The sequence below is a fragment of the Phacochoerus africanus genome, chromosome 3 (genome assembly GCF_016906955.1).
Source record: "Phacochoerus africanus isolate WHEZ1 chromosome 3, ROS_Pafr_v1, whole genome shotgun sequence".
NCBI lineage: Eukaryota > Metazoa > Chordata > Mammalia > Artiodactyla > Suidae > Phacochoerus > Phacochoerus africanus.
The window spans coordinates 52,035,724-52,277,090 of NC_062546.1; the positions used below are offsets into that span (position 1 = coordinate 52,035,724).

General features: G+C 44.7%; 3 protein-coding genes across 11 annotated transcripts; 1 reads left to right on the top strand and 2 right to left on the bottom strand.

Annotated features, from left to right (window-relative positions):
* Positions 1-76,429: 76,429 nt before the first annotated feature.
* On the bottom strand, positions 76,430-93,086 carry SMIM19 (small integral membrane protein 19). Of its 2 annotated transcripts, none has more exons than XM_047771782.1 (4): positions 92,861-93,086; positions 85,893-86,030; positions 82,973-83,097; positions 76,430-77,583 (listed from the first exon to the last, which is right to left on the bottom strand). In XM_047771782.1, the coding sequence occupies exons 2-4, from the start codon at positions 86,024-86,026 to the stop codon at positions 77,519-77,521; spliced, it is 324 nt and encodes a 107-aa protein (XP_047627738.1). In that variant the 5' UTR covers positions 86,027-86,030; positions 92,861-93,086; the 3' UTR covers positions 76,430-77,518. The 2 variants fall into 2 exon arrangements, with proteins under 2 accessions (XP_047627738.1, XP_047627737.1); XM_047771781.1 differs by lacking the exon at positions 92,861-93,086 and adding an exon at positions 92,517-92,656.
* SLC20A2 (solute carrier family 20 member 2) lies at positions 92,542-209,998 on the top strand. 7 transcript variants are annotated; one of them, XM_047771774.1, is made up of 13 exons: positions 92,542-92,680; positions 97,147-97,291; positions 98,438-98,537; positions 157,755-158,309; positions 167,254-167,394; positions 168,953-169,038; positions 173,935-174,031; positions 188,994-189,110; positions 195,251-195,454; positions 196,957-197,527; positions 201,917-202,102; positions 203,022-203,106; positions 208,594-209,998. In XM_047771774.1, the coding sequence occupies exons 4-13, from the start codon at positions 158,021-158,023 to the stop codon at positions 208,756-208,758; spliced, it is 1,941 nt and encodes a 646-aa protein (XP_047627730.1). In that variant the 5' UTR covers positions 92,542-92,680; positions 97,147-97,291; positions 98,438-98,537; positions 157,755-158,020; the 3' UTR covers positions 208,759-209,998. The 7 variants fall into 7 exon arrangements, with proteins under 7 accessions (XP_047627730.1, XP_047627734.1, XP_047627732.1 ...); XM_047771776.1 differs by having other exon boundaries at positions 92,650-92,756; XM_047771775.1 differs by lacking the exon at positions 92,542-92,680 and having other exon boundaries at positions 96,240-97,291; positions 98,438-98,626.
* A 10,074-nt stretch (positions 209,999-220,072) lies between these two features.
* Positions 220,073-235,125, bottom strand: VDAC3 (voltage dependent anion channel 3). Of its 2 annotated transcripts, XM_047771783.1 has the most exons (10): positions 235,003-235,125; positions 232,407-232,475; positions 231,523-231,572; positions 230,258-230,260; positions 227,579-227,731; positions 226,542-226,594; positions 224,412-224,639; positions 223,260-223,410; positions 221,526-221,583; positions 220,073-220,594 (listed from the first exon to the last, which is right to left on the bottom strand). In XM_047771783.1, exons 2-10 carry the CDS (start codon positions 232,471-232,473, stop codon positions 220,503-220,505), a joined length of 855 nt encoding a protein of 284 aa, XP_047627739.1. In that variant the 5' UTR covers positions 232,474-232,475; positions 235,003-235,125; the 3' UTR covers positions 220,073-220,502. The 2 variants fall into 2 exon arrangements, with proteins under 2 accessions (XP_047627739.1, XP_047627740.1); XM_047771784.1 differs by lacking the exon at positions 230,258-230,260.
* Between the last annotated feature and the right edge of the window lie 6,242 nt (positions 235,126-241,367).

Genomic DNA, 241,367 nt, shown 5'->3' on the forward strand with positions numbered 1-241,367 from the left:
TGATGGAGACTAGGGTTTGATGGTCATTCTCCAGATTGTTTTCTTTCTTACTCTCTCTCTCTCTTTCTTTCCTTCTTTCATGGCTGCACCTGAGGCATATGGAAGTTTCCAGGCCCGAATCAGAGCTGCAGCTGCTGGCATACACCACAGCCACAGCAATGTGGGATCCAAGCCATGTCTTTGACCTACACCACAGCTCATGGCAACACCGGATCCCTGACGCATTGAGTAAGACCACAATGGGATGCAGGATTGAACCCTCATGGATACTGGTCGGATTTGTTTCTGCGGCACCACAATGGAAAATCCCAGATTGTATGTTATAAGAAGCGTTTCAGAAAACATATCAGGGTTTGTCGCTGGTTGTGTTTTCTTGCTTTTCTATGATACAGACCTGAGAATGGTTCTCTGGGGGCCAAAGGACTCCTGGAACACATTTGTTGTGGAGTTAAGAGCACAGGGAAGTGACTCAGAGGATGTTGGGACCCCAGAAAACACACAATAAAAGGTGGAGGAGCCAAGAGAGCCAAAATCACATTCATCATGAGGCAAGGGACGGGCTGAGAGGGACTCATTCCAGGACTATAATTTAGTAAGAGTTTTCTGGAATTCCAGGGCTAGGGAGATTAAGTAGTTATGCCCTGGTGGCAAGTTCATGGGAAAGAGCCAGGGGGGAAATTAACTTGTATTTGACATGAAACACATACTCTGTGGGGATTCATCAGAGTAAATTATACACAGTGGGGGCATTTAAGAGCACTTCCCTTTTCTCCCTTAATGAATATGTACTGTTGGATCACACTGGATGGCCCTCCCGGTTTTTAGAAAACAATCAGCAATTCCTGATGTCTGTAATCTAATGTTTAGCCGTCTCTACTTATGATTAAATGAAGGGCGAATACACATTACCATGATCCCTAGGAATTGCATAATATGTCCCACCAATACTTGGTTCCCTGGTCCCCAGGACAATGCGGGATCCCAGCCAGGCGGGCGGGCGATGCCGTGGGAGCGCCAGGCTGGGAAGCAGACGCAACCATGGGGCAGCCGGGAGTGATGGGAGCTGCCCAGCTGCCCAGTGGGAAGGGAAGCACCCAGAAGCCTGGGAAGGTGTGGGGATGCTGGGCGGGGAGGCACAGGTAGGATCACTCTGCCGGACAGCATTGGACAGTGGTTCCCCCAGGGGAAGCTGGGGACCCATGGCTGCTCATGGGGGAACCTCAGGCTGGAGGCAGTGAAGGCGGCAGCCTGACTTTGGCTTCTTCCTGAGCTCACCTTGGCTTTTCATCTAGCTGTTCAAGCAGTAACGATGCAGAAAACATTAACGTGAGGGGCTCCATTCGCATGGTTAAAAGAACCTGGCTGGAGTTCCCGTAATGGCTTGGCGGTTAACCAACCCAACAAGCATCCATGAGATCTGGGTTTGATCCTTGGCCTTGCTCAGTGGGTCAAGGATCCGGCGTTGCGGTGAGCTGTGGTGTTGGTGGCAGACATGGCTCGGATTTGGCGTTGCTGTGGCTGTAGCTTAGGCTGATGGCTTCAGCTCTGATTCAACCCCTAGCCTGGGAACCTCCATATGCCTCCGTTGTGGCCCTAAAAAGACAAAAGACAAAAAAATAAAAAAAGAACCAGGCAGTTCCAAGAGGTCTTTTTTTTTTTTGTCTTTTGTCTTTTTGTTGTTGTTGTTGTTGTTGCTATTTCTTGGGCCGCTCCTGCGGCATATGGAGGTTCCCAGGCTAGGGGTCCAATCGGAGCTGTAGCCACCGGCCTACGCCAGAGCCACAGCAACGCGGGATCCGAGCCGCGTCTGCAACCTACACCACAGCTCACGGCAACGCCGGATCGTTAACCCACTGAGCAAGGGCAGGGACCGAACCCGCAACCTCATGGTTCCTAGTCGGATTCGTTAACCACTGCGCCACGATGGGAACTCCCCAAGAGGTCTTTTTAATATGGGGGGACAGGGAGAACTGCCATATACTCCATTTGCCCTCATAGCAAACCTGGGGAGCGAGAGAGCAGGTGTGATTATCCACATTTTAGAAAAAGGGACTGGAGAGATAAAGTCACTTACTGAAGGTCAGAGACAAAGTAGGGATCAGGACCCAGGTGTCCTGACTCTTAGTCAAGGAGTCATTCCATCCAGACTTAGAATCAGAAGCATCTTGGAGTTCCCCTTGTGGCTCAATGGTAGTGAACTTGACTATTATCCACGAGAACTCCAGTTCAATCTCTGGCCCCGCTCAGTGGGTTAAGGATCTGGCGTTGCCGTGACCTGTGCTGTAGGTCTCAGATGCAGCTTAGAGCTGGCATTGCTGTGGCTGTGGTGTAGGCTGGCAGCTGCAGCTCTGATTTGATTCCCTGGCCTGGGAACGTCCATATGCAGTGGATGTGTCCCTAAAGAAAAAAAAAAAGAAAAGGAATTAGAAGCATCTTTATTAGATGTGATATAATGAAGACTTGAAAGCAGGGATCTGACATTAATTGCTACCTTCTTGACTAGGCTTTGATAAACCAATATTCACAAGTGACCACCTAATACAAGCAATTATAGAAGTCCTTTTTCTTTTTTTTTTTTTTTTTTTTTTGCCATTTCTTGGGCCGCTCCCACGGCATATGGAGATTCCCAGGCTAGGGGTCTAATCGGAGCTGTAGCTGCCAGCCTAACCGCCAGAGCCACAGCAACGCGGGATCCGAGCCGCGTCTGCAACCTACACCACAGCTCACAACAACGCTGGATCCTTAACCCACTGAGCAAGGGCAGGGACCGAACCCGAAACCTCATGGTTCCTAGTCGGATTCGTTAACCACTGCACCACGATGGGAACTCCTTCTTTTTCTTTTTTTAAGGCTGCATCCACATCATATGGAAGTTCCCAGGCTAGGGGTCAATTCAGAGCTGTAGCTGCTGGCCTACACCACAGCCGTAGCAATGCCAAATCCGAGCCATGTCTGCGAACTACACTACAGCTCACAGCAACACCGGATCCTTAACCCACTGAGTGAGGCTGGGGATCGAACCCATATCCATGGATACCAATCGGGTTAACCTGCTTAGCCGCAATGGGAACTCCTAGAAGAAAAGTCATTTTAATATCTATATCTTAGCTAGTTTGGTCCTGAACCTCTAGCCAGGAAATGGAAAGTGGGTAAGGTCCTCAAAATGTTATACATTCAGCTGATGCAAGAGTATTTGACAGCAATAGGTGTGGCCAGTATCATCCCAAACCTGATAGCATCATAGGTTGTAGCCCTGAAAACCCGCAGTTGTTATAGTCCTGAGTCTTAACCCAAGCAGGCATGATCTTAGGAAGGTGAGAGTGGGATGGAAACGCAGAACAAAGGAGGGAGGTACCACAAACCCTTTTCCCATCACTCTGCCATCTTCTCTTCATGTTCACGTACACTATTGGCTTTGGCTTCTGCTAGAAGTTTGGAAAAGAGGTAAAAAGCCCAGCTACCTCCCCTGGGACTGGGAGAGAGGTCCTGGCCAATATCCTGCGTAAAGTTCCCACCCAAGCCAGGTACAAAGGAAAGGCGCCTTCCAAGTTTTGTTCATCCAAACATCCTTCCCTTTTTGCAACACTTTCTCTTCCTACCACCTTTGAAACTCCTAATAGCAGAGTCACTACAATATACTAGTGTTGCAAGAAGAAAGGGCATAGTCAGAGAAAAGGAATCATTGAGAATAAACTGGAGGAGTCCTCATTGTGGCTCAGCGGGTTAAGAGACCAACACAGTGTCTGTGAGGATGCAGGTTCAATCCCAGGCCCCAATTAGTGGGTTAAGGATCTGGTGTTATTGCAAGCTGCAGTGTAGCTTGGACACGCAGCTCAGACCTGGCGTTGCTGTGGCTATGGCGTAGGCCGGCAGCTGTAGCTCCAATTCAGCCCCTAGCCTGGAAACTTCCATATGCCATGGGTGTGGCCATAAAAAGAAAAAAAAGAGAGAGAGAGAAAATAAACTGGGTAGGGACAGAGTCTCCTCATTAGCAGTAGTTGGGTATTATAATCAGCTAATTATCTCCTTGGAAGGTAGAGATCAATCAAACAAAAATTTTTTAATTTATTTTTATTTTTTGCTTTTTAGGGCCACACGCATGGCATATGGAAGTTTCCAGGCTAGGGGCTGAATTGGAGCTACAGCTGCCGGCCTATGCCTTAGCCACAGCAACACCAGATCTGAGCTGCATCTGCAACCTCCCATACACCACAGTTCACTGAGCAAGGCCAGGGATTGCACTTGCATCCTCAGAGATACTAGTCGGATTCATTTCTGCAGTGCTGCAATGGGAACTCCCAATCAAAAATTTTTAATGAATTTCTGCTGCAGATTCAGTGGCTGGGAGCACTGAGGGGCCACAGGAACTCCTGGAAGAGCCTGCAGTTCAATTAGGCGTGTGGCTATGTTACAAGTTCCTTCAGTGGACAGCCCCAAACCACAAACAGCTAAGCTCCAGGCTGTGCAACAGAAACCACAAGAACTACAGAATTAAAGAGAATGGGATCAAAGAGGGCTTCCCAGTATCTTGGGACATCTTCATGGAAATGTTCCCAAGATGAAGGGGAAGAGTGGCCACTACTGTATTACATCCTCCACTAGACTGGGGAGGGCAGGACTCATGTGACAATGGACAATTCACTGGGAGTAGGTGCAGTACTGTATGTTTGTCCAGAATCAGCCTTGCCTGAGTCCACCTAATTTAGCTAGGACTGGAAGGTAGCCATCTGGACAAATTTGCCTGGTGAATCCTGAACAGGTAAATACTGTAACCTTTTTGACTTAAACACACACACACACACACACACACACACACACACACACACACACACAACTTCAAACTCCTTGGTGACCTCACCTTGTCTGCTTGCATATCTGTTTTGTATAGAAGATGGAATCACTGTACCTGAGTCATGGGCCTATTAAGATGCAAAGGTGAAGGGTTAAAGCTCTAGTGGGGTTGGGTTTTTTGTTTGTTGGTTTGGTTTTTTTTTTTTTTTTCATATATAATGATCTTTATTTTTTTTCATTATAGCTGGTTTACAGTGTTCTGTCAATTTTCTACTGTACAGCATGGTGACCCAGTTACACATACACGTATACATTCTTTTTTCTCACATTATCATGCTCCATCATAAGTGACAGACATAGTTCCCAGTGCTACAGAACAGGATCTCATTGCTAATCCATTCCAAAGGCAAGTCTGCATCTATTAATCCCAAGCTCCCAATTCATCCCACTCCCTCCCCCTCCCCCTTGGCAATTATGAGTCTATTTTCCAAGTCCATGATTTTTTTTCCTGTGGAAAGGTTCATTTGTGCCATATATTAGATTCCAGATGTAAATGACATCATGAGGTATTTGTCTTTCTCTTTCTGACTTACTTCACTCAGTATGAGAGTCTCTAGTTCCATCCATATTGCTGCAAATGGTATTATTTTGTTCTTTTTGGTCTGGCATTTTTTGGCTGTGCCACAGCATGCGGAAGTTCCTGAGCCAGGGATCACACCTTGAGTGGGTTTTTTTTCACCTTGGCACTGATGCTGGGGCCAGGTCATTCTTTGCTGTGGTCTGTCCGGTGCATAATGGGATGTTCCATGGCATCCCTGGCTTCTGTCCACCCCATGCTAGTAACACCTGCCCTCCATCCCTGAGTCAGAACAATCCAACATGTCTCCTGGAGTTCCCTGATGGCGCAGTGTGTTCAAGATGTGGCATTGTCACAGCAGTGGCTGCTAAGGTTCAGGTTGGATCCATGGTCCAGGAACTTCCAAGCACTGTCGGCTTGCCCTCCCCCCCCGCCACCACCAAAAAGTGTCTCCAGCATTGCCAACCATCTCTCCTACTCCAGGGAAGGGGACACTATATGAGGGTGTCACTGTAGGGTGTCCACAGTGAGTTACTGTCCCCTTTTCATCATTCTTCACTTTTTAAAAAAAATATTTTTAGGACCACACCCACAGCATATGGACGTTCCCAGGCTAGGGGTTGATTCGGAGGCACAGCTGCTGGCCTACGCCACAGCCACAGCAACGCATGATCCGAGCTGTGTCTGTGAGCTACACACCACACCGCTTTTTAATCCCGGGGCAATCCATTTTGTCTCAGCTGATGGTATTTCTTCAAATCTGCAGGGAATTTGGGGTTGATCTGAGCCTGGGCTCTCCTTTCCAGACTGAAGCCCAGAGAGAGCTTAATTCATAGGGTGGTTCACCTGTATTAGAGCCCCAGTCCGCATGTCCCATAGGACCTTCATTACACTGCCTGCCATTCAGATCTTTGGCCGATAGCCCTGGTGTCCAGCCCTTCCCAGGCCGCTGTTTACCACGTTGCAGGAAGTGGAGCTTGGAACCCACCTTCCCTCAAGGGTGTGTTGGGGCTGGTGGGTCCTACTGTGGATTTTGTTCTGGAAATAGTTCCTCGAGGGCTGGTACACTCAGATCATCTATTCATTCCTCAGGCAGACATTCTTGAAGCACTTCTGTGGAATATGGAGGATTCGGAGTCTCTGCCTCTCCTGGAGCTCACAGGTAAGGGACAGCGAGTAAGACACAAGGCTTGTTACAAAACAAGAAATGACAGAGCAGGAGTTCCTGCTGTGGCTCAGTGGGTTAAGAACCCAACTAGCATCCATGAGGATACAGGTCCCACTCCTGGCCTCGATCAGTGGGGTTAAGGATCTGGCTTTGGCACAAGCTGCAGCATAGGACTCAGGCTCGGCTGGGATCTGGCATTGCTGTTGCTGCGGTGTAGGCCGGTGGCTGCAGCTCCAATTTGACCTTTAGACTAGGAACTTCCATATGCCACAGGTGTGGCCCTAAAAAGACCAAAAAAAAAAAAAGGAAAAGAAAAAAAAAGAAAAAGAAAAAAAAAAGAAAGAAATGACAGAGCACACGGTGTGTGCTGAGCCGTGCAGGGGGCCACACCCAACCCCACAGGAAAGGCAAGGACTTCTTCCAGGAAGAGCACACCCCCGGAAGGAAGTCAGAGAGGATGATGGGAAGTGAGGCTGGACAAGAGCATTTCAGGCAGAGGGAAGCCTGTGGAAGCCCTGGGCTTGAAGATCATGTGCTCTGGCCTTGGTGGGACATGAACGTTGAGGTGGACAGGTAGGAAGCAGACTGAGCAGGCTTGACTGCTGTCCTGGAGACCCTGGATTTACTCCTGTAGCAATGAGGGGGCAGAGTACAGGAGAACAAGTTCAGGACAGGGATCTGCAGCAGCGTGGGGAGAGGGGACAAAACAGCCAGCCAGGAACAGAGAAGAGGGGAGAATCAAGAAATAGACGTGATGGGAGTTCCCTGGTGGCCTAGCGGTTAAGTGTCCTGCGTTGACCTTGCGTGGCTTTGGTTGCTGCCATGGCTGGCGATCGATCTTTGGCTGGGGAACTTCCACATGCTGGGGGCATGGCCAAAAAAAAAAAAAAAAGAAGTAGACATGAGAATGTCAGCAAGGGGTAAGAATGAGACTCCGGTGTCTAGGATGCCCTCCCAAGGAGTCTGCAGACACAGGAGCAGCAGGGGTGGGGCTGAGAGCTCTGAGTGTCCTGAGCCATCCAAATATGGGGTGGGGGAGAAGGTCCAGGTTGGAGAATCAGGCTGGAAAAGACAAGCCGGGAACGGGTGGAGGGTGGTCACATTGGTGGGACTGGGTGACATCCCTGGGGGAGTATGGGTCTGAAGAAGGGGTGCAGTGGGGCAGCCCATGACGGAACCAGCACCTCTCTCTGGAAACCAACTTCCTGGCCAGTCCAGCCATCCTCCTGAAAGTCACCTCCAGACTTTCAACCCCCAGCTGGACCAGCCCAGGCTGGTTTCCTCTTACAAACTTTCTCTGTTGCCCACACAGCTTACAGATTTTGATTTCCCACCACCAGACTCTGGCAGAGGCACCAGAGTGCTGGTGGGCAGGCTGGCCCGGGACCCAGGATCTTTCTAATGAACTGTGAACCTAACATTTGTGGAAAGCATTGTGCAACTCCTAGGGTTTGTGGTCACATGGGTTCATCCACAGCTTAATCGTAAGTGTAGACCTGTAAGAACTAGATTATAGCTTTCAGCCCTTGTTGCTTTTTGATTGAAAACCAAAGGATGGTTCCCTTTGCCACGAATTTGCAGTTCTGTTTATTTGCAGTAGGGCGATGAGGTTTCCTTGGAATAGCCCTCTCTGCATGTAATTTCCTCTGATGAATACCTATGGTGTCTGTGTCTCACATGAAACATGACTTGATGATTCCCCCCTGGCTGTTTCCCATGAACTTGACCCTCTTGGTACGATGGAGACCATAGTCCTTGCTGGAACCCTCCTCGAATTCTTCTCAGCTCCTCAGCATTTCAGTCCTTTTGGCAGGAACCACATCATTCAGGCATTCAGTGCTTTAACCCTGGAATCAGAATTTTTCCCTTGGGGGAAAATGAGGGTCGAAACAATGAGCATTTCCTAAAACTTTTGCGTTTTGTTTCATACTCCTATTTTCTTTCTTCTTCTTCTTTTTTTGTCTTTTTGCCTTTTCTAGGGCCACTTCTACGGCATCTGGAGGTTCCCAGGCTAGGGGTCGAATCGGAGCTGTAGCCACCCGCCTACGCCAGAGCCACAGCAACGCCAGATCCGAGCCGCATCTGCAACCTACACCACAGCTCACGGCAACGCCAGATCCCCAACCCACTAAGCAAGGCCAGGGATCGAACCTGCAACCTCATGGTTCCTAGTCAGATTTTTTAACCACTGCACCACAACGGGAACTCCTCATACTCCTATTTTCAAAGTGCTTTACTGTATACTAACTTTTGCTTCTTTCCTTAAGCTTTATGTTTTCTCTTTTTACAGAAGAAAAATTAAAGGGAAGGGCTGGGGGCGGGACTTAGAGCCTAGAAGGTGCCTTGTGGGGTCGGGGTGCGGGAAGGGGGGGGGGGACAGGAGGAGGTGTGGCCCCAGGTCTTGTCCCCTGACCCTGCCCAGACTCAGGTGGTTCTCATTAGAGGAAGACTTTGTCACTGAAGTATGAGAACAAAGAGATTTTTGTCCTGTTTAAGAATGAGATGCCCTGGGAGTCCTCTGGCAGCTCAGCAGGTTAAGAACTGCTGTGGTGCAATTTCCCGATCTCTGGCCTGGGAATTTCCACATGCCTTGGGCACAGCCAAAGAAATCCCAAACAAAGCAAACAAACAAACAAACAAAAGAGTGAGGGAGTTCCCGTTGTGGCTCAGTGGAAATGAATCCAGCAAGTATCCATGAGGATGCAGGTTTGATCCCTGGCCTTGCTTAGTGGGTCGGGGATCTGGCATTGCCATGAGTGGTGGTGTAGGCTGGCAGCTGCAGCTCTGATTTGGCCCCTAGCCTGAAAAATTCCATGTGCTGCAGGGTGTGGCCCTAAAATGACCAAAAAAAAAAAAAAAAAGAATGAGATGCTCTGCTGCTCCTCTGTGACTGCTGGACTGTTATCCCTGTGATGTGGCAGGTGTACTGGCTGGTGTTTCTCAAAGGTCAGGTTAGTAGGGCTCTGGAAACCCAGGTCTCTATATTGGGAAATCCTCATCAATTTCTTATAGGAAAACATAACCCTGTGAGGATTTCAGGGTTCTAAACCATACAATTCATAGCATGAGGCAGGGTCTAGGCAAGGAGTCTGAGGTTTGAATCTTTTTTTTTTTTCATGTTTGGCAGCCCTTGGGCATATGGAGCTCCCAGGCCAAGGATCAGATCTGAGCAGCAGTCTCAACCTAAGACTCAACTGCAGCAACTCAGGATCCTTAACCCACCATACTGGGCAGGAGGGGATAGAACCTGAGTCCCAGCTCTCCCAAGATCCTGCCAATCCCATTGTGCCACAGAGGGAGCTCCTTAAGTTCGAATCTTGAACCTCTGCTAATTAGCCTGGTAACATCCCAGTAAGTCATTTCTGCTTTCTGGGCCTCAATCTTCCAATCTATGTAAAGGGTTGAAGGAAATCAATGCTTCTCACACTGTGGGGGTAAAGATGTATTCTTGGGAGCTCCAAGTTCTTTCTGAGAATTTCTTTCTTTCTTTCCAAACTTTAAATTTTTTTTTTTTGTCCTTTTAGGGCCACACCCATGGCATATGGAGGTTCCCAGGCTAGGGGTCAAAACGGAGCTACAGCTGCTGGCCTACACCACAGCCACAGCAATGCCAGAGCCGAGCCACATCTGCGAGCTACACCAAAGCTCACGGCAAGGCCGGATCCTTAACCCACTGAGCAAGGCCAGGGATGGAACCTGCAACCTCATGGTTCCTAGTTGGATTGTTTCCACTGCGCCACGACGGGAACTCCGGTTTTTTGTTGTTGTTGTTTTCTTTCTTTCTTTCTTTCTTTTTACTTTTATTTGTAGGGAGTGTTTTGTTTTTGTTTCATTTTGTTTGTCTTTTTGTCTTTTTTTTAGGGCCAAGTCTATGGCATATGGAGGTTCCCAGGTTAGGGGTCTAATCAGAGCTGTAGCCACGCCCTACACCACAGCCACAGCAACTTGGGATTCAAGCCTCATCTGTGACCTATATCACAGCTCACGGCAACACCAGATCCTTAACCCACTGAGTGAGGCCAGGGATCAAACCTGCAACCTCATGTTCCTAGTCTGATTTGTTTCTGCTACACCACTATGGGAACTCTTAAAAATTTTTTTAATTTTAATTTTATGGTTTTTGGCTGAAATCACTGCATGGAGAAATTCCTGGGCCAAGGATCTAACCCCTGCTACAGCAACGACCAGGGCCACCTGCAGTTAAAATGCTGGGTCCTTCACCCACTTGGCCACAAGGGAACTCCTAATTTTTTTTTCTTGTTTTAAGGCCATACCTGCAGCATATGGAAGTTCCCAGGCTAGGGGTCTAATTAGAGCTGCAGCTGCTGGCCTACGCCACAGCCACAGCAACACTGGATTTGAGCTGCATCTGTGACCTACACCACAGCTTGCAGATCCTTAACCCCCTGAGCAAGGCCGGGGATCAAACTGAATCCTCAGGGACACTATGTCAGGTTCTTAACCCACTGAACCACAAAAGGAACTCCTAATTTTCATTTTTTATTGAAGTACATTTTTTATTGAAGTACATTTTTTATTGATTTACAATGTTGTGTTAGTTTCAGGTGTACAGCAAAGTGATTCATTTATATGTATACATCTATCCATTCTTTTTCAGATTCTTTTCCTATATAGGTTATGACAGAATATTGAGTCGAGTTCCCTGTGCTATACACAGGTCCTTGCTGATTATTTTATATATACACTATATCTATTTTATATATAGTCGTGTGTACATATTATCCCCAAATTTTTAACTAAAAAAAAAAATCAAGCCTACAGAAAATCCAGAAGAATAAGACAAGACCATGCACACCCCCTTCACTTCAACTCACTAATTCTTAGCCTGTGATCTTCTATTGATTTTTCATGCTGATGAAAACTCTTGTATGGAGTTCCTGCTGTGGCACAACGGGATCAGCAGGAGCCCTGGGATGGGGGTTCGTTTCCTGGCCTGGCACAGTGAGTTAGGGATCTGGCATTTGCCACAGCTGCGGCTTAGGTAGCAACTGTGGCTCCGATTCCTGGCCCGGGAGCTCCATACGCCACAGAGTGACGAAAATGACCTCCCCCCTCAAAAAAAACTGTAACTTTTATCTGCATGCCTCCCCTCTCCCCCTCTAACCAAGGGCTGCAGCTCAGCTCCTAGCCTGGGTGTTGGTCCGTGTTTATCTTCCCATTGGCATCAGGGAGGACCACTCTCATTTCTGGGGGTACCCAGAACAGAACTGAAGAGGTGTTAACTATATGCACATCGAATGAAGGCCAGATGATACTGTGGGGCCCCTATAAATGAAGGTGGTTCAGTCATTTAAACTGAAAGGAGTGGGCATGTCCAACGAGAAAACCCCCCCAAAGGACGTCATTAGCATATTCAGATCACCAATAGCAATGTCGTTTGAGCACAAACAACACAGCAATGTCGTTTGAGCACAAACACCATTTGGCAAATTAATGTTATTAAATTGTATTGGTTTGCTGGAATTCCCATCATGGCTCAGTGGTTAACGAATCTGACTAGGAACCATGAGGTTTTGGGTTCGATCCGTGGCCTTACTCAGCAGGTTAAGGATCCGGTGTTGCTGTGAGATGAGTTGTAGGGTTGCAGATTCACCGCATTGCTGTGGCTCTGGCAAAGCCTGGCAGTTTCAGCTCCGGCTCAACGCCTAGCCTGGGAACCTCCATATGCCATGGATTCGGCTCTAGAAAAAGACAAAATAAATAAATAAATAAATAAATAAATAAATAAATAAATAAATAAATAATATTGGTTTGGAAGTGATATTTTTATTAAATCGGCTCAAGAGCTATGAGCATAAGGAATTTATATCTATAATGATGTTGATGCAGACTTGAGTAACACTACCATAAAAATAAAACTGGGGGGAGTTCCGTCGTGGCTCAGTGGTTAGCGAATCCGACCAGGAACCATGAGGTTGTGGGTTCGATCCCTGGCCTTGCTCAGTGGGTTAAGGATCCAGCGTTGCTGTGAGCTCTGGTGTAGGCCGGTGGCTACAGCTCCGATTGGACCCCTAGCCTGGGAACCTCCATATGCCGCAGGAGTGGCCCAAGAAATGGCAGAAAGACAAAAAATAAATAAATAAAAAATAAAATAAAAATGAAACTGGGGGCACCCAAGAATATGTTGCTGGGGCATATATTCATTGTAAACAATGAGTTGGAACATGCAAGTTCAGGAGACATGCCTCAGGGGTACCCTGGGGAGAGGAGAGGGAAGGGGAATAAGGCAGTTGAAAAAAGTGGGTTCCTTTACTCCATTTGGGTATACTAGAATTCTGTGTAAGATTTGGTTTGGAAAAAAGGAATTTGGATACCATAGATCTGGATTCTTTCTTTCTTTCCTTTTCTTTCTTTTTAGGGCTACACCTACGGCATATGGGAATTCCCAGGCTAGGGATTGAATCTGAGTTTCACCTGCCGGCCTACACCACAGCTACAGCAATGATGGATCTGAACCGTGTGTGCAACCTACACTATAGCTCACGGCAACGTTGGATCCTTATCCTACTGAGCAAGGCCAGGGATCAAACCTGCAACCTCATGGACACTAGTCACATTCATTACCGCTGAGCCACGACAGGAGTCCTAGATTATTTCTAAGAATCCTTTCAGCTTTAGCAACCAAAACCCATTTATTTTCACTGACAATGGAAAGCATTGGTAGCTTTGGACCTTCTCCCGTGCGCTGTCTTTTTTTTTTTTTGTCTTTTTGCTATTTCTTTGGCCGCTCTTGCGGCATATGGAGATTCCCAGGCTAGGGGTCTAATTGGAGCTGTAGCCACCGGCCTACACCAGAGCCACAGCAACACGGGATCCAAGCCGCGTCTGCAACCTACACCACAGCTCACGGCAACGCCAGATCGTTAACCCACTGAGCAAGGGCAGGGACCGAACCCACAACCTTATGGTTCCTAGTCGGATTCGTTAACCACTGCGCCACGACGGGAACTCCCGGTGCACTGTCTTTAGTGTGTGTTATATGAAGTTTTGTGGGTATACATGTGTGTTATTCAGAGTTCTCCAGAGAAACAGAACCAAAATGGATGTGGATATATACACAAGAGAGAGAGAGAGAGAGAGAGATTTATTTTGAGGCATTAGCCCACATGATTCTGAAGGTACATTGCAAAATTTGCAGGTCAGGCCAGCAGGTGGAAACATAGAAGAGCTGATGTTATGTTTCAGGTCAGATGACTGTTTGCTTGCAGAATTCCCTCCTGCCCAGGGGAAGCCAGGCTTTGTTCTATTATGGCCTTCAACTGATTGCATGAGGCCCACCCAAACTATGGAGGAAAATCTACTTTATTTTTTTTCTTTTTACAGCTGTACCTGTGGCACATGGAAGTTCCTGGGCCAGGGTCGAATCAGAGCTGCAGCTGCAGGCCTACACCACAGCCACAGCAATGTGGGAATCCAAACCACAGCTGCAATCCATACTGCACCTTATGGAAATGCTGGATTCTTAAACCAGTGAGTGAGGCCAGGGATCAAACCTGCATCCTCATAGAGACTACATCAGGTTCTTAACCCACTAAGCTACTACAGGGACTCCTGGAAAATCTACTTTATTCAAAGTCCACAGTTTTAAATTTTTTGTGTGTAGGATTTTTAAAAATTTATCAAAGTGGAGTTCCCGTTGTGGTGCAGCAGAAACGAATCCAACTAGAACCCACGAGGTTTTGGGTTTGAAACCTGGCCTCCCTCAGTGGGTTAAGGATCTGGTGTTGCCATGAGCTGTGGTGTAGGTTGCAGACACAGCTTGGATCCCGAGTTGCTGTGGCTCTGGCGCAGGCTGGCAGCTACAGCTCCAATTCAACCCCTCGCCTGGGAATCTCATATGCCTCGGGCATGACCCTAAAAAGACCAAAAAATAAAAAAAATTATCCAAGTATAGTTAATACTACATTGTTTCTGGTGTACTAAATGTCAATATCATTCAAAACACCTTCACAGAGGAGTTCCCATCAATGCAGCTAGTATCCATGAGGACGCAGGATTGATTCTTGGCCTTGCTCAATGGGTTAAAGATCTGGCGTTGCCGTTGCTGTGAGCTGTGGTGCAGTTCACAGACAAGGCTCAGATCCCGCATTGTATTGCTGTGGCTGTGGAGTGGATCAGCAGCTGCAGCTCTCATGGGATCCCTAGACTGGGAACTTCCATATGCTTCTGGTGTGGCTCTAAAAAGATCAAAAAAAAAAAAAAAATCCAAAATAATGATCAATGCCAAATACCTGGCATAGCGAAACTGGCACATAAGATTAACCATCACAGCACACATCGGCTAGTTTCACTTAGAAATAAATTATAATGGAGAAGAGTCTCTTCTCAACAATGTCAAGATACTTCCAAGTTCTTAGATACAGGCCAGGTTGAATGTACAATTTTTTTTTTTGTCTTTTTGCCTTTGTCTAGGGCCACTCCCGCAGTACATGGAGGTTCCCAGGCTAGGCATCTAATCGGAGCTGTAGCCACCAGCCTACGCCAGAGCCACAGAAATGCAGGATCCGAGCCGCGTCTGCAACCTACACCAGAGCTCACGGCAACACGGGATCCTTAACCCACTGAGCAAGGCCAGGGGTCGAACCCACAACCTCAGTATTTCTAGTCGGATTCGTTAACCACTGAGCCATGACGGGAACTCCAGGTTGAATGTACAATTAACCCTTGAATAAGATGGGTGTGAACACTTGTGGGTCCACATACACATGGATTTTGTTCACTAAGTGTGTACTTCAGTACTACACAATCCACAGCTGGTTAAATCTGTGGATGTGGAGACTTTGGTACAGAAGTTTGACTATAAAGTTACATGTAAATGTGAAGTTACATTTTCAACTATGCATTGGAGGGGTACCTCGAAACTTGCATTGTTCAAGGACCAACTGTACATAAAGGAAGAAGAGCAATGTTCATTAGGAAATGCTCCCAGATGACAGGACCTGGATCTGTTTTGTTTATTTTGGCATCCTAGAGTCTAAGCCAGTGCCTGGCTTGTGCAACTTGTGTTCTATCTGCATCCGCCTACTGGCAAAATTAGAACATATATAAGACTTTTTTGGTAGCTTGTACCAAGCTGGGTGGGGTAAGCTTCAACAAAGTAACATCCTATGAGTTGGGAAGGTGGGACTAATTACCTGGTTTTATTCTTTTTTTTTTTTTGTTCTTCCGCTTTCTTTCCCCCCCTGCACCCATGGCAGATGGAAGTTCCCAAACTAGGGATTGAATCTGAACTGCAGCTGCCAGCCTACACCACAGCCACTGCAACACCAGATCTGAGCTGCATCTGTGACCTACACCACAGCTCATGGCAACACCAGATCCTTAACCCACTGAAAGAGATCAGGTATCGAAACTGCATCCTCATGGCTACTGGTTGGGTTCGTTTCTGCTGAGCCACAACGAGAGCTCCCATTGTAGCCATTTTTAAGTGTACAGTTTGATGGTATAAAATGTTCATCTTGTTCAATCATTACCACCATCCATCCCAGAAATCTTCATCTTGTAAATCTGAATCTACCTATTAAACAGTAAGTCCCCATCTCCCCTCCCTGCAGCTCCTGGCAACCACAATTATGCTTTCTGTATTTATGATTTTGGCTACTTGAAGGCCCTTATGTAAATGGAATGATACAGTATTTGTCTTTTTTTTTTTCGGTAACTGAATTATTTCATTTAGCTTAATGTCAAGACTCATCCATGTTTTAGCATATAACAAGTTTTCCCCCTTTTTTTTCTTTTTTCTTTTTTTTCTTTTTCTTTTGCTTTTCAGGGCCCCACCTGTGGCATATGGAAGTTCCCAGGGTAGGGGTCCAATTGGAGCTGCACCACAGCCACAGCAACTCGGGATCCAGTCAGTGTCTGTGACCTACACCACAGTTCATGGCAATGCCAGATCCTTAATCCACTGAGCGAGGCCAAGGATCAAATCCACATGCTCATGGATACTAGTTGGGTTCGTTACTGCTAAGCCACAAGGAGAACTCCCAGAATTTCCCTTCTTTTTGAGGCTGAATGATGTTCCATTGTAAAAATATAGCACATTTTGGCTATCCATCCATCAGGTGATGGACACTGGGTTGCTCCTATGCTTTAGCAATTAAGAATAATGCCGGGGGGAGTTCCCGTTGTGGCGCAGTGGTTAACGAATCCAACTAGGAACCATGAGGTTTCGGGTTCGATGCCTGGCCTTGCTCAGTGGGTTAAGGATCCGGCGTTGCCGTGAGCTGTGGTGTAGGTTGCAGATGCGGCTCGGATCCCGAGTTCCTGTGGCTCTGGCGTAATCTACAGCTCTGATTAGACCCCTAGCCTGGGAACCTCCATATGCCGTGGGAGCGGCTCCAGAAAAGGCAAAAAAGAAAAAGAAAAAAAAAAAGAAAGAATAATGCTGGTATAAACATGGGTATAAGAAAAGAAATGCATGGACTTGGAGAACAGACTTGTGGTTGCCGAGGGGGAGGGGGAGGGAATGGGGTGGTTGGGGAATCTGGGGTTAATAGATGCAAACTATTGCATTTGGAGTGGATAAGGAATGCAATCCTGCTGTATAGCACTGGGAACTATATCTAGTCACTTATGACGGAACATGATGGAGGATGATGTGAGAAAAAGAACGTATATACATATGTGTGACTGTACGGTAGAAAATTGACAGAACACTGTAAACCAACTATAATGGAAAAAATAAAAATCATTTAAAAAATAAAAAAAAATAAACATGGGTGTACAAATATCTCTTCAAGACCCTACTTTCAATCCTTTCGGGCACGTACCTAGAAGTGGAAATGTTGGGTCATATGGTAATTCTATTTTTAATTTTTTGAGTAATCTCCATACTGTTTTCCATAATGGCTGCACTATTTTCCATTCTTACCAACAGGGTACAAGGGTGCCAATTCCCCACATCTTTGCCAACACCTCTTGTTTGCCATTTTTTAAATAGTAGCCATCCTAATGGGTTGGAGGTGGTATCTCATTATAGTTTTAATTTGCATTTCCCTAATAATTAGTGATTTTGAGCACCTTTTCATGTTTTTATTGGCCATTCATATATCTTCTTTGAAGATACTCAAGTGTTTCACCCCCCCCTCCCTTTTTTTTTTTTTTTTTTGGCCATTTTAGGGCTGTGCCCTAAAAGATTAGGGGTTAGGTTAAAAGGTTAGGGGTTTGGGGGCGTTTGTTTTTTGTCTTTTTAGGTCTGTGCCCTAAAAGGTGGAAGGTTAGGGGTTGAATCGGAACTATAGCTGCCGGCCTATGCCACAGCCACAGCAACACAGGATCCCAGCCACATCTGCACCCTACACTACAGGTCACAGCAACGCCAGATCCTTAACCCACTGAATGAGTCCAGGGATTGAACCTGCAACCTCACGGATCCTAGTTGGGTTTATTACCCTGAGACACAACACGAATGCCCCCATTTTTGAATTGTGTTGTTTTTGTTGTTGAGTTTTAGGTGTTCTCTATATTCTGGATATTAATCCTTTACCAAATGTATGATTTGCAAGTATTTTCTTCTATTCTGTGTGTTGCCTTTTTACTCTATTGATAGTGTCTTTGTATGCACAATATTGTTTCGTTTTCATGAAGTCCAATTTGTCTACTTTTTTTTTCTTTTGTTACTTGTGCTTTTGGTGTCATATCCAAGAAATCACGGCCAAATCCAATATTGCGAAGATTTTTTCTTATGTTTTCTTCCAAGAATTTTTTTTTTTGTCTTTTTTGCTATTTCTAGGGCCGCTCCCGCGGCATATGGAGGTTCCCAGGCTAGGGGTCGAATCAGAGCTGTAGCCACAGGCCTACGCCAGAGCCACAGCAGCTCGGGATCCGAGCCGCGTCTGCAACCTACACCACAGCTCACGGCGACGCCGGATCGTTAACCCACTGAGCAAGGGCAGGGACCGAACCCACAACCTCATGGTTCCTAGTCGGATTCGTTAACCACTGCGCCACGACGGCAACTCCTCTTCCAAGAATTTTTGAATTTTTATTGTCTTAAGACTTGCGTTTAGGTCCTTGATCCATCTTGAGTTAATTTTTGTATACGGTGTTAGATTATAATTCAGTTTCATTCTTTTGCATGTAGATACCCAGTTTTCCCAGCACCATTTGTTGAAAATACTACTCTTTCTCCACTGAATTATCTTGGCACCCTTGTCAAATGTGAATGCTATTGTTGTTGGGTGGAGTGTTCTGTATATGCCTGTTAGACCCAGCTGTTTTATTATCTTGTCGAAGAGATCTATTTTCTTACCTTCTGTAAGGTTGCTCTATCCATCATGGTGAGTGAGGTGTTGATGTTTCCAACTATTATTTCAGATCTCTATTTCTCCCTTCAAATTCTATCTGGTTTTTTTTGTTTTGTTTTGTTTTGTTTTGTTTTTTAAATTTTTTTAAATTTTTTTTTTGTCTTTTTGCTATTTCTTTGGGCCACTCCCGCGGCATATGGAGGTTCCCAGGCTAGGGATCTAATTGGAGCTGTAGCCGCTGGCCTATGCCAGAGCCACAGCAATGCGGGATCCAAGCCGCGTCTGCAACCTACACCACAGCTCACAGCAACACCAGATCCTTAACCCACTGAGTAAGGCCAGGGACCGAACCCGCCACCTCATGGTTCCTAGTCGGATTAGTTAACTACTGCGCCATGACGGGAACTCCAAATTCTATCTGTTTTTGCTTCATATATTTTGATAGTCTTCCATTAGACGTACAGATATTTGTAATTGTTATATCTTCTTTTATTTATTTGTTGAGGCTTTTATTAATACATAACATCCTTTTGTTGTCTTTTGTAAACGTTTATAATTTAATGTCTATTTTGCTTGATGTTAGTATAGCTACTCTTGCTCTCCTTCAGTTACATTTGCATGGAATGTTTTTTTCCTATCCTTTCCCTTTCATCTTGTTTGTGTCTTTGGGTTTCACATGAGTCTCTTATAGACAGCAGATAGTTGGGCCAGGTGTTTTTATCCATTCTGCCAATCTCTGTCGTTGACTGGACAGTTTAATCCATTAACATTTGAAATGATTCTTGATAAGAAAAGATGTATCTTGGTCATTGTGCTATTTGTTTTCTACATGCCCTACAGACATTTTGTCCCTCATTTCCTGCAGTACTATCTTCTTTTGTCTGTCTGTCTGTCTGTCTGTCTGTCTGTCTGTATGTATGTATTTTGTCTTTTGGGGGCCTCACCTGTGGCATATGGAAGTTCCCAGGCTAGGGATTGAATCAAAGTTACAGCTGCCCACCTATGCCACAGCCACAGCAACACAAGATCCAAGCTGCAACTGCAACCTACACCACAGCACATGGCAATGCCGGATACTTAACCCACTGAGCAAGGCCAGGGATGGAACCCTTGGGTTTGTTAACCAGTGAGCCATGACGGGAACTCTTTATTTATTTTTTGCTTTTTATTTTTTGGCCGTGCCCATAGCTTGTGGAAGTTCCCAGCCCAGGGATTGAACCTGCACCACAGCAGAGACTAAACTGCTGCAGTGACAAGGCCAGATCCTTAACCCACTGAGCCACCAGGGAACTCCCATCTTCTTTCTGTGTTTAGTTCATTTTTTGTAATGAAATATTTAAATTCTTTCTTAACTGCCTCTGTGGATGTTCTATAACTCTTTTCTTTGCAGTTACCATGGGGATTACGTTTAACATTCTGAAGTTATAACATTCTGAATTTGAATTTATCACCGCTAAATTGCAATAACATAGAATAACTCTGCTCCTCTGCAGCTCCGTCCCCACCCCTTTTGATTATTGCTATGAAAAAAATCATATCTTTATACACTGTATGCTGAAAAACATAAACTAATAGTTCTTTTACATGTATTACTGTCCTAAATTATGCAAGATTTGGAGTTAGAAGCCAAAGTAATGCTAGCTATTACATTAATAACTGTTGTTTTCTTTAAATGTATCAGTCTCTTAAATCATGCAGAAAACACAAAATGCAGTTACAAGTCATTACTTCCGTAATACTAGCTCTTATGTTTGCCCATGAATTTGCCTTTATTGAGATCTTTATTTCTCCATATGCTTCAAATTACTGTCCAGGGTACTTTAATTTCATCTCACAGCACTCCCTTAAGTATTTCTTGTAGAGCTGGTCTAGTGGTCATGAACTCTTTCAGCTTTTGTTTTTGTGGGAATATCTTGATTTCTCCTTCACTCTAAATAGTTTTACCAGATATGGGATTTTTGGTTAGTAGTTTTTTTTTTTCTTTGAGCACTTTGCATATATCCGCCCACTGTCTTCTGGCCTCCACAGTTTCTGATGGCAAATCCACCAGTAATCTTATTGAGGATCACGTGTACGTGATGATTTGCTTCTCTTACTGCTTTCAATGTTTTCTTTGTCTTTTGAAATTTTGATTATGTCTCCACATGTTTATCTTATTTGGAGTTCGTTGAGCTTCTTAGATGTTTATATTCATGTCTTTTATCACATTTTGGAAGGTTTCAGCCATTATTTCTTTGAATATTCCCTCCGTCCCTTTCTGTATCTCTCTGTTTATTCTGAGACTTCCATGATATGTATATTTGGCTTCTTGATGGTATAATGGCACACAAGTCCCTTAGGCTCTATTCACTTTTCTTCAATCTTTTTCCTTCTATTCCCCAACCTTGATAATTTCCATCATGCTATCTTCAAGTTCACTGATTCTGTCTTCTGCCTGTCAGCTCTGCCTTTGGGTCCCTCTAGTGAATTTTTAATTTCAGTTATCATATTTTTCAGCTCCAGAATTAGGTTTTGTTTGTTTGTTTGTTTTTGGATTTCTTATCTCTTTATTGATGTCTTCATTTTATTCACTTTTCTTTTTCTTTTTCTTTTTGCCAGAACCACAGCATGTATAAATTCCAGGGCCAGGGATCAAACCCATGCCACAGTTGGAACTTCTGCCATGCTGCAGCAATGGCATATCCTTAACCCACTGTGCCACATGGGAACTTCCAGGAAAATTCTTTTTTTTTTTTTTTGTTATTGTGGTTTTATTTTATTTTGCTTTTGACCCAGGCCATTGCAGTGACAAATGCTGGATCTTTAACACACTGAGCCATGGGGAACTTCTCTTTGAACATCTTTAAGACAGTTGTTTTAAAATCTTTGTCTAGTATATCTGCCTTTAGTCCTTTTAAGGGACGGTTTCTATTAATTTTTTTTCCTTTGTTTTTGACTGGACTGTACTTTCCTGTATGTGTGCCTTGTGATTTTTGTGTTGAACACTAGACAGTTTAATCTAATAATGTGGTAACTATGAAAATCAGATTCTTCCCCCTTCCCCAGGATGTGCTGGGTTTTATTGTTGTTGTTTTTTCACTGTTGTAGTAGATTGTCTCTGTGCCAAGGATTAGCCTGTAGTGTAAAGTTTTCTCACTTCTTTTCTGAGTCTTTCTAATCTGGGAACACATAATCTCCTTCTAATTTTCTCTGTATATTCGGTTCTTTTTGAATGTCCAAGTCTTTAAGTTCTGGTTCCTAATAAAGAAAAAGCAAAAAATGATGGAGTGAAGAAAGGGCTCTGGCCCTTTAAATAGTCTGGCCTTCACTTCAAGCAGAAGCGGAAGGGACTTGCAACAGTAAGGGGAAATGCAATAGCAACGGCTGCCACAACTTTGTGGGTACCTCTGGTCAGCTTTCAGAGCACAGATCCCCATTATCTGGGGAACAGGGTCCTTTTAGTCCACCCTAGCTCCCACAAGCTGTGTTCAAGCTGCACTGCCTCCTGCCATGTGTCTGGGGTGGGGGTATCTAACTGCTGCTGAGCTAAGGGCTAAAACTGACTAACACTGACCACAATTTGCTCCTAAGAATTCCATCAGAAGTTGCAAGCCTTCAACAGACTCCAGAGTTCCAAAATATTTGTATTGGACAGATTCTGCCTTTGCAATTGCTGTTTAGGTGGAGAGACAGTTTCCTGGTGCTTCCTTCTCTGCTGTTTTCCCAGAACCACCCACCCCAACCTTCCCACCCCCACTCTACTCAAAGTTGAGTTTTGGTGGAAGTCAAACTTTCAACAGAATTTGGCCAGATTCTTGAGACTGAAAATAAAAAAAGCATTGTTGTGCATGAATTTGCACCCTACGGTCTAATGAACTACATGGATTCTCCTGTGCACATTCAGGTATATTTACACATGAGATAAAAAGAGGCTGCCATGAAGCTCTGCTACAACCCTGCAGGCCTCCTCACTGAGAAAATGCTGAGAGCCTTAATAGGTAAACAAAGAGCCCTGGTTCCAATCTGACCTGATTCTCAGCTTCTGGTCCTGTCCATCTGCTGCTAATGTGATTCCTTACCATCTGTCCTGGGAATGGCTTTTCCCCCTTTGCAGGACTCTGCTCCTTCCTGGAGGTCTGCAGCGGAGGAGGGACTATTACCCGCTCCTTTTGGATGATGGACTAACATGCTGAGTAGAATGCAGTGTGAAGATTGTGCCCTCCTGTAACTGATCAGAAGCCTTCCCAGAGTGGATTCCCCACTCATATCCTCCACCTGCCTTTTAATCTATAGAAAAACTTTAGTCGAAGAATCAATTGAATCAGAGAAGTGAGAAAATACAGAGAAAGAGGAAAAGTCAAGCAAGACAGAACAATAATAGTTTAGCCATTCAACAAAGCCAAGGATCTTGAGTTAATTCTTCTTGGAGGACTATGTATACTATTCTGAGCCATGTCCTTGGAGCTGTTTTGCAGGTGTTGAAGCCCCCACTGGGTGAAAGAAGTCAACTGTGCGCTGCCCACAAGCACATAGACCCCACATGGGCTGGAACCAGAAGGTTGATGATGCTGACTCCCAATGACGTCATCACCCACCAATCAGGAAAACATCCATGAGCTGATCACACCCTGCTCCTCAAACACTATAAGACTCATTACCTCACTACCCCCTCCGGGTGGGGGGGGGGCATGTCCTTGAGGCCTGATATGTTCCCCTCTTTGCCTGGCAATTATTTTTTTTATTTTTTATTTTTTGTCTTTTGTTGTTGTTGTTGTTGTTGTTACTATTTCTTGGGCCGCTCCCGCGGCATATGGAGGTTCCCAGGCTAGGGGTTGAATCGGAGCTGTAGCCACCAGCCTACGCCAGAGCCACAGCAACGCGGGATCCAAGCCGCGTCTGCGACCTACACCACAGCTCACGGCAACGCCGGATCGTTAACCCACTGAGCAAGGGCAGGGACCGAACCCGCAACCTCGTGGTTCCCAGTCGGATTCGTTAACCACTGTGCCACAACGGGAACTCCTGCCTGGCAATTAAAGCTACTTTTTCTGTTTCCTCCAACTCTGTCTCTGCATTTCTATTTGGCACCAGTGTTCAGAGACAGCTGAGATTCTGGCAAGACTCCCTTCACGCCTCTCACATACTTACTGATAGGTTCCCTGGAGGATGGTGACAGACCCCCCTCCTCTCCACAGTGTGGCTGTTCACCTTGGAGACCTGCTATGGACATGGGTATGGTCAGGCACAAGATTTACCCCTTTTCTAAAATGTGGATGCTCAAGTTGGGCAGCAAGAAACAACAGCCTGGGGAAAACAACTGCCTGCATAGATTAACCCCCTACAAGGATTAACTGCCTTCTGGCACGGGACTTGACCCCCTACCCCTCCCTTGACCTTCCCCTCCTCCTTCTCCATTGTTCCTGCCACAAGTTTCCGCCAAAACTCCAGCCACAGATTCCTGCAATGGATCATTTATAAGGCTAGCATCTCCTCACAGTCGGTGCTGGCACCATCTTGAGCTCAGTCCATCTACTATGGAGGCCTTAAAAAGTGTCTCTTGCTTTACCAATTTGGCCTTGCCCATCCTTCCTCAGCAAACCTAATACTTACCTTTGACCTGGTGGGAGTTCAACACACTACAGTCTCACTCTCTGGTTAAATGAGTTTTTTTTGGTGTCTTTTTAGGGCCGCACCCACGGCATATGGAGGTTCCCAGGCTAAGGGTCTAATCGGAGCTGTAGTTGTCAGCCTACGTCAACTACACCAAATCTGAGCCTTGTCTGCGAGCTGCACCACAGCTCACAGCAACGCCAGATCCTCAACCCACTTAGCAAGGCCAGGGATCGAACCCACAACCTCATGGTTCCTAGTCTGATTCCTTTCCACTGCACCACGACAGTTAAATGTTTTTATTCTGCCCCCTCACTGATCCTGTACATAGAGTGTGTGCCCTCCAGCGTCACCTGCTGATAAACACAGGCCCACGTGCAAGTCATTCCCTGTAAAGCACCCATCTCAAAGCGCCTGTGTAAACAACTGCTCTACACAAGTGAAGATTTTTTTTCCCTCAGAAAAGAAAAACGTCTCCTTAAAAGAAATGTGAGAAGTACATAAAAAGAGGGGAAAGGTGTCACTATTAATTTCACCACTGTTAACAGCTGAAATACTGTATTAAGTTTAAAGATTCAGAAAAATATGGAATAATTCTATCACTCCCTAAAATCTCACATGTTACCATTTTGTCATAAAAGGTCTACAGAGACCTTTACTTTTGTAAAATAAATAGAAGAGTACAAAGAAAGCTGAGGTGGCTTTTCTTCCTTCTTGGGTCCTGTTCCCTGCCCTCCCCAGAGGGGGTGGGGAATGGGTTGGGATGGGTGGAGGAATTCGGGACTAGGTAAAGCACACGAGTCCTGCACAGCCCCCGAGGAAGCCAAGCTTTGGGCAGCGTGTTGGCTCCAAGGGGAGTCACCTTGACCCTGGACTCAGCGTGTCTGTCCTGAAGGCCAGCAAAGTGTGGAGTTCCATTTCCCACTTAACATTGCTTAAGCTCCTTTCCCAGGGCTTGGGATAAAAGCCACATGGGGAACAAAAGGGAGATTTGGGTTGGAGCTCGGACCACCAGGGAGCTCCCCGCTGGCTCTGTTCCCGGTACAAGGGCATCAGAGACTCACGCCAGGTCTCTGTGGGGTGGTTGCCATGGACATGAATAGGCCCACATCAGAATTCTGGGGGCAGATACGATTTTAAACGGAAAATGCCCCTCTGAACTGAGCGTGAGCACCTCGGCTTGAGCGTTCACACAGCTTTCCCGACCCTTGGCCCACCCGGAAGTTGTCTTCCCTGACCCTTGACCCACCCGGAAGTCCCCCCCCCCCCGCCGCCGCCCTCCTAAGCATCACCTCCTGGCTTCGCTTCCTGGTGGAAGGCACACCTGGGAGCCTGGTCTCTCCCTGGAAAAGGCAAAGGGGGCGGCATTGCCTGAAAACGTGGTGGTGTCTGCTGCGCTGTCCTAAGAGGAAAGACACTGTGGGGGACCCTGAGGCCACTGCATTCTTTTTCTGGGCAGTCCCATCTAGCTCCAATTTGGGACGCTTCCGCTTACGAAACCAGGCACAACTCCGATGGGGGTGTTTCCAGCGCTTGGCCTTTGCTGAGCGTGGCGGTAAGTGGTTCAGCAGCGCATTTGCCAACAGCCTGTTGTTTTGAGAAACTCAAGTTCATTTTAGCTGGCAGCCGGTGTGTTATTGTCCCGTGGGGAGGGTGTCAAAAGGCCGCACTTCTTATTATGGAATTATCCTCTAAATTTAAACCAATTTAGTGAAAAAAGACACCTGAATGATCAAACTCTCAAAAGCTTAAGAAACCACGTTTTATTCTGGGCCACGTGACTCACCCACCCAGGCTTATGACAGGTATAAAAGTCACAGTATCTATGGCGCTGCCATTGAATTCCTTTGCATTTTGGTCTTTTCAAGTGAGAAACTGAAATGTCTAATGTATTATTATTAAAATACATCTTTTGGAGTTTCCTTTGTGGTGCAGCGGAAATGAATCCTGCTGGTATCCACGAGGATGCGTGTTCGATCCCTGGCCTTGCTCAGTGGATTGGGGATCCAGCGTTGCTGTGAGCTGTGGTGTGGGTCACAGATGTGGCTCAAACCTGGCGTTGCTGTGGCTGTGGTGTAGACTGGCAGCTGTAGCTCTGATTTGACCCCTAGCCTGAGAACTTCCATATGTCTCAGGTGTGGCCTTTAAAAAGGGCAAAAAATAATAATAAAATAAAATACATCTTTTTCGTGGATGATTGCTTATATGACAGTAATTTATTTGTAATTACTTTAGACAGCACTTTACCGTTTTGAAATTACATACACATACTCTCAACTGCTTGTTTTGATTTTTGGCTTCTGCTGCCTGCTTGTAAAAAAACTGGACTCTGTGGCAGCCCCTAGTTTAACCGCCAGTGTCCTGTTCTTTGTGGACCTGCTTTTGGAGCTGATCTTCTTTTCAGAAAGACGAGAGCTTTCTTTCACAGCTCTGGAACACAGTGTCTGGGGGTGGGTGATTGAACCACGTGAAATTGCTGTTTTTGTAAGTCAGTAATATTGGGTTACTGGTAACTTCATGTAGTACAACCTTATATTTTGATCTAAGCAAAATTTACCAGCCTAAATTTGTGCCATTCACTGAAAGTTCACCTTGTCTGAATCCTTCTTTGGTGGGTTTTGAGAAAGTGAAACCTGTTCCAAATGCTTTAAAAGTATTAGCTCCTTGGAGTTCCTGCTGTGGCACAGTGGGTTAAGAATCCAGTTGTTGCAGCTTGGCTTACTGTGGAGGTGTGGGTTAGATACCTAGCCCAGTGCAGTGGGTTAAAGGATCCAGAATTGCCACATCTGTGGAGTAGGTTGCAGCTGTAGCCCGGATTCATTCCCTGGCTTGGTAACTTCCGTATGCTGTGGGTGTGGCCATAGTTTATTTTATTTTGATTTTTATTTATTTTTATTTTAAATGATTTTTTTTTTGTCTTTTTGCCATTTCTTGGGCCACTCCTGCGGCATATGGAGGTTCCCGGGCTAGGGGTCAAATCGGAGCTGTAGCTGCCAGCCTATGCCAGAGCCACAGCAATGCAGGATCCGAGCGCGTCTGCGACCTACACCACAGCTCACGGCAACGCCGGAACCTTGACCCACTGAGCAAGGGCAGGGATCGAACCTGCAACCTCATGGTTCCTAGTCGGATTTGTTAACCACTGCGCCACGACGGGAACTCCATTTTAAATGATTTTTATTTTTTCCATTATAACTGGTTTACAGTATTCTGTCAATTTTCTACTGTACAGCAAGGTGATGCAGTCACACATACACATATACATTCTTTTTCTCACATTATCATGCTCCATCATAAGTGACTAGATATAGTTCCCAGTGCTATACAGCAGGATCTCCTTAGCTATCCATTCCAAAGGCAAGAGTTTACATTTATCAACCCCAAATTCCCAGTCTATCCCCCCTCCCCCCACCCCCTTGGCTACCACAAGTCTGTTCTCCAAGTCCATGATTTTCTTTTCTGTGGAATGGTTCATTTGTGCAGCCATAATTTAAAAGGAAAAAAAAGATGAGCTCCTTTAAGACTCACCATAAACTCCTGACATGGAGTACTCTCATTAGCCACCTGTCACAGGGGAGGAAACTGAGGCCCAGCACCATCTATCATGGTCTCACTAGCTAGGGTGTGGCCAGCTTTGGGCCTGGGCAGTCCGGATCTAAAGCCTGGGCCTTTGATTCTGCTATAGGGCCTTCTTACCCAAGGAAACCAGAGAATGAAGAGCCAATGGGAGTGTGCAGGGTCAAGGAAAAATGTCTTGCATGCATCTCCAGAGGGGTTTGGAATTTTCAGCTGAAACTAAAGGTAAACCTCACTAACATGGCTTAAACCATAGGAAATATATTAGTTGCCTAATAACTCTGGAGACTGGGCAGCAGCAGGGTTAGTTTATAGGACAATATCATCATAGGCCAAATTGCCTCTGTCTTTTTTTTTTTTTTTTGTCCTTTTAGGGCCTTACCTGAGGCACATGGAGGTTCCCAGGCTAAGGGTCTAATCGGAGCTGTAGCCGCCGGTCTATGCCAGAGCCACAGCAACACGGGATCCGAGCTGCATCTGCAGCCTACACCACAGCTCACGACAACGCCGGATCCTTGACCCACTGAGCAAGGCCAGGGATCGGACCCGCAACCTCATGGATCCTAGTTGGATTTGTTTCCACTCACCATGATGGGAACTCCATAAACAGTATTGTTTTCTAGTTTGGGGGGGGGTGGTTTGTTGGGTTTTTTTTTTTTGCTTTTTAGGGCCACACCCTCAGCACATGGAGGTTTCCAGGCTAAGGGTCCAATTGGAACTACAGCTGCCAGCCTACACCACAGCCACAGCAACGTGGGATCCGAGCCACATCTGTGACCTACAACACAGTTCACGTCAACGCCAGATCCTTAACCCACTGAGCAAGGCCAGGGATCGAACCCACAACCTAATGGTTCCTAGTTGGATTCATTTCCACTGCTCCACAACCTGCCTCTGTCTTTATGCTCTGCCATCTTCCACACACTGGCTTGTTCACTAGGCTGATTCTCCTGTGGGCCCCAAATGGCTGCAGGGGTTCCAGACTCTGAGTATCAGCAACAACTTCCAGGTAGAAAGAGGGAACCCACCCTGTCTTGTGTCCCATTTTAAGACTGAGGAGGAGTTCTGGTTGTGGCTTGGCGGGTTAAGGAGCCAGTGTTGTTTCTGTGAGGATGGGGGTTCAATCCTGCAGCAAAGTTTGCAGGTGCAGCTCAGATCCGCTGTTGCCATGGCTTTGGTGTAGGCCTCAGCTGCGGCTCCAATCAATTTGAACCCTAGCTGGAGAACTTCCATATGCCTTGGGTGTGGCCATAGCATGGAAAAAAAAAAAAAAAAAGGCTGAGGAAATCCTTCCCAGGGTCCTCAGTAGACTTCTGACATCTCATGGTCTCACAACCATGCTTAAACCAATAATTCAGCAAAGAGAATGACAGCACCATGATTGGGTTAGAGAAAATTAAGGTTTCCCTTTGGGGCTGGAGGGGGCCCTAAGCTGCTCTAAAGTCAAGGTCACGTGGAGAAGGGGGAAACAAAGCAGGGGGTCTTGTTAGAGGGAGGAAGTGGGGATTGGCTCCACAGGTATGTTCAGAATTGGGCTGTAGAAAATTGGGCCAAAAGATTGGAATTGGCCTGAGCTGGAGCCAGAATGAGAACCAGTGTGAATAAGTGAGGAGAGCTTAGGCAAGTCCAACAGCCTTGAGTAATCATGACTAATTTTATTGGATTGGTCGATATGTGATATGTAGGGTGCAGAGGAATATATTAGCACAGTGATTATCAAATCTTTGGTATATATTATTCATTTTTAAAAAAATCATTACATAGTAATACAAATGACATTTCTTTTTCATTTTCTTTTCTTTTTCTTTTTATGGCCCCACCTGCAGCCTATGGAAGTTCCCAGGCTAGGGGTTGAATCGGAGCTGTAGCCACTGGCCTACGCCAGAGCCACAGCAACGCGGGATCCGAACCGTGTCTGTGACCTAAACCACAGTTCATGGCAACACCAAATCCTTAACCCATTGAACTGAGGCCAGGGATCAAACGTGAAACCTCATGGTTACTGGTTAGATTCATTTCCACTGAGCCATGATGGGAACTCCCAAATTCTTTGATTCTATGTCAAAACTTGACCTGTGATAGTATTTAAAGGTTACTGGCAATGTGGGAGCAGTAACCATAATAATGAACCTTTCATACTCTGTTATATTAAAATCCACTGGTCTTTTTGACATTTTGAATGGATATTTTATTCATGAATATTTTTATAACATCACACATTTTTTCATTTGTAAAATATCAGTTATCAAATTATGCAGATATTCTAAGTGTTGACGTATTTCAAACAATACAAAAGAGTTCATTAGTGTCATCACCTATCCTATAAGGAAAGTAATGGGAAGCTGTCAAACTCATGGTGGTGAATTCAAATGTTACAGTACCCTAATTTTCCCCTGAAAGTTCTCTTATCATTGACAAGAAAGGAAAAAAAAGGCAGTTGTTTTCCTTGAAATGAAGGGTTTACTCTGTTTGTTTCTAACACAATGTCAGCCAAATACCCAAGCCTGAAAAATCGTGATTTGTCTATCTGTTTTCTTTCCAAAAAATGATGTTGCATGACAAAAAAGTTCCTGTCGTGGTGCAGCGGTAACAAACCTGACTAGTATCCATGAGGACTTGGGTTCCATCCCTGGCCTTGCTCACTGGGTTGAGGATCCAGCATTGCCGTGGGTTGTGGTGTAGGTTGCAGATGTGGCTCAGGTCCTGTGTTGCTGTGGCTATGGTGTAGGCTGGCAGCTGCAGCTACAGTTCAACCCCTAGCCCAGGAACTTCTATGTGCTGCAGGTTTGGCCATAAGAAGACAAATAAATAAAGTTGATAAACTTCTTGTTACGTTAACTAAGAAAATAGAGAGGATGCAAATTACAAATGGCAGAAATGGCAAGGAGGACATTATTAAAGATCTCATGGACATTAAAAAAAAGGAATAATGAGAAGATATTATGAACAACTCTATGCTCACAGATTTGATAACCTAGATGAAATGGACCAGTTCCTCAAAAGACACATCTGCTAGGACTCACAAGAAGAAATAGACTATCTGATAGGCCTATATCTATTAAGGACATCAAATCAATAATTAATGATCTTCCAAAACAGAAAGCACCAGGCACAGAGGGGTACACTGGTGAATTCTACCAAACAGTTAAGGAAGAAATTACACTAACTGCTTACAATCTCTTTCAGAGGACAGAAGCAGAGGAAATACTTCCTAACTTATTCTATGAGGCTAGAATTACCCTAATACCAAAACCATCGCATCAAATAGGCTAAAAACAAAAACAAAAAAAAAACACAAGGTGTATTAATACATGCAAGAAAACATTTAACAAAATCAGTTACCCACTCATGATTAAAAATTCTCAGTAAACTAGGAACAGAGGAGCACTTCTATAGGCTGAGAGTATAGCCCTGAAAAGACAAAACGAAAACAAAAGTAGCTTGTTTAGCTCACAACTGAAACAGTCCACAACCCAAATGCTCCCAGATTTATCAGGGAGAATTTTTTTTTTTTCTTTTGTCTTTTTGCCATTTCTTGGGCTGCTTCCGCGGGCGTATGGAGGTTCCCAGGCTAGGGGTTGAATCGGAGCTGCAGCCGCTGGCCTAGGCCAGAGCCACAGCAACGCGAGATCCCAGCTGCGTCTGCGACCTACACCACAGCTCATGGCAACACCGGATTCTTAACCCACTGAGCAAGGCCAGGGATCGAACCCGCAACCTCATGGTTCCTAGTTGGATTCATTAACCACTGCGCCACGATGGGAACTCCAGGGAGAATTTTTAACACAATGTGTATTCAAGGAGTTGAGATCTAATGAAATTAACAACCTTTCCGGGTTTATCAAGGACTTTCCTAAGTGAAACTGGTTGTTGCTTTTTTTTTTAAACTGCCCAGTGAGGAATACAGAGACAGTACAATTTAATGCCACTGCCTCAATTCATGCTAAGGTGCCAGCAATTTTCCTCACCTTGGCTTTTGTATCACCGGTGCAAATGTCAACAGACTTGTTCCAGGATAAGCCATAAGCCTCAGGAAAGTTATTCAACACCTTGTGTTTCTTGCCGGGCAACATGTTTGTTGTCAGAAAAAGTTATTCAGCTCTTGGTGTTCATTACCAGGTGTTCCCCTGCAAAGATCTTCGGTGTTTCATCATTCAGGGCTGATGATGGATCAAAACATGCAATATAGCCAAGCCAACCACATCTGTGGATTGTCCCATTGGTAAAGCAAATACGTGATTTCTACAGATGAGATTAACTCATTTATCACTCTAGTCCAGACTTTAATGCAACAAGTTAACGTGCCTTTGGAAAGTGGCACTGCCGTGATTTCCTGACTTCATTCAGCATCGTCAACTGTGAAGGTTTTTTAAGACTTTCAACAACCGTGTGCACTTCTTCAGCCAACATAGTAAGATAACTTCCTCTGTAAGCTGTTTGGGAGGTCTTTCTCATTTCTGAAGGAATTCCATAAGAAATAACTTTTAGCTTTTAGAAGGCTCATCACACTTACATTTAAAATATTTAGTTCCTTCTGTAAATGCTGAGTGTCTAGTCTCCAAGAGGTACTACAACATAATTGCCATCATAATCCCCTTTCTTTTATTTATTTATTTATTTATTTTTTTTGTCTTTTGTCTTTTTTGTTGTTGTTGTTGTCGCTATTTCTTGGGCCGCTCCCGCGGCATATGGAGGTTCCCAGGCTAGGGGTTGAATCGGAGCTGTAGCCACTGGCCTACGCCAGAGCCACAGCAACGTGGGATCCGAGCCGCGTCTGCGACCTACACCACAGCTCACGGCAACGCCGGATCGTTAACCCACTGAGCAAGGGCAGGGACCGAACCCGCCACCTCATGGTTCCTAGTCGGATTCGTTAACCACTGCGCCACGACGGGAACTCCATAATCCCCTTTCTTTTAATTACTAGACTTTATTTTTTACAGCAATTTTAGGTCTTTTAGGTCCACAGCAAGCTTGAACAGAAATTACAGACAATTTCCATATACCCCATGTGCAGATATACTCAGCCTCCCCAACTAGCTATCTCTGGAACTAGAGTGGTTCATTTGTTACAGTTGATGAAACTATATGTCATTATCACCCAAAGTCCATAGGGTTTACTCTCGGTGCTGTATGTTGTATGGGTTTTTTTGTTGTTGTTGTTGTTTGGCTTTTTTTTAAGGCCACACGTGTGGCATACGGAAGTTCCCAGGCTAGGGGTTGAATCAGAGCTGCAGCTGCCGGCCGTAGCCACAGCAACGCCAGATCTGAGCCTTATCTGCAGCCTACACCACAGCTCATGGCAATGCCTGATCCTTAATCGAGGCCAGGGATCAGACTCACATCCTCATGGATACTAGTCAGGTTTGTTACCACTGAGCCACAAAGGGAACTGTTGTATGGATTTTGATAAAAGCAAGTGTCATGTATCCACCATTGTAACATCATTCAGAATAGTTTCACTGCCCTAAAAATCCTCTATGCTCTACTAATTCATTCCTTGACAACCCCCCGCAACCTCACTCCTGGCAACTACTCATCTTTCCCCTGCCTCCATAATTTTGTCTTTTCCAGACTGTCATATAGTTGGAATCATACAGTAGGTAGCCTTTTCAGATTGGCTTCTTTCATTTTGGAATATGCATTTAAGTTTCCTGCATGTCTTTGCATGGCTCAACGGCTTATTTCTTTTTAACACTGAACAGTACTCCATTGTCTGGATGTACCACAGTTTATTTATCCACTCATCTATTGAAGGACAACTTGGTTGCTTCTGCATTTCAGCACTTAATGGATAAAGCTGCTGTAAACAACCATCTGAAGGTTTTCATGTGGGTAGGTCTTCACTTCATGAGGGTAAATACCAAGGAGTGCCACTGTTGGCTTATATAGTAAGGATATGTTTACCTTTGTAAGAAACAACCAAACTGTCTTCCAAAGTGGCCATACCATTTTGCATTCCCACCAGCCATGGACAAGACTCAACATCTTTGCCAGCATTTCATTTCTTTTGGATTCTGGCCACTATAACAGGTTTGTAGTAGTATCTCATTTTTGGGGGGATCCTTTTTAGGGTCACACCTGAGGCATATGGAAGTTCCCAGATGAGGCATTGGATCTGAGCTCTAGCTGCTGGCGTACACCACAACCACAGCAACTCCAGATCTGAGCTGCATCTTTGACCTACACCACATCTTACAGCAACGCCAAATCTTTAACCCACTGAGTGAGGCCAGGAACCAAACCCAAGTCCTCATGGATACTATTCGGGATCTTTTCTGCTGAGCCACGACTGGAACTCCAGTACCTCCTTGTTTTAATTTGCAATTCCCTAATAACATATGATTTTGAACATCTTTTTTTGTATGCTTACTTGCTATCTGTATATCTCCTTTTTCTTTTTTTTAAGGGCTGCACCATGCCATATGGAGGATCCCAGGCTAAGGGTCCAATTGGTCCACTGGCCTATGCCACAGCCACAGCAATGCCAGATCTGAGCTTCATCTGTGACCTACACCACAGGTTCCTTAACCCACTGATTGAGGCCAGGGATCAAACCCACCTCCTCATGGATACTAGTTGGTTTTGTTTCTGCTGAGCCACAATGGGAACTCCTGTATATCTCCTTTAGTGAGGTGTCTGCTGAGGTCTTTTGCCCGTTTTTAAACTGGGTTGTTTGTTTTCTTATGGTTGAGTTTTAAGAGTTCGTTGTATATTTCAGAGAACTGTCCTTTATAAGATGTGTCTTTTGCAAATACTTTCTCTCAGTTTGTGGCTTGTCTTCTCGTTGTCTTAATAATGTTTTTCACAGGACAGAAGTTTTTAACTGTAATGAAGTACAGCTTATCAAGTATTCTTTCATAAATCATGTCTTTGATGTTGTCTCTAAAAAGTCATCGTCATACCCAAGATCATATTAGGTTTTCTCTTATGGTATCATCTAGGAGTTTTATAGTTTTGTATTATATATTTAGGGCTATGCTCCACTTGGGTTTAATTTTTGTGGCAGTTGTGAAGTGTCTGTATCTAGATTCATTTATTTGTATGTGAATGTCCAATTGCTCCAACACTATTTGTGGAAGAGACTATATTTGCTTCATTGTAATGCCTCTGCTCCTTTGTCAAAGATCGGTTGACTATATTTTTGTGAGTCTGCTTCTATGCTGTTTGTTCTATGCCATTGATTTATGTGCTTATTCTTTTACCAATATCACACTGTCTTGATTACTGTAGCTTCAGAGTAAATCTTGAAATAATGTAGTGTCAGTCTGACTTTATTCTTCGATACTGAGTTGGCTCTTCTAGGTCTTTTGTCTCTTCATATAAACTTTAAAATCACTTTTCAATATCCACAAAATAACTTGCTGGAACATTAATTGGGGATGTATTGTATCTGTATATCAAATTAGGAAGAACTGATATCTTGACAACATTGAGTTTTCCTATCCATGAACGTAAGAATGTCTCTGTCGTTTTAGTTCATCTTTGATATCTTTCATCAGAGTTTGGTAGTTTTCCTCAAATAGATCTTGTATATATTTTGTTAGAGATTTCTTTTTTGAAATGGTAATTTGTTTTTAATTTCAACTTCCACTTATTCATTGCTGATTTGTAGGAAAGCAATTGGCTTTTGTATAGTAAATCTTTATCCTGATAATATGCTATAATAACTTACTAGTTCAAGATTTTTTGATTGATTCTTTCATATTGTTTATATAGATGATAATGTCATCTATAAACAAAGACAGTTTAATTTCTTCCTTCCCATCTGTACACCATTTATTTCCTTTTCTTGTCTTATTGCTTAGCTAGGATTTCCAGTATGATATTAAGAAGCTGTGATAAGAGGGAATATCTTTTGCTTTGTTCCTGATCTTAGTAGTAAAACTTTGAGTTTATCACCATTAAGTGTGATGTTAGCTGTAGGTTCTTTGTATATATTCTTTTTTTTTGTCTTTTTTTACCTTTTCTAGGACCGCTTCCTGCGGTATATGGAGATTCCTAGGCTAGGGGTCTCCACCGGCCTACACCACAGCCACAGCAACACGGGATCCAAGTTGTGTCTGTGACCTACACCACAGCTCATGGCAACGCTGGATCCTTAACCCACTGAGCAAGGCCAGGGATTGAACACGCAACCTTATGGTTCCTAGTTGGATTCGTTAACCACTGCCCCACGATGGGAACTCCCCTTTGTATATATTCTTTATCAAGCCAAGGCAATTCTCTATTCCTAGTTGACTGAGAGTTTTTAATCATGAATGGATAACCAATTTTGTTAAATGTTTTCTTGCATGTATTAATATGATCCTGTGATTTTTTTTTTTTTTTAGCCTACTTGATGTGATGGTTTTGGTATTAGGGTAATTCTAGCCTCATAGAATAAGTTAGGAAGTATTTCCTCTGCTTCTGTCCTCTGAAAGAGATTGTAAGCAGTTAGTGTAATTAACTGTTTGGTAGAATTCACCAGCGTACCCCTCTGTGCCTAGTGCTTTCTGTTTTGGAAGATCATTAATTATTGATTTGATGTCCTTAATAGATATAGGCCTATCAGATAGTCTGTTTCTTCTTGTGAATCTTAGCAAATGTGTCTTTTGAGGAGTTGGTCCATTTCATCTAGGTTATCAAATCTGTGAGCATAGAGTTGTTCATAATATCCTTTTATTATTCCTTTTTTCTTTTTTATGTCCATTAGATCTTTCATAATGTCCTCCTTGGAGTTCCTATCATGGCACAGTGGAAATGAACCCGACTAGGAACCATGAGGTTTCAGGTTTGATCCCTGGCCTCATTCAGTGGGTTAAGGATCTGGCATTGCGGTGAGCTGTGGTGTAGGTTGAAGACACAGCTCGGATCTGGTGTTGCTGTGGCTCTGGTGTAGGCCAGCAGCTGTAGTTCCAATTAGACCGCTAGCCTGGGAACCTCCATATGCCACTGGTGCAGTCCTAAAAAGACAAAAAAAAAAGTCCTCCTTGTCATTTCTGCCATTTGTGATTTGCATCCTCTCTTTTTTCTTAGTTCACTTGACAAGAAGTTTATCAACTTTATTTATTTGTCTTTTTATGGCCAAACCTGCAGCATATAGAAGTTCCTGGGCTAGGGGTTGAATTGTAGCTGCAGCTGCCAGCCTATGCCACAGTCATAACATCAGATCCAAGCCATGTCTGTGACCTACACCACAGCTCATGGCAATGCTGGACCCTTTACCCACTGAGCGGGCTAGGAATTGAATCCACATCGTCATGGATGCTAGTCAGGTTCATTACCACTGAGCCACAATAGGAACTCTGACTTCATTGATCTTTCCAAAGAACCAGATTTAATTGACATTCTCTATTGATTTCCTGTTTTCAATTTCATTGATTTGTGCTCTAATTTTTATTATTTCTTTTCTTCTTCTTACCTTGGGTTTAATTTGCTCTTCTTTTTCTAGTTTCCTAACAGAAACTTAAATGACTGATTTTAGATCTTTCTTCTTTTTTTCTTTTTTTTCTTTTTTAGGGCCACACCCATGGCATATGGAGGTTCCCAGGCTAGGGGTCGAATCAGAGCTACAGCTGCTGGCCTATGCCACAGCCACAGCAATGCAAGATCTGAGCTGTGTCTATGACCTACACCACAGCTCACAGCAACACTGGACCCTCAACCCACTGAGTATGGCCAGGGATCGAACCTGCAACCTCATGGTTACTAGTCGGATTGGGTACCACTGAGCCACAATGGGAACCACTCTTCTTTTCTAATATATGCATTCAATACTATAAATTTACTTCTTTTTTTTTATTTTGTCTTTTGTCTTTTTTGTTGTTGCTGTTGTTGTTGTTGTTGCTATTTCTTGGGCCGCTCCCGCGGCATATGGAGGTTCCCAGGCTAGGGGTCCAATCGGAGCTGTAGCCACCGGCCTACGCCAGAGCCACAGCAACTCGGGAGCCGAGCCGCGTCTGCAACCTACACCACAGCTCACGGCAACGCCGGATCGTTAACCCACTGAGCAAGGGCAGGGACTGAACCCGCAACCTCATGGTTCCTAGTCGGATTCGTTAACCACTGCGCCACGACGGGAACTCCTAAATTTACTTCTAAGCACTGCTTTCCCACTATTTCTTAAATTTTTAATGTTTTATTTTCATTTAGTTCAAAAATTTGAAATTTCTCTTGAAATTTCTTCTTGACCCATGTGTTATTTTGAAATTTGTGGTTTAGGGAGTTTCCATCATGGCACAGTGGAAACAAATCCAACTAGGAACCATGAGGTTTCCAGGCTAGGGGTCAAATCAGAGCTAGACCTGCTGGCCTATGCCATAGCCACTGAATTGCTAGATCTGAGCCATGTCTGTGATCTACACCACAGCTCATGGCAATGCCGGACCCTTAACCCACTGAGCGAGGCCAGGGATTGAACCCACACCTGCTGAGCCACAACAGGAATGTTTAATTCATCACTTTTTCTTTCTTGCTTGCTTTTTTTACATTTTTTTGGCCACCCCACTGGCCTTTGGACCTGCATCCCAATGCTCCTAAGATGCCACCAATTCCATTGCACCACTGTCAGAACTCCCTTAAATATCACTTTTTAACTTCAGTTTCTTCACCTTGGTCTTCTTTGTCTATACAATGAAAGCTTTAGACTAGATGTCTGATCTCAAAAACCCCTTGCTGTTCTGACCATTTCTGATGCAATAATATGCTGCAAGAAGAGTGAGTTGTATCAGCTCCCAAGAGGACGTGAAAATATGGCCTTAGCCTTTTCTATAGATGTACTAACATCCACACCCTTGAGGCCCTTGGAACAGATCACAGCCCTGCTTGCCTGCATCTGGAGTGCTTGGTTTGGAGACTTGATGAGATCAAGCTCCAGTTTTAACCAAAAAATGTCTGCACTTTTTGGCCTGCAGGAAAAAAAAAAAAAAAAGCATAAACAAAAACCTTGATTTGACTAAAATACCAGCAGAGAGGGACACAATCTGTGACCTTGCTAAGGAATTCTGAGACTAAGAGTGGCTAAGGGAGAAATTTGCAAGAACACTGCAGTACTAACTTACTGTTCGCAAGGCTGCCGAGGAAATTTATCAAGGGAAAAAAAAAGCAATGACAGGCCTGCAACACTTCAGGTGGGTCCTGCCTAAGAGCCCAACAGAGGAAAAAAAAATGTATAAATTATAGGCAGTTGCAAAGTATAGTGGAAGAAAAGACAGACATTTCAACAATAATCACAAAAACATAAAATAGCTAGAAATAAACTTACTAATAAATGTGCAGCCTTTACAAAAAAAAATTTTAAAGAAAAAATTTAAATTTACTTTTGAACACAAAAACTGATCAAGAGGAGAGTGTACTATTCTTAGTTGGGAAGACTCAATGTAAAGATATCAAGTCTCCCTAAGCCTATCTATAAATTTAACCTAAGTTCAATAAACTTTTTATTTGTTTATTTTTTACTTTTTAAATTTTTTTGCTTTTTAGGGTTCACCCATGGCATATGGAATTTTCCAGGCTACAGGTCGAATTGGAGTTGTAGCTGCCAGCCTAGGCCACAGCCACGGCAACTCAAGATCTGAGCCTTTTCTTTAAACTACACCACAGCTCACAGCAATCCCAGATCCTTAACCCACTGAGCGAGGCCAGGGATTGAACCCACATCCTAATGGATATTAGTCAAATTAATTTCCACTGAGCCACAATGGGAACTCCCCAATTAAACTTTTTTTTTTGTCTTTTTTGCTATTTCTTGGGCTGCTCATGCAGCATATGGAGGTCCCCAGGCTAGGGGTCGAATCGGAGCTGTAGCCACTGGCCTACACCAGAGCCACAGCAACGCTGGATCCAAGCCGAGTCTACAACCTACACCACAGCTCACGGCAACGCTGGATCGTCAACCCACTGAGCAAGGGCAGGGATTGAACCCGCAACCTCATGGTTCCTAGTCGGATTCGTTAACCACTGCGCCACCACGGGAACTCCCCCAATTAAACTTTTTAAATGAGTGTTAAAATTTGAGAAGTTGAGGAGGTCCCGTTGTGGCGCAGTGGAAACCAATCTGACTAGTATCCACGAGGATGCGGGTTCAATCCCTGGCCTTGCTCAGTGTGTCTGGGCTCCAGCATTGCCATGTGCTGTGGTGTAGGTTACAGACATAGCTTGGATCTGGCACTGCTGTGGCTATGGCATAGGCCAACAGCTCTAGCTCTGATTTGACCCCTAGCTGGAAACTTCTGTATGCCACACCTGTGGCCCTAAAAAGACAAACAAACAAAAAACAAATATAGCTCCTTAGCCTGGGAACTTCCAGATGCCTTAGGTGCAGCCCTAAAAAACAAACAAAAAAATTGCCAATTGACAAGTTGAGCCTAAACTTTGTATGAAAAGACAGAAGTTCTCTAATGGCTCAGTGGGTTAAGGATCCAGTGTTGTCACTGCTGTGGCTCGGGCCTATCGATGGCCCAGGTTCTATCCATGACCTGGGAACTTCTGCATGCCTAAAGCACAGCCAAAACAAAACAAAAGAGAAAGAAAAAGACATTTATGATTTTATCTATATGTGGAATCTGTGAAGCAAAACAAATGAACAAGCAAAATAGAGATAGCATTAGATACAGAGAAGAAACAGGTGGTTGCTAAGAAGAGGAGGGTGAAGGAGGAAAGAAACAGGTGAGGGAGATTAAGAGGCACACACTTCAGTTACAAAATAAAAGAGGAGTTCCCATTGTGGCTCATCTGTAACAAACCCAACTAGTATCCATGAGGATGTGGGTTCGGTCCCTGGCCCCACTCAGTGGGTTAAGGATCCGCTGTTGCCGTGAGCTGAGGTGTAGCTCGCGGACATGACTCATATCTGGTGTTGCTGTGGCTGTGATGTCGACTGACAGCTACAGCTCCGATTTGACCCCTAGCTGGGGAACTTTAGGGTGCAGCCCTAAAAAGACAAAAAGAAAACAACAACAACAAAAAACAAAATAACGGAGTCAAGGGTATGAAATGTACAACATGGGGGAATATAGTCAATAATTATGTAATATCTTTGTATGGTGACAGATGGTAACCAGACTTGGGATCCCTTTGAAATGTATAGAAATACCCAATCATGACGTTGTATGCCAGGAACGACATGGTACTGTAGGTCAATTATACTTCAGAAAACAAACTCATAGAAAAGGGGATCAGACTTCTGGGTACCAAAGGCAGGGGTAAGGGGAGAGGGAATTGGATGAGAACTGTCCAAAGGTGCAGACTCCCACTTAGAAGATAAATAAGTACCAGGGTGTAATGTGCAGCATGACTAATATAATTAGCACTGTTGTTTGTTGTCTATGAAAGTTGTGGAGAGAGTAAATCCCAAGAGTTCTCATCAGAAGGAAAATAATTTTTTTCTTTTGTATCTATATGAGATGATGGATGTTCATTAAACTTGTGTGGTAATCATTGCAGGATATACATGAGTCAAACAGTTATACTGCACACCTTAAACTTATCCAGTGTGCGCCTCATTTATATCCCAATAAAACTGGAAGAAAACAATAAATAAGATTTACCACTAAGGAGTTCCAGTTGTGGTTCTCTGTGGTGTTTATAAATTTTGGAGATTAATCCCTTGTCAGTCAATTCATTTACAAATATTTTCTCCATTCTGTGGGTTGTCTTTTTGTTTTGTTAAGGGTTTCCTTTGCTGTGCAGAAACTTTTAAGTTTAATTAGGTCCCATTTGTTTATTTTTGCTTTTATTTTCATTACTCTAAGAGGGATCTGAGAAGATGTTGCTGTGGTTTATGTCAGAAAGTGTTTGGCCTATGTTTTCCTCTAAGAGTTTTATAGTGTCTGGTCTTATATCTAGGTCTTTAATCCATTTTGAGTTTATTTTTGTGTATGGTGTTAGAGAGTGTTCTAATTTCATTCTTTTCCATGCGGCTGTCCAGTTTTTCCAGTACCACTTATTGAACAGGCTTTCTTTTCTCCGTTGTATATTCTTGCCTCCTTTGTCATAGTTGGATAGCAGGATTTATTCTAAGTTTAGAGCATGTACAGCCCTCTGTACCACTCCAAGGAGGTCACCAACAAATAAGCAACAAGTCCTGTGAGCCTCAAAAGCAACTTATGGTCCTGCTCTCACCTTCTGAGATAAAAACCAGCAGCTACATCTTCACTTCTGTCTTCAAATCTCATGTGACAAAAATATCCCCCATGGTCCACCCTCACAGGAAATGTATGTGACAGCAGACTGTGAAACCCCTGGTTCAGCCTAATCAAGGTGACACATTTCAAAACCATCACCACTGAATGACCTATGGTCAGAGTTTCCTATCCCAGCATTGTTAAAGCAAAATACTGTAAATAACCTTTGTAGCTGTCACCAAGTGTCTGGTTAAACAAGTTATTGTCATCTGTAAATTAAAATACTGTGCAATCATTAAAAAGAGTGAAAAAGCTCTTGATTTACATGACACAATCTCTAAAATATTGTGTCAGTTGAAAAAGGGAGTTGAAACCAGAGGCTTATTTATTTTATGAAATTTGCTGGGCTAGGGATTGAATCCAAGCCGCAGCTGTGACCTATACCTCAGCTGCAGCAATGCTGGATTTTTAACCCACTGCTCCAGGCACGAGAGAGAACCCAGACCTCCCCAGTGGCCCAAGGCACTACAGTTGGATTCTTTTTTTCTTTTTTTTTTGGTTTTCAGGGCTGCGCTGCAGCATATGGAAGTTCCCAGGCTAGGGGCCACATTGGAGCTACAGCTGCAGGCCTACACCACAGCCACAGCAATGTGGGATCCCAGTCATGTCTGTGACCTACACCACAACTCACTGGCAACATTGGATCCTTAACCCACTAAGCAAGGCCAGGGATTGAACCTGCATCCTCATGGATACTAGTAGGGTTCATAACCCACTGTGCCACAGCAGGAACTCCCAGAGGCTTTTTTTTTTTTTTTTTTTTTTGCCTAAAGAAAATAGGAGCTCCCACTGTGGCTTAGTGGGTTAAAGATCTGACCTTTTCACTGCAGTGGCACAGGTTTGATCCCTGGCCCAGGAACTTTATATGCCCCAGGTGTGGACAAAATAAATAAATAAAATTTTAAAAAAATGAACAAATGGAAACAATCAAAAGGGTGTGTGTAAAAGTTCCCATCGTGTCTCATTGGGTTAAGAACCTGACATAGTATCTATGAGGACGCAGGTTCGATCCCTTGCCTTGCTCAGTGGGTTAAGGGTCCAGCGTTACTGCAAGCTGTGGCACATGTCACAGGTGGAGCTTGGACCCCACATTGCTGTGGCTGTGGCTGTGGCTTAGGCCTGCATCTGCTGCTCCAATTCCACCCCTCACCCGGGAAGTTCCATATGCTGCAGGTATGGCCATAAAAAGCAAAAATAAATAAATAGAATTTTAAAAAATAAACAAATAGAAATGATCAAAAGGGTGTGTGTGTATAATATTCCGTATGTAACTGGCACAGTGTTAAGTATTATCAGAACCACACAGATAACTCCAACCTGGAGCAGGTCCTGCCCTGAAGGACCTAAGAGTTCTGGGTTTTATTTTTTATTTTTATTTTTTTTTGTCTTTTGTCTTTTTTTGTTGTTGTTGTTGTTGTTGCTATTTCTTGGGCCGCTCCCGCGGCATATGGAGGTTCCCAGGCTAGGGGTCGAATCGGAGCTGTAGCCACCGGCCTACGCCAGAGCCACAGCAACGCGGGATCCGAGCCGCGTCTGCAACCTACACCACAGCTCACGGCAACGCCGGATCGTTAACCCACTGAGCAAGGGCAGGGACTGAACCCGCAACCTCATGGTTCCTAGTCGGATTCGTTAACCACTGCGCCACGACGGGAACTCCTCTCCTGGGTTTTAAATGTCAATGTCCTGCCAGGTTCTGGAGACCACTTCCTTTCTCACTCCTGGGTAGTCCCATCCACTCTCATAGATTTAACAATCTACATGCTAATTGACCCAAACACATCTCTAACCTTGGGGTCTCTCCTCAGCTTCTAGTTCATTTTGACAAGAGTGGTTCCCACAAATACTACAAACACTCCCCAAATCAAATCAGTCCTCTTTCCCACTCCCAAAGATAGCCCCTGAAGCCCCAAACCTGATCTTCCTCCCAAATTTCCTATCTTAAGGGGTTCATCATTCTGTGCTTTACTTTTTATTTTTGGCTATGCCTTCAGCATGTGAAAATTCCTGGGCCAGGGATGGAACATGCAGCACAGCAGTGACCCGAGCCACAGCAGTGACAAGGCCAGATCCTAACCCACTGAGCCACCAGGGAACTCCCTCATTCTGTGCTGCAGTGTTATTAAAACAGAAGAGTTAATTTCGACAAGTCCGTTGTTTTCTGCTTTTGCTTGAATGCTAAGAAAGTCTTTTTCTGGAGTTCCCGTCGTTGCTCAGTGGTTAATGAATCCGACTAGGAACCATGAGGTGGCGGGTTCGATCCCTGCCCTTGCTCAGTGGGTTAACGATCTGGCATTGCCGTGAGCTGTGGTGTAGGTTGCAGATGCTGCTTGGATCCCGCATTGCTGTAGCTCTGGCATAGGCCGGTGGCTACAGCTCCGATTTGACCCCTAGCCTGGGAACCTCCATATGCTGCAGGAGCGGCCCGAGAAAATAGCAAAAATCCAAAAAAAAAAGAAAGCCTTTTTCTGTTTCTAAATCACATAAAAATGTGTCTGGGTTTTCTTCTATTTCTTTTATGCTTTAATTACATATTTTATCTTAAATTTATTTTGGTATGAGGTAGGGATCTAACATCCAATACCATTTACTAAAAAAAAAATCGTCCTTACTCTTTATTTGCTTGAATAAGTTTTCAGCTGATCCTCTGGATTTTCCAGAGAGTTAATGTAACTAGTGAAAATTTTACTCTCCAACATTTATGCCACTTGTATTAGTCAGAACTTTTTGGTCCCCCTACAATGGAAATCCAACTTAAAGTGTCGGGGTTTTGGTTTGTTTGTTTGTTCGTTTGTTTGTTTTTGCTTTTTAGGGCTGCACCCATGGCATACGGAAGTTCCCAGGCTAGGGGTCAAATTGGAGCTACAGCTGCTGGCCACAGCCACAGCAATGCTAGATCAGAGCTGAGTCTGTGACCTACACCACAGCTCACAGCAACTCTGGATACTTAACCCACTGAGCGAGGCCGGGGATCAAATGCACATCCTCATGGATACTAGTCGGATTTGTTTCAGCTGCACCACAATGGGAACTCCCAAACTTACAGTGTCTTAAGCAAGAAATGGAAGTGTCAGAACAGATGGAAGTTGCTGCTGTCATGGCTGAGTTGGGGGGATACGTATGCTGTCTTAATTTATCTCTCTGGCCTTGGGCTCTGCCTCTGTGTGGTTCTCATCCTCAGATAGATGTGCTAAAAGAGAGGTGAAGTGTTCAGTCAATCCCAGGCCCTCACTTAATAGACTGTTCTTGTGCTGGTGACATAACTCCACAGAGTCTCAATAGGCTGCCTGACAATGTTATTTTCTAGTCACTTGACTTGCCAAAATCCAGTACAGAGGCTAGCATCTTGTCATGCTGGGGCAGGCAGCTCAATGAATAACTTTGTCAGTTGGCTCAACAGTTGGAGTTGGACCACAGCTTCTTGTCTCATTTTTTCGGGTTTTTTTTTTTTTTTTTTTTCTGGCTGCACCCATAGCATGCAGAAGTTCCCGGACCAGGGATCGAACCCTTGCCACAGCAGCGATCCAGATCACAGCAGTTACAACATGGATCCTTAATGCACTGAGCCACCTAGGAACTCCCTTGTCTTCTTGTTTTTATTTTTTTAATTTTTATTTTTTTTATTATAGGTGATTTACAGTGTTCTGTCAATTTCTACTATACAGTAAAGGGATCCAATCATGCATGTATATACATTCTTTTTCTCACATTATCTTCCATCATGTTCTATCATAAGTGACTAGATACAGTTTGTGTGCTAGACATCAGGTTGTTGTTGTGTTTTTTTGACCAAAAGAGTGGTTTCAGCTCTGCTTCCCTCTAAAACGTCTTAGCCTTAGGTTATGGAGAGGGAAAACAGACTAGGGAGGTTTCCATGGCAACTGCATCCACTGATGCTGCATCTCAAGCCTGTCATCCAGATTGGTTTGCTAAGGGGGGCTGCTACACTGGAATAGCAGCCTGCCTGGAGGGAAACACCCAGCTCGGCTCAAGAGTTTGGGTTTCCTCCTAGTTCAGGGTCCTCCCAAACACCCCGCTGCAATGGCCAGGCTCCAGCTCATAGGGCTTAACCCACAGCAGTAGAGGTGAGAGCAAAGTACAGAACACAGTTGTTACAGTTTGGTGTGATTATTAGACTGGATTTCAGCATTTTCAAATATTTGGCTTGGTTTGTTTTGTTTCCAGCCAAGCAACTTCGGTCTGGAATTTGTCACTTTGTTGGTACATTTCACTCAAGGCGCTGAGCCTGAGGCTGAGGCCCAAGGGCCTCCTTCGCTGACTGTGGTAGGTGACCAGCTTCTGCCTGGGGTGCAGCGACTCTGCTAAAGTCTTTTTTTTTTCCGCCTTTTCTAGGGCCACTTCCAGTTGCATACGGAGGTTCCCAGGCTAGGGGTCTAATCGGTCGGATCTACTACACCAGAGCCACAGCAGCACGAGATCCCAGCTGCGTCTGCGACCTACACCACAGCTCATGGCAATGCCAGATCCTTAACCCACTGAGCAAAGCCAGGGATCGAATCCTAAACCTCATGTTTCCTAGTCAGATTCGTTAACCACTGTGCCATGATGGGAATTCCCTAAAGTCTTTTGTATTTCCTTTTTCTTTTTCTTTTTTTTTTTTTTTTTTTTAAGGTCAGATTCAGCATATGGAAGTCCCCAGGCTAGAGGTCAAATTGGAGCTATAGCTGCCAGCCTAACACCACAGCCATTGCAACTCCAGATCTTAGCAACTCAGGATCTGAGCCTTGTCTGCAACCTACACCATAGCTCACAGCAACTCCAGATCCTTAACCCACTGAGCGAGGCCAGGTGTCAAACCCACATCCTCATGAATCCTAGTCGGGTTTTTTAACTGCTGAGCCACCAAGGGAACTCAAGCCTTTTGTAGCTGCTTCTCCTCAAAATCTCTGCAGGCTTAGCTCTCTGCCCCTTCTCCACCCTTCTCCCCCCATACTCCTAGTTAAAGGGTTCCCACCCTCACTGCCTCAAGGGGTATCCAAGTCACATATGGTTCTATGGTTCTTGTGGGGAGGGAGTGAGGATATATTCTAGAAATTGTCATACTGGAGCCAGAGGGTGGCAGAGCACACCTGTGGCAGGGGCCAGGCATCTCTCCCCCTTATGGTCATAGGTGAGGGTGCCTATGGCAGAGGCAGATTTCCACTGGTGTGGACTGATGTGGATGCTGGGCACTCGACTGGCACTGACTCTGGGTGCAGGTGATTTGAATTTCCTTTTTCTCTTTTTCAGCCAACCCATGGCATATGGACGTTCCCAAGCCAAGGATCAAATCTGAGCTGCAGCTGTTCTAACAGAACAAAGAGGAGTTCTCATTGTGGCTCAGCGATAACAAACCTGACTAGTGTCCATGAGGACACGGCTCGATCCCTGGCCTTCTCAGTGGATTAAGGATTCAGTGTTTCCATGAACTGTAGTGTAGTTCGCAGACACGGCCTAGATCCCAAGTTGCTGTGGCTGTGGTGTAGGCTGGTCACCACAGCTCCAATTCGACCCTTAGCCTGGGAACCTCCATATGCCCCAGGTGCACCCTAAAAAGAAAAAAAACTTGTTTGGCTCAACCTGGGTCGTGTTCATTCAGCTGTTGGAGAGGCAGGACAGGTGTGGAATGGGAGTGGAAAGCAAGGTCACATAATTACAAAAACCCACCCTGGGCAGAAAGATGATAATTCTCAAAGAAAGGGGTTCGTTTGGCCAGATAGGGCCAGAAGAGTCTCCTAATGTACTCACAGAAGCCAATCATCTATTAATCAGAAATTAAAACTCCATTTAATTTTAAAAAGCCAAAATTATGTTAGGCCATGTTCTGTTGTCACAATAATTTAAGCAATTGAAAGTTTTACTTAAAAATAGTCAAGAATCATTTAACACACTCCAATTATGGAATAAGGCCAAACTGTATATAAGAAAATTCATTATTTGAAATGACTTCAGCTTCATTATTTTTTAAATTTAATTTTATCAGAGTATAGTTGACTTAAAATGTATATTAGTCTCAGGTGTATAAAAAAGGGAATCAGTCATACATATAAATGTATCCGTTCTTTTTTCCCGTATAGGTTATTACAAACTATTGAGTGGATTTTCCTGTGCTATACAGTAGTTCTCGTTATGACTTCATTATTAATCAGGTAAAGTTAAATAAATCAGGAGTTCCTGTCGTGGCGCAGTGGTTAATGAATCCGACTAGGAACCATGAGGTTGCAGGTTCAGTCCCTGCCCTTGCTCAGTGGGTTAACGATCTGGCGTTGCCATGAGCTGTGGTGTGGGTTGCAGACGCGGCTCGGATCCCGCGTTGCTGTGGCTCTGGCTTAGGCCTGTGGCTACAGCTCTGATTCTACCCCTAGCCTGGAAACCTACATATGCCACTGGAGCGGCCCTAGAAATAGCAAAAAAGACCAAAAAAAAAAAAAAAAAAGTTAAGCAAATCAGAATTCTCAAGCATTTAGTAAAGAAATATATATATATTTTTTAAAAACCCATGTTTTTAGAGGGAGTTGCTGTTGTGGTGCCTCGGAAGTGAATCTGACTAGTATCCATGAGGATGGGGGTTCAATCCCTGGCCTCACTCAGTGGGTTGGGGATCCAGCATTGCTGTGGTATAGGTCAAAGACTGCACTCGGATCCTCCGTTGCTGTGGGTGTAGCTGTGGCCAGCAGCTGTAGCTCCAATTCATCCCTAGCCTGGGAACCTCCATATGCTGCAGGTATGGCCCTAAAAAGCAAAAACCAAAACCAAACAAACACAAAAAAATCATGTTTTTAGTCTAAGGGAAGCATAAGGAAAAAATTTGTAAAGATAAGAGCTAAAATAGATGAATTTTAAAAGGAAAAAGTCATAAAATTAAATCAATCCAAAAGCTGTTTCTCTGAAAACAATACAAAACAATAAAAGACACACCTCTAGCAAGTACAATTAAGAAAAATAAATCTATTAACACTGAATATTGAAATGAAACAAACTTAGATGCAAAAGATATAACAAATATGAGAAGGCCTTCTACAAATTAATATTGATATATTTGAAAAACCAGAGAAAATAAATGATTTTTACATAAATGACAAAAAATTAATGCAAAAAGAAGTAGCAAAACTGAAAAGAACCGTAAACTTGGAAGAGCTGAAATTGTCATTGGAAAAAAATGCCTCCAGTGAATATGGTTCGTATTCCAGTTCGACAGTTGTTGGGTGGCTCTTTTTTTTTTTTTTTTTTTAATGGTTGCAACATATGGAAGCGTCCAGTGCAGTTTGCCTTGTGTTTGGAAAATGTCTTTCTTATGCTTTGTTCCGTGAGTTTCTAATTACCCTTTCATTGTTATAAGAAGAAACAGATGTGTTAATATGTCTTCTTGACCAGATCCCTACTCTTCCATGTTCTTTTTTTCTTGCTTTTTTTAGGGTTGTACCCTCGACATATAGAATTTCCCAGGCTAGAGGTCAAATTGGAGCTACAGCTCCCAGGCTACACCACAGCCACAGCAAAGTGGGAGTTGAGCTGTGTCTATGACCTACATCTCAGCTCACAGCAATGCTGGATCCTCAACCCACTGAGCGAGGACAGGAATCAAACCTACATCCTCATGGATGCTAGTTGGATTCGTTTCTCCTGCGCCACAATGGGAACTCCTCTTCCAGGTTCTTATTCTTGTTAGCCATTGCTTGGTAAAGAGTCCATTTTTCTTTTTGAAACTTTGGGGGTTTTTTTTAGACTGAGGTTTTCTCATACAGCTTTTTGTTTTTCCTGGAGTTTCTGGTTACTTTCTTGGAGCCAATGCGTTTGTTATATCTTTAATTTTTTTCTGAGTGACTCATCCTACTCGGTCTAAATAAATGGTTGTAGGGAGGGGGAGGGAGTGGGATGGACTGAGAGTTTGGGGTTAGTAGATGCAAACTATTGCATTTAGAGTGAAGAAGCAAAGAGGTCCTGTACAGCACAGGGAACTATATCCAATCACTTGTGATGGAACATGAAGATAATATGGGAAAAAGAATATATATGTATGTGTATGTATGTATAACTGGAGCACATTGCTATACAGCAGAAATTGACAGAACATTGTAAATCAACTATAATAAAAAAATTGTATAAATAAATAAATAAATAGTTGTACCCTTTTTCTCCCCAGAACCTCCCCTCCAGGACCCCCATTATCTGATCTGGACCTGGTCGATTTTTGGGCCTGATACATAGCAACCATCAGTACTCCCCTGGCTCACAGCCCCTGTATCTTAGACCCTACTCTTCACTTGACCAGAAAACCTTCCCTGGTGTTTCCAGTAAAGGAGTGAGTGGGAAGTAAATTTTCTGCAGACTTGCCCCTCTGAATAAATTCTATCACTCTGGTGGACTGTCTTATAGATTTCTTCCTTCCTGTTTTGCTCTCTGGAGCCTTTTTTAGAATTAAAAAAAAAAAAAAAAAAACTCTGGAGGTCTTAAATTTCACAGAGAGATTTCTGTTATGGCTCTTTTTTCACTTATCTTTTTGGTTGTCTCTTTCCCTAGAGCTTCTGAAACTTATTTTTTGGATAAACTCACTCTTTCTGCTTTCTTCATTATCAGTTTCTGAGAAACCAACTAGTTATATGTCTGGCCTCCCAGATTAAACCTCTATGACTCTTATTTGGGAGTTGAGTTTTCTGTACATCTGTCATTTTGGTTTATTTTTTAAGAGATTTCTGTCTTCCTACCCTTCTGTTGAATTTGTAATTTCAGCAAAGTTTTTCTTTTTTGTATGGCCACACCTGCAATATATGGAAATTCCTGGGCCAGCGGTTGAATAGGAGCTACAGCTGCAGTCTACACCACAGCTATGGCAAGACCAGATCTGAGCCGAATCTGTGAACTGTGCCAAAGCTTGTGGGCAATGCCAGATCCTTAACCCACTGAACGAGGCCAGGGTCAAATTCCCATCCTCATAGAGACATTGGGTCTTTAACCTGCTGAACCACAATGGGGACATCGAACTTTTTTTTATTTCCAAGAGCTCTAATTTTATGTTTTTTTTTTTTTTTCACAGCACTCCTTCCTTGTTTCCTATGTTTTAACTCATATCTCTATGGTAGTACCAATTATTTAAAGTGTTATCTTCTGTTTGATTAATGAGTTCTATCTCTTCTAGGGTTAGTTTTTCCCTGTGTTTACTTGTTCTTTCTCTCCCACTTTGCAGGTTTGACTCAAATGTCTGATGAGCTTTGAGCATCTGCTTAATTTGGAAATGAAGAAATCCAAGATTCACTGGGAGTACTGGGTACTGAGGTGACAATTTTCTTTTCTTTTCTTCTTTTTTGCCATTTCTTGGGCCACTCCCGCAACATATGGAGGTTCCCAGGCTAGGGGTCTAATCAGAGCTGTAGCCAACAGCCTATGCCAGAGCCACAGCAAGGTGGGATCCAAGCCGCGTCTGTGACCTACACCACTGCTCACAGCAATGCCAGATCCTCAACCCACTGAGCAAGGCCAGGGATTGAACCTGCAACCTCATGGTTCCTAGTCAGATTTGTTAGCCACCGAGCCACTATGGGAACTCCTGAGGTGACAATTTTCTTCTGGATACACATTGCCTTAGGTGAGGCAGACATACACAATAGAGGCCATCGCTCTGCAGGGAGCCCAGAAGAGGAGGGTTTTACTTGGATCGGTGATGCTGCTCCAGCTACTTTAGTTCTCTTTGGAGAGTACTTTTAAGGTCTTTAGAAAAAAAAAATTTTTTTTTCTGTGTTTGGGGGTTAAACACCTGGTTTTAAGGTGCCATGTATAGAAAAGTAGAGGAGAATTATGGGGGAGGAGTGATTTTCATATCTAGGTTTCTAACTACCCCTGGGTTCAGCCTCACTTCACGCCCCCTGTGGGATCTGAAGGCTCTTCAGGCCCCTCTGAGGTTCACTCTCACCCCAAAGCCTGCAGTGCAGTCCCAACCTATATTCTAGTTTCCAGAGCATCTGCTTCATCACTGAGCCTGCTACACAGTTTTTGTTTTTCAGAACTTTCTTAAACTCCCTACTTTGTTGATGACACCCCTTCCTAGTCTCTTTATTGTTCAAGGTTTTTGTTATTTATTTATTTATTTATTTGGCCATGCCTGCAGCATGGGGAAATTCTTGGGCCAGGTATTGAACCTGTGCCACAGCGGCAACCTGAGCCACTGAGTGACAACACTGGATCCTTAACCCACTGTGCCACCAGGGAACTTCTATTGTTAAAGTTTTACAGACATTATTACCATTTTTTTTTCTTTTTAGGGCCACACATGTGGCATACGGGCATATGGAAGTTCCCAGGCCAGGGGTTGGAATCAGAGCTGCAGGTGCCAGCCTTTGCCATAGCCACAGTCAGGCCAGATCCTTGAACCACTAAGCAAGGCCAGGGATTGAACCTGCATCCTCATGGATACTAGTCAGGTTCTTAAACCACTGAGCCACAGCGGGAACTCCTAAGGATATTATTTATTAGGATTTTAATGCAGATCTTATACATTTATGCACTCAATCTGCCACCTGACACTGACATTCTTCCATTTCCTTCAGTAAGCAAGAAATAATTCCATTGCTGCTTCCCCGGAAGAAATGGGAAGAATGTTCTGAGTTGCAGGCAGTTTCAATGGTAAGAATGAATGGATGGTGGAAATTCATGGGAGATGAGACTGTTTCTCTTCTCCTGGTTCCCATGTGGCCCCTTAAGAGATCAGATCAGGGAGAACCATTGCCTTTCCCGCAGCTGCTTTACACATACTGGGTTTCTTTTCTCCCCCACCAATGTAGACCTGATCTTGTCACTAATATTTTCCTTAATGAATGCTTTTTATGTGCCATGTATAAGACACACATCATTTTATTTAATCCTAGCCACCCTATAAGTTATTATCTATTTATTTATTTTGCTTTTTAGGGCTGCACCTGTGGCATATGGAAGTTCCCAGACTAGGGGTCGAATCAGATCTACAGCTGCTGGCCTACACCACAGCCAGGGCAATGCAGGATCCGAGCCATGTCTGCCACCTACACCATAGCTCACAGCAATGCCAGATCCTTAACCACTGAGTGAGGCCGGGAATCAAACCCACATCCTCATGGATCCTAGCCAGATTCATTACCAGTGAGACAGGATGGGAACTCAGTGAGGTTAAGTATTATATCCAGGTTCACACAGCTAATAAGTAGACATAGAATTTCAACCACTACTGTTTCCATGCCCTCCCACTTTCCACTGTGTATAAGAATTCATATTAAGGAGTTCCCATTGTGCTCTGTGGGTTACAAACCCAACTAGCATCCATAATGATGCGTGTTTGATCTCTAGCCTCAATCAGTGGATTAAGGATCTGGCAATGCTGTGGCTGTGGTGTAGGCCGGCAGCTGTAGCCCTGATTTGACCCCTAGCCTGGGAACTTCCATATGCTGCAGGTGCAGCCATAAAAAAGAAAAAAAAAAAAAAGAATTTATACTAATGAGTAAGAATTCATCTCCTCATCCCTCCCCCACCCCCTCCCCACTCCCACAGTCTGAGGCATTGTGGTATAGTAGGAAATGTACTGACTAGGAGCTAGAAAAGTTGGATTTGGTGATGTTACCTTGGGTCAATTGCTAGACTTTCCTGGCCCTTACTTTCCTCATCCATATAGGAAAGTATAATAAAATCAGCTCTGTCTTCACCACAGGATGCAGGAGTGTCACACAAGAACGTATGTAAAAAGGCTCTGTGGGAGAGTTCCCATCGTGGCACAGTGGAAACGGGTCTGACTAGGAATCATGAGGTTGTGGGTTTGATCCTTGGCCTCGCTTAGTGAGTTAAGGATCCAGCGTTGCTGTGAGCTGTAGTGTGGGTCGCAGACGTGGCTTGGATCCCACGTTGCTGTGGCTGTGGTGTAGGTTGGCAGTTGTAGCTCCGATTAGACCCCTAGCCTGGGAACCTCCATACGCTCTCAGTGCGGCCCTAAAAGGCAAAAAAAAAAAAAAAAAAAAAGGGTCCTTAGATAATCAGAGCAACAGCTCACACCTGTACAGTCCTTTGTAATTTGGCAAGTGTGATAACATTGTGAAACAGTCGCTGTTTTCCAAATGAAAACGGTGACCAAGAGTAAACCAACTATAATGGAAAAGACAAAAATCATTTAAAAAATTAATTAATTAATTAAAAATTTAAAAAAGAGTAATTAGGGATCATACAGCATATCCTGGGCAGAACTGAAACCTTGCTTTTATTACTCCGAATTCTATTCTTTTCCCATACTGTAATGCTGCCACCTTATTTGCGAGAAGCTTCTTTAATTATTGAGCATATGAATTTCTTCACAGAATTTACTCATTGAAAATCCTGGTCTTTTCTAAGAGTTCTCTTATGTCACAGTGGGTTAAGGATCCAGCATTGTTGCTATAGCGGCTTGGGTTGCTGCTGTGGCATAGGTTCAATTCCGGGCCTGGAAATTTCTTTATGCCATGGGTGCAGGCAAAAAAAATTTTTTTAATTAAAATAAATAAAATTCTAGTCTTTCTATTCATGATTTTATTTGTATACCACTTAGCTCAGCTATTGCATTAAGTAGATAGTGATAAATAAATGATGTAAATTATTTATTACTCGTTTATTACTTTTTTTTTTTTGGTCTTTTTTAGAGCTGCACCCGTGGCATATGGAAGTTCCCAAGATAGGGATCAAATTGGAGTTGCAGCTGCCAGCCTACCCCACAGCCTACCCCCACCCCCGGGATCTGAGCCACATCTGTGACCTACACCACAGCTCACCGCAACGACAGAGCCTTAACTCCCTCATTTATTACTTTTGTTCCTTTTTTTTTTTTTTTTTTTTTTTTTGCCACAATGTGCAGTGCCTTGATGTGGGATCTCAGTTCTCAGACCAAGAATCAAACCTGGACCACAGCAGTGAAAGCACTGAGTCCTAATCACTAGACCGCTGAGTGGATGGACCAGTAGTCGGATGATATTTTCAACAGAATAAGGAACCAGCCTGCATCCTAAGTATCCATGGAATGTTTTTCAAAAACATTCCACGGAGTTCCTGCTGTGGCCCGGTGGGTAAAGAATCCAGCTTCAGCAGCTCCAGTCACTGTGGAGGAGTGGGTTTGATCCCCAGCCCTGCACAGTGGGCTAAAGGATCTGGCATTGCCACAGCTGCAGCCATAGGTGACAGGTGCAGCTCGATTTCAGTCCCTGGCCCAGAAACTTCCATGTGCCGTGGGAGTGGCCACTAAAAAAAATTAATTAATTAAAAAAAAATTTCAGCAAGTAGCATAATGTTTACATGCTCTCTGGCTTTAGAATACATCACTGCCTGGTTAACGAATCCGACTAGGAACCATGAGGTTGTGGGTTCGGTCCCTGCCCTTGCTCAGTGGGTTAACGATCCGGCGTTGCCGTGAGCTGTGGTGTAGGTTGCAGACGCGGCTCGGATCCCGAGTTGCTGTGGCTCTGGTGTAGGCCGGTGGCTACAGCTCCGATTCAACCCCTAGCCTGGGAACCTCCATATGCTGCGGGAGCGGCCCAAGAAATAGCAACAACAACAACAACAACAACAAAAAAGACAAAAAGAGACAAAAAAAGAATACATCACTGCCGAACAGGCATAAATCCTCCAAACTGATCTCTGTGCGGTCCTGTTTGAGGAGACCACACAAATCTTCTATCCATAGGGCCCATTTGTCTAGATTGTGTCCTAGCCACAATACAAACTTTCTTGCAGATTCCAAGGAAACAAGTCAGCAAGCTCAGGGCACATGGCACAAAAGGAAAGACAGCAGACTGGGGCTGAGAAAAAGCAGGGAGAGAGGCAGAGGGAGAAAGCAAAGTCAGAAAATTGGAAGCAGGAGTTCCTGTCATGGCTCAGTGGTTAACGAATCCGACTAGGAACCATGAGGTTGTGGGTTTGATCCCTGGCCTTGCTCAGTGGGTTAAGGATCCGGCGTTGCCGTGAGCTGTGGTGTAGGTTGCAGACATAGCTCAGATGTGGATCAAATGTGGCTCGGATCCCACATTGCTGTGGCTCTGGCGTAGCCCGGCCACTACAGCTCCAATTGGACTCTTAGCCCAGGAACCTCCATATGCCAAGGGTGCAGCCCTAGAAAATGCAAAGAGACAAAAAAAAAAAGCAGAAGCAAAGAGCAAAAAGGACATTCTGTATTCCCAGCCTTGGCATCACCCTCAGATGGGTAGATGCACAGGAAAGAGAAAAGGGTGCCAATTAATATTCGTGTTGCAGAAGACAGAATCAAGAGTTTCTATGAAGAGAGGTAGTTAACTCTCTGCACACAGAGCGGAGAAGCTAACCAGCTTTTCTTGTCTGCTGGTCGGACTAGTGAGCGCCATGACCTCTATAGGTCCCATCACTGCAGAGAATTTGCCGGTGGCCAGGCCTAACTTTTCCACCTGCCCCCAGGAGCCTAGGCTGCCTCACCCACCTGCTGAGGCCACAGTGACATCAGCGACCAGCTGGACCACTTAGATCATTTCCCAAGAAGAATTAGGTTCAGTGTAGAAGTTGACAATTCCACTGCTCTCTATATGCAACAGATCCTGCATTCATCTAAATTAAGAATCAGAAGTGTTCCCAAAAAATCAGAGCATGTGGTGCAGCAGCCTGAGGATCTGGCATAGTCTCTGCAGTGGCTCGGGTCGCTGCTGAGGCATGGGTTTGATCTCCAGCCTGGAGCAGTGGTTTAGGGATCCAGCCTTGCCACATCTGTGACATAGGTCACAGCTGTGGCTGGGATTCAATCCTTGGCCTGGGAACTTCTATATACCTCATATGTGGCCAAAAAAATTTTTTTAATTAGAATCTGGAAATTGGTTGATTGAGGGGAGTATAACCTCGTCGTAGAAACCACACACACACAAAAAAGAAAACTTATTTTGGAGAAATCATCCGCAGTCCCATAAATTCAGAGAAGTTACATTCTTTAAAGAGTAATTTATGGGATTTCCCTGGTGGCTTAGTGGGTTAAGGTTCCTGGGTTGTCACTGCTGTGGCACAGATTCAGTCTCTGGCCTGGGAACTTCTGCATGCCTCAGGGAAAAAAAAAAAAAAAAAAAAGAGTAATTTATGTATAACTAGGCTCTAAATTTTCATGAGAGTCATATAAAAAGTAACTGTCAAACCACCAAGGACTGCCAAGAACTCACCCTCCAGACAGGATCACAGGATAATAACTCTGTTCTTAAATCTCTATGTACCCTTTTTTTTTTAAGTAAAGCTTTTAATTTAGACTACAGAATTCTAAACAGTAGTTTGTATGATAAAAAAAATCATAAACAAGCTGTGACATGGGAAAAGAGAAAGCTGTGTGTGTTGAAGAGGACTTGCTCAATTCCAGATTCACGCCTGATCTTTAGTAAATGTACTCTGTCTTCATGTAGTAGTAGTGGTTTGTGTCTGCATACTATTTTTTTTTTTTTTTTTGGCTTTTTAGGGCCGCACCCATTGCATATGGAAGTTCCCAGGCCAGGGTTGGAATCGGAGCTACAGCTGCTGGCCTACACCACAGCAACAGCAATGTGGGATCCAAGCCACATCTTGGACCTACACCTCAGCTCACAGCAACGCTGGATCCTTAACCCACTGAGTGGGGCCAGGGATCGAACCTGCATCCTCATGGGTACTAGTCAGGTTCGTTACTGCTGAACCACAACAGGAAGTCCCTCTGCATACTGTTTGCATTCTGCTTTACTCACTGTATGTCATTTTTTGTATATATGCCCCTAAACTAATTTTCCAAGCTGCCATTTCCCCCAGTCTTTTTTTTTTTTTTGGCCATACCTGTGGCATGCGGAAGTTCCCAGGCCAAGGATTAAAACCATGCCACAGCAGTGACCCAAGCCACAGCAGTGACAACACCAGGTCCTTAACCCACTGTGCCACCAGGGCACTCCTCCCCCACCCCACTCCATTTTGAATTCCACACTCATCAGTTTTGTTCTAGCCATGTCACTGACCTGCTTAGTAGATTGTCTTGGTTCTCCGTTGTCCTTAGAATCAAAACCAAACTCACAGAGCACCTTTGGAGTTGGCCTCTACACTTCGGCCCCTTCCACTGCTCTGGATGCAGGGTATAAATGCAGACCTGATAAGCACTGCAGGAGTTCTCTCTGGGATAGATATCCAGCTTAGTACTCCCATAGCCCTTCCCCACACTTGGCACTTTGCAGCTTGCTGATTTTGCTGGTCTAACTGGTATAAAATACTTATGGGTGAGTCATGCTTGCCTTTGCTTTGTGCCTCTCGTCACTGCTTGCTCACAAACTGTACCATCTTCTCTTGGAGCACCCGTCATTTTCTTCCTGATTTGCATTAGATCCTTGTCAGGTTTAGATATGGCAAAAACCTTCTCTGGGCCTGTCCATACTTCATCCACAGTCTGGATGCGACTAGTATAGAGAATAAATAGAGAATAGTATAGAGAATAAATCCCTAATTTATTTATTTATTTATTTATTTTTTGGCTGCCTCGAGGCATATGGAGTTCCCGGGCTAGGGATCCGATCTGAGCCTCAGTTGTGACCTAAGCTGATGCTGCAACAACACTGGGTCCTTAACCGACTGTGCTGGGCTGGAGATCTAACCTGCATCACAGTGCTCCAGAGATGCCATCAATCCCATTGCACCACAGCAGGAACTCTGAGATATTCCCAATTTTGATGAAAGTAAATGAACACATTTCTTGCCTGAATGTATTTGTGAGCCTCTTCAAGATCATTATAATCTCCTCTATGAAATTAGTCACCATCTCCTCTAGGATCTTGAAAGACTTTATTCTCTCTTCTTTTATTTTATTCTCTTTAAAGAATTGCTTTAGATGTTCTGTCTTGTTTCCTGAAGTCTGACCTCTTTGAGGTAAGAACCGGCCGTGATTCATCTCTGAATCCCCAGTGCACTCTGACTCATGGTAGGTCCGTGTTGGTGGAATGAATAAGTGACCTATGTCGTTATCTCTGTGGAATTCCAGTAAGTCATTTCCTCTCAAGCCTACAGTGCCTTAGTAGTGAGCCTTGCACTCCCATGGTTTCTCTTTTCTTTTCCTTCTTTCTTTTTTTTTTTAGAGTTTGTTTTTGTTTTTCGTGTTCTTTTAAAGTATGGTTGATTTATATGCTGTGCCAATTTCTGCTGCACAGTGAAGCAACTCAGTCATACATATATATACATTCTTTTTTCAATATTATTTTCCGTCATGGTCTATCCCAGGAGATTGGCTATAGCTGAGAAATTTCTGCTCCCATGCTCTCTTTTGCCCACAGTTATTTGGAACTGGAGCTCAGACGGAATGAATCTTTTAGTATCAGATGCTGGCCTGGAGAGATGTTGAAGGAGGGAGCCCTTCAGGGGGCACAGGTGCTGCTTCCTGGAGAGGGGGGCATGGTCTGAAGAGAGGAGAGGCCAGAGTCCTGGGGCCAGGGGAGAGAGAGCAGGTTTTCTTGGTTCTTGCCAGGTGTTCTGCTTCTGATTCCTCATGAAGCTTTGGCCATGGTCTTCATTCCTTTACCTAGAGAAAGCTCCAGTAACTGTCCCAAAGATACCTATTCACATGGGTTTTTTACATTTTTTTGAACTGAAGTATAGTTGACGTACAATGTTGTGTTAATGTCTGCTGTACAGCAAAGTGACTCAGTTACACACACATATACTGCCCTCTGCTCTGCAGTAGGACCTTGTATTTTATCCATTCTATACATAATAGTTGGCCTCTACTAACTTCCAATCTATCACTCCTCCACTCGCAGCCCCTCCCCCTTGGTAACCACGGGTCTGTTCTCTATGTCTGTGAGTCTGTTTCTGTTCTGCAGATAGGTTCATTTGTGCCATATATTAGATTCCACATATAAGTGATATCACATGGTATTTGCCTTTCTCTGTCTGACTTACTTCTCTCTAGGTCTGTGTTGCTGCAAATGAAATAATTAATTTTTTATGGCCGAGTATTATTCCACTGTATTTATCTATGTTTATATCTATCTATCTGTCTATACCACATCTTCTTTATCCATCCATCAGTGGACGTTTAGGTTGTTTCCATGTCTTAGCTATGGTGGATAGTGCTCAAATGAACATAGGGTTGCGTGTATCTTTTCAATTACAGTTTTGTCCAGATGTGTGCCCAGGTGTAGATTACTGGATCACATGGTAATTCTTTTTTTTTTTTTTTGTCTTTTTGCCTTTTCTAGGGCCACTCCCACGGCATATGGAGGTTCCCAGGCTAGGGGTCCAGTCAGAGCTGTAGCCACTGGCCTACGCCAGAGCCACAGCAATGCAGGATCTGAGCTGCATCTGCAACCTACACCACAGCTCAGGCAACACCTGATCCTTAACCCACTGAGCAAGGGCAAGGATCCAACCCACAACCTCATTGTTCCTAGTCGGATTTGTTAACCACTGCGCCACGACGGGAACTCCTCACATGGTGATTCTATATTCAGTTTTCTGAGGAACTTCCATTGTGTTTTCCATAGTGGGTGTACCAATTTACATTCCCACCAACAATATTCACATGTTTTCTACAGAAAAACAGAATAATTGCAACTTTCATATTTTTCACTAGATAATAGTAACTTGTTCAATATTTTTATTATTATTATTTTATTATTTTAATAACCATACAAGAGTGGACTCACATACAACTTGTCATCCACTCTCTTTTTTTTTGTCTTTTTCTAGGGCCGCACCTGCGGCATATGGAGGTTCCTAGGCTAGGGGTTGAATCAGAGCTGTAGCTGCCAGCCACAGCAACGTGGGATCCGAGCCACGTCTGCAACCTACACCACAGCTCATGGCACCACCGGATACTTAACCCACTGAGCGAGGCCAGGGATCGAACCCACAGCCTCATGGTTCCTAGTTGGATTCATTAACCACTGCACCACGACGGGAACTCCCACTCTGTCTTTTTAACTGTCTGTACTTTTTGTTCTTTAAGTGGGCACCAGAGCACTTCCTGCGTGAGGCCTCATTACAACTTGATTCATCTTTCTGCAATAACAACACTGATTATGTAAACTCCATTACTGTCTAAGATAACATTAACTCACTTTATAATACTTGGCATCCAAATTTTTTTTTGCATGAAAGAGGAAAACTCAAATAGCAATATGATGTGTTGGTGAAAGGACCCAACAAAAAGTTAGAAATCAAGGTCACTTATTTATTTATTTTCTTTTTCTGTTTTTTGTCTTTTTACAGCTGAACCCAAGGCATATGGAGGTTCCCAGGCTAGGGGTTGAATTGGAGCTGTAGCCGCTGGCCTACGCCAGAGCCACAGCCACAGCAACGCCAGATCCTTAACCCACTGAGCGAGGCTAGGGATCGAACCTGTGTCCCCATGGATGCTAGTGAGATTCCTTTCCACTGAGCCATGATGGGAGCGCCTCAAGATCACTTATTTATTTCTGTGTTAACTCTTTTGGGTTTTTTTGTTTGTTTTTATTTTTAGGTCCACACTGGTGACATATGGAAGTTTCCAGGCTGAGGGTCGAATTGGAGCTACAGCTGCCAGCCTACACCACAGCCACAGCCATGCTAGAACCCCCATCCACTGAGTGAGGCCAGGGATTGAACCTACATCCTCATGGATGCTAGTCTGATTCGTTTCCACTGAGACACAACAGGAACTCCTATTGTATGCGTTTTTAAAACATAATAACACCTCAATAAATCAGTCTTCTAGGATTTCACCTTTGTATTAGTTTGTACAGGAACTGGGTTGAGTGAATTTTTTTATTTAAAAAATAAATAATAAACCAGACACCAAAAGCCACACATAACAAATATATAACTTAATTAGTAAGGTAGATACAGCCTGGTAATTACCATTCAGGTCAAGAAATAGAGCTCTGCCTCCCTGCCATGTGACTGTAACAATCACCACTCCCTTCAGGTTACTTTTTTTTTTTTTTGGTCTTTTTGCCTTTTCTAGGGCCACTCTCTGGGCATATGGAGGTTCCCAGGCTAGGGGTCCAATCAGAGCTGCAGCTGCTGGCCTACATCACAGCCACAGCAACGCCAGATCCTTAACCCACTGAGCAAGGCCAGGGATCGAACCCACAACCTCATGGTTCCTAGTCGGATTTGTTAACCACTGCGCCACGATGGGAACTCCCAGGTTACTTTTTGATTATACAAATTACCAAAGGAATAAGTAAGCAATAGACAAATAATTTTGCAAAGAGAATGTATACACATATCAGATTAATTTTTAGCACTTAAAATAATTTTAAAATCCTACTTACAGTAAAAAATTTATCATACCATTGGAATAATCATTACTCTATATAGTTTATTGTGTGCTCTCTCTATATATAGGTAGATAATGGACATGCACATAGTTTCAATGTATTATCCTAGACAGATGGACACATATATATTTTTATTTAGGGAGAAATGGATTTTTTTTCTTTTTAGGGCCTCACCTGCAGCATATGGAAATTCCCAGGCTAGGGGGTGAATTGGAGCTACCTTTGCCAGCCTACGCTACAGTCACTGCAAGGCAGGATCCGAGCCACATCTGTAACCTACACTGCAGCTCATGGTAACATCAGATCCTTAACCCACTAATCGAGGTGTTCTCATGGATACTAGTCAGGTTCATTACCTCTGCACCACAACGGCAACTCCATATTTTTTAAATTGAAATATAGTTGATTTACAATGTGTTAATTTCTGCTGTACAGCAAAAATGTTTCCGCTATACGTACATACACATTCTTTTTTAAAAAAAATTTTATGGCCACACCCATGGAATATGGAAGTTCCTGGGCCGGGGATTGAATCCAAGCTGCAGCTGCAGTAATGCCAGATCATTTAAACCACTGTGCCAGGCCGGGGATTGAACCCTCACCTCTGCAGCAACCTGAACCACTGAAGTTAGTCTTAACCCACTGAAGCACGGTGTGAGTGTCTACATTCTTTTTTATATTCCTTTTCATTATGATTTGTGACAGGATATTGAATATAGTGCTAAACAGTAGGACCAAGAAGTTGATCCATTTTATATATAATATAGTTTGCATGACATATTTTTTTGTCTTTTTTTTTTGCCTTTTCTAGAGCCACTTCTGCAGCATATGGAGGTTCCCAGGCTAGGGGTCTAATTGGAGCTGTAGCTACCGGCCTATGCTAGAACCACAGCAACTCGGGATCCGAGCCGTGTCTGTGACCCACACCACAGCTCACGGCAACGCCAGATCCTTAACCCACTAAGCAAGGCCAGGGATTGAACCCACAACTTCATGGTTCCTAGTCAGATTCTTTAACCAATAAGCCACTACAGGAACTCCTAGTTTGCATGACATGTTTTTAAATACCTTATCCTCACTACATCCCTTCAAGGTGTTAATTTAACAAACAAGAAAGCCAAAGACCAAAGATAAATAAATTTGCTTAAGGGATAAATCTAGAATTGAAATCAAGCCCATGTAATGCCCCTTTCCAGCATATCCTGCTGTGGTCATTCTAAGTGGTTCTTGTTTGCTCATTAAATCAGGTTTGCCATCATCCATATACTTAGTTCTGTTACTATATGCTATTGAAAGTAATAAACTTCATTATTATAAAATTATATCATACAGGAGTTCCCACTGTGGATCAGAGAATAAGAATCCAACATAGTGTCCGTGAGGGTATGGGTTCAATTCCTAACCTCACTCAGTGGTTAAGGATCCTGTGTTGCCACAAGCTGTGGTGTAGGTTCCAGATACGGCTTGGATCCAAGTGTTGCTGTGGCTGTGGTGTAGGCTGGCAGCTGCAGCTCCGATTTAGCCCCTAGCCTGGGAAGCCCTATATGCCACAGATGTGACTCTAAAAAGAAAAAATAAATAAATACAATTATATCATACAAATATTTTACTCCTGAGAATGGTCTTTTTTTTTTTTTCCTTGATTCATCAGCCTAGCAATACATCATTTTTTTTTAGCATAAAATATATATAGGCTGGCTCAGAGCAAGTAAACAACAACTCTCATAGAATACACATTTGTCTGCTACAACACTGAGCGGTAAACATTGGGAATTCCATTTAACCCTGAAAACTGTTCTTTGAGGTGGGAATTATTATCTCCATTTTACAGATGAAGGCACAGAATGCTGCTGGGGAGTTCCCATTGTGGCTCAGTGGTAACAAACCCGACTAGTATCCATGAGAACGCAGGTTCAATCCCTGGCTTCACTCAGTGGGTTAAGGATCTGGCGTTGCCACGAGCTGTGATGGAGGTCGCTGACACGGCTCAGATCCTCCGGCTGTGGTATAGGCTGGAAGCTGCACTCTGATTCACCCTCTAGCCTGGGAACTTCCATATGACACAGGTTCTTCCCTAAAAAGAAAAAAGAAAGAAAGGTAAAGAAAAAGAAAGAAAAAGAGCTGGAATGGAAATCAGGTCCTTCTGGGCCCACAGCTCACACATGCATGCCCGCCAGACACACCCATGACTTTGTGCCCACTGGGTCACTGATGGCACCTGCACGGCAGAGGCTTATTTCTTTTAACTTGAATTTTTTATTTTTTTGGGTGTCCCCGTGGCATGCAGAAGTTCCCAGGCTGGTGATCAGACCTGTCCACAGCCGTGACCCGAGCCACAGCAGTGACAATGCTGGGTCCTTAACCTGCTGCAGCCACATTAATTTGAAATATTCTTGAATAACTGAACTGAAACTGTAGCAGAAAGAGATAGAAGAAAGAAGCAGGAGTTCCCATCCTGGCTCAGTGGAAACAAATCTGACTAGTATCCATGAGCACGCAGGTTGACACCTGGCCTTGCTCAGTGGGTTAAGGATCCAGAGTTGCTGTGAGCTGTGGTGTAGGTCACAGACTCAGCTCTGATCTAGCGTTGCTGTGGCTGTGGCCAGCAGCTGTAGCTCCAATTTGACCCCTAGCCTGGGAACTTCCATATGCCATGGGTGCAGCCCTGAAAAAGAGAGAGAGAAGGAAGGAAGGAAGGAAGGAAAGAAAAAGAAACCAAGCAGATGAACAAACACCATGTCCTACATATGTTCCTAAAGCCACATCTCTTGGCTTTCCCTTCTTGATTTATGACAAATATGTCAGGATAAGTGCTTTGGATGAAAGGTAAGACTTCATCTAATTGTCAGTAGAAAGCCCTGGCAGCTTCAGTTTCCATGCCTTACGCAAAGGATACATAGGAGAAGAGACAGGGGAATCTTCCTGTCATACTTATTAATTATTGTGGGCGTTTTAAAAAAATATCAAAGAGTGTTATGACAGAGTGGCAAAGAAAGAAACTTTTTCTAACGTAAACTGGAGTTATTTTGACTTTATGCAGCAATTTATGTAAACCTGCCTGTCACTGGAAAAGGCCTTGTCTTCTTTTGTTTTCAAAGTCATAACTTAAATGACAAACAAATATGTTAAGTGGCTTTTGTGAACTGGCTACAATCTTTGCGTGCCCAGACTTGTCTGGTACAAAGTGTACAAAACAGACGTGTGATTTATAAACTATGGGGTAATCAAATGAATACAAAGGGAAAAAAAAAAAGAATCCTCTCTATTTGAGTGTTTTGAGTGTTTGGGAGTGATGCTTAAAAATACTACCAGGAAAACTTGCTGCTATTTGCTTGAGTTTTCTTTGATCTCAAAGGGACCTGAATAAGGCTGATAAACTCAGCATGCTAATTTATTCCCCAGCAATCATATCTGCCTTATTTTCTACTGGAAGCAATCCTTGAACCTCTAAACCGTTCTGTTTCTATTATGAGAATCATAGAAGCACAGAGGGACAAGGATCTCAAGAGATAACATTCTGTTTTTGTTATGTTTTGTTATGTTATGTTTTGTTTTGTTTTGTTTTGTTTTTACAGCTGCACCTGCCACATTTGAAAGTTCCCAGGCTAGGGGTCACTTCGGAGCCACAGATGCAGGCCTATGCCACAGCCAGGGCAACACCAAATTCAAAAGCTTTGGGGAGTTCCCGTCGTGACACAGTGGTTAACGAATCCAACTAGGAACCATGAGGTTGCGGGTTCGGTCCCTGCCCTTGCTCAGTGGGTTAACGATCCGGCGTTGCCGTGAGCTGTGGTGTAGGTTGCAGACGCGGCTCGGATCCCGCGTTGCTGTGGCTCTGGCGTAGGCCGGTGGCTACAGCTCCGATTCAACCCCTAGCCTGGGAAACTCCATATGCCGCGGGAGCGGCCCAAGAAATAGCAACAACAACAAAAACAACAACAACAACAAAAAAGACAAAAGACAAAAAAAAAAAAAGAAGCTTTGGCAATGTCGGATCCTTACCCCGTTAAGCAAGGCCGGAAATCAAACCCACATCCTCACAGACACCAGGTTGAGTTCTTAACCTGCTGAGCCACAATGGGAACTTCTATTTTTAACTTCTTAGGAAAAAGACAACCCAGATCCTTTTGATTGGCCCAAAATCCCAAGTTATCATAGAGTTCAAAAGGAGAGAGATTGGACCATGAAGTGACTTCTCTCCATTCAGAATTGTTTCAGACTAAATTTACTCTCAAACAGCTTGAAAAAGCAAACATCAAGCTTCAGTCAAAGCTGTCAGCTGGTAGAACAGTAAAAGTATCTGTCATATGTTGGTTAATACATTCAGCTCAAATTTCTCCACAACTATAATTAAGGACTAACATTTCTAAAAATTTTATAACCCTTTTGAAACATACTTGATTTACTAGGGTCTTTTTTTTTTAATTAACAAAGAAAGCATATATTTTACAAGTATTAAGTTAGCAGAGCTATGAGTTGTTATTAATTCCATTTCACCATGGCAACAGGCCACAGGCTCTTAAGACATCTAAGAAGTAGCCAAAAACCACCCAGAACTTTAAGTAGAGTTAGAATGCAACTAAAAAAGCAAATTTTGAGTAAGGAACCACTTTTCCAGCTGCTTTGATTCATCTATAATTTGTAGATAAATGAAAATCTGTCCTTGGAACTGGTGTTTCTAAAACCCAATCTCCAGTCCTTGCAGAAAACGTTATGGGTCTTGAAGATGAAAAGAAAAAACTAACTCTGGTGATCAAAAGTCTCAAGGAAGAAAGGGAGCAAACTCCTTTCCTAAAAGATTTGCTGAGAAAAGCCTTAACAGCTCAAAACGGGTGCCTCAAGTTTGTCTGCAATTAGCCAGGCCAGTGTCCCCTCTGATGTTCTGCAATGTTGACATATTTCCTCAGTCTTAGTTGGTTTCCAATCAACAATGCTTTGGGAGTTCCCGTTGTGGCTCAGCAGGTTATGAACCCGACCAATATCCATGAGGATGCAGGTTTGATCCCTGGCCTCGCCCAGTGGATTAAGAATCCGGTATTGCCATGAGCTTGTGGTGTAGTCACAGACTCAGCTCAGATCTGGTGTTGCTGTGGCTGTGGTGTAGGCTGGCAGCTATAGCTCCGATTAGACCCCTAGCCTGGCAACCTCCATACACCGTGGGTGTGGCCCTAAAAAGCAAAAAAAAAAAAAAAAAAGGAATTAGAAATTATGGAAGATGAGACAAGTATTTTCAAAATGTGATGCTCTGGTAATTTGCTAAATCTGAGTATAACAACAACAAAGAAGTTAACTTGTGAAAACAATCACTTCATGACTACTCTCAAAAAATGGAATTAGTCCATTCAAGATTCTGTGAAACCAACCAGCAAATTTGGCCCCTTCTCAGTCCCAGTCCATCTTCCTGCCCTTTGGAATTCAAGTAGCTTTGCATTTGCTGGCCTTTTACTAGTTGTAAGTTTAAGAAATTGCAGGAGTTCCCGTCGTGGCGCAGTGGTTAACGAATCCGACCATGAGGTTGCAGGTTCGATCCCTGGCCTTGCTCAGTGGGTTAAGGTTCCGGCGTTGCCGTGAGCTGCGGTGTAGGTCGCAGACGCGGCCCGGATCCTGCGTTGCTGTGGCTCTGGCGTAGGCTGGCAGCTACAGCTCCGATCAGACCCCTAGCCTGGGAACCTCCATATGCCGCAGGAACAGCCCAAGAAATGGCAAAAAGACAAAAAAAAAAAAAAGAGAAATTGCAGATTGGGGTTCTCTTGTAGCTCAGCGAGTTAAGGATCAAATGTTGTCACCGCTGTGGCATGGGTTGCTGCTGTGGTGTGTGTCTGACTCCTGGCCCAGAACTTCTGCATGCTTGCAGATATGGCCAAAAAGAAAAAAAAAATTGCAAACCAATTCAAATACTGGCATAGCAAAACTAATTTGGAAAGGTAAAGGTGTAGCAATACACACAAGAAAGGTTAACATTTTTGGATTGTTTGTTTTTGTTGATTTTCCATGTAATCATTTTTGTTGGTATGATGAACTGAGATTTCATTACCATTTTTTTGAAGAATAATTATATATATGTTTAAAATTGTTACACCTTCAAAATATATAGTGTACTGTGCTCTGGAATATTTGGGGAAAATAAATCCATCCTCCTTTTTTTCTTTGGCTTTTTCAGAGGGTATTAATATGATATAGCTCATGACAAGGACTGAGGTCTCCTGCCACCAGCATGTAGGAAGCAGTTCCTCCAGCCTTCAGCTGAAGGCAGCCCCACCTGACTGCAACCTCAAGGCAGACCCTGATATTCCATTAGAATGGATAAGCAATGGGATCCTATTATACAGCACAGGGAGCTATAACCAATCACTTGTGATAAATAGTATGAGAAAATGAATGTATATATGTACGACTGGGTTACTGGCTGCACAGCAGAAATCGACACGACATTGTAAATCAACTAGACTTGAATAAAAAAAAATTAAAAATAAAAGACAGACCCCAAGCCATGCAGCTCTGAAATTCTTCTACCGTGAGAAAATAAATGTTGGTTGTTTTAAGCCACTAAAAAAATAAATAAAATAAAATATGATATGTTGTTGGGGTTTAACCACTTTCACCAAGTATACTGGACATCCATCAAGAGCTGCAAGAATGGTAGAAAACCTGCTACTCTGTTGCACTGGTGGAAGAAAAAGGAAAACTAGGAGTTCTTGCTGTGACACACTAAGTTAAGAGCCTAACTGCAGCAGCTTGGGTGGCTGCAGAGGTGCCAGTTTGACCCCCCAGCCCAGCCCAGTGGGTTAAAGGATCCAGCATTGCTGCAGCTGGGGCTCAAAGTCAGTCCCTGGCTGAGAACTTCCGTATGCTGCACGTGGCCATAAAATTTAAAAAAAAAAATTGAAAACAGTTTCATTCCATAGGCTTGGCTGCTTTCTGGACTATGATGACACTGGATTCAACCTTATTTAATTAAGTGAATATAAGGTTTTTCTTCATCCACTGTAGTGAATAAAGAAAAAACCTGACAACCAATGAGAGGTTTGTCAGAAATTGCCTTTTTATATACCTGCCTTCATACCTCTCCTTGTTGCCCCTGGAAACATATCTTTCCATTTAATCCAAGCATTTCTCAGTTGTGCCAAAGTTCAGGATCAGAAGAATCAGTCCCATCATTCATTTTTAAGATGGTAACCAAAGGCTCATCTGTCTTCACACCTCGCAGAGATGAAGCAGAGTTGATTGTGCCCTGTTCTAACAAATACAAAACTGTAGAATTGTTCTCTTTATTTGGGAGTTCCTGCAATGACTAATGCATTTACTCATTTTGCTAGGGAAGAGGTGACATTCTGACTGCTAGTGTTGGAACTAAGATGATAGAGAGGGCAGAATTGGACTTTGGCAGCTAAATGAATAGGTGGCATTTAGTTAATTGCTTACATGGTATGGTTTCAGAGGCCGTAGGAGCTCTCTCATTGCCAAAAATTAAACTTCTGGGTAATGCCAGAAAACTACATATCATTCCAAATGAAGGCTCTTGTTTGTTAAAATGCAGGCCAAATACCCTATAAGAAGTAACACCTTGTTATCAGTCATTGATACTTTTGTGGAGCATGTTTTAAATTCTTTCTGGAAAGTAGATTTTGATAGCAAACAGAAGGATATCGGATACTATGGAAAGAAGTCAAGAAGAAAGAAGCACAATATTGTCCAAGTTATCTTCAGAAACACTGCCTCTTTTTCAATTTTGCCAATGATTGGTATGATACAAAAAAATAGAATCTGGTTGACTAAGAAATTGATTTACAAATACTTTTTCCATAACTTAAAAAATTTCAAGATTATAGAAAAGTTATATAGTACAAAAACTTCTATATACTCTTTACCCCATGTGAGTAAAACCCCCTACTTGCTCTCTCATTGTCTTTCCCCAGCTGGTCACTCATTATGCCTAGAATTTGCTTAAATTTGAGTTTCCATCTGCCATCATTGTTCTTTTTTTCCAAAGAACTTCCTTTAGTATTTTTCTTTTCTTTTCTTTTCTCTTTATTTCTTTCTTTCTCTCCTTTCTTCTTTCTTTCTTCCTTCCTTCCTTCCTTCCTTCCTTCCTTCCTTTCTTTCTTCCTTTCTTTCTTTTCTTCTTTCTTTCTCTCTCTTTTTTGGTCACACCCATGGCATATGGATGTTCCTGGGCCAAGGATCAAATCTAAGTCAGAGCTGCAACCTATGCTACAACTTCAGTAGTGCCAGGTCCTTAACCCACTGTGCCAGTCCAGGGATTGAACCAGAGCCTCCACAGACAAGCCTGATCATTAACCTACTGTGCCACAGTGGGAAGTCCTCTAGTGTTTTTGGTACATTGGATATACTGCTGATAAAGCCTTTCAATTATCATTTACCTGAAAATATTTCATTTATCTAAACATATTTGTAATAGCTACTTTAAGATCCTTGCTGCTAATTCGACATCTGGATCATCTTGGAGTCAGTTTATAGTGACTGTTTTTTCTCTTGACTGTGGACCATTTTTGTCCCATTTCTTGACTGTGGATTTCATTTTCCTGTTCTTCTTCTTATAATTTTTGAGTATATGTTGGACATTGTGGATAATATGGTGTAGAAGTCCTAGATTCTGTTATCTTTCTCTGAAAAGTGTTGGTTTCTTATTCTAGCAGGCAATTAATTGAGGAGGACTTAAATTGTATCTCCAATGGCAGGCAACAGTTGAAAACTCTGCTTTGTTGTTTTAGCTTTTGAGTTGTTTTCATTTTCTTTTTTTTTCCTACCAAGTTCCTTAGAGTCTGTCATATAGATTTGTAATTCAGGGATCAGTCAAGGACTTGGCAGAATTTATATGTAGAATTTGGGATTCCCCCTTCTTGGGTTCACTTCTTTCTGTGATGTTCCTCCTCACGTTTCAGGCTAGAATGTCTGAATTCTGTCCTGTTCCTCAAGCCAATCTCACTATAGCTTTCTGCTTGAATTCTAGCTATTCTCAAATGCTGGACTAAGAAATACTTTCAGGCTAAAAAACCCATGTAATCACAAATCTCTACCAGCATTGTTCCTTCTTTCAAGGGTCATCTTCCTGGTTTGTCTGTTTATGCATTCCTTCAAATAGTTGTTTTTAGCATTTGTCCTGAACTCATTCTCTGTAAGAGAATGAGTTTACACAATTATTCTTCCATTACCAGAGGCAGAAGCTACACTACAAACACTTTTTTTAAATATAAAAAATAGGAGTTCCCGATGTGGTGCAGTGGTTAACAAATTCGACTAGGAACCATGAGGTTGCAGGTTCAGTCCCTGTCCTTGCTCAGTGGGTTAAGGATCCAGCATTGCCGTGAGCTGTGGTGTAGGTTGCAGATGTGGCTCGGATCACACGTGGCTGTGGCGTAGGCCAGTGGCTACAGCTCTGATTCGACCCCTAGCCTGGGAACCTCCATATGCCATGGGAGCGGCCCTAAAAAAGGCAAAAAGACCAAAAAATATATATATATATATAATAAACATCCACTTTAGGCATTTTTGCCAGTAAATTAATTAACTCAACAACTATCAACCAAGCATTTACTTTGGGCTAGTTGCTGTTTTAATACTGGGTGCTAAAAAGCATTTCAGATGTAAGATTTATATTTGCTTATAGTCAACTTGAATGGGCCTTGTTTTTATTTTTATTTTTATTTTTTTTTGTCTTTTTGCTATTTCTTTGGGCCGCTCCCGCGGCATATGGAGGTTCCCAGGCTAGGGGTCCAATCGGAGCTGTAGCCACCGGCCTACGCCAGAGCCATAGCAACGCGGGATCCGAGCCGCGTCTGCAACCTACACCACAGCTCATGGCAACGCCGGATCGTTAACCCACTGAGCAAGGGCAGGGACCGAACCCGCAACCTCATGGTTCCTAGTCTGATTCGTTAACTACTGCGCCATGACGGGAACTCCGGCCTTGTTTTTTAAACCTCATGGCATATGAGGTTTTTTAAACCTCAAAATGAAATGTTATTCTTCTAGTCCCTTCCCCCAAAATGAATATAATAAACATACATTTGCTTATGTCATAAATACACTTATGTAGTACATTTTTTTTTTTCAGATTTCTGAGGCCAAAGGTACTTACAGTTGAGTTTAACAACATCAACACTGACTGCAGCTGAAAATCCCCAACTTTCTCCAGCTAGGTTGAAATTTGTCAAAATAATTTTTCATAGAAATCCCAAAATGGAACCATTCTTTCATAACCATGAGATGTCTGTAGTTTCTTGATTTGGAAAAGAAGAAAGAAACTTTGAAACTGGAAACACCAAAAATAAGAGAAGTGGGAGTTCCTGTCATGGCTTAGCAGTAACAAAGCTGACTAGTATCCATGAGGATGCAGGTTCCATCCCTGGCCTTGCTCAGTGGGTTAGGGATCCAGCATTGCCATGAGCTGTGGTGTAGGTTGCAGACATGGCTGAGATCTGGTGTTGCTGTGGCATAGGCCGGGCAGCTGCAGCTCTGATTTGATCCCTAGCCAGGGAAATTCCATATGCTATGAGTGAGGCCCTGTAAAGACTAAATAAATAAGTAAATAAATAAAAGAGGTGAACGGCACAGTGGTCTTTCAGTATTAAATTCAGGGTTGAAAGGCTACCTACCAGTAACTCCAGAGAGTCATTGGTCTCCCTATGACTTACCATCTTCCTTCCTAGAGGATGGAATATTTCTTTCTTTCTTTATTTTTTTTTTGCCTTTTCTAGGGCCACTCCCGAGGCATATGGAGGTTCTCAGGCTAGGGGTCGAATTGGAGCTGTAGCTACCAGCCTACACCACAGCCACAGCAACGTGTGATCCGAGCCACATCTGCGACCTACACCACAGCTCACGGCAACGCCGGATCCTTAACCCACTGAGCAAGGCCAGAGATTGAACCCGCAACCTCATGGTTCCTAGTCAGATCCGTTAACCACTGTGCCATGACAGGAACTCTGAGGATGGAATATTTCATATCAGCATAAAAAGCCTTTGTACTCTACCTAAATAAAACAAAGGTAGAGAATACATCAGCACAGAATTCAGTGTTAAGGCCACTCATTTATTTGGGGGGTGAGAGGCCCAGGGCAGAAGAAAGACCCCCCTGCTGCTGGAAGTTTCCATGTAGAGCTCGCTTCCTTAGTTCTTGGTTTCCTTCCTTATCTACACTCTTAAATCCTTGTTTAAGACCTATCTTGCCAATGCAGATGGGTAAGAGGTAGAAAAGGAACAAAAAGCCAGGTGGGAAATTCTTGCATTATAGTTTTGTGTGAGTTTGGCTCTGGCTTTATCAGGGAGTTAAGTGAGAGACAGATGAAGGCTAACCTCCAGTCCCTCTTCGGTTTTGCATATTTGCATACAGGTTGGAGATAAGCCAAGTGTCCTGTTTTATAACGGCTGCATCTGTGGCATATGGAAGTTCCCGGGCTAGGGGTCAAATCAGAGCTGCAGCTTCTGGCCTACACCACAGCCACGGCAACACCAGATCCTAGCCACATCTGTGACTTATACCGCAGGTAATGGAACGCCAGATCCTTAACCACTGAGCATGGCTAGGGATCAAACCCGTATCCTCTTGGGTACTAGTTGGATTCATTACCACCGAGCCACAATGGGAACTCCAACTTTTATTACCATTTATCATTTATTATTTTATTTTATTTATTATTATCATTTTATCATTTATTATCATTTTATTGAGTACCATTTTTACTCAATTCCTATGTGTATTTCCAACATTACAGCAATTTAAAAAAATTTTTTTATTGATGATTTTAATTTTTTTCCATTATAGCTGGTTTACAGTGTTCTGTCAATTTTCTACTGTACAGCAAGGTGACCCAGTCACACAAACATATACACATTCTTTTTTCTCACATTATCATGCTCCATCAGAGTGATTCTATTTAGTTCCCAGTGCTACACAGCAAGGTCTCATTGCTTATCCACTCCAAAGGCAATAGTTTGCATCTATTAATCCCAAATTCCCAGTCCATCCCACTCCTACAGCAATTTTACAATAAACTCTGCATTTCATTTTCTGATGAATCCCATCAAGAACTCCACCTGGAACAGTGTAAGGTCGAGAGCAATCACCTGTGCCCCTCGGAGCAGCAGGCTTGGCCCCAGCTGAGCGCCCGGGAGGCTGCCCCCACAGTGCTTACCACCGAGCATCATAGGAAGAAATGAGGAAAAGGAGAACACAAGTGTCAGTGGCCAGTTTATTAGTCATGTCGTTTTGCTTCCAAAGAAAACAGTTCCATGGAACCTCTTGGGGGCCTGGGGGGCAGAAGCAAGATAAGCAGCTGGTGTCGCTTTGAAGTGTGGCTGCAGGGCATCCCTGCTCTCCCAGTTCAGCTGTTGAAGCAAAGGGGAAACTTCAAAGGTGGACTCGCTGTGGATCCTGCTGGTGGGGGGTGTGAATACCATCAATGGGCTTTAGAAAAAAAAAAAAAAGAGGAGGAATCTTCATCTCTCACTTGCCAGGGTTGGATGCCCAGCACGCCATCTACTGTGTTTTATCATGACAGTCTCTGTCTAGTGGATGCAAATAAAAAACCACTGAAGCCAATTTTGTTGTGATTTATATTTATTTATGTCGATTTTTTGGGGGAGTCTTTTTTTGGTCCTTTTTTAGGGCCACACCCGTGGCATATGGAGGTTCCCAGGCTAGGGGTCTAATCGGAGCTGTTGCTGCCAGCCTACACCACAGCCACAGCAAAGCCAGATCCAAGCCACGTATGCGACCTACACCACAGGTCCCTGCAACCTCATGCTTCCTAGTTGGATTGTTTCCGCTGTGCCACGACGGGAACTCCAGCGTCAACTGTTTCTAACAAATCATCTGATGGCCGGTTTTCATCATTTGGACTGATAGTGCCACATGTCAGTGATGGCAGGTAGACCTCTCTGGACCCGTTACATAGCGGTTCCCTAAGAGCAAAGCAAAGTTTAAGAAGATTGTCCCCTTGCTGCTCCCCTACCCCGAGACCACATTTATAACGCTACAATCCTTCAGTCTGTTTTTTCATTCTGTGTGTAGGTGGTGTGTTCAAACTCATCTGGAAGTTAAGAAAGAATTACTCCATTTGGCCAATAATTCACCTTGTACAATATGTTTTTTTTTTTTTTGGTCTCTTGAGGTTTTTTGGTCATGCCCATGGCACGTGGAAGTTCCTGGGCCAGGGATCCAACCCATGCCACAGCAGACCCCAGGCCACAGCAGTGACAAATACCAGATCCTCAACCTACTGTACCAGAAGAGAATTCCTATATTTTTGAAAGATAAATTTTAAAAGTAAATGCAATTTTCCTGAAATGATTTTATTTGGTCTAAACCTTTTCATTTAAAATTTATACTCTTGGAGTTCCCTGGTGGCCTAGTGGTTAAGCATTGGGTGTTGTCACTGCTGTGACATGGGTCACTGCTGTGGTTGGGGTTTGATCCCTGACCTGGGAACTTCTGCATGCCACAAAACAGTTCTACATTCTTTACTTCATGATTATAAAGGAAAAGGTGATAATGCTTGAAATATTAACTATAATTCTGTTTTTTTTTTTCCTTTCTCTTTTTAGGGCCACCCCCTCAGCATATGGAAGTCCCCAGGCTAGGGGCTGAATTGGAGCTGCAGCTGCCGGCCTATGCCACAAGCCATGGCAACACCAGATCTGAGCCGCAAATGCAACCTATGCCACAGCTTGCAGCAACCCTGGATACTCAACCCACAGAGAGAGGCCAGAGATGGAACCTGCATTCTCACGGATACTAGTCTGGTTCATAACCTGCTGAGTCACAACAGGAACTCCTAATTCTTAATATTAAGCATAGTTTTGATTAAAAAACAAATTCTTTTTTTTCTTGGTCACCCTGAAGCATATGGAGTTACCAGGCCAGGGATCAGATCCAAGCCACAGTAGCGAATTAAGCTGCAGCTGTGGCGATGCTGGATCTCGTCTGGGGATCGAACCCATATCCCAGCACTCTTAAGCCACTACTGATCCTGCTGAACTACAGCGGGAACGCCCCAAAATGAATTCTTGGACAGTTACATGGACAGGTAAACTTTCCTGCCACCATTTCCAACCAGCTTTTATTTAGAGAAATATGAAAAATCAGGCAAAAACATTTCATTGTACAGTACCAAAGGATATAAGACAGGACAGTCTTCAGGGAAGCTTGTTATGCTGAAAAAGCATCAGAAATCAGACAGTCATATTAAACATTGATGGTCTGATGACTAAAAAGCAAGTTGCTATGGCCAATCAGAGGTGCCCATGTCTTCAGCAGCATGGACCCAATATGGGCGAGAGAAGACTTTTCTGGTGGAAGAAAGTCCTGGGAATACTATGTAGGGGAGCAAATTCCAGTCTCAGAAAGCTTCCATGATTGTGGGTGGGTGTGCTTCATGAATTTGCCATGTAGAAAAGCCAGTTCACTGTGCTATGAAGGAGCAAAGATGAATTCAACTAGATAGAGGGGTAACAACAGCCATCAGAACACACATTAATTAGTCTGATATCCATTTTACATTTATCCCAGAACTCAATTTAAGAGGAAGTTATTCCAGTAACGTGATTTTTCTTTTTATTATTTTTTAGTTTAGTTTAGTTTTTTTTTTTTTTTTTTTTTTTTTTGACTACATCCACGGCATGTGGGATTTCCCGGGCCAGGGATTGAACCTTTGCCCCAGCAGTGACCTGAGCTGCTGCAGTGATAACACTGGATCCTTAACTCGCTGGGCCATATGGGAACTCCAAGATTTTTATTTTTTAATTTGGCAAAAAAAGTTCAAATCGAGGTGGCCTCAGCTCTAGACTCTGGCTTACAAGGATGTGTTTTTATTTCTGATTGTATCCTGAAGAAACGAAACGTCTTCCCATGGTGAAATCACCATCGATCCTTGTTAGGCACAGGCAGAATCTCTGCATTCAGGTCTTTTGAGGCCTTTTAAATTTATGTAACAAATGATTTGGAGATGCAATTTAAGAAAGCAAAACAAAATACACAAAAAGAAAATTAGGAAAAAGTCACAAGTATGATGATTTTTTTGGAGACAATTTTTTTTTTTTTAAAAGAGGCATTGATGATTTAGTAGAATGAGGAGACCATACGCTTGAACAATGATCACTTCTGTTGCTCATTTTCTGAGATTTCATTCCAGCGACAGCTGTACACTGTCAGCTTGGTTCTGTGGCTGCTGATAATCATACTTTCTTGCTGTTAAAAAACAAACAGAACAAAAAAAAACAAGAAAAAAGGAGATACAATTAATAAAATAACAAAATGATTACTAGCTCACATCATTCAGTCAAATCAGGATTCTCAGTAAAGAATTAACTCAAACAATTTTTTTCATTAGAGGAAATTTATTACATTTTACGGTACTCTAATCTCTCAGCACTGCTGATATCCAATTTCAGATGTTTATTTTTTTATTTTTATTTTATTTTTTTGTCTTTTTGCCATTTCTTGGGCCGCTGCCACGGCATATGGAAGTTCCCAGGCTAGGGGTCTAATCGGAGCTGTAGTCTCCGGCCTACTCCAGAGCCACAGCAACGTGGGATCCAAGCCGCATCTGCAACCTACACCACAGCTCATGGCAACGCCGGATCGTCAACCCACTGAGCAAGGGCAGGGACCGAACCCGCAACCTCATGGTTCCTAGTCGGATTCGTTAACCACTGCGCCACGACGGGAACTCCCTCAGATGTTTATTATTATTGTTTTGTACATCAGGATTATTCAGAGCATGAAAATATAGGGTGAACACTACTCAAATGAACATTTTGTAATTTTCTTCTTTTTAAAAAATTTATTAGAGTTGATTTACAATGTTGTGTCAATTTCTGCTGTACATCTCTCTCTCTCTCTCTTTTTTTTTTTGGTCTTTTTGTCTTTTTAGGACAGCACTTGTGGCATATGGACGTTCCCAGGCTAGGGGTCCAATCGGAGCTATAACCACTGGCCTACGCCACAGCCACAGCAACATGGGATCTGAGCCTTGTCTGTGACCTACACCACATCTCATGGCAATGCCGGGTCCTTAACCCACTGAGCAAGGCCAGGGATTGAACACGCGTCCTCATGGATGCTAGTTGGGTTTGCTAACTGCTGAGCCACGATGGGAACTCCTATACAGCTTTGAAAAAAAAAGTTTTTAATTAAAGTATAGTTGATTTGCAATGCTGATTTTCTTCTTTTCTCATATTTCCATCTCAAGATAAGTTACTAATGCTTTTGTCCACATCATAAGGAATTTGACTATATTTTAACTTATAAGCGGAAGAGACTTATTGAATGTTGTTAATATGAACTAGAAGAAAAAGCAGATATGCAATCCTGTATTCTTTTTGTGCTTCTGAGAAATGGTTATTGAAGGTCTTAACCTGAAACTAGAGAGAGTGCAGGGCTGAAATCTTCGTGAATGTCATTCATTGTCTGTACCTTTAAAACTTTCAGTCTCTAACCCCATCAAAAAGTGGGCAGAAGATCTAAACAGACAATTCTCCAAAGAAGACGTATGGATGGCAAAAAAACACATGAAAAGATGTTCAACATCACTAATATTAGAGAAATGCAAATAAAAACTACTATGAGGTACCACCTTACACCAGCCGTAATGGCCATCATCAAAATGTCTACAAACAATAAATGCTGGAGAGGGTGTGGAGAAAAAGGAACCCTATTACACTGTTGGTGGGATTGTAAATTGGTGCAATAACTGTGGAAAACAGTATGGAGATTCCTCAGAAAACTAAAAATAATTACCATTTGATCCAGCAATCCCACTTCAGAGAAAACCATGATGTGAAAAAATACATGTACTCCAATGTTCACTGCAGCACTATATACAATAGCCAAGACATGGAAACAACCTAAATGTCCATTGACAGAGGAGTGGAAAATGAACATGTGGTACATATATACAATGAAATACTACTCAGCCATAAAAAGGGAAGAAATAATGGCATTTGCAGCAACATGGATGGATCTAGACATGATCATGCCAAGTGAGTCAGACAGTGAGACACCAACATCATATGCTATCACTTATATGAGGGATCTAAAAATAGGATATGATAAACTTCTATGAAGAAGAGACACTGACTCATAGACTTTGAAAAACTTACAGTTTCCAAAGGAGACCAGTTGGGGGGTGAGGGGGGATGGGCTGGGGGTTTAGGATGGAAATGCTATAAAATTGGGTTGTGATGATCATTGTACAACTGTAAGTGTAATAAAATTCACTGAGTTAAAAGAATAAAAATTTCAGTCTCTACATTAAGTTTTTACCAGCCAACGAAGAGATACTTTTTGTTTATATACTCAGGGTGGATCCAGATTTTTGTGGCCTAAAGTGTGTACAATTTTTGGGAGTCCTCTTTAAAGAAAAGAATTGTGTTTGCTATTTCCTCTTGAACCTCTCCAGGCTAAATCAGGACTTGATTTGTCACCAACAGTAAGAATGATCCAATGTGATCGGATTCTTTCAATGGGAAAATACTCACTACTTCTAAGAATAATGGCTTCCAAAGATGTCCACGTCTTCATCCCCCTAATCTATGACTATGACACCTTATGGGGCAAAAGGGACTTCAAAAAACAGAAAAACTAACACACCCTTAAACACAGAAATTCTGACATATTTTATGCCATTCCTATCAACAACAAAAAAAAGAACTATACACTGAATTCATGATGGTATAGCCTATACCATTGAACATATTTTTTGAGAGGAGCTAACTTCTTTGACAAGGCGTCAACGAAAACCTAATCCTTTACTATAATTTTCCATATAGATCTTCTGGCTTCCTGCTTTTTTTTTTTAATACTTAAATCAAGTTTTCCTTAAGGATTTTTTTTTGTGTGGTAAAATATAAAAGCACAAAAGTTGCCATTTTGACTATTTTTAACTGGACTGTTCAGGGGCGTTAACTACATTCACATTAAATTGATGCTGAAAAATCTTTAGAGGTTCTACTTCTATTAAAAATATATAAAAATATACATAAATACCTATATATAAATATAATACATATTAATATATAATATATGAACAATATATATTAACATATTATATTAACATATAGATAGATAGATTTGTGTATGTACATGAGTTCCCACTGTGGTGCAGTGAGTTAAGGACCTCACATTGGTCGCAGCTGCAACTTGGATTAGATCCTTGGCCAGGGAACTTCTGTATGCATGCCATGGGTGTGGCCAAAAAAGAAAAACTATGCATATATGTTTTTTCTACTTTGCAGCCTGAAATTCTATTCCACTTGAGAGATACACCAGTAATATTCCTGCTGATCATTCTTTCTTTCTTCTTCTTCTTCTTCTTTTTTTTTTTTTTGTCTTTTTGCCTTTTCTAGGGCTGCTTCTGCAGCATATGGAGATTCCCAGGCTAGGGGTCTAATCAGAGCTGTTGCTGCTGGCCTACACCAGAGCCACAGCAATGCAGGATCCGAGCTGTATCTGTGACCTACACCACAGCTCACGGCAATGCCGGATCCTTAACCCACTGAGCAAGGGCAGGGATCGAACCTGCAACCTCATGGTTCCTAGTCGGATTCGTTAACCACTGCACCATGATGGGAACTCCTTTCTTGCTTCTTTTTATGCACATGCACATACACATTTAAGTTTTTACCACAGACATCTTTCTTTTAAAAATGTCCAGTCTTGGAGTTCCCGTCGTGGTGCAGTGGTTAATGAATCCGACTAGGAACCATGAGGTTGCGGGTTCGATCCCTGCCCTTGCTCAGTGGGTTAACGATCCGACATTGCCATGAGCTGTGGTGTAGGTCGCAGATGCGGCTCGGATCCTGCGTTGCTGTGGCTCTGGCGTAGGCTGGCAGCTACAGCTCCGATTAGACCCCTAGCCTGGGAACCTCCATAAGCCGCGAGAGCGGCCCACGAGATAGCAAAAAGACAAAAAAAAAAAAAAAAAAAAGTCCAGTCTTTTTTCCATGAGTCCCCGAGTATTCTCATCAAGGTAATGAATGTTAATAATCTGAGGTGTACCTTCCCAAGCCTTCCTCCATAACTGCATAACTCTATAGCAGATTTTTATTGCACATAGATAGGGATGTTCTGGTCATTTGATTTGAAAGGAGTGGCATCCTAGCATATATATGATTACATCTTGCTATTTCTCCCTTAATGATACACTGTAGAAACCACACCTCATTTTTTTTTCCTTTTAGGGCCACACCCGTGGCATATGGAAGTTCCTTTGCTAGGGGTCAAAGTGGAGCTACCGCTGCCAGCCTGTATCACAGCTACAGCAATGCAGGATCCGAGCCACATCTGTGATGTACACCGCAGCTCACAGCAACACCGGATCCTTAACCCACCAAGCGGGGCCAGAGATTGAACCTGCGTCCTGATGGATACTAGTCAGGTTTGTCCTGCTGAGCCATGATGGGAACTCCCACACCTCATTTTTTTAAGTGGTGGTATCAAAGGCTGTGGCTTAGATGTATAATTCATTCTGGCTCCCCACCCTTTAACCTTTGCTTCTTCTCCACCACCCACACATCACAGTGTTCGATACTATAGTACACACTAATCCCAGGCCATGACCTCTGGCCTTGCACACTGAGGCCACATTCCTGGAAGCTGCTCCTATAATGCTTTGGAGCAACAATTTAATTTTAACGGAAGTGACTACAAACTCCATAACACACAATCATTTAATTGTAACAGAAGTGACCGCAAATCCCACAAACACAAACTTCAAACCCAACTGAAAGTGACTTCAATATCCCCTCAGCCAGATCCCCAAAATGCTCTCAGCCACCTCAGCGCCACTATGCACAAGGGAAGCGCAAAAGATGGAAACTGGAAGAAGACCAGATTGCAGTCTCATCAGTTGTTAAAATACCTAATTTTTGTAAAATTTACAAAAACATTGACCACATGAACACATTGCTAGAGCTCATCTTGGGGCCCTGGAAGGACCCAGCCTGAGTGAAGGGTCCCAAAACACTAACTTCATGCAACCTGGGTTTGCTGATACTATGTTGAGCATCTGGAAAAGGCACTATGTTTTCATTTTGGCTATTTTTTTCTTTTAATTAAAACATTTCTTGTATTGAGGTCTAGTTGATTTACAATGTTGTGTTAGTTTCAGCTGCACAGTAAAGTGATTCAGTTATATGTACACGCTCTTTTTCATATTCTTTTCCACTATGGTTTATTATGGGATATTGAATATATTGAATAGTCCCCATGCCAATCAGCTGTTTCTGATAACCTCTGCCAACGCGATTCAATTCCAAATGTCTATTTTTTTTCTTTAAAAATTTTTATTCTTTTTATGGACACACCTGTGGCATATAGAGGTTCCCAGGTCAGGGGGCAAATGAGAGCTGCAGCTATGGCCTACCATGCCACAGCCACAGCAACACCAGATCCAAGACGCATCTGCAACCTATGCCGCGGGTTGCAGATCCTTAACCCACTGAGTGAGGCCAAGGGTTGAACCTGCATCCTTACAGAGACAATGTGGGGTCTTTAACCTGCTGAGCCCCAACAGGAACTCCCCAAAAGTCGATCTTAAATATGCTTACGTATGTAGTTAAGCACAGAGTATACTTACAAATGGAATACATTTCCAGTTGCTGTCTTAGACGAATTTTACTTATTGTGTCATAAAAGTTGGGCTCTGACAAAGTTTCTGCTGTAGGCGGCACACTGAATATCCTCATAATTTTTCTTTTATTCCTAAAACACAAAAGTAATGCAGAAGAGATTTACAGCCATATCTATAGGACAATAATATTCTTGTGATCATAGTAATCTGAAGTGGTATTAAAAGGATGTAGGTGGCAATGAGTCCATCTTCTAGTTTGTTCCTCTGAGATGCCTCCTTGGCTCAAGGGTTCTTTCACTAAAAGTATGAAGCACTACGTGCACAGCCACAGGGTTAGAAGAAGGAAAGGAAGGAGCAGAACACACCCACTTCATACAACAAAGTGATGGCCGCGCCTCGATCCCTGCAAAGGAGTCATATTGTCTGGAAAAATGCACAAACAAAATAAGATGATTTTTTTCTCTCCCTCTCATGTCATGCAAATAAAGCCAAATTACTGGGTTAGAGAAGAAAAGGAATGTGAACAGATTTTAATTTTGGAAAACAATGAATAAACATATTTCTTTCTTTCCTTTTCTTTTTTTTGCTTTTTAGGGCTACACCCATGGCATATGGAAGTTCCCAGGCTATGGGTCAAATCAGAGCTATAGCTGCTGGCCTATGCCACAGCCACAGCAACACCAGATCCCTGACCCACTGAGCGAGGCCAGGGATCAAACCTGCATCCTCATGGATACCAGCTGGATTTCTTTCCACTGTGCACAATGGGAACTTTCAAATATATTTCTTTTTAAATTTTTTGTAAGATTTTTATTTTTTCTATGATAGTTGATTTACAATGTTCTGTAAATTTCTGCTGTACAGCAAAGTGACCCGGTCTCACACACACACACACATTCTTTTTTTCACATTATCTTCTATCACGTCCCATCACAAGTGGCTAGATATAGTTCCCTGTGCTATACAGCAGGATCTCATAGCTTATCCACTTCAAATGCAATAGTTTGCATCTACTAACCCCAAACTCCTAGTCTATCCCACTTCTTCCCCCCAAATGTATTTCTTAAATAGAGTAGCATGGCCTTAGTGGGGCCATCTAGTTAAAATTAATTAATGCATCTCTGCTTTTATTTTTAAAATTTTTTTTAGAAAGTATAGTTGATTTACAATACTGTGGGTCAATTTCTGCTGTACAGCAAAGTTACTCAGTTATACACATATAGCCAAGGAGACTGGATATAGTTCCCTGTGGTATACAACAGGACTTCGTGGTCCATCCATTCTATTTGCTTTTTTTTTTTTTTTTGGCTGCCCCACGGCATATGGAATTTCTGGGCCAGGGATCATATCCAAGCTGCAGTTGTGACCCAGGCTGCAGCTGTGGCCACGGTGGACCCTTTAACCCACTGTGCAGGGCCAGGGATTGAACCTGCATGCTGGCACTGCAAAGATACTGCCGATCCCATTGTGCCACAGGGAGCTCTCCTGTCTCTCCATTCTAAATATAATAGTTTACATCTACTAACCCCAAACTCAGTCCATCCCACTCCCTCTGCCTTCCCCCTTGGCAACCACAAGTCTGTTCTCTATGTCCATGAGTCTGTTTCTGTTCTGGGGTGGGGAGGAGGCAGTGGCTATTTTTAGGAGAACATTGTTACCTGCCAGTGTCCCTTCGCCCCATGATTTCTAGAGGCTTCTCTCACCCACCCCCAGAGAGTACAGGCGTTCAGTGGGCCAGCTGTTCAGGGGTCATGAGGGCTAGCCTGAGTGTCTGATGGCAAGTGTGGGCTCTGAGCTGTTCCCCAGGCCAAGCATCAATTACTCTTGGATGACTAATTATTCTGAACTATCTAATGCCTTTGACCTTGGAAGAGGACGCCATGAAGCACGTGGCTAAGAGCAGAAGCAACTCCGTCCAACAATTACAGTTTTTCCTCTTCAAAGCACCCCCGCCTCCCTGCCCCGACCTTTTCCACTGTACTTAAAGGAAAGGAGCCAGGGAGTGCAGAAAAGAACAGTTAAGTTGTGCTAGAGCAGCTGGAATTGTAGCAGGAAATATTTACTGAGGGTTCACTCTCTGTGGCCCATCAGGGAAAGGTTAAATGAAAGTCCTTGTTCTCGGGGGACTGAGTTTTCATGGGATGGCCAGACATGTAATAGGACCACACTAAAATTATTTAATAAGTGCTATGACATAGTCACGCCCAAGAAACAGAAGGGGCTGCTTGAAACATGCAAAGACAGAATGGCTGAACACATAGGCATTAGAGTTTCTGCATTTCAGGGATGTGGGCCAAGATATGTGCTCATCCAAGGGTGGCAGTAAACCCAGGCTGCGTGATAAAATGAGCTCTATTAGAAATGATAGAATGGGGGTACAGAGCAGCTGGTCCGGGTGCTGGGAGCAGCACTAAAAGCCCCTCTCTTAGAGCAACTGGCTTTTTCAAAGCCAAATCCTGGTGACTAGTATTTGAGGGCAGACCCAAATGGATAGAGCTTTCAGATCCAGAACAAAAATGCTAATGAAAAAATTTTTGGCAGTTAATTTAGATAAAACAAACCAACCAATCTGCAAATCTTTGAGACGCCCAGTTTCTTCCTTTCTTTCCCTCTCCCTGCCTTTCTTCCTCCCTTTCTTTTTTTGGGGGGCTTTTTAGGGCTGCACCCATGGCACATGGAGGTTCCCAGGCTATGGGTCAAATCAGAGCTGCAGCTGCCAGCTTACACCATAGCCACAGCAACACAGGCTCTGAGCCCTGTCTGTGACCTATACTATAGCTTATGGCAACACCAGATCCTTAACCCACTGAGTAAGGCCAGGGATTGAACCCACGTCCTCATGGATCCAGTTGGGTTCATTACCACTGAGTCATGACGGGAACTCCCCAGCTTCTTCTTATCTATCCTGAGATGTTAGAGCATTTACCTCTTGGCATACATGAAGAGCCCAAAGCTGACAAGGATCACGACCAGGTAAACGTTGGTGGCTTCATTCCAGGCCTCGTGAACACTGTAATCCATGGAACCATCGTCACCCATTACTCCGTAACCTGCAGGCATGGGGCTGTAAGGCAGCAAAGATGGCAGGGCTTCTTTCAGTTAGTGATAGTTTGATGTCTGGACAAGGCTGGTGAACATGGAACCTGCTGGTCAGCTCTAGTTGCTGCCTGTTTCTGAATGGCCCAGGAGCCAAGAAGGTTTTTACGTTTCTAAATGGATACATTTTCTTTTCTTCTTTTCCTTTTATGGCTGCTTTTTCTGCTGCAACTGTGGCATATGGAGGTTCCCAGACTAGGGACTGAATCAGAGCTGCAGCTGTGACCTACACCACAGACACAGAAACATTGGATCCGAGCCAGATCTGCAGACTACCTTGCAGCTCGAGGCAATGGTGGATGCTTAACCCACCGAGTGAGGCCAGGGATCAAACCTGTATCCTCATGGATACTAGTTGGGTCCTTAACCTGCCGAGCCACATTTTATCCTGTTTTGCTTGTTTTTTTTTTTGATCGCATCCAAGGGATGGAAGTTCCTGGGCCAGAGACTGAACCCAAACCACAGCAGTGACCTGTTGAGCCACCTTGGAACTCCTAAATGGATACATTTTAAACAGTAATAAGTAGTAGGGAATATCTTACATTTTTGCCTCATAGTCCTCAAAGCCTAAAATATTGACAATCTGGCCTGTGAAGAAAAAAATTGGCCAAACTTGGTCCAAATCACTAAGACAAGTTACACGTTTCCCCTTTTTTTCAACTTTGAAGCATCATAGCTCCTACATAAAAGTTAAAAGTCAGGGAGTTCCCATCGTGGGTCAGCAGATATAACCTGACTAGTATCCATGAGGATGTAGGTTTGATCCCTGGCCCTACTCAGTGGATTAAGGATGCAGCATTGCCATGAGCTGTGGTGTAGGTCATCGACTTGGCTCATATCTGGTGATATGGTGGCTATGGCATAGGCCAGCAGCTATAGCTCCGACTCAACCCCTCACCTAGGAACTTCCATATGCCACGGGTGTGGCCCCTAAAAAGCCCCCCCCCAAAAAAGTTAAAAGTCGGTATTAAAAAAAAATCATATTTCTAGGAGTTCCCGTCGTGGTGCAGTGGTTAACGAATCCGACTAGGAACCATGAGGTTGCGGGTTCGGTCCCTGCCCTTGCTCAGTGGGTTAACGATCCGGCGTTGCCGTGAGCTGTGGTGTAGGTTGCAGACGAGGCTCGGATCCTGCGTTGCTGTGGCTCTGGCGTAGGCCAGTGGCTACAGCTCCGATTCGACCCCTAGCCTGGGAACCTCCATATGCCACGGAAACGGCCCAAAGAAATAGCAAAAAGACAAAAAAAAAAATCATATTTCTAAAAGGATATGAGTTGAAATGTCAATGCACAGTTTCCAAACTGTAATAATCACTCAGATGAAAGCAACTGAATATTTAGAACACAGGCCCAGGAGTTCTCACTATGGCTCAGCAGTAATGAACCCAACTAGTATCCATGAGTATGTGGGTTCCATCCCTGGCCTCATTCAGTGGGTTAAGGATCCGGCATAGCCGTGAGCTGTGGGGTAGGTTGTAGATGTGGGTCGGATCTGGTGTTGCTGTGGTATAGGCTGGCAGTTGCAGCGCCGATTCAACCCCTAGCCCGGGAACTTCCATATGCTGTGGGTGCAGCCCTTAAAAGAAAAATACAAACAACAACAACAACAACAAAACCCCCCAAATACAGGCCCAAACAACTGCTGCGATGCTTGGAGAACAGGACAGTGTTGGACCCAGGATAGTAGCCTAGGTGAGATGCAACAGTCATGACCAGGCTCTTCCATAGACCCCAATGCATCTGGAAAACCAAAACTGTCTGGAGCTTTATCTAGCTTGGGCCTCCTGGCCAAATGTAGTTGAAAGAAACTATGGGATAAAAAGTTACTTTTTGCTATTTACACAGCTGGGACTTCTATTCAAGGAAATGCCTTCTTTAGACATTCCCACAGAAAATAAGAGCCAGTAACAGCCAGGATATCAAATAGCAAGGGAAAGAGCTACAGTTTCTTACTTTGCAGTTGGGAAGTTAATTGAATTTTTCCTTAAAGAGAAAGTTCCTCCCCTGTGTTAAATCTAAACTAGCTAGGTCTAAGTAAAGTGACATAATCTGTGAAAGAAACTCAGAGTGTTGTTTTAGACATTTTATCAAAAGGAGAAAAACTGGAGTTCCCATTGTGGCTCAGTGGTTAATGAATCTGACTAGGAACCATGTGGTTGCGTGTTCGATCCCTGCCCTTCCTCAGTGGGTTAAGGATCCGGCGTTGCCGTGAGCTGTGGTGTAGGTTGCAGACTTGGCTCGGATCCCGAATTGCTGTGGCTGTGGTGTAGGCAGGTGGCTACAGCTCCAATTTGACCTCTAGCCTGGGAACCTCCATATGCTGCAGGAGTGGCCCTAGAAGAAGGCAAAAAGACAAAAAAAAAAAGGAGAAAAACTGGACAAATGATAGGTACTATAGTTTCTAATTAGACAGTCATTTTCTAATACCAAGAAAATGAGTAGCTGGAATGTCCAAGAAATTGTTTTGCAATTTTTTTTCTAGACATCCTACAACAATAAAGGCATTGCAGAAATTCCTCCACTGAAATATCTTGCAATCTGTCCTGTGAGCTTCCAAAATGTTCTTTAATGTAGATTTGCCTCAGTTAAGTTAATAAGTGTATACTAAGTGCAGATTCTGTTTTTTTTCTTAACAGTTTGCCTCTGCATAAAATGAATGAAACAGACTGTATTCATTTACAATAAAGTGAGTATCATGAATGGTCATTTAATTTAAATTCTAGACACTGAGGGCAAGAGTAATTTCCCTGAAACATCTATTGGTGTCTGATGAATACAAATATTGGTCTTATAAAAATTAGCCAGAGAATAATAAAAAGGGAACTTATTTTAAATGACCAAAATTAATAGATGCAAGATCTAAATATAATGTAATTATTAAACCATACCCAATTTCTAGGTATTAAAGGCTGGTTATGGGATTTTTTTTTAATTCAAGTATAGTTGATTTACAATGTGTCAATTTCTGCTACAGCAAAGTCACTCAGTCATACATATACATATATTCATTTTCTTTTTTTGGGGTCTTTTTAGGGCTGCAGCTGTGGCACATGGAGGTTCCCACCAGGCTAAGGGTCATATTGGAGCTGTAGCCGCCAGCCTACACCACAGCCACAGCAAGGCCAGATCTGAGCTGGGTCTGGGACCTACACCACAGCTCACAGCAATGTTGGATCCCTAACCCACTGAGTGAGGCCAGGGATGGAACCTACATCCTCATGGTTACTAGTCATCCTGCTGAGTCACAATGGGAACTCCCCCCTTTATACACACACACACACACACACACACACACACACACACACACACACACACACACACACAGACATACTTTTTCTTTCTCATATTATCTTCCATCTTGTTCTATCCCAAGAGGATTTGTTTTCTTTTTTAAGAGATTGGAAGGCACGGGGCGGGGCGGGGAGGGGGGTGGAATTTGGCATTATTCACAATTTCAATTCTTATTCCTTAAAACCGAACTCTAAAGTTTCAGAGTTTCTCTGAATATAACATTAGGATTTGTAGTAAGTAATCATTCTACTTTAGAAATGGAAACTTCTGGAACATCAGAGACTACAATTGTCTTCATAATTTATGGAAACTGAGATTTTGGTGTCTTTGATGATTTTCCCCCAGATTTTCATTGGTGCCAATATAAAATAACAACAACTGTGTTTTTGGCAATAAGAGATGATGTGAGATGTCTGATTTGAGATGCTGAAGGAGGATCTTACATCACAACAATGATGTGAGAGTGGCAGGCCTTGGGATTGGGAATTATTAACAAATTGGAGAAGGAAACAGGTAGCATTGAGGTAGGAGACAGCTGTACCCCGGGCTGAGTGGCTATGGCCAGTCTCTTGATGACACTGCAAGACAAGACACCTACAGGAGCATCAGGACCTGGCCAAGAGACAAAGTGACCACAATTTCATCCCCACCAACTCTGGTTGAGAGGGACTTTCCAGCCCCATACCTACACAAAGAAGGTCCTCAATCTAGGGAGGGGGCCTAAGGAGAGATGGGTCTCCAGCCCACAATATATCCTGCCAACCTCCCAGAAACCTTCATGCTGGAATCCATCTTGGCTAAAAGATGTGCATAAGTCAGACCAAATATGGGCCCAAACAAGACAGTTGGCTAGAGACAACCCCTGACCCCTGACCAGCCAGAGTACTCTTCCTGCCTCCTCCCAATAAAACCAATCTGAGTCACCTTAATTGTGAGCAGCTCATTCTGCAAGCTTGCCCGTGTGTTCTTTCACACATACTCTGCTTTTAATAAACTCTACACCTGCTTCACAATCTTGGTCTCTTTGCGGAATTCCTTTCCCAAGGAAGGCAAGGACCGAGGTCCTCTCACTGCTGAACTCAGCATGGCCACTGGCACATTTTGCAGGTGGCTTCTTATCTGACACACTATGAAAATGTTTCCTACCTATTTTCTAACCCTGACAGCATCTGAGCCTGGTTAACTTTTTGCTTCGATTTTCACAAAGTTCTGGCCACATGCCACTCAATAAAGTGTGTATTCCTACAGAACTTGTCTTTCTCCTGCTACAAATACACCACTCTTGATATTTAGAAAAGGATTCTGAAATACTGCTGACCAAGAATGGTGAAATTTTAATGTGAATTATACAACTTGATTGGTATGCAACACCACTCCTGCTCCAAAGTTCTGGGGACACTCACTTGAGTTACTTTTAGTAGTATAGCTGTGAAAGATTTGCACTGAGGGTAGGCCTTTCCTGCCCTCCATCATGACCAATGGCAGCACTCTGTAAGGCTGTCAGGAATAAGCAATGGTCTTGTTCAAAGTTATAATCCAGATCATGGCTCCCATGTGGCCTGACCTATGACTGGTCCCCTTCCACCTTGCCACCATATAACCAAGGACACATACACACACCTGCTGAGCGGTCTGCAGACCATGAGTGCCTTTGTCTGGAGTCTAAAGCAAAATGCCTAAGGGCATCACTCTGGTTCATTCCTGGCAAGTTAACTAATGTTTCAGCAAAATCACCATGTGCTTAGGATTGTCATTCAGGGCTTTCCTGAGAAAATTGAACTTTTTTGGACATACCTTTCCTGTAAAGTCATCCTTGAACTCTTTCAGTAAGGAGATACTAGGATGCTGAACGTAAGTATCCAGAGATAAAGTTGACAAGTATGACAACTAGGGCTTGATTTCATTTGACAAACTTTTAGGTAGAGAACAAGAACTCTTCTTGGGCTCAAGTGACTGTTTCATAAGGTGTTTTTGTTTTTGTTTTTTTTTGTCTTTTTGCTATTTCTTGGGCCGACTCCGGCGGCATATGGCTAGGGGTCGAATCGGAGCTGTAGCCACTGGCCTACAGCCAGGGCCACAGCAACTCGGGATCCGAGCCGCGTCTGCGACCTACACCACAGCTCACGGCAACGCCGGACCCTTAAACCACTGAGCAAGGGCAGGGACCGAACCCGCAACCTCATGGTTCCTAGTCGGATTCGTTAACCACTGCGCCACGACGGGAACTCCGTATCATAAGTTTTAAAACAGTTTCCTGATTTGCAGTTCCTGATACCATGTCTATTTAGGTGGTTCAATTTTGAGGATCACTTGTCAGCAGTTATCTCAAAGCTTTGCTATCTTGAAACAAATTCAGATTAGAATCACTTATAGAGCTCCAAGAGTGTCTTTCAACACAGCCCAACTCCTAAGTGTGATTTTCTTGCAGTCCTCTGAATCCCTAAAGTTTTGATTTCCTCAAACGGAAATGTATAAGCTCACAGGGCTTCCACTAAGACGAAGGAAATTAACATTTGAGGGTGCCTGTGCTGGCAGCGCCCGCATTCACTGAATTTTCACAACCCCCCTGCTGGGAGGCACTAACGTTCCATTTGGCCGAAGACCGGGGATGGTGGTGGTGGTTTTGCAACTTGCCCAAAGCCGTCGAGGCCAGGGCATGGAGGGGAGTGTAGTCACATACTTAACCCCCAAACGTGAACGCTTCAGGCCCCACCCAGACCCGTGACACCCCCAGGTCCTGGAAAGAAGTGTGGTGAAGCAGGCACCTCGAAATCCATCCCCCACCCCCGTGTAAGCGGCCAGGGCAGCAGCGGCCTGGGCGCCGGCGCCCGCAGGCTGCACGGTGCGATCCTAAAGCGCGTCGGCTAAACCCAGCCGTCCCCAGCCAGCCAGGGCCTCGCGCTGGGGAGACCGCGACTTCCACCTCGCCATCCGCGTTTCCGGAACTCGGAGCCTCCCTACTCCCTCTCGCCTGAGAGGCTCAGCGGGGCGCAGCGGCTGAGAGGCCGGGACGCAGGGCGGGCAGTGGGCCGGGCACCGGGCTGGGGGCGCCTGCCCCTCCCCTTCTCCCCTTCCCCCACAAGCCGGGGCGGGGCGCACGGCGGGGGCGGGGCCGTACGGGGGCGGGGCCGGGCGGCCGCAGGCGCGGGGCGCGGGTCCACTCACGCTGCTCGCTCCGCAGGCGGCGCGAGGCTGGGCTTCTCTGCTCGGGGCTCCTTTCCCCGCAGTTGCGGCCGGACGCGCGGAGCCGGTTACCGAACGGACCCGGACGACCTCTGCTTCGTCATTTCCTGCCGGCCCGTTGGCTTCCGGATGGAACAAGGAGCCAGGTCTTTCCCCCCCGCCCCCCTCTCAGGGTTTGAACCGGAGAAGCGCAGCGACGGCCCCGGTGCCGCCTCCGGGCGCGTGAGTGGAGCCCGGTTCCTTTCCCTCCCCCGTGGCGCGGCGCCGGCCCCGCCCCCGGCCCCTCCCCGCCACCCGGACCCGTAGCTACTCGGGCCTCCTGCTACCTCGGGGCTCCAGGGCGGTGGGTCTGGCCGCCGGCTGGAGGTCCACGTGGGTCCGGCCGCGGCGCGTCCGAGCGGGCCGGGAGAGGGGCCGGGTCCTCCGGGAGCGCAAGCAGCTTCCCGTCCCGCCTCGGCGCTCCTGGGCGCCTCTACCCGCGCGGGAGAACGAGTGTGCCTTGGCCCACGGTCGAGATTTAGCTGGAAACGGAAAGATTTTCTCTTTTCGTAATGAGGGCAGAGGGTTACTTTTAGTATTTACTTAGGAAAGCACGTGCTCTCCACACTTTTGCTGCACTTTTCTTGTCATAATAAATGATGCGTGCTGAGAGTATTGAAGTGTTTTAAAAACTGGATGTGCCCAGGATGCTGTAGTATTATTGTTAAAGTGACTTTGGGGTATTTAAGATTTGTGTGTGTGTAAAGAGTTGAAAAATTCTAGCTCGAGACAGGTAAAGAATTTATGTAGGATTTCAGCATCAGCATTGAAATAATCAGATTTCAGCGGTTGGCGTAGCCTTGCAAATAAATGGCCACTTGTTCACGTGCTCGAGGTCTTAACTATTCATTTTGAGCGTGTTCTCTAGGATCAGCTGACTGCTGATTATAATTCATACTAGACCTTGTAGAGGTTGTATCCTTAATTGACAAGCAGAGATTAGAGCTAAGATTTAACACTCTACCCTTAGCAAGTTTTCTCTGCTTCTTTGTGGATCATTCTGTTAAAATTAAACTCACCTCTTCTGTAGAGGAAGAGCATTCCTTGGTATATAACAAAAGCTTTATTTTTAGTAGTAACATATTAGCTTATATATAGTATGTATATATAATCATATATGTAGTTTTGTAACTATTTAATACAACTCCAAAGTTGGAAAATTAGAATCAATAATAATTGGGTAATGTTGAGTACCGACTGTTTGCCAGGCCTGTGCCAAAGGGTCTACATACTTTCTTTCATTTAATCTTCCAGATAACTTTTTGCATAAACATGGGTTGTTCAGAAATATTTGAGTACACGAGTTTGATTTGAATGTGTCCAAGTGTGGAATATTAATTACTTCTGTTTCTGTTTTTTTTTTTTTGTAAAATAAGGATGTTGGCAGTATATAATGACTGAGAGAGTAAATGAATGTGTTTTTCAAGTTGGAAGAGGGCTTTCCAATTACATGGAACGGCAGTCAGTCCCTTCATTAGGGTATTCAGTAGTTTCCAAAGCCCTGTGTCATGTCTCTTTGTCCAAGTTGCCATTACGTATCATTGTCACGCAATGAACAGGCCAGGCTTAGGACACTGGATAAAGGTAAATGTTGGGAAAGCCTTAATGTCCCCTTCTGAAAGACCCCCTCTTTCCATATTTAGTTTCTAAGTGACATTCTTAATAAGAGTTAACAAATGACAGTCAAGCAGGAAGAGTAATTTTCTAGTACCAAACCAAGGAAATAAAAAACAGTGAATTGGCTATTACTTCTTAACATACCCGTGAATGTTAAGAATCTTGGGTAATCCATGCTGTAGGAGTTCTACCTGATTTTTCAGTTTGCCTTGAAATGTCTTCAACATATTCCAATCCAGTATTTTGTGCATTAACAAGTTAAGTTTTTGGAGTTCCCCCCCATGACGGAGTGGGTTAAAAATCTGATTGCAGTGGCTCAGGTCACTGTAGAGCCCTGGGTTTGATCCTCGGCAGTGAGTTAGGCTGTTGGTGCAGCTGTGGCGTAGGTGGCAGCTGGGGCTTGGATGTGGTCCCTGGCCCAGGAATTTCCACATGGCATGGGGGTGGCCAAAAGAAAAGAAAGGAAAAGAAAAAGTTAATTTTTTGACTGGATTTAATTGAGTAGTTTTGACGTACTTAATCCAGAATTTTTATTTTGACTGTATTTCCAGAGATACAGTTTAATGATGTATGGAGGAATAACAGTGATGAGAATGATGGTGGGATCCAGCAGTTGCATCTTGTGAGAGCAGAAATAGCTGAGAGAACGAGCAGAGGATGAGGGAGGGAGGTGCTTGGAAATGTGTCGTATTTGCGGTTGGAGCGTATTTTCAGATAGTGGTCCATCACTGGAGGAAGAGGATTGAGAATGCTCTGCCAGTTAGTATTTTATGAGAACCTTCTTTGACCTGAAGGCATTTTCTCTGGGGAGGGGATGAGTGATTTGTCATCAGTGGAAGGATGTAGGAAGAAAAAGCTGCATGCATGTCTTTTCCGTGGAGTTACTATTTCCACCCATCGTGACTGATTCTTGCCACCACATGCATGTTCAGGCACATTCCTAGTAGAGATTTGATATTTGTGGGCAGCCACTAGTAGGAGAAGGAAAGAAGAGAAAGGGATGGCAAATGACAAAGCACAGAGCTTTCACTGGGGCACAGTTTAGCGGCTGCGCTTCCACAGCCTCTATTATGAAAACCATTCTGATAATACCGACTGTGTCTATAACTCTCTTTTATGTATCTGGAAATATGGAGAATCAACCTTTGAATATGCCTCAAGGAACAATGGAACACACTTAAAATACAGCCTATGACAAGTTTGTCACTTCTCATGACAGCCATTTCTGTACATTTGTCACTTTTGGAGGCCGGGGTGACAGAATGCCAGCCTTGGCTCGTGTGTACGAGGCATTTAAACCATGTCATGTCTCACCAGGTTGGAGAACAGGCCCTTCTTCCTTCCTCCCTTCAGAACTCGGCTCTCAAGTGGGTGCCCTTTTCAGCTCCTGGGATGCAGGGGCCTTTTCTGGGTCCTTCCTGGCCATCTGCCCGGAGGCGGGGACAGTGTCTGCATCGCAGGTGTGCAGGAAATACTTGTGCAATGAAGAGATAGGCTGGAATCCTCTCTGTTCTCACCTCCAGTAGAAATCCCACTCACCTTTAGGGGCAGGGCAGCCTCGCCTTCTCCAGAGTCTCAGCTCACAATGCACCCTTTGAGTGTCAGCTGTTTCTGCCACACACTTTGGCACTTAATCTCTTGCAGCTTTATATTGTTGCCTGAGTGTTCCCCGTGTTTTGTTTCCCCACCCCAAATATAGACTGCTCGGAGGCAGGGAAGATTCCTTCGTGCTGGCCTGTGTTTGAGAACTTCCTTGGTCATCCAGTATACTAACATACACAGAGTAGGCTTATTTTTACCTGTTGAGTGAATATTAGCTACTGTGGGAGAGCATCAGGAATGTTCACAATGTGGTCCCCATCCTCGAGTAGGTAGCATTTTAGTTGGGCAGCCATGGTGTACCCACGGGGAACAGTATGAGAATTTGGAGTTAAGTAAAGCAAATACTAATAGCTAACGTTTGTGTTGTGCCTAAAATCTGCCTGACACTGTCCCCAGTGCCTTTACAACGTTAGTTTATTTGAACCTCCTGACAACCCTTTGACACAGATGCAGTTATAATCCTGTTTTACACATGAGGAGACAGAGGCACAGTGAGGTCATGAAGTCACCTGCCCATGACCACAAGGCGAGTAGCAAGGAGGGAGACGGGATGTGAACCCAGGCAGCCTGGCACTTGAGTCAGAGTGGGTCCCCTGGTTCGGGGGGCGGTTACCTTGTCCGAGATGGGAGAGAGATCTAAAGGTTGCCCCAACTTTTCTTTTTCAAATATCAAAGTCGTGTACACCATGGCAGTGACTGAGCTGCAGCAACTGTACTGGATTCTTCAGGTGGAAGAGGTTGATTATGACACGGTGGTGGGAACACTGGATTTTGAAATGACTGAGGGCAAGAGGGAAGCAGCTGAGTTGGGAACCTCACAGCTGAGTGGGGAGTAGGACTCTGGGTATTGAATTCTAGGACAGTGATTCACCAGGACATAGGGCAAGGATCGTTCAAGTTCTAACTCAGTGCCAAGTAACTCCTCCTGCACTATTAAACAATGTTGAATGACACTCCTTAACCACTTTTCCATTTTAAACACTTTTAAACCCGGAGTGGGTGTAATTTACCAGGACGGGAGCAGTATGGAAGGCTTCCTGTGCCTGGCAGCCCTCATGTGGAATCTTGACCCACTTTTTCAGCCTGTCTTGGACAATAAGAACACTCTTGGGGCCGGGAGACCTCTTCAAACCAAGTCATATTTCTCAGTGGGGAAAGAAAAAAAACCAAAACAACGTAAAATGGTGCTGTTGACTGGGTGACACACCTGAGGTGAAGTCACTTTGAGTTGGACGAGGGCCTCCAGACATAATCCAGCCAGATGAAGACAGATGGCCTTCCCTGAAAGCCCAGTTTTGTGTCCCTTTTGGTTGGGAGCTGACAGTGTTCTTTGGGGGGTGTTGGGCCTCAACAGAATCCGCTGAATCCAAATGACTCGGCAGATAGGGAAGCACACACATCAGCACAGCCACTGTCCAGGAACCGGAGGAGGACGTGCCCTCGAGTGACGTGTGGGCCACTGCCCTGGTCAGCAGCCAGGGAGGGCCCTCATTCTGCAGGTATGGTGTTCTGAGTCGCCAGTGGTTTCTGCTGGGTAGGCGGTCGTGAAGTTTGGGGGCCGTTTTACAATTCCAGTAAGGCCACGTGTGCTGCTGTCCTTTTCACATCAGCTCACATTCGGGGATGGCCCGTCAGCAAAGCAAAACTTATACCTGTGACTGTTGTCCCACAGTTGTGTTCTATTTAAATATCCTAGGATAAAATTTGGAAAACTTGGGCTAAAATAATCAACATTGAAGTGATTGATCCAATTGGCATGTTAACTTAATTTCAGCATCTTCTCTGAACGAGGGGTTTTGAGGGAAAGAGAAGCTGATACCGTGATTCATTTGTTTTTAAAGCCTATTAAGCTAGGATAATATAGTGACCTCTCTGCTGCCCCATTTTATGACTATTAGGGTTGTAGAGCTGGATTCTGGACATGACCTATTGTAATGGTTAAGTACAAGTAAGCATCAGAATGACCCAGGGTTTATTGTAAAGTAACAGTAACAGGGTACCTGAATTGAATCCCAGAGATTCAGGTTCTTTAGAGCTGGGCCTGGGCTGGGCATCTGTATTTTAAACCATCCTTGAGTGATCCTGGTACCCACCTCCTCCTGAAGGAAGAACCAGCCCTAGTAGTCTATAGATAAGAACATCTGGGCAAGGTCGAATGACTTGCCTCCAGCCGCTTCAGTGCTATCTGAGATTTTATCACCAGATAGTATCTCGCTTCAGAATTTTATGGCTGGAAGAAATTTTCCAGAGCATCAGTTCCGTAGCTCCCTTTATAGTTGTCTATAAACCATGGCTTGTTCGTACCATTTCCAAGGAAGATATGAATGCAGAGAAGTAGTGTTTTCTCACAGCCTGTCTTCTGCCCCGGCCGTGGTAAAGCTGAAAATGTCAGTCACTAGAATTTCCTTATAGTTTTTAACTGATAAGTTTTGTTAATTTCAGGAACAATCAGTCATGCCCTTTTTTAAAATATAGTTTAAGCTGAAGTGAAAGATTAAAATTTTTATCTGAGTTACTTGTTTTTCAATCTTAGGTAAAGTGTAACTGCGTGAGAATTTTCAGTACTTTATCAGAGTTTTTTTGTTTTTAAAATTAGGTTGATTTTTTTTAACTTTTTTTTTTTTTTTTTTTTTTTTTCTTTCAAGGCATCTTACCTTGGGAACAGCACAGTTTGGCTTCCATGTCATCTTTGAGTTTGAGAGAACCATAGTTTCAGCGTGTCCTCAGTAGAGACCAAAGAACCAGGTTTGTTCCTTCAAGAAGTGTCCCCATGCCAGAAAGAGCAGAAGTAAATAATAATGTCTTGTGAATGGACTGCGTGGCAAAGTGACTCGGTACGATATTCGTGGAAAAGTAGTTAAAATCATACACATAAAACACACACACAAACAAAGTAACACCGAGGAGGAGTTCCTGTTGTGGCTCAGCAGGTTACGGACCCAACTAGTATCCAAGAGGTTGTGGGTTTGATCCCTGGCCTCGCTCAGTGGGTTAAGGATCCGGTGTTGCTGTAGGCTCAGATCCTGCATTGCTGTGGCTGTGGTGTAGGCCAGCAGCTGCAGCTCCGATTCAACCCCTAGCCCGGGAATTTTCATGTGCTGTGGGTATGGCCCTAAAAAGCAAAGAGAAAACAACACTGAAGAAAAGGCAGATTTCGAGAAGCAACCTGATGCCGTTTAAGATTTTTGAGCAGCCAAAAGAAGATAGTTCTGCAAGTATTAATGAGAAGATTCAAGTGTGTTTCTTCACATTGTTCTCACATGATCTTTGTTAACCCATTTCACTGAAGAGTTACTAAAGGCATGGGTTGTTGAGGAATTGGCTGCTTCTCAGGGATGCGCTGCTGCATGTTCAGACTTTGTGACTTTAGGTCCATCTTCCTTTATCTTCCTCCTGGCCTCCGTATGTGCTTGCTTTTTTCTTGCACAGTTTTTGGACAAGAAAGTTGATCCATATTTTTTTCAGCTTAAAAGTAAGAATTACACAGAATTCCTACTGTGGTGCAGTGGGTTAGTATTCTGGCTTTCTCTGTGGTGTTGCTGGTTCAATCTCCAGCCCAGCACGGTGGGTTAAGGATGTGGCTCGGATTTGATCCCTGGCCTGCGAAATTCTGTCTGCTGCAGGTTTAGCCAAAAAAGAAAAAAAAGAAAAGAAAAGGAAAGAGACATTTGGTCTGGTAGCTCTTCCATCCTTGGTTATTTTCTAAGATCATGAGTAGAATAAATTCGCTGCTTTTCTTCAGAGTGGCTCTACTTTGTTGTTTTAATGTTCTGGTTCAGTGTTTTGTTTTCCTCTCCCGTTTCTAGATGGAAGTGAAGAAGGATCCCAATGTTCTGTTTTCAGTGGGAGCCAGCTTATAGGAAATTTACAACATCTTGTCCCTGTCCTTGTTTTAACCTTATTTCAAGCCTCCATCAAACTTCTCTGTAGCGTTATTGATGAAAATGTTACCTTCTTATCGGCGCTCTCTTTTTTAGGGAGGTATTGAGAAGCAGGGATTCCTCCAAATACTGACGAGCTCACAGAGAGAGCGCTTTTCTGATGAACAAGTGAAGCAGTTGGTTGTGAAGGTCCTGAACACGCGGGCCGTCTGAGAGTTAGTTTGCAGCTTAGAGCTGAGATCGTTTACTGGCATAAGGAAATTTTTCCATCACAGAATTTTCATTTTGTTTCTGCTCTTATTTTTGCTACTAAGTCAGTGGACCTCATCAATAATTTTTCTCCTCTGTAACTTGTGGAAACCACTGTTCTTATTAATCCAGTTTTCCCCAACAGAGAGAAACAGAAACCAGAGAACAGATTTGAAAATTGAATAAAGTGAAATTTCAGAAACCATTTGTCTTTCGTTAATATTTCTTTCCCAGGGGCTTCTTTAACTTCACCCTTTCTTTCTGCCTTTCCTCCCTAGCTGTTTGTCACCTGGTCTCACTTTTATATTTTTTTTCTCATCTATCCAGAATTTCTTGTTCGGTGTCTTTGCATTTTTACCTACTTCCTGCCTTTTCTCTGACTCAGCCTCCTGTGGAAAATGCTTTCTGTTCTCTTTACCCTCTGTTTCCTTGGGCGTGCCTCCTTCCTCACCAGCACCTCCTGTCTTTCTCCTGTTACCTCTTGTAACTCAGCTCCATCCACCCTGCCTTCCATCGGTAGGGTCCCCTCTGAAACCTGCCTCTGTCTGCGTCTGTCTCTGGAGCTCACTCACATGGATCTATTTCATCTGATTCCCTCTCAGCTCGGTGTTTATGATGTTTTCTTCCTCTGCCTTTTCGTCATCGTGCCTTTGCTCCCTCAACTCTATTTCTGTTTTCCTTATCCCTAGGTGGTTGGTATTACTAGATGGATTTGTGGTCAGTAGTTGCATAGAGCACAGGTCCTTTCCGTGTATTTCCTGGGTAGCCAGGATGAATCAATTATTATTAACTTTTCTTGGAACGTTGAGCTTCCTGTGCCTTCTGCTTCTAAGAATTAGATTGGTATTCTACACAACTAATCTTACTTTAAAGAGAGGACAGTCATAGGATGCTGTCATTTTTAACTCATTAGCCAAGAAGTCATGCCATTTGAATCACTGCCTCATCTTGAAAGGTTAAAGCAGACATCCAAAGCAGGTTTGGGGGGTAGAGGTGAGTGGAGGATAGGAAGAGAAAGGTAAATACCAGAAAAAGATACAGTCAATTTCTAGAACCGGAAAGAAAACTGAAACCACAAACCGCATACTCTAAGATTTATTAGGCACAAGGTCCCCTAAAAGAATAAAAAGCATCACTAATGCTGTTAACTAATCTTCGTACTAGGTTGTCTGTATTTTTCTATTTTCCTTTTAGTTCTAAGGCTTTAACAAAACATACTTGATCTTATAGATACTCATTTTATTTTGAGAGGCTTGATGTCTCCTGAGATATTAACCTATGTCATTTTGTAGCTGTACTGTAACATTCTAAAAAATGTCATTCATAACTGATCCTGTTAGTTTCTTGTGTAGGAAAGCATATAAATCATGTGGCGTCATATAATGATAAGGTAGCTTTTTGGCACAATTTTATGTTGTGCTGTTGATGATGTGCATTGTCATATTTTTCATTCATGAGAGCGTGGTATAGTTCTGTAATTTTGTTTTCTAGAATGTGTATGAATACTGGAGGTGGACCAGTGTGAGTACAAAGGCAGCTTTATTCAACGTAAAACAGAGAAGCCCTGTATATCACATAATGTAGTGTCTAAACATGACTTTTAGAATGGTCCTGCAAACTGAGGCTGATCTCAATGAATCTTCTTTCCGCCTGAGCCTGCCCTGACTATAGTGGTGGCTGTTGGGTGTCTTGAAGCTGGTGGAACAGCTAAGGGTTTGATGATGGGTCTGTAATGTTCACCACCTGTGAGTGCTTGGTCAGATCAGAACCACTTTTGGTTGAGTCCTAAAGAGAAAAGGCATACAGATGTGCTAAGTACAGGCTGGTGTTCTGGGATTACAGAGGTGAGCACGGTGTGGGCCATTCCCTCTGAAAGCTCATCATTAAGTAGGGAGCATTGATAGGTGAGCAGTCTTGCAGTGCAGTGGGCAAATGCAAAAATGTCCATAGGTAGCAGCTATTATAGGGACAGATTAATCAGGAGAGAAGCAAAAGTATGGGTCAAAAACCTCTTACAGTCAGATACACTATGTAGATTTTGTGTGTGTGTGTGTGTGTGTTGTGATTATGAATTGTCTCTCCCTTTTTACCTGTGTGAACTGGACAGGTTGCTTAAACCACTCAGATTCAGTGTCTTCACCTTGAAATGGTGATAATTACCTATTAAGTTTACACAATTAACTGAGGGAATGTTTTATGAGGAGCCAGTATGGTCTCTTATCCGATTATTGTCTAAAATCTGGAGAACAAAACACTCAGTAAAGAACATGGCAGACGAATATAATACTCTTGTTACATAGATAATGTTGCTTCTTAAAAGGTGTGGAATTCCTATTTTAGTTAATTAATTAATTAATTAACTTGTCTATTTAGGGCTACGCCTGTGGCATATGGAGGTTCCCAGGGTAGGGGTCAAATCGGAACTGTGGCCACCCCAACCTATGCCACAGCCACAGCAACTCAGGATCTGAGCTGTGTCTGCCACCTATACCCACAGGTCACGGCAATATCAGATCCTTAACCCACTGAGCGAAGCCAGGGCTCGAACCTGCATCCGCATGGATACTAGTCAGATTCATTTCTGTTGAGCCACAATGGGAACTTCAGGATTTCCATTTTAAATTTGCTTTTATAGCTTTTAGGAAAACGTGCCTCACTAAAAACCTTAGTCAATCCTCTTTTTTTTCTTCTTTTTATTTTAAAGTTTTTATACAATTTTTAAAGGTTGCTTTCCATTTACAGTTACTACAAACTATTGGCTACATTGCCGTGTCATACAGTGCAGTGCATCCTTGAGCCCTTCTCATGCCCAATCCCCCCTCCTTTTTTTAAACCCCCCAAAATTTCATTTTGCCTGATCTACTTGCCAGATATAATTCTCAGTGACAGTTATTTCTTGCCATAAATCGCATCTGTTCTCAGATTTAAAATTTGTGACCATTAAGCATATTTGGCAAAAATGTGCCACAGGCTTTTAAAGTGTTTGGCTGGAATGACAGCATCATTGGGCTAGGTCTCTGTAGTGCCTGCTTTCAGGAAAGCTGGAGTAAGAGTGATTGGATACAGAATGCTCTGGGGTGTGTTATAAAATCCGTCTTTGTGTAGTCGTAATCCCAACACAGGGTTATCTATACCAACCTGAATTCAGTTCCTAGATTATACCTATGCTTTTGTGCCTTTAAAAGGTGTTTAAATTAACTTCCTTTAACAGTACTAAACAGTCTGTATTTTCTAGTGTAGTAGAAAAAATTGTCATGGTGATTTAATATTATTTTGTTTATGGTTGACTAAGTTCTTCCTAAATTAGCAAGTCCTTGAAATAGGGGCCTATGTCTATACCATGTAAAAACTTTTCACTTGAAACCAATGATTCTTCTGATTTGGGTTGTTGAACCTTGTTATATAAAGTGCACTAATTTATACCATGATTAGACCTGTCTCTTCTGTTCTGTTGTAATTTTCTATGTTACAAGGATTGTATTGCGGGTAATTTTAAAACATCGGCATTGAGATAGAACTACTAGCCCAGAATTTTGAATGTCTTGTCTGAAGCATCTTTAGTAGGACTTATATTTTAATTCTTATATTTGATTCTCATTAACAGTCAAGGGATTTAAAGCAGCTTGGTTTGTGTTTTATGGCTAGTATTAGTTTGTATTGACCTGACATTCACAGGTAGGGAAACTCTATTTCTGTAGAAAGGGAGACTTGGTGCATTAATATTACAAAGCTTAGTTTAAGCTGGCTGTGAAATTTAGAAAAGTGGCATTTGTGGAGTTCCTGTTGTGGCACAGTGGAAATGAATCCCGCTGGTGTCCATGAGGATATAGTTTCGATCCCTGGCTTCGCTCAGTCAGTCAGGGAGCTGGCGTTGCCAGGAGCTGTGATGTAGGTCGCACACGTGGCTTGTGTTGCTCTGGCTATGGTGTAAGCTGGCAGCTGTAGTTCTGGGAACTTCTAGATGCCGTGGGTGCGGCCCTAACAAGAAAAAAAAAATAAGTGGCTCTCACTTGTATTCTCTGGAGGGTTCTCAGCGGTAGTCCTGTGGCATGTTGCTAGCAGGTTTAATTGCCATCATGAATATCTAGTTAGCACAGGGATTTGGGACATCGCTGGCTGCAGATGGTGTAGAATGAGGGGAGGCGCAGGTTTTGTCTTTCTCTGTTCCCTGTTATATCCTTTGAGAAATGATATTTATTTCAATAGTGTTTTATTTTTTCTTTAGATTTTTGTTTGTTATCATTATTGATATGAACAACAGTTACTGTTTTGGAGCTTCAGTAGGGCCAGGCTTTTGGCATACATTTTGAACTCTTGGCTACTACTCAGGTAATTTTCTAATAAAAATTGATGATATGAAATATATCTTATGTAATGTATATTTATATATAGTGTACAATATGTGTTCATACATATATATTTTTTGGCTTTTTAGGGCCGCACCCACGGCAGATGGAGGTTCCCAGGCTAGGGGTCCAGTCGGAGCTGTAGCTGCCGGCCTACACCACAGCCACAGCAACGCAGGATCTGAGCCGAATCTGTGACCTATGCCACAGCTCACAGCAACGCCAGATCCTTAACCCACTGAGCAAGGCCAGGGATTGAACCCATGTCCTCATGGATGCTAGTCAGGTTCGCTAACCTCTGAGCCAAGATGGGAATGCCTGTGTTTATATTAATAAAGAAATAAGCGGAGTTCCCGTCGTGGCACAGTGGTCAACGAATCCGACTAGGAACCATGAGGTTGCAGGTTCGGTCCTGCCCTTGCTCAGTGGGTTAAGGATCTAGTGTTGCCGTGAGCTGTGGTGTAGGTTGCAGACGCGGCTCAGATCCCGCGTTGCTGTGGCTCTGGCGTAGGCTGGAGACTACAGCTCCGATTCAACCCCTAGCCTGGGAACCTCCATATGCCACGGGAGCAGCCCAAAGAAATAGCAAAAAGACAAAAAAAAAAAGAAAGAAAGAAATAAGCAAGTCAGTGTTAGGGCAGTTCTGCAGACCTGCAGGTTTTTTGTGAGGGTTACATTTTCCTCACTACAAAAATGAGGGCACCGATGGAGGTTATTGAGCTGCCCAAGGTCACACAGACAGTAAAGAGTGAAAGCAGGATTGTATTCCAGGTCTGCTTCATTCGCATGCTTTCCATCACTTTTCTATACTGCCTTTTAAAATATTTCCCCTCGAAAAAGTAAAGTTTAGCTGTTTTATAAATGCACATTATTTTGAGCTAAGGTATACTCTATTAATCCTATGCTGTACACTGAATTCCCCCCCACCAATAAAATAACTGTGTTTTTCACTGTAGAAATAGGTCCAGTGTTAAAAGTAAGCAATGCATAGTGGAAAAACAAAACCAAATAATAGAGAAAAGTATAAAGGAGGTGGTGAAAATTGCTAATACTTCTACCAGTCAAAGGTTAGCATTTTGACGTATGGTTGCTCTTCCAGACTTTTTGGTGTATAAATACACGTGTGTACGTGTGTTTGCATGTGTGTATTTTTCTAAGGCTGCATTTGAAGCATGTGTAAGTTCCCAGGCCAAGGGTCGAATTGGAGCTGCAGCTGAGGCCTATGCCACAGTCATAGCAACGTAGGACACTTAGCCAGCTGAGCCAGGCCACGGATCCAACCCACATCCTCACAGAGACTATGTCGGGTTCTTAACTCACTGAACCACAACAGGAACTCCACATAAAATATATTTTAAAAGCAAATGTAGATTCATAACATGCATGGTATTTAATAACTGCTCTTTCATTTATTACATATTGAGTATCATGTCACAGCCTTGTAAGTTTATATCTTCATTTAAATTTTTCTTTTTCAATTTTTAAAAATAATCTTTTCATTGTAGGAGTTCCCTCATGGCCTAGCAGTTAAGGACCCAGCATTGCCTTTGCTGTGGTTCAGGTCACTGTGGTGGCCCCGGTTAACCTGGGCATAGCCAAGCAAAAAAAATTACAACCTTGGAGTTCCTGTTGTGACTCAGCAGAAATGAATTTGACTAGTATCCATGAGGATTCAGGTTCCATCCCTGGCCTTGCTCAGTGGGTTAAGGATGTGGTGATGCTGTAAGCTGTGGCGTAGGTTGGATCTGGCATTGCTGTGGCTGTGGCATAGGCCGATGGCTATTGCTCCTATTTGACCCCTGGCCTGGGAACCTCCGTATGCCGCAGGTGTGGCCCTAAAAAGCACACAAAAAATTACAATCTTTTTATTTTAGAACAGTTTTGGATTTATAGAAAAATTATAAAACTAGTACCAAGAGTTCCTCGTTTCCCCTGTCGTTGTTGTCCCCGTTCCTTGTTCCCTTGTGTCCCCACGTTACGTGTGGTGTGTTTGTCACAACTGATGAGCTAGTATGAACACATTAACTGAAGTCCACACTATGTCAGATTTCCTTAGACTTAACCTCCTGTCTTTTTCTGTTCCAGGATCCTGTATAGGATTCAGCAGTTTAGTCCTCAGGTCTCCTTAGGCTCCTCTTGCCTGTGACAGTTTCTTAGGCTTCCCTTGGTATTTTATGACTTTGGCAATTTTGAGGCATATTGGTCAGAAATTGCAGAGCACCCCTCCATTGGGACTTGTCTGACATTTTTCCCCTGGTTAGCAGGGGTTTGGGGAGGTGGGGGGAGACCCCCAGAGCCAAGTGCCATTTCCATCCCATCCTCTCAAGGGAGCCCCCTGCCCGTCTGGCTCTCCTGACCTTCACCTTGTTCTCCTGACTGAGGAGCTGCTTGTCAGGTTTCCCTCCTGGCATCTTCCTCTCCCTCTGTCCTCTTTCCCTTCTGTGCTCTTGAAAGTGGGTGGCCCCACGTGAGGAATGGGGGGCCTGCTCCATCCCCTTGAGGGCGGGGCATACTGTCTACTCACACACTTGGACTTTTTCCTCACAGATTTGTCTATTCTCCCCATTTATTCTTTTATCCAATCACTTATTTCTATCAATGTAGACTAGTGGATATTTATACTTGTGTTGCAGTCCAATACAGCACAACTTAATTGCTCTCCTTGATCCAGCCTTGGCCCTTGGGGGAGCGTTCACTTGGTTCCTGTGTCCTTTTTTTTTTCTTTTTTTTTTTTTCGTCTTTTTGCCTTTTCTAGGGCTGCTCCCGCGGCATATGGCGGTTTCCAGGCTAGGGGTCTAATCGGAGCTGCAGCTGCCGGCCTGCGCCAGAGCCACAGCAACATGGGATCCGAGTCGCATCTGTGACCTACACCACAGCTCACGGCAACGCCGGATCCTTGACCCACTGAGCGAGGCCAGGGATGGAACCCGCAACCTCATGATTCCTAGTCGGATTCGTTAACCACTGCGCCTCGACGGGAACTCTGGTTCCTGTGTCCTTTTGCTCTACCCTGGTATTGTGGGTTAATATCTTCATTTTTTTCACATAGGTGCTTGGTATTCCATTGTAAGAATAAACCATAATACATTGAATCCTCCCCCCTTTTTTTTGTCTTTGTCTTTTCTAGGGCCGCTCCCGTGGCACATGGAGGTTCCCAGGCTAGGGGTCTAATCAGAGCTGTAGCTGCCGGCCTGCGCCACTGCCACAGCAACGTGGGATCCGAGCTGAGTCTGCGACCTACATCACAGCTCACGGCAACACCAGATCCTGAACCCACTGAGCAAGGCCAGGGATCCGACTAGGAACCCAAAACCTCATGGTTCCTAGTTGGATTTGTTAACCACTGAGCCATGACGGGAACTCCTGGATCCCTTTTCGTTGGTGATTTAAGTAATCAGTTTTCTCACTGTTATAAACAATGCTGTGATGTGCGGTCTTCAAGACTTCCTTCATGAAAATATTGTTTGATAATTTGGGAAAAACTGGCTGTTTTAAAGGGACTACTCGGAGAGCCCCCTGTGGCGCAACTGGATCGGTGGTGTCTTGGGAGCACTGAGATGCAGGTTTGATCCCCGGGCCAGCACAGCAGGTTAAGGATCTGGCATTGTTGTAGCTGCAGCTTAGGTGGCAACTGCAGCTCAGATCTGACCCCTGGCCCGGGGATGCCATATGCTTCAGGGTGGCAAAAAAAAGAAAAATAAATAAATAAAGGGACCACTCATTTTACATTTTATGTGATCCGTGGCTCTTTCTTGAGAACACCTTAAGCAGATTTCTGAGGCCTGAGCATTTTCACCTGACCTAGGGAAACAGTACTGTGTTTATCACTGTAGTTGCTTCCCTTCATTTTGCTTCTTTTCCTGTGATAAGAGCTGGTGGTACGAGGTGACACCACTGGTCCCAAAAGCTGCTTGGAGGGTTAATCTCCATGTCCCTGTCACCCTAGTTTTATCTGTCAACTTGTGGCCAGTCTTGTTTAAAACGCCTACCCACTCCCCACCACCATATTATATCCATTGAATTTACCTCTGTTTTTTGACATGCCTCTAAAATGTACAGTGATTTAGGTAGTTCCATGGTGGCCCAGCGGGTTAAGGATCCAGCATTGTCACTGTAGTGGCATAGGTTTGATCCCTGGCCTGGGAACTTCCTTGTGGCACTGGTGCAGCCAAAAAAAAAAACACCAAACAATGATCTAAATTGGAGATGAAGTGATGAGGACAGAAAGTTTCCTTTTGCTTTTTCTAAGCCAGACCGAAACCAGCCTTAACTGCGTGATTGTATTTGAAACTATTTTATTGTAAATACTCAGTTGCTGTCCTCTGTTCATTATATGCAGATTCCTATTTTATTCAAACCTCATTCAGACTATCCTGCCTAGCAGTCAACAGGATTGCAGGTTTTCCTTTTCATGAACAGGCCTTGTTAAAGTCCATCAGCTTTATTCTCCTCCCATCTCGAGTGCCCTATTTGTGTTATTTCTGCATTGCGGCTCACTATTATCTCCCTATTTCCATTCGGTTCTATTTTCATTCGTTTCTGAGAAAAAGTTTAAAGATAAAAAGTAACCACAGTTTCAACTACATCTCTGGTCAAGTGCATTCAGTTATCTGAGGCTAATGTGTATTGTGGATTTTCAATTCTTGGAAGACAGCCTATTCAGTCAGTGTGCTGTGAATGTGGATATTTTTAAGATTTGCATCTGTAGCATTTCACTTGCTCTACCTATTTTAATCAACTTTTCATTTTATTTTTTTATTACTCAATGAGTTTTATTACATTCATAGTTGTACAGCGATCATTACAACCCAGTTTTATGGCATTACCACCTCAACCTGGGCATCCCCCACCAACGTGTTCCATTTGGAAACCATAAGTTTTTCCAAGTCTGTGAGTCAGTATCTGTTCTGCAAAGAAGTTCATTGTGTCCTATTTTATTTTATTTTTTTAGCTTTTTTTTGGGTGTTTTTTTAGGGCTGAACATTCGGCATATGGAAGTTCCCAGGCTAGAGGTCGAATGGGAGCTATAGCAGCCAGCCTACACCACAGCCACAGCAACTTGGGATCTGAGCCGCATCTGTGACCTACATCACAGCTTGTGGCAATTCTGTATCCTTAATCCACTGAGCGAGGCCAGGGATTGAACCTGTGTCCTCCTGGATGCTAAGTCGGTTTCATTACCTCAGAGCTGCAGTGGGAACACCTTTTTGATACAATAATAATACTTTTTTTTTTTTTTTAAGATCCTTTGCACTGATACGGTCTTTTCTTAACTTTGACATCATTGTTCCTTTTGTGGCTCAGTGGATTTAGGCCAAAGCATAGTGTCTATGAAGATGCAAGTTTGATCCCTGGCCTTGCTCAGTGGTTTAAGGATGATTGGGTGTTGCCGAAAACTGCAGCCTAGGTTGCACATGCAGCTCAGATTCAGCATGCCATGGCTGTGGTGTAGGCCTCAGCTGCAGCTCCAATTCGATCCCTGGCCTGGGAACATATGCCGCAAGCTCAGCCCTAAAAAGAAAAAAAAAAAAAACAGAACAAAAGCACTGTGACATCATTGTTCTGTTTTCCAGCTGGATAACCCTGATTGATTGTCTTATCGTCTCTTTCAGTTTCCTTATCTGAAAAGTGAGGCTATTTAGCAGCAGCCTCCTCCCTGGATTGAGTGTTGAGTTGAATGGGGTTGGCTGTGGTGCCTGGTGCATGATAAATGCTCCGTAGATTTTACCCCAGCCATTTCTTCCTCTCCAGCCATCTGGTAGCTTTCCCTTCACTTATTTATACCTTCGCTTAGATTAGGAAAAACGGTTTTATCATAAATAAGTGACCACCTTCCCATGTTCCTCAAACTTGATTTAAACTTTTTGTTTTGAAACAGCTACAGAGTCTCAGAAGCTGTGAAAATACAGACAGGTCCCATGTATCCTTCATCTGGTTCCCTGCAAAGGCAGCTAGTAAAGAGCAAAACCAGCTGGTACAATCCACAGCGCTGACTCGCATTTCTCCAGTTTTACATGCAGTCCTGTGTGTGTGTGTGTGTGTAGTTCTCTGCAGTTCCGTCATGTGTGGATTTCTGTAACCACCACCCCAGTCAGGACATAGAACTGGAGTTTCCATTGCGGCTTAGGGGTAACGAACCTGACTAGTATCCGTGAGGACCTGGGTTCGATCCCTGGCCTTGCTCAGTGTAAGGTTAAGGATCCAGTGTTGCCGTGAGCTTTGGTGTAGGTCACAGGTGCAACTCGGATTCTGCACTGCTGTGGCTGTGGCGTAGGCCGGCAGCTGCAGCTCTGATTCAACCTCCAGCCTGGGAAATTCCATATGCTGCAAGTGCCAGACTGAAAAGCAAAAAAAAAAAAGATGCAGAACTGATCCATCAACCCAAGGCTTCTGCTTGTGACCCCTTTATCACCCTCCCTCTTCCCACCAGCCTTTGTTAATAGTTACTCGTCTGTTCTCCAGCTTTATAACTTTGTCATTTTGAGAATATTCTATAAATGAAATCATGACCACATGAGATTGGCCTTTTTTAAACTCAGCGCTCATGCTGTTGGGTGTACCCATTGTATGTTCCCTTTTATTGCTGAGTACTGTTCCGTGGTATGGATACATCACAGTTTAACCACTTCTCATGTGGAAGGATATTTGGGTGGTTTCCAGTTTGGGGCTCTTCCAGATAAAGCTGTCTTGAGCATGTGTATACAGGTGTTTTGTGTGGACCTGAGTTTTTATGTCACTAGGATAAATGCTTAGGAGTGCAATTCCCAGATCAAAACTTTTTTGGTGGACTGTCGTAATCTTCTCTCAAAATTTATGCTAATCCATCCACTCTTGGAGGTACATGTAAAGGCAAATTTTTTTAATGCCAACCATTATAAATAATATATACATTGTCCTTTGTTTGAAGATATCTTTCTGGAGTTCCTGTCGTGGCTTAGCAGAAATGAATCTGATTAGCATTGAGGACACAGGTTCGATCCCTGGCCTTGCTTAGTGGGTTAAGGTTCTGGTCTTGCCATGAGCTGTGGTGTAGGTTGCAGACGCGGCTCGGATCCCACGTTGCTGTGGCTGTGGTGTACCAGCAGCTACAGCTCTGATTCAACCCTTAGCCCGGGAACCTCCATATACCACAGGTGTGGCCCTAAAAAGCAAAAAAAAAAAAAAAAAAAAAAAGAAGAAGAAGAAAGAAAAGAAAAAAGATACCTTTCTGTATAATTTGCGACATGAGTCCAAAGTGTAGAATCCTGTCTTTTTGTAATGTAATGTGTTCTAAATAAATATTTCATTTTGTGAGTTCCCTTTCACATTTTATTGACGTTATTCTCATGGGATACATTATTGTTCTCAGATACTCAGTTTGGGGGAGGTGTTTCAAGTAATGGCTTTTCTTTTTATCAACTTTCTGCAATGGGATAGAGTTAAATTTTTTAAATACTTAGATTAGCACAAGAAATCAGAAAGTTCATTAACTGACTCAAGTCTGGCAGAATTTCAAATAATCAGTAGAACAGTGTTGGCACTTTTGCTTTCCAACATAACATTTGGGGTCCTAAGATGTTTCATAAAATCATCATCTCCAAGGTTTATAATAAATGATAAGTCATTATTCAGGTGAAGCGGCAAATACTCTTGACATGTGAAGGATTCCTAGTTAAGAGAGCCATAGATTAATTTTATTTAAGTTGGGCATCAAAAGGACAAACTTTATTTAAGTTGTCCACATAAGGACAATGTAAATTATGGATGGTGGACATGCATCAGCTGGTTGGTTGATTTTGGTTTTCCCAAATGTATCTATCTCCTGGCCTTAAAATAACTGATAAAGTAGAAACTTTTTGCAAAAAATTGGAAGAAGAGAAGGGAAAGGATGAAACATAAAAAGCACTGGTTCTTAACTCTTCAAATATTCTAGGAGCTTTTTTTTCTCCTATGGCTGCATCTATGCCTCATGAAAGTTCCCAGGCCAGAGATGGAATCTGAGGTACAGTTAATGTGGTAACCTATGCCACAGTTGTGGCAATGCCAGATCCTTTAACCCACTACATTCGGGTTCTTAACCCACAGTGAGAACTCCCTAGATAGCTGTGAAAACAAAACAGGTACCTACACCCAGGCCAGTTAAATTGGAATGTCTGGAAGTGACACCCAGGCACTGGTACTTTTTTTTTTTTAAATATTTCCAGGTAATTCTAATGTTAGCCAAAGTTGAGAACCCCTGAACCAACAGAAACAGGGTCTCTGCTCACATGTCTTCATTTTAGAATTTGCTGGTGCTTGTGCAATATGCATCCATCTCCTCCATATTGGACTGACGTGGGTTCCACATACCTTGTATTTATGGCTCTGCTGAGGTGCATATTATCCTAAGGAGGGGGAAAACCACACTTGTGAATTATGGACATGTTTCATCTACAAAACACAGCTTTACTATGTATAACAAGAAGAGTGCTTGTGATGTGGGCTCAAGGACCCACAACATTGAGAAACTCAGAATTGCTGAAAGGTCAAAGAGGAAGTTAGATTTCATCCAAGGCATACTTTAGTTGGAAACTTCTGGGGAAATGAGGCATTTAGAAAACCTGCCTGAAGTGGGGAGAGAGATCTGAGTCTTATTTATAGATCCTATTGTCAGCTCGTATTAGTTTTTCTTTTCTTTTTTAAATTAATAATTTTGCAAAAGCAATATTTAGTTGTAACAAGTGTGCAAGGATGAATAAGAAGAAAGAATCCCGCACCCATGTTCACAGCCTGATGTGAATTCTTCCACACCTTTTTCTACATTCAAAAAAAGTAGGTTTAATAAAGGTTTGAGAGGTTTTTTGCTTTTTTTTACATAGGATCATACTCAGTACATTATTCTAGGGCTTGCTTCTCTTCCTTAATATGTCATGAAGGTTTCTCCAGGTCAAGAGATCAAATCTAACTCTTGTTTTCAAAAAGTGAATAAGATTTTCAGTATACCATAATTGTATTCAACCATTTTCCTGTGAATGGATATTCAGGATGTTTTTTTGCCACTACATATCATCAAGCAACACGTATCTTTGTTGCATATATAATCTTAGGTGCTTGTGTTTTTCTGTCGAAAGTATTCTTATAACCTGTGGTTTGATTTTGGTCAGATTTCTTAGTTTCTGGATTGTGGGTTAAGGTCAGTTGAATTCCAGTTAGTTGGCTTCTTCTGGGTATTAAGTTGAGCATTAGATAGGAGAATCAATTATTTTATTTCTTTACTTTTAAGATTTTTATTTCTTTTATCACAGTAGATTTACAATGTTCTGTCAGTTTCTGCTGTACAGCATAGTGACGCAGCCATACACAAACACACACACATATATATATATATATATATATATATATTCTTTTTCTCACATTATCCTCCACCGTGTTCCACCACAAGTGACTAGGTATAGTTACTCGTGCTATACAGCAGGATCTCAATTGCTTATCTACTCCGAATGCAATGGTTTGCATCTACTAACCCCAAACTCCCAGTCCATCTCCCTCCCTCCCCCTTGGCAACCACAAGTCTGTTCTCTAAGTCCATGCGTTTGTGTCTTTTCTGTAGATAGGTTCATTTGTGCCATATATTAGATTCCAGAGGAGAATCAATTATTTTAGAAATGGATTTGAATGCATTCTAGTGACCAGAAGCATTTTTCATAGGTCCTAGGATTCTTAAGGTGTCTCCTTGACAGGCCTGTGGATGGGCTGGAAGGGGGTCCAGGAACCATCAGATGTTGACTGTAAAACTTGTACATTTTGTGGCATTCAACAGAGTTGTTGCCCCAAGAAAGGCTAAAAATGGATAATCTGTGTATCAGAGTAGTACTGAGCCTAGAGATTCTGCTAGGATCAAAGGGAATGTTAAGTTCCCAGTGATAGCACCTTTTAATCCAGTGTCCTCTTTCTGTAAAGATGGGCTTGAAAGAAGTTTACCTAATTACCCAGATGACATCAGCATAGGAGAGATATGACTGATACCCTAGATAGACTCTAGATGCAGAATAATCTGGAGAGGTTGAGCTAATGTTCTAAAACCAGCAAGAGGAAGTATGCTCGGGGTGGGGGACCATCACCCACGAGACCAAAACAAGCTGGGAGTGTATTTGACCACGGGCCTGTGTGAGCCTCTCTGTGATGTGGCTGCTGAAAATAGGACTTAGACTGCCCTTGATGAATGTGTTTACGCCTGTGACCCACGTTTAGGTGAAACCTTAGCAAAGGACAGGGATGAGTGGTGGGTGGAGAAGTGAGGGTCATTGGTGCAGGAGACAGTGTAGAAGAGCCACGTGGATCAGGGACTGGGAGGACCAGAAGGTGGTGTGGAGACCTTGGGCAGGTGGACACACAGGTGCTCTGTAACCATGTGGATGGAGGGCAGTGACAAGGCAAAGGGTTTCTTTTTCTTTTTTTTTTTTTTTGGCTTTTTGCCTTTTATAGGGCCGCTCCCTCGGCATATGGAGGTTCCCAGGCCAGGGGTCCAATCGGAGTTGTAGCCGCCAGCCTACGCCAGAGCCACTCAGGATCAGAGCCACGTCTGTGACCTACACCACAGCTCACGGCAATGCCAGATCTTAACCCACTGAGCAAGGCCAGGGATCGAACCCGCAACCTCATGGTTCCTAGTCGGATTCGTTAACCACTGAGCCACGACGGGAACTCCAAGGCAAAGGGTTTTGACGATGCGTGCTCTGGTGAGAGTTCCCCATGATGGACTGGGTGCCCTGGAACGTAGTGACTTCACACATAGTGACCGGGAACAGGGGCTGTCGAAGGAATTCCTGTTCCACGTGAAAGGTTGTACCCTAGGACTCCAAAACCTCCTTAGTTGAAATGGCCTATTTCTGCCTTCAGGTACTTGAATTGTAAAAACTGGAGAAAATTCTAGGAAAATATTATAGGCTCTTTTAAAGTACATTTATAGAAAGAATGCTTTTAACTCAACGGCTACGTGATTGCCAAGAACTGGTATTTCAAAGGTGCTGAAATGTTGAAAGGTAACAGGTTTTGATCCGCAGCTTGTGGCGCATCAGTTATTCTTCTGTCAGACCTAAAGTAACTAGTCTAGACTTGCAGAGTGTGGTGTGAGGCTTTATTTTTGTTACTCCAGAGAGGAGCAAAGCCACATTCTTTTCAAGCTACAAAAAGAGGGTAAAAAAGGAAATCTCACTACTTCCTGGCTTCACTGCGCCCTCCGGAAACACAGGACTCTATCTGCATGAGACTAATTGTTCTGGATTCTGACTCAGATGGTGATGACACTGCATGGAATTTGTGTCCTGCTTATCATCTGCACAGGCCTGCGCCCAAGCCTGCATACTGCCCCGGGAGAACGTGTCTTGGTTGAGACAGAGACAATCCCTTATCATGCCTCATAGTTGAAACAGTAGAAAAATTCTTTAGGTTGTGGCAATGGAAAAATAGTGTCAAAATTTGTTATCTAAAGCTTTAAAAGGAAAAAAAAAAAACCCCTCTAACTCACACTAGTGGTCTTAGAACAGGTTGGGGGCCACTACCAGGTACGACACCACAGTTTCCACTCCTTTTCACGGTTAGGGATGAAGAAAATGGGCTCCACCACTTGCTGGCTCCGGGACCCTGATCACCCACTGGCAAAGGGAAGGTAAAGGCAGCACTTGCACCCTGGAGAGAAGCACTTAGCACAGTGCCGGGCCCATGGAGAGGATTTCCTAAACGTTCTACTGCTGTGTCTTCTGCTGTCCTCCTTGTGTTCCTATTTGCTTTTTGATAAAACAGGTACTGTTGTTGAAAGGTATTATGCCACCTTGAACACAGCATATCTAAAACCCATTTTTATGTCCCCACCCCCACTTCCTCCTCTCACCCTGAACCAACTTCTGCTCTGCCCTCATGTCTCCTCTTTGTTGTTGTTTGCTTTTTTTTAGGGCTGCCCTCACAGCATATGGAGGTTCCCAGGCTAGGGGTCAAATTGAGCTGCAGCCACCGGCCTACACCACAGCCACAGCAATGCAGAATCTGAGCCACATTTGCTGCCTACACTTCAGCTCATGGCGGTGCCAGATCCTTAACCCACTGAGTGAAGCCAGGGATCAAACCCGCGTCCTTATGGATACTAGTCGGGTTCATTTCTGCTGAGCCACAACGGGAACTCCTGTCTCCCCTTTTGCATTAACTCTCCAAAGATGCCAGGGGAAGAGGTCAACCTCGCAGGCTCTGGGGTCTCACTGTCTGGAATCAAGTTCCTGCTCCACCACTTAACAGCATGTGACCTTGGACAAGGCGTCTAAATCTCACTTCTCTCAAGGATGCAGTAGCTATGGTAGCAGTCCATCCTGTAGAATTGGGGAACTTCATGGGGAGAAATACACGTCAATTGTTTAGCGTGGTTCCTGACACTTCAGTGCACCCACACATGTTTATAAGTTACAATTTAACTCTCAAGCTCCCAGTGCTGGTGTCTCCCTGAGTCCCTCTTCCCTCCCCTCCCCTGGCAGTCACCAGTGCTATGGATTCCACCTCAGACGTCTCCCTCTGCTCTTTCTCATCACTGCTCTTAGGTCAGGGTTTCTTAACTTGAACCCACTGCTCAAAGAGGATCATAATCCCCTGAAATTATATATATATCTTCTGACACATGCACATGTATCCTAAGGAAAGGGCTTTTAGTCTTTATCATTGGTTTTCACACAGGTCAGTGATCTGTGAAAGGTCAGTAACTACAGGCCTAGACGCTTTCTCTCTCATCTGTATTCAAGAACCTGTAAATTGACCTTCCTCCCCTGGTCTCTGTACCTCTGATCTCTTCACACTGTTGCCCAGTTAATTTTTTTTTTTTTTTAATGTCCTTACTCATCTGGCTTATACAGTTGTGTTGACATCTTAGCGTCTGCAGTGGGCCATTCTCATCCCAACCACATACTAGAATCACATGAGGAACCTTTTTTTTTTTTTTTTAAACAATACTGATGTCCAGCCCCCACCCCAGACCTATTATTTGATAGTAATAGGGACCAGACATCAATATTGGGTTGCAAAGCTTCCAAGGAGACTTGAAGGTGTAGCCAGAGCTGAGAGCCTTGGGGCTATGGGTCAGGGGACTAATGAGTTAGCAGAGCACATGGGGACTGTAACAATCAACATTTGCAGGCTAATCCTCTACCTCCCCCCCACTTTTTTTTTTTTTTTTTTAATTTTCCCACTGTACAGCAAGGGGGTCAGGTTATCCTTACATGTATACATTACAATTACATTTTTCCCCCAGCCTTTCTTCTGTTGCAACATGAGTATCTAGACAAAGTTCTCAATGCTATTCAGCTTGGATCTTCTTGTAAATCTATTCTAAGTTGTGTCTGATAAGCCCAAGCTCCCGATCCCTCCCACTCCCTCCCCCTCCCATCAGGCAGCCACAAGTCTCTTCTCCAAGTCCATGATTTTCTTTTCTGAGGAGATGTTGATTTGTCCTGGATATTAGATTCCAGTTATAAGTGATATCATATGGTATTTGTCTTTGTCTTTCTGGCTCATTTCACTCAGTATGAGATTCTCTAGTTCCATCCATGTTGCTGCGAATGGCATTATGTCATTCTTTTTTATGGCTGAGTAGTATTCCATTGTGTATATATACCACTTTTTCCGAATCCAATCCTCTGTCGATGGACATTTGGGTTGTTTCCATGTCCTGGCTATTGTGAATAGTGCTGCAATGAACATGCGGGTGCACGTGTCTCTTTTAAGTAGAGTTTTGTCTGGATAGATGCCCAAGAGTGGGATTGTGGGGTCATATGGAAGTTCTATGTATAGCTTTCTAAGGTATCTGCAAACGGTTCTCCATAGTGGCTGTACCAGTTTACATTCCCACCAACAGTGCAGGAGGGTTCCCTTTTCTCCACAGCCCCTCCAGCACTTGTTATTTGTGGATTTATGAATGATGGCCATTCTGACTGGTGTGAGGTGATATCTCATGGTAGTTTTGATTTCCAATTCTCTTATAACCAGCGATGTTGAGCATTTTTTCATGTGTTTGTTGGCCATCTGTATATCTTCTTTGGAGAAATGTCTATTCAGGTCTTTTGCCCATTTTTCCATTGATTGATTGGCTTTTTTGCTGCTGGGTTGTATAAGTTGTTTCTATATTCTAGAGATTAAGCCCTTGTCGGTTGCATCATTTGAAACTATTTTCTCCCATTCTGTAAGTTGTCTTTTTGTTTTCTTTTGGGTTTCCTTTGCTGTGCAAAAGCTTTTCAGTTTGATGAGGTCCCATGGGTTTATTTTTGCTCTAATTTCGATTGCTGTGGGAGACTGACCTGAGAAAATATTCATGATGTTGATGCCAGAGAGTGTTTTGCCTATGTTTTCTTCTAGGAGTTTGATGGTGTCCTGTCGTATATTTAAGTCTTTCAGCCATTTGGAGTGTATTTTTGTGCATGGTGTGAGGGTGTGTTCTAGTTTCATTGCTTTGCATGCAGCTGTCCAGGTTTCCCAGCAATGCTTGCTGAATAGACTTTCTTTTTCCCATTTTATGTTCTTGCCTCCCTTGTCAAGGATTAATTGACCATAGGTGTCAGGGTTTATTTCCAGGTTCTCTATTCTGTTCCATTGGTCTGTCTGTCTGTTTTGATACCAGTACCACACTGTTTTGATGACTGTGGCTTTGTAGTATTTCTTGAAGTCTGGGAGAGTTATGCCTCCTGCTTGGTTTTTGTTTCTCAGGATTGCTTTGGCGATTCTGGGTCTTTTGTGGTTCCATATAAATGTTTGGATTGTTTGTTCTAGTTCTGTGAAAAATGTCCTGGGTAATTTGATAGGGATTGCATTGAATCTGTAGATTGCTTTGGGTAGTATGGCCATTTTTCCAATATTGATTTTCCCAATCCAGGAACATGGAATATCTTTCCATTTCTTTACATCTTCTTTGATTTCTTTGATTAAAGTTTTATAGTTCTCGGCATATAGGTCCTTTACCTCCTTGGTCAGGTGTATTCCGAGGTATTTGATTTTGTGAGGTGCAATTTTAAAAGGTATCGTATTTTTGTATTCCTTTTCTAATATTTCATTGCTGGTATACAGAAATGCAACTGACTTCTGAATGTTAATCTTATATCCTGCTACTTTGCTGAATTTATTAATCAGTTCCAGTAGTTTTGGGGTTGAGTCCTTAGGGTTTTCTATGTATAGTATCATGTCATCTGCATACAGGGACAGTTTGATCTCTTCTCTTCCTATATGGATGCCTTTTATTTCTTTTGTTTGTCTAATTGCTGTGGCTAGGACTTCCAAAACTATGTTGAAGAGCAGTGGTGAGAGTGGGCATCCCTGTCTTGTTCCAGATTGGAGTGAGAAGGCTTTCAGTTTTTTCCCATTGAGTATTATATTTGCTGTGGGTTTCTCATAAATGGCTTTGATTATATTCAGGAATGTTCCCTCTATACCCACTTTGGCGAGGGTCTTGATCATGAATGGATGTTGGACTTTGTCAAATGCTTTTTCTGCATCTATTGAGATGATCATATGATTTTTGACTTTTTTTTTTGTTAATGTGATGTATGATGTGATTGATTTGCGTATGTTGAACCATCCTTGTGCACCTGGGATGAACCCAACCTGGTCATGGTGTATAATTTTTTTGGTATGTTGTTGGATTCGGTTGGCTAAGATTTTGTTGAGAATTTTTGCATCTATATTCATCAATGATATTGGGCGATAGTTTTCTTTTTTGGTGGTATCTCTGTCTGGTTTTGGAATGAGGGTGATGGTGGTATCATAGAATGTCTTTGGGAGTACCCCCCACTTTTTTTTAATGGCCATACCTGCAGCATGTGGAAGTGCTGTATCCTTTAACCCACGGTGCTGGGCTGGGGATCGAACCTGTCCATCTGCAGTGACCCTAGCTGCTGCAGTTGGATTTCTTCCTTCCTTCCTTCCTTTCTTTCTTTGGTCTTTTTTAGGGCTGCACTTGCAGCATATGAAACTTCCAGGCTAGGGGTTGAATCGGAGCTATAGCTGCCAGCCTACGCCACAGCCACAGCAACATGGGATCCAAGCTACATCTGCAATCTACACCACAGCTCACCGCAATACTGGATACTTAACCCACTGAGCAGGACCAGGGATTGAACTCCTGTCCTCATGGATACTAGTCAGGTTCGTTACTGCTGAGCCACAGCGGGAACTCTTCCACTTACTCCGCTCTTACCCTGTCACTCATACACTGGGCACACACTGTGTGTGCTATTCCCAGAACACGCTGTGTTGTTTTCCTGCCTCTGAGACTCTGCCTGCACTGATGGCTGTGCTGAAACGCCTTTCACTCTTGCTCTGCCCAGTCATTTCTATCTTGGACCCTTCCCCCAAGCCCCAAAGACGGTTGCAACTCTTCCTTTTATGCAAACTTCCATTAGAGGCTTTACCCTGCCTTGCAGTTATTTTGGTGTCTGCCTTCCATGCTACGCGGATCCCCTAGACGGTAAGATCCTTATTTATTCCCTCTTTGTCGTGCTTGGCACCAGCTTGAGAGGCTCCTTGGGAGTCTCATGAATAAGTGAATGAGAGAAAAACCGCAACCGACTCTGGGAATCAGGAAATCCATGTCGGGAAGGGTAAGGGCAGTCTACCAGAGGCGGTAGAAGGCTTGGCAGCTGTTTTATCCTCTGCTATTGCTTTTGCGTACTTTTGTAACAAGGCAAGATCAAAGCATGTGAGTTTCTCATCTGGGACTTGGAAAGTTGAGACAGCTTTGGAAATACCTACAAACATTTTTTTTTTAATGGCTGTTTTTGGGGCGTATTAAACATTGTTGGGCATAATTGAACTTAATAGCATAAAAGTCCTATTTTATTTGTCTCCTGAGACTTCCCAGAGATTTCTGAATGAGAGATGGAGAATCAGCCACTACCATGATGGCAGCTGTTTATTTGGCCCTGTGGATTATCCTAACTTAGTTACTGATTTAAAGACACCCTTATATGGATAGTTCTCCAGACATTATATGTTTCTAATTTAGATCTCACCTCTGGCCTTTGTCTTTTAGCCCCTGCCTTCTCTTGGCTATTTTTAATATATTTTTTTTTTTCCTTAGCATGTCTCAGACTTGTTCAGTACATTCTAAAGAATCATAACTTAAATGTGATTTATTCCTCCTGTTGCTTCAGTGCCTGGGGTTAGTTAAATTTTGAAAGAGGTTACTTTAGTAAATGATTTCAAAGAGATTCTTTTGGACATTGTTTAGGGGATGTTTGGGGTTTTATCTCAGTTATTTTTCTTGAATGCTGACCTCCACTACACTCGTAGGAGAAGAGATGGCTTATTTAACACTTAGACAAAGAGCAGTAAGTACTAGTCTGATGTCACAATTTGTATTATGTAGTGCTGATATGCTGTGTATGAACAACTAGAATGCCTTTTGTCTGACTGTTTATTATCCGGTAATCCTGTATCACCTCTTAAGAGCTGAGAAATAAGAACAGGATTTTTCTTATTCAAAATCAGAATGTTAGTTGGACTTTATTAACACACTACTCTTCTATGCTTCCATCGTCTTATTTAAAAAGAATTTATTTTCTTTACTTTTTAAAGTTGTGGTATAGTTGGTGTATAAAGTTTTATAAGTTACAGGTCTGCTGTATGGTGATGCACAGTGTTGAAAGGTTCTATTCCATTTATAGTTATTACAAAGTGTTTGCTATCTTTCCCATGTTAAGCCTTAAAGAAATCTGGACTTATCAAGAACTTCTCCTTTCAGTGTAGTTTACATGAAAGGGTTTTAATTCGTGAAATGAAAAAGAATAATTTTTATTAGTTCCCTTGAGGCTCAGCAGTAATGAACCCGACTAGTATCCACGAGGATGCGGGTTTGATCCCTGGCCTTGCTCAGTGGGTTGAGGATCCAGTGTTGCTGTGAGCTGTGGCGTAGGTCACAGACACGACTTGGATCCCAGGTCTCTGTGGCTGTGGTGTAAGCCTGCAGATGTAACTCCGATTTGACCCCTAGCCTGGGACCTTCCATATGTGGCAGGTGCGGCCCTAAACAGCAAAAGAAAAAAGAAAACGATTTAGTTATTTTTTAAGAGCATTTGAAAAAACCAGATCTGACTCAGAGAACTGGGAAATGCACCTTCTCCTGGCAATTGGAGAGACAGGAACAGAAGGTCAAGAAAAAGAAGAGACCAAGTCTTAGAGTACAAGCATTAAGGTCTAAAAGGGGTAATTGTCTCCTATTTCAGAGTCTGCAGGCAACCACAGATACCGTGGTGCTGTCTGTCCACCTTTCTTTTTGTGAGCCAGGGTCTGCGTAAAGGAACGGGTCCCTGTATTTCTGACAACGGCCTCTTGGATTATTATGATTGCTGGGCTCTTGTAGTTCCAAGAGTTGTTAATCCTTCTGGTTTTTGTTTTTGTTTTTCTGCTTCTTAGGACCGTACCGGCAGCATATGGAAGTTCCCAGGCTAGGGAGCGCACCAGAGCTGCAGCTGCCGGTCTATGCCACAGCCACAGTAATGTGGGACCCCAGACACTTCTGCAACGTACACCACAGCTCACAGCAATGCTGGATCCTTAACCCACTGAGTGAAGCCAGGGATTGCACCCATGTCCTCGTGGATGTTAGTCAGGTTTGTTACTGCTGAGCCACAGCAGGAACTGTTCATCTTATTTGATACAGGTAAAATATATATTTTAAAAAATCTGTATCACGTACAGTTCTAAGGGCTCTGTGTGCATCAACTTATTTTTACAGCAGTCTCTTAACTCTCCTGTGGTTGCAAAGCTAGTAGGCAGTGAAGTTGGGCTGTGAATGAACTCAGCAGTATGGCTCTGTGAAGGAACCCACCTTCAACCCTCGTCTCCTCAGAACATCTTAAATTTCATGTTAGAAAGCAGGGTAGCCCTCTCCCTAAAAAGATTAGGTGCTCTGAAATAGACTTGATTGCTTGAAGAGCAGCTTGGGTTGAAACAACAGAAATGAATATTTACTGTTAATGTAGCAAAAGTTTTAGGAAGTTAATAGCTTGTTTCCTGATTCTTTTTTTTTAAATTTTTTATTACAGTTAATTTACAATGTTCTGTCAATTTCTGCTGTACAGCAAAGTGACCCAGTCATACATATATATATATATATATATATATACACACACACACACACAGACACACACATATATATACATTCTTTTTTTTCACATTATCCTCCATCATGTTCCATCTCAAGTAATCAGATGTAGTTCCCTGTTCTATACAGCAGAATCTCATTGCTTATTCACATTAAATGCAATAGTTTGCATTTACTAACCCCAGACTCCCAGTCCATCCCACTCCCTCCCCTTCCCTCTTGACAACCACATGTTTGTTCTCCATGCCCATGAATTTGTTTATTTTCTGTAGATAGGTTCATTGGTGCTGTATGTTAGATTCCAGATATACGTAATAGCATATGGTATTTTTTTTCTCCTTCTGACTTCGCCTAGTATGAGAGTCTCTAGTTCCATCTATGTTGCTGCAAATGACATTATTTTTTTTATGGCTGAGTAGTATTCCATTGGGTATATATTCCATTATCAATATAATTTTGTGTATATTGTATAATATAATTGGGTCTATGTTGCATTGTTTCCTGATCCTTGATAGTTTTCCTGTAACTGGGGGGAGTAAACTAAGAAGGAGGCTTTTATGCTTAGTGGTTCAGTACAACCTGTTAATTCAGATTCTGTTCACTAGGGCAGAATTGACAATGCAGTTTGACTTGTGGTGGGTAAAATTTTTACCTTTGCATTATCTGTAAAAAGAGGTTTCCAAACAGATAAATAGTATAAGATTGAAAAAAATTTTTACTTATTTCGACATAGCAGAATATTTCCAAGTACTTTGAATAGCATCTTTCTTAGTGTAATCTGTTAACTGTCTTTAGTATTTTCATCTTAAAAACAGTTTAATATTTATTAGAAGCCTGTCAGTTTAAGGACTCCACTGTTGTCACTGCCATGGCTCGGGTTCGATCCCTGGCCTGGAAACTTCTGCATGCTGTGGCTGTGACCAAAGAAAGAAAAAAGAGAAAAAAATACGTTAAGAAATTCAAGTAATAAAGCTGCGTTTAAACGTATTTTCTGGGTGGAGTTCCCATCGTGGCGCAGTGGTTGACGAATCCAACTAGGAACCATGAGGTTGCGGGTTCGGTCCCTGGCCTTGCTCAGTGGGTTGACGATCCCGAGTTGCCGTGAGCTGTGGTGTGGGTTGCAGACTCGGCTCGGATCCCGTGTTGCTGTGGCTCTGGCGTGGGATGGGGGCTACAGCTCCGATTCAACCCTTAGCCTGGGAGCCTCCATGTGCCGCAGGAGCGGCCCAAAGAAATAGCAAAAAAAAAAAAGTATTTTCTGGGTGTTCCCATGTCATGGCTCAGTGGTAACAAGCCCCACTGATATCCATGAGGATGTGGGTTCCATCCCTGGCCTCACTTGGTGGGTTAAGGATCCAGCATTGCTGTGGCTGTGGCATAGGCCGGCAGCTACAGCTCCGATTCAGCCCCTAGCCTGGGAACTTCCATATATCAAATGTGCAGCCCTAAAAAAGAGGGGGGGAAATCTATTTGAAGCCAGAATAGCCTATAATTAGTAAAATTTTGTTAATCCACCTTTCAAGTTAACATCGCTCTAAATCTAATTTTTTTCTTCCCTGAAATCCCAAATTAATAGTATATTTAAGTTTTCTTGTTTTACATTAGCTTGAAAACTAAAAAAAATAGAGGTTCCGATTGTACTGAATTAGCTTATGCTTATTTTTCCATTGAAGGTGAATTTATTACATAAGACATTAGTATTCCTTTGTTTGAATCCGGCAGCCCTGCTGGGTCTGTCTAGCAGTTTCAAGCCTATTATCTCACGTGTGGAATTTTTGCCCCAAGAGGAAGGAGGAGGGATGGTCTCTGATCTTTTAACTGAATGGAGGCTCAAGTTGGGACACGTGGAAATGTGCTTTAGTGCAATTCTTTGTGAACTTCAGACAAAGGAAAACAAATTTAAAATATCTTGAGGAGTTCCTGTTGTGGTGCAGTGGAAATGAATCTGACTAGTATCCATGAGGATGCAAGTCCTATCCCTGGCCTTGCTCAGTGGGCCGGGGATCCGGCACTGCCATGAGCTGTGGCTTTGGTGTAGGCCAGCAACTGCAGCTCCAATTGGACCCCTAGCCTGGGATCTTTCATATGCTGTGGGTGCGGCCCTAAAAAGCAAAAAAAATTAAAATATATTGAGCACCCACTGCATACCAAATTCCATCATGAATGATAGGCCTGTATTTGTATTTGTATATGCATACATATCTAGCTTGCTATGTGCACATAAACATGTGAGTTTATTTAACAATGTTTGCACATTAAGTGCCAGGCATTGTTCCGCATGCTTTACAAATATAAACTCCTTTTATCTTCATAACAACCCTATGAAGTTTATTGTTGTTATGCCCATTTTAAAGATGATGAAATGGAGGCACAGAGAGTAATTGTCCAAGGTCAGCAACTACTAAGGGATGAAGCCAGAAGGAACCTAGGTTCTGGACTCTGTACTCTCATTGGATGCTTTATAGCTTTGGCTTGGAGAAATTAAGGAACTTCGTCAGTGCTCTAAACAGCTCTTAATTGGTAGAGCTGAAATCCATTTCCCGGACACACAGATGTGTATTACAATCTTTATTTTTTTCTATCTTTGCTCTTGTCATTGGTTCTCTACAACATTCTTTCTACTTTTTTTATTGTTGAAAGCTTATCAGCAGGAAAAGGCTTAATTCACTTGTCCCTTTCTCCAAGATGCCTTTTTTTTTTTTTTTTTTTAATTTTTGGCAGACCCATGGCATACAGAGCTCATGGGGGCCAGGGGTTGGGGGGGGTTGGGCAGGGATCAGATCCGAGCCACAATTGTGACCTAAGCCACAGCTGCAGCAATGCTGGATCCTTAACCTACTGGGCAGGGCTGGAGGTTGAACCCAAGTAGCAGCACTCCCAAGGCTCTGCTGATCCCATTGTGCCTCAGCGGGAACTCTTTGAAGATGTCTTTCTTGACTAACCGAACTAGAAACCTTTTCCTTTCTTTCTTTTTAATGCATGTGTATGTGTGTATGTGTTTTCTTTTTGGCCATAGTATGCAGTGGCTTAATGTGGAATCTCAGTTCCCAGACCAGGGATTGAACCCTGGGCTGCAGCGCTGAAAGCACCCAGTCCTAACCATGAGACCACCAGGGAAGTCTCCTCTTCTTTTCTTGGATTCCTGTTTGAATGGATTTTTACCCTTTGGGAGGTTTACTGATAACTTTCTTTTATGGTAGACAGTATTTATATACTTGTCTCCTATCAGATTATAAGCCTCTTGAAGGCAGAACTGTCACTCTGTTTTCTGCTGAGTCTTAGGCATCCTGCCATTCATACGTACCTTGCAAATGCTCGGGAGTTTCATAATGGCAGGAAGCAACTGTTGGACAAATGTTTAAGGGGATGACTGTTAGGAGTATATGGTGTGGGTAAATTTTCCCCATAGAATTCTAAGATACCTAAAAAGTAAGTCTGTTAAAATAAGTACTCAAACAACAGCAATAATAATGCTGCCTTTGTTTTTATACTCCTGATAGAAATTATGTTGTCAGTTATGCAGAAGCAGTTGTTTATCAAAGTTTGAAGGAAGAACTGTCTTGGAGAAGTTGCCATTATGTGTGTGTGTATATATATATATATATATTTTTTTTTTGTCTTTTTGTCCCTTTAGGGCCACACCAGCGGCATTTGGAGGTTCCCAGGCTAGGGGTCTAATCAGAGCTGTAGCTGCTGGCCTACACCAGAGCCACAGCAAAGCCAGATCTGACCCGCGTTTGTGATCTACACCACAGCTCAGGGCAATGCTGGATCCTTTAACCCGCTGAGCGAGGCCAGGGACTGAACCATCAACCTCATGGTTCCTAGTCGGATTTGTTTCCGCTGTGCCACGACGGGAATTCCTGTATATGTATTTTTTTAGCTTAAAAAAATGATGAAGAAATGGTTTATTCTTTGAGTCAGATTTCTGGGTTCACATGCGTGTAAGTTGGTATTCTTAATCCATTTCTGAAGTATGAAGACAGTTGAACAGCTGTGGACTGTGCTCATGTAATCATCCTGAAGGCCAGAATGGAGGCGTCATTTCTGTGGACTAGAGAGCTATAGCCTTGACGGCTACATATACTTGTTTCAAATTATGGGAGGAAATAAATAGAGCACTTAGCATTTTAGCAGTTTTATGATCAGACCATGTCACTCTTTCAGTTTAGCTAGCATGATAGTTGATGTGATAGACCTAAATGTATTCAGATTGTGGATATATATATTTTTAATTTATTTTTTAAATTTTTTTCTCTTTTTAGGGCAGCACCCATGGCATATGGAGGTTGCTGGGCTAGGGGTCAAATCAGAGCTGTACCACTGGCCTACACCACAGCCACAGCAATGCCAGATCTGAGCTGCCTCTGTGACCTACCCCACAGGGTAGTGCCAGATCCTGAACCCACTGAGCGAGGCCAGGGATCGAACCTGTGTCCTCATGGATGCTAGTCAGATTTGTTTCTGCTGAGCCATGATGGAACTCCAGATTGTGGATATTTTTTATAGAACTGTGAATTTTTTTCCTTTTTCTCCCCCCCCCCTTTTTTAATGGGTGCATCTGTGGTATATGGACATTCCCGGGGCCAGGGATTGAAACCCAGCTGCATATGTAACCTACACCACAGCTGTGGCAGTGACAGATCCTGTAGCCCACTGCATTGGGCTGGGGATGGAACTCGTGCTGTTGTGGTGACTTGAGTCTCTGCAGTCAGATTCTTAACCCACTGTGCTGCAAAGAGTAAGGTAGATGTAGGTTTATCTTAAGGGGTTTCCTTTGGAAGTAAAGGGATAGGATATTACAGAGCTTTGGAAGATTGTACATTTGTGAGCTTTTGCTGCATAACAAACCACCTCCTTCTAGCAGCTGTGAAATTTAAGTCTGTGGTCCATGCGGGTGGCTCTTCTGGTTGGAGCTGGCCCAGCTGGTCTCTGCTCTGAGTGCAGCAGGAGGGGGCACACTCCACATGGCTGACATTTGTTAGGTGTCTGGGTTAGGCTTGCTGTTGTCCCACAGACCAAGCCCAGAGTCAGTGTAGGAAGGTGCTACCTCAGGGTGTGGGTGCAGGGACGCAGGAACAGGTCTGGGTCATTCCCACACTATCTGCCCGACCTGGGATTAGTATGCATTACTTGTCAGTGTCCCTATATTCTGATCTTGCCTTAGGCTTGCTCTAATGGAGAAGAATTGAGCAGTTTGTCCAAGCTACAGAGTCTCTAGAGAGATAGTTTGTAGACCCTGGCTTTCCCTGCACTCTTATTATTATTATTTGCTTTTTAGGGCCACATGTAGAGCATATGAAAGTTCCCAGGCTAGAGGTCCATTTGGAGCTGTAGCTGCCGACGCACAGCCACAGCTCATGGTGACATTGAATCCTTAGCCCACTGAGCGAGGCCAGGGATCAAACCCGTGTCTTCATGGATACTAGTCGGTTTCTTAACCCCGAGCCGCAAAGGATCCTGCACTACTTAACAGTTATTTGAATCCCCTTTCAACTTTTGATATTTTGAAGCCGTGAACCATAAAAGCATGGGACCTTTAATCCTCTCGCTCGGTAGCATCCCCAGCTCATCTTTGGTGAGGCCTGCCTTGTGGGTAGCAGTGTGATCATAAAGGTTCCCATGGTTTATTCACAGCTTGTGCATGCCCAGCTGTCCCCAGAGGCCTCCTTCAGCCCCTTGATGTCGCATCACTGCCCGTTTTACGGGTTTGCCCTAGGTCATACCACTGGTAGGTGGGGACTCCCTTTTGAACCCAGCTCTTTCTGATGCCGAGCTACAGTCCAAAGAAGAGTTTCTCCCAGGTGGGATGGTGATGATTTTTTCAGCAGAAGCCTATGAGTATCTTATGCCATCCACTGCAAAACTGGAGACTGTGACACATAAATTTGTTTCTCCCCTTTTGACTCTTTCCCTACCTTACACCTTCATTCCTTGAACCAAATAACCAGGTTTACTTAAGATGATACATAGCTCAGAATGGAAACTTTACAGCTGGTTCCAGATGTCATTTCTAAATATTTTGGAATAATTGATCTCTCTATGTATGACTGTTTCTAGATTCCAAAATAAAGGTCGGAATCCTGAGCTATTCCAGGACATGTATTTAAATTTTCATTACAAAATAACCTTCACTTAGGGAGTTTTTGTTGTGGTGCTACAGAAACAATCCAACTAGGAACCATGAGGTTGCGGGTTCGATCCCTGGCCTGCTCAGTGGGTTAAGGATCTCTCGTGGCTGTGGGCTGTGGTGTAGGTTGCAGACACGGCCGGGATCCTTCAATGCTGTGGCTGTGGTGTAGGCTGGCAGCTGTAGCTCCAATTTGACCCCTAGCCTGGGAACAACCATATGCTGCGAGTACAGCCCTAAAAAATAATAATGATAATATTAACCTCCATTTAAAAATGATAGTGTTCCTGGGTGGCGCAATGGGTTAAGGATCTGGTGTTGTCACTGCTGCAGCACACGTTCAGTCCTTGGCGTGGGAACTTCCTCATGCCACAGGTGTGGCTCAAAAAAATAATTTTTCTTAATTATAGTTGATTTACAATGTTCTGTCAATTTCTGCTGTACAGCAGCGTGACCCAGTCATACATATATATACATTATTTTTCTCACATTATCCTCCATCATGTTCCATTGCAAGTGACGAGACATAGTTCCCTGTGCTATACAGCAGGATCTCATTGCTTATCCACTCCAAATGCAATAGTTTGCATCTGCCAACCCCAAACTCCCAGTCCCTCCCCCTCCTTCCCCCTCTCCCTCGGCCACCACAAGTCTGTTCTCCATGTCCATGAGTTTGTTTATTTAGAAAAAAATTTTAATAAAGTGAGACTCTGCCCTCTCGCCACCCCCCCTGCCCTCCCCCGTGTGCTCCCATAGCTCACAGTGTAGAACTTTTTATTTACTAGAACCGTCTATTTGCCAGGGCAGGGGTGGTTTCTGCCCCTTGAGCTCAGACCTGAGCTTCCCATAGAGATACTGTCTTTCCTGTCTGCGTCCCCAGCTTGTGGTCCCAGGATGGGAGCATCGCAGCATGTGTTATCTCAGTCTATAATTGGATTCCATGCCATAGGGAAACTCTTCTCTTTGGGTCTCTCCGTCCTCCTCTTAGCCCTCTCCTCTTTTTCCTCCTCTCCAGTCTGAGTTCCTCAGCTTTCAATTTCTCCCACCGTCTCAGTGGCAGGTTTTGTATTCGTTACATGTTGAAGTAATGGTATCTTGGATATGTTGAGTTAAATAAAAATACAATTAAAATTAATTTCACCTGTTTATTTCTCCTTCTATTTTTTAATGTGACTAGTCAGTTTTAAATTATTCGGGTAGCTGCTCCAGAGGGTCTTTATCCAGGTAATTAATTAATGCAAGTTCATAGAAACAAGCTGCTTTTGGGGTTTTTTTAAATTTATTGAAGTATAGTTGATTTACCATGTTGTGTTCATTTCTTTCTTTCCTTTTTTAAATTTAGGGCCATACCTGCAGCACATGGAAGTTCCCAGGCTAGGGGTCGAATTGGAGCGGTAGCCACCGGCTTATACTGTAGCCACAGCAGTGCGGGATCTGAGCCACGTCTGTGACCTACACCACAGCTCACGGCAATGCTGGGTCCTTAACCCACCGAGCGAGGCCAGGGATCGAACCTTCGTACTCGTGGATACTAGTTGGATTCGTTACAATGAGCCACAATGGGACCTCCCGTCTCCTGTATGCTTTTGTTTTAGTTTCATGGACCTGTTGGACTGAGACCCCAAACGTCGACCCCCTCCACCTGCATCGCTCTGCCCCGCCCTCCCCATCACCCACAGTTCATGAGAACCAATTGGGCGGAGTTAACTTGCTTGTAAATGATGCACAGAGAGTTTTCTCTACTGTCATAGGTGTGCCTGGAGCAGTCGACTCGCAGCTTCTTCTTGCTGGTGAAGAGGAAGCAGCAGGGTGACTAATGTACATTGGAAGATAGACTATTTTCTTTGGAATGTTTTGATTCTTGAATTTTGGAACAGGTGTGGCCAGGGTTGAAAGAAACAGTGGAATCATACTCGGCGTATTTGACATGCAGAGAACGGGGAAACTCCTCGGTAGGTGCTGCCTGCCTGCAGCACAGTGGGCGTGGGCGCCATCGTCGGCATGTTCCTCTCCCAGCCAAATCCGATGTAGAAATATTTATGGTGTATTGGCTTTTTTGGTCTTTTTGTTTTGGGTTTGTTTTTGGTTTAGGGAGGAAGTAACGTCTTAGCTTAGAAACTCTTCGACTGAACTATGCCATAATAGGATGAGGAGGATAATTGTGTCAAAAGTAACCTCACGATGCCCTGAGTCTGGCGTAAAGAATTCCAGAGTGAGTTCACTGCAGATCACCGAGAATTGATTATGAATCAGAGCTCAGCCATCTTTGATACGTGCCCACTTCGTTCCCTTGGGGACAGAGTGGAGGTGGGGGCACCTCCGGCGACTTGGGTTGGGGTGGTGGTGAGCGCACGGCCGCCCCCATCTCGTGGGTGAGTGGGTGCTGGTCACAGCTGCCTAGGCCGGGGCCTGGGGGTGGATTCCCAGACTGGCAGCCAGCAGGCTGTGTGAACAACAGGAAAGGGTTGTGGCCCCCAACTCTTGCCAGTGAAAGCCAACCTGTTTGCCACTTTGGGTGACGGGCCACAGGCAGACAGTGCTCCACAGGGATATGGTCAAGTCCTGTGGGTCTGTGTCACCTGCCTGTGCCAGAGAATCAGGGTGTGAGCCCTGCAGCGCAGCCCTGGGATTTGGGAGTTGAGTCAAATAAATCTCTTGAAATCTAAACTGGCATATGACATTTTAAAATGAGGAAAATATGCAGCTCTGAAAAGATTTGTGTGATTATAGCCAAATAGTTACTATGGAAGATAGGTCATGGGGAGGTTAGGAGGGGGCGGGGTAATCCAGTGCTGATCCTGAGAGAAGCGCTGGACAAGTCATTGAATGTCCGCCCATTTAAAAAAACAAAATGGGAACCCGACATCTCCCAGAGATGTGTGGAGATCTGATTGATGTTGGAGCATGCCTTGATATCTTTCATAAAGTGTCCAGTAAGAGCAAAACATGGCAGAGCAATTTAACAATCTACAGCAAACTGGCCTGAACCATCTTGAGTTGCGATTAAGCAGTCGCTGTGTTTCTTTGACACAAGTCTTACTTATTAAAGGCAGGTCATATTTTTTCAAAGAAAGTTCCGTGCTACTCCGAATATTCTTTCGAGTGTCAGCGGTATCCTTGGGGTCTTTCACGGTCAGCTTGAGCTTTACCATACTTCTTAGACGGCCAGTGTACCCGTTCCAGCCTGTACTTCAAAGTGCTTCTTGTCAGGGATGAGGCCTTTCGGGAATCTTTGAGGTGTTTGTTTTCAGTTGTAATTTATCAGTGAACCCGTATCATCAGAGCAGCTCCTTGGGCACTGCAGAAGACAGACCCAGGAAACAAACAAAACTAGTTCATGTTGTATCAAGAGAAGACCTCTCATTTAAGGCTATTTGTTGGTAGACTTACTGGTGTGTTGCCTTTGACGCCTGCTTAATTTTACACAGTACTGTTAAAGCATCTGACAGAAGGTCCTCTTACTTGGTCTTTTCTGAACATGCAGCACTGCCACCTTGTTGCCAAAGTTTTGTCTGATTGAAAGTGCTTGAAAATCAAATGAACTCCTGTTGTGTAAAAGAGCTTACTCTGTTGGTGCTTGCGAAAACAGCTTAAGAGGAGATAGTATTCTTGGACTGAATTCAGTAATTAGCATAATTGTGATGCTCAGTATTGTTCCCCAGAGCACGCCCCTTGGCCAGATCTCCCATTAAGAGGACACTGATGTTGTCCTGTTGGATAAACCCCCGCACACATGATGCAGATCAGCGAGTTCCTGCCGGCCACGCCGGTGCAGTTAATTTTAGCTGGGGTTTGTTCTATGAGTTGTAAAACTGTTTACCCAAGTAGAAGTTAGTAAGCTGAAATGTGACTTCTCGCCCGATGTGAGAGGAGCCTGTTTTAGACTGAGATTGTGTTCGTGATCCGAGGAGCAGTCTTCTGAAGAATTGCAGCTCCGATTTCCTTTGAAAGTACTTTGTAAGTACTGAGTGAATTTCTAAGATTTTTTAGAAATCTTTGTTCTTTGGTCTTTTCTCCTTGAATCTTCCTAATATTGCTATCACAGTAATTTTTTTTTTTTTCTCTCTCTCGGGGAAACTGGAAACTCTGGGATGGGTACTTGAGGGTGTTCTAAGAATGGAGCTAAAAGGTTTTTTTCCTGAAACGTATTCTGCTGCAAGAAACCTGCCTTACTCAATTTGCCTAGGAGAAAGTATTTGATTCTTACTATTTTTATCTTTGCAAAAGCAACCTGTGGATTATTACATATTTTACCAGTTAAAATCTTTGGTTAATAGAGTGGTGTGTTAATGAGCTTTATTTTCAATGGTAACCTAACTCTTAGAGGAAAAAACATGTTAAAAATTCCTGTGAAATTGTACTTACCGTGAGTTACAAGTTTATGTGCAGAAATAATGAGTGTCAAATGTGATTTTGTAAAATATGCAGATGGCGAGTTTTTTCTTTTTAAGGAGGATTGTTGTCCTTAAAAACAGACCCTCCTAACTCCTTCCTAAAGAGAAGCTCTTAAAAAAATAAACGTAAATTTAGGAGGACGCCTTATGGCTAGTAATTGAACACATCCTTTGGAAGATGGATTTAGTAATCACAATTAATCAAAGGTCATGGAATTCCCTAATCCTGACTCTGCTCTTGATTTAACACGTTGCTGCCAATTTAAATTTGGACTGAAGAAACCTAAAGATTTTAACATAGAATAAATATTTTGAGTTGAGTCTTAATCACCTTTGCTAAAGTTTGAAGTGTTTTAATTCCAAGGACTCTGACTTCATGCCAAACAGCTTGCTTATGACAGGGAACCGACAGGAATTTCTTAATCCATTAATGTGTAAATTATCTCCCCTCTGGGAATGTGGATTTTAAGGCACCGATTCTAATGGGTGGTGTCTTTGCTGTTCCCCAGACCTCAGGGCTCCAGTATCTGTGGGCCTTGAGGAAGGCATGCCCTTAGATGCCATTTTCCATTTGGAAAGCTGCATTTAAAGACTTCTTTTTTGTTATATATTGTCTGATTTTTAAATCCCAACGACCCAAGGTGCCAACAATGAAAGGAAATGTTTCAGTGGCACAGTTAGTAGGACAAGAATGTAAGAAGGAAAAAGAGAACTGAGTTCTTGGGCTATTTTTAGAAAGAAACTTAAAAAAAAAAAAGAAAAACTTAAGCCTTTTTATTGAGCAGAAGAGAAGTGTGCCGCCCAGATCCCTGGCAATTATAATGGCAAAGTCTGTAATGTCATCTTCAGCCGTTCAAGGGCCGATGAGCGTGTCCTTCAGAGTATATACTTTTATCCAAAGGAACTAACTGTTCTTCTGTTAACTGTTACCAAGGCACCATCAGAATGCCAGTCTTTAGAGGTGTGCTGTAGTTGGACATTAGCTCATTTTCAAGCTGTTATTCATCTGCTCCGTTGTAGTTTAGTCCTGCGGAAAAGAAAAGCTGTTTAAGAGCCATCTAGTTTTTAATTTAACGAAAAGGAGTTTCCAGAGGTGTTTGCACCATGAGGAAGCCTGTGTTCTTTTAGGAGGAGTTGCTGAAATGCTCATCACCACTTGCAGCCTGTTGGCCTTGGTGATTTACGCGCGCTGTGAAACGGTGATAGAGGCAGAAGAGCACGTTTCCATGATGTCAGGGTCGGGGTGGGACTCTCTCCTGTTTGCCCGTGATGATGCTCCTCCCTGCTACGGTCACAGTCCCCTCCTGAGAAGAGGCTTTGTGGACTAGCTGTGACCTTGGCCCTGACAGGTCCCTGTGCACTCACCTCAGCCTCCCACGGGAATCCAGATGCCGAGAAACCTGGGTAGCTCTGGGCCTGTGGCCGGAGCCTGTGGCTTCAGCTGTGTGCTGGGCACACTGCTCTTGACTTGGTGCCTCCTGGCAGCCCGCCCTCCCGTCCTCATCCTCCCCCTCTCAAAATAGTTCTAGCCCCAGAGGCCCTGACAGAGGAACTCCTGACTGCTCTGGATTCCTAGAGAAGGGCCATCTGCTGTAAGCCTCAAGGGGGCTCAGGGAGACAGAGAGGACCCTTCCTCTGGATGCCCCACGTCCACGTGCGGCTGTCCATGGGGCACTGTGGCTGGATGGGAACTTCTGTTATCACCAGCTTGCAATTAGATTTTTTTTTTTTTAGGGCCGCACCTGCAGGATATGCAAGTTCCCAGGCTAGGGGTCGAATCGGATCTATAGCTGCCAGCCTGTACCACAGCCACAGCAATGCCAGATTCAGGCCACATCTGTGATCTACACCGCAGCTCATGGCAACGCCAGATCCTTAGCACATTGAGTGAGGCCAAGGATCGAACCCGTATCCTCATGGATTCTAGTCGGGTTTGTTACCACTGAGCTACGACGGGAACTCCCCAGCTTCCCTTTTGGTTTGGAGCTGCTCAGGGACCACAGCTCTAGAATGTTCTCTCCCAGAAGGAAATGTTGCAGGGCTCAGGGTCAATGCTGAATTTCCACGTTCTATCTGGAGTGAAAGGAGCAGCGGGGGCGGTGGGTGGGCTTGGGCTTTGCCATCTAGGGCACAGGGTGTGGTCGTAGGACCCAGCCTCCGGGCAGGGAATCTGAGGGCTCCTGGAAATGCTGGGGCACTGTTACTGTTCAGCTTGTAGTAAGCGCCCCCAGAGCCAAACAATGCACAAAGGAAGCGATGGTGCCTACTCGCCAAGAACCCTCGTGCTCGAAGTAGGCGGGCCCCAGAGCTGACTTACACATCGAGTGAGCTGGCAGAGCTGAGAATGGAAGGAAGGAGAGGAGAACAGGGTGAGCAGGGAAGGTCCGGGGTCACCCTCAGGCCACCTTTCAGTTCATCTGGCCTTTTGCCAGGGGCAGAGCCACCGGGCACTGCCTTCCCTGTTCCTGGGAAGGAATAGAGGTGGGGGAGAGGACGGCCTCCAGGGCCTGACCCACAACCCCAGTTCTCTGTGATGATCCCCGGCACTGGGAGGAGGCTCAGGAGTTTCCGCCTGCACCTGGACTGTTGCTGTTCTGTAGAGCAAGAGACATGATGCGTCTAAAAGGCAGGCAGTGTCTTTTCTCCATAGAGTGCTCTTGGGGTGGAAGTACGAATTGGGGTTCCAGATTTTCTCTCCCTTTGAAACTGAAATATTCCCGAACTAGTTACTTAACCCCGTTCTGGTTTGGGATGTTGAGTCAACTGTTAAATTAGGGAAGTGCCTTGAACTGCTCAGAAGAAAGGTGTTTCGAAGGCCAACTCAGCGTTATTGCAGCTCTCAGAGGAGTCAGAAGGCTGTGAATCAGAGGCAGTAAAAAAGGTGAGTTCGGGTATTGGAGATTAATAAATAGGAGGATGGGTATGAATCTGTGAGTCATTTTCCCTTTATACTCAAGCTCATCCCATCACTGACTAAGGTTCTGGGTCTCATTCCATGGCTCCACAACTGAGAGAACCTTGGAGAGACTGCAACAGAGAAGCTCAGAAATGACTAAAGGGTTGAAAAATGATGCCTGTGCTAAGATGTTAGGGAACTTCTCTTCTTTAGCCCGGAGGGGAAAAAATGACCAGGGGACTTGTGAATTGTTAGTCAAGCATCTGTGTGCTTCGGTACCAGCGAACAGTGGCCGGCTAGGATTCAGTTCTCTCGAGGATGTGAGTGTTTGGTCCAGTTAGGGTTGAGTCAGAACCGCGGTCCCCACAGTGTGGTCCACTAACCTCAGCATCAGTAGCACCTGGGAGCTTGTGAGAATTGCACATTCTCAGGCCCCACTCAGGACCTGCCAATTCAGAAACTATGGGATGGGGCCCAGCAACCTGTCTTTGAACTAGCTGCCCCACCCCCACCCCCACGTAATTCAGATGCACACTGAAGTTTGCGGACCACTAGACAAGGTACTAGAAGGGTTCTTATAAATTGAGGACTTGGGGTACAGCAAAGTCTAAACTTTTTTCCTGAAGTCTCTAAAAGATGGGTTTGGATTGGTTTGCAACGTTTTCAACATTCTGTCTGCAGTCAGAAGGTCACTGACCTCCCAGAGTCCGAGTAGCCCTGACTCTGCTCTGGATTTCCTTCGTCACTTAAGATGAATAATAATAAAAAAAAAATTTTTAAAAAAGAAGATGAATAATTAACCAGGAGAATTGGGCAATTACTTTTCTGAACTCAGTAGTTAAGACAGTGCCCATGTCGTGTGATCACATGAGATGTTGTGATAGTAATAAGTTGTGTTATCAGATAGATCCTGCTTAGATCACAGTCCTGTTAATTACAGCGACTGTCTCCTTCCCACCTGAGGAGAGGTTTGGGCAGTGGTCAGAGGGGGAGCCCTTTGCTGCTAGCCCAGAACCCCTCCATGTCACAGCTGCTGGCTGGGTGGCTGCTCTTTTCACAGAGCGCCTTTCAAAAGAAAGGTAACCGCAGGGAAGTTTGTCTCTACCCCCTTGTCCTGCCTCTGTCACTTCCACCTGCAGGAATGCCCTGCCTTCTGCCTGCACAGGAATCCCATCTGGTGCCCTGGAAACTGGGGACAGTGGGGGACCTAAGTATCTAGCATTGGCAGGTCTCTCCAAGACCTGGAGGCCACAGACCTATTTATCCTGTTGCTTTGTATCTATAGCAGACAGCGGATGGTACACAGAGTAGACACTTGGCACAAATACGTAGTTCATTATTCTGTGGCAGCATCCAAGGTCACAGGGGCTCTGCACTCTGCCATGTAGCTAAGGATCTAGAGTCAGGAAATCAGCAGTTCTGACCCTTCCCCATCAAAATACTTGTTCCTAAGAGTCCCTCTACCCCCGCCCCCCAATTTTGCACATAATATCAATGCATCTTAATTCAATTATCTTTGCCACTCTTATATATTTTTCCTTTGTATTTTTGCTTGGAACTGTCTGTGGTTGAAAACACAAACTCCCAGGGGGTGGGGTGAGAGGTCTATTGTGCTACATTGTATAGCATTTAATGCATTCAGAGCTTGCCCCATCAGAATGAGGAAGGGGTCCTCTGAGGACATGCTTGGCCAGCCCTGCCTTAGAAAGTGTCGCACAGGCAGCGAACGGCTGTCCCCAGAGAGGACACGTTCTGCCTTGGCGGGAGCCCTGAGGCCCCGAGGCTTTAGCACTGAGAATTGGCATCGGTGGGAGCCTGGGCTTTCATAGCCGTAGTTAACTACACCTCTGCAGAGTATTAAAGACCTTCAAGTGAGGGCTCCTGGCTCAGACCCCAGTTTGCCTTGTATGGGGAACGAGACGGTTAAAGGCCGCAGGTGTGTATTCTGAGCCGTTTGTGAGCCTTCAGACCTCGATATGTTGGAAAAAACTGACCTCTCAGATGTTAAGCTGTGGGCACTGTTACTTCCCGAGGCCATGTCCCTGTGCAGAGTGTGCAAGGCCTGCTCAGTGTGCTGGCTGTGCACAGAGGCACTTGATTGGTCTCAGCAATCCAGAGGGCAGGCGGCTGATTTTAACACCCTGGATCAGTCTCCGAATAGGAAACGTTTTCTTTAAAACCCATGAACTCTCAACAACTATATCTAGTAGGGAAGATTCCAAATGTCTGGTCGATTTATTTCTTAATAAATAGCAGGGGAAAGGCTATTTTCATTTCTCTACAAAGAGGAATGATTGACTGGTCCTTTTGGTATTACATCCTGGCAGAAATAATTTTGTTTTCAAAATCAGTCGTATCTTGCCCACATATATGTCGTGAAAAATGAGAGTTGTGGAGTTCTCGTTGTGGCTCAGCAGTAATGAACCCAGCTAGTATCCATGAGGACATGGGTTTAGTTCCTGGCCCCACACAGTGTGTTAAGGATCTGGTGTTGCTGTGAGCTGCAGTGTAGGTCACAGATGCCGCTTCGATGTGGCGTTGCTGTGGCTGCGGTGTAGGCCAGCAGCTGTACCTTTGATTTGATCCCTGCCCTGGGAACTTCCATGTGCTGCGGGTGCAACTCTAAAAATTTTTAAAAAATTTTTTAATAAAATTAAACTTCTGGGAGTTCCTGTTGTGGCTCAGCAGGTTGAAGACTTGACATTGTCTCTGTGAGAATGTGGGTTCCATCCCTGGCCTCTGCTCAGTGGGTCAAGGAGTCGGCATTGCTGCAAGCTGTGGTGTAGGTCGCCCATGTGGCTCGGATCTGGTGTGGCTGTGGCTGTGGTGTAGACCTGGAGCTGCAGCTCTGATTAGACCCCTAGCCTGGGAACTTCCATATGCCACAAATGTGGCCCTAAAAAGAAAAAAAAAAAATCTTTTTAATTTTAAAAATAAGACAGTAAAAAAAAAAAAAAAGCAAACACAAACTAGTACACCCAAATGTACACAAAAATAATGGTCATTTTGCAGTAATGGTCTGGGAGCTACCTTGTCTTCCTACTTTTCTATTTTTACTGAAATTTAGAGATGCACGTGTGTTATTTTTTTTCAGTGGGATGATCTGACTTATCTTTAAGGCAGAGACTTGAGATCTTAGCTCTTGGGAAGAGGCCCACTCAGACTGATCTGTAGAAACTACTAATGGCGTGTGAAAGATCCAGCAATGGACTCCTTTTAGTACTTGTTGCTCTGGAAGTTCAGTGACATGGATCTCATGTATATGCCAGGATCTCAGGCTTGGTATTATTTGGAGAGCAGAGGAAGGAAGCTGGGACATCCAAGATATTTTTAAAAGTCATTTAAAATAGTACTTCTGGTGTCACAATTACCCACATAAGTTTTATGAGGAACCATCCTTATAGATCTTAGCTGCGGAGTAGTAGATGGTGGATCTGTGTGCCATAGCCTTAGATGATACTTTGGGCAATGAGGGATGATGGAAGGAGCAGGTCACCCGGCCAGTGTTTCCTGAGCACTGCTCTGCATGGTGTCAGTGTGTATTTCAGTGGCGTTTACTGAGGTGACAATGCTTAAGAGAGCACTGGCTCCCTCAGTGATCTCTGCCAAATGCTGCCAGGGTGTCCTTGTGGCCTTAATCAGAATGCTATTTTGAGAAGCTGTTTTGCTACTGGTGGTAGTTGATTTTTTTTTTTTTTTTGGCGCTTTTTTAGGGCTGCACTTTCGGCATATGGAAGTTCCCAGGCTAGGGGTCTAAGCGGAGCTACGGCTGCTGGCTCACACCATGGCCACAGCCACAGCAGATCCGAGCAGTGTCTGCAACCTATGCCACAGCTCATGGCAATGCCAAATCCTTAATCCACTGAGTGAGGCCAGCGATCAAACCCATACCTTCATGGATCTCAGTCTGGTTTGTAAGCCACTGAGCTGCAACGGGAACTCCCGGTGGCAGTTGATTTAAGGACAGTCTTGAACAGAAATAGGAGGCCTCCCTTTCCCCGCTTTGTAGGGTGACAAAAAAGAATAAGTACTTTCGATGGTTCTTTAAAGAGTCTCTCTTTGAAGTCTGTTCCTGAGCTTTGGCCCAAATGACTGGATCCATTACCAGGTTTACTTGGGGACTGAGGTCTGGACTGAGATTCAGTTGAATCCACTTTGAACAAAACTAACACCTTAAACTTACTTTAATGCCCAAGTGCCTTGGGAAACTAAAAGGAATCTAGGCTCTTGCATGGCCATATTTTGGCCTCGCCTTTGGTTCAGAACCTTTGTTACTCATCAGGAGTGTTTCCCAGAATCCCTGGAACTGAGAAAGCTGGTTTTTCAAGTTTTCTTCTTACCAGTTTTCATCCTTACAAGGAATGCTCTTCTCCTCATCTTCTCCTTCCTTTCTTCATCATCTGGTCTCTTTCTCTTGCAATTACTTGGTGGGAATCATCTCAGAATCCTTCTCTGCACGCTTACCTCCCTGAGGAACATATCCCACTTGGGTTCATCTTCATCTTCTCTGGGGAAGGGAGGGGAAAAGAGCTGCGGGTGAATCCCGTAACCCAAACAATCAGATAGTCAGCGGATGGAGCCCTGTTCCTGGTGAGGACTGCGGTGGCCACCTCAGCGTTTCCCAGCTGCCAAGCGCTTCCAGCTCTGGTGAGTCCCTGAGCTGCCGAATTACACACACACAGACACACCTGTGGTGGGGGCACAGATGTGTAGCAAGATGGAATAAGTAGGTGGTTACAGTTTGATTGACCAGGTGCTTTGTAAGGTGAGTGGCGTGAAGGAAGAAAGATACCGTTTTATTTATTTATTTTTATTTTATGCTACTTATTTCTTTTTTTGTCTTTGTAGGGCCACACCTACGCCATGATGGAAGTTCCCAGGCTGGGGGTCACATCAGAGCTGTAGCTGCCTGCCTACACCACAGCCACAGCAATTCAGGATCCAAGCTGCGTCTTCGACCTACACCACAGTTCACAGCAACGCCAGACCCTTAACCCACTGAGCGAGGCCAGGGTTCAAACCCGCATCCTCATGGGTACTAGTGGGGTTCGTTACCACTCAGCCACAACGGGAACTCCTGAGAACATCTTTTTAAAAGGGATAAAGCAGGTGGAAATATTTCTAGACTACATTCAAAAAGGCAGGAAACTGGTGGCTGTTGAGGGAGAGGGTAGCTTTTGTAAGAGCAAGAGAAGCAATCTTGGCTTCAGAATTTGGACTGAGTTTATTTTCAGCCTTTTTGTTTTTTTAGTTTGTGCATTCATTTTTTTGTTTTGCTTATTTTTGCCTTTACTCTGAGACTGAATACAGAAATGAGAGGTTGTGGATGTTCTCAACCTACTGAGGTCATAGGGAGTTATCAGCGAGTTCATCTACGATTAGAAAGGTTTTTGTTTTGTTTTGTTTTGTTTGTCTTTTCTAGGTCCGTACCCGTGGCATATTGAGGTTCCCAGGCTAGGGGTCTAATCTGAGCTGTGGCCGCCGGCCTACACCAGAGCCACAGCAATGCAGGATCCGAGCCATGTCTGTGACCTACACTGCAGCTCACAGCAATGCTGGTTCCTTAACCCACTGAGCGAGGCCAGGGATCAAACCCGAAACCTCATGGTTCCTGGTCAGATTCTTTAACCACTGAGCCATGATGGGAACTCTAAGAAAGGTTTTAAAAAGAAAGAGTGATTGCTTTCAACTTGGCCTGAAATTAAAGTTGTGGCTGGAGCAGGAAGGGAGACTTCGCCAGCATGGCCTGTCACCCTGTGCCTTGGCCTGCCACGCAGAGTTGAATATTCCTGGGGACCTGGCAGGTAGCACGTCCAGCCTCACATCCCCTTCTGTCAGGCCTGATTTTCGCCATCTACTTTTGTTTACATTCATTTGATTTTTCCCTTATCTTTAAGTCATAGGGTCTTCGGGCTCTATGAGATTTGTCAGTAACAATTAAGTAAATCCAGACTTCTCACTTGAAGAAAAATGACTTGAAGCTTAACCCAGAAGAGACTTCTTTGATCAGGTGTCAAAGCTTGCCATTATCATACTAACTGTTCATGATTAGAATGATGTGGGTTTTTTTAAGGCTAATTTGTATCATGTTCTGAGAAGAAATGATCCACAATAGGCAAGAGTATAATAAAAAAGATTTTTTTTCTCTCTTCCTATTCCATATTAAATAGGACCAAATAGAACTTCTATGATCAGTAGTCCAGTTGGATCCAGCTATGTGAGCACAATACAGATGTAGAGCTATCTTTTCTTACAAAGCAAATCCAACCACTTAAAAATGTACATACAGGAGTTCCCATCATGGCCCAGTAGAAACATATCTGACTAGGATCCATGAGGACGCAGGTTTAATCCCTGGCCTTGCTCAGGAGGTTAAGGATCCAGTGTTGCCATGAGCTGTGGTGTAGGTTGCAGATGAGGCTCAGATATGGCATTGCTGTGGCAGAGGCCAGCGGCTACAGCTCCGATTTGACCCACAGCCTGGGAACTAATGTGCCGCAGGGTACGGCCCTAAAAAGAAAAAAAAAATAATAATAATAATAATACACACACACACACACACACAGTAAAATTTACTTTTTCTGGTGTTCAGTTTGAGTGTTTACACATGCTTAGGATTTTATGACCAGCAGCACAGACAAGATACATAATAATTCCAACTCTCCAAACATTACTCTTGTGCTGCCCCTTGTTTTCAGACCTTCCTTCTTTCCCTTGCTCTCTGAACTGTGAAAGTCGCCTCTAAGCCTCACATGTCTTGGTAAAGGGTAAAAATCGTAACTAGCTAAGGGGGCTTAAGCACAACCTTTGACCAGTCAGTGGCATATGCTGTTTCATGGGTGATCCCTAGCAAGCCAGACTGAAATATAAAAACAAGGGGAAATATCTGAGCAGGGACATCAACACTGTACACCATAGGGAAAGTAGACTCCCCAGAATTAGTTCAGTCAAGTAAACAACCAACCAAATAACAACAAGGCTCTGGGCAGTGGGGGTACTAGGAACCAGAATTGCTACAGTATATTATCTAAAACGTCCATTTTTCAGCAAAAAATTATGAGACATTAGCGCAACTGGAAAGTGTGGCACATACACAGGAGAAATAAGTAAACAGCAACGACTTGTCCTGAAGGGGCCTATTTTATTGAACTTTGCAGACAAAGACTTCAAAGCAGCTATTATTATCTTAGTTCAAAAGCTAAAAGAAACCATTCTTAAAGAATTAAAGGAAGGTGTGGTGGCAGTGACTCATCAAGTAGAGACTATCCTTAAAGAGATGATTTTAAAAAAAGAACCGAATGTGGATATGATACCAAAAGCAAAAGCAACAGAAGTAAGAATAAATTGGACTAGATGAAAATTAAAAGCTTCTGTACATCAAATGTCACTGTCAACAGAGTAAAAAGCCAACCTACAGAATGGGAGAAAATATTTGTAAATCATATATCTGATAAGGGGTTCATATCCAGAATATAAATATATAAAGAATTCCTATAACTTGAATAGCAAAAACAAAAGAATCTAATTCAGAAATGGGCGAAGGACTTAAATAAACATTACACCGAAGAAGATGTACAAAAGATCAGCACATGCATGAAAAGATGCTCACCATCACTAATCATTAGAGAAATGAAAATTAAAACCACAATGAGATATCACCTCATATCCACTAGGATGGCTACTGTTTAAAAACAAAATAAAATAGAAGGTAATGTGTTGATGAGGAAGTGGAGAAATTGTAACTTTTGTGCACTGTTGATGAGAATTTGAAATGGTGGAACTGTTGTCAAAATAGTATGGCAGTGGAGTTCCTGTCATGGGGCATCGGAAACGAATCTTGACTAAGAACCATGAGTGGGTTAAGAATTCGGTGTTGCCATGACCTGTGGTGTAGGTCACAGACGCGGTTTGGATCTGGCGTTGCTGTGGCCCTGGCAACAAATTAAAAGCCTCTTTAGGCCGGCAACTGTAGCTCCAATTCAACCCTAGCCTGGGAATCTCCTTGAGCTTTGGCTGTGGCCCTAAAAAGCAAAAAAAAAAAAAAAAAAGTGTGGCAGTTCCTCAAAAAATTAAAAACAGATTTACCACATGATTGAGCAATACCATTACTGGATATATACCTAAAAGAATTAAAAGCAGGGACTTGAAAAGATATTTGTACACCCATTTTAATAGCCTTATTCAGAACAGCCAAAGAGTAGAAGTGACCCAAAAAGTAGACGTGACCCAGACATCCATCAGCAGCTGAATGGATAAAGAAAACGTGATCTGTACATGCAGTGAAGTATTATTCAGCCTAAAAATAGAAGGAAATTCTGACACCTGCTGCAACATGGATGAACTTTGAAAACATTTTGCTAAGTGAAATAAAACAATCACAAAAGCAAATACTGTATGATTTCAGTCATACGACATAGAGTAGTCAGATTCATAGAGACAAAAGGTAGAATGGTGATTGCTAGGGAGAAGGGAAGACTATTGTTTACTGGGTAAAGAGTTTCAGTTTTATAAGATTAAAAAGGTCTGTAGATGGATATGATGTTTACATAATAGTGTGAATGTACTTAATGTCACTGAACTGTACAGATTAAAAATGGTTAGTAGTAATTAACACTACAATGTAAGTGAAACACTTCAATTTAAAAAACAGTTAAATTGCAGGAGTTCCCATGGTGGCACAGTGGTCTCAGACCCAACTAGTATCTATGAGGACTCGGGCTCTATGTCTGGCGCTGCTCAGTAGGTTAGGGATCTGGTGTTGCTGTGAGCTGTGGTATAGGTCACAGCCACAGCTCAGATCCCACATTGCTGTGGCTGTGGTGTAGGCTGGCAGGTGCAGCTCCAATTCGGCCCCTTGCTTGGGGACTTCCATATGCCACAGGTTCAGCCTTGAAAGGACCAGAAAAAAAAAAAGAAAAGGTTAAATGATAGATTTTATTTTTAACACAATTAAAACATTTGTAATGGATTTGGAGTTGCAAAATGCATAAACTAAAATGAAAAACTCTTTGGAGGCTCAACAGTAGATCTGAGTTGTCAGAAGAAGGAATCAGTGAACTTGAAGATAGAGCCCTAGAGATAATGCAGACTAAAGAACTGAAAGAAAAGTGAACAGAACCACAGAAAAATATAGGCCCCTATTAAGTGCACCAATAGAAATACCAGAAGTAGAAGAGAAAGGGGCAGAATAAACATTCAAAAAATAATGGCTGACAAGTTGATGAAAAACATTAATGTACACACCCAAAATGTTTAACAGACATGGATCATGATAAACACAAAGAGGTCACCACTCAGACATGTTTATAGCTGAAATTTTGAAAGACAGAAAATTGGAAAGCAGCAAGGGAGAAGTGACTCCTTAAGTATGAGGGACGCACCCCACCAATAAGACTAACAGCTGATGTCTTGTCAGGAACAGTGGTTGCCAGCAGGCAGTGGAAGACATGTGAACATGCTGAAAGAATCCTATGTCCTGCAGAACTATCTTTTTAAATAAAAGCATTCCCAAGTAAATAAGAACTAGAAGAATGCACTGTTAGTGGACCTACAAGAAATACTCAAAGAAGTTCACTAGGCTCAAAGGAAGTGACACAAGACAGCAATTTGAACACACATGCACATGTGCGTGTGCTCCAGTTATGGTAATTAAGAAGGTAATGAATACACACACACACACAAGCTCCAGTAAAGGTAATTAAGTAGGTAATGATAAAATATGGTATAATTACATATTTCCTTTTCTTTTATCTGATCTCAAACATCACTAAAGAGCAGCTTATATCTACCTGCTTTCTACTTGTTAGAAGAAAGTGTCTTGTGTTCACTTTTAGGCATCCTCCAAAGCTCTGAGTTTTGCCAAGGGAAAAACGGGAGGCTAAGGAAGGTAGTGAGTTGCCCAAGAAAGTTTATCATGCATGAAGAATTAAGTGCCCAGGCGTACTCTCGGAATTAGGAAATAATTTTCAAAGCTTTTTTGTTTTTGTTTTTTAGGGCCGCACCCACGGCATATGGAGGTTCCCAGGCTAGGGGTCCAATCAGAGCTACAGCTGCCAGCCTACACCACAGCCACAGCAACGCCACAGCCTAGCCGTATCTGCAACCTACACCACAGCTCATGGCAATGCCGGATCCTCAATCCACTGAGCGAGGCCAGGGATCAAACCCGCAACCTCATGGTTCCTAGTCAGATTCGTTTCCACTGTGCCATGATGGGAACTCCAGTTTTCAAAGGAATTCTGTAAACTGCCATACCTCTCTTATATTTTTTTAACTTATATTTCCAAGGTTCTTGGAAGGTGACATCAAGCAAATGCTTGTGGTTTCTTAATTTAGTAGATAGACTTTAACTTCATTCTGAGAGATACGAAGAACTGCTAAATTTTCCCCTGATTTACTGACCAGATGAACAATTTATGGACCTACTGCCTTGTGTAGGCTGCTTACACTGCTAGTTAGCACAGTATCGGTGGAATTGAATCAAATTTTCAGACTTTTTTTTTAATTTTTAAGCTTTTTATTTTAATATTTTTTATTAAAGTATAGTTGATTTACAATGTTGTGTTAATTTTAGGTATACAGCACAGCGATTCATTTATATACACATATACTCTTACAGATTCTTTTCCATTGTAGGTTATTATAAGATATTAAGACTTCAGACACTTGAACAGACTTCGCTATATCACAGAGAGCAAAAAGTCCAACTAAATCAATTTAATGGTTATTTAATGGTCTCTTGCTTCTGCTGCCTAAGAACTATTGCTTCAGAACCTCTGGAATGAGAACAAGAAATATGGGCCTGGAAGTAGCACATGGAAAATAGTTGCTATAATAATCTTCATCTGTCAACTCTTCTATTTATGTTAATGTTCCCTTAATAGAAATAATATGTAGTAGTATCAGGAATCAATGTTTTTATAAGTATCATTCACATTTTTATTGAGCTTCCATTACAGTCAGACCAAAACTAGCAAATAAATATGTAAGAACCAAGAGATCTATTTATATACATCGTTCCATTTTAAACTGTGGCTGGAGGGAAAGTATTTCCCTAATATAGCTCTTGGAACTTGGTCAAACAGTCCAGCACTTCAGGGCACGGACTTGGAACAAGTGATCCTAGGTTTGCCGTTTGATAGAAGTGATGTTAACTGATTTGCTCGTGAAAACGAATCTATTTTTGCTGAGCAGTGAAGAAAAACAAATTTACCTAGAATATTTGGAGGGAACCTGTCTCTAGTGCCTAGAGGAAGGGAAAAATGTTTAGAAGCCATTTCTGTCTTGGAGTAGGAGTAAATAGGTAAAGCTTAGCTGTCAGTGGTTAAAGAATCCGACTAGGAACCATGAGGTTGCGGGTTCCATCCCTGGCCTCGCTCAGTGAGTTAAGGATCCGGCATTGCCGTGAAGTGTGGTATAGGTCGCAGACGCGACTGGATCCCGCCTTGTTGTGGCTCTGGTGTAGGTCGGTGGCTACAGCTCCGATTCGACCCCTAGCCTGGGAACCTCCAACATGCCGCAGGAGCGGCCCTAGAAAAAGCAGAAAGAAAAAAAAAAAAGAGTGGCTGATAATGTATTTCCTTATAGAGATCTTTTCATGGAATCACTCAACTGTCATTTCAAATGGAAACAATAGATAAAAGCTTTCTTATTGTAACCCGTCACACAGTCGTTTAAATCCCATTTGAACCTCTCCAAGGAAGTAGCACTTCTACCTCTTGAGGCAGTCTTTCACTTTCAGTTTTTTCTTTTTCAGATTTTTTCCCCCCATATAGATCATCACATAATATTGGGTAGAGTTCCCTGTGCTATACAGCAGGTCCCCATTTTTAAAAAATACTTTTTGGAGGTCCCTGGTGGTGCAGTAGGTTAAGGACCCGGCGTTGTCACTGCTATGGCTTGGGTTGCTCCTGTGGCACAGGTTAGATCCCTGGCCTAGGAACTTTAACATGCCATGTGTGCAGCCAGAAGGAAAAAATATATATATATATTTTTCATGTAAGTCATGTAGGAATTCCCAAATCTTCCCTTCCTAACTCCTCTAACTTTATCATTTTAATTAATTTTGCTTTTATTTCTTTATCCTTATAAAAATATATATTTACTTAATTTATGTAACACCTTCCCAGAGAGCAAAGGGCTGTGTGGAAAACATCTAAATAACACAAACACTTTATGAGCCAAGAAGAAATTTAAATGTCAGAATGACAAAAATGCAGGAGGGAGAGGAATATATCAGGACTGAGGCCTTGTGCAGACGGCCTGAGCCCGCGGGGTCTGCCATGGAAACTTTAGAGAGGACCAAAATAAGTTTGTTCGTGTTCCATAAATTCACGAGCGCCGCTGATTGCACTGCTCAAGAGAAGGTCAGAAATTTCCACCCCCTCTCCCCACAGGACAATCCTGTGGTTCATGGTTCCAGGCTAAACTGCCTCTTCCCGGCCCTGTGGTCTCTGGTTGCTGTAGAATAAAGGAGCTGGACAGGACTTGAAGCATCAGCTGACCTTGAAAATGGTCCAGGATGCAGGCTCTGTGGCAGGCATTCTTAGTAATCCACCCTTTTTATCACCCTCTCCTCTTTCCCTTTCATCTCTGCCTCTGTGTCCCCAGCTGAGGCTAGGACCTCAAGGAACCTCAGCTCCTAGGACTGGGACCTCAAGAAACCCTTAGCAGCCCCTACGGTGGGGGCTAGCATATAAAGAATGCCCGGGGGCTTCAGCCAGGAGCATCACTTCTGGTGCCCATACCCTGCCTTCATTGGAGCACCTCCATAGTGAGTGGATCGGTGTAACCTGTGCATTCAGTTAGGATGGTCACATCTTCAGGAAGCCCGTAATTTTTTTTTTTTTTTTTCTTTTTATGACCGCACCTGCGGCATATGGAAGTTCCTGGGCTAGGTTTCAAATCAGAGCCGCAACTGCAAGCCTTCGCCACAGCCACGGCAACACAGGATCCAAGCCAGGTCTGTGACCTCTGCCATACCTTGCAGCAATGCTGGATCCTTAACCCACTGAGCGAGGTCAGGAGTGGAACCTGCATCCTCACAGACTGCATCAGGTTCTTAACCCTCTGAGCCACAATGGGAACTCCTAGATGACTTCTAGAGTCCCTTCTGTCTTTAATGTTCTGTGGAGTTCCTGTCATGGTTCAGAGGTAATGAGCCCAACTAATACCCCATACTTTTCTTTGTGGTGTTTTCAAGGGTTTTTTTCAATGATGAAAGTAGTAATTTTCATGATAGAAAATTTTGGTAATATCAAAAAGTGCAGAAATTCTCTGGTGACCTAGCGGGTTAAGGATCCAGCGTTATCACTGCAGTAGCCTGAGGCATAGGTTTGATCCGTGACCCAGGAACTTCTACATGCCACCTGTGCAGCCAAACAAACAAACAAACAAACAAAACATGTAGAGAACATCTAGAGAGAGTCATTCTGAATCTGAGCATATTTCTTTAGGGTCACATTGGTGCATTCTTTTTTCTTTGTTGTGTGTGTGTTTTTTTTTAGAGCCACACATTTGGCATGTGGAGGTTCCTAGGCTAGGGGGAGCCAATTTGGAGCTGCAACTGCTGGCCTATGCCACAGCCACAGCAACGCAGGATCCGAGCCGCGTCTGCCACCTACACCACAACTCACGGCAACACTGGATCCTTAACCCACTGAGCGAGGCCAGGGATCAAACCTGCATCCTCATGGACGCTAGTCAGGCTTGTTAATCACTGAGCCATGACAGGAACTCCTGTTGGTGCTTTCTTTTTTTTTTTTTTTTTAATTTTTTATTACTCAAATGAATTTATCACATCTGTAGTTGTATAATGATCATAACAATCTGATTTCACGGGATTTCCATCCCACAGCCCAGGCACATCCCCCCACCCAGTGCATTCTTAAACACAGTTAAAATCATATGGCTCAGGACATTTCACTTATGTTTTATGTTCATGTCATATAAAACTCTCCAGTTTTACACCGTCTTAGTGACTGCATAGTATTTCATCTTTCCTTAGTCGTTCCATAGTTTCCTTAGTCGTTCTTTTTCTGTCTGGGGATAGTTAGGTGGTTTCTTCCTTTTCGTGATCATAATAAATGACACTACAAGTGAATGTCTTTGTACATGAGTATCTGTTCACATGTCACATTATTTGCTTGTTTTCTTGAACTTTGGAGATGATGTTGTCAAGGACGCCCACTCCCCACCCATGTCCTCCTCGTTCAGGGTGGCCAGGCTTCTGGCCCAGCCTGGCGAGTGGACAGGCACCGTCTCCCATGAGAAAACGAACACTGTCGCTTGGAACTGTGTAAATCACTTCTGACTGTACTTGTGGGAGATAACGTTACAAGACTCATTTTAGAGTTTGGTATTGGAGTTGCAAACAAGGTGACACTTTTATTATCTCATACCCTACTCTAATGGACCTCCTGGAAGCCTTGGTACATGACGCATCCGCATGTCCGGATTTAAAGTTATCTTCTGTCTCTGGCCCTCCCTGGGAGAGCATTTCAGCTGCAACACCCCTATTTGCCCTGACCTTGAATGCTTATGAAGGGGTAGCCTTTTCAGTCCTGTGGGAGTGATGGAGGTTTATCTACACAGGAAGGCCAGCTGTTCTTTTCTCGGTGGAGCTCCAAGTGCCTGGCTCAAAGGGTAGTCAGTGGGCTGGCCCAGCCGCAAGCCTCTTGTCTCTGGATCTGGGCCCTGTTCTATGGAGCTTCCTATGGGCAGGGCAGCCCCCTCACCTAACTGCTCTGATTTCTCCTTTGCTTCTTGACACCATTGTTTTATTTTTCTATTTTTTGCTTTTTAGGGCTGCACCCGTGGCATATGGAAGTTCCCAGGCGAGGGGTCGAATAGAAGCTACAGCTGCCGGCCCACACCACAGCCATAGCAACGCAGGATCCCAGCCACATCTACAAACTACACCGCGGCTCTCGGCAATGCTGGATCACTCACCCACTGAGTGAGGCCAGGGATTGAGCCCACATCCTCATGGATGCTAGTCGGATCCACTGCGCCACGAACTCCTGACACCATTGTTTTAAACAAGGGGCGACAGCCTGTCCCTGACCCCTTATGTGATTGGTTGCCTGGCTGGTCTTATGTCCCTTCTTTCCATGGGTAAGGGAGCTGCTCTTTCTTTTTGTAACTATTTAACTTTTATACCTTATCCTAGGGGACTTGGAGTGGGGGCATGATGTGGCAGTACAGGAAGGAAATATATCAAAAGGTGGCCGGTATTGTCATTTTTTCCCCCCCTCGGCTCTACTGAGGTATAATTGACAAGTAAAATAGTGAGATACTTACTCTGTACATCGTGATGATTTGATATATGTATACAAGCAAAAGGATTCTTCTGATCTCGTTAGTTAATAGTTAATGCATCCGTCACCTCATGTATTTGTATATACCAGGGCTGTTTTCTAATCAGCTGTATTGAGGCATCATTTATATACCATCAAGCCCACCAGTTGCAAGTGTAGAGTTTCATGTGTTTTGACACACCGAGCAGTGTGTCACCACTCTCGTACTCAAGACGGAAAACAAAATGTTCGCTGTGTCAACGTGTGTTTCCATTTCTCCTGGGTGGTGCACCTCAGAGCAGGGCTGCTGGCTTGTGTAATCAGCATGTTTTCTTTTATAAGAAAGCCCTAAATTGTTTTCCAAAGTGGCTTTACCATTTTGTGTGATTTTTTTTTTTTTTGGCCTAGCCCCTTTTAGAGTTCTTTTTTTCTCTACCCCCTCACCTTCCGTCACCCCTCAAAGAAGTTCTTGTGCCTCACAATGTACATCAGTCCTCAAGCAAAGACAAGGCCAGCATTGGTATGTCGAGGAAGAAGAGCCAGACTCAGGGAGGTGGGGCATGTGAGTAAGAACGATCTTTGTGTAAGGACTCGGACCCTCAAGCCGTTGTTCCTCCTGTGACCACAGTGACACCAGTAACTTCAAATTGCTCGTGGCTAACCTCGACTTAACAGGAGTTCTCGTTGTAGCTCAGTGGTAACGACCCTGACTGGTGTCCATGAGGATGTGGGTTTGATCCCCAGCCCCGCTCAGTGGGTTAAATATCTGGCATTGCTGTGAGCGGTGGTGTAGGTGGCAGGTGCAGCTCAGATCCCGCGTTGCTGTGGCATAAGCCGACAGCTGCAGCTCTGATTCGACCCCCTAGCCTGGGAACCTGCATAGGCCACAGGCGCAGCTGTAAAAATAAAAATAAAAATAAATACCTCACATGCCTTAGATTTGATCCTAACAGTAATTCTGTAAAGTACAAATCATGAAACGGACTTGTTCATGGTCACACAGCTAGTTAGTGGCAGAGTCAGGCACAGGCCTCAAGTTTCCTGACCATTTCCTGGGGCTTTATCCACTAGTCATGGTAGGTCACTCCGTATGGATCCCTGGTGCCGAGCAAGGGCCTTCACACACACTGCACTATGGACTCCTCTTCCTATTTTTCACATGAGGCCTTTGTATGACCTGCCCAAGTGCTGTGTGGCCAGTCGCTGGCTGGACTGGTATGTACCCAGGGCCCCGACTGGTCCTGTGTTCTTTCCACCTCTCAGGGAGGGAGGAGGCAGAGGACACACAGGGTAGGCAGGGGCCATGCCTCTTAGCAGAGGCCCTCACCGCTTCTGTTCCAGTTTGTGTAGTTCACTTCACACATCTTACATCGTCATCATTACCAGGCTCTGCGTCCATGCTGGGTGCCCAGAGAGCACACTGATCTGTAGCCTCTGTTACCTGTGACCTCTGCCTCCCACCCTGTGGTCCTGGAGCCTAACCTCTTGCTCATTAGTCACCTTTCCTTCTGACCTTATTTTTCCTCTCTCATTTCTTTTTCTTTCTTTCTTTCTTTCTTCTTTTTTTTTTTGTTCTTTTGAGGTCCGCACCTGTTGCATATGGAAGTTCCTGGGCTAGGGGTACAATCGGAGCTGCAGCTTGGCAGCCTTTGCCACAGCCACAGCAATGCCGGATCCAAGCTGTATCTTGAACTCCCACTGAGGGAGGCCAAGGATCGAATCGGCATCCTCCCGGACACCACATCAGGTTCTCAACCTGCTGAGCTACAGCAGGAACTCCAGGAGAGTCTCACTTTTTTCTCCTCCTTCCTGGTAATTAGCAGCGAGCAAGCAGTCCAGCATCATTTGCTGAGTAAGTCAAATTTCATCACTGATGTGATCACCTCCCCTTCAAAATCCCACTCAGACACCTGCCCTCAGTTGTCACCCTGGTCAGGTCTCAGCTCCTCTGAATTGGGGCTGTGTTCTTGACAAACCACCCTTGTGGCCTCCTGCCTGGTGGTCTGCTGGTCTGCTGAGGGCTCAGGCTCAGCCATGTTGCCACCTTTTTTGATGCAACAGATTGTGTGGTTATTTAAGCACTTTATTTTGCTCATGTTCAATCAAAATTAATGGAGAAAATCAAGGTGTTGGTACTGGCAATAAAAAAATCAGGCTGGGTGGAGTTCCCTGGTGGCTTAGCAGGTTAAGGATCTGGCATTGTCACTGCTGTGGGGTGAGTTTGATTGCCGGCCCAGGAATTTTTGTATGCTGCGGGCACAGCCAAAAAGAGAAGGAAGGGAAAAAAAAAAAGGTAGGCTGAGTAAATATCATGCAAGATCTATATCATTTGGTCTCAGAAAGGGGGGTAAGCCTTTCTCCTCCTCCAGGTGCTTATTGGGCTTAAGTTGGTTGGCTGAGGGTTTGGGTTGAAGGGGAAATCCAACACGGTTGTGGAAATGTTATCTAAGGTCATCTAAGTAGGAGTGGGGATTCTCTAGTCTGAAATGATGCCCGAGGCACCATCAGTGACTCAGATTCTCTCCTCAAAAAGCTGGGCCAGGGGCATCGCCGCTGTGCTGCCATGCCCTTGTTCGTCGTGTCCAGTGTGAGCTGTGGTCAGACCCCATCCTGCCCCGGACATGCAAAACCAAGTACAGGGCTGTAGGGAAAACCCACCCTCCTGGGCGATTTTTCATCCAGTTCCACAGCTCAAGCACCAGCCAGCCTCTCCCCACCCCTGTTCACAAGCCATCACCACGTCACTTTGGGCTCAGCCACTGCAAACCTCTTGCCATCACTTCTCTTTTCTTTGTCACCATCCCTGGCTGGGACCCAAGACACTCCCTCTGCACAAAGCAGGAGCCTGGTGGGTAGTCTCCTCATGTCCACTCTGGGCTTCATCCTGTCGATACTCTGCATGTGGTCATGAGAGCTCCTTAGAAGAAAAGTCTAGTTAAGGATCTGGCACTGTCATTGCTGTGGCTCGGGTTTGATCCCTGGCCTGGGACCTTCTGAATGTCAAGGACTCTGCCAAAAAAAAGAGAAGGAAGGTTTGACCACGTCAGCACCCCTCCGGTAGTCGTACCCTGTGGCTACTTGGTGACTGCCGTCTTCAGCGTGGCAGGACTCAACTTTCATCTTGGGCCTGCCCCCATCTCCTCCCCTCCCTGACTCCTTCCCGGCAGGGAAAGGCCTGGAATGCCTCCTCCAGGCCCAGGTTGATCCCCCCCATGCTTCCCTTGCATCCTCCTGCCCTGCAGACCAGGTGTGCCCCCCATCGCTCATGTGATGCTGTGTAAGGCTCACGCGTCCTGCCTTCATGGCACCTGGCACAGCTCATGGACTGACATATGTGTGTTTGCTGATGAGCATCTGATTCAGTCCCTGGCAGGTCAGCTCCACATGTGCAGGACTCATCCATCTTCACTCAGCGTCATCCTCCTGATGGCTCATAGGGGACTTTCAGGAAAGACCTGTTGAGGGTTCTTATTTGCCTGTGGGCAACCTAACCTGGCAGACAAGATTTCATCTAGAATTGTTTATGTTTTAAGATAGATGATATAGGTCCAAATGTTTTTATTTTGGGCTTTTTTTTTTTTGGCTGCACCCATGGCATGTAGAAGTTTCCCAGCCGGGGATTAAACCTATGCCACAGCAGTGACAATGCCGGATCTTTAACCCATTGAGCCACCAGGGAACTCCTTGCATTTTTGCTTATAGGTCCAACGTGCTTATTAATAAAATACTCTTTCATTTAGGGGTGGTTGTTTGATATGGCTCCCTTGGGACCTGAATTTCAAGAATTGCACAGGCCTCAAATCTTAGCAAACAGTCAGCTCTGTCAGTGCACATTTTCTGTTTCATTGTGTGCGTGTAGCATACCCTGCCCTCCCAACTCACATAGTCACTGCATTTAGTTGATTGTTTAAAGAAGGTGGGAGTTCCCTGGTGGCCTAGCAGTTAAGGATCCAGCGTCATCACTGCTGTGGCACGAGTTCAATCCCTGGCCTGGGAACTTCCACACACCGTGGGAGTGGCCAGAAAAAAAGATGGTTCTCAATATATGTTTATTGATTTGTCTTTTGTATGTTATTTTAATTTGAAGCATGTCACTGCAGTGTACAGTTTTTGGAGGAAAGGAAAACATAGTCTGTTAACACTCCTACTCAAACTCCACTGCTATTCTTCTTTTAGTATATGACCTTTTTTGGACTTTTTCTGTGCCTTTTAACAGTGCCAAAATCACATGTATGTAATACAAGTTTTGCGTCTTGCTTTTTTCCTCTAAATAACCTTAATGTTGATTGATTGTTGTTTTGTGTATGACATGTAGATGAGCCTAATTAATTCAATTCAAAAGGCGTTTATAGGCACCATTCCTTATGCCTAAAACCACTCATAGAAACTACACACATGTGGTACTTTGACTCTTTCATAATAAAACACCATGGTTCCAAAGCTTTTAGTGGTATTTTTACTTCATGGATGTATTAAGTTGGTGACATCGCCTCTTCATCCCGGAAGGAAGCATGTGCAGGAGTCTTCTTTCTTTGTCTATTCCACAATTTTATTAGGGCTTACCGAGTGCCAGGCATGAGTCTCTGCACTGGAGACGCGGCAGGGCGTCCAGCATGATCCCTGCATCGGGTGAGAGGAGGCAGGAGTGAGTGAGTGAGTGAGTGAATGAATGGAGTGGTCCGTAGGAAAGAGAGGGGAAGGGGTGTGCTCTTGGGCAGGGTCGGGGAGGGCGGCTCTGGTTGGGCACATCTGGGCAGAGATGGACTTGGAGCAGGCAACCAACTGTGCAGCTGTCAGGGAAGCACTTCCTCACCCCCAGGTAGAAGGCCCTGAGTGGGCGTGCTGGATGTTTTCAAGGCATCGTGAGGAGCCTGGGGTGGAGGGCAGGGGCTGAGGTCAGTGAGCTGGGGGGAGTGGGGAGCCCTGAGTGGATCTCGGGGGTTCCTGAGGGTATCTTGTGAGGAGATCTTATGGGGAGCCCTGAAGGAATCTTGGAGGGGAGCCCTCAGGGGATCTTGGGGGGCCTCGCAGGGTATAGTGTTGCTCTGGCTCTTGCCCTGAATGAGGCAGGAAGCATTGGCGCAGTGAGGAGTGCTCTGCCTTGTCCTCTGATGGGGGGGGGGCCTCAGGTCCAGGTCTCCCCCATCCCTCTGGGAGCCCCTTCGGTTCCCACCTTGTTCTGAGTGAGTCGCTTTGTGCTCATATACAGGCCTGTCGGGCTAACGATGGGACATGTGTAAATGCCTACCAGCTAGACCACTAACCACACTCCATGGTGTCCCCAAGCCACGTTGCATATCAGTGCCAATAAATTAGGCACTTTCCATGTAATTGGAAAACTCTGTAACTGTATTTCTCATGTATCTTTTTGCTCATCTGAGGCATCTTTTTCTTTCAAAAATAAAACCCACATACATTTTTTCAAATTGCATAAAAACATAGCCTGACTTCCTGTCAGTTGTAGTTTTAAAGCATGCTTCCTCATCCTGAGGTTCTAGAACCACCTTTTTTTGGGGGAGGGGAGTTGACCCAAGTCTAATGTCCCTTGCATGGCTTTATGGTCAGATCTGCTTCATGCCCAAGCGAGATTCCAGCAGTAGTTTCAAAACATTTGTTCCTGAAAGGACAAACTGTTGTCACTGCTTCCTCAGGGCCATTGACTTCTTCTGTTTGCTCTCTGTCATAGGAGGAGACCTCCCAGCTTCCCCAGATTGGGAAGAAAAATATGGAATGTGTTTTACCACTGACTGAACACAACCCAATGAACTGTCCTGACAGTAGTTTGCAAACCAGCAGTTAGCAGTTTGTCCAGCTCAACACTGTCCAGCACTTTCCAGAGCAGACGCACTGTTTACAAGAACTCGCCGCATCACGACGACGTTCGGAACCTCAGGCTCTGTTGATTTCAGATATTTCTGTCGAAGAAACGCACCCCGCGGCCCACTTTCCAAAATGGCCACAGAGGAGTATCTGTGGATGGTCATCTTGGGATTTATCATAGCGTTTATCTTGGCGTTTTCCGTGGGTGCCAACGACGTGGCCAACTCGTTTGGCACCGCTGTGGGCTCGGGCGTGGTGACCTTGAGGCAGGCCTGCATCCTGGCTTCCATATTTGAAACCACCGGCTCAGTGTTACTGGGGGCCAAGGTCGGAGAGACCATCCGGAAGGGTATCATCGACGTGAACTTGTACAACGATACCGTGGAGACGCTCATGGCCGGGGAGGTCAGTGCCATGGTCGGTAAGTAGCCTCATCTGCTGACCCACTCCCCTCTCCCCGCTCCCACCCCCGGCCTCTGGTCATATCCATAAGTGTGAATTTTTTTTTTTTTTTTTGCTTTAAATTTTCAGAAACTTGTTCTCTGTTTCTCTTTTTAATTGAAGGATAGGTGACCTACTTTTTTATTGAATTATATAATTGGTTTGCAGTGTTGTGTTAGTTTCAGGTGTACAACAGAGTGATTCAGTTATATATGTGTATATACATATACATACCCCTGTCTTTTTCAGACTTATTTCTTATCTACTGTATCTTAAATTTTTGCTTTCTGTGTTTTAATTCGGGTATGATTTTTTTCAGTGTTCAAATATCAAGCAACCATTTCTTTTCTTGAATGTGTAGCAAATTTGCGTGTTAAAGTAGATTTTGGCCAAGTTGAAAAGTACAGAGAAAGGTATTTGTAGCATAGCTCTTTTGTTTTGTTTTCTTGGGCTGCACCGAGGCATGCAGAAGTTTCCGGGCCAGGGATTGAACCTGAGCCATAGAAGTGACAGCGCTTCTACCTGCTGAGCTACTAGGAAACTCCCATCTTTGTCATTTTAAAGTTGTTTGAATGTTATTGAAGGAAGACCATGTTGGGGATTCCCACTGTGGCACAGCAGGTTGAGAACTAGTACCTCTGAAGATTCAGGTTCGATCCCTGGCCTCACTTAGTGGGTTAAGGATCCGGCATTGCCATGAGCTGTGGTGTAGGTTGCAGATGTGGTTGAGATCTGGTGTTGCTGTGGTGTAGGCTGGCAGCTGTAGCTCCAATTTGACCCCTAGCCCGGCAACCTCCATGTGCCCTGGCTGCGGCCTTAAAAAAAAATTGAAATTAAAAAATATATTAAAAAAAAAAAGAAAGAAAGAACATGCCTAACAGAATATGTTTGAAAGGTCTGCTTAGGAGATTTCCTTGCAGATCTATTTCTATTTTTTCATGGATTTTTTATCAGTTAGAATGAGACGTTTTAAAACCTTGGCTGCCCCAAACAGTAGCTTAACTTTTGTGTTCTCGATTTAAGTTTTAGAGCAGTTACCAAATGAATCTTAAGTACTTATGCTTTGAGAAATTCTGGTCTTTTCTGTCATTTGTCATTCTTTTGTTGGCTTTTCTAATTCCATCTATGGGAGCTCCATTTGGGGGACACTTTTGTTTTCTGGCCAGAAGGTCACTTGTTTGTCAACTGTTCACAGTAGGACCTCTTGTTGGTTAGTGTCACATTGTATGGATGCCAGGAGGGTGTGCAGGGTGGTGGCTGCATTAGTAAGTGGATCGTCTGGTTGGACATGTGGTTTCTCCACTGCCCCAGGTGCCCACAGATTTGCAGCTCCGTGGGCACTGCTTCATTCGAGCAGCGTGCCTTACTTAGGTGCAGCTGACAGGACCCTCCTTTGCTTGCCTCTGGGTCCAGGTGACACTCAGCAGATGGCAGGTGTACAGGGAGTTGGGGGGTGGGGTGGGGAGAAGGATCTTGCCTCCTCTGCTTTCGAGAGGGCACCTGCTTTTGTGGAGACAGCCCTACAGCGGGAGGCCGGGCGCTGGTCTTAAAACACAGCTACGTCCCACGGGTCCCCAGTGATAGCCCTTCTTAAACACCCAGGATGTGCAGAGGATTTAAGATGACCCATCATCTTTTCATTACTGCAGGTGTTTCGGCAGTTGTTGAGGCCTTTGGGAGCAGACTGGTGTCCTCAGTAAGGGATTAAATACCACTCGGCATGGTCGGCTGCTCACGGGTGCCAAAGAGTTCCTCTTACTCAGCTTCGCATTTTGTGTTTGAAAGATGGAAGGTTTCATTGTAGGCTGAAGACTTGGCTCTGGTGTTGCTGTGGCTTAGGCTGGCAGCAACAGCTCCAGTTCAACCTCTAGCCCGGGAACTTCCATATGCCTCCGGGGCGGCCCTGAAAAGACTAAAAAGTTGAAAAAAAGGAAGATTCATGATTGTTTTAATTAATTTATGTTTAATTTTTTAATTTTTTGGCTACAACATGCAAGGGCTTGATGTGGGATCCCAGTTGCCAGACCAGGGCTTGAACCCAGGCTGAGGCAGTGAATGTGCTGAGTCCTAACCACTAGACCACCAGGGAACTCCCAATATTTATGTTTAAGAATTAAAAATCATGGCGTTCCCATTGTGGCTTAGTGAATTACCCAGCATAGTGTCCGTGATGATGCAGGTTCGATCTCTGGCCTCACTCAGTGGGTTAAAGATCTGGCATTGCCACAAGCTGCAGTGTGGGTCACAGATCTGGGTTGGATCTGGCATTGCTGTGGCTGTGGTGTAGCCCTCAGCTATAGCTCGGATTCAACCCCTAGCCTGAGAAATTCCATATGTCACAAGTGCAGCCATAAAGTTAAAAAAAAAAAAAATTCAAAATCATTTACTACAACAGCTATTGTAATTACTGAATTTTACTTACCTTCACTGAATGTACACTTTCCATCTTAGTCAGATAGCATTGATGTTTCCCTTAGAAAAATAAGTTGCTTATAAAATTCACCCTTAAAAAAGAGAAAAAGAAAAAAGAATAAAATTCATCCTTGAGAGTCATGATCCATATCTAAGATATAATCAAATCAAAGGGAAATTAGGATTTTTCCAGTCAGGATGATGTGGACAAGATATGCTGAAAATACAGAGTTATCACTGTGGCTCAGTGGGTTAAGAACTAGTATCCATGAGGATGCGGGTTCTATCCCTGACCTTGCTCAGTGGGTTAAGGATCTGGCATTGCCGTGAGCTGTGACATAGGCCAGCAGCTGCAGCTCTGATTCTACCCCTAGCCTGGGAACTTCCATATGCTGCAGGTGCAGCCCTAAAAAAAGATATGTTGAAAATAGAGAAGAAATAAGGAAAAACACTGGTAAAGTGAAATCTTTTTTTTTTTTTTTTTTGGCTGCACCCGAGGCATGCAGAAGTTCCTGGGCCAGGGATTGAACTGGCACCACAGCAGTGACAATGCTGGGTCCTTAATCACCTGAGCCACCAGGGAACTCCAAAGTTTAGTCTTAACAGAGGTTTCTCCTTCCATTGGGGAGTGGCCATGCTAAAGGAGATATGTTTGGTGGCTGCACAAGGGCCTGGGGTGGACAGAAAGCCTGTGAGTCAAGCTCCACATTACGGCTAGCTTTCTCTGTGGACAGCATAACTTGTCCAGTTTTTTGATTTTCCCACCCCTGGCCGTGGTCTCTACATTCAAAGAATGAAGGGTACTTACCTCAACTAGAATTTAGGTTAACCAGAGCAATTTGGGGTTTTGCTTGAATTGACCTGATTTTGTTTGCTTTTGGTTTCTCTCTCTCTTTTTTTTTTTTTTTGGTGTGTGGTTAGATGAATATCAAAGCTTGTTTGAAAGTTGTGAGTTACTAGCCTTTTTTTTTTTTTTTTTAAATTCCTTTTTGGCCACCCTGCGGCCAAAGTTCCCAGGCCAGGCATCAGATCCGAGCCACAGCTGTGACTTTCACTGCAGTGGCGGCAGCATTGGATCCTTAACCCATGGTGCTGGGCCGGGGATCAAACCTGTGTCCCAGAACTCCAGAGACGCAGCCGATCCCCTTGCACCATAGAGAAACTACTACCTAGACTATTTTACTTTATTTTTTATTATTATTTTTTTTTTGTCTTGTATCTTTTTAGGGCCCCACCTACGGCATCTATCTAGACTATTTTAAATTAGGTTCCTTGCAGATGGGAGCTGTGTGATTTTAAGGTAGTGATATAATTCTTCCTGGACAAAAACCAAGGTGGTTCTGTTCAGATGCCTGAATTCTTCCAGTCTTCCTCTTTTAAATTCAGCATCCCATTCTTTTCCTCCTCGTCCTCTGTCTTTCTATGCTACTTGATTTTATTTTTTTCTTTTTTCTTTCTGAACTTTGTCCAAGGCCCTGGGCCTCTGTGCCTTCTGGTGGAGTGTGGTAGCATGAAGATGTTTGGACAGAAGAAGTTGTTCATGCAGCCACATTTCCTGAACAAGATGTCTTTGGGGACTCGTGCTCAGCCTTAAAGCCACAGTTGATCCACTTAATATGAAGCCGCCAGTGGCTCCCCAAATCCATGGAGAATGCAAAACCCACCATCTTCTCTTAGAAATACAATAGCATGGGAGTTCCTGTCGTGGCTCAGTGGTTAACGAATCCGACTAGGAACCGTGAGGTTGAGGGTTCGATCCCTGGCCTTGCTCAGTGGGTTAAGGATTTGGCGTTGCTGCGAGCTGTGGTATAGTTTGCAGATGCGGCTCGGATCCTGCTTTGCTGTGGCTCTGGTGTAGGCCGGCAGCTACAGCTCCTATTAGACCCCTAACCTGGGAACCTCCATATGCCATGGGGGCAGCCCTAGAAAAGGCAAAAAGACCAAAAAAAAAAAAGGAGAAATACAACAGCATGATGAGGCCATCTCCTGGGACCCCCCTAACATGTGCTGAGCCTTCTCCGCCCAGGCTCCCTCGCACCTGCCCTCCATGTCTGCCTCCATGTCACTGGCACCTTCTCTGCCATTCTTTCATCCTGCAGGAGCCTGTGGCCTCAGAGATGCTCACCTTAACTCCTGCTTGCCCCTGTTTGGTCTGGCAGCTCTATCCTGCACTTAATCCCTTCCTTCATTATTTTAGGTTACACTCTCTCTTTTTCCCACTGTTTTTCTTTTGGTTTTTTGTTTGTTTTTTTGCTTTTTAGGGCCATACCTGCAGCATATGGAAGTTCCCAGGCTAGGGGTCCAACCAGAGCTGCAGCTGATGGCATACGCCACAGCCACAACACGGGTCCTGAGCTGCATCTGTGACCTGTAGCACAGCTCACGGCAACACTGGATCCTTAACCCACTGAGGGAAGCCAGGGATGAAACCTGCGTCCTCATAGATACTAGTCGAGTTTGTTACCACTGAGCCACAACGAGAACTCCCCCCACTGTTTTTCTTTTTGTCGTTTTTTAAGGGCCAAACCCATGGCACATGCAAGTTCCCAGGCCAGGGGTCGAATCGGAGCTGCAGCCACCAGCCTACACCACAGCCATAGCAATGCCAGACCTGAGCCATGTCTGTGACCTAGATCCTGAACCCGCGTCCCAACGGATGCTAGTCGGGTTTGTTACCACTGAGCCACAATGGGAACTCCAGGGACTAGTTGTTTTAAAAATAAAGCCAGGAGTTCCTGTCATGGCTCAGCAGTTAGCGAACCTGACTAGCGTCCATGAGGATGTGGGTTTGATCCCTGGCCTTGCTTAGGATCCAGCATTGCTATGAGCTGTGGTGTAGGTTGCAGATGCAGCTTGTATCCCGCCTTGCTATGGCTCTGGTATAGGCCAGTGGCTACAGCTGCGATTGGACCCACAGCCTGGGAGCCTCCATATGCTGCAGTGCAGCCCTAAAAAGACAAAAAAAGACCAAAAAAATAAGGAAAATAAAGCCAGAGGAGTTCCCTGGTGGTGCAGTGGGTAAAGGATCCAGCATTGTCACTGCCGTGGCTCAGGTCACTGCTGTGGTGTAGGTTTAGTCCCTGGCCTGGGAACTTCCTCATGTGGTAGGCATGGCCAAAAAAAATTAAAAGTAGGAGTTCCCGTTGTGGCTCAGTGGTTAACAAATGCGACTAGGAACCATGAGGTTGCGGGTTCGATCCCTGGCTGTGCTCAGTGAGTTAAGGATCCAGTGTTGCCATGAGTTGTGGCGTAGGTCGCAGACATGGCTTGGATCCCGAGTTGCTGTGGCTCTGGTGAAGGCCGGCAGCTACAGCTCCGATTCGACCCCTAGCCTGGGAACCTCCATATGCCAAGGATGCATCCCTAGAAAAGCCAATAAATAAATAAATAAATAAATAAAAGTAAAAAACCAGAGCTTGGAGCATGTTTCACAGCACAGAACCATACTTAGAATGCAAACTTTACAGCAGTTCCCCTTGAGGCTCTGTGGGTTAAGAACCCAACTGGTATCCATGAGGATGTGGGCTTGATCCCTGGCCTTGTAAGGATCCAGCATTGCTGTGAGCTGTGGTGTAGCTTTGATTCGACCCCTCACCTGGGACCTTACATATGCCTCAGGTGTGGTCACAAAAAGAAAAAAATGAAAGTAAACTTTATGACTGATAGTCTTACAAAAATTAAAGTGACATAAAGGTGTTAAGGGAATGGAATAGACTTAGGCACATGAATTCAGACCATGAGGTTTTCTTGCCTGAAAGCCACTCTCCTCTCTCTGGCTGACTGTCTAACAGGAGGGTTTGTAAGGAATGGTAGGGGAATAGGGCTGCCTGTGGGGGGTGAGGGAAAGAGGAAGGTGGCTTGGAAGCAGCAGGTTGGGGGGGCAGCATGTCAGGGGGCCTCACAAGACAAGAGTGGGCCAGAGGCCTTGACCTTGGAAATATCTCAAGTTGAACAGGATTACATTCATGTTGAGAAAACAGTGCTCGTTTTTCCCGTCGCAGCTCAGTGGATATGAATCGGACTAGTATCCATGAGGATGCAAGTTCGCTCCCTGGCCTCTCTCAGTGGGTTAAAGACCCAGTGTTGCCATGAGCTGTGGTGTAGGTCACAGACGCAGCTCAGATTTGACCCGTAGCCTGGGAACCTCCATATGCCTCAGATTCGGCCCTGAAAGGACACTCCCCCCCAAACAAACAGCTAGTCCCCAAGGAGCCCCGGGCTTAGGTGTCCAGGCTTCAGGGACTCTTCCTGGGCAGCCTAGATGCTGCCATAAAGCCTGTCACCGATTTGGCAGCACAAGGCTGGCCCTTCTCCTCCCAGCACACGTTTCAGGGTCAGACCCGGGGTCACTGCCTGATCCGGCTCAAAGGTCAGCGTGCCTGGCACTCACGGAGTAGCTGTCAGCCTGGCTCCCCAAACTGGGACCTGCATCACCTTTAATGAGCTTCTGTAACTCAGCTATTTTGGGAGAAAATGCCAGGGGTCTGTTGAAAAGTGCTGCTGCTGCCCAGCAACCAGATTTCCAGAATGATCATTTGGGATTAATGATGTGTCCTGCCCATCAGCCAGACCCTTTGTTCCCCTGCCATCCTATGCAAGCTTTTCAACAACTGTTTCTGAAAGCGATTCCTCCCAGCTGATGCTTTTAATACTCCCTGCAGAACTTGATCTGCTTATGAAAATATCTGAGATATAGCCGAGAAAAACACGAAGCCTGGAAGAGGTTGGTGAAATTGAGGTCAAAGGACACAAAGCCAGAACCCAAGGATCCTCTTAACTCCTGAGAATTAGGCTTGGTGGGGGCGGGGCGGGGGGTGGGGAACACTGAGAGGAGATTCCCTGCTCAGGGTTAAACATCACAGCTCCTCCTCACAGGGAGAGGCAAAATTACGAAAAGCAACATGGAAGAGTTCCCTGTGATGCAGCCGGCTAAGGATCTGGCATTGTCACTGCCGTGGCTCAGGTTCTGTCTCTGACTCAGAAACTTACATATGCCTCAGGCTTGACACCCCCCCCACCAAAACGTGTTCCCATTGTAGCTCAGTGGTAATGAGCTGGACTAGTGTCCATGAGGATGTGGGTTTGATCCCCGGCCTCACTCAGCAGGTTAAGGATCTGATGTTGGCTGTGAGCTGTGGTGTACGTAGGTCACAGGCGCGACTCGCATCTGGCACTGCTGTGGTGTAGGGTGGCAGCTGCAGCTCCAGTTCACACCCTAGCTTGGGAACTTCCATATGCTACATGTCCAGCCCTAAAAAGGAAAAAAAAGTGCAATTACAGTCTCTTTTATTGTATTCAGCATAAGGTTATATTCATCTCAGATGCACAACATCACGATTCAATATTTGTGTTTTACACTCTTGTACCAACTAATGTTCATGGCCACTATCTGGCTATAAGGCATAACTACAATGAAATCTTTTTCAATGTGCAGCCTTTCTTGTTTCTCTTGTATTCATTAGTCTTTAACCTCCCTCTTGGTCCTGGTCACATGTGACACTAGAACTAACCTGTCACCAGCACCTTTACCTGAACATGACAGGGGCAGAATGATTGGCATCAAGAGGCCTTTCTTAAACCACTTTCAAACATTTTCCTTTAAATAAGTCATCATTAAACAAAAACAGATTCACAGACTTCAAAAACAAGCTTATGGTCACCAAAGGGGACAGGTGGAGGGGGGGTTTGGGGTTGGCACCATTGTATATGGAATGGATGGTCAGCAGGGACCTGCTATGGAGCACAGGAATCTTTCTCTCTCTCTCTCTTTTTTTTTTTTTTTGCTTTTTAGGGCTGCACCTGCAGCATATGGGGGTTCCTGGGCTAGGGGTCAAATCAGAGCTATAGCCGCCAGCCTACACCAGAGCCACAGCAATGCGGGATCTGAGATGCGTCTGCGACCCACACCACAGCTCATGGCAACACCGGACCCTTAACCCACTGAGCAAGGCCAGGGATAAAACCCACAACCTCATGGTTCCTAGTCGAATTTGTTGCCGCTGCACCACAACAGGTAGTCCCAGCTCAGGGATCTCTACTCAGTATTCTTTTATTTTTTTGGCTGCACCTGTGGCCTGTGGAAGTTCCCAGGCCAGTGATCGAACCTGCGCCACAGCGGTGACAAAGCTACATCCTCTTCTTAAGAGGGAACTCCTCTTCTTAATATTCTCTGATAATCTATGTGGGGAAATAATCTGAAAAAGAAGGGATGTGTGTATATGTATCACTTTGCTGTATAGCAGATATGATCACAACATTGTAAGTCAACTAGACGTCAATGACATTTTGAAAAATGATAAAAATAATGTCTTTATTGCCCTTTGGTGATGAAAGGTGTTCCTTTGGCTAAAGTTATTTGAGAACTCTTTCTCAGGACTTTGTAAAGAAAACAGTCCACAGATCATTAACCCCAGGGAGGCATCAGGCAGAGGTTGGGTTTTTTCCTTCTGTGGCTGTTTGAGACCAGCACCAGGGGTCTGACTTCTCTCTTTCTGTTTTGTTCTTCAACGCAGGCTCGGCTGTCTGGCAGCTCATCGCGTCTTTCCTGAGGCTGCCGATCTCGGGGACTCACTGTATCGTGGGGTCCACCATCGGCTTCTCCCTGGTCGCAATCGGTACAAAAGGCGTGCAGTGGATGGAGCTGGTCAAGATCGGTAAATGCCTTTTTCTTTTACTCTGTAAGAAGGAGAATTTACATTTCCTAGAGTACGTTTTATTAAAAGTTTCCATTCTGTTTTTTTTTTCTTTCACATATGAATGTTTCAAAGACCTCTATGGATAATATGTTTTCCCATAAAACTTCTGTTAGTAGAGATGGTGAACTGTTACATGTCAGGCAGTTTTTTACCTCCCGATGCTCTGTTTAATGCTACATTGTCCTCTAGCTTTGAAAAGCAGTATTGGATTTCCTGCTGTGGTGCAGTGGGTTATGAATCCGACTGCAGCAGCTTGGGTTGCTGCAGAGGTGCGGGTTTGATCCCCGGCCTGGCACAGTGAATTAAGGATCCAGTGTTGCCGAAGCTGTGGCTCGGATTTGATCCCTGGCCTGGGAACTTCCATATGCCGTGGGTACAGCCAGAAAAAGAAAAAGAAAAAAGAAAAGCAGCATCTCTCTGTTGTTCCCAGGTAGTTCAGAAATTTATCTCGTCGAAATTGAGAGGTAATTAATCAGAGAGAGACTGGGCCCTTGTCCAGGAGTCACGATCGTGGGGAGGCATGGAAGGGAGCCCAGTGGTCCTTTACCTCGTTGTGTCCAGGAGACCCTGTCTGCCCCACACAGGAAGCTCTCCACTGTTCCCTCTGGGTTGTGGGCTGCAGAGAGATCTGGCAGCCTACTGCCTGCCTCTGACTTCAGCGAGAGGGAAATCCATTCAGCCCCATAGATACCAAGGTGCCCAAGGTGCAAAACATTCGCTCACCCATCTCCATCCTTTGAAGGACCTCAGTGGCCTCAGGAGGAGCCCTGGGCTGAAAAGAGTCCTGACCTGCCAAGCAGGACACAGAGGCCAGGGAACTTGCCTGATCCCAGGATACTCACCTGAGATCCCATGAAACTCTCCTGAGAGCCCATGGAACTCACCCTAGATCCCAGGAGACGCAGCTGAGGCCTCAGGAAGTACACCTGAGAGCTGTGGTTCTAGAACAGTGGTTCTCAATTCTGGCTGCAGTTTAGAATTACCTGGAAGACAACTTAAAGATGTCAGTGGCCAGACCCCATTCCAAACCTTTTCAATCAGGATTCTGCAGGTAGAGCCACAGCATAGCTAGGTCTCCAGTGGGCAGCCAGAGGCTACAGGGTGACAGGACCAGGCTGGCCTTGGCAAATGAAATGGAAGGTGGCCCCCTTTTCGGTGACCCTTACTGCTGGCACAGGGACTGGGGCTCCTTGTGGATTGACAAGAAGGGCAGGCAGAAGGGACTCGTGGGAATCAGCGAACTGTCTTCTGAGGCCGGAGCTGAGGGTGGCGGGGGTACCTGGGGGCGGGGAGAGTGTGCACTTGTGTGGGGCTGGGGTTTGTATCTGGGACAGTGACCCCTGTGTGGAGGTCAGTCCACCAGGGCAGTGGGCCTGTTGGGTCCTGAGTTAAAGTGAATAATTCCAGGAATGTTCATTAATGTACATGCCTTATGTCAGTTCACACTGTATTAGAGAAATAGGACCTGAATTATGTAGAATTTTAACATTCATTAGACTTTTTTTTAATTATTCAGTTGCTTCTTGGTTTATATCTCCACTGTTGTCTGGTTTCATGTCTGGCGTGCTGTTTGTACTGATCAGAATGTTCATCTTAAAAAAGGTAAGTGAGGCTATTATTATTTTTTTTTTATTTTTTTGTCTTTTTGCTATTTCTTGGGCCGCTCCCGTGGCATATGGAGGTTCCCAGGCTAGGGGTTGAATCGGAGCTGTAGCCACCGGCCTACGCCAGAGCCACAGCAACGCGGGATCCGAGCCGCGTCTGCAACCTACACCACAGCTCACGGCAATGCCGGATCGTTAACCCACTGAACAAGGGCAGGGACCGAACCCGCAACCTCATGGTTCCTAGTCAGATTCGTTAACCACTGCGCCACAACGGGAACTCCATTATTATTATTTTTTACTAAGTGTTTAAATCTGATTTGGGTCCCCCTTGATTAAAATTAGTAGAGCAGGGGCAGAGGAATAATTGTCAAGACACAGCCCCCTGAAGTTGGACTCAGACATGATTACAAAGCGGTGGGAAGAGTCCTGGGTAAAGTATGCAGCCCTGGAAGTGAGGTCATCGGTCAGCAGTCCCAGGCACTGCACTCAGACCTCAGGAAGGAGAGGTCATCATTTCTTTTTTCTTTTTTCTTTTTTTCTTTTTTTGTCTTTTTGCCTTTTCTAGGGCCGCTCCCGTTGCATATGGAAGTTCCCAGGCTAGGGGTCGAATCGGAGCTGTAGCCGCCGGCCTACACAAGAGCCACAGCATCAGAGTCACGTCTGCAACCTACACCACAGCTCACGGCAATGCCGGATCCTTAACCCACTGAGCGAGGCCAGGGATCGAACCCGCAACCTCATGGTTCCTAGTCGGATTCGTTAACCACTGAGCCACAACGGGAACTCCCATCATTTCTTGAATGCTAAACAGAATAGAGTGAGATTGATTCTGGTTTTGAAATTGGCACTGAAAACAGCCAGAGAATTTCTTTACCGAGATGCAAGGTAAATTTTGTTCCTGAAGGCAGAAAGGAAGCTTGAGTGCCTGGCTTTTTTTCCTGTCCTTGAGGATAGGAGAAAGAGAAGGAAATAGGAATTCCCACTGTGGCTCAGGGGATTCAGGATCCCACATTGCTCTGGCTGTGGTGCAGGCGAGCAGCTGCAGCTCCAATTCAACCCCTATCCTGGGAGCGTCCATCTGTCGCAGGTGCAGCCCTAAAAAGCAAAAAGCAAAAAAAAAAAACGGAGGAAATATACCTATTGGAGGTACATTTTTTTAAAACTCAATGAATTTTATTACATTTATAGTTGTACAACGATTAACACAACCCACGGGGGGTACATTTTTTATCAAAAATAGAATGAGCTAAAAATGAAAACCTACTGAGATCAGTATTCTAGAAAAAACCCTTGGTAGCATGTTCCTGCCTGTCGGGGTTGTTGCACCTGCTGCTCTCCTTTGGTCACTGAGTTATACACAGGCCAGCACATCAGGGTCAGCCCGCTTTCAGCTGTCCCCTTGCTAAGTCTGGATGGGCTCTGCCTCTCGGATGATCACAAACTTGCCAGGCCTTCTCTGTTAACATCTTGGAAGGTGCCACCCTCTCTTGCCTGCTTGCCACCCCCCCTTTATTTCCCTGCCCAGAGCCCATTCCTGGGGGCAAGCTCCTCCTCCTCCTCTTCATCACTTCTGCTAAAGCCTTCTCTCCCACCTCCAGCTTCCGGTCTGTCACCTCTCTGTATTTCCACATGCTCAGTGCTTTCTCATCACCAACTCTCACATGTCACAGTGTTTGCTCTCTTGCTTGGTCCCCTGTTGGCTCCCTGACTATAAGATCTGTGAGAATAGAAACCCTGTCCGTTCATGCGGGTAGGCCAGTGCCCAGCTCTGCTTAGCCCTTCAGAGATGCCAGTTGAGTATCTGTTAAGAGGGCAGGGTGGATGCTTGGATGGGGGGCGGATGATGGGTGGATGGAAGGAAGGAAAGATAGAAGGGAGGGAGGAGGAAAGGAGATGCGTCTCAGCGAGACAGCTGGCCTTTTCATTTTAAGAACAGGTTATTTGACTAGAAAACAAAGTGACTCATGGACAGGAAGAACAGACTTGTGGTTACCAAGTGGTGCGGGTTGGGAGAGGGATGAAGTAGGAGGTTGGAGTTAGTAGATGTAAGCTATTATGCACAGAGGGGATAGTCAACAAGGTCCTACTGCATAGCACAGGGAACTACATTCAGTGTCTTATAATAGGAGCTCCCCTCGTGGCTTAGTGGTAATGAACCTGACTAATATCCATGAGGACTTGGGTTTGATCCCCAGCCTCTCTCAGTGGGTTAAGGATCCCGAGTTGCCGTGAGCTGTATGTAGGTGACAGTTGCAGCTTGGATCTGGCGTGGCTGTGGCTTAGGCTTGCAGCTACAGCTCCGATTCGCCCCCTAGCCTGGGAACTTCCATATGCTGCAGGTGCGGCTCTTAAAAAAAATGTCCTATGATAAACTATAATGGAAAAGAATAATTTTTTAAAAATGTAAAGGAGTTTTCTGGTGGCTCAGCAGGTTAAGGAGCCAGTGTTTTCACTGCCATGTCTCTGGTTACAGCCATGGCATGGGTTCGATCCCTGACTCTAGAACTTCTGCATGCCGTGGGTGCAGCACGTTTTGCTGGACAGCAGAAATTAACACAACATTGCAAAGCAACTGCACTTCAATTTTTTTAAAAAAGAGGGACTTCCCATCGTGACTCAGCGGTAATGAACCTGAGTAGTATCCATGAGGATTCGGGTTCGATCCCTGGCCTCGCCTAGTGGGTTAAGGATCTGGCGTTGCCATGAGCTGTGGTGTAGATCAAAGATGAGGTTCAGATCCTACGTTGCTGTGGCTGTGGCGTAGGCCAGCAGCTGTAGCTCCAGTTGGATCCCTAGCCTGGGAAATTGCATATGCTGCAGGCACAGCCCTAAAAAGACCAAAAACAAAAACAAACCCAAAAAAAGGAATATGTTATTTGAGAAAACATAAGATGTTTCAGTTAAAACAAGCAAACTGAAGGCTTTACACCTTGTGAGAGGTTACTGGCTGGGAGTCTTTCTTGAGCAACTCTTGTCCCCAAGAAAACAACATTTTGGAACCAGAGGCATTTGAGCATCTCAGCGTTTTGTTTTCAGTTCAGCCCGGGTTCCTCTTTTAGGGACCCAGCAGGTCAGGAAAGGGCCCGCCCCTCGTCCCAGACTCCTGCCCACCCTTTCGTACCTGCTCTTCACCTGCCCTGCCTCTGACTGTGTCTGGGACACCCTGGGGCTGAATCCCCTTCCAGCCCTGATCTTGCCTTTCCTTACATCTTACTTCCCTTCAGCCCAGGCCTCCCGACAAGGACTGGTGGCCACCTAAGACCTTCCAGAATGGGTTCTTGATGAGTTGTGCATTCTGCCAACATCCTTATTTCCGCATGTTTGCATTTGACAGTAAGACTGTGAGACAATCTCCACTTATCCTTACTTCTGTAGCTCTGTTGGTGTTTAGACTTAATGTACCTTTTTTTTTTTTTTTTGGCTGCGCCTGTGTCATGCAAATGTTCCCAGGCCAAGGATCAAACTCAAGCCACAGTAGTGACAACACTAAATCCTTAACTGTTAGGCCACTGGGTAGTTCTCCCATTTTTTCCTTGTATCGTGAGTAGCTCCTGTCAGTGTACAAGAGTATCTTATATGGTTATTAGAAATTAACCCTTTTTTGAATTGTATAAGCAACATTTATGTGCCAGTGCTGTGTTGAGAAGTTCCCAGTTCATATACTTGCTTCAAAATCTTCTGTACCTCCGGGAGTTCCCTCTGTGGCACAGTGGGTAAAGAATCTGGACTGCAGTGGCTTGGGTTGCAGTGGAGGCATGGGTTTGATCCCTGGCCTGGTGCGGTGGGTTAAAAGGATCCGGTGTTGCTACAGCTGTGGTGCAGGTCACAGCTGTGGCTCAGATTCAGTCTCTGACCTGGAAATCTCCATGTGCCTTGGGTACAGCCATAACACTTAAAAATATGGAGTTCCCGTCATGGTGCAGTGGAAACAAATCCGACTAGGAACCATGAGGTTGTGGGTTCAATCCCTGGCCTCTCTTAGTGGGTTAAGGATCTGGCATTGCTGTGAGCGGTGGTGTAGGTTGCAGACTCGGCTCAGATCTGGCGTTGCTGTGGCTGTGGTGTAGGCTGGCAGCTTGTAGCTTTGATTAGACCCCTAGCCTGGGAACCTCCATATGCCATGGGTGCGGCCCTAAAAAGCAATATATATATATATATATCTCCTCTATAGATCTAAACTCTTAAACTCTTTAAGTTTTCCTCTGTAAAGTCTCAGTATCTAATACTCTCTCAGGTGTTAGTTTGTCTAAAACACAGGCAGCACTATTCCTCTTGAAGTGTTAGATGCAAGAAATGTTGTACTGGAAGCCTAATATTGTAAAAGAAATGTTTCTTAGACAACCCACCATTCTTTTCAGCTTTTCCAAGTTGAAGGTTAAATGCTCTGGCTTGTGAAAAGATTTGGAAAATCGTAGCATGTATTTCTGTATTTCAACACAGCCAACTGGACCCGTGTCACAGAGTCACATAAAATCGAATCATAGCACTGTGGTGCTGAAGTCCCTTGACTCTCTCAGGGCGTCCTCAAAGAGTCAAGTCTCAAAGTGTTGGTCGAAGGTGGATTTTTAGGGTCAGTGTGAGCTTAGCTAGAGGAGGGTGCACCATGGGTTCTGAAACTGATGCCTGCTAGGGGACTTAGTCCCAGCCTCACCAGCTCCCTGTCCCTAAATCTACCGCCAGCTTATGTGATCCCAGCACTTTGCCTGCATCTGCCAGTCACAGTAGGGGTCCCTTGGGAACAGCACTCCCGTGGGAGGGACGGCCCAAGACAGGGACAGGGCCACACGGGGCTGGGAGGATGTCCCCGTAACAGTGTCTGGTGTCCTTTGCCTGTGCTGCCCACAGAGGCCCCCGGAGTCCTGACCTCCCCCCTTGTCTCATTATCATGCAGGAGGACCCTGTGCCCAACGGCCTCCGGGCTCTTCCCGTGTTCTATGCCGCCACCATCGCCATCAACGTCTTTTCCATCATGTACACGGGGGCACCAGGTAAGGACCTCGGAACCTCGCGGCCGGGCACGTTCAAGTCTTGTATTCAAGTCTAGGGCGTTGGTGGATTGCGTGCCCCCACTGCTCTTGGCTGTGCATCAAAAGCTTTACTCAGGGTCATTAGGGAGAAGTGGAAAGAGCAGGAAAAGCACTTGTTTGAGATCCTCGGGAGATAATGTGAAGTGCAAAAGCAGCAGACTTTCAGGTTTGCAACGAGAAAGTGGAAAGCCCCTTCTAGCCCCATTCCCTGTGCTGAATTTTTTTTCCTCAGAATGGGATCTCAGCAGAGCCTCCTGTTCTGTGAGAGGCCCAGAGGGGGCCCTGGAGTACGTGTGGGCAGCAGCCCTATATCCTAACAGGCCAGGGGCCCCCTCACATGGCCCTGAGCACAAACATGCAGCTTGTCAGACTAGTGACTCTAGTGATTCGAGCTGTGCTTTCTTTTTTCTTTTTTTCAGATACTGAAAGCAATGATGAACTTCTTTTCAGAATTGCTCTTTTTGTTCCCATTCTTTTTTTTTACGAGGATTTGTAAATTTGTAAAGGATTTGTTCTTTTTTATAAGGATTTAGTGTTTTAGTGGGGGAGGGCAGGGTTAAAAGTACCTTTCGGGAGTTCCCGTCATGGCACAGTGGTTAACGAATCCGACTAGGAACCAAGAGGCTGTGGGTTTGATCCCTGGCCTTGCTCAGCGGGTTGACGATCCGGCGTTGCTGTGAGCTGTGGTGTAGGTTGCAGACGCAGCTCGGATCCTGCGTTGCTGTGGCTCTGGCGTGGGCCGGCGGCTACAGCTCTGATTGGACCCCTAGCCTGGAAACCTCCATGTGCCGCAGGAGCGGCCCTAGAAAAGGCAAAAAGACCAAAAAAAAAAGTTCCTTTCGGAGTTCCATTGGGCTCAGCATAAACAAACCTGGCTAGTATCCATGAGGATGTGGATTTGATCCCTGGCCTCGCTCAGTGGGTTGAGGATCCAGCATTGCTGTGTGCTGTGGCTTAGGTCATAGATGCAGTCTTGGATCTGATGTTGCTGTGGCCGTGGTGTAGGCTGCCCGAAGTTGCAGCTCTGATTCAACCCCTAGCCTGAGAACTTCCGTATGCTGCATATGCAGCCCTAAAAAGACAAAAAAAAAAGCTTCTGTCTTTTACGTTTGCAGTGGGTGCATGAAAACTTACATACGGTATTGCCACTGGTGTCCATTTCCCCATTGAGGAGCTGGTAGTATCGTGTTTCTGTACCCGCTTTGGTAGAAAGGGTTGTCTGTTTCTCTCTCTGAGGCGTACCTCCTACAGCCAGATCCCGAACGCATCCATCACTGTCAGGGTATCTGAAGTCAGCAGATATGGTAGTTTGGGTTGTTTTTCTTCTCATTAATGTCCTGTAAGGATTAAGATTCAGCTATTCCCCATATCTGACAAAAATCCCCTCCTCTCTGTTCAAAAGATAAAGATTCTGCTAAATGGAGGGAATCCTTTTTTTTTTTTTTTTTTTGCTTTTCAGTACAGCACTTTTGGCATATGGAGGTTCCCAGGCTAGGGGTCTAATCAGAGCCAATCAGCTGCCGGCCACTGTCAGAGCCACAGCAACACCAGATCCAAGTCTTGTCTGCAACCTACACCACAGCTCACAGCAATGCTGGATCTTTAACCCACTGAGTAAGGCCAGGGATCGAACCCCACAACCTCATGGTTTCTAGTCAGATTCGTTTCCGCCGCCCTGCCCCACGACGGGAACTCTGGGAATCCTTATTAATCACTCCAACTGGATCTTCTCAAGGTGGTTTTTCTCAGGTTTAACAGCCATGTGTAATTATGTGTCTGTGTACTGCACCCTTCCTGAGTGACTCAACACTTTGTAATCTTCTGCTTTGGCGTCTCTGCAGCGCTCAGGACGTGGCTCTTATAAGCTCGGAGTATTTGTGGGCAGGGCTCTCAGATGGCGGGTGAAAGCAGGGGGTGCGGTGGGGGTGGGGCATCCCAGCTGCTTTAAGTTGCACATTGTTGTGAGCTGGAGGGAGATGCAACCCTAGCATCCTCAGGTAACACTGGCCTGTTGGCCTTTCGGGCTGGACTGCTCACAGACTATGAAGTGAGTTTGTCACGACTGTTTGCCGTTACATTAAAAAACAACACGCAGAGAGAAAGCAATTCTGTACCACGAGGTTGACCCCACCCCAAGTCCATGCTCTCCTGAAGCGTCACAGCTTTTTTTTCAACCTTGTAGAAGTTTTATGTGTTAGGGAGTTTAGCAGGTTCAGCAGATTAAGGACCCGATGTTATCTCTGCGGGGGTACGGGTTGGATCTTTGGCCTCCCTCAGTGGGTTAAGGATCTGGTGGTGTTGTGGCTGTGGTGTAGGCCCATACCAGCAGCTCAGATTTGACCCCTAGCCTGGGAACTTCCATATACTGCAGGTACAGCCCTAAAAAGGAAAAAAAAGTTTTATGTGTTAGAAAGTATACAGACAGGAGTTCCTTTTGTGGCTCAGTGGGTTAAGAACCCGACATACTGTCCGTGAGGATGTGGTTTGATCCCTGGCCTCGCTCAGTGGGTTAAGGACCCGCTGTTGCCAAAAGCTGTGGTGTAGGCCGCAGCTGCAGCTCCAGTTCAACCCCTAGTTCAGGAACTTCCATATGCTGCAGGTACAGCCTTTAAAAAGAAAAAACATGCAGACATAATTACAGGAACACTTTCATTTACAGAATATACCGTAGGATGACCAAAAATCGTATCCAACTCTCACAAGGGATAACGGTCCACTTCATTCAGTTTCACCCTAGAAAACATGACCTTTTAGCATCTCAGTCCTTTCCTGGAGTGCTGGGCAGGCCCCGAGAACCAGATGGAAAGTAACCTGTAGCCGAGAGAGCTCTGCCCACCTGAGCCCTTGCTCTTAGTTCTTTCTAGGCTCTCAGAGCCCAGCTTAGCTGCACAAAGAGCCAGGCAGCTGTCAATAGGCAGACACCTGCTGGTTGGTGATTTGAGAGACGAGCAAATGAAGGCTGGGTGCCTTTGTCGTGCCGAGTCCTAGAAACAGGAATCGATGTAAACAACGATCATGTGTCCCTGTTTCTGCATTTTATTTTTTGAGCCTCTATTCTTGCTCCCTTGCTCTTGGTCCAAATGTCAGAGGACCAAAACTGTGTGAATTTTATTAAAATTTGACTTTTTTCTGTACTCACCTGTTTTCTCTTTTTTATTCACCTTTTTTCTACTGCTCTTTTTTGGTGTAGTTTTATTGCAGATCTGCTAAAAGAATCATATTCCCGGAGTTCCCATTGCGGCTCAGGGGAAATGAATCCGACTAGTATCCATGAGGACGCAGGTACCATCCCTGGCCTCGCTCAGTGGGTTAAGGATCCGATGCTACCATGAGCTGTGGTGTAGGTCGCAAACTCGGCTCAGATCCAACATTGCTGTGGCTGTGGTGTAGGCCGGTAGCTACAGCTCCAATTGGACTCCTAGCCTGGGAACTTCCATATGCCACAGGTGTGGCCCTAAAAAGAAAATCGTATTTCTAAGAGACTAAGTTATTCTAGAGAAAATGAAACTATGTAATGGGTTGCGGCAACTTAAGGATGATATAAATACCTCATAGAGAAGTTGTGCAAAATAAATGATAGGAGTTCCTTGGATAGCTCTGCACCAGGATCCAGTGCTGTCACTGTAGCAGCTTGAGTCACTGCTGTGGCTCAGCTTCGATTCCTGGCCTGGGAACTTGCACATGCTGAGGATGTGGCAAAAAAAAAAAAAAGATAAATAAGTGCTTTTACTGAGCTGTTTTTTTTTTTTTTTGTCTTTTTGCCTTTTCTACGGCCGCTTCCTGCGGCATATGGAGGTTCCCAGGCTAGGGGTCGAATCAGAGCTGTAGCCACCGGCCTACACCCCAGCCACAGCAACTCGGGATCCGAGCCGCATCTGCAACCTACACCACAGCTCACGGCAATGCCGGATCCTTAAACCAATGAGCAAGGCCAGGGACTGAACCCACAACCTCATGGTTCCTAGTCGGATTCGTTAACCACTGTGCCACGACGGGAACTCCTGAGCTGAGTTTAACATGAATTGATCCTTTGCATCTTCTGAAGTCCTCTAGGAAACTGGTGATATTGCCAACACCCTCTAAGGTGGGAAACAGGCCCAGCAGTGCCGACTGGTACCTGCGGTCATGTAACTAGTAGGGTGCAGAACCAGACTTGGAGGCGGGCAGACTAGTTCTGAGCCCCAGCCTTGGTTAGGACATTCTGATTGATGTCAGACACCGTATCTAGGGCCTATCATTAATGTCACCGTTAATGACAGTCACAATACATCAACTTCATGCATTCTTTCCCTCTTCTTCACACGTTTTAAAAAATGACTTCCAAGGAGTTCCTGCTGTGGCACAGTGGGTTAAAAATCCAGTGTTGCCACAGCTGTGGCCTCAGTCGCAGGTGCAGCTCAGATTCGATCCCTGGCCTGGGACTTTCCACATGCCACGGGTACAGCGGACAAAGAAAAAAGCATTACTTCCAATACATTTGGAAGCCTGGCTCTGTGTTTTTTCTGTTTATTTAATGGCCAAGTAATGTGAGTCTACATTTTAAAGTAAAAAAAGAAATAAGCACTTGAAAATTTTCCTTTCTACTTAAATTTTTTCCACTATAAAAGATAGGAGTTCCCTCATGGCTCAGAAAGTTAAGGATATGGCATAGTCACTGCTGTGGTATGGGCCACTGCTGTAGTATGGTTTGATCCCTGGCCCAGGGAGTTCCACATGCTGCAGGTGTTGGCAAAATAAAAAGCACAAAATAAAATCTTTGTCAAGAAATAAATATATATATATATTTACATTATTATATATAAGTAATGTTAAGAGGGTGGCATTTAGAAATACTGAAAAGTCTGAAAGTCTGAATCTTTTTTTTTCTTCTTCTTCTTCTTTTTTTGGGGGGGGGGACTGCACCTGCGGCATATGGAGGTTCCCAGGCTAGAGGTTGAGTTGGAGCGATAGCTGCCAGCCTATGCCACAGCCACAGCAATGCAGGATCCAAACGGTGTCTGCAGTCTACACCACAGCACACAGCAATGCTGGATCCTTAAGCCAGCATGTCCTAAGTCATCCTGTCTGTTTTCCCACACAGGTCTGGAGAATTTCTTGCTAGAAGTTTTCTGGGGGCGGTGGGGGGGTGCTGGTATAAAGAGGGAAGGTAGTCAGAACTGAGGGTACAGCCACTGTGTGCCTCCACTCAGAGAAGGACTTTGCTAATAATGTCTTGGGCCCCTGGGAGTGTTTCCAGAATATCCAGTAGGTGAGCCCAGATCCCTTTTATTTCTTCTTTTTAGGGCCCCACCCATGACATATGGAAATTCCCAGGCTAGGATCCAATTGGAGCTATAGCTGCCAGCCTACACCACAGCACAGCAACTCGGGCTCCAAGCTGTGTTTGTGACCTACACTGCAGTTTGCAGCAATGCTGGATCCTTAACCCATTGAGCCAGGCTAGGGATCAAACCTGCATCCTCATGGACACTGTGTCAGGTTCTTAACCTGCTGAGACACAGCGGGAACTCCCAGATCCTATTTTAATTTAAACCTTGAAGGTTTTTGCCCTTCAAACTAGACATTAATTACATCCTATCATCTCCTCTGGGGTCATCTGTAGCCGTGGTGGCATACTTGGTGATGAGGTTGAGCTGGGAAGATTCATTTCTACGATGACTTTGTCCTCTGCTCCCTTCAGAATTTGCCTGCCTTTCTTTCGGTCTGGAATTCACCCCTGCGGGTCCCTTTCTTCCTTAGACCGTTTCTCTTCAACACACCGGGCCCCAGAGAGAAAAGGAAAGAATGAAATTGGCGAACAAAGAAGAGTGCCAGCCTTAACCTTACTCAGTTTGAACTTTTCAGAGATGCTGACGAATGGCATTTTTATGCACGGAGGTGAATTCAGTGGTTCTCCAAGGACTGTTGAATTACAGTGCACTGTTTTCACTTCCTCTGTTCCTCCTCTCTAAATTATTTTGAAGTTGTTTATATTCCTGGGCTCAGTGTGATCTGTTTTATTTTGTGTTCGCCCTGACGTTTCTCAAAAGTCATCCTTCTCCTTCGGAGGCTGAGTTAGCACTTTAAAAAAATTGCCTGTGCATTTTTGTCCTTAAAAAAAATAATTTGCAAGAAACAAAAGTAACTTGAAATAAAGCGCTCACTTGGGTTGGGTTGGAGACAAGCCTGAAGCTTATTTTTAATGAAAGGCTTCAGCTGTGCCGGACCTGGTTTTTGTTCAGCATTTAAAGAATGAAGGCTGAGGTTCGGGGTGTGCTGCTTTGAGTTGTCAGGGGGGATCAGCTAATGAAGGTTTCTAAGTGTGGTCCTAGACCAGCAGCAGCAGCAGCGTCACACGGTCACTTGTCAAAAATGCGGACTCTCAGGCTCACCCCTGAAGTGCAGAATGGAGCAGAAATGCAGCCCAGTGGTCTGTGTTTGCCAGGAAACGCTCGGAGATCTGATGATGCATGTCCGTTTGGAGGACCGCTGCTTTAATTACATCTCTACCACAGCCTTTTACCGAAACTCTGCTGTCCTACCATGGTTCCGCAAGGGGCACTTCTTCAGAAGCTCTAATGAGCAGCCTTTGCGCACTCCTTACCAGCAGATGAATTCTCCAACTTAACCAGGCCTGGTGTCTGGCTTCCTCAGAGCGGTCTGCACCTGAGACCGGGCTGCCACCGCCTCCTCTTCCTCCTGCGTCTTCTCCCCCTCCTCTTCCCCCTCCTCCTCCATCTCCCCCGCTGTCCCTCCTCCTCTGTTTCTTCCTCCTCCATCTCCTCCTCCCCCTCCTCCATCTCCTCCTCTCCCCTGCTCTCCCTTCCTTCCCCTCCTCCCCCATCTCCTCCTCCTCTTCTTCCTCTAGTGGCATCTCTTCTGGTCCAGCCCCAAGGAAATCAGAGCATCAGCCTCCCCTCAGGTCCCTGCCAACTTGGGAGAGGAGCTTTGTCCTCAGAGGACCTCTATGTCCCATGTTACCATTTTTGAGTTCTGAGCTGTAGAGAAGCCTGGCATTGCAGCTTCAGTGGTTCTCAGCCCTGGGCTGGGGGGCCCTGGGGTGAGAAGGGTCTCCAGTATCACCAAGAGCTGAATTCAGAGCAGAGTGATTGAAACTCACTTCCTTCTCAGAATTAATGAACCCTGGTTTGAGAAAGCTGATACCATACGCAGAAAAAATATCCAAATTTAGGAAATAGCATTTTAACATTTCAAAATGATGCTTTTTTTTGTGCTTTTTTTTTTGTCTTTTTGTCTTTTAGGGCTGCACTGGTGGCACATAGAGGTTCCCAGGCTAGGGGTCTAATCGGAGCTGTAGCCGCCAGCCTACGCCACAGCCACAGCAATGCAGGATCCGAGCCATGTCTGTGACCTATACCACAGCTCACGGCAATGCCAGATCCTTAACCCACTGATCGAGGCCAGGGATTGAACCCTCATCCTAATGGATGCTAGTCAGGTTCATTAACCACTGAGCCATGACAGGAACTCCAACAATGCTTTATTTTCTTAAAGTTGCCCCCAGAATTCCTTTTACATAGGGAGCGCCTCTAATGGTTGAATATGTTGATCTAAAACCAAAACAAACCAAAAACTAGTAACTCTGTTCATCAAGTCAGGGAGTAGTAGTAAAAAGAGATTCTACAGGAGTTCCCATCATGGCTACTAGTTAATGAACCCAACTAGTATCCATGAAGATGCAGGTTCCATCCCTAGCCTCGCTCAGTGGGTTAAGGATCCAGTGTTGCCTTGAGCTGTGGTGTAGGTCATAGATGCAGCTCTGACCCCACGTTGCTGTGGCTGTGGTGTAGACTGGCAGCTGCAGCTCTGATTTGAGCCCTAGCCTGGGAACTTCCATATGCCTCGGGTGCAGCCCTAAAAAGACCAAAAATTTAAAAAAAAAAATGATTCTACAAATGAGGTAAACTTGTGTATTAGTTACTGTGGATCGATGTCCACAATACATTGTTATGTGAGAAATAAAGGCACAGAACAATATGTAGTGTGATTTACAGCTGTTAAATTTAAGAGGAAAAAAAAGAAATTCTTACAAATACTTTGCAGTGTATGTTTATGTCTAGAAGATGCCTGGAAAGATACATTCCCCTCCCCCCCCAATAGTTAATAGTGTTGGTTCAAGAGGAGAGAAACATGAGGAATTTTTTTTTTTATTTTATTCTTATTTATTTTTTGGTCACCCTGTGGCCCATGGAGTTCCTATGCTGTAGCTGTAACAATGCCAAATCCTTTAACCCTCTGTGCAGGGCAAGGATTCAACCTGCATCCTGGACCTGTAGAAATGCCACTGATTCCGTTATGCCACAGTGGGAACTCCCAATGAGGAATTTTCATATTTGTTCATCGTACAGATTTATTATACAACTTTATAATAAGCATATTTTTTTTCCTGTTTCTTTTTAGGGCCACACCCGCAGCATGTGGAAGTTCCCAGGCTAGGGGTTGAATCGGAGTTGCAGCTGTCGACCTACTCCAGAGCCCCAGCAGTGCGGGACCTGAGCTGAGCCTGTGACCTACACCACAGCTCATAGCAACATCAGATCCTTAATCCACTGAGCGAGGCCGGGGATTGAACCTGAGTCCTCGTGGATACTAGTTGGGTTTGTTACCATTAAGCCAACGCAATGGGAACTTCATAAGCATGTATTATTTATCAAATTAAAAAGAGAAAGGAGAGGGTGTCTAGAGGCTTAAAGTGGAGTTAATTTAAGGAAACTAGAAGTTCATTTAATTTTATTAGATTCTAATAATGATTGTCCTATGTGAAAATTGAGAGCAGTAACCGAGTCATGACTCCAGAAGGCTGTGAATTTTTTAAAAAGTTCCATTGACTTCTCCCCCAAGTCCGTTGGATGTTCTGATCTTTGGGGGGTTTGGGAAAGAATCGCAAAGATGCTTGAGGTTAGAGCTGAATCACTATTCATCATATCTTTGCTGTTCAGAAAATGAAAGAGCTTGAGATGAAAGGCCATTGAGGGGTTGGAGCGAGGTCTGGGCTTCCGAGCACCCTGTGTGGGTTCCTGGCAGCCACTGTTGGCCCAGGGACCGGGAGCAATTCAAGCCATGGCCTACTTTGCTGTCCACGGGGTGCGGGGCGGCCGTACCTCGGCACCCTCTCGAGTGTCGTTGCTGGAAACCAACTCGAGAGCCTCACGGGAAGGCAGTTCACTATGAAATATTTCTGCCCACAACTTTGCTGTAAAAGTGTCAGCTTTGAATTTTCGGAAGAAAACTAGTTTTCCCTCAGAGGTACATTGACTGAAGTGCTTTTCTCTGCTGGATTTTTGCTTTTAATTAAATTTTTACCCATGAAATTTGATTTTAACGTATTTAGTACAGTTTAGAGCTATAGCCCATAAATAACTGTCAGTCTGTGTTTCTTTTTTTTTTAGTTAAAGTATTGTTGATTTAAAAAAATTTTTTATGAAAGTATAGTTGATTTCAGGAGTTCCCGTCGTGGCGCAGTGGTTAACGAATCCGACTAGGAACCATGAGGTTGCGGGTTCGGTCCCTGCCCTTGCTCAGTGGGTTAACGATCCGGCGTTGCCGTGAGCTGTGATGTAGGTTGCAGACGCGGCTCGGATCCCGCGTTGCTGTGGCTCTGGCGTAGGCCGGTGGCTACAGCTCCGATTCGACCCCTAGCCTGGGAACCTCCATGTGCCGCGGGAGCGGCCTAAGAAATAGCAACAACAACAACAACAACAAAAAAGACAAAAGACAAAAAAAAAAAAAGAATAGTTGATTTCAGTCTGCGTCTCTTATATGCAGGCTTTAAAGTAAATTCTGATGCTTTTTAAAATTTTTACTTTATTTTTATTTATTAATTTTTTTTGTCTTTTTAGGCCCGCACCCACGGCATATGCAAGTTCCCAGGCTAGAGGTCCAGTCAGAGCTGCAGCTGCTGGCCTGCACCACCACGACCACGGCAATGCCAGATCCTTAACCCACTGAGTGAGGCCAGGGATGGATCCTCATGCCTACTAGTTGGGTTCCGTTACTGCTGAGCTACAATGGCAACTCCAATTTTAATTTTAATTTTTTTAATTTTAATTTTTTTTTGGCCTCCCTGCAGCATGTGGATCACACCCAGGCCCCAGCAGTGACAAAGCCAGATCCTTAATCCACTGAGCCACCAGGGAACTCCTTTCTTTATTATTGAAGTATTGTTGATTTACAGTGTTGTGTTAGTTTCAGAGGTATAGCAAAGTGATTCAATTTTATACACACACACATATATAATGAACACGCTTTTCAGACTCTTCCCTTATACATTATGACAAAATACTGAGCAGAGCTCCTAAACAGAAGGTCCTTGTTGATTATCTATTTTATATATACATATAAAATAGTAGCGTACCTCTATTCATCTCAAACTGCTCATTTATCCCACCTTACCCTTTCCCCTTTGGTAACCAGTGTTTTTCTAGGTCTTGTAGGTCTATTTCTGTTTTGTATACGAGTTAATCCTGATGCTCTTTTGATGCCCTATTAACTTACTGAATTGCTGGAATAATTTGGTAAAATGCGAATTCTGTCCCCTTTCTGCTCCTCCCTCTTCTCTTAGGACCCACGTTCTTTTGCCCCTTTGCTCCCCCCCCCTTCCCCCACCCTTGATTTTCATCTGCCCCCCACCCCCCAGCCCCCACCCCTTCCACCCCCAGTGACGTGTGAGCCCCTGATCTCCGTCCGGTTCTTGTGACTGAGAGGGCGCCTTCAGAGCCTCTTGGCCACTTCCCAGGCCAGACCATGTGTGAAGGCAGCTGTGATGGTAAAGGTTCAAGGTGCAGGTGACACTGTGGCTTCTTGTCTTAAGCGTCAGAAGGTCACGCAACCGGCCTCAGTTTCTCCCTTTCGGGTGCTGGTCCACACAGCCCCTGGCCACCACATGACCTCAGGGGAGAGCATGGGCGGGGGTCTTGGAGCAGTGCATGTGGTACCCCCTCTGCCTTTGCTGTGGGCCCCGCTTAGTGTAGATGGAGGGAAATGGGGCCTGAGGGCAAAAGTGTTCGCTCACTGAAATATTTACACATCTGGCGTTGCCGTTGTGCTTCAGTGGGTTAAGAACCCTATTAGTATCCATGAGGACACAGGTTCAATCCCTGGCCTCTCTCAGTGGGTGAAGGATCCAGCGCTGCTGCAAGCTGCAGAATAGGTCGCAGATGCGGCTCAGATCTCACTGTTGCTGTGGCTGTGGTGTAGGCTGGCAGCTGTGGTGCCAATTCGACCCTTAGCCTGGGAACCTCTGTGGGCTGTGGGTGTGGTCTTGAAGAAATAGAAAAGAAAGAGAAATGTACGTATCCCTCTCCCAAACTGCCTCCCCATCCCCAAGGCCCCCAGGGCGCGCCTGTTCTAGATCAGGTTAACACGGTGAAGCCCAAAGTAGAGCAGTTAACAATTTCACCCTCAACTAACAGGAGCCACAGAGGAAGTGGCGAAACGCCTTCAAAAACCAAGTACGTGTAAGCCTTAGTTGGCATTGCCGTTGGCTGATCAGTTTGGCGTTGGTAGTTAACAGCCACCACTCAGGGCAGCAAGAAGCCACCTCGCAGTGGTGCTTTACCACATGCACCAGGACACTGACATAAAGATGGAAAACAGAAGCAGGAAGCCGTGGCCACAGGCGTGGCCAGTGAGGTCAGATGGGGAGTAGTTTTACGAGCAATTCCAAGCCTCGGATCCTGAGACAGAGCCAAGCTGGGGCCAGGCTGCCAGTTCCTCAGTGCAGCCCCATGTGGGGTCATTGCTTCTGGAGTCACTGGAGGTTTGAGGACAGAGTGGCCTGGCCGCTGAGTATCTGTGCCCACCAGTGACCCAAGCTTTATTATAGAAAAATGATAAATAATAATAGTTTTTTTTTCATATTTATGTATGCTAATCCTGACTTCCCATTTATAGTATTAAGTACCTCTTCTTCCTCTTACCATTACCAAAATGTCTTCCTTAACTGAGGAACTTTGAGTTGGCCTAAACATATAAGATGGTTAAGGAGTTTCCTGGTGGCCTCGCAGTTAAGGGCTCAGCATTGTCACTGCTGTGGCCTGAGTCACTGCTGGTATGAGGTCGATCCCTAGCCCAGGAACTTCCACTTGGTGTGGGTGGGTCAAAATAAAAAGGTTAATGGTGTAACAAAGCGTGCATTATGAGTTATTTACTCTAAGAGCAGAGTTTTAAATAGTTTACTCCTTTCAATCTTCTTTTGAAAATTTGAAAACCTTTTTTACAAGTTTAAAAAAGTTGAGGGATGGAAGTTCCCCTTGTAGCTCAGTGGTAACGAGCCCAACTAGTATCCATGAGGATGCAGGTTCGATCCCTGGCTTCGCTCAGTGTTAAGGATACAGTGTTGCTCTGAGCTACGATGTAGGTTGCAGATGTGGCACAGATTCTGTGTTGCTGTGTCTGTGGTGTAGGCTGGCACCTGTAGCTCCAATTGGACCCCTAGCCTGGGAACTTCCATATGCTACAGGTGCAGCCCTAAAAAGCAAAAAAAAAAAAAGTTGAGGGGTTGTGGGTTCCCCCCGGCCCCAGGAGTCATAGACGTGCCAGGCCCTCCTGAAGGTCAGGGCAGTAAATCAGACCCACTGTTCTCTTTAAAAGCAATTTACGAAAGTATGTGTTTATTAGAAATTTTTGAAGTTAACAGTACAAAAGTCTCTTCAGTGAGATGGGAGAGCCCCCGCTAGGGTCCATCTCTCTGCAGGAGTAACCACGGATTCTCTCCAGAACTTTTCTGTCTATTTGCATGTGTGGTAGGAGTGAAGGCATCGGGTGGTTTTCTCTTCCAAGCATAAATTGGATTGCCCTACACATACCATGACCCAGCTGGCCTTTCTTTTATTTATTTATGTATGTATGTATGTATGTATGTATTTATTTTGGTCTTTTTGCTATTTCTTGGGCCGCTCCGGCGGCATATGGAGGTTCCCAGGCTAGGGGTCCAATCGGAGCTGTAGTCTCCGGCCTATGCCAGAGCCACAGCAACACGGGATCTGAGCCGCGTCTGCAATCTACACCACAGCTCACGGCAACGCCGGATCGTTAACCCACTGAGCAAGGGCAGGGACCGAACCCGCAACCTCATGGTTCCTAGTCGGATTTGTTAACCACTGCGCCACGACGGGAACTCCCCAGCTGGCCTTTCTAACTTAACTAGATCTTAGGCCCCTCTCTTTATCAGTACACTTCTATCTTCTTCCTTTCTCATCTGTGCACTAACTTGTGTCACATTTCCATGCTGATTCCTGTCCTGGTAGTCTTGCGAAAATGTTTTTCTTTTTTCTTTTTAGGGCCGCACCCAAGGCATATGGAAGTTCCCGGGCTAGAGGTCGAGTCGGGGTTGCAGCTGCCGGCCTACACCACAGCCACAGCAGTACCGGATCCGAGCTAGCTGTGTCGGCAGTCCACTCCACAGCTCATGGCAATGCCGATCCTTAACCCACTGAGCGTGGCCAGAGATCGAACACATATCTTCATGGATACTAGTTGGTTCTTACCCTGCCGAGCCACAATGGGAACTCCTGCAAATTCTTACTATTACAAATAATACTGGAGTGAGTACTCCTGTGGCTGTGTCCTTGTACCTGTACCAGGATGCATGAATTATGCCTGTCTCCCAGGGACTGAAGAGCCACAAAATTCAGAGTCCCGGGCCCTGGGGACCCCTCAGGGCTGGGAAGCATGGTGTCCCTACACCCCGAGCCTGCCTACCCTCTTTTTTAGCTAATGGAATGGCAGCCTAGTAGGCTCAACTGGATGTTAATGGGAAGTTTTTCTATGCTGTAATTCCGTGAGTTGATGCTTTAAAGAAGAGTCAAGTTTGACAGTCCATGTCCTTTTTGAAAACTTTTCTATCTAAGCTGACTTGAAAAAAGGTTTTTGGAGATTTCCTGGTGGCCTAGCAGTTAAGGATCTGGCATTGTCACCGCTACGGCTCCAGTCACTGCCATGGAGCAGATTCGATTCCTGGCCCAGGAACTTCCTCATGCCCTGAGTACCAAAAAAAAAGTTTGTGTATATGGTCTGAGTGGCACGTCTGTTTATTTATTTATTTTTTATCTTTTGTCTTTTTAGGGCTGCACCCAAGGCATATGGAGGTTCCCAGGCTAGGGGTCCAATCGGAGCTGTAGCTGCCGGCCTACACCAGAGCCACAGCAATGCCAGATCCAAGCTGCGTCTGTGACCTATACCACAGCTCACGGCAACACCGGATCCTTAACCCACTGAGCAAGCAGGGCTGCTGACTATATCGAAACCAAAGAGGTGGCATCTGGCCTGGCTGTGTATGCTGTAGACCTGGGCTTCAGGCTACTGGCATTGGGGGCAGGGGGACCCCTTTCCCACCCCTTTGTCTACTCAGAAATTTAGATCCTGAGATAATACTATAAATGTGTTTATTCCCTACTTAATAGGCTATCTGTGCCAATAAAAATGCCAATTTTTATTTTTATTTAAAATGTGTGTGTGTGTGTGTTTAGGGCCACACCTGCATCATATGGAAGTTCCTAGCCTAGGGCTTGAATCAGAGCTGTAGCTGCTGGCCTACACCACAGCCAGAGCAATGCCAGCTCTGAGCCGCGTCTGCGACCTGTACCACAGCTCACGGCAACACCGGATCCTTAACCCACTGAGCGAGGCCAGGGAGTGAACACTCAACCTCATGTATGCTGAGCCACGACGGGAACTCCGAAGCCGATCAATTTTTAATAATTAGCTTACTCATCAATGTAAATACCTATCCACAGGGATAGTTGTCGCAAATACACAGCTGTGGACCCCAAACATCTAGCACATTTTTCTGGGTGAGAGTTGTATTAAACACAGAATCCAGGTGATCCACTCAGCTTTGGGGAGTGGCAAGTGTGTCGATGTGCTTGCTGTCTGGCCTCTCAGAAATGTCCAGTGACAACCCCGTGTCGCCTTCTTCCCCCAGTGCTGGGCCTGGTCCTTCCCATGTGGGCGATCGCTCTCATCTCCTTCGGCGTTGCACTGCTATTCGCCCTCTTTGTGTGGCTCTTTGTGTGTCCATGGATGCGGAGGAAAATAGCAGGTAAGGGCTTTTTTTATTCTTCTGGTTTACAAAAATGTCTGATTCCTGAGGCCTCAGGTGTGACCCATGATTAACTTCCCCAGGAGGGGAGGACTAGCCTGTCCAGGACACGCACTGGGATACAGCCCAGTCCTGGTCTCTGGCTCCTGGCTGTTTGGATTCAGACTTTTTCTTTCTTTCTTTCTTTTTTTTTTGTCTTTTTGCCTTTTCTAGGGCCGCCTCCCCCCGTATATGGAGGTTCCCAGGCTAGGGGTCTAATTGGAGTTGTAGCCACCAGCCTACGCCAGAGCCACAGCAATGTGGGGTCCAAGCTGCGTCTGCAACCTACACCACAGCTCACGGCAACGCCGGGTCCTTAACCCGCTGAGCAAGGCCAGGGATCGAACCCACAATCTCATGGTTCCTAGTCGGATTCGTTAACCACTGAGCCATGACAGGAACTCCCCCAGACTTTTTCTTGAGAGATCCTAGTTGCCTGCATAACTAGAAGGTAACAGTGCCTGATGAGAAACTCAGATTGTAAAGTAAACCTCGCATTAAGAGAAGACTTTACTCCCTGAAGAATGGCTGAAAGTAAAAAGTGTGATAACCAGGAACTCCTGTCATGGCTCAGGGGTGACAAACCCGACTAGTGTCCATGGGGACCTGGATTCGATCCCTGGCCTCGTTCAGTGGGTTAAGGATCCAGCATTTGTCAGGAGCTGTGGTGTAGACTGGCAGCTGCAGCTCTGATTCGACCCCTAGCCTGGGAACTTCCATATGCCGCAGGTGCGGCCCTAGAAAGCAAAAAAAAAAAAAGTGTGGTAGCTGGAATTCTCAGACCTTGTTGGTGACATGAAAGGTGGTACAACCATGGCAGAAGTTAATTAGCAGTTTCTCATAAAGTTAAGCAAACATTAACCATATGATCCAGTAATTCCACTCTTAGGTATCTATCCAAGAGAAAGAAAAAGACTTGGAGGTAAATCGTGTAGTCATAATAGCCCCAAACTAGAAACAAACTAGATGCTCATTAACAGGCGAGTGGGTAACCCACTTACGCTGTATTCATACAATAGAAGGCACATTAGCATTGAAGAGGATGAGTTAGCAGCAGCCAAGACACGAAGGAGGACATCCTGCATGTTTCCAGGGAGATTAATAATCCATAGCCATAAACCACTGGTTGGTGGAGACCCACTGCAAAGGGGCGTAGGGAACTTTGAAGTACAGGGGGTATTCTTCGGGGATTGGGGAAGGGACTCGGCAGGGACACGGGAACTCTGTTGCGGGGAGACTGTGTAGGGATGGAGGGGCTACGGTGGGGGGGACTCTGCAGGCTTGGGGGGCACTAGGGACACAGTGAGAACTTTCTAGGACTTTGTCTTAACTGGGGAGTGGTTATAGGCTGTACTCCATGCCCAAGTCATCAACCCGTGCATTTAAAATGTGTAAATTTGTAAATGGAAATTATACCTCAAAAAAAGCAATTAAAAAAAAAGAAGAAGAAGAATATGGCTTAAAATGGGGGGAGCTATTTTCCTGTCATCAGTAGCATGATTGAATTCCAAGTCTGGAGGCCGAATGCTTTTACAGGGCTCTCAAAAGAAGTATTTACTTTTGGGAGTTCCCGTCGTGGCTCAGTGGAAATGAATCTGACTGGCATCCATCGGGACTCAAGTTCGATCCCTGGCTTCCCTCAGTGGGCTAAAGGATCTGGCTGTGGTGTAGGTCGCAGACATGGCTCAGATCTGGCGTTGCTGTGGCTGTGGCCTAGGCAGGCTGGCAGCTATAGCTCCAGTTCGACCCCTAGCCTAGGAACTTCCATATGCCGTGGGTGCAGCCCTAGAAAAAAATTTACTTTTGGCTTCAGAGTGTGTCTTAACAATCATATTTTCATATGAATATGGATGAATTTTAAAACCCATTATTTCTCACAGTTCCCATCATGGCTTAGTTGTTAACAAACCTGACTAGTATCCATGAGGACAAGGGTTCCATCCCTGGCTTTGCTCAGTGGGTTAAGGTTCCAGTGTTGCCATGAGCTGTGGTGTAGGTCACAGACGAGGCTTGGATCCCCAGTTGCTTTGGCTGTGGTGTAGGCCAGCAGCCATAGCTCTGATTCAACCCTTGGCCTGGGAATCTCCATATGCTGCAGGTGCGGCCCTAAAAAGGCAAAAGCCAAAAAAAAAAGAAAGAAAGAAAACCCATTATTTCAAAGAGGCGCAAAGCAAATGAGGAGACATACCATGCTCATGAGCAGAAAGACTCAATACCATAGACATATCAGTTCTTTGCAAATCAATCTATAGATTTAACACAGTTCAAATAAAAATCCTAGCAGGGTATCTTGTAACATTTTGTCTAAATGACAAGTCACTTTTCAAATTTATATGGAGAGGTAAAGGAACTAGAATAGCCAAAATAATTCTGAAAAAGAGTCAAACTGGAAGACCTAAACTGCTGGGCTTTAAGGAGGGCAAAAAAGCTACAGGACAGTGTGAAATTAGTGAGAAGACAGACACCCGGATTAACAGAACAGCATGCAGAAGCAGACCCACAAATATGGCCAGTCGATTTTCTACAAAAGACAAAATCAGTTCAGTGAAGGAAAATAATCTTTCCCATAAGTGGTACTGGAACGATTGAACATCGAATGCTAAAAAAGGAACCTTAGCCTAAATATTATGCCTTGTAAAAAAATTAACTCAAGATGCATCAAAAAATTATATAATAATATAGCAAAAATCTTAAATGTACCATAGATATAAATATAAAATAAAAAACTGTAAGACTTTTAGGGGAAAAAGTGGTAAAACTTCTGAGACCTTGGGTAAAGCAAAGATATTTAGATCTGATATCAAAAGCACAATTCACAGGAGTTCTCTCATAGCACAGCAGATTAAGAATCTGGCCTGTCACTGCAGTGGCTCAGGTCATTGCTGTGACGTGGGTTTGATCCTTGGCCCAGAAACTTCTACATGCCACAGGCATGGCCAAAAACAAACAAACAAAAAACAATAGCAACACACAATTCATAAAGGAAGTTGGTAAATTGCACTTCATCAAAATTAGAAATAATTGCTCTGTGAGAAACACTATTAAGAGAATTTGAGAAGACAAGCTACAGACTGGGAGGAAGTGTCTGCAAATCCTGACAAAGGACTTGTATTCAGAATACATTTTAAAAAAAACCAGAAAACAACCCAGTTAAGGAGATCCTGTTGTGGCCTAGTGGTAACGAACCCGACTAGTATCCATGAGGAGGTGGGTTCAGTCCCTGGCCTCGCACAGTGGGTTAAAGATCTGGTGTTGCTGTGAACTGTGGTATAAGTCACAGATGGGGTTTGGATACTGTGTTGCTGTGGCTGTGGTGCAGGCCAGCAGCTGCAGCTCCAAATGGATCACTAACCTGGGAACTTCCACATGCCACATGTGTGGTCCTAAAAAAAGAAAAAAAGAAAACAACCCAGTTAAAAAATGAGGAAAATTTTGTGGGGTTTTTTGTTGTTTGTTTTTTGTCTTTTTAGGAGCACCCCAGGCATGTAATGGGTCCCAGGCTAGGGGTTGAATCGTGAATTGGAGCTGCAGCCCCTGGCCTGTGCCACAGCCACAGCAAAACTGGTTCCGTAACCTACTGAGCAAGGCCAGAGATTGAACCTGCATCCTCATGGATACTAGTCAGATTCTTTTCCACTGAGCCACAACAGGAACTCCAAAACTGGGGAAAAATTTGAACAGGCACTTCACCAAAAGATATATGAATGGCATATATATAAATAGAGAGAGAGACCTATGAAAAGGTATTCAGCATAACTGGCCATCAGGGGAATGCAAATTAAAATCACAGTGAGATATCAGCACATACCTATTTGAATGGCCTTTTTAAAAAAAGGACATGGAGTTTTTGTGGCTCAGCAAATTAAGAACCCGACATTGTCTCCGAGAGGATGCAGGTTTGATCCCTGGCCTCACTCAGTGGGCTAAGGATCCAGTGTTGCCACAAGCTGTGGCATAGGTGCCAGCTGCAGCGCCAGTTGAACCCCTGACCCGGGAACATATGCCACAGGTATGGCCCTAAAAAGAACAAAGAAAAAAAATGTTAAAAGGACAGTATAAGTGCTGATGAGGCTGCGAAGAGGAGGAAATGCTCCTGCACCCCTGATGGGAATGCAGAATGGTACCACCGCCCCTCAGGAAACGGTTTGGTGGTTTCTTTTCAGATCGAATATACACTTACCCGCTTCTAGGCATTTTACCCTAGAGCGATGCACATTCAAATTCACACAAAAGTCTGGATGTGAATGTTTATAGCAGCTTGATTTGCAGCCACCAAAAACTAGAAACAGGAGTTCCCTGGTGGCTTAGCAGGCGAAGGATCCGGCATTGTCACTGCTGTGGCACGGGTTCGATCCCTGGGCCAGGAATTTGTGCATGCTGCTCAGCCAGAACAAAAGTGTTATTATAGTCTCTTACAGATGTTATCTTTTCTCATCTAGATTGTAAGCAACTGAGGTCAGAGATCTGTATGTACATTTTTTTTGTTCCTTGTGGTACAGGAAAGAAATTTAGGTTTTTTTTTTTTTTTTAATTTTGTCTTTTTGCCAATTCTCGGGCCACTCCCGAGGCATATGGAGGTTCCCAGGCTAGGGGTTGAATCGGAGCTGTAGGCACCAGCCTACGCCGCAGCCACAGCAACGAGGGGATCCGAGCTGCGTCTGCAACCTACACCACAGCTCACGGCAACACTGGATCCTTAACCCACTGAGCAAGGCCAGGGATCAAACCCGCAACCTCATGGTTCCTAGTCGGATTCGTTAACCACTGAGCCATGATGGGAACTCCAGAAATTTAGTTTTTAAAAAACCTCTATCTTATTATATCTGACCAGGTAAATGTAGAGAGAGAGGTGACCTGTGAATGTATCCAGGGGAGGAGCTGGATAAGACTGTTTCCATTTCAGTTGGGTAGGTAAGAGCTTAGACATTTGTTCAGGGAAATGTGGGAAGCAGGAAGGTCATTACGTCAGCAGTACCACATACCAGATTCGGTTGGCAAGGATGGTCTCCAGGCATTCCCATTACTGCTCAGCAGGTAAAGAACCTAGTCTCTCTGAGGATGCAGGTTCGATCCCTAGCCTTGCTCAGTGGGTTAAGAGTGGCATAGGTCACACACGGCTCAGATCTGGCATTGCTGTGGCTGTGGTGTAGGCTGGCAGCTGCAGCTCTGATACTGGGGAACTTCCATAGGCTGCAGGTGCAGGCATAAAAAGAAAAAAATAAAAATAAAATAGGTGTTGTTTCTAAAAATGATGAAAAATAAGAAATTCAAAATATTGGGAGTTCCCGTTGTGGCGCAGTGGTTAATGAATCTGACTAGGAACCATGAGGTTGCGGGTTCGATCCCTGCCCTTGCTCAGTGGGTTAACAATCTGGCGTTGCCATGAGCTGTGGTGTAGTTCACAGATGTGGCTCGGATCCCAAGTTGCTGTGGCTCTGGCGTAGGCTGGCAGCTATAGCTCTGATTCGGCCCCTAGCCTGGGAACCTCCATATGCCGCAGGGGTGGCCCAAGAAATGGCAAAAAAAAAAAAAAAAAAAAAAAAGACTGCTTTCCAGCTTCAGAACCACTTTTGAAAAAACTCCTGGTTTCTTTTTAAAGTAAAGAATTTTTCAGAGTAAGGAGACTCTGTTCCTTTTGAGGAAAATTATTTACTTGTTTCCTAAGATTTGATAACCCAAAGAAATCTGAGACCAGTCATTTATTGCAAAGAAGAAAACCAGACAGACTACAACAGTATCTATGAAGACAAAGAGGATAAACAGTTCAGTGATTCAGAGGTTTAGGAAGACAGAAGGCCGGTCTGGATGGTTGTAGAATTTACAGAATGATCACCTGGGCCATCAGAGCTAATCCTCTTCTTTTTGTTGGTTTTGGATGCGACAACTCAGGCCTAAGCCTCCGCCTCTCCCTCAGTAGCTGAGTTTTTCTAGCCTGTATTTCCCCGATAATTGACTGAATTCTCCACTTTATTTTCTCTATTTTTTTTTTTTTTTAGTTCCCCAAGTAAGTACCAAAGTATCAAGATAAGTATTTATATACTCATTGGTCAATAACAAGACTTCTCTTCCAAGTTTCCCAATTATGACGCTATTTTCTCCAGGCAAATTACAAAAAGAAGGTGCTTTATCGCGGATCTCTGATGAAAGCCTGAATAAAATCCAGGAAGTAGAATCCCCAGTATTTAAAGAGCTACCAGGTGCCAAGGCTAATGACGACAGCACCGTACCCCTCACAGGGTCGGCCGCAGAGCCGCCTGTGACATCGGAAGGCACAGCAGTGGGACACCACCCTCGGGCCACCTACGGTAAGACACCCCCACCCCGGGGGGCTGAGGTTGGCCTGGGGTGGAGGGTGGCTCCTGGGGGCCAGCCAGCCTGCAGGTGGCAGTGAGGTCCCAGGGCACACAAGTGTCCCCCAGGTGACGCTTTGAGAAAACCCAGGGGCTGAAGAGGCGTCAGGAGACCCGTCACGGAGCATGCTTTTCCTCCCAGAGCCATTTAGATACAGTCTCCCAGCAGGGCCCCAGCTACCCTCTGCATCCCAGCCCCTCACCCACATCTTTCATGTGCACAAGGTTGGTTTCTCCAGCTTCACACCAACCCATCCTCCTGGAATGTGCAGAGACAAAGCTAACATTGGAACTGGGGAGGTGGTTCCACTAGAGAATCTCAGAAACCATCAGGAGCATCCCGGTGGGGGCAGGGTGCGGTGGCTCTTTGTCCCACCGCATTTGTGGGCAGTGAAGGGCGGGCATCATTCCCAGCCAGACCGGCCTATCTCCCTGCAAGGGCGCTGGTACCACTCGCCAGGGCTGCCCTCTCCAACTTGGCCAAAGAAAGCAAATGAACTTAGCCCACTGATCTGACAGAAGCGCCTTTGACTGTCCAGACTGGCACCCAAAGTGTGGACCTCATGGAGAACTGGGCTATGTCCCTCTTGCATGAAGTTTTTGTAAAATAAGCTCCTTACAAGGAGTCTCCTTCTGCTGGTTCCTAGAAAAGGACAGAGTATTACGGTAATTTCTGGAAGACATGTTTTAGAACTCAACATCACTTTTTAACTACTACATGACTAGTTTTATGCTTTGTTGTATGTTTCCAAGTTTCCCTTTTTATTTTAACCATCTGGAGTTCCCGTTATGACACAATAGGATGGGTGGTGTCTTTGGAGCACGGGAGCACAGGTTCGATACCCCGCCTTGCATTGTGGGTTCAGGATCTGGCATTGCCGCTGCTGCAGCATGGGTCACAATTGTGGCTCTAATGATAATAATAACTAGGACGTCCCATCATGGCTCAGTGGTTAACAAGCCTGACTAGTACCCATGAGTTCAATCCCAGGCCTCAAACAGTAGGTTAAGGATCCAGTGTTGTCATGAGCTGTGGTGTAGGTTGCAGATGCGGCTTGGATCTGGCATTGCTGTGGTGCTGGCCAACAGCTATAGCTCCAATTAGACCCTTAGCCTGGGAACCTCCATATGCTGCGGGTGCAGCTTTAAAAAGAGCAAATTATTAGTATTATTAGCCATATGGCAGGATCTTTTTTTTGGCTGCTCTGGGGTCATATGTAAGTTGCCTGGCTAGAGATCAAACTTGCACCATAGCAGCCACTTGAGCTGCTGCAATGACAACACAGGTCCTCAACTACTAGGCCACCAGGGAAATTCCCAAGTTTCCCTTTTTATTTTAAGCATATGGCAAGGCCTTAGCTTGGGAAGCCTCCCTGGGGGCAAAAGGTAGACGCACCTGTGACCCAGCCACCCAGAGTCCTGTGTGCTACATTCAGGCTGTCCCCATCCCCGTGCAGGCAGGGCGCTCTCCATGACGCATGGCGCCACCAGGTCACCCGTGTCCAATGGCACCTTTGGCTTCGATGGCTCGGCGCGGGGCGACAGCCATGTGTACCACACGGTGCACAAGGATTCAGGGCTCTACCAGGATCTGCTACACCGCATCCGCGATGAGCGGCCGGCACCCGACGGGGCCCCGCGGCTGCTGCGGCGCAACAACAGTTACACATGCTACACGGCGGCCATCTGCGGGTTGCCCGGCTTGGCCACGCGCCGCCCCGCGCCCAACGCGCCCGAGGACAGTGAGAAGCTGGTGGCCGATGCTGTGGCCTACTCCCGCCGGCGGCTGCGCTACGACAGCTACTCCAGCTACTGCAACGCCGTGGCCGAGGCCGAGATCGAGGCCGAGGAGGGCGGCGTGGAGGTCAAGCTGGCGGCCCCGCTGGCTGAGGCCGAGCGGCCGCGCGAGGACCCAGCAGATGAGGAGAAGGAGGAGAAGGACACGGCCGAGGTGCACCTGCTCTTCCACTTCCTGCAGGTCCTTACCGCCTGCTTCGGCTCCTTTGCCCACGGTGGCAACGACGTGAGGTCAGTAGCGCCCTTCACTGGGGGCTGCGGGGTGCGTGTTTCGGGGAGGCGGGGAGGGGCTGCAGTGAGAGGGAACGCCCCCTACAGGGCGGGGAAGGGCAGAGGAGGCGGGGAAGGGAAGGAGCCTTGGCGAGGGCGGGGTTGCAGGGCCCCCAGTGCTGGCCCTTGAACCATGGGGGTGTGAACCGCCCAGATCCGCTTCCACTGTATCGCCGACTCACAGATCTGTACATGAACTCAGTGGGGGGAGGTTTGTGTCAGTTTAGAGATGACAGCACACAGAATTGAAGGAGTTAGTGTGTTTGCCCTGATTCTCTCCACACCACCTCCGCTGTCCGCCCGGAGTTGAGTCGCCCCTCAGTTCCTTTTGTTCTTGAGGCAGAGAGAGAAGAACCCTCATTTTCTGCTGCACAGGGGGTGGTGCCCTAACTCCCAATTTATGCAAGGGTCAGCTGCGAATAAGTAGCTGGTGAAGTTGGCTAGAAGGTCATGGGTTGTGAGCCCCTGGGGGGTGCCCCGTGTTGGCCAGCTCTGCATCTCAGGCGGGGCGGGGGGGGGGGGGGGGGGGCTCTCTGAGTGAGGCCTGCAGGGGCTGGGGAAGCTTGCGGGAAGAGGGAACTGCAGCTGCAAAGGCCGAGGCAGGAGCATGCCTGCTGGTGTGTTCCAGGAAGAGCCACCAGCAAGAGCACGTCCACCATCAGGTCAGCAGGTTGTGGAAGCTGGGAACGTGTAACAAAATGTAGAATCGCTACTCTCTGCTTGCTGGCTGGGCAGCTCCAACCTAGTCCCTGATATTTCCCAAAGCCTGGGTGTGCCAGTCTGTACATGGGGTAAAACTACTACCAGCCACATGGGATTTCTGCAGAGAGTCACTGAGATGCTTTTTTTTCCTGGTGGCCAGCTCCACAGGACAGTGGAGAAGCTAGAGGATGAACATCCTTTTCATAGTTTTGAATTTTTTTGGACCGATTTCTCTTTGAGTCTGATGGATCATTGTTTTTGTTGTTGTTTTTTGTTTGTTTGTTTGTTTTTTCCCCATACACCTGCAGTGTATGGAAGTTCCCCAGTCAGGGATTGAATCTGAGCTGCAACTGTAGCAACACAGGCTCCTTTAACCCACTGCACCAGGCTGGGGATCAAACCTGCCCCTTGGCAGACCCCCAAGCTGCTGCAGTTGGGTTCTTAGCCCACTGAGCCACCGGGAACTCCTCAGCGAGTTGCTTTGTAAAATACGCTCAGGCCAGTGCTCCTCTCATGATCAGTATCTGTGCATTTTCACTATTGTTACCATTATCATGCGGGGCTGAAGTTTCTGTCCAAATCAGGAAAACGTGCCATTGTTACATTTTTTTATTGCCAGTTAAAAGATTCCATTTTGCGCTGTGGGTTTCCACACACTGTCTACCCACATTTCTGTTCTTTTCAAAAGAAGTCTTCCTGCCAGACAAGAAGCCCGGATATCTTAGGTTCTGCTCAGTGTCGTTTGGGTGTTACCATGTTATTTTATTTGGGGCACCATGTTTCATCTCACTTCTTTCTCATCGCAAATTCTTTATTGATGGCCTGGTACTGGCAAAGTGTTATGAATTGGGTCCCTGTCCTTTAGGATTTAAATTCCAGCTAAGGTGATAAGAGATATACACACATGGAAAAGTAACCACCCCAGCATAGCCTTTCAAGGCCAAAGGAAGAGTCTAGGCGAGAGCTCCTACAGGTGACCAGAGTTTCAAGCAGTTATTTGCCATTTGGGGGGTGGTTTTGAGGCTTTTGAGCTGGGATGTGATCTGATACAAACCAGGTTTTAGAAATAACAGTTTTACAGTGAAGAGGGGAGTTCTTTGTCACAAGAGGTTGTTAAGTTTGGACCAGGCCTCGGTATTGAACCACTGGTACTCTAATTCCTCTTCAAAACAGTCTTTTGCAGCCATAAGGGGTATCCTTCAAAGACAGGGAATCTGAAGCTCAGAATGAGACATTCTGGCCCAAGGTCACGCAACTGGAGAGAAGTAGACGTGGGGGCTGGCTCTTTGTGACTCATTCTGCACAGAGTGGAGGGTGGGCTGGCGGCTTCAGAAGCCTCACAAAGCCCACGAGGAGCCCGGCAGTTGCCACTCCATCCTAACGACCATGAAGACCAAACAGACTGAAAAATCAACAATGCTTCTTGGATCCAGAAGGGAGAGGAGAACACAGGACAGACCAGTGCCCTCAAGATTCAAGGGACAGACGGATGCAGGGAGTCCTGGAGGCGAGACACACAGTGGAAGCTGCCGTGAGGACTTGGAAATATGGGATGACAGGGGACCCATGGGAGGAGAGACCCCATGGTGTCGGAGTTTTAGTCCAGGGGCTCCTGCAGCTCCCCTCGGTGAGTATTGGGGAAGAAGAATCCCCTCCCGCTCCCATCCAGGGAGTGAAAGCATTTGGCAGAACAGGCCTGCCCTTGGGGGAAACCAGTTCACCAGAGCCCAGCCTGTGGGGAGATGACCATAGCCTCGAGGAGGCGAGGAAGGGAAATACACGCCACACTGCTCTAGCCTTCCACTTGGGAGAGGGAAGCACTCAACTCCAAGCAGCCTGTCCCATGTGAGCTGGAAGGAAAAACTGAGAAGCACTTGTGGAGTCCAGAGTCCAGAGGCACAGACTCACTGAAAGATGGAGACCTCATCAGAGGACCACAGAACTCCTTCTCCATCCCCAGACCCAACTACCATGTCACTAAGGGCCTGTGTATAGCTGTTCTATCACTAAGGACCTATTTGTAGCCATTCCTTTTACCCAGGACGTCATGTCTGGATAGAAGAAAAAGTTCCAAGACACACCAAAAGGCAAAAATACAATTTGAAGAGACGCAGCAAACATCTGAACCAGACATGGCAGGAATGTTGAAATCGTTAGACCAGGAACTTAAAACAATTAAAGTTCAAATGCTGAGGTCATTAATGGATAGAGCAGGCATCCATTAGATGGGCAAGGTGAGCAGAGAGAGGGAAGTCCTAAGAAAGGAGTTCCCGTTGTGGCTTAGTGGTAACAAACCTGACTATTATCTGTGAGGATGCAGGTTCAATCCCTGGCTTTGCTCAGAGGGTTAAGGAACCTGCACTGCTGTGAGGTACAATGTAAAATAGATTTGCCTCAGATCTGGCGTTGCTGTGGCTGCAATGTAGGCCGGCAGCTGCAGCTCTGATTTGACCCCTAGCCTGGGAACCTCCATATGCCTTGGATGTGGCCCTAAAAAGACAAAAGAATAAGAAATCCTAACAAAGAACCAAGGAGAGGAGTCCCCTTCATGACTCAGTGATTAACGAATCTGACTGGCATCCACAAGGACTTGGGTCGATCCCGGGCCTTGCTCAGGGGGTTAAGGATCTGGTGTTGCCGTGAGCTCTGGTGTAGGTTGCAGACTCAGCACTGATCTCGAATTGCTATGGCTGTGGTGTAGGCCCAGCAGCTGTAGCCCCCTGGCCTGGGAACCTCTATATGCCATGGGTGTGGACCTAAAATGACAAAAAGCAAAAAAAAAAAAAAGAAAAGAAAAAACCAAGGAGAAATGCTAGAGGTCAGGGACACTAATAGAAATGAAGGATGCTTTTGATGGGGTCATTAGTAGACTGGACCCAGCTGAGGAAGGAATCTGAGCTTGAGGATGTCTCAGTAGAATCACTGAAAACCAAAAAGCAGAGGAAACAAAGATCGAAAAAAATACAGAACAGAACATCCAAGGACTATGGGACAATGACAGAAGGTGTTGCATATGCATAGTAAGACCAGAAGGAGAATAAAGAGAGGAAGGAACAAGAAGACTGGCAACAGTAAAGACTGAGAATTTCCCCAAAATTAATGTCAGACATCAACCACAGATCCAAGAAGCTCAGGGAACACCAAGCAGGATCAATACCAAAAAAGTACACTTAGGAGTTCCCGTCATGGCTCAGTGGTTAACAAATCTGACTAGGAACCATGAGGTTGTGGGTTCGATCCCTGGCCTCGCTCAGTGGGTTAAGGATCCAGCATTGCCGTGAGCTGTGGTATAGGTCGCAGACGTGGCCCAGATCCCATGTTGCTTTGGCTGTGGTGTATGTAGGCTGGCAGCTACAGCTCCGATTGGACCCCTAGCCTGGGAACCTCTATATGCCGAGGGTGTGACCCTAAAAAGGCAAAAGACAAAAAAATAAGAACAGTTAAAACGGTAAGTTTTCTGGTTTTTCTACAACCAAAGAAATTACTAAATCATTTTTATCACCCGCGGATGTATGTATAGGCAGGCCACAAATGCAGTAAGATGGGCTGTTCCGGTTTCTGAGACCTCACTGTATGTTGTGTACATACACTGTTTCCATGTATGTGCAGTGCTTGCAGAGTTAACCTTTGTTTGTTTGTGCTTCCCAGTAATGCCATTGGTCCTCTGGTAGCTTTGTGGCTGATTTATGAACAAGGTGCAGTCCTGCAGGAAGCAGCGACTCCTGTCTGGCTGCTGTTTTACGGAGGGGTTGGAATTTGCACAGGCCTCTGGGTTTGGGGCAGAAGAGTGATCCAGACCATGGGGAAAGATCTCACCCCCATCACACCGTCCAGGTATGCAGCGGGGTGGGTGGGTCTGCGTGGGGGGGGGGGGGGCGGGCAGGGGAGTCAGGGGCCCCGGTGCCAGCAGAGCAGACAGCCCTTGCTTGCCATCCTCATCCAGCCCCCACCCACGGTGGCACTGGTGGGAGGGATGGAACTGGAGGGAGAAGCAGGAAGGGAAGAGAAAAAGCAGATACCCCCGCAGCCCCCATTCCACTCCCACTGGTGGGTCTTACCCAGCCTGCGGAATCCTCTGCTCACCAGCTCCACCTGCTGGTTGGAAGCAGCACTCACCCACAGCCCTCTGAGGTCACTCTGCTTCCTGGGGCTCAGGCGGTGGTGCCCCTGCCAGGGGGGTGGGTCTGGAGACTCTCCCACACGGTTTTCTGTGGTCCTTCTAGTGTGTAGCCTTTAGAGATGAGAGGGGTTGAACAATACATTGGCAAGAGAACTTTCCGAATGGAACTGAGACTCGAAACTACCTGTTTATTGTAAGAACTCTTTTCCCGCTTGAAATTCATTTTGATGAAAGATTCCCTTAGAAGGTTGATTTGAAGAAAAATGAGTAATCTGGGGACAAAATTCACTCTTTTATAGTAAGTACATATTTTTTAAATGAGAGCGCAATTTTTCTTGTGTCACTTGAGAAGTGAATTGCCCAGCTTTTGCACAGTAGGAATTTCTGACCCACTTCTACTGAGTGTGGTTTTTGAAAACATCCCCGGAAAGCAAGGATATTTAGGGCTGTAATCAGCACGGTGCCAAGTCTTAGTGGGAATTGTTGCCATTGTGCAGCAGTTTCTTGTTCAGTTGATGTCATCTGGCCCTGTCAGCAGTCCACCCACAGAATGTTCTGGTGAGACTTGGGCCCCTGGGGGTCAGCGAGCCCCACAGAGGGCGCCTGTGACAGGTCTCCTGTCTCCCTCCGCAGCGGCTTCACCATTGAGCTGGCCTCGGCGTTCACGGTGGTGATCGCCTCCAACATCGGGCTCCCCGTCAGCACCACGCACTGCAAGGTAGGCGGGGCCAGTGCGTCTTTCTCGGGTCTCCAGGCCCTGCATGTGGCTGTGGGTGGAAAGGTCATTGCAGGGTCTGCTGGGTGGCATCTGCCTCCTCAGGGTCCCTTGGGCCCTTCCCACTCAGGCGGGGTCCCCCCAACTGCAGACTGGCTCCTCCATGGTCACTCCTTCCCTGTCTTGCTTTCATTGGTGTGCTTTACATTGAAGTCATGAGTCCACCAACTGTGTCTGTAGGCTTGGTGGGGGCACCTGCTGCAGGGGCCAGGGAGTTGACAGGGGGGACAGATGTAAACAGAAATCATCTCCATGGAATCATAAGGCTGGGTTGTTTCAGTTCTCTTTTCTGTGGTGGTCAAAGGGACTCTAGGGAGTTCCAGTCATGGTGCAGCAGAAACGAATCTGATTCGGGTCCATGAGGATGCAGGTTTGATACCTGGCCTTGCCATTGCTGTGAGCTGTGGTGTAGGTCGCAAATGCAGCTTGGATCTGGCGTTGCTGTGGCTCTGGTGTAGGCCGGCGGCTACGGCAGCGATTAGACCCGGAGCCTGGGAACCTCCATATGTGGCGCAAGCAGCCCTAGAAAAGACAAAAAGACAAAAAGGGGGGGGGGAATAGACTCTTTGAGGCTCAGGGAGTTAGCCAAGGCCCCCCAGGGTGGGCCAGACTGGAACTGGGGTCTGATTACCAGGGCTGCCCAGCATCTGGAGGGAATTCTAAAGTATCTCCAGTGGGCCTCCTGTATACACACACACCCGCTGCGGATTTTCCAAGGTTCATTCATTCATATTATTCAAGAAAAACTTACTTGTTCCTGCTATGTGTGAGGCACTGTTCTGGGCACCAGGGGTAGCACAGCAGCCAAGACAGAGTCGGCCATCTCCATTTACACACAGTTTAAAAACTCCAGACTAGTGTGTGTGTAAACAAGCACCACTGAAAGTGAAAGGCTTTTATACAAAGGAATGGAACAATGCATTTGCAGCAACATGGATGGACCTAGAGATGATCATACCAAGTGATGACAGAGAAAGACAAATACCATATGATATGACTTATATGTGGAATCCAGAAAATAACACAGATGAATTTATTTATAAAACAGAAACAGATTCACCGTCACAGACAACAGACTTATAGTTACCAAAGGGGAAGAGGGGGGAGGGATGAATTAGGAGTATGGAATTAACAGATACACACTACTGTATATAAAATAGATAAACAAGGACCAACTGTATATATAGCACAGGGAACTATATTCAGTATCTTGTAATAACCTAAAATGGAAAAGAATCTGAAACAACTATATATATATATATATATATATATATATATATATATAACTGAATCCCTTTGCTGTGCACCTGAAACTAACACAAATTGTAACTCAGCTATACTTCAGTAATAAATACGTACATTCAAATAGGACCACTAGCCTTTCTAGGCTTCAGTTCTAATCTGGAGGATGAAAGGGCTGCCTAGACTATTTGTAATAGTCGGTTTTATATAGGGAGTTCGAGTCATGGCTCAGTGGTTAACAAATCCGACTAGGAACCATGAGGTTGTGGGTTCCATCGCTGGCCTTGCTCAGTGGGTTAAGGATCCGCCGTTGCTGTGAGCTGTGGTGTAGGTTGCAGATGCAGTTCGGATCCTGCGTTGCTGTGGCTCTGGCGTAGGCTGGTGGCTACAGCTCCAATTGGACCCCTAGCCTGGGAACCTCCATGTGTGGGGGGAGGCGGCCCTAGAAAAGGCAAAAAGACAAAAGAAAAAAAATAGGTTTTATATATTTCACAATATTTTATGATTTTTAAGAATTTAACTGCCTATCTGAAACTAATATAAGTCAGCTCTACTCCAATAAAGAAAAAAAACAGAAAAAATATGAAAGGCTTAGTGCTTCAAATATATTTCACTGGGCAGTGTTTCCAGGAGTGTTTTGAATGACCAGCTGACAGAGCTGGGCTCTGTAGTGGGAGAATCACTGGAAAGAGGGTTTGTTGTTGCTGCCGCTTTCCTATTTTTTCCCTTTTTACTACAACATATAGAAAAGAACCAATTCCCATACATTTTTATTGTAAAAGTCACCTCCACTGACGGAGCTTAGACAGAGTACCAGGCTCTGTGTTGAATGCCATTTAATCCCCATAGCAACCCTGTGATTTTGGTGCTGTTACTCCCAGTTTACAGATGAGAAAAACTGAGGCTTCCAGAGTTAGGTCACTTTCCTAGGATCATATATTTAGTGTGATGGAGCCAGGATTCAAACCTACATCTCTCACCCTGTACCTCCTCATTTCATCCTAGTCATCATAACCGTGGTAGCAAACCACAAGTGTTCTCTGCTGGGCACCGTTGCCAGTGCACCATCAGTATGAACTCATTTAATCTTCCTAAGAGCCTTTCAGGATGAACACTACTACCCATTTTTACCAGTGAGGAAACTGAACCAGTGAGGAAACAAGCACAGAGAGGTTAAGTAACTTGCCCGAGATCACACAGCTAGGGAGGGGTTGGTGAGGCCCAGAGCCAGGCTCTCCTGCACTCTGTCAATGCACCTCCTACCTTTCATTCATTGTTATTTTTCTAATTTCAGTTATTTAAAAATTACAGAAGTAGCAGTTCCCACTCTGGCGCAAATGGGTTAAGGATCCAACATTGCCAGCAGCTGTGGCATAGGTCACAGGTCCTGCTCAGATTTGATCCCTGACCTGGGAATTTCCGTATGTGGCCAAAAAAAATAATTACAGAAGCAGCACATGTTCACTGAAATGTTTCAGACAAGACAAAGCCACATGTCTTAGCCCACCTCATCTTCAGCACACTGTGACCTGGGGGAGCAGAGAGGAAACCGCATCACTAAATATATTCCTTCCTGGAGTTCCCATTGTGGCGCAGCAGAAATGAACCCGACTAGTATCCATGAAGATTCAGGTTCAGTCCCCACCCTTGCTCAGCAGGTCGGGGATCTGGGTTTGCCGTGAGCTCTGGTGTAGGTTGCAGACGCAGCTTGGAACCTGCGTTGTTGTGGCTGTGGTGTAGGCCAGCAGCTACAGCTATCATTGGACCATTAGCCAGGGAACCTCCATATGCCGCAGGTATGGCCCTAAAAAAAAAGGAAATGTATTTTTTCCCAAGGAAATGGCTTTGACCTTCTTCTCTGTGGGTAGAAGTGGCCTTAGTTGCTTTACAGTGTTGTGTCAGTCTCTGCTGTACAACAAAGTGACTCATCCTTTTTGTAGATGCTCTTTTCCATCATGGTCTATCCCAGGAGACTGGATATAGTTCCCTGTTCTGTACAGCAGGACCTCACTGCTTACCCATTCCAAATGGAATAGTTTGCATCCACTAACCCCAGACTCCCTGTCCATCCTACCCACTCCCTCCTTCAGGATATTTTTTAAATGCTCCCTATAACTAATAATCCCTCTCAGGAAATATTATTTTTAAAGCCTAAATATAAGCTACATGAGTAAATGTATTAAACATGAAATTATTTCTAAGAGAGAATTGGAAATGGTTAAACAAATTAAGGTACATTTACGAGTTTATGTGCCATTTTACCTGATAATCACAAAGGCTGTGAGCACTATGGGAAAATGCTCATAATATGTTAATTCTCTCGAAGGAAATTGTAGTGTACCCTACTGTTTACAAATAAAGGAAAATGTAAATATGACAGTAGTGTTTTCTGGGTAATTGTCCACCCTTCCTATTACATAAACTTGCTGTAACAGGATTATATTATCTTTTTGTTTTGAAGGGAAGTGTTTTAGGACAGGAACTTGAGCCCATTGTTTATGGGGAGCCCAGCACAGCTGAAGTGCCCTGAAGCAGGATAATGACAGGAGAGTTTCATCTCAGAAGCTAATGTTAGTGGAACTTCCCGGGTAGCGCAGAGGGCTTAAGGATCCCGCGTTGTCACTGCTGTGGGCTGGGCTCGGTCCCTGGCCTGGGAACTTCCACAGGCCCCAGGTGCAGCCAGAAAAATAATAATAATGTCAAGTACTGGATTTTATTTTATTCTCTTGGCCCCAGAAAAGACCCCAGTTGCTATTTGAATGTTGTTGGCCAGTGCTGACTTCACTGAGTCATCAGAGAAAAGCCTGTTTCATGGAGATCTTCAAGGGCCACCTCACAGCGGCCAAGACCCCTTCTTGGGGTCTCTGAGCTTCACCAGAACCTGAGATGTGAGATGTTTCAGGCTTTATACTTTTGTTGTTTTGTGTTTTTTTAATTTTACTGTATGATTTACAGTGTTGTCTTAGTTTCAGGTGTACAGCACAGTGATTCAGATATACATAGACATATATCAGTTCTTTTTCAGATTCTTTCCCCATGTAGGTTATGGCAGAATACTGGGTAGAGTTCCCTGTGCTCTACAGGAGGACCTTGTTGGTTATGTCTTATATATAGTAGTGTGTATAAGTTAATATGCTTTTTACTTTATGATTTCCATTTTCAGATGTTTAAAGTTGTGGGGATTTTATCTTCCTTTGTTACTTTTCAACAAATCATAAAATGAACTGCAAGTGTTTAGAAAAATATTTGAATCGGTGTTAGCATTCTGATTGCGAGTTATTTTTATCATTTTGTGAGGCATGATTGACAACCATTTAGATCCAGTAGTACTCAATGTTCTATTTGATTATATTTTTTTAAATCAGCTGAAAGACAAGGACTACAGGGTAGGCGGAGATAGTGGAGAAAAAAAATCAAGAGGCCCCAGTTCTTGCTCTCTGCTGCCATGATTTGCGGGCTCCTCGTGCCCCTAAACTCTCCAGTGATGTTTTATCCTCTGCGAGATGAGCAGCATGGATGGATTACAGATCGCGGCTGCCTCCAGCTCCAGCATTCGATGACGCTGTTGCTGTAAGAGAAGGCTGCATCAGTGCAGTTTCATTCTGTTACTGCCAGTAGGTTCACTTCTGTAGTAGGCGGTATCCTGCCTAGGGTGCATTTAAGACAGGGGCATTCAGCACTAGTCCAGAGTGCAGAGGAATGGGAAACATTTCACTGACTAAGCTCCCACTCGGGCGGAACAGAATACAGGTGGAAAAGTGCATCAGAACTGTGTTTTGGAGTTCCCATGATGGTGCAGCGGAAACAGATCTGACTAGGAACCATGAGGTTGCGGGTTTGATCCCTGGCCTGGCTCAGTGGATTAAGGATCCGGTGTTGCTGTGAGCTATGGTGTAGGCTGGCAGCTGTAGCTCTGATTTGTCCCCTAGCCTGGGAACCTCCATATGCCAAAGGAGCAGCCCTAAAGAGAAAAAAAAAAAAAAAAAAACCAACTGTGTTCTGAATAGAATAATCCTAAAATAATTACATCTAAAAATACTTTAAAAGCTTTCAACGAGTTTAGGGGGAAGAATTGGTCATTCTGTACTGGGGCTTATTTCTGGGTTAGCACTGGTTGAATGCAGGTCTTGTGTCTCACCTTTCAACGTGTGGGCCTCTGTTGACTCTGAGCCGCTCATGCTTCTGCAGGTGGGCTCTGTGGTGGCCGTGGGCTGGATCCGCTCGCGGAAGGCCGTGGACTGGCGCCTCTTCCGGAACATCTTCGTGGCTTGGTTCGTGACCGTGCCCGTGGCGGGGCTGTTCAGTGCTGCTATCATGGCCCTCCTCATGTACGGGATCCTTCCGTTCGTGTGAGGGTCTGCGGTGGGTGCAGGGGAGGCGTGTGCCCGCCCTCGCACATGCACTTCCCGTGCAGGATGTCCCACACCACACTACTGTCACCCAGGCGTGGCGTCACCCTCCAGCTCACTTAACTACTGTACATAACAGTGTGCATTAAATTGGTATCGTGGTGATGTAACATGGTGCGGTTACTTATATATTAAATATATATTGTATACATATGATGATAGGTAGTCTTATTAGTTCAAACGTAGTCAAAATGGGAGTGGAGATACTTGCCTAGAATTCAATAGTCAGCAAATCTCTGTACATACTGGTTTCTGTGGCCGATTTTAAGAACCTTTTAAAAGAAAAGTGTGGATTGGAAAATGGTCTTTTTCCCACTTACTATACGGTAACATAAGTGAGGTGCGGGATGGGCGGTACACATTTGGGACGGTGTGCGTATGTCCGTATGCTCTTGAATATACTGGAACAGGAGTTCACAAGTGCTTTCACTGAAGAATTTGTTCATATACTGTGTATGGATTCTGTAATATACCATAATGGCTTCTGTAAATACTTAAAACTGTAATTTTTTAATGGTGTTCTTCCCTTATACTTTTTTGATCAGAGAATTTTGGAAAGTACCAAAGAAGTGGGGGAATAGTTTGCCAGTATTATATTTTCATATTGTTTGTCTCCCCTTCTCACTGACCCTACCGTTAACCTGGGATGTAGCAAGACCACCATGCTCCCACCTGCCCTGGAGCAGGGTGTGTGGCGAGGCACCAGCCCCCCACCCCATCACGTCCCCCGACCCCCACCACTGCTGCCGCATGCCAGATCCTGGCCCTGTGTTGTTGTCGGTGTAGAGACTGTACAGGCGCAAGGATGCGTGATCAAGCACTACATGTCAAGTCCAGTTTAGATGTTCGTCCCTCTTCTCCCCTGAAGCCTGAAGAATGGAGCTCCAGCCTCAAACACTGAGGCATGTGCTTGACATTCTAGAAACTCAGGGGTGGGGAGGGATGAACTGTTAGGCAACACACTGGATCTGAGGCCTTTACTGAGCTGAACATCCTGACGCTCTACTGTTGTCTCATTGGATTCTTCTTTTTTGATAGCGGGAGGAAGTGTGACTAATGCTAGAGCCTGAAACTATGGAAATGCTGCTAAAATTTTTATATTGACAAACATTTTCTCGGTACTTCATTGTGATTTTTCATTAATCAACCACATTAAATTTATAATAAAAAAATGCCCCTCAAAAGTTTGCCTCCGAAGTCTTTTTCTAAACACCTAAATATAATGCCTTTGATTTAGAGTTTCCACAAAAATAAAAGCTCTACAATTTGTTTACTTCTATTTTTCAAATGCCTTTTCCCCCTTATTTTACTACTGTTACACATTTGGACAGAAAATACTTGAGCGACAAAAAGGAAAGAATGACCCACACAGCCCGGAGTCCCTAAATCCCTGCTGTTCACACACACACTGGCCCTTCGGTGATGAGCTGCCTGCCATGAGGGCTTGTCCCGATGGGACCTTTTAAAGGCACCATCACACTATGTGTTCAGCCTTCCCAGGTCACTCTTCAGTCAGCCAGACTCAGTGGGGTGAGCTGGTGGCCCACACGTCCAGGGCTGAGCATCCGGCAGGAATGCATAATCCATCTCTCCTTGGCTTAAGCAGCCAGAACACAACACAGTAAGAATACAGCTCCTTGGAGCATCCGGAGCTTCAGAAGGTAATTCCTCCAGCCTCTGGGCAGGGGCCATGTGCTCCTTCTCCTGCCAGAGCTGGGAAGGTTAAGAGGGCTGGCCAGGTGTAAAGAAACCTCTCCACAAAGAAATCTGCCCTCTCTGATTTTGAAGATGGCAAACAGTATGACACAGTGCTGGTTTGCAAGCTGTGTCCTAGGGAAAGGTCCACCACCTCAGCCCTGGCAGCCAGGGTGACAGAGGCCTAGGAGGTGAAGTGGGGCAAAGGTCACACCCATTGTGGGCCCTTAACGACTGTCCAGGGTCACTTCAAGACTAAAGACACAGACTGAAGTGAGGGGATGGAGAGTCATTCCATACAAACGGAAACAGATAGAAAGCCAGACAAGGCAGTAATAAAAAAAGTAATTAATTAATTAATTAATTAAAAAAAAAGAAAGCCAGACAAGGGAATACTTAGACCAGTCAAAACATAGTTTAAAACAGACTGTAGCAAAAAAAGAAAAAAAAAAAAAAAGGCAAGGACATTACATAATAATCAAGGGATTAATCCAAGATCAATCTAAGAAGATAAAACAATTGTAAATATAGGAGTTCCCTTCGTGGCGCAGTGGTTAACGAATCCGACTAGGAACCATGAGGTTGCAGGTTGGGCCCCTGGCCTTGCTCAGTGGGTTAAGGGTCCGGCGTTGCCATGAGCTGTGGTGTAGGTTGCAGATGCGGCTCGGATCCTGCATTGCTGTGGCTCTGGTATAGGCCGGTGGCTATGGCTCCAATTGGACCCCTAGCCTGGGAATCTCCATTTGCCGTGGAAGCAGCCCTAGAAAAGGCAAAAAGACAAAAAACAAACAAACAAAAAAATAATTGTAAATATAGATGTACCCAGCATGGGAGACCTGTATACATAGTGCCAACAAATATTAACAGACACAAAGGGAGAACGGTCACAATATTAGTGGGGAATTTAACACCTAACTTATATCAATTGACAGATCATCCAGACAGAAAGTCAACACAGAAACTTCAGGCCTGTCTATCCACTGCCCTTTACATAGATATATATACACATACACATATACATACATACATATATATATGACATGGTATCCCAAAGTAGCTTAATAACATTTTCAAGTACACATGTAACAATCTTCAGGGTAGACCACAGAGGCCCAAGTCAATCCATGATAAGTTTAGGAAAACTGAAATCACAGTCAAGCATCTTTTCCAATCGCAACACTATGAGATTAGTCAATGATTATGCAATGTGCAGATAGCCATGACAGCTGCCCCCTCCCCACCTCAGTTATCTGATGGGATGACCTTCCTTCCCCTCCCCACGAGGGCAGAGGCGGGGGCCCCTCGGAGGGAAGAGGACACTGGTAGACAGTCCTTTGAGTTAATCAGCTTCTTCCTCTAAAAATGCAAACACTCCTCGGACAAGGGATCCTCCTGGGAACCAGGCATCACTCTGCTGTGCAAGAGACAGGGAAGAGGGCCTGGGGACCATCTGCACACCACACAGGCTGCAAAGAGCTCATGCTCTCGGCTCAGGGTTCTTAAACTTCACTCTGCCTTCCCAAAAGGACTGACCCTCTGAGCAAATATGTAAGCACATTTATTCATTTTCAAAATCAGTCCTCCTGGTCGCCTCAGAATGAGCTGCACAATATAAACTGAAAGCAGTTCAGTCCCTTGGAAAATGAAACATAAGATCAATGAGGTGGTTTAAGCACACGGGGTAGGAGAAGGAGCCTTTGGAGACGACACGGTGTTCACTGAGCCTTAGACAAAGCTGTGTCCATTCTGCTTACCCGAGGGAAGCCATCCTTGCCCACTGCCCCCAAGTGCTCCTAGATGATGGCACCAGGGCTAGGACTCCTCGCTGGGAGGCAGCGTGGTACAAGGGGCCTGGCCCAGGACAGGACTCCATGAGCAAGTCTGTTCACCTTCCTTCTTGGACTAGTCATTACCCACTACCTCACTTTTTAAGGAGAAGTCCCCTCAGGAGAACTGTGCTGAGCACAGAATTAGGTCAGATAATGAAGGAAAGGAACAAAATAAGCCAGTTAGATGAACAAGGTGAAAGAGCTAGAGACTGAGGAAACTGGAGACTAGGTTCTCTGCATGCCTGGTGAGACCTGTAGAATGTGGGGAAATGTAGCCCTGTTCTTGGATTAACTGTCGCCTTCTTAATAAATACCTTTGCAGCACATGATCCTTTATTATTGAAAAGACCCTGAAACATATTTCAGGAAAAGGGAAAAAAATCACCTATACTCCGTCATCTCACCACCATCCATTTTGAAACGCTGCTCTTTGAAACCTGGAGCTGGCCAGGTACTGGGGCAGTTCAAGCACAGGATGAGAACAAGTTTAGCAGCCAAATGGTAACAGGACTGGAGCAGCCCCAGGATTTTGACAGTGTCTCAGCTTCGTCCCGGTCAGCACTGGTCAGACCATGTCCACAACTGTGGTGTCTAGAAAAGGGACTGTGTCCTGGGCCAGAGAAGGAACGTGAGAGGTGACTAAGACCTTGGAAAGGAAGCCCAGGAAGGAGGTGAGGTTTAATCTGTCTGCTTTTGTTTAGGAAACATAAGGAATTAAATCTGACTTTAAGCCAGTGTTTCGGGCTCAACAAAGGTGATCAGCTGTTGGCTAGAACAGGAACTTGACCAGAGCCAGAGTGATGGGGAGATTTCTGGCTTTGACACTTAGAGGTTAAATCCAACCTGGAATGTAGATTCCAAGCTATGAGTTGGGAGGTGCTGGGGAAGGGAGGGAGGAGCTCAAAGGGAAGGAGATAGACTGACCTCAAGGGCAGAAGGCACCAACCCCACAGCTGGGCCATCATCTTCCACTGGCAGCAGCAACAGCAGCACCCAGTGGAGGCAAATGTAATTGCAGCTGTGACCCTATTTGCAGATCCTTTTTATTTTTTTTATTTTTTATTTTTTTGTCTTTTTTTTTGTCTTTTTGTCTTTTTGTCTTTTTGTTGTTGTTGTTGTTGTTGCTATTTCTTGGGCCGCTCCCGCAGCATATGGAGGTTCCCAGGCTAGGGGTTGAATCGGAGCTGTAGCCACCGGCCTATGCCAGAGCCACAGCAACGCGGGATCCGAGCCACGTCTGCAACCTACACCACAGCTCACGGCAACGCCGGATCGTTAACCCACTGAGCAAGGGCAGGGACCAAACCCGCAACCTCATGGTTCCTAGTCAGACTCGTTAACCACTGCACCACGACGGCAACTCCTGCAGATCCTTTTTAAATTGCAGCAGTGAAGTCACCTCCCAGAATGTTAAGGATAAACATAATTCAGAGAATCACTAGAAATGTCAGGAGTTATCTGTGCTGCCGTGATGGCCACAGGGAACTAGGAGTGCCTGCCGAAGGACAACTTCAATCCATTCACAAAAATCCCAAAAGGCCCGCCTGCCAGCTGGCTCCATCCATTCATCAGTAAACGTCCACTGTGCACCCATCACATGCCATGTGCTGGTCTGGCCACAGGAGGCAGGAAGACAAAAAGACTGCCGTCCAGGGTGGCTGCTGCCACCATGAGGGTGTTTCCAGAGGGCAGGGCCCTGGGGAAGGGAAGCTTCCCCAAAGAGGCAGAAACTTGGCAGAGACCCTGGCCAGAGCACTGGTGCTGTGGGGAAACAGCGTATCTGCAGGTGCCTGCAGACCAGCTGAGAAGAGGTGTCCATTCACAGGCCACAGACAGGAAAGGTCTGAGGTCAGGAGATCAGCTGTGGGTGTGGTGAGCCATCCAGGAAGGTGGGAGCAGTGGGGGGCAAGGGATGAGAACTATACACTAACTTACACCAACCCTGGGAGGTGTGGACATGTCTCCGAGGTGGACCAGCCAGCTCTCCAGGGGGAGGGAGGGACAGCTAAGCTTAAATGCACACACTATGCACTAATGTCTCTGAGTGACTGGTCTCTCTGCCCTTCTGCTTTCCATTCCCTCCACCGGAGGGAAAGAGAGCATCTGACTGGTATGTTGAGAATGAGCTGGACTTGCTGGAATCACCTCCATAGAGCACAGGCACACCTTCCCCTCTGTGCCACCCCAGCCAGGCAGTGGGAGGCCCGGGCGGCCAACACTGCTGCCACTCTCACCCTGAGCAGTGTCAAGTAGCCTTCACAGTGGTTTATTTTTTTATTTTTATTTTTCTGTCTTTCTTTTTAGGGTTGCACCCACAGCATGTTCCCAGACTAGGGTTCCAATTGGAGCTGTAGCTGCCAGCCTGTGCCAGGGCCACAGCAACACAGGATTGGAGCCGTGTCTACAACCTACACCACAGCCCACAGCAATGCCAGATCCTTAACCCACTGAGTGAGGCCAGGGATCGAACCTGCATCCACATAGATGCCAGTCAGGTTCGTTAACCACTGAGCCACAACTGTAACTCCATTTTCACAGTGGTTTAGAAGAAGCTACCTTGTCCTAACCCACAACTGGTTTAAAACCAGAGTGAGTGAGGAGTTCTCTGGTGGCTCAGCTGGTTGAGGATCCGGCATTGTCACTGCTATGGTTGGTTCGATCCCAGGCCTGGGAACTTCCACATGCTGTAGGCGTGGCCAAAAAAACAACAAAGCAGAGTGAGTTAGAACTGGCTATCACCAGACCACCCTTACTCGGAGAAGGACCTTACCCTTCAGTCTGAGGACAAGCCCTGTGCATGAAAGCTCCACACTAACATGACCATAGGCTTAGAGGACCACCAAGGTGGAGGACAGAACCTGAATATCTCACATGCAAGTGGAGGGCAAAGGGGTGCTGTTTATAAGGGGAACAAGCAAAGGGAAGCTATCAAAGAGCACACATGGCGCGCCCATCGGAACCTTGGTGTTAGAGGGTCTTACAGGGAGGGCTCCCTGCGCAGAATCCACAGCCTCCGTGCATGTGCACGTTGCTAACACTGGGGCCCAGAAACGGCTCTGGCTCTTTCTCAGGGCTCCTCTGTCCAAAGTTCTAGGAGCTGAGCCTGGTCAAGAGGGCCATGAGCCTTCATGCACAGACACTTAGTAATGAAATGAAACTGTAGGCCATCTACTGCCCTCTGCCCCTGAAGTGGTGGAGCTCTGACTACGATGAGGGATTAGCAACGCATGGTGTCTTGGAGAGGTAACTAATATCTAAAACATGGTGTGTGAATTTAATCTCAGTTCAAAATTTAATAAAAGCCTCCTTGTCACAATCAACACCAATACTCTGATCAAGCTCTCTGTCCAGGTAACTTTCTTAAGGTGTTTCCTGCCCCAGCCAATGGCTGGGCCTTGCCAACCCGGACCACAGACGCACTCACCACCGCCAGACACACTCTTGCTGCAGCCGCAGGGGCTCTCTGCATTTCCCACAATAATATTAATTAGAAGACCCTGCCTCTAATTACAGAAATAAGAAATTCACTTTAGAAAACCAGAAAAAATTATAATAAAGGATAAAACAAAACTTACTTAATTGTGGTTCAGCAGTAACAAATCCATGAGGATGCAGGTTCAATCCCTGGCTTTGCTCAGTGGGTTAAGGATCCAGCGTTGCCATGAGCTGTGGTGTAGGTCACAGATGCGTCTCAGATCTGGTGTTGCTGTGGCTGTGGTGTAGGCTGGTAGCTATAGCTCCGATTGGACCCCCAGCCTGGGAACCTCCATATGCCATGGGTGTGGCCCTAAAAAGACAAACAAACAAAAAACTTAACATTCCACCTTCCCAAGATAATGAACATTAATATTTGGAGCATTTTCTCCTACATATGCATAAACACTTTTTTAAAATAAAATTGGAATTAGTTTTTTTACTTCATTTTTTCTATTTAACATTATAAACAATCCTAGATGAGTATGATTCTTCAAAAATACTGTTGATGGCTGAACAATATTCCACTTAATGGATAAACATGCCATCCATCCCCTACTACTGCACATGTGAAGCGCTATCAATTTGTCTCTACTATAAAGAACATGGCAGTGAGAAACCCCATACAGAACTGTGTGCATCTCTGATGTCTTCCTTAAGCCAAATTCCCAGGAGTGGAGTCACTGAATCAAAGAACCCACTGACATCAAATGCATCTATACCAGAATGTTCATTCTCTGCTCCCAGGCTGCAGAGACCAAGTAAGTTACCTTGAGAGTAAGGCTCAAAAGGCAAGACTGAGGATCCTGGCGGTGTCCTGAAAGAATCAATTTTAAAAATTAAACAAGATCAGGAGTTCCTGCTGTGGTGCCATGGGATTGGCGGCATCTCTGCAGCACCAGGACGCAGGTTTGATCCCCAGCCTGGCACAGCGGGTTAAGGATCCACTGTTGCTACAGATATGGTATAGGTTGCGACTGTGGCTCAGATCTGATCCCTAGTCCAGGAACTCCACATGCCAGGGGGTGGCCGAAAAAGAAAGAAAAAAAAATTTAGATAAGAGTGGTAAAAAATTAATACATGAGTGGTATCAGGAGTTATAAAGCTAAACTGGAGAGAAGGGGGAGGAGGGACAGGGGCAGTGAAGCGAAAGCTGGGGCAGCAGAGGGGAGAGGGGTGCTTGAGTGCATTTTTGGGGAGTGCATTTTATGGGGAGTTCGTTTTATGGAGAGTTCCTGAGAACTTCCGCACGCGAAGCCACAACCAAGTCCTCTGTCCAGGACCCCTGGCGTGGTTTCCACCCCTGCACGACCACACTCCAAGACTCTAGCAGTCACTGCTGGGTGGGGTAGCCCAATTGCATCACAAGTGACCAGCACAGGGCCTGGCATAGAAGCTCAGGAAATGTGCTTTCTTTTGGCTAAAACATAATGATGAGGGTACTTAGAAGCGGCCCAGCCATGATTTAGTAAAACTGCTGAAAAGGCTGAACTTCGAGTCTCTACATTCATGTCTGGATCACTGAAGTAGCAACACAAAATTTGGCTCTTTACCTCTGCAAGAACAAGTCACTTAAAAGGGACAGGATTGCACAAGTAAGGAAAACACATCGACTTAGAGCAAGCTCCATCCCTTCTACTTCAGGCCTCATCAGACAAGTAACAAATTACCTGGGGGAGCATCTTGTCCTCATGCCCCCAACCCCCACCATCTTTATCCCCTGCCCCTGATACCAGCAGGCTGAAGACACACCCACCACCATACACCTCATTCACGTCAGCCTTTGGCGCCCACTTCAGCCACCAAGGGCCTCCCAGTGCAGCTGTCAGCCCAGCTCGGGCTGCAGTTCCCCAATGAGACACAGGCATCAACGACATGGAACCAGTTTGCTCTTCACCCCTCATTGACTTTGCCTTTTGTTACGCTTTATCTCCTGAAATGATGGTGCAACCCACAAAAACAGTGAGAAAACAAAACAAAACAAAACAAACTGGTATCATGTGCCTGTATCACAGGTATTTTCTGACATAAGTAGTGGCTGGAATTTGGATTCTAGCAAGAGACTCTCTGGAGGTAGTACAGGGAAACACCTTGCAGCAATGAGGTTTTCCAAAAGCTACCATGTCTAGTTGTTTTTAAGGTGACTCATTTGGAAACTGAGCAAGTAATATGAACAGGCAAATCAGAGAATTATTAATGATCAGTAAACATATGAAAACAGTTCCATCTCTCTGGCCATTAGGGAAATGCAATTAAAACAAGGTATCAGGGGTTCCCATCATGGCTCAGCTGTAATGAACTTGACTAGTATCCGTGAGGATGCCAGTTCAATCCCTGGCCTCACTCAGTGGGTCGGGGATCGGGCATGGCCATGAGCTGTGGTATAGGTCCCAGACTCAGCTCAGATCCCTCAATGCTGTGCCTATAGTATAGGCTGGGAGCTACATCTCCAACTGGACCCCTAGCCTGGGAACCTCCATATGCCATGGGTGCGGCCCTAAAAAAAACACCAAAACAACAAAAATACAAGGTATAATTTTTCACTTATAAAACTAGTAAAAATAAAGTCTAATAACATTCAGTATTTTTGCAGATGTGGGGAAATGGGCACTCTTCACCACCACTGGCAGATACAATCTGGTACAAAATATCTGAAGGGTGATTTTGTAATACTTACCAGATGTGTGAGCCCTTTGAAAAACATGGTTACCTAAGAGGACAGTTTGGAGGGGGGTGGGTGGACTGGGGATTTGGGATGGAAATGTTCTAAAATTAGGTTGTGATGATGGTCATGCAACTATAAATATAATAAAATTCATTGGCAAAAAAACAGTGCATGCCCTGTGACTCAGCAACCTCACTTCTAGAAACTGTTCCTGGAGACCTGTATTGTCAACAGCTACTTCTGTACATGTGGCTACTTAGTTTTAAGACAAATTAAAATGAAACAGAATTAAAAACTGAGTTCTTCCACTAATCCTACACTTCAAGTGCTCAATAGCCACAGGTGGCTAGTGGCTGCCACATGGGACAGTGCACATGTCAGTGGTTTCCACCACGACAGAAAGTTTTACTGGGCAGTGCTGCCAAGGGGAATACTCACGGAAGTGGACAAACATATTCACTGAGGCACTGCTTGTAAAGCAAACTGAATGCAGCAAAAAGGGGACTAAATATATGTCACATTTACACAAAAGTATAAAAATAAAAAATTTAAGATGGAATTCCCACCATGACTCAGTGGGTTAAGGACCCAACAAAGTGTCTGTGAGGATGCAGGTTTGATCCCTGGCCTTGCTTAGTGGTTTAAGGATCCAATATTGCCACAAGCTGTAGTATAGGTCACAGATACAGCTCAGATCTGGTGTTGCTGTGGTTGTGGCACAGGCCGGCAGCTGCAGCTCCAATTCGACTCCTAGCCTGGGAACTTCCATATGTCGCAGGTGCGGCTGTAAAAATACATGAGGCATATCTAAACAAATAATCAGGAAGAGGACTCTGCTATGTTAACTTTAAAAGTATTCTGCAAAACAAGGTGTTTTGACATTTTATATAAATAGGTATTTATGTACTCACTAAAGACACTGGAAAATATCTGCTAAGATACATGTCAAACTATCAGTGGCAGTGGAACAAAAAGGGATAGGAGGAATGGCAATTTTCACATTTACATCTACACTGAATGAATTTGCTGCAACCGGCATGTATTCCGGGGGGGAAAAAAAAAAAAGATTTTCAAAAGGAGTTCTACTTTTAGAAAGATGATTTACCAGTAAACCCTGAATACATCAGTCTACTTATTTCTTTTCTAAACTGGAATTTCCCTCCTTTGGTTATCCTTTTCCTAGACCTCATAATCAAAAGCATTTTCTTGAGGCCCACCCTCCAGAGCCGTGACCCTCCTGCCAGCCTTTCCCGGCCGTGCTCCCCAAGCTGTACTCTCTCCTTTGCCATCTTTTTAACCACACACACACCCTCACGCCTCCTCAGCAGCTGCACAGGACTACCAGTGGGATATCTCTCTCACACTGCAAAAGGTAGCAAGAACCTCAAGAGACATGCTTCTGCCCAGCAGGACAGACTCTGTGTTTCACTCCTGCCCGGCTGCAGAATGGCAGCAGGAGGGAGGTAAACAAGAGCGGTGGGCATGAGCAGCAGCACTGGCGTTTCAGACACAAACCTCAACTGTGAGAGGGTTTTTCAAAACAAAAGCAATCACACCAAATACAAGAAACCAGCACTGGCAAGTCAGATGAGCAATTATGTTCCAAATGTGATGGGTTTATTTTATTTTACTCTGATGCAAAACCAAAGATTCCACTACTGCACAGAGACCACATATGCCAAGGCCATGAACAAGTGGTGTGGGACATGCAGGACGTGACGTACACCTGGAGGGCCGGGTCATCTCCTTTGGAACACTACACCGTGGCTGAGGAACACATTTAAAATAACACTGTGGAACTGAACTGAAACATGGCACAAACATGACAACTTCCAGGCATGCCTTCAAGCACCTCCCTCAGGATGACTCGATACCTAGGCTTCAGTGTGGGGAGGATTACAATTCTTTGGAAGAATAAAAAGTTCACATGTTTGAAATTTCACAGAAGAATTTTAAGGCCAAAACATAGTGGGTTCGTTTCTCTTCACCTTCAGGGACAAAGCTGATGCTTTACGCAAAACCACATTAAGCTTCTAGTTCAAATCCCAGCCCAACCTTGTGACCTCCTGCACTGAAGTTCTTTCCATCGATTAGAGCTGATAGGGTCAGTTTGACTCCTAGGAAAAAGAAAACACCACAATCACTTGTAACAAGCATTACCATCAGATGTGTGTTTTCTAGAAACAGTGGGTGGAATCAACAGGTCACATGGGCTATAGGAGTTATAGCCATTACTAACTCCATCACCGCCTGATCTGTAACAGCACAGTCACGGCACATTTCACTTAGAATCCAAGGTTAAGAACACTGAGGGATCCAACCAAACTCACAAGCCAGAGTAACCAAGTTATGGAGTTCCTGTCCTGGCTCAGCAGTAACGAATCTGACTAGTATCCCATGAGGTTTTGGGTTCAATCCCTGGCCTCACTCAGAGGGTTAAGGATCCGGCATTGCTGTGAGCTGTGGTGTAGGTTGCAGATGGGACTTGGATTCTACATTGCTGTGGCTGTGGTGTAGGCTGGCAGCAACAGCACCAATTGGACCCCTTGCCTGGGAACTTCCATATGCCACAAATGCGGCTCTAAAAAGCCAAAACAAAAAAACAAAAAACCAAGTTATAAGTAAAAATACATATACTGAAGTTCCTGCTGTAGCATAGTAGGTTAATGATCAGACATTGTCTCTGGGCAGCGCCAGTTTAATCCCCAGCCTGGCACAGTGGGTTGAAGATCTGTCACTGGCTGCAGCTGTGACACAGGTCACAGGTGCAGCTCGAATTCGATCCCTGGCCCAGGAACTTCCATAGCTACTGGTACAGCCAGAAAAAAACAAACAAACAAAACACACACAGACACGTATTACATATATATGTGTGTGTATATTTACATACACACATTTTTTTTCTTAAACAAAGTACTCAATCTGTCTTTGAACAACAAAATGTTACAAAATAGTCAGGATCAACCTAAAGTGATGCAGGTTGTCTGTAGATCATTTTCACTATTCCTCTATCAACTTCTATCCCACTCCATTGTTATTTTTACTCACCTGGTCGAAGGGTCTGAGTATAACCCAATCCAATTAGGCTGGCATTATTTACTTTAGCCTAAGATTAGAAGATGAAATAAAAATAGTTATAAACAATTATTTCATAATATGTAGGTCCAACACAATCACTTCGCACATCAGATTTCCAAAGATGAAACATCTTGGGGCCAATCCAGAATTACTGAAACTGAAAACTTAATTAATAAAAGATAAATCTTTTTCTTTCTAGGGTCGCACCCACGGCACATGGAAGTTCCCAGGCTAGAGGTTGAATCGGAGCTGCAGCTGCCAGCCTATACCACAGCCACAGCAACAGGGGATCCACGTGGCATCTGTGACCTACACCACAGCTCACAGCAACACTAGATTCTTAACCCACTGAGTAAGGCCAGGGATTGAACCCACGTCCTCATGGATCCTAGCTGGGTTTGTTACCACTGAGACACAATGGGAACTCCTTAAAAGATAAATCTTTTAAGTCGGTAGGACTGGTAGGGGACCTTGAGAATGCATGCTTAAAAGCCTCAAGCAAAACTGTCAAACACTGTGCAGTCAAATATCACTCCCTCCAAGAGTGGTTAAAGCATGAACTCTAGTGACAGATCTGGGTTCAAATCCTCGCACTGCTTTTTTTTTTTTTTTTTTGGTTTTTAGGGCCGAACCCGTGGCACATGGAGGTTCCCAGGCTAGGGGTAAGAGCTACAGCTGCTGGCCTACACCACAGCCTCAGCAATGCAGGATCCAAGCCACGTCTGCAACCTATACCACAGCTCACAGCAACACCAAATTCTTAACCTACTGAGTAAGGCCAGGGATCGAACCCACAACCTCATGGTTCCTAGTCGGTTCACTTCCACTGCACCACAACGGGAACCCCTGGCACTGCCTCTTATTGTGTGACCTTGAGCAAGTCACCAAACCTCTCTAAGCCTCAGCTCCCACATCCATAAAATGGGGGTGAGAGGAGGTTCCTAGTGGTCTAGTGGTTAGGACTCGGAACTTTCATAGTTGCAGCCTGGGGTTCGATCCCTGATCCGGGAACTGAGGTTCCACCTCAAGCTGCTGCATGCTGCAGCCAAATAAATAAATTTAAAAAATGGAGGTGAAGATAATACAACCCCAGAGGAGTTGTAAGGATTAAATGAGATAATACACCCACAGAACATGCAATTTAAGAGCTCAATTGGTGGTGCTTTTTTTTTTTTTTTTTAATTTTGTCTTTTTGCCTTTTCTAGGGCCATACCCGCAGCATATGGAGGTTCCCAGCTAGGGGTCTGCCTATGCCAGAGCCACAGCAACTCAGGATCAGAGCCGAGCTGCGTCTGTAACCTACACCACAGCACACGGCAATGCTGGATCCTTAACCCACTGAGTGAGGCCAGGGATCAAACCCGCAACCTCATGGTTCTTAGATTTGTTAACCACTGAGCCACAATGGGAACTTCTGGTTATGTTACTAATTTGACTCTCTAGTGGCAACAGGAATAGTAATCAAATCCCAGGAAGTTATGGGTAAGACAATTTTGAGGTCAAAGAGGTAAAATGACTTGAGAAAGTCAGAGGACAAATTAAGGAGGAATGAGGATCAGAACCCACATTTCTTGACTTGAGGTGTAATGTTCTCACTGCACAATGACCACTCAAAGTTAGGACGACATGCAAACTACAACTATATCACAGCATACAACTTAGATGAAACCCTAAGAGCAGATCCATCTGGTAACATGTTCTTACAGATAGAGAAGTTCTACAATCCAGCTTATACTTAGCAGCAATGCCAAAACGGGTGTTGTTACTGCCGGCCGTCCATGCGAGGTTTATTGACGTTTCAATCTTCTCATTCACTTTCTGGTAGATCGACCCTCCAAACTCAGTGCCATCATTCCTGTTTTCAAGGCACAAGAAAAGTTCATAAAAAACTAGTTTGTTACAATACGAAAACAAATTCTAAAACTATCTAAACCAGGATGTCCTTCTACAACTACAGATTTCAGCAAACTTCTAGCATAAATGACTACCCAGCAAAACAGTTATAGAATTTATAACTGCCTGATTAAAGCATAGTAACGTTTGATTCATTTACATGGCTCCTCCACATGATGTGAATTTCTTAGACACAATTATGTACAAAGGTAAAACGATCCATGGCTCTGAGATGTTCACAATATCGAAAAACTTTAGAGTTCTACAAAGATTCTGTGAAAATAACATATAGTGGCACAAGCCAATTCTGGACTTCATCCGAAATGTAACCTTAGCATCAGAAAGCCCTCCCTACACACCTACAGTGCACAGCCCCCAGGGAAGTACCCACGTACTGCTTCAAAGCATCCCAGAAGACAGTCCTGGGCTTTCTGCGGTGTTCCTAACACGCAATTTCAGTGCCACTGTCTGCACCACTACTGACTTCATTTTACTCATCGTCAGTGGATTAGAGTGTCTAGTGGAGAGCAATCTGCAACAATCTGAAACACACAGCTCATCCTCTGCTTTTTCTTCCTGGGACAGAGCAGTGTCCAGAAGACCAAGACATAACATACAGTTTAAAAGTTCAAATTCATTTAACCAACAGGCTGCCAACATGAGCCCAGGACTCACGCTACTCCTGCTACTTCTGAATGCAAGAGGGTCACCTGGGTTCTGAGCAGGGTACACAGAATTAGGATTCAGGATGCTCCTGGATGCTCAGCTCAATTAGGGAACTTCTTCCTGACCCGAACAGACCTGCTCCCAGAAAGAGCCAAGAGGAGCAGGGAACCAGAGGAAGCAGGGACATCTCCAAAGGACCCCAGCATCAGGAGGTAGCCTTCTCTCCAGGGTGGTGGCCACCATCTCTTGGGCGACTGCACTGGCACTAAAGGGAAGCTCTGAATTAGGAACACTCACACATGAGTGTGCAGCTGGAAGTCCGCGGCCTTGTAACCCAGAGCAAAATTATTCTGTGACAGTTTGGATTTGGCTGTGTCAAAACTCATCTGATAGCCAGCAAGCCAGCCTTCAAGGGCCAGCACAGCCCAGCCATAGATGGTTGGTCCAGAAAAATCTATATCAACATTACTGCCAATACTGAAACATTCTCGTTTATAGGAGGCCTTCAATTTCCCACTCTTCTTCCTGTTAAAAAAAAAAAAGACACAAAAACAACACAATAAAAAAAACACAAGTTTTTACTGCTATCTAGGAATCTTTAGAGTAAGATTCTTTCCCTCCCCCAATGTAAACAGGGAGTTGGTGGATGGCACATATACAATAAAATGTTTTACATGACTTAGCCCTACAAGTATAATCTTGCTAGGATTACAAATATATACTATTTTTTAACCTACTTCGCCCTGTAAGTTAAAGTAATAGGGTGGAGTTCCCGTTGTGGTTCAGCAGTTAACAAATCCAACTAGGAACCATGAGGTTGCGGGTTCAATCCCTGGCCTTGCTCAGTGGGTTAGGGGTCTGGCGTTGCAGTGAGCTGTGGTGTAGGTTGCAGATGTGGCTCGGATCCTGTGTTGTTGTGGCTCCGGCATAGGCTGGTGGCTTCAGCTCCAATTAGACCCCTAGCCTGGGAACCTCCATATGCCTCAGGAGAGGCCCAAGAAATGGCAAAAAGACAAATAAACAAATAAATAAATAAATAGGGTATTTCATGATTAAGTTCATGAAAGCATAAGAAAATTATAAAAAGATGTAGGATACATTTCAGTACCAAATTAATAATCTAAAGGTGTATGGATATAGATACACAAGAAACTAAATTCCTTTAAATGTTTCTAAGTGCAACAAAAGGTAACACCTGACACACATCTTAAGTATTAACCTATCACGGAGAGGTGTGCTTCTTTTTCCTAAGGATATTTATTTTCCTTAGGGTCAGTGTTCTCTCTCGGGACAATGTCAGATGAGCAAAGGAGAAGCATACATTTTTTTCTTTTCTTTTTTGGCAGAACCCTCAGCATATGGAAGTTCCCAGGCCAGGGACTGAATCCGAACCACAGCTGTGGCAATGCCGGATCCTTAATCGGGTGCCACCACAGAGACAAGTAAGAACCCTGAAAAGCATATTGAAGGACAATACCGAAACCAGAGTATCAGTTCTTAACAGTCCCTGTGTTATTCCCATCAGGCCTCTTATGAGAACATCGGTCCTGAAGACAACGCACATGTGAAACAGGAAGGGCACGCCTGTTGTCACTGCCAAGGAGAAATGCCACGGGAGGGAGCCCCGCTGAGCACCTGTGTCCTTTAGACAGAAGTGGCCCATGTGAGGCAGGTAAGAAGCAACACAGTCCCCATTTTTTGGATGAAAAACTGAGCAGAGAAGCTGAGGGTCTGTAGTGGCTAGGCAATCAGGTAAGCAGTGGCAGTACTCTGCAGGGTCCTGGTGCCAGGAGATCACACTGTCCTCCTAACTTCTCAGCAATGTTTCACATCTGTGAAGCTTCAGCATAGCTTAAAAAATATCTAGTCTCAGAGTTCCCATTATGGCTCAGAGGAAACGAATCTGACTAGTATTCACGAGGACACAGGTTTGATCCCTGGCCTTGCTCAGTGGGTTAAGGATCCAGCATTGCCATGAGCTGTAGTGCAGGTCGCAGACACAGCTTGGATCTGGTGTGGCTGTGGTGTAGGCTAGCAGCTGCAGCTCTGATTAGACCCCTAGCCTGGGAATCTCCATATGCCACAGGCGTGGCCCTAAAAAGACAAATATATATATATATATATATATATATATATAAACTGTCAAATCTAATTCAAAGAGGCACATAGTAGGAAAAACTTAGGAGCTAGAAGCGTGTTTTTCCTACTATATACCTCTTCGAATTAGATTTGAAAGTTTTTGTTCATCTGTGCAGTTTTCATATAAAACTGTGCCCTCCTCAAGGGAGCCTTCCTGCCTCTCTCACACACACAGGTCCCAGGATTTCATCTGCTTCTGAGCTGCTCCCACAGCTCCCTGTCCCAAACCTCTCTCTCCATCCCTTCAAGCCACAAAACCATTTCAGAACAGGGGGTTGGGATAATTACCCTGTGTTTGGTACAAATATGGTATCAAGAGTCAGTTTCAACCCTTCAGCCAACTGAAAAACAAAGATTTAAAATTAACAATTAGTAATTTTCAATTCTTTTCTTGACTTGAAAAACCAATTCTAAAGTTTTCTGTGACCTCTCTAACAAAAACAAGGAAGTCATGAAAGAAAGTCAAATATTAAATTATTTAATTTTATTATTAAATAATTTCCTCTTGATCCTTCCCTCCCCTCTACCCTACTACCCACTCCCCTGCTTCATCATGATTCTCTCACTGAAAAATAGGCTAAAATGTATAGGTCAGGTCCTACTGAGCCAATAGTGTCAACTACAGTACAGACCAACAAAATAACAGTGATACTCTCTTGAAATTACTGTGATGACATAACTGGACATTTAACAAGCCAACCTAAGTAATTAATTCAACTAACGTACATATACATTATCTACATATGGTCATGCGCATATAGACAAAAACAAACCTCAAAAAATAGTGCCTTGAATGTAACAGGCACTTGACAAGTACATCTGCTGAAAGATTTTCTCTTTTAAAATCTTTAAGAATTTTATTAATGGCTACACCCACAGTATATGGAAATACGGGCTGGAGATCAAACCTGTGCCTCCGCAGTGACCTGAGCTACTGCAGTCAGATTCTTAACCCACTAAGCCACACCAGGAACTCCCAAAACATTAAAGAGTTGTAGAAACATTTTTCTGTGGAGTCAATTTTGCAATGATTACAAAACAAAATGAAACTAAATCACTGCAAACAGTTTGGTCTACTCAGGAGAGGCTCAGCTGCAGAATAGCTAAGTAGAACTGGTCAAAGGAGTGATAATTATGTACTCACCAATAAAGCCTTACTTTCTAGGAACATAAAACAGACCAAAGGGCATGTGCAGAGAAAAATCATGGCAACTAGACAGGATGCAAGGGTGCAAGATCTCATTCAGATTATATCTGGGGTCTGATCATTATTTTATCTGCAAGATAAACTGACCTTACAAATAACCTCCAATGCTCTCACTTACCTTATTCTCCAAAGAGATTTCTGTCCCAAGAGTATTGTCTGTGTTCCACTTTTGGGTAAAGGTCAGTCCATAGTCACAGATCTTGTATTTGGTCTCCAGGTTGCCTGATGCTTTCCCTGTATCCGTGTAAGCATGACCCGAAGTAGAAAATTCCTGATAAGAAAAAAAATCACTTTCAAATCAGCTCATTAAACAGAAAATATTCATTCCAGAAAGCAGTGTTCAATGTATCAGAAACCAATACAATTTACTCTTTACCACAGTCCTCCTCCACAGCAATTTATTTCCTGCTTTCCCTCTCTCTTTCTAATCTCTAAGTGTTTTAACCAGTTTTGGATCCTCCCATTACTCCACCTCTCTTACTGATGCTTCTGTTCCATACACTCTCCTACTAATAAATGAGAATCTCAAACTCTGGGTTTTTTTTTTTTTTTTTTGGTCTTTTTTGCTATTTCTTTGGGCCGCTCCCGCGGCATATGGAGGTTCCCAGGCTAGGGGTCGAATTGGAGCTGTAGCCCTCAGCCTACGCCAAAGCCACAGCAACTCGGGATCTGAGCCGTGTCTGCAACCAACACCACAGCTCACAGCAATGCCAGATCCTTGACCCACTGAGCAAGGGCAGGGATCGAACCCGAAACCTCATGGTTCCTAGTCGGATTCATTAACCACTGCGCCATGACGGGAACTCCTCAAACTCTGTTTTAAAAGAAAAATATCTTTGTTGAAAATAAATGTTTTTAAAAAGACAAAATATTGAATCTTAAATATTTACTTTCATGACCTAAAAAAGACTATTAGTTCTCTATCATAGCTTGTGAACTATTAGTTATTTTTAAAGTCCTTAAAAATCCAAACACTAGAAGCCCTAGACTTCCCCCTTTTAAAACGGTTAGGACTTTACTGCATTAAAAAAATATATATATTGGAGTTCCCATTATGGCGCAGTGGAAACAAATCTGACTAGTATCCATGAGGATGTGGGTTTGATCCCTGGACTCACTAAGTGGGTCGGGGATTTGGCATTGCCGTGAGCTGTCATGTAGGTTGAAGACTTGGCTTGGATTCTGAGTTGCTGTGGCTGTGGAGTAGGCCTGCAGCTGTAGCTCCAACGCGGCCTCTAGCCTGGGAATGTCCATATGCTGTATTGCTACAGGTACAGCCCAAAAAAGCAAAAAAAAAAAAAAGTATTTGTATTGCCATGAAATACACTTAATGTAAAATTTACCATTTTAATCATTCATGTTATTTTTAAAAATATTTTAATTTCTTTTTATGGCCATACCTGCAGCATATGGAAGTTCCCAGACTGGGGGTTGAACTGGAGCTGCAGCTGTGGCCTATACCAGCCACAGCCATAGCAATGCAGGATCCAAGCTGTATCTGTGACCTACACCACAGCTTAAGGCAATGCTGGATCCTTAATCCACTGAGTGAGGCCAGGGATGGAACCTGCATCCTCATAGACACTATGTTGGGTTCTTAACCTGCTGAGCCACAATGGGAACTCCCAATTTTAACCATGTTTATGTGTATAGTTCACTGGCATTAAATAAATTCTCACTGTTAGGAAGGCTTACAGCTTTTACCCACAAAACTATCTGTAAAATTTTCCACATAAACAATTTCAATATTTGAAAGGATCATTCCATTTTTCATAATAAAATGGAATATTCTAACTATTCCCTCTTCCTCCCTCTTCCCCATCTACCTTTCAAAGTACTTTCTGTCAAACAGTTACTATGAGTGCCTGAAAATATATCCTCCTCCCCAGTTTGGTATTCCTTCAGCCACATGACAATAAGCAATGAGAAACTGACCTCCTTCTAGGGATACCAACAGTCAACACCTGTCACTGACAGTCTATCAACTGTCAAGGAAAAAACATTCTGATTGGCCCTGTTTTTAAAGAACATTTCTGAAATACTGCCACCAGGAATGAAAGGCTGCCAAGCTGTTTCACTGCCTGCAGTGTGAATCCTCCCTTCACCAAATACCCTCCTCCCAACTCTTGCTCTATGAGCTGTTGAAACAACTGGGAAACTGTGATCTGTTTATCAGCACCACACAGAAAGCTTTCAAAGAGAGTATCATGCTGCACACTTAGGCAAGGCCTTGGTAAAAAATGATAAATGCTGGTCATGTTTAACAGGTCATATCGCTTTCTTTTAATATATCTAACTACCTAATGCTTTATTTTTCACATGTACCTTTTATAAACTTGAAAGTATAGCAAATACAAACCTTAATTTTCATGCAAAAAAGGTAAAAGAGTATTTAGTCTACATTTCTTTCTTATTATCAGCAGCCATTTCTTAGTCTGAAGCTCTATCAAAAATCTAAAATGCCAGAGGTACAAATCTCAAAGAGAAGGTCAGAATTTTCCTAAGCAGAGTTCCAGTCTCACAGTTACTTCCACTCTAGTCTAATTTCATAATTAGATAAAACAATTATCTAGTGTAAAATTTTTATTTATAACATGCATATAATATCTACAGTTTTCCATTAAATGCTAGTATACAACAAAACACTCATAAACATGTTACTGTTATAGATGACGTATCACAAAAATATCAAGATATGATCTAAGAAATTTGGAGCAATGGTTGAAATTTATCCTAAATCAGTACCAGAGAAAAAGCAGCCATAAAAACAAGCACACAAATATGCTATTTTTCTTACCATCTGAATGAATATTTCCACACAACAGCAGCATGAGAGGGAGATAAAAATTTCAGTTGTTGATTTTTGCAACAGAAACCTACCCTGAGCAAATTTAGAAACCCTAATCGAAATGAGTATAAATTTTCTATTTTAACAAACAATATAAAATAATCCCATCCTGAAGGGCAGATATATACATATTTACCCTTGGAAAACCCAGGGAAAGAATAATAGTGACAAACCAGGATTATACAGAATGTAAGAATTCTTACACAGAATGTAAGAATGTAACTACTCCACGTGCTTCTTATCTTTATAATTAAATCATTATATCCAGAAATACAATTTGCACTGGTTTGAACAGGTAAATACCAAACAAAAAAGGTACAGTCAATAAGGAGAAGTCAAAGACTAAATTGACTCTCAAGTTGACATGCTGAGACTTACTGAATAAAAGCTCTAGTTAAAGGTGCTGTGACAATATGCTGATAAGCCCTTACCATATTTTTAACTTCCAGTAAAAAAGATTTCATGAACATCAATAAAAACTGTACTGTAGACTAATCTTCTACATGTATTTCTACATTTGTTTCAACTAATCATGAAAGGATTAAAATTAGTTTTGTTTTTATAAAAAGACAATAAAATTTGCATGAACCCAGTATAATGGAGGCAAAGATTTTAGTGTCCACATACATAGTCATGAAAGCATAAAGATATGGCATAGGTCAAAAAAAATACATATACATGGGAATATATATATTTATATATATATGCCCCCATATATATATATGTGTGTGTGTATACATACACCAGGCCTTTTAAGAATAAGACTCAGAACACTCTTATTATGACAGACACAAAGGGTCTCCCTGAGAGGAGGACAAGACTGTAGGGAAGACAGCTTAGCAGGAAAAGCATGTGATTCAAGTAATCTGACTAAACAATGATTTTTAGGAGTTCCTGTCGTGGCGCAGCGGAAACGAATCCGACTAGGAACCATAAAGTTGTGGGTTCGATTCCTGGCCTCACTCAGTGGGTTAAGGATCTGGCATTGCCATGAGCTGTGGTGCATGTCACAGACGCTGCTCAGATGGTGTTGCTGTGGCTGTGGTGTAGGCTGGCAGCTATAGCTCCAGTTGGACCCCTAGCCTGGGAACCTCCATATGCTGTGGATGCGGCTCTAAAAAGACAAAAAAAAACAAAAACAAAAACAATGATTTTTAAACAGGTTTCTTTAAGATAATTATGTCAAATATATTAAAAATACATTAAGTACTTACCACTCCACTACATGACTTGGTTCTCAGATCTATTTTGACCATGCCAAACCCTAGACACGCACACAAAAACACAGTAATGTACAAAACAGTAATGTACAAATGTAACATGCACTCTAGCCTTTGCAACTTAGAAATTATGAAAATACTCCACAGTACATTTTATATGGAAAATACACAGTATTCTCACTAAGTGGGAGTTCCACAAGAAACTGAATTATAACAAAATAAGTATAATTTTTAAGTCCCTCAAAATACTAAAGGCATATTTTTGAAATGAGTTAAAAAACAAATGGATGAAAGGAACATATACTATTTTAAGAATCAAAATTAAGAGAAATTATGTAGACATATAAACAAGCTTTAAATATAAAAAATACACAATTAACATTATTAGTTAATAAAAAATCAAATGAGTACAGCACGAAAAATTAAAAATTTAAACACCAAAGATAAATGTCTATTTGGTTTCAAACATTCTATGTTCCTCCAAAGAAGTCAAAAGCTGTATCTTCGCTCAAATAATGAAAGCACTGTCATTATTTGGAGGAGCAAAAATACGTCCCCTACTTTAACTGTCCCCAGGACCTAGCAAAAGGCCCTGTAAAAGGCCCTAGCAAAATATTGCAGATTTATATTATTTCACCCAAAAGATAATATAAAATACGCAAATGTGTTTATGTACACAATGGTTTTTAATGCTTGAGGGCCTCTAACTCTAAAAAAAAAAGAGATCTAGTAATCTGCTAATAGTTATCCCCTTAAATCTTATGAAATAGATTAATGTTGACTTAACCTCATTTTATCAAGTACAGTATCTCCCATATAGCTTAATATATACAATATTAATGCTTACCCAAATTGGTAATTTACAAGAGCACACTTACCATATCCTTTGTTGAAGACATCCTTGGCAGCCTTTCCTAGATCACAGTAAGTTGGTGTGTTACACATATCTTAAAAAAAAAAATGAGGACAAAGGAATGAAAATAACCATTTTGCATTTATTCTGTGTTCAACTGTTTGGTCCTGTGAAAAGAGGTATACATTTTTTTTCTTCCTCTGCATCGTTAATGCTTATACCCTAATGCAGCAAGGTTAAGAGAAAGCATTCTGCTCCTTTAAAAAGAGCTTTCCAGAACACTGGAGAATAAAAGGGTTTTTTCATGAGACTCACAGAGGTCATCTTTCTGACCTCTTTCCAAGAAAAGAAATTTCTCACAGACTGAAGGAGATGCTTTTTTAAAACTATATTTTTACTTTTTAAAAATGCAAAAACTTACATTAGAAAAGTATTTCTTGGGCTGTTATAAAGCCAAAGAGCTGTATAAGATGACAAGGTAAATTTTCTGAGGAACTGAAAAAGAGATGCAATTTAATATCTACAGGGTTAACATTTTGGCTACTTTGAAATTCAGTCCTTAAACTAAGAATAAGTGAAATACACCCATCCAGAATATGCCCTCTCTCAAAGCTCTTAAAATAAAGTATTATAACTAAAAATAAGTGAAATACACCCATCCAGAATATGCCCTCTCTCAAAGCTCTTAAAATAAAGTATTATAATCTTACCTATTAGCCAGAAATAGGCTAGATTCTACCTGAAGTAATCGGCTTAACAAAAATCAGTGTATACTCTCAAGTTAAAGCCTTCAAAAACCCAAGGTGCTTGCTTGATTTTTCACCCTGTCTACTTACTATTCAGACAGCCTTTCTGCTGCCAATATGACCCTCACATCAAAATCTTCAGGCCTATCGACACTGCTGCTTCCTTTGCCCTCTTTGCAGAACAGGAAATCTCCTCCTACAGTATCCTCAAAAGCCATGTCTAACCAACTGTAGAACTGCTTCAAGCAACCCCATTACTACTCCTGAAAAATCTAGAGCACTAGCTAGCCCTTGCTATTGCTATGCCTGAAGCAAATACACATTCAATCTTCTATTTATTTATATTTAGCCTAGCTCTTAATCTGGCCCTCTGCTAAGTTTCTGTCCCATCCCACCACACCTGAACACAACACACACTTTATGGTACCTCCTTTTTTTTTTTTTTTTTCTTTGGTCTTTTTAGGGCCTCACCCTTGGCATATGAAGTTCCCAGGCCAGGGGTCTAATTGGAGCTACAGCTGCTGGCCTACATCACAGCCATAGCAACACAGGATCCAAGCCACCTCTGTGACCTACACTACAGCTCAGGGCCATGCTGGATCCTTAACGCGCCGAGTGAGGTCAGGGATCAAACCTGCATCCTCATGGATACTAGTTGGGTTCATTACCACTGAGCCACGATGGGAACCCCTATGGTGTACTTCTTAATTGTGAATCCATTTAAAATTTCTTTCTTAACTTAGACCTGTCAAATACGACAGACAGTATGATATAGTATAAAAATACATACAAAGTTAAGAGGAAAGTGTATAGAAAAGATAAAAGAAGATAAATGTACTGAGTCATAGCATAATAAAACTTTGGTTTAAACCACAAGGTTTCATAGTTCAGGTCCAGAGAAATTAATTTACAATTCACTCCCTTGTGTTCAAATAATCAATTCTAGACTTTTTACACCCTGCCAATTGCAATCTGATATTATTCTTTATGATCACAACTGACGCAGGTATCTGTTGAAATTTTGTCAGAAGTCTACAGGTTGGGAGATAAGCAGAGAAAGGCAGGCACTATATATTCAAACAGAAACGTTAAAAAACAAAACTAGACTGTAAAGCCTTAATCTATTGACAAGAGAAAAGATACACTTAAATGTTTAGAAACATCATCTAGGAACCAATTACAATCTTTCTTAGCATTGTACCTCGTTTTCAAAACTACTGCCAGACACTTTGCAAAAGTCGTGTAGGGGATTTGACCTCAAGTTCGCCTGGTTCAAGCTTATTTCTTCAGGCCCGTAATTCTGATGGGAAATGCCCTGCTGGTATGATCAAGCAAAAGCTCGAGAAGACTTCACGTTCCACACGTTTCCATTACTCTACAAGTGCACTCGCCCGTGGACGTGCACGGCGTTCCGGGGCTGCATTAGCCGCAGTCGCGGGGAGGGAGTGGGTTAGTAACACAGCTTTACACCATCACTAACGGGACCGGCAGCTCGTCAAGCAGTGCATTCAGCATCCTCCCTCCGGCCCGCAGGGAGTGGAAGACCCCCGAAGCTGGACGCCGACTCCGGAGAGAAAGCCGGGGGCGCGAGTGAGTTCGGGGTTCGAAGACCCAACTTCCCTCAAAACCAACCTCCCGCCCGACCCGACGCCCGGCGAGGGCCTCAGTGGCCGGCAAGGAGGGGAGCAGGTGGCGGAGAGGCGTCCCATCACCTGAGGGGCTAGTCCCCGCTGCCCCGCCTTCCGCCGGCCCGCGCCCCGTTAGGCGACCCTCCCCTCCCGTGCCCTCCGTTAGCCGCCTCCCGTCGGGCCCCTGCCAGTCGCCGCCCCAGCCGCCCCGCCCCAGCCGCCAGCCCGCGGGCCCCGCTTGCCTCACCTCCTACCCGAGGGCCTGTCGGCTCCGCTACGAGGGCCTGTCGGATCCGCCAGGGCACGGCTGAAGGTCTTCTTCAGACCAACGCCGTCCGCGCCTGCGCGGCCCCACGCCCGCGGCGCCTGCGCGCCCCGAGTCCCGCGCCGCGGCTGCGCGCCGCGGCTGAGCGCGTGCGTGTCGCGCCGGGGTCGCGCGCCGCGGGCCCGAGGCGGACCAACACCTCCAACTGTCCGAGTGCGCGAGTGCGCGCGTGCGCTTCGGCACCCAGCGCGCAGGGCTGGGCGGTGGTTGACGTGGAGCGCGCAGGCCCCGGGACCGCACCTCTGCCCCGAAAGAGGCCCCTCTCGCGAGAAGGAGAGGTTACTAGTAACCGTTGCCAGGGGAGGGGCCGGGGGGCCGTGCGGCGGAGTTGCTGAGGCACCGCCCACTCCGCGATAGATGCTGGCCCAAGCAACTTGCGCGCTGTTTTCTGAGGATGCCTGGCAAGTCTGTATGGGGATTTCGTCTCAGAATGACAACATTCAAGAATGTGGCTTTTAGGTCATCTCATCTTAAGGATGAGAAAACAGATGCCGAGGCAGTAAGAGACATGACTTTATCAAGATGACACAGGGTAGGTTATAATTTCAAAGAGAGAGAGGAGCCGCTGGAGGACAGAAAACTCTTCTTTAGAGAAGAATTCCAACTCATAAATGTAGCAAAAAATTATAGAAATAGAAAGTCACCACTTTGGAACCACCAGTAATTAATTCAAGCAAAAATTACCAGTAGATGCTGAATGACTGAGGATATTCCTACAATTCCAATCATCCTACAGATTACTTAGTAAAGAGAAAAGAGTACCTTTACATCAAAGAAATCACCCTCAACCAAGTGATCAACCTTGGGATGGTACAGACTGACATCATGTGCTCCTATTCTTGCCAAAGGAGTGATTTGTCTATTCATAAGGAAACAACTGGACAAATCCAAATTGAGGGACAGTCTGCAAAACAACCACCTGGTCTCTTCTGAAATGTCAGTTTCATAAGATAGTAAGAAAAAGGTTGGTGAACAGTTCTAAAGCAAAGGAGACAAAACAAAGATGTGACGAGAGGAATATGATCCTAAATTGCACCCTCCATTAAAAAACAAAAAGCAACCTTTGAGGATCATTATTGGAACAATGGAGAAGATTTTAATATCGACAATATTAGGATGATAACAATGTAAAATTTTCTGAGGGTAATGATTATACCCTGATTACAGACAAATGGCCTGCTTTTTAGGAGATATGTGCTGAAGTATTTAGGGGTAAAATAGCATGTGACTGCAAAATATCAAATGGTCAAGAAAAAAGGAAAAAACGTACAAAATGTTAAGAGTTGGGAGGAGTTCCCGTCATGGCTCAGCGGAAACAAATCTGATTAGTATCCATGAGGATGCAGGTTCAATCCCTGGCCTTGCTCAGAGGGTTAAAGATCTGGCATTGCTATGAGCTGTGGTGTAGGTCGCAGACATGGCTCGGATCTGGCGTTCCTGTGGCTGTGGCGTAGGCCAGCAGCTACAGCTCCTATTCAACCCCTAGCCTGGGAACTTCCATATGCCATGGGTGCAGCCCTAAAAAAAGAGGGAAAAAAAGACAAAAAATAAGTGATTTTTTAAAAAAAAGAGTTTGGAGAATATATGGATGTTTGTTGCATTATTCTTGAAACTTTTCTAGAAGTTTAAAATTTTTCAAACTAGGAGTTCCCTTGTGGCACAGTGCATTAAGGATGCAGCAATGTCACTGTTGTGGCTTGGGTCACTGTTGTGGCTTGGGTCACTGCTATGGCAGGGGTTTTGATCTCTGGCCTAGGAACGTCCATGTGTATTGGACACAGCCAAAACAAATTTTTTTCAAAACAAAAAATTAGGGAGAAAAAACCCCCAAGAAGTCTTTGATATTCAGTCATTGATACCAGGTTGCTGCTTGAATCAAGAGACAAATATTGGGAATTCCCGTTGTGGCACAGTGGTTAACAAATCTGACTAGGAACCATGAGGTTGCAGGTTCGATCCCTGGCCTTGCTCAGTGGGTTAAGGATCTGGGGTTGCCGTGAGCTGTGGTGTAGGTCACAGATGCGGCTCGGATCCTGCGTTACTGTGGCTCTGGCATAGGCCGGCAGCTACAGCTCCGATTGGACCCTTAGCCTGGGAACCTCCATATGCCGTGGGAGCGGCCCTAGAAAAAACAAAAAACAAAAAAAAGACAAATATTATTTCCCTGCTGGAGGTAAAGCATTTCAGGCTAATAAGAGATAAGTGAGATTAATGCTCCCAAAGGACTCATAATGGAAGACTTGGACAAATTCCTGCCGAAGAAGGCAGAATAAGATCAATGTTATCAGCAAAGCAAATATAACTTAGTAGGCTAAATAAAATGAGCTTTGGAGTCAAAAGAGGCTGGGTGTGTATCTCAGCTCGGCCAACTCTGGTCTTTGCTGAGCGGCTTAACCTCTCGATGCCTCAGCTTCTACGTCCATGCAACATAACTAAGGTCTGCTTCAGAGTGTTGGAGTGGATAGTAAGCGAAATAATGTGTCCATAGCACATAACAATCTACCTGACATATGAAAGAGTTCTTTAGTTAATTACACAAGATGAAAATACGCTGTAAGTGATTCAAAGCTATACAGGCAAACCTCTGTTTATTCAGGTACATATGAATATCAGAACCAGAACTCCAGCCTGTACTTTGGCACAGACGTGGCCTTTGTCTGGTAAAGCAGGCCATTAAAGGTTGTAAAAAGCACTTTTTTTTTTTCCTTTGTAGGGCTGCACCTGCAGCGTATGAAAGCCAGGCTAGGTGTCCAGTCAGAGCTGCAGCTGCAGGCCTACACCATAGCCATGGCAACTCGGGATCTGAGCCATGTCTGCAATCTACACCACAGCTCACTTCAACACTGGATCCTTAAGCCACCGAGCAAGGCCAGGATTGAGCCTGAAACCTCATGGATACTAGTCTGGCACGTTACCGCTGAACCACAATGGGAACTCCCTGTAAAGAGCACTTTGAATGGGAATTTGGCAACATTTCTTCCTTTGGCTTCATGCCCGAGGCGTGCAGAGGGTCCCTGGCCAAGAATCAAATTGGTGCCACAGCAGTGACAACGTCGGATCCTTAATCTGCTAGGCCACAAGGGAAATCCCAAAGACTTTTCTCCTGAAAACACCTGTCCCAGGTCATGCATGGAGAGACCTCCTCTTTCCCCCAGCACCTGTTGCAGGAAAGTGATGAAAGAAATGAAGGAAAACAGCAGCTGCAGAGGGAATCATTCCTTTGCTTTCTGTCCCTCTGGTCCTGTCGGCTAAGCAGGATCCACATTATAACTGAGCATCCATATCAAGCCTCTGGCCTTGGCCACCTCCAAGTTATAGCAGGTTCTCACCCTGCCAACACACACACACACACACACACACACACACATGCACGCACACACTGGGCTCTAAAACTCTGGGGACGTGCAGAAAGCATAGGAAAAAATCCTAATAACATGGCGTTCTTCTGTAAAATCTCTGGGGTCAGAAATTTAGAGCAGGGACAGGGCTTTAGACTTTGCTGCTGAGACATTTGCCAAGTGCTCATTATGTACAGGGCACCGTGCTCATGGTTGAGCACACACCCCTGACATGTCCCTGACCTGTGCATGCCATGTGCGTTCCAGTGGGGGCCCCCAACACAGATCACCTGCTCTAATCAGGAAAACTTGCTCATCTGCCTGAGTTACCTTTGGGAGGGAGAATCTTAGGTTAGTATAGTTTTTCCTTCAGAAATGAAAAACAGGAGTTCCCGTTGTCCGACTAGGAACCATGAGGTTTCGGATTCTATCCTTGGCTTTGCTCAGTGGGTTAAGGATCTGGTGTTGCCGTGAGCTGTGGTGTAGGTCTCAGACGAGGCTTGGATCCTGCGTTGCTGTGGCTCTGGCGTAGGCCAGCAGCTGTAGCTCCGATTAGATCCCTAGCCTGGGAACCTCCATATGCCACGGGAATGGCCCTAGAAAAAGGCAAAGAGACAAAAAAAAAAAAAAGGAAAGAAAAGAAAAAAAGACCCCACGAAACTGAGAAGCCCCATTTTGAAGATTTGACGACTCCATGGCCCTGAGTGGAAGGAAAATTAAGATTCTGAAGCCATGGTATTATTTATTTATTTTGTCTTTTTAGGGCCACACCTGTGACATATGGAAGTTCCAAGGCTAAGGGTCAAATGGAACTGTAGCTGCCAGCCTCTAGCTACAGCCACAGAAACGAAGGACCTGAGCTACCTCTGCAACCTACACCACACCTCTTGGCAACGCTGGATCCTTAACCCACTGAGCGAGGCCAGGGATTGAGCTCTCATCCTCATGGATACTAGTTGGGTTCTTTATTGCTAAGGCACAACGGGAACTCTGTCAGTGGTGTTATTTAAGTCCCTGTTTCTTTAAAAAGAAAGGGCCCACTTACTTGTTTTCAAGGACTCCAGAATTCTGACACTGAGGGCGAGGATGCATCGAGTAGCTGATGGCATCTTTGGAGAAGAGGAGGTGCAAGCCCTGTCCCTGGGCCTCTTCCAAGGAAACTTCGGAGCCCAGGGACCCAGCGGTGAAAGGATGAGTCAGGTGGATGAGAGGGGAAGGGCTCTCAGCACAGAGGGACAGAGATTCAAGACTATGTTGTTTTATATTTTATGTTAATTTCATACCCTGACATTCTATGTCTGAGGACTGGACTCAAGGAAACAGACTTGTGCAAAGATTTATTTTGAATATCTTGAATGAATTACAGTAGCAAAAAAATTAAAAGCAACCTAAATGGCCAACATTTAAAGGATTTCTTAAACTATAATACATTCATATTCTGAAATATGGTACAGCCATGTGTTCTGGTAAATTTGATGATCGGTTAAAAAAAAGGGTGGAACAAAACGTGTTTCTATTGTAATTAGAAAACTTGAACTCACTTTCATAAGATGGGGAAGTACCTAGGTTCATGAGAAGGGGTTCTGTTCCATAGGGAATTTCCCTCCCAAGCTGGAAAATGCCTCTGGGATCAGTACCTGGAATTTATGTTGGGCCTTCTGGGTGTTCACTTCACTCTTGGCCACAAGGGGGTGGAAGGAACCAAGGTAAAGAAAAGCTAACCAAGGCGCTCCCTTGTGGCTCAGCGGTAGTGAAACCGGCTAGTATCCATGAGGACGAGGGTTTGATCCCTGACCTCGATCAGTGGGTTGGGGATCCGGTGTTGCCATGAGCTGTGGTGTAGGTCACAGATGCGGCTCGGATCTAGCGTTGCTGTGGCTGTGGTATAGGCTGGCAGCTGTAGCTCTGATTCGACCCCTAGCCTGGGAACTTCCATGTGCCACGGGTGTGGCTCTAAAAAATAAAAAGATTGCTTTCTAACCCTGTCAGGCGGGAACTGAGCCTGGCACTCCCAGTCAGGGTGACAACCCCTGCCCTCTGCTTGCCCCCAGAGCGCCTCATCCAAGCTCTCTGTTCCGTTGTGAACAGTTATGGGGCCAAAGACTCTGACTCTACCAGTCAGAGTCTAAATTGAATGTCAAACAGGCAGCAGATATTTACAATTTTTTTTAAATAAGAAAACCAACTGCATCAACTTTCCACATGTAAGAGAGGGAACAGCCTGGCTGACTCAGCCTGTGAATTAGCTCACCTGAATCACTTGCTATGGTCACTTTTACAAAAAGGGTAATTTAAGAAAAAAAGAGGTTGCAGAGTTCCCTGATGGTCTAGTGGTTAGCACCCAGCTCCTTCACTGCTGCAGCCCATGTTCAATCCCAGGTTTAGGAACTGAGATCCCACATCAAGCCACTGAGCGCCAGGGCAGAAAGGAAAAAAAGAAGAAAGAAGAGGGCGACTTACTCCTACAGTTGTCACCTGAAAATCATTATATTCTCCAACATTCCTTGGGGACTGGCCTTCAGTTAATGAGCTGTACAGTATGGTACAGAGAAAAGAATAAACTTTGGAACCAAAAAATTTATGTTCAAATCCAAGGTCCCTAGCTGTGTGACCCTGGGCAAGTTGCTTGAACTCTCTGAGCCTCAGTGTATTCGTCTTTAAAACGGAGCTCCCTAGAAGTAAACCATTTCCCCACATGGCTCTCTCTGATCAAAGTTCTGAGGAGGCTTGGACCAGATTCTACAACTAGCCGTGCCCCCTCCCAACAACTGGAGAAAACCTCCAGGGATTCAAGTCCACAGCCTCTCCCCTCCAGGAGGCTTCCTGAGCCCTTGTGTGCAGAGCTCTGGGTGGCTATCCTTTCCCCCAGGTTTATTGAGATATAATTGACATGAGGAGTTTCCCTGGTGGCTCAGAGGGTTAAGGATCCAGTGTTGTTACTGCTGTGGC

What these genes read in the sequence shown, in the direction of transcription:
- SMIM19 (XM_047771782.1), bottom strand. Translation starts at nt 86,026, where the DNA reads ATGCCTGCAGGTTACGGAGTAATGGGTGACGATGGTTCCATGGATTAC. An exon ending in CTCTTCATGTATGCCAAGAG is followed by an intron (nt 83,098 to 85,892) that starts GTAAATGCTCTA and finishes TTTGTGTTTTAG; the next exon opens with GAATAAAAGAAAAATTATGA. An exon ending in ACTGGAAATGTATTCCATTT is followed by an intron (nt 77,584 to 82,972) that starts GTAAGTATACTC and finishes GTTTTTTAACAG; the next exon opens with CAAGAAAGTATGATTATCAG.
- SLC20A2 (XM_047771774.1), top strand. Translation starts at nt 158,021, where the DNA reads ATGGCCACAGAGGAGTATCTGTGGATGGTCATCTTGGGATTTATCATA. An exon ending in GATGGAGCTGGTCAAGATCG is followed by an intron (nt 167,395 to 168,952) that starts GTAAATGCCTTT and finishes TTAATTATTCAG; the next exon opens with TTGCTTCTTGGTTTATATCT. An exon ending in CATGTACACGGGGGCACCAG is followed by an intron (nt 174,032 to 188,993) that starts GTAAGGACCTCG and finishes TTCTTCCCCCAG; the next exon opens with TGCTGGGCCTGGTCCTTCCC.
- VDAC3 (XM_047771783.1), bottom strand. Translation starts at nt 232,473, where the DNA reads ATGTGTAACACACCAACTTACTGTGATCTAGGAAAGGCTGCCAAGGAT. An exon ending in TTCCAGCTGCACACTCATGT is followed by an intron (nt 223,411 to 224,411) that starts GTGAGTGTTCCT and finishes CCTTGAAAACAG; the next exon opens with GAATGATGGCACTGAGTTTG. An exon ending in TACTCAGACCCTTCGACCAG is followed by an intron (nt 220,595 to 221,525) that starts GTGAGTAAAAAT and finishes TCTTTTTCCTAG; the next exon opens with GAGTCAAACTGACCCTATCA.